This window comes from Amia ocellicauda, chromosome 15, assembly GCF_036373705.1.
Source record: "Amia ocellicauda isolate fAmiCal2 chromosome 15, fAmiCal2.hap1, whole genome shotgun sequence".
In the NCBI taxonomy this organism is placed as follows: Eukaryota; Metazoa; Chordata; class Actinopteri; order Amiiformes; family Amiidae; genus Amia; species Amia ocellicauda.
This window is the reverse complement of record NC_089864.1, coordinates 30,193,920-30,482,277: the sequence shown is the minus strand read 5'-3', so window position 1 is coordinate 30,482,277 and position 288,358 is coordinate 30,193,920. Positions and strand designations below refer to the sequence as shown.

The 288,358-nt window shown below is 39.1% G+C and overlaps 1 protein-coding gene across 1 annotated transcript; it reads right to left on the bottom strand.

Annotated features, from left to right (window-relative positions):
- Positions 1–83,332: 83,332 nt before the first annotated feature.
- Positions 83,333–286,671, bottom strand: LOC136772014 (anoctamin-2-like). Its single transcript, XM_066724657.1, has 26 exons — positions 286,389–286,671; positions 285,177–285,331; positions 258,167–258,508; positions 236,392–236,490; positions 235,074–235,228; positions 233,947–234,001; positions 233,349–233,400; positions 232,559–232,614; positions 230,018–230,062; positions 222,662–222,726; positions 221,904–222,038; positions 221,405–221,565; positions 212,385–212,467; positions 209,258–209,341; positions 197,597–197,680; positions 167,593–167,667; positions 166,889–167,090; positions 162,955–163,066; positions 159,780–159,837; positions 159,575–159,675; positions 149,361–149,509; positions 125,870–126,022; positions 111,708–111,760; positions 104,286–104,467; positions 93,258–93,363; positions 83,333–85,247 (listed from the first exon to the last, which is right to left on the bottom strand). The coding sequence occupies exons 1-26, from the start codon at positions 286,543–286,545 to the stop codon at positions 84,963–84,965; spliced, it is 3,204 nt and encodes a 1,067-aa protein (XP_066580754.1). The 5' UTR covers positions 286,546–286,671; the 3' UTR covers positions 83,333–84,962.
- Between the last annotated feature and the right edge of the window lie 1,687 nt (positions 286,672–288,358).

The window sequence follows — 288,358 nt, the reverse complement described above, 5'->3', positions numbered from 1 at the left end:
ACTCACCTAAAGGATTATTAGGAACACCATACTAATACTGTGTTTGACCCCCTTTCGCCTTCAGAACTGCCTTAATTCTACGTGGCATTGATTCAACAAGGTGCTGAAAGCATTCTTTAGAAATGTTGGCCCATATTGATAGGATAGCATCTTGCAGTTGATGGAGATTTGTGGGATGCACATCCAGGGCACGAAGCTCCCGTTCCACCACATCCCAAAGATGCTCTATTGGGTTGAGATCTGGTGACTGTGGGGGCCAGTTTAGTACAGTGAACTCATTGTCATGTTCAAGAAACCAATTTGAAATGATTCGACCTTTGTGACATGGTGCATTATCCTGCTGGAAGTAGCCATCAGAGGATGGGTACATGGTGGTCATAAAGGGATGGACATGGTCAGAAACAATGCTCAGGTAGGCCGTGGCATTTAAACGATGCCCAATTGGCACTAAGGGGCCTAAAGTGTGCCAAGAAAACATCCCCCACACCATTACACCACCACCACCAGCCTGCACAGTGGTAACAAGGCATGATGGATCCATGTTCTCATTCTGTTTACGCCAAATTCTGACTCTACCATCTGAATGTCTCAACAGAAATCGAGACTCATCAGACCAGGCAACATTTTTCCAGTCTTCAACTGTCCAATTTTGGTGAGCTTGTGCAAATTGTAGCCTCTTTTTCCTATTTGTAGTGGAGATGAGTGGTACCCGGTGGGGTCTTCTGCTGTTGTAGCCCATCCGCCTCAAGGTTGTACGTGTTGTGGCTTCACAAATGCTTTGCTGCATACCTCGGTTGTAACGAGTGGTTATTTCAGTCAAAGTTGCTCTTCTATCCTCTGACCTCTAGCATCAACAAGGCATTTTCGCCCACAGGACTGCCGCATACTGGATGTTTTTCCCTTTTCACACCATTCTTTGTAAACCCTAGAAATGGTTGTGCGTGAAAATCCCAGTAACTGAGCAGATTGTGAAATACTCAGACCGGCCCGTCTGGCACCAACAACCATGCCACACTCAAAATTGCTTAAATCACCTTTCTTTCCCATTCAGACATTCAGTTTGGAGTTCAGGAGATTGTCTTGACCAGGACCACACCCCTAAATGCATTGAAGCCACTGCCATGTGATTGGTTGGTTAGATAATTGCATTAATGAGAAATTGAACAGGTGTTCCTAATAATCCTTTAGGTGAGTGTATATATATATATATATATATATATATATAACTTTTCACTTTTCAAACCGGATTGCCTTGATTTTGAATTTTGAATAATTTAATGATGAATACCTTTAAACAATTAAAATAGTATTATACATATTAATTTATATGTACATATAGTGATGATTATGGCATACAATAATGCAACAATAATATAATAATAATAATACAATAATACAACAACACATGCATGTAAATGTCTTCATTACAAAGGAAGCTATTGAATGAATACCAAGAGGCCTAGGCCAAGAGGCCACACAATAACAAGGCCTAGAACCACATAAAAGATGTGAAGATGAACTTTGCAGGTGTGGCATGGTTATATATCTGTTTATATATTCATATTCAGTGGTTACTTCGAAAAAGTATTCCATTACAAAATACTAATTACCTTGTTTATATAAATGGTAACACTTTACAAAAATGGGCATTAATTCCTCATGAATTCCGATAGTACAACACAGGAAAAACACATGATTATATGTAATTCTTGTGAAATCAGATGAAATTCAAGTGTGAATTCGTAATGATTTAAAGGATCTTATTCATATGGAATTCATTTTTAAAAAATGAAGTAGATCATATATATATATATATATATATATATATATATATATATATATATATATATATATAATTTCTTCACACACTATCGGAATTCATGAGGAATTAATTCCCATTATTGTAAAGTGTTACCATATAAATAATCTATAATGTATTCCAATACAATATTCCAAGTTAGATGTCTTAAAGATAAAAAAAGTTAAATAAGTAAATCAATGTGTAGTTGTTGTCTATATTTTCTAGTTTAATTGATTAAAATCAACATAGTATATTTGGCACACATTCTCATAGCTTTTCACAACGAATCCAGGAAGACAAATCAATTGTCCCACCCATTAAACAGACTATTTAGGAAATAGTATGCACACACACCACTTGTCTTTAATTCAATAATATGTGTGCATATCTTCCATTTTGCTTATTATTAATCTTTTTAATACTGTACATATTGCTGTATTCTTTTCAAAGTAATTATTGCTGTATTCTTTTTTTTTACCTCAAGATGATGTACAGATGGTGTGTTGTCGGTGGGGAGCTAAACTTAATAAGTTACAATAAAAATCATAAAAGTGAAAATTTTCTAATGTAAAAAGGCCACCAGGTTTATCTCCTATAGAATGCAGCCTGAGGGCTCTGTCGGCCAAGTCCACACCAGTAAAGAAAAAATATGAATCCTCCAGAATTTCACTCACTGTTCAGTTGTTCCACATTAACCCCCCAGGCTCCTAACAGCTTGCCCCCATTTTTCTGGTACTAGAAAAGATAACTCAGATTCTGGTAAATGACAGCACAACTTTCTCACACCCTAAAATATCTATTTTCCCCCACTGTCCCTGCATGCATTTTTATTTAAATACATAACATTGAAATATGTACAAAGGAGGCTGAATCTATAGTAGCACCCCAACACCCCCTGCTCTGAAGTCCAAATTTAACTCTGTATTAGGAGTGGTCCAGAGAACAAACAGTGTCTCAGATCAAATGCGTCATTCTACAGCTGCTGTATGTATATCTAGTGGTGTATTTAGACATTCATTTCTGCTGACCCATAACCTTCCTACATGCAGAACACAGTATATAATCCTACAAAATGAATCAGTAACATTAACAAAAAAAGGGATTGATTAACTTGACAATTTAACCTCGATAACACAATATCATTGAAGAGGTCTTTTGGAACCACTGTTCAAAGGACATTCAGACCTACCATACATTACAGATGAGAATGGAAACCTATATCTACTGACATGGGAGGCTTTGAATTTCACTTCACAGTGTCCAATAAAATTAGGCTTAATGATGGGTCATTCATGAATGAGACTGTTCTTTGAATTGGCTCTTTTAGGTAAACTGTTGGAACCGATTTGCATATCTAAATAGACAGTTTATTAAAAAAAAAAAACCACACAAGACAAATAGCCTAGCTTAAGAATGGTGAAGATGTCTGGCTCCCTCTGCTGTGTGAGTGGCATGTGACACCAATTAGTCCTGAAACATGCCAAAGACAAAGACTGCTGTTGAGTGGCAATTTGCAATTTTGTTTTCCTATTATATCATGAAATTTCAATTGCAATATATTTTTCTCTGTATAATTATGTATTTTCATAGCCAAATTATTCAATGGATAGGCCTTTTGTTACACAAGATAGGTCTATTAATTTTCACCTTGAAACTTTACATTTTTGATTTGAAAACAAATCTGACAACTCATATATTTGTATGTATTGCTGATAGGCTAAATAGATACATTTTTTTTTAAACTGTCAAATCTGATTACAGTATCCATCATCACAGTGTACCAACCCCTTTATAACCTGTTACTGACCATGATGTAACTTGAAACTAGGCCCTTTTTTATTTATATATATTATAAAAGAGGCATGAAAGTAAAGCCTGATTTGCTGATAGCCCCTCGATGACCTCACAGATTCTGGTTTGAAGACCTGATCTCCCTCCTCAACAGAGAGCCTTGGCAGCTCCTGGTGCGAGTGGACTTGTTGTCCCAGGTGCAGGTCACGCTCTGTCATCCCAACCTGGGCCTCCTCCAGCTCTGGGCCTGGACCCTGAGTGGGAGCGTTAGACTGCCTGGAGTCTGTTGGATGCATTAGTAGCCATTATTCAGTTGGTGAGAGCTCACTCTATAAGGTCCCAGTATTCCTACCGCTGGTAGATGTTTCGCACCTGGTGCCAAGACGGAGGTCATGGCCCAATTAATTGCTCCATTGGGGTCATATTACGATTTTTACAGGAGCTGTTGGACCATGGCAAGTCACACTAAGGACATCCGGCCCTCGGTCCTATGGAGCATAGACACAGGGCCAGGTCATTTCAAAGCAACGCCTTTCACATTGGATTGTGGACACTATTACCATGGCCTACGAGTCCATCAGGACCCCGTTGCCTGAACACCTTATGGCCCACTCGACTCGAGGCATTGCCACATGATGGGGCCTTTTTCAAGGCACTCCCTTGGCAGACATTGCTGCGGCTGCAGTTTGGGCTTCGCCGCTCACATTCTTCCAGTTCTACAGGTTCTACATGACGAGCCCAGCCCCTTCCATTGGGAACCCAATGTTGGCCTTAGTCGAGCCCCAGTAGCCTATGGGCTCTGGCTCCTGATTTATCTTCCCAGTCTGCCCCTGTTAGCACATCCTGGATAGAGCTATACTGAATGGTGTTTTCCCTTCCTTCCAGTCGTCTGGCCTGTACCACGCTATGTGTATATACTATGTGTAAACAGCAGGACTGTGGCTCCTTCCTAGTTTGCTAGCTGTTCCCAGCTAATGGCACTCAAGCTGTTCTTGCTGCTTCGCTGTGTATATAATTCCTTGGTCAGCAGTCTGGAACAAGAGACTGCTGCTGCTGTCCTCAGGGAGGGCATTCTAGTGTCCTGTTGTGTACATAGTTCATTTGTTAACACAGTAGAGCTGTTGTTGCCCTACATTACCTGTGCTCATCAGCAAGTGTCAACTGCTCCTGTGTTCCACGTGTGGCACATGAACTGTGTCCTGCGGTTTATATAGTTCATTGGAATGACAGTGTAGAGCTTGTTGTGGCCTCGCTCCTGAGCAGCTCAGCTGATTCTCTTGCAAGCTGAATGAACACCTATTTTTAGAGATACAAAAGGACATATATTCAGTTGTTTAAAGTATAAGTAATATTTTTAATTCTTAAAGGCCTCTTTTCCATGATCATTTTCTGATTTTCCATGACTAAATTATTTATCTGTTTACAACAAATGCTGGAAAGTTGGAAATGTACACAGAAAATAATGAGGATTATTGATAAACACAATAGGCAAAAAAACACATTATCAGCTTTTGTCATGATGGCCTCCTCCTCCCCTTACAGCCATCCAATTCACCCCTTTAATAAAACATGCCACCATCAACTAATAAAGAGTACACAAAGATGTACATTCAAAATTAAACCTAGTAGTATCTGATCAATGTATATGTAGTATACATGTTAATTACAGTAGAAACTATGCAAAACAACATTAACAGTCTGTATTGTAATGATTTTAGCAGTAATTCTGAACATGTATTTTTATTATTTACTTGATTTTAAATAAATATGAATATCATATATTTGGCTACTTAATTTAAATGCAACAGACACTTCATAAAGTTTGAGAATTTAATGCAGGCAGGGGTTCTCAACACTGGTCCTGGCGAACCTCTGTGTCTGCTGTTTTTGGTTCTAACAGAGCGCTCACTTGTTTAATTTGTAGAATCTCTGGATGAGTGTGAAATAACCAGTCTGGTTTAGCAAGTTCCTTTTATTTACACACTATGCACTCAACCACCCCCAGCACCTGTACCCCGGAATTCCTCTACCGCTCCCTCTCTAGCACTACCGGTTGCCATGCAACCATAACCAATTCCATATCGTAATGAAGATCTTGTGTAGACCTGTGAAGCATGGGTTACATAAATACATTGTTCCCTTTTTTATTGTGATTTTTTTCTTAAAGTTAAACCAGCAGAAAGTTTAATGGGGAATCAAACCCTAAATAAATAAAAGCATTTCAGTGTTGAACAATATTACATTATAATACCACAATATGGTGTAACTTGTTAAATGCACACACGTGTGCCTTATTGTCATTAAAAATGTGCTGCAACGCCATTAAAGAGCAGGTTGTCAACCCATCCACCACTCCATGGCAAGCTCTGTTGCTACTTTCTGATTATGTTTCTGGCTACATTTAAAATCAAAACATATTGATCATTTAATAATTGCTGACAAAGTGCTAAAATGTTTGTTTTCAACCTCCAAATAGGTGTCCAATGATAAATAAATAATTGAATGCTAAATGATTGTACCCTAATTGAAGTAGCTGTTTAGTAGGATCATGATTTTGCATACCATTGCATGAATGATTGCCTGACACATCATTTATTATATTTATGATTAACAATCAAATGATTCATTACTTAGAAACTAGTTGCTATGAATAAAGGTGCCATCAGTTGTCTTCTCATGAATTACTTGTTTGTCATTGAGTCAGTGTTGCTGACCCTTGGCCCTTCATTACCAAACACCAAGTAACTAAATTAGGATACAATTATGAGTCATTAGCAAACTGTTAGTTAAACATTAAACTGTTGGTTACTTTAAAACTAACCTTCATCTGGGTGATCACAGGGATATGTGAATATTTGATCTGTTAACTGGTTGCATATGTCAGATGTATCGCACGACTCGTTAGGCAGAGGAAAGCTGTTGCTATCAAACATTGTCTACTTAATCAGCTGAGTCAGTTTACTGGCGAAGGGATAGATCAAATAAGCGATAGAAGGAAGGTTTGCAAAGTGATTTCATGCTCCCTTGTAAAAGTATTTTTAGTATTTTTAAAATACAAAAATACAGTAGTTTATTTTGATACATGGTATGGCTGCTGTATTTTGTAGTTTATTTTGATACACTTAAAATTAAGGTATTTGGTATATTATTTTATACATTTTGATGTATCTTTGCCCATCCCTGGGTTTGACTGTGTATATGTGTAGCTATTTCCCATGACTTAAATTCTTTTGGTCATTTTCCATGACTTTTCCATGACTTTCCATGACCATTTTTTTTCCATGACTTTTCCAGGATTTTCCATGACCTGGGAACCCTGTTGTGAGTGAAATTATCACAAAAATTACAAATCTTGTGGGGGACAGAGCTGCAACTGAGAAAAAAAAATCTGTGACATTTTGTCTCAGTACAGATCAGATATTCTTCCAGAGATTGTGGAAGACTTTGAACAGCATAGTGAGGCTTATCAGGCTAAACTTGTAAATTAGCTTTTCTGTGGATTGCATTTAGTTGATGGTTTGGCCCACCAGGCTCATATAATAATTTCTATCTGGGAGAGATTAATTTTTGGTGGAGACAAAGTAGGTACTTTATGCTTACATTGGGTACAACAAAACAGTAGGAGAAAGTGGGACAGTTGGATTGATCAGAACTGTATGCAAGGCAGTGCAGGAAAGATGCTGTGAAAAAGTGGAAACCATTGCAATTCAAGACATTTATGTTAGCCAAGGATAAATCTGAATTTGTGCTACTGGTACCATTCAAAGCGAACAGAATCAACATTATGTTTTTCAATGCAGCTGTTTTTTTTACCTGTACTCTGATTTGCTGGAATTCAGTATTGAACTTTAGCATGAAAACAAATTGGTGGAAGCTGTTTTTGCTGATCTAAATGTTAGACAGTATTTGGCAGGATGTAGGGCACTTGGACTAATTTGTAAAACTGTGACAGAGCCTCTTTTTAGAGTTTTGTCAAGGAAGGAGCATGTTCTTGAGATGAATGACGGGTATCAGGAACTTGTCAGGAACTTGCAAAAACAAAATATCAAGAGGAAGAACACGTTGTATAGCGCATACAAAAGGGACGGAGATGAAACAAAATACATAGAATATGTTGAGCTGCAAAGAGATCTTAAGAAAGGGATCAGGAAAGCAAAGAGGGAAATAGAAAGAAACATAGCTCTTGGAGCTAAAACTAATGCAAAGAGCTTTTTTCAATACTACAATACCTCAAACAGCAAGAGGACAATAAGGGAGGAAGTGAAACAGATAAAGGGCAAAAATTGAAGTATCTTGGAAAATGAACAAGATGTGTCAAATGTTCTAAATGAGTATTTCACAGAGGTTTTTACAAAAGAAAAGACAGATAACATACCACAGGTTAACAATCAGTCCAGGCAAATCCTAAGAGAGATCAGGATAAATGAGGAGGAGGTACTAAAGGGACTAGCAGAATTAAAAACAAACAAATCACCTGGGCCAGATGCAGATGGTATATTTCCAACAGTACTTAAAGAAATGAGGGAAATTATTTATAGGCCGTTAACTCAAATATTCTAAATGACACTTAGAACAGGGGATGTGCCAACTGACTGGAAGACAGCAAATGTCATACCAATCCACAAGAAAGGGGACAAAACTGAGCCAGGAAATTACAGACCAATCAGTCTCACCTGCATCACCTGTAAAATGTTGGAAAAAATGATTAGACAGAAAATAGAGGAGCATGTTAATGAAAACCATATTCTTGGAGATAGTCAACATGGGTTTAGACGAGGCAGATCATGTCTGACTAATTTATTAGAATTTTTTGAACACGCAACTGCAGCTGTAGATCATGTGAAAGCATATGATATGATATACTTAGATTTTCAGAAAGCTTTTGATAAGGTTCCACATCAAATTGGAAGCTGTAGGCATTCAGGGTAATGTAAGTAGATGGATTATGAACTGGTTGATTTATAGGAAACAGAGGGTGTCGATTAGAGGAGTCGCTTCTAACTGGAGTGAGGTTGTTAGTGGAGTTCCACAGGGATCAGTACTAGGGCCTTTGCTTTTTCTAATCTATATTAATGATCTGGACTCTGGGATAGTTAGCAAACTTGTCAAATTTGACGATGATACTAAAATAGGTGGCTCAGCAGATACAATCTCGGCAGCAAAAGGGACTTAGATAACATTCAGTTGTGGGCTGACACCTGGTAGATTAAATTCAATGTGGAAATGTGCAAGGTAATACACGCAAGTAACAAAAATGTCCACTATAATTGCACTATGGGAGGAATAGAACTAGATGAAGTATCGCGTGAGAAAGACCTAGAAGTCTATGTGGACTCCTCACTTTCTCCATCCAAACAGTGTGGGGAAGCAATAAAAAAGGCAAACAGAATGCTAGGGTATATTGTCAAAAGTGTAGAATTTAAAACAAAGGAAGTAATGTTAAGATGGTACAATGCACTAGTTAGACCTAATCTGGAATACTGTGTACAGTTCTGGGCTCCACACTTCAAGAAGGATATTGCTGCTCTACAGGCAGAGGAGAGCAACCAGACTTATTCCAGGTCTGAAGGGAATGTCCTACTCGGAGAGACTGAGGGAACTGAACCTTTTCATCCTGGTACAGAGGAGACTACATGGGGACTTGATCCAAGTCTTCAAAATCATGAAGGGCATCGACCACATCAAACCAGAGGAGCTATTCCAGATCAGCAGGGACACACGCAACCGGGGACACAAATGGAAATTGGGCTGCAAGGCATTCAAAATGGAAAACAGGAGACACTTCTTTTACACAGAGAGTAGTCACAATCTGGAATAAACTCCCCAGCAATGTGGTAGATGCTGAAAATTTGGGAACATTTAAAAATAGACTGGATAGAATCCTTGGATCACTTAGTTATTCATGGACACCAAATGAGCACGATGGGTCGAATGGCCTCCTCTCGTTTGTAAACTTTCTTATGTTCTTATGTTCTTGTCCGCAAACTGAAGGCATGGCAGTCAGACGGACAGAGTTTTGTTAAAGGAGATTTTCAATTGTTCGATGATGTAGAAGTGAGTGTGGAGCCTGTCCTTCAGAAACTTACAGAGGAGACAACTGCAGATTTTGACAGCATGACTGTGCAGGTAGTGGAGTTAATTTTAGATAGTCTTGTTAAAGTGTACTGCTGGATGTTAGCTGATCACCTAGAGCATGGGCAGTATGCTGAGGTATCAGCAGAGCTGCACAGTAAGCTGCAGTCCGCTCCAAAATCCAATGCCAGCTGTGAGAGGGATTTTAGATTTTTGACCGGTTGTTGAGAGAGAAGATGAGAGCGACAGGAAATGCTATTCCTTATTTTGCAATTATATGAAGGTAGAGCGACATTAACTTTAACAAATATGATGTTTGTTATTCTCCTTTCAGAAAACTTGAAATAAAGTTTTGATTAAATGAAAAGTTTCCATTGTTGATTTTTATTTTCTGGGAAGAATTTCCTGCTGTTTTTAATACATGTATTTGTGTTACATATTATTTTCTTAACTGTTTGCAATTACATTGTAAGCTATTTACAATCAATGTGGTATTAATAAAACACTGATATAATTGTTTTGTTAGTGGTATATGATAACAGCCTTTCATTGTGCCTGCAGTTATTTTTCTTGGTACTTGATCACATTACAGTAATGTGCTGCAAACATATTGCAAATCTCCTGGCAATAGATACATAGTTTTAACAGGACACGATGATGACCAATAGCAAACCGATTTACTGATCAGCTTAAAAAATGAATTGACGTTTGCAGTTCACACAACTTAACTGAAAATAAATATGCACTGAATATAATATTACATATTATATTTTACTTTCTCGTCTAATTAAATTACTATACAGTAGGAACGTTTTATTGTATTGTATAAATCAGTATTTTTGTTGCTATACTAACAACACTGCAAATCAATGTTAAAGTCCATGCTTACAGCTGTATTGTGCCGATGCAGTAGGGCTGGGCAATATCAACAAAAACCAGTATCGCAATTAGTGGACCCAATTACCTCAATAACAATACATATCACAATAACTTTGTGTTAAAAAAGGCTGAGTACAATTGTGCCATATTCCAATGCAGTTAAGACATTCTGCAAACTAAATTAGTGTAATTAACATTAAGAAGTACAGAGGACAATGCATAATCAATTGTATAAATAAATAAATAAATAAATGAAACGCATATTAAGCTTGAAATAACTAGGCCCACTTTACGGCTAACCTGCCCTTATACTATTGAAAAAGGCAATCAGCTTACTAACTCAAAAGTGGCAAGGAAAACCAAAATGTAACCCTTTTCTAGTTTTACAATGTTGCCTCCAGTACTTAAGTATCTTATTGCAGAAATAGAGGGAGACAAAAGATCGGGCTAGGGCTGTGTGAAATCACCAGAAATAAATATTGTGATAAGTGACCACATTAACCTTGATCACAATAAATTCACAATAAGGTTATGTATGAAAAAAGTCTGTGTATAATTGTGCTTTTTTTCATTGCAGTTATAACCTTTGCAAACTTAATCAGTGTAACAAAAACAAACAAAAAATCAGAGAAGAATGCAAAGTCTATGGTGGCCCTGAACTGCAAAACACAAGACAAATATTTTGAGAACACAAAAAATACTTTGAGAGAACAAAAAATAATTTGAGATACAAAAAATAAATTCCACAACACACACAACAATTCTCACAACGGAAATTACATCACTCATAAGAAGGCAGTCTGGAGCAGAAGAGAAATGGCTAGAAATCGGTAAGGAGTTTGTTTTTAATCTGAAATGCGCTTATTATTGTAAAATGTTACTCAACACATGCTGTCCAGCAGGACCGGCAGCCTTTTACACAGGGAGGGACAGCGACTCTCATCACGGTGTTTCTCCGGTGTGAGGGGGGGTGACCGTGTTTTCTCCGGTGTGTGTGTGTGTGGGGGGGGTGACGGTGCGTATTTTATATGAAGAAAGTCGTCTCCTCTCTCGCCAGTGCTGCGGGCCCGTGATCACCCCACGGGTGTACAGGTTGCCGAGCCCCGCTGTACAGCAGCCCAGTAAGAGAAATGCGCTTATACAGCTCTAGCTTGAGGGGTCGCTTTCTAACAGCAGTGTAACGATACTGGAGTAGTAGGACACGTGTATTAAGTTACATTACATTATGTGCATAACTGTATCAAAAGATAAAAAACAATATGAATGTAAATGGTCAACCGAAAATAAACATATTTGAAATATAGGATTTGAAATATACAGTTCAGGTATGCTTTTACTTTAAAACTCTGTCCTAAACGAAGTAATCGATGGCATTTCTGTTTGGAAGTCAATATATATATATATATATATATATATATATACACTCACCTAAAGGATTATTAGGAACACCGGTTCAATTTCTCATTAATGCAATTATCTAACCAACCAATCACATGGCAGTTGCTTCAATGCATTTAGGGGTGTGGTCCTGGTCAAGACAACCTCCTGAACTCCAAACTGAATGTCTGAATGGGAAAGAAAGGTGATTTAAGCAATTTTGAGCGTGGCATGGTTGTTGGTGCCAGACGGGCCGGTCTGAGTATTTCACAATCTGCTCAGTTACTGGGATTTTCACGCACAACCATTTCTAGGGTTTACAAAGAATGGTGTGAAAAGGGAAAAACATCCAGTATGCGGCAGTCCTGTGGGCGAAAGTGCCTTGTTGATGCTAGAGGTCAGAGGAGAATGGGCCGACTGATTCAAGCTGATAGAAGAGCAACTTTGACTGAAATAACCACTCGTTACAACCGAGGTATGCAGCAAAGCATTTGTGAAGCCACAACACGTACAACCTTGAGGCGGATGGGCTACAACAGCAGAAGACCCCACCGGGTACCACTCATCTCCACTACAAATAGGAAAAAGAGGCTACAATTTGCACAAGCTCACCAAAATTGGACAGTTGAAGACTGGAAAAATGTTGCCTGGTCTGATGAGTCTCGATTTCTGTTGAGACATTCAGATGGTAGAGTCAGAATTTGGCATAAACAGAATGAGAACATGGATCCATCATGCCTTGTTACCACTGTGCAGGCTGGTGGTGGTGGTGTAATGGTGTGGAGGATGTTTTCTTGGCACACTTTAGGCCCCTTAGTGCCAATTGGGCATCGTTTAAATGCCACGGCCTACCTGAGCATTGTTTCTGACCATGTCCATCCCTTTATGACCACCATGTACCCATCCTCTGATGGCTACTTCCAGCAGGATAATGCACCATGTCACAAAGGTCGAATCATTTCAAATTGGTTTCTTGAACATGACAATGAGTTCACTGTACTAAACTGGCCCCCACAGTCACCAAATCTCAACCCAATAGAGTATCTTTGGGATGTGGTGGAACGGGAGCTTCGTGCCCTGGATGTGCATCCCACAAATCTCTATCAACTGCAAGATGCTATCCTATCAATATGGGCCAACATTTCTAAAGAATGCTTTCAGCAGGTGTGGATAGAAACGGACTCTCGATGTGGGTGGCTCTGCAAGGTGAAGAAAGACAATTAGAAAGGCAATGTTCTCCCCAATAAATAATAGTCCCCTTGATCCAAGAAATGATGGGATTATGATGTACGAGCCAGGGATGTCCAAGTATTATGTCAGCTCCAGGGGAATCAATCACTAAAAAAGGCAGTTTTTCAGAATCTCGTTTTCCAATGGACATGGTGATTGGCTTGGTTTTCAGTGAAACTGGACTGGAACCGATGGGTTGGTTGTTGATAGCTCTGACATTAAGTGGTGGCAAGAACGGTGAGAGAGGAAGGTTCAAACGCTCCGCGGTTCTTCTGTCTATGAAGTTCCCCGCGGACAACGAATCTATTAAAGCAGACAAAAAGACATGTTGGGTGTGGAGCTGGATGTGTACTGAGATCATACACTGAGCAGGTGTTATCAGGGGACAAGTACTCACTGATTTCTGTGGAGTGGTCGAAGAAGATCCAGGAAGATTGGGACAGGCGTCTCGGAAATGACCAGATTGAATACAATACAGACAGAGTCGCTGTTGTATCCTCCTCTGTCTTTCCTCAGCAGGTAGTCGAGTCCTTCCTATCTGCATGGCTTCTGGTTCTGTAACGGGGCTAGGCTTGAAAGAAGATCTGGTGGATAACCGGGATGTAGCAGACAATGACCGTTTGATCTCATAAGGTTGTCGAGTCTAATGGCAAGTTGAATTAACTGTTCCAGATCAAGTGTGTCTCCCTTGCAAGCTAATTCTGCTTGTAAATCATCACATAAGCAAGATGAAAAAGAGCGATTAAAGAAGGCTCACCCCATCCACTTATCTCGGCCAAGGTCCGGAACTCCAGAGCATATTCAGCGGCAGAAGAGGTACCCTGACGGAGAGAGAACAGTTGTTCACCAGCGTCCTTTCCAGCTGTCGGATGATGGAAAACCTGCTTGAAATGTTCAAGGAAAGCTGAGAGAGATCTTGTTACTTCACCCTTACGAGCCCATACAGCTGATGCCCAGCGAAGTGCCTTTCCGGTAAGTAGAGTAATAATAAAGGCGATTTTAGCATCATCAGAAGGGAAGGAAGTTGGTAAATGGGTGAAATAAAGGGAGCACTGTAATATAAAACCCTCGCAGTGGTCTGGTGAGCCGTCATATTTGTCTGGGATGGCCAAATGTACAGGTCTATCTGGAACTGGAGAAGCTGACGAGCCTGGGGTTACTTCATGCGTTGTCTGTCTTGTGGGCTCGAGAGATAAAGCAGGTAATCTCCTCATTAGCTATTCCAAAGTGGAGTTGATCTGACGTAGCATCGCGTCGTGTTCTCCCAATAATGCCCCCTGAGCCGTCAAAGCTGCAGCAACGTCAGGTAAAGCCGCTGGATCCATGTTAATGGCGAAGTCTTCTGTGACGTCCTCTAGGACCAAAGGAAAGGATCCAAGTGCAGGCTTTTAAAGTTGAAGCAGATAATCCAATAAGGGCAAAACGAGACAGCATAAACGGGGACAGTCCAGGTCAAACGATCAAGCGAACAGGCTAGTAGGGAGATCCGAAAGGGGAAAACGAGAGAAGGAAGCAAGAGGTCAAAAATACACAGGAAGGCAATCAAGAAACAAGGCTTAGAAATGATCCAGGAGAGAATGCAAGACTTTGCGATGAATCTAGGAAACAGAGGGGTTTAAGTACTGTGAAGGAGAGAGGGATTGAACGAGGTGAATGAAGGATTGACCAATGATAGGAGAGGAGGACAGAACAGGTGCACCTGGTAGGGAAGAATGTGGAAAGACTGGTTTGACTGGATAAAGGAAAGGAGAAGCACTAAACTAGTATTCGGGAGAGGGAGACCTCTGGTGGTGAACTAAGGTAGAAACAGTGGAGACCGTGACACATGGATTATTCACATAAGAAATCATTGAAGGCAATACATTTGTTCCACTTGCATTACAAATATTCAGGCCATCAGGTCATACCTAAAATCGTACAAATGAATAATTAACACATACGGTAATGATCACAATTGGTAAAATGCTATTATCTAAGTTATATCCAAAAAGTATTGGTCACATCCTAAATTTGAGCTAGACAGTAAAGCCTGGCCTGCGCTGCCCACTCACTGCACTGCGGGACTCAGAGCCCAGAGATCTGCCCCAGTGGGCACCATGTCTCAGGTCATGCTAGTGGAGGTCCAGCCGACCTGGACAAAACATGACCTGTATTGAGAAACGTAACTTAATTTATTCTATGTCCTTGTTTCCAAATAAAAAATAATAATGGCGCATTAATAAAACACTATTATACACATAGTGTAAATTAATACACGTGTCCTACTACTCCAGTATCGTTACACTGCTGTTAGAAAGCGACCCCTCAAGCTAGAGCTGTATAAGCGCATTTCTCTCACTGGGCTGCTGTACAGCGGGGCTCGACAACCTGTACACCCGTGGCGTGATCACGGCCCGCAGCACCGGCGAGAGAGGAGACGACTTTCTTCATATAAAATACGCACCGTCACCCCCCCCTCACACCGGAGAAAACATGTGATGAGACTCGCTGTCCCTCCGTGTGTAAAAGGCTGCCGGTCCTACTGGACAGCATGTGTCAAGTAACATGTTACAATAATAAGCGCATTTCAGATTAAAAACAAACTCCTTACAGATTTCTAGCCGTTTCTCTTCCGCTCCAGACTGCCTTCTTATGAGTGATGTCATTTCCGTTGTGAGAATTGTGTGTGTTGTGGAATTTATTTTTTGTGCTCTCAAATAATTTTTTGTGTTCTCAAAATATTTTTCTTGTGTTTTGCAGTTCAGGGCCACCATAGACTTTGCATTGTTCTCTGATTTTTTGTTTGTTTTTGTTACACTGATTAAGTTTGCAAAGGTTATAACTGCAATGAAAAATAGCACAATTATACACAGACTTTTTTTCATACATAACCTTATTGCGAATTTATTTGTGATCAAGGTTAATGTGGTCACTTATCACAATATTTATTTCTGGTGATTTCACACAGACTTTGTAACTCGCTGAACTCTCCCTAAAACAACTATAACTGCAACTCCCATGCGCGAACCGGGCACCCCTATTTATTAGTTTGCACCCCGTGACTGGCTCCCCCAATCACTGCGCGCCCCTTGTTCCCGTGCTGGGGCAACCCCTGACCCCCAGAACTAACTAAGCCCAGTTACATAAACATACAGGAAGTAACATAAACACACCCCAATGACCCCCCCAGTCCCAGATTGCTACACTATATATAAATAGAATGTGTATATATAAACATTACTGAAAATAAAATACAATGGTTTCCCATCTATTGTTTCTAAAAATAAATAAAACTACAAATAATATAAAAATAAAAAATGTATTCTAATCAAATTAGGTCAATTTGTATAAAAAATAACTGGGCCTACTCTTCAGCCTGTTCTTATGCTGTTGTTGATGTTGTTACTCTACGTTTTTGGCAAGGAAAACAAACATGTTAACCTTTTCTGGTTTTAATGAGGATCGTGGGCATGTAACGATGTTACCTCCCGTACTGAAGACTTTCTCAGAGGGTGAGCTTGTGGCTGGAATACACAAGTACATTTTAATCATAACAACATTAAAAATTATAGAAACACATAGCTAACATTGTATTTTTATATTTTATTATATTATAAAATTATTATCTTAATATAAGACAAACTGAAAACAAAAATTGTATAGGCTACTGAGAAATTATTAATTAAAAATAATTGTATATACAAACATTAGGGTTTTCCTATGTAGCAAATCATCTGCGGTTGGTTGCTGATTTCCTTTATTAGTGAATAATCGGGGATTGTCGATTTAGTTTAAAATATACACGTTATGTACTTTCTAAATTGCCTTGTAAGATTGAATTCCTGCTGTGTAGTAGCCTACTCCGTTCTGACACGGCAGTGTTTTAAGTCATACCTGATAATTGTCAGGGCTGGGACCAAGGAAGACATAAGAAAGTTTACAAATGGGAGGAGGCCATTCGACTCATCGTGCTCGTTTGGTGTCCATTAATAACTAAGTGATCCAAGGATCCTATCCAGTCTATTTTTAAATGTTCCAAAATTTTCAGCATCTACCACATTGCTGGGAAGTTTGTTCCAGATTGTAACTACTCTCTGTGTAAAGAAGCGTCTCCTGTTTTCCATTTTTAATGCCTTGTAGACCAATTTCCATTTGTGTCCCTGGGTGCGTGTGTCCCTGCTGATCTGGAAAAGCTCCTCTGGTTTGATGTGGTCGATGCCCTTCGTGATTTTGAAGACTTGGATCAAGTCCCCACATAGTCTCCTCTGTTCCAGGGTAAAAAGGTTCAGTTCCCTCAGTCTAACTTTCCCTTCAGACCTGGAATAAGTCTGGTTGCTCTCCTCTGAACTGCCTCTAGAGCAGCAATATCCTTCTTGAAGTGTGGAGCCCAGAACTGTACACAGTATTCCAGATGAGGTCTAACTAGTGCATTGTACAGTCTTAACATTACTTCCCTTGTTTTAAATTTTACACTTTTGACAATATACCCTAGCATTCTGTTTGCCTTTTTTATTGCTTCCCCACACTGTTTGGATGGAGAAAGTGAGGAGTCCACATAGACTCCTAGGTCTTTCTCATGCGATACTTAATCTAGTTCTATTCCTCCCATAGTGCAATTATAGCGGACATTTTTGTTACCTGCATGTATCACCTTGCACTTGTCCACACTGAATTTCATGCCAGGTGTCGGCCCATAACTGAATGTTATCGAAGTCCCTTTGAATAGCCTGTGCTGCCGAGATTGTATCTGCTGAGCCACCTATTTTAGAATCATTGTCAAATTTGACAAGTTTGCTAACTATCCCAGAGTCTAGATCATTAATATAATTTAGAAAAAGCAAAGGCCCTAGTACTGATCCCTATGGAACTCCACTAACAGCCTCACTCCAGTTTGAAGTGACTCCTCTAATCGACACCCTCTGTTTCCTATACATCAACCAGTTAATAATCCATCTACTTACATTACCCTGAATTTACCCTCATTTATCCTGATCTCCCTTAGGATTTGACTGGACTGATTGTTAACCTGTGGCATGTTATCTGTTTTTGTTTTGTAAAAACCTCTGTGAAATACTCATTTAGAATATTTGCTACAACTTGTTCATTTTCCAAGATAATTTCATTTTTGCCCTTTATCTGTTTCACTTCCTCACTTAGTCCTCTTGCTGTTGTAATATTGAAAAAAGCTCTTTGCATTAGTTTTAGCTCCAAGAGCTATGTTTCTTTCTATGTCCCTCTTTGCTTTCCTGATCCCTTTCTTAAGATCTCTTTGCAGCTCAACATATTCTATGTATTTTGTTTAATCTCCGTCCCTTTTGTATGCGCTATACAACATTTTCTTCCTCTTGATATTTTTTTGCATACCTCTATTAAACCATTTTGGCCAGTGTTTTTTGGTCCTCAATTTGCTAAGTTTTGGTATAAATTTCTCCTGAGCCTCAAGTAGTATATTCGTAAAATATAACCATCCATTTTCAACTGAATCTGTATCCAGTGTGCTCCAGTCTACCTCTTCTAAGTGCCGCCTCATACCTTCAAGGTATGCTTTTCTGAAATTGTTTTAGACTTGGACCTTGTTTTTTGAAAGAATGCCTCAAAGCTAACCATGTTGTGATCACAATTTGCCATTGGTTCTCTAACTAGTGTCCCTCTGACTCTATCTTGGTCATTTGAAAATATCAAGTCAATGCATGCACTCTCCCTGGTTGGTTCCCTAATAAAATTGAGTTAGAAAGCAGTCATTTACCATCTCAACCATTTCTATTTCTGCTTCTGTAGTCCCAACCGGGCTTTCCCAGTCTATGTTTGGGAAATTGAAATCCCCCATTGTAACAGCCACATCCTTGCTACATGCAGTCCTGATTACACTGTACAATGCAACATCTTGCTGAATATTTGAGTTGGAAGGTCTGTAACACACTCCTACCACTAATCCTCCAGATCTCTTGTTCAAAAGTTTGACCCACAAAGATTCTGTTCCGTTACTGGAATCTAATTTTAGTTCTTCTGCCTCAATGTCATTTTTCACATATAGTGCTACCCCACCTCCTCTTCGGTTTTGCCTGTCTCTCCTAAACTGTGTGTATCCTTCTAACTTGTATTTATCCCCATCGTTTTCTGTAAGCCATGTTTCCGTCACTCCTACAACATCATAGTCACATGCCAGCACTGTAGCTTCTAAGTCCAACATCTTGTTCCTTATACTCCTGGCATTGAGGTACAAACATTTCAGGACTTTCCTACTAGCGGGTTCCCTTTGTTTTCTTTCCTTAGACGAACATCTCTCATTGTCAGAGCTCCCTGCCCCCCTGGTCCCTAGTTTAAATGATTCTCAATTTCTCTGCCCATACGCTCTCCCAATGCATTAGCCTCCCTTCTGTTTAGATGTAGACCGTCCAGTTTGTACAGGTCCTATCCCAGAAGAAAGACCAATGCTCCATAAACCTAAAAGCCTCTTCCCTACACCAAGATTTCAACCATGTGTTAAACTTTCTAATCTCTGCCTGTCTCCCTGGCCTGGCATGTGGTACTGGAAGTATTTCGGAGAAAACTACCGTGGAGGTTCTGCTCTTTAGTTTTGTTCCTAACTCTTTAAATTTGTCTTGCAGAACCTCTGTTGTACCTTTTCCTATGTCATTGGTTCCAATGTGGAGATTTGCATGGAGATCTGCAACCTGAGCACCAGGTTTTTTGTCCCTTGGTTTCTGTTGCCTAGTCAACTGCTTAACTTTTTGTGACCGAGAAACAGCGCAACTTCAATTTAGGCAAACTACAGACAACGCTAACTTAAATTTAGGCAAACTTAAAACAAAAGGAGCAATGCTAAGACTTTTGAAGAGGACCTCTGCTAATCGGGAGCGGACTGGATCATGGACTGGCACTCTCTGCTCTGGCGTCTGTTCTTCCCTGAACTGCCGCTACCATTCCCTGCGCCTCTCTGCTATTATTATTATTATTATTATTATTATTATTATTATTATTATTATTATTATTATTATTATCATTATTATTCTTTGTTATGACTTTGCCATGTTCTTCTTTCTACTTTTCTGTCCTTCTTGTATTTTCTCAGTGTGTATTTTCTAGGCCTAACACTGCCGAACTTTTCCTTTGTCTGTACTCCACGGATCAAAACCCAATTTCTCATATCTCTATTTAGAAGTTTAATTCTGTATTTTCTTCTCTTTTATTAGGCTTATTTACCTATAATACTTTACATTAATAATATATCTGTAGTTTGTATATTCTCTGGTACGTTTTTGTGTGTGTGTGGATAAAGGCAAGGCAAGACTTTGCGAGTAGTGAGGGGAACAAAGGAGTATATGTATGTGGTTTAATGAGTGGGTGGAAAGGAAACAGGTGAAGATGATTAACGAGGACAGCTGGGATAATAATTGAATAATGGATTCTATCAAGGTCCTGGAACAGAGTCTGGGGAAAGTGTGGCGCGGGTGACCTCTAGTGGTGAAACTGGGAACAGCCAGGGTGTAGGACATACAGTATCCCCCTCTCCTCTGGCGGCTCTGAATGAACAAATCCGGTGACGAGGGCATCCAACGGGGCCGAGGAGCATGTGCAGTCGGGTAATCCCGATGGACCTCAGCGATGAGAGAGGGATCCAGGATGTCTGAGGCTGAAACCCAGGACCGCTCTTCCGGACCATAGCCCTCCCAGTCCACAAGATACTGAGTACATCCTCGGTGTCTGTGGGACCTGAGGAGAGACCGAACTACATATGCGGAACCATCATCAAGATCGAGAAGCGGAGGAGGAGGAGGTGATCCAGGGGAATCAGGTACTGGAGGAAAGGGGTCGTCGGCAACCGGTTTGAGGTGGGAGACATGGAAAGAGAGTTTAATGCGGTAATGAGAGGGAAGTTGTAATCTGTAAGTGACTGGGTTGATCTGAGAGAGAATCAGAAAAGGACCAATGAATCAGGGACTTAACTTCTTAAAGGGGAGCCGAAGACGTATGTCCCCCGTCAACAGCCACACTTTTTGACCTGGACGAATCTGGGGTGCTGGTCTTCTTCGCTGATCCACCTGTCTCTTCTGTTGACGGATCGCTCGTTGCAGACGGACATGGGCCTGTTGGACTGGGGATGATATCCTGAGGAGAGACTGACATTAACGTTAAGTGACCGAAAAAAGGCTTTCCAAACCCGGGATGTGAACTGTTGCCCGCGATCCGTAACTATGTCTTCAGGCAGCCCACAAAACTAGAAGACCTGGGAGAAGAGAAACTCTGCCGTGTCAAGGGCTGTAGGAAGACCTTTTAATGGGACTAATCTGCAGGCTTTTGAAAAGCGATCCATGGTTACTAGAATGGTCGTGAAACCAGAGGAGTTGGGGAGATCTGTAATGAAATCGAGTGTGATGTTTGAACAGGGTCTGTGAGGAATGGGGAGAGGCTCTAGATGTCCGGCAGGAAGCTGGCGTGGTGAGTTGGTCTGGGCACACACTGGACAAGCTACAACGAACTGAGTAACGTCCTGTATCAAGGTTAGCCACCAGAACTTACATTGAATTACGGACAACATGCGGCAAACTCAGGGATGTCCAGAAGCTGGTGAAGAGTGGAGCCAATGCAGAACCTGTGGACAGATGGAAGAGGGAACATACAAACGTGAAAGAGGACAATTACTGGGTGATGGATCGGTCACAAGCGCTTTTTGTATTTGGTCCATGATATCCCATCGAATGGGAGCCGCTATACAAGAGGCAGGCACAATAGGTTCAGTACTGACTGGGACTGGATGAACGTCAAACTGTCGGGAGAGGGCGTCAGCTTTGGTATTTCGGGAACCTGGCTGATAGGTGAGAGTGACATTGAACCGAGTAAAGAAAAGTGCCCATCGACCTGACGAGGGTTCAGTCGCTTAACGGCATGGATGTACTCAAGATTTCGGTGATATGTAAGTACGAGAAATGGATGTTGGGAACCCTCTAGCCAATGACGCCATTCTTCTTCAAGCAGTTCCCAGTTACCTATATCATAATTACATTCTGTTGGTGTGAGTTTCTTAGAAAAGAAGGTGCAGGGATGAAGTTTTGCTTGGGGTTCCGTGTAGTTGTGACAGCACGGCTCCTTCTCCACTCCGAGGCACTTACCTCCACAACAAAGGGAAGAGATGGATCAGGATGTTTAAGTAGTGGTGCAGTTGTAAAAAGTGCCTTGAGCCGTGTAAAGGCATCAGTAGCAGCTGCAGACTAGGACAGTCCGTGCAGAACCTCGGAGCATAGAAGTTAAAGGGGCAGCCACAATACTGAAATTTCGGATGAAGCGCCGGTAAAAATTGGCAAAACCGAGAATTCACTGTAGTTCTTTTACTGTACAGGGTTGAGGCCATGCCGTCACTGCCTTGACTTTGTCCTGATCCATATGAACCCCGTCAGCATCAAGGATGTAACCCAGGAAACTAATGCGGCTTTTGTGAAATTCACATTTCTCGCCTTTCATTAACAATTCGTTTTCCCACAGTCATTGAAGGACATGTCGAACATGATCAATGTGATCTGAGAGGGTAGAAGAGTATATCAAAATATTGCCGATGTACACCAGGATGAAACGATTCAGGAGTTTTCTCAGAACCTCATTGACAAAAGCCTGGAAAACTGCTGGGGCGTTAGTGAGTCCGAAGGGCATGACCAAATATTCATAGTGACCCAAGTGCGTAATGAAGGCAGTTTTCCATTCGTCACCTTTCCGGATTCTGATCAGATTATAGGCACTTCACAGGTCCAGTTTAGTGAAGATGCGAGCTTCTTTTATCTGTTCCAGGGCTGCTGGCACTAGGGGCAACGGGTAGCGATTTTTATACAGTGACTGCATTAAGACCAACGGTAGTCAATACAGGGTCGGAGTCTGCCATCCTTCTTCTCCTCAAAAAAGAAGCTCGCCGCTGCTGGAGAAGTGGCTGGACAGATGATGCCCAATTCGAGCGCTTCCTGTATGTATTCCTCCATGGCCTTTGACTCGGGTAGGGAAAGTGGGTAATTCCGACACCTGGGAGGAGAAGCACCAGGAAGAAGGTCAATTCAAGAAGGCAATCCCATGAACAATGAGGAGGTAACTTAGAGGCTTGGGATTTATGAAAGACTGCAGCCAGGTCTTGGTACTCAGAGGGGATGTCCAGTAGAGTTGACTGTAGAGGGCTCTCGATGTGAGTGGCGTGACAAGGCAGAGACAGGCAGTGTGTGAAACAGTGATGGCTCCAGGAGAGGATATCACATGGAGTCCAGGAAATGACTGGGTTATGGAGTTTAAGCCACGGAAGCCCTAGGATGAGGTCAGCTTCAGGTGAGTTTAAGACAAAGAAGGGAATTTGCTCAGTGTGTAGAGAGCAGATGTGCAGCATCACTGGTTCAGTCATCTGGGTGATGTGACCAGAGCCGATGGGCTGATTATTAATGGCACGGACACGGAGAGGAGGTTCACACAGTGAGAGGGATAGGTTAAGTTTGTTCACAGTTTTTTGTTGATGAAGTCACCCCCTGATCCTGAATCTATTACAGCAGAGAGAACATGAGTGTTAGATCCCAGTTGAATACATGCTTGAATTCTACACTGTGCAGAAGTGACAGGCGGACACTGTTTGTTACTTACGGGGTCGTCTGAGACAGTTCTGGGGACACCGGGACGTGAAACAGTAAAGACACAGACGCATCTGTATCCATCTTTGACGCTCCTTGGATGACAGGCGTGTGTGTCCGATTTGCATAAGCTCGGGTTCAGATGCGATGGGGGGTGCAGGAAGATGGGAGGCATCCATAGAAGGGCGTTTTCGTCTTGTTTTCTGCAGATTGTCAAGTTTCACTGCAAATTGAATTAGTTATTCCAAGGTAAGGTTTTCATCCCGACAAGTCAGTTCTGTCTGCAGATCAGAATGTAAACCTCGCCGAAACACTGTAATAAAGGCATTGTTGCTCCACCCGCTGCCTGCAGCCAGAGTTTGGAATCGAAGGGCATAATCTGCCGCAGACAATGTGCCTTGGTGCAGTGAAAGGAGTTGTTCCCCCTCGCTTCTTCCTTCAGCAGGGTGATGGAATACATCCTTAAAGTGAGCGGTGAAGGATGTCAAAGACTTAGTCACCTCCCCTTGTTGAGTCCAGATGGCTGATGCCCACTGTAATGCTTTCCCAGTGAGCAGGGTTATGATGAAGGCTATCTTGCCTTCATCGGAGGGGAAAGATGAGGGAAGATGGGCAAAGTATAATTGACACTGTAGTAGGAAACCCTCACAGCGATTGGGGGAGCTGTCGTACTTCTCGGGGACTGCAAGGTCAGCAGGTCTTGAGCTCGTGGCTGGGGTGACTACAGCGGGTGCAGCAGTTACCGGGGAAGGATCTGACGGCGGTGTTGAGAGACTCTTGAGTAGCCCATCCAAAGTTGCCTCAAATTGTCGAACCATTCTCTCATGTTCTCTGAGGGTAGTTCCCTGGGAAGACACAGCAGCCTGGACATCGGGTTGACCCGCTGGATCCATTTGTTAGGCAAAGTCTTCTGTCAGGGCTGGGACCAACGAAGACAGGAGATAGTAGGATCCAGTTGCGGTGTCAGGAGTATCAAGAGGGATTAGCCAGAGAATAGTCGGGGTCATGGAAGCTAGGTCGATCGATCATGCAAACAATGATAATCAGGACAATCCAGAGATGTTAAACAAGTAGAAGGTAAAGGTCAATACACGGGTAGATGGAAAAGTTATTCTAAGGCTTAGAAATGCTGTGGTAAAGGCAAGGCAAAACTTCGCGAGTAGTGATGGGAACAAAGGAGTATATATATGTGGTTTAAAGGAAACAGGTGGAGATGATTAATGAGGACAGCTGGGATGATCATTTCATAACCATTTTCATAACGGCTACGCAGCCCCATATGCAACAAACAAACTGACACCCTTCTATCAGAACCAAAATTAACTTTTTCAGCAATTTGAGCTACAGTAACTTGTCTGTTGGACCGGACCACACGGGCCAGCCTTCGCTCCCCACGTGCATCAATGAGCCTTGGCCGCCCATGACCCTGTTGCCGGTTCACCGCTTTTCCTTCCTTGGACCACTTTTGATAGGTACCGACCACTGCAGACCGGGAACACCCCCACAAGAGCTGCAGTTTTGGAGGTGCTCTGACCCAGTAGTCTAGCCATCACAATTTGGCCCTAGTCAAAGTCACTCAGATCCTTACGCTTGCCCATTTTTCCTACTTCTAACACATCAACTTTGAGGACAAAATGTTTACTTGCTGCCTAATATATCCCAGCCACTGACAGGTGCCATGATAACGAGATTATCAGTGTTATTCACTTCACCTGTCAGTGATCATAATGTTATAGCTTATCGGTGTAAATATATTATATATATATAGATATAGATATAGATATAGATAGATATAGATATATAAAATAATGGACCAACTAAAAAGTTCTGAACACAACTTTATTGAGCTGACAATAAGGCGACGTAGAAGATTATGCAACATGTAAAGTGTAAGGTTACACAAAAACACAAAATACAAATCCCAACATTTCAGGAGTGCAAATAATCTAATGGAAAAAAAAATGTAATGGTTGCATGAGCTCATCAGTATAGGAGATCAGTTTTGCAGGATTTATTGGGACACTGTGATGGAAACAGAGACACGGCATTATAAAAACTGCTCTGAAGTACATTGTATGAGGGGCCGTTGAGAAATGAATTAATACCTTTGGTTCACACACACATGAAAAGCTCAAACACACACGTATGAAACGCTCACACACAAACACAAATATGAAACCTGAGAAATTATCATAGGATTTTCATATGCGTGTGCAAGAGCTTTCATATTATAAAAGCGTGAGGCAATTTCAGTACATCCAGGAGTCATTAGACTATATAAATAATTCCAGGACGGCCCCTCATAATATGGACTTCATGGATGAGTAGACAAAAAGGTGATTTATTAAATAATACGAATATGTATTTATTTTTGTGACCAAATGTTTTTATTGAGGGAAATCAGCACAAATATTAAACAGTATTAAAAGCAACAATACAAATGTTTCCCCCTTATAAACTGTCCCAACACCAAGACGAACATGAACCCCCCTCCCCACACCCCTAGAAGGACCACAAAGAAGTAAAAGTACAAACAGCATTACAAAATAAAAAATATAAAAATCAAATCAAAGACAAATCAGAATCAACATTAAGTTATCATGAATACAACTTTAAAAAAAATGAAGACGTATGCATCATGTTTCCCTGCCATTTTCCCACTGGGAACCGCGTTGGGCCAGGCTAAATATACTTGACCTGTTAGAGAAAATGTGCCTCATCAGGAAAATGTAAAGAAATAAGTGGCCTGAGGTGATTTAACCTGTTTCTCTCAATGCTTAATTGTTTAACTTGAATAAATAGGATGGCAAATGTGGCATGTTTACCTGTATTAAATTAATCGAGTCACTAAAAAATAATCTAACTGCTCATGCTCGCTCAGTGCTGTTGTTAAGGGTAGTTTTTTCCACTTGATCTATTGCAAAAACTAAACATTTTCTTTCCTATAAAGACTTGGAAATTGTGATCCACTCACTTATTTCATCAAGGTTAGACTACTGCAATTCATTGTACACTGGTCTGCCCCAAACTGTGTTATCCCGCCTACAGCTAGTTAAAAATGTGGCAGCTAGGCTTTTAATAGGGTCAAGAAAGAGGGATCACATTTCCCCTGTTTTAACATCTTTACACTGGCTTCCAGTTAAATTTAGAGTTGATTTTAAAATGTTGATGTATGTCTACAAGGCACTATCTGGTCTTGCGCCCCAATACATCAATTATCTTCTACACCAGGGCTTCCCAACCTTTTCCATTCCAAGGCCCACTTGATCAACATCATAAATCTTTGAGGCCCACTACCCACAAAATCCATTCAAAAACTCATTTTTAAATACTTTTAAATACATTAAATACATTTGCATAATTTGTCGATGACATCACATTAACTAGTAAGTGTATAGAATTTAATGAAATCCTTTTTTTTTTTTTTTACAATTAATCCATATAAACAAAATAAAACATCCCCTTGTAGTTTAAAATGTGTTATGTCGAACAGTAATCATGTTTTAATTTATTTTTACAATCACACGGTTTATATATATAGGTAGGCTATTGATTTAACTTGCATGAAACATGTTAACCTTCCAGTAAAAGCACGTTACTCTTAATAAACTGTATGTGTGGTGACATATGCATGCTATCTTTAATTTGTAAGAAAATAGTGTCGGAAATAACGAATCGGTATTAAAACGGTGTAAAACACTTGATGAATAAATCCTGGTGTTCAATAACATTAAAATAAGACAACTATACTGAAAGTAGTAAATACGAAAGACACTGGAACACAGAAACCTTAATAGTTGGGATAACTAAAGAAAAAGACTGCCTTCTACAGTTTGTGTCAACATTATATATTTTTTCAGAATATAATAATAATAATAATAATAATAATAATAATGGGTAAATTGCAATGAACTTATTAGGGAGCTGCTTACTAACCACGGGATCTGTAACATCCTCAAGGACCAAAGGAAAGGATCCAAGTGCAGGCTTAGAGTTTAATAATCCGATAAGGGCAAACGAGAGAGTAAACGGGGACAGTCCAGGTCAATCGATCAAGCGAACAGGCTAGTGGGGAGATCCAAAAAGGGGTAAACGAGAGAGGGAAGCAAGAGGTCAATATACATGGTAAGGCAATCAAGAAACAATGCTCAGAATTGATCCAGGAGAGAATGCTTTGACTTTGTGATTATGCTGGGAAACAGAGGGGTTTAAATACTATGTAGAGGAGAGGGTTTGAACTAGGTGAAGGAGTGATTAGCCAATGGTAAAAGAGGAAGACAGAACAGGTGCACCTGGAAGGAAAGAATGTGGAGAAACTGGTTGTGCTGGATAGAGGAAAGGAGAAGCACTAGATTAGTATTCGGGAGAGGGAGACCTCTGGTGGTGAACTAAGGTAGGTGCAGGGGAGACCGTGACAGTAACCCCCTCCCCAGAATCGGCCTCGGCCGGACCAGAGTAGTGAGAACGGTGGCGAGGACGGCCACGAGGCCGAGGAGCAGGAGCAGTAGGATGAGCCCTGTGAAAGTCCGCAATGAGAGACGGATCCAGGATATCCGAGGCTAGAACCCAAGAGCGTTCCTCTGGACCATACCCCTATCAGTTGACCAAGTACTGCAGGTGTCCTCTGTGGCGACGAGACCGTAATAGGGTTCTGACAGCATATGCCGGACCGTCATCTAGATCGAAGGGAGGAGTAGGCGGAGGTGAAGAAGAAGAAGGAGAAGAATCCTGTGGAGAATCAGAAGGAGAGGAGGGATGGGGGCGTACAGGTTTTAACAAAGAAACATGAAATGATGGAGCTATCTTGTAGTGAGAAGGTAACTGGAGACGAGAGGTAACTGGATTGATTTGGCGGAGAACAGGAAAGGGACCGATAAAGCAAGGGCTCAATTTCGTGGATGGGAGTTTAAGTTTAATATCCTTAGTAGATAGCCAAACCAACTGTCCAGGGTGGTATTGCGGGGCGGGTTGTCGATGTCGATCTGCCAAGGTCTTTTGACGGTGGATAGCTCTTTGGAGATGGACGTGTGTAGCATTCCAGACATCTGCACTGCGACAGAACCAATCATCGACTGCTGGGATGTCGGTAGACTCCTCATTCCAAGGAAACAGAGGCGGTTGGTATCCTAAGACACACTGAAAGGGGGTGAGGCCTGTGGAAGAACTGGTCAGGGAATTCTTGACGTACTCCAAATGACTCCAATCATCTTGGGAGGTGCTACAGTATGAACGAAGAAAACGTATGACCTCTTGATTAAGACGTTCAGTTTGACCATTAGATTGTGGATGGTAACCGGAGGTGAGACTGACCTTAATATTCAGAGCCTTGAAGAAAGCAGACCAGACGTGGGAGGTGAATTGAGGGCCTCGGTCTGAAACAATGTCTTCAGGAATCCCATAAATGCAGAACACGTGATGGAAAAGAAGTTCTGCAGTTTCAAGCGCGGTGGGAAGCAATAGAAATATGAGACCAGGGACATTGTGGAATTGGAAGAGGCTCCAGGAGACCAGAGAGGGGATGTCGTGAAGATTTAGACTGGGCACAAATGGAGCATGCATTAACAAACTGGGTAGTATCTTGTGCCAGAGTGGGCCACCAGAATTTCTGTTTAATCAGGGCAATAGTGCGATGGATTCCTAGATGTCCAGAAGTGGGATTAGAATGTATCCATTGCAGAAGAGTACAACATTTGGATGTAGGTACATAGATCTTATTGGAAGGACATGTAGAAGGGGCAGGATTAGAGGAAAGTTCCCTATGAAGTTCATCCAAGAAATTCCATTTGATTGGGGCGACAATTGAGGGTAGAATTGGATCATCAGATAGGGGTTCATGAACCGAGTCAAACTGATGAGATAGAGCATCCGCCTTGGTGTTTTTAGATCCTGGGCGATAAGTCATGGTGAATTGAAAATGGGTAAAAAATAATGCCCAGCGCGCTTGACAGGGGTTGAGACATTTTGTTTCTCGAATGTATTCCAAATTTCTATGATCCGTGAGTACCAGAAATGGATGTTTGGATCCTTCCAGCCAATGCCTCCACTCCTCAAAGGCCAACTTTACTGCCAAGAGTTCCCCGTTACCGATGTCATAATTCCTCTCCGCAGGTGATAATTTCCTTGAGAAGAACGCACAGGGATGGAGCTTTGGTGGTTGATTGTGTCTTTGAGAGAGCACTGCCCCAACGCCGTTATCAGAAGCATCTACTTCTACCACGAAAGGGAGATTAGGGTCTGGGTGCTTGAGGACTGGAGCAGTGGTAAACAGGGATTTGAGTTTCTCGAAGGCGACTTCAGCAGAATCCATCCATAATAAACGATGAGCAGAGCCCTTTAATAAAGAAGTTAAAGGAGATGCAACTGAACTGAAGTTTCGGATGAAGCGACGATAAAAGTTAGCAAAACCCAAGAAACGTTGCAACTCCTTAATTGTTTGAGGCTGAGGCCACTCTGTTACTGCTCTCACTTTCTCAGGATCCATGTGAACTCCACTGGTATCGATGATGTATCCCAAAAAGGTCACTCGCTGTCGATGAAATTCACATTTCTCGGCTTTGATATAGAGTCCATTTTGCAACAGACATTGCAGCACCTGTCGAACCTGGGAGATACGTTCCGAGAGAGTAGAGGAGTAAACCACAATATCATCAATGTAGGCAATCACAAAGCGATGAAGATAAGGACGTAACACCTCATTCACGAAAGCTTGAAAGACTGAAGGTGCGTTGACCAGACCAAAGGGCATGACTAAATATTCATAGTGTCCAGTGTTAGTAATAAATGCCGTCTTCCACTCATCACCTTTTCGTATTCGTATTAGATTGTAAGCACTACGCAGATCAAGTTTAGTGAAGTATCGAGCTCCTCTTACCTGTTCCAAGGCAGCAGGAACTAAAGGTAAAGGATATCTATACTTGACTGTAATTGCATTAAGTCCCCTATAAATCAATACAGGGTCTTAAACCACCGTCCTTCTTTGCCACGAAGAAGAAGCTTGCCGCAGCAAGTGAAGTGGATGGCCGTATTATGCCTTGTGCTAAAGGCTCCTTGATGTACTCCTCCATGGCCTGCGACTCTGGAAGAGAGAGAGGAAAGATTCTGCCCCGAGGTGGAGTAGAGCCAGGGAGAAGATCAATAGTGCAATCCCAAGGACGATGTGGAGGCAGAGAGGAGGCTCGGGATTTGCTAAACACAGCAGCAAGATTCTTGTATTCTGATGGAAACTCGGGTGGGGTTGATAGAAATGGACTCTCGATGTGGGTGGCTCTGGAAGGTGAAGAAAGACAATTAGAAAGGCAATGTTCTCCCCAAGAAATAATAGTCCCATTGATCCAAGAAATGACAGGATTATGATGAACGAGCCAGGGATGTCCAAGTATTATGTCAGCTCCAGGAGAATCAATCACTAAAAAAGGCAGTTTTTCAGGTGGAGGTTTCCGATGGACATGGTGATTGGCTTGGTTTTCTGTGAAACTGGATCAGAACCGATGGGTTGGTTGTTGATTGCTCTGACATTAAGTGGTGGCAAGAACGGTGAGAGAGGAAGGTTCAAACGCTCTGCAGTTCTTCCGTCTATGAAGTTTCCTGCGGACCCCGAATCTATTAAAGCAGACAAAAAGACATGTTGAGTGTGGCTGGATGTGTACTGAAAGCATACACTGAGCAGGTGTTATCAGGGGACAAATACTCACTGATTTCTGCGGAGTGGCCGAAGAAGATCCAGGTAGATTAGGACAGGCGTCTCGGAAATGACCAGATTGACCACAATAAAGGCAGAGGCGCTGTTGTATCCTCCTCTGTCTTTCCTCAGCAGGTAGTCGAGTCCTTCCTATCTGCATGGCTTCTGGTTCTGTAACAGTGCTAGGCTTGAAAGATCTGGTGGATAACCGGGATGTAGCAGATAAAGACCGTTTGCCTCAGGATCTTATAAGGTGGTCGAGTCTGATGGCAAGTTGTATTAATTGTTCCAGAACGAGTGTGTCTCCCTTACAAGCTAATTCTGCTTGTAAATCATCACGTAAGCCACGACAAAAAGAGTAATTAATGAAGGCTCACCCCATCCACTGATCTCAGCCAAGGTCCGGAACTCCAGAGCATATTCAGCGGCAGAAGAGGTACCCTGACGGAGAGAGAACAGTTGTTCACCAGCGTCCTTCCCGGCTGTCGGATGATGGAACACCTGCTTGAAATGTTCAAGAAAATCTGGGAGAGACCGTGTTACTTCACCCTTACGAGCCCATACAGCTGATGCCCACCGAAGTGCCTTTCTGGTAAGTAATGTAATAATAAAGGCGATCTTAGCGTCAGGAACGGAAATGGGCGAAATAAAGGGAGCACTGAAATATAAAACCCTCGCAGCGCTCTGGTGAGCTGTCATATTTGTCTGGGATGGCCAAATGTACAGGTCTGTCTGGAACTGGAGAAGCTGATGAGCCTGGGGGGGTTGCTTCTGGCGTTGTCTGTCTTGTGGACTCGAGAGATAAAGCAGGTAATTTCCTCATTAGCTGTTCCAGTGTGGAGTTGATCTGACGTAGCATTTCGTCGTGTTCTCCCAACAATGCCCCCTGAGCCATCAAAGCTGCAGCAACATAAGGTAAAGCCGCTGGATCCATGTTAAGGGCGAAGTCTTCTGTAACGTCCTCAAGGACCAAAGGAAAGGATCCAAGTGCAGGCTTAGAGTTGAAGCAGATAATCCGATAAGGGCAAACGATAGAGAGTAAACGGGGACAGTCCAGGTCAATCGATCAAGTGAACAGGCTAGTGGGGAGATCCAAAAAGGGGTAAACGAGAGAGGGAAACAAGAGGTCAATATACACGGTAAGGCAATCAAGAAACAATGCTCAGAATTGATCCAGGAGAGAATGCAAGACTTCACGATTATGCTGGGAAACAGAGGGGTTTAAATACTATGTAGGGGAGAGGGTTTGAACTAGGTGAAGGAGTGATTAGCCAATGGTAAAAGAGGAAGACAGAACAGGTGCACCTGGAAGGAAAGAATGTGGAGAAACTGGTTGTGCTGGATAGAGGAAAGGAGAAGCACTAGATTAGTATTTGGGAGAGGGAGACCTCTGGTGGTGAACTAAGTTAGGAGCAGGGGAGACCGTGACAGGATCATCTCCAGTTAGTGCACTGTTAGTGCGCTAGTTCGTTGCAATTGACCCATTAATCCTAATAAAATATGCATATTAATTTAAATTTACATTAATTAAATGATCCTGGAGATTGGTAGTTCCTCCATGCTATACCACTTTTCAGTTGTACAGCTTACATTAAACTTTTTGGGTGTCTTCTGTGCATTTAGCAAAAAATCCCAATCAGCAGATGTTTTTCGAGACATTTGTTTAGTTTGTTTACGTTTGCATTATATTGCACAACACTTTGCACGATGGCAGATAAACACAGAATAACACAGAGTGGTCCACATGCATGCTAATAGATGGGAGATAGTACTCTTTCAGAACAAAAAAATAGTTAAATTATCAGTGTAATCGTACATTTACAAAATACATTGTTTACATTTAATCTGGTCCAATACCTGCTGATACAACGGTTTTTAACTTTGTAATATTCCACAACTTTTATTTAAGTAATGAGCATTATATAAATCAAATGTTTTAATGTAGATAGACTACGAGTGACATCTGAAGTCAATGGCTGTATTTGAAACCGCATACTATACGTACTACATACCAACATTTCAGTAATGTTGAAATGTTGGTATGTAGTACGTGTAGTATGGGTAGGATGCGGTTTTGAATACAGCCAATTTCTATCAACAGTAGAAAAAAAAAATGATGTGATTGTCATGTGACAAACCTTCAAAACCTCCAAAGGTCTGGAGACCGAACGAACCTTTGAACCTTCCAAGACAGGCCTAATTATTATAAAAAAAAAATTAACAAAAAATGTATTCCTATTTTAAAAGCATTTAAAAATATGTTTGCGGCCCACCTGCAGTACCTCTACGGCCCACAGGTTGGGAATCACTGTTCTACACCCTTATTCCCCTATCAGAGTGCTTAGGTCTTCTGATCAACTTTTATTAAGGGTCTTTTGTTGTCGCTATAGATCTAAGGGCGATCATGCCTTCTCTGCGATAGCTCCTAATCTCTGGAACAGTCTCCCTTTCCATGTGAGGTCAGCTTCATCATTAATTATTTTTAAATCTTCTTTAAAAACATATTTTTACTCTGTAGCTTTTTAATAGATTATTGAATATTTCAAAATGGATACATTTATGATGCTGTATTTCAAATGTTTTATATTTAATTTTAAATTAATCTGTTTTTATATTACTCTGTCATTTTGTTTGTTTGAGCTGTAAAGCACTTTGGGTCAACTTCTGTTGTTTTTAAATGTGCTCTATAAATAAAGGCTGACTTGACTTGACATCACTACAAATGTGAATGGGAACAAACAATCTAGAAAAATAAACTTTAAAGTACATACTCCCAAACACCCGCTTGACAATTCAGTACCAGGCCGCATTGCCTATGCACATTTCTACAGGAAACCCTGCATTTTCTTCAAGATACTTTCCATACTATGCTTTGAAGTCTTCTTTCTATTTAGTGTGTGTGTTCCTGCCTTGCGCCCTATGCCTGCTGGGATCAGCTCTGGCTTCCCTGTGACCCTTGCTAGGATAAGTGGTTTTAAAGATGGATGGATGTATTGCTGCATTCCTAGAAGAGTCTGTCAAACTTAAATTGCAAACATCAAGTTCCAGACATCTTTGGAGTAAGTGTTTTACTCAAGCTGACCCAATTTCAACATCGCCAATTTTAAACCCACACTAGTATAATCAGCCACAGTAAGCCTGTGAATGAAGCCTGATATCAACACAACACCATCCAAGCTATAGAATTTTGAGCATAGACTTTTACCCACACAGCCATTACCTAAGAAAAATGCAATTGGGATTGTTATATGGTAGGGTTTGGACTATTTTGTCAACCACAGCTCATTATCCAGGATAATTTATTTTTTTCTAAGAACCTTAGTAATCTATTTGTTTAGTTTGTTGTTCTTTATGCTGTTCCTCTTAATATTTATTTTAGTTTTTTGTTCAAGGTTTGTGATGAAACCAATTTGGTTATATTGGTATATATTGGTATATATATTTGGTTATATGGTCATAGGTTGTTTGATAAAACAAAGGAAATTATATATTAATGTCTTTCAAACTTAAAATTGTGTGTGTGTGTGTGTGTGTGTGTGTAATATATAATACAATCTTGCTGTGTTCAGGAATGCAATGCAAATGTGATGAGAAAAATAAACTACAAAATAGTTTTGTAAGAGACTACAAAGTCTCACAAAGTCTTACAAAGTTGCAACTTTTTATACAAACAAGCAAACAAAGTATTTTCAATATCAAAATGTATAATTTTCTGCTCAAATGTTATTAAATAAATAAATAAAAAATTCTAATATATATATTTTGTAGCAAAAGGTTTAGTTTTTCTGAATGGTGTAAAATCTTACAAGAAATAGATTTCTAAAATTATGTATTTATCTATCAAAATGACTGCATTTTAATGTCTCAGTACTGTCAAATGAATCTCCATTTCATAATGAAAGTGTATAAGTCTGTTTACATTGCTCTCATACATTTTGTACAGGCAGACACTAAAAGTGTTTTGGAAACATAGGAAGAAAATATAAAGATCACACACAGGTACGTAGCTTGAGCATTATTTAAATTTCTCAATACAACCAAAAGCAGTTTTTAAACAAATGTTATGAAAAGGCTGCATGTGTGCTTTTAAAACACTTTTACAGCTGTTACCTGTTTCTAAGAGATGTGAGGCCCTAACCAGCCATCAAAATAAAACTTTAATTGAAGACAGGCAGTACCAGGCTTGTGGTCATGATCTTGGGGCATGTAGAACTGTAAAAGGAATGGAAAGGAAGAAAAGTAGTCAAGACATATTTTTGCTATATTATTACACAGTTTGACCTGTTTGATTTGAAAATAATTTCCATATGTTGGAGTTTACAGATAAATGGAAATAATTATTTATCCAAACATTCAGAACATAAGGACATCAGAAAGTTTACAGATGAGAGGAGACCATTCAACCCATCTTGCTTGTTTAATAACTAAGTGATCCAAGGATCATGTCCAGTTCATTTTTGAATGTTCCCAAATTGTCAGCTTCAACCACATTGCTGGGGAGTTTTTTTCAGATTGTAAGAACAATTTCCATTTGTGTCCCCGGGTCTGTGTGATGCTCAGTCTCTCTGAGTATGACATTCCCTTCAAAGCTGGAATAAGTCTGGTTGCTCACCTCTGAACTGCCTCTAGAGCAGTGATATCTTTCTTGAAGTGTGGTGCCCAGAACTGTACACAGTATTCCAGATGAGGTCTGGACTGGAGTCTGAAGGTCTGGTCTAGATGAGGTCCCTTTTATGCACCAACTGGAACTAGACCAACAGACAGCTGGGAGGATGCCTAAAAGGATGTGTAATGAATTGTACAGTCTGAACATTACTTTTCTTGTTTTAAATTCTATTGACAATATACCCTATCATTTTGTATGACATTGAATTTCATCTGCCAACTATATATTATCTAAGTCCCTTTGAATAACCTGATTGTATCTGCTGAGCCACTTATTTTAGTATCATCTGCAAATTTGATAAGTTTGCTAACTATCCCAGAGTCCAGATCATTAATATAGAATAGAAAAAGCAAAGGCCCTAATACTGATCCCTGTGGAACTCCACTAACAACCTCACTCCAGTTAGAAGCAACTCCTCTAATCGACACCCTCTGTTTCCTATACATCAACCGGTTCATAATCCATCTACTTACATTACCCTGAATACCTACAGCTTCCAATTTTAGGATCAGTCTCTGGTGTTGAACCTTATCAAAAGCTTTCTGAAAATGTAAGTATCATATGCTTTCACGTGATCTACAGCTACAGTTGCAACTCTTATAAATTAGTAAGACATGATCTATCTCCAAGGATATGGTTTTCATTAAGATGATCCTCTATTTTCTATCTAATAATTTTTTCCAATACAGTAATACAGTTGAGACTGATTGCTGGCTCGGTTTTTCCCCTTCCTTGTGGATAGGTATGACATTTGCAATATTAAAATGTTAATGAAAAAGCCATTTGACATTTCATTTTCCAAGACTTGCTCCACTTTATGGTGAACAATATTCAAATGTTAATTCAAATTTGAAAATTCAAATGCAATAAAACAATTGTAACCTATTTTATAATTTATGTATGCATAACTTAAGTCATAATTAAAATTAAAATTCAATAATCTAATTGCATTAGAATTTTCATGCTCTATCTGCGCATTCTATGAAATCCATTTCACATTTCATTTTCAAATGTTTCCCCCGCTTCATGGTTAACATTGTTCAAATGTTAATTCAAATGTGAAAAGGAAGGAATAGTAATTCCTTGCTCTTACGCTGTCGATTGCTATTATATTAACATTTCCATGGTCTACCAACCACTGACCTTAGAGGTTTTACCTTTTACGCACCAACTGGAACTAGACCAACAGACAGCTGGGAGGGAGCCTAAAAGGATGTGTAATGAAGCATGGCGAAGTCTGCTGTACAGGGGTTGATGACAATTCGTCCCTGTCAAATTGCCCTGTGACAAATGCTCCCCACTAATTGGTTCAAAAGGCAATTCACCCCTATGATAATTTGCCCCCATAATAATTCACCCACATCATACAACCCCATAATAATTCACCCACATCATACAACCACCACATGAGCATTTTTAAACATGAGTGCATTCACTTATTGTAGGTCAAAAGGTCAGTAGACCATTAAAATGTTAACACATTTAACATTTGGGGCTTATTTTATTTTTACAGCTTTAAAGGCAGGGAGTAATAGCGAAGTCAAATAAAATTAAATAAAGGTAGGCAGCCCTCATTATTATTAACATTCACCACTTGCTCAAAATAATGCTGTGCTGCAGTCCTTGTTATTAAGTATTTTTATTAAGAGTGTAAATCATACAACCTTATTTTGGCAAATATGTAGGATTGTGGTAAAGGACTTAAGGAGACAGCTCTGAAGTTCTGTGTTTTATGACCTGGCCTGTGCTCACCAAGGTATGACAGATAATATATCCATGCTGGAAGTCCCCACCCAAACTGACAAATGGGCTGCCATGTCCCATCTCCACAGAGACTAGCACCACATTCCAATTGAATATTTATTTCGTGAAACACAGACATTCAAGTTACTTTATATAAACTACACGATGGTAACAGAAGTTTTACCCAGCTTCTTCCTCAGTTTGATAATAAACAATAAAAGGTGACTTAAAACTAACTTAATGACACTTAAGTAATTCTACCTCAGAACCAAAACATGAATAAGCCATGTTTAGTCTTAAAAGAAAGAGCATTAGCTAAAACAACTATTGGATAATTTATATTTCACATACAATGCAACATTAACATTTGATAAGAGAATTATTCACACATGCTAATTGATCCTCCACTGACATGGGCATCAGACCTGCCCCCCCTGGAATTCCAAGAAAACTCAAATTTAACAATACCGAGAAAGAACACCTGGCTTGTTTGGTTACCATGAAACGTCATGCTTTGAGGGAATTGAAAATGTAATTGATAGAACTAAAACTTGACAATATAGAGAGTTAGAAACTCTAGGTAACATTTGAGAACAAAATGGTACAATTTGGAGTGGAGTGGAACAACCTGGGAGAAGAAACCAAGGAGACGAAATCCAGGAAGACTGAATAGAACCAGAACCAGAACTTCTCCACCAAAAACCTGAAAGCTTTGCAACCGTCATCAAGTCGAAGCAGTCTGCCAGCCCTCCCCGCTATCGAAGGTCTGCATAACTGAATCTCAGTAAACCACACAGGTAGTATATTTCGTGTACTAGTCAAAAATTAGGTAAACCACAATTACATAAAACCTAGTTGTGTATGGGATCTAAATTGTAGGAACAGGTAGCGTAATCATAATACTTGTTTGTTATTTTACGTTTTGTGCCTTGAGTCAAAACTCCAGTATTGGATAGATCTCCTGTCACTCTTACTTTTAATATTATCCACCCTGTTTGTCTCTATCCATTGCAAATACATGTTTATACAATGTCTATTTACATTTTTAATAAACCTATATGTTTTATAAAACTAAACAGCCTCAAGGTTAATTCACGCAGATCAACCTTACTGCTAATCTGAATTTGTATTAGTAAAGTATTGTGGTAACTTGCGTATCAACCCGGTCTTGTTTTCAGAGGATTTGACCGCTGTGGATTATATGTGTGGGGGTCACTAGATAATAGGACTTTATTCAGCAATTATTATTTCTTCTGATATTTGATACCAGATAAAAACAAAAACTCCATGTTAAAGTCCTAGGCCAATGGAAAGTACTTACTAACAAAACAATAACTATAATAATACATTAAAACAGTTTGTCCATTGCAACATTTTAGCTGTATCTTAACAGCTCAGCATCCTTTCATTTCATTAAACTAGTTATAAGAGCTGTAATAAATGTGTTAAAATAAATCCAATGCATACACTAAATATATAAATAAATAAGTGCAGTATGTTTGCTGTTAAACAGAATTGGGAAATAATCAGCCATACTGCTTAAATATGAACTACTATTCATGATTTAAAAGCACTAGGATAAAAGAGTACTTATACCTTGCTTTGCACAAAAGTGAGGTGAAGAACCTGTATTGGAAAGTTGAAGAAACTGTTTTGTGATAACTGTATAATGTTTTATATTAATACTAGCATTAGAAATAGCTTGTATACAGACTGAGCACATTAGATTTATCAGGATAAGCAAAGGTCAACAAGGTACATTTGTTAGAAATTCCTGTTCCACAGGAAACAGTGCCGAAATACCCCACAGCTGTTTGTTAAAAGTCTGTTTGTGGACTTAAATTGCTTCCCCAGATTGGCAGGAACTGTCTTTTATAATGATTGAGGGACAGTTGTAAAAGTCGACGGTGAGACCGGACTCCTCTGCAAAACATCTAAGAAAGCCACCTCTCCCCGGATCCCACATCTCCCCCCCGGGAAGATCATGAACGGACTTGGGCTCGCACCTTTTGATTGGATCTCAACAACTTCAACAATCATTTCCGAGATGGGTTAAACACTTGGCATCATGAACAAGGACCTGAACTTGCCTCCACTCCCGGGACCAAAACAAGGGTGAGTATTTTTTATTCTACCACCCGGAACCGGAGGTACAATGAAATCCAACGATTAGCCCCATCACTGGCAAAGATAGGATTGGCATAATGGCATTACAAGACGTGTCTATGTGTGAATACCTACAAGAGAAGTTTATAAAACTTCAACTTAAAATGTAAAAGAACTGAATTCCCAAACAGCATAGAGAATGGTGGAATAAGGAAAAGCGAGATAAAACCAATAAAGCTCCCATAATTCTTTGTCAGTATAGTGGGAAATTAGAGAAGCAACTAAACTTTACCCATATTTGAGTTCACTTAAGTCAGAAAAACTAAAATTAGCACACAGAGATATGTACTACACAACATCACGATGCCGACAGACAATTAAATGCATTAACAACGTAGGTTCACCGCCCCTTTATGCCCGGAGAGAAACACACAATCTTAAGTGACCTTCCAAAACTTAAACCAAATTATGGGAATTTAGACTTCTGGGAAAAATTAAATGAGATGTTAGATGTACACCAAATGCATGCTAAAGAGATACACATAATGGCCTAATTAAAACTAAATGTCCAAGGCCAATCTGGGATGGGTTAACCACTGCCCAGCAGGATGGTACCTGGACAACAGCTGGAAACGATAATAATAATCAAAGGATCACTCGCTTTATTGAGGCTGTAAAGACAGCTCTCGGGGCAGGACAGGGAAATTGGGGTATAGTCTGTGGCCTCCTACAGAAGCCAGAAGAGACTTGTTACGATTATGGGGATCAAAAATACACTACTTTCAAAGAACACTCCGGAATGCTGGACACTGAACATGATAATGCGATCTTTTTAAAATTACTAAAAGAAGGCTTTAGCAAACCACACCAAGATATCCTCAATATGGATGTGCCTGTAGGAAATACATATCAGCAGATTGTGCAATGGGCTTCAGAGGTAGAAAACAAGCAGTCAAAGGCTAAACTAAATGCTGTGGCAGCTATATCTGCCACAACACAAATGTTCCACAGAAAAAATTTACAATTGTGGAAAAATAGGACATGTCGCTTAAGACTGCTGGTCTAAATCAACTCGCCCTAAGTGTACTTTCTGTGGGAGAACAAGGCACACAGGAGATAGCAGGCACTCCAGGTGAACATGAAGTAACCTGGAATCAGGCCAAAACAAACCCTGATCAGACAATAGGAAATACTGTTTTTATTGGAAAGTATTTTACATTACAAATAAAAAAAACATTCAAAATTTTAATACTTATGATAAAAAATTTTTTTTAAACAATTCTAAAATCACTTAAAACTTTTTAAAATCTTAAAGTGATTTAAATACAACCAAAACTACAAGAACTCAAATAAACATGTGCAATAAATCATTCAAATGAGATTGTGCTTTAAAAGGCAAACTTCCAAACCAACAAAAAAGGTCAAATGCATTGAAATTAACTGAAAATACACCAGATAAAACAATAAAATAAAACCAAAACCAAAACAATCTGATGCATTTAAAATTAAAATCCAAACGGTCAATGCATTTGACAAAAGAACAAAACAAAAACAACCAAACAATCAAAACAACCAAGTGCATTTAAAATCAAATCATTCTTTAAAAGCAGTTAAAAATCATTTTTAAAATCAAAGCAATCAGACGATAGGAAATGCAGAGCTTCTGCAGATAATCTGAGATCTGACAGAGAAACTAAATATGAAATAGGTCGGTACAGGGGAAGATCCCTGTCTCCACATAACCACACTGTTAGGGGGTCGGCAGTGTTCAATGTTGGTGGATACAGGCGCCTCTGTCTTGATAACCTCCCTCTTCTGCTGACTAAACACAGACTACACATTTCAAGTGTAGGCGGCACACGTATCACAGTCACACTCAGCACACCTCAACTTTTAGAAATAGGTGATTTCCTAATACCAGTGTCTTTTTGGGTTTGTAAAAACCCAGAGGGGACAATATGAGGCATATCCTTAGAGAAGCAGGCGCCCTAGTGGATGCTAATAATAATCACATAATAAGGAGCAATACACACAGGAATAAAAGGGATACACAAAGATACGCAACAAATTGCACTGGTATCTCACTCACACTATCAACAACTCATATATGGCCAGACACACCACTTGGACATGTATGCCAGGCATTTCCTGATGTTTGGGCAACACATAATTAAGATTGTGGTCTGGCACAAATCAAACCTATAGTTATCCCGGGTCCAACACACAAAGCACATAAACAGTATCCTATTAAACCAGAAGCTTTTACGGCAGTTCAGACAATTATTCAAACATTGCAAAATGAAGGAATAATACACAAAACACATTCAACCACTAATTCTCCAATTTGGCCAGTGGTCATACCAGACGGCTCATGGCGCCTTACAATTGATTACACACAATTGAATAAAGTTACACACCGGTTACACCTGATTGTAGCCAATCCCTATACTATATTAAATGATTTGAAACCCAAACACTCTATTTTTACGGTCCTAGATATTAATAATGGATTTTGGAGCCTGCCACTCCACTCTGACTCTCATTTGCATTTACAGTATGCCACAAACAGTACACATGGACTAGAGTGCCACAGGGATTTCACAATAGCCTGACACTCTTCCACCAGGCAATGGCCAAGACTTTAGAAGGAACAGATCTGACACCCTGGAATAGTTTAATCATCCAGTACGTGGATGATCACCTGATTGTGTCTCCTGATGAGACCGCACACTTAGGCGCATTAATTACAGTCCTCGGTGTCTTACAAAAGGTAGGATTTAAAGGAAACCCTAAGAAAGCACAAATAGGCCTAACTAAGGTTCAATATCTCCATATTTCACAAGGACAAAAATCTATGACGCATAAAGCCACTTTAAATATGCCAAAACCACATAATGTTAGGGCTGTGCGGAAAGTAATGGGGCTCCTTAATTATTGCCACACTTTCATCCCTAATTTCACACAAGCCACTGGTCCCATACAGGCGCTAATCAAAGGGAGCTAGACTGGGGACATGAACAGGAAATGGCCTATCTTGTAATAAAACAGGCTCTCAGCAATGCCCCCACCCTAGGGTTATCAGATCATTCTAAACCATTCCACCTCTACTGTTCCCAAGACGGGATCTATTATACAGCAGTTCTGACACAGGAACATGGGGATAGGCAACGTCCCATTGCCTATGACTCCACAAAGCAACCTGCAGTAGCAGCAGGCATGCATCGCTGTATGGCAGCAGTAGACTGCGCCTCCTGAGCAGTACAGGAATGCGAGCCGATTGTAATGAACACAGTTGATTCTGCACACAGGACACACATTAGTGGAGTTATTACACACAGGCAAATTGCGCTCAGTCTCGGATAGTAGACGAGCTAGATGGGAAGCTGTTTTGCTCCCCAGAGATAAATCCATACAAATAATAAAAGACACATGAGTAAACCCAGCAGATGGGATGTTAGGGGAGGGAGAAGAGCATACATGCTCTGAGCTGGTGCTCCAGGAGGACCACAGTCGGTTCCTAGAAAACCCCCTCAGAAACCCTGACTTAGAACTATATGTTGACAGATCCAGGAAAATAATAGATGGGCGGTGGTATTGGATGATAGCACGGTCGTAAAATCTGGATCCCTGCCAGGACACTGTTCATCCCAGGTGGCAGAACTCGTGGCACTGACAGAGTCAGTAAAAATAGTGAAAGGCATTAAAGTTAACATTTTCAATGTAGCGTTATGTTGGGTGTATTTGGATAAGAGCATTTGGGCTCTGAGCTGAAGCACTGATCTAAAGAAGACCTCTCCCCCCCCAAAGTTATCAGATTTCCTTAGCTCATCAGCTTGGAACTGGTTTGCATCAAAGTGACAGTTTTGGGGAGGATGGCACCGAGAAGAGGCCAAATAGTTTGGAATTCTGCTATGAGATGTCTGGAGAAAGGGGCCTGTAGGTGATAAAAACTCTTTGAAGTGGATGAGAGCCGAAATTCCGACATAGAGCTACGAACCCAGGCCAACCGGCATTTCCAAAAGATGGCATGGATTGACATCAGTCATAAATCAAGCCCCCCTCCAATAGGACACTGGGGGCTGAAACCGAAATCCAATCTCAAGAACTCAGGGACCAATCACCTATTGATCTGACAGACTATAAGGAACAGCGGACAGTCTCTCTCTCTCTCTCTCTTTCTCTCACCTGAACCAGTAACTCGCTGCCACAGCTCAACCTGTAGCTCTGTTGCCAGAACCGGAACCAGAAACCAACCAAGTCTTTGCTGGCAACAGAAGAGTTAAACTGGGAGAAGGAGATTGAGCCGTACGAAGAATTCTTTTAAAGGACTTTATTAAATAAAGAACTTTACAGACTGCGCTGCCCGCCTGTGCCCACCTGATCAGTGGAGTTTTACAGCTGGACCATTGACTAAGTCGACTGTATACGAAAGTGTCAGTCATTTAAATAGCTATTTGAGTCTTAAGAAACTTGACCCTTGGAACAAACAGGGCCCTGCTTTCCTCAAAGACTTTGTCTTCAAGTAACTACGGTGGAACCCCTGCTTACAAAGAAGATTTTGTGCACAAACTTGGAGCCTTCAAACCAGTGGAAAATCTGTTTGGAAAAGACTCTACATTCGCGAAACCCCAACTTCCAGGTGCATCAACTGAGTGGAAGTTCTTGGACAAAGCCGAACCGGACTGCCTTTGTTCCAAACCACACGGACCTCGTGCTGTTATCTGAGCCCGAAGACAGAGAGGCCTCTCTGCGACGAAGTTCAGATAAGTTTAACAGTTTGGAGTTCATGATTCATGACATTTGAGAAATCAATTAGAAATGTTAATCTGTGATTCATAACTCTAGAATGTGTAATATCATTTAGTTTTCTTAAATATAAATGTGTGTTGCATTAAACTGTTTTGTTGATAATTTTAGAAATAAAATCTGTCAACGCCGAGAAATATCTTCTCATTCCTGTTTAACTGTTTAGTCTGAAATTGACACAAGTTAATAGACATTAGATTATTGGTGGCCCTGCCTATCCTTAATCATTGAATAATAATCAGTTAAGGGAAATTGTGGTAACAAGTAATGATAGGATCTTTCTCGGCACCTAAACGTAAATGAGACTGATACATATATAACGAGAAGTTACCTGACATAAATACTAACCTGCGTAGTTATTTAATGTCTGACTAATAATACTAACGAGAGACTCACCTTTGTCTTACTAACCGGTATTGTAGTCAATGTGTTTATAACCTTTTTTGTTTAACGATTTGTGTTATCATATGCGATCCCATGGTCTTTGATTTGGTCACGGAAGTGATTTGTCTTTGATTTGTTGATCTAGAGTTGAATTTTAATTCGTTTTTCCCTTTTGTATAATTAGTTGTAGTGCTACATTTAGTCTTTGTTTTGAATAAATTTGACAATGTATATCTTTGGAATTGGTGTCTGCGTCCAATTATTACAGAAATTGAGTTCTACAAGATTCCAGGATTCGTGATAAGGTGATACTATAAATTCACTTCTTTAATTGAAATTTATAAGTGTACCTTACGCTACATCAATGACAGTTGCAGGGGCGTTTCTGGCCAATCTGTCACCCTAGGTGAGATTTCTAAAAATCCCCCCCCCCCCACCAAGACAAATACCAGCTTAAGGGGAAATAACACTTTTTACTAATATAAATGCATAAGAAATACAGTGCAACATTAAAAAAAAAGGTCAAAATATTGTGTGCAGCTATAAAATAAAATAAATTAAATAAATAAAGACAATAAAAACAATATTTACTAATGTGCAATCAAATATTTAACAACAGGTGCATACGGTGGGTAAACAAAAAATACACAAAAAAAGACAACGAAATTGCATTATGTGTGCTATTACAGCAGATGAAGGGCAGCCCACCATCCACACCTGGCTCCGCCCTCCCTCACCACACCATCTCACCACTGCTGCACGAGTCCTAGCGACTGAGGTTATTCCCCACTGGGGTGTGCCCCGTCCAATGGACTTGGTTCAAGGGACTCATTTCACAAGTAAAGTAATGAAGGAAGCATGTTTACTGCTAGGGGTAAAACAATGATTTCATATACCTTATCACCCTCAGAGATCGTGCTTAGTGGAGCGCACTAACCGGACACTGAAGGAAAGTTTGGCAAAAGCCCTGTTAACTACAGGCAAGGGATGAACAGCAGCACTCCCCGCTGTGCTGTATAAAGTCACAGCGTCACCTAATCGGAGCACTTAACTTTCTCCGTATGAGTTAATGACAGGGAGAGCTATGCAACTCCCTGCTGGCATCTGGGTCCCATTGATCCCAATGCTCCATTCAAAGACTATCTTAAACAGTATGTGGCACAGCTATGTACACACCTAAAAAAACTTAGAACACAAGCACGTTATCTCCAGTCCCTCAGGGACTTGGAACTCAAAGAGGAAATGCCAACAACGCTCCCTAAGGTTGGTTCACAAGTTATGTGTAAAATAATCCCAAGCAGACCAGGGCTCAGGCCCAAATGGACAGGACCGCATAATGTCCTTCTTTCTACAGTCACTTTGGCCTGTATTGATGGACAGGAGGGGGGTACTAGATGGAAACATTGGTCACAAGTTAAAAATTATAATCCAGGAGAACTGTGTACTAAACCTTTATCTTTTCTCATTCTTAGGAAAGCAACAGTTGCAGATTTCCTGACTTTTGAGCTACATTCCCCTAACTGGTAAAGGTTTTGTCCCCCTGCAGGTACTAAGAGATAATCCAGCATGAAGATGACTGTGTACACCACAGTATTTGGACTGATCTGCCTGTCCTTAGTTGAGTCATGGACAGATAACAAATTCATCCAAATGACACACACCTATGCAAATGCCCTTAACAAGACGAAATGGGTTTGTTCCCACATTCCACACACCACTAAGAAAGGGGTTCCAGTGATCCCCATTCCAATTCCAGTATTTTCTAATTATTCACAACTCAGGGTAGCCTCTAATGCACAGTATGCATATGATCAGGCCTTAGACATCACAGAAGGATGGTTCTTTAGACCAAAGATGGATCAGAATAGAAAATAATTTAAAATGACATATACTGACTTGGCTCACAGTAACATAGGATCTGTCCATTAATAACTGAGTGATCCAAGGATCCTATCCAGTCTGACTTTAAATGTTCCCAAATTTTCAGCTTCTACCACATTGCTGGGGAGTTTGTTCCAGATTGTGACTACTCTCTGTGTGAAAAAGTGTTTCCTGTTTTCCGTTTCAGTCTTTGGTGTGGAACCTTAACAAAAGCTTTTTGAAAATCTAAGTATATCATATCATATGCTTTCACATGACCTACAGCTGCAGTTGTGTGTTCAAATAATTCAAATAAATTAGTTAGACTTGATCTGCCTCGTCTAAACCCATGTTGACTATCTCCAAGAATATGGTTTTCATTAAGATGCCATTTTACAGGTGATGCAGGTGAAACTGATTGGTCTGTAATTTCCTGGCTCAGTTTTGTCCCCTTTCTTGTAGATTGGTATGACATTTGCTGTATTCCAGTCAGTTGACACAGCCCCTGTTCTTTTGGTGTCTTTTGGAATATTTTAGTTAGTGGCGTATAAATAATGTCCCTCATTTCTTTCAGTACTGTTGGAAATATACCATCTGGCCCAGGTGATTCGTTTGTTTTTAATTCTGCTAGTCCCTTTAGTACCTCCTCCTCATTTATCCTGATCTCTCCTAGGATTTGCCTGGAGTGATTGTTAACCTGTGGCATGTTATCTGTCTTTTCTTTTGTAAAAACCTCTGTGAAATATTCATTTAGAACATTTGCCACATCTTGTTCATTTTCCAAGATACTTCCATTTTTGCCCTTTATCTGTTTCGCTTCCTCCTTTATTGACCTCTTGCTGTTATAGTAAAAAAAGCTCTTTGCATTAGTTTTAGCTCCAATAGCTATGTTTCTTTCTATTTCCCTTTGCTTTCCTGATCCCTTTCTTAAGATCTCTTTGCAGCTCAACATATTCTATGCATTTTGTTTAATCTCCATCTCTTTTGTATGCACTATACAACATTTTCTTCCTCTTGATATTTTTTGCATACCTCTATTAAACCATTTTGGCCACTGTTTTTTGGTCCTCAATTTGCTTTGTTTTGGGACAAATTGCTCCTGAGCCTCAATTAGTATATTCTTAAAATGTAACCATCCATTTTCAACTGAATCTGTATCTAGTGTGCTCCAGTCTACCTCTTCTAAATGCCACCTCATACCTTCAAGGTTTGCTTTTCTGAAATTGTAGACCATTGTTTTAGACTTGGACCTTGTTTTTTGAAAGAATACCTCAAAGCTAACCATATTGTGATCACAATTTGCCATTGGTTCTCTAACTAGTGCCCTCTGACTCTATCCTGGTATTTGAAAAGATCAAGTCAATGCATGCACTCTTCCTGGTTGGTTCCCTGACAAATTGAGTTAGAAAGCAGTCATTTACCATCTCAACCATTTCTATTTCTGCTTCTGTAGTCCCAACCGGGCTTTCCCAGTCTATGTTTGGGAAATTTAAATCCCCCATTATAACAGCCACATCCTTGCTACATGCAGTCCTAATTACACTGTTAAATGCAACATCTTGCTGAATATCTGAGTTAGGTGGTCTGTAACCTACCACTAATCCTCCAGATCTCTTGTCCAAAAGTTTAACCCACAAAATTCTGTTCCGTTACTGGGATCTAATATGAGTTCTTCTGCCTCAATGTCATTTTTCACATATAATGCTACCCCACCCCCTCTTTGATTTTGCCTGTCTCTCCTAAACTGTGTGTATCCTTCCAACTTGTATTCATCCCCATTGTTTTCTGTAAGCCATGTTTCTGTCACTCCTACAACATCATAATCACATGCCAGCACTGTGGCTTCCAAGTCCAACATCTTGTTCCTTATACTGTGAGGTACAAACATTTCAGGACTTTCCTACTAGCGGGTTCCCTTTGTTTTCTTTCCTTAGAGGAACATCTCCCATTGTCAGAGCTCCCTGCCTCCCTGGTCCCTAGTTTAAATGATTCTCAATTTCTCTGCCCATACGCTCTCCCAATGCATTAGCCCCCCTTCTGTTTAGATGTAGACCGTCCAGTTTGTACAGGTCCCTTCTATCCCAGAAGAAAGACCAATGCTCCATAAACCTAAAAGCCTCTTCCCTACACCAAGATTTCAACCACGTGTTAAACTTTCTAATCTCTGCCTGTCTCCCTGGCCATGCACGTGGTACCGGAAGTATTTCGGAGAAAACTACCGTGGAGGTTCTGCTCTTTAATTTTGTTCCTAACTCTTTAAATTTGTCTTGCAGAACCTCTGTTGTACCTTTTCCTATGTCATTGGTTCCAATGTGGACCATGACCAGTGGATTTCCCCCTGGCTTTGGCCAGTAGCCTGTCTACTAGTTTAGGGAAATCTGCAACCTGAGCACCAGACAGGCAAGATACCATGCGGGTCTCCTTATCACTAGAACACACTGTGTGATCTACGCCTCTAAGAATTGAGTCTCCTACTATAACTACCTCCCTCTTCTGGGGGGGAGTGGGCACCAAGTTGCTCTGGTGCTCAACTGCCCCCCCATCATCCTCTGAGCTGTCACTGTCCAACTCGGTGTCCGGCAGTTGGAACCTGTTGGGCATTTCTAGCTCTTGGGATGTCTCTAGGGGTTGTGAGGTTACGACCTACTGTAACCCAGCAGTTCTCTATGCTGTCCTGCTCTGAGGTCTTAACTCTCCTAGGTTTTGGCGTGCACACCATCTCTCTCATGGGCTTGACCAATTCTTCTATATCCCTAATACAGCGCAGATCGACAAGCTGAGCCTCAAGATCACGAACCTTGATCTCTAGGATTTCAACCTGCCGACAACGTTCACAAATGAAACCTCCTTGGATGAGTTCAGTGGCCACATGCTTCTAAATGTTACTTTTTTTTTTGTTTATGTTTTTTAAGTTATTATTACGTTTCTTGGTTCCTATTGCCTACTCAACTGCTTAACTTTTGTGAACAAGAAACAGCAGAGCTAGTCAAACAACAAGATGGCTGCCTCTCACCTGTACTTTCCTGTGTCTCTAGCTTTTGTCTACCTACCCCCAATTCATACCTAAGTGGCCACACCTGGCTCCTCCTGCAACAGAATTCCTGCTAGTCCTAGACAAAATCTCCCTTCTACAATTTGTTTACTTTCACCAACTCAGCAGCTGAACTGAATTGACTTTGAAACTACAGGCAATGCTAACTTCAATTAAGGCAAATTTAAAACAAAATGAGCAATGCTAAGACTGTAACCGGAGAAAACACCGTCAGCCCCCCAGCTCTTGCTAATTATTTTATTTCCCCCCCACTCTTACTGGAGAAAACTGACTACCTATGTTAATAAACTGTTATTTGGGAGACCTACCAAAATATACTGCTACTTGACATCTGTACATTTGTACTCATATCTTCTTGCAGGTCCTCTTTTCGAAGCAGTTAATCCTTTTTCACTGTACATTCACTCCAAAATACTATGTATGCAAGGAGGGAAAAAAGAGAAGAAATTGCGAACTTGTAGTAATCAGGTTATTTGAAATTTTGTATGCATGTGTGGAAATGTTTATCACTTGCTTGTTGTGTTCTTTATTGCAGTTGCACTGGTGATTTAATTACATTTACATGTGGGGTTGTGGTGATTCGCCCCGAATCTGCACCGCCGGTGACTGAAAACCTGCCCAGCTGGTTGCCTCGCATATCAGCCCTAAATTGTTTAATGACTCGTCTCTCTCCAGAGGACATTATAAACCGGTAGCAACTGGTGGAAGCTTCCCGGGAGATGTTTCTGCAGGGGAGCAACGCCACACATTAAGATATATGTGATTGACTTGTATGACTTGTAAGATATATGTGATGTGGTTGTAATAGATAAACAAGACGTTTTTTTTGCTTTCTACTATATTATACGTCCCTACGGGAGTATGCTCACCGTGGGTGGTGTTATAGCTGTTCCACTTCTATTATTGGAAGTGGAGATCTTCCTACAGAGTTGGAGAATTTGCGAATATTGCACAGCCTCATACAGGACTTTTTTAAATCTAATTAATTTGTTACTTACCTGTGGTGTGGGACTGTGGGAACACCTGGATGCTGCTGCTTAGAAACCTTATCCAACTTACCCGTTTTTCTCTTCCAGCCCATGGCAGCAGGAGCACCTGTGGAAAAGAATCCAGTGATTGGAGTTAGACACTTTACCGAAATCCTTTGTTTGTGTTACTTATCTATCTTTGTTTCATTTCCCCAGTGCGGCCAGCCTCCATTTCAGTGGAAAGTGCTGGTGTAGGAGCCAAATTGGCAAATTAATTATTCACATAGAAAATATGGATAGTTTGTTATTAGTTTAAATTTCATTTGAAATGTGTTTGTTGATTATATGTTGTTTGCTCCACCATAGTTCACTGTGCACTGTGTAATTCTATCTTAGCAGCAGCCTTTTCTTCCTTATTGAAACACACTGGGGTGTTTCTTGGAACAAACTTGGCAGGTGAGTAATTTTTTATAGTTTTTATATATTTTGTTCATGGATCTTTGCCTCTCAAGCATTTACACAACTGCATTGTATGATCTCCATCACAGAATAGACAAGGGGTTTGAAAGGCATTTACTGATGTACATTGAGTGTTCTCACCAAAGGGTTCTTCACTTCATTAATAACTAATAAAACTAATATCAAATTATCCATATTTTCTATGTGAATAATGGATTTGCCAATTCAGCTCCTACATTCCAACCACTAATTGTTTAAGCAACAGGCTTAACAATTATCTAAAACATTGAATGGAGCCGAAGTAAAGTGAACTTTAAAGTCTATTGAGTCCCTTTAGATGAAGAATGTCCTTGGATACTTAACAAATGTACTGTCCAGAATTCTCAAGTAGCAAACAGAACTTGTTTATAGGTCTCTCCAGAACACTAGTTTTAGTTTGTATGAGAACACAACAAACTAATACCTTCTGGTCTGGCATTAGTGATGGGTCGTTCGCGAACGAGTCGGATCTAAGAGCCGGCTCTTGTACGTGAACGTTGGGAGCCGGCTCGCATATCAGAAGAGCCGAATATATTTATAAAAATATTTAAAAATTAACATATGAATAATCAAAATATTTCAATGAATATAATTAACTAATTCAAAGAACGAAAAAATAAATACAATAATATAGGCCTAAATGCTCAAGCGCACACATGCGTTCTGACTGTCTGCTCAGACACGCAGCGTCAACCAATGAAAAGACGCGAGAGGCGGCCGAACCGACTCACTCAGTCACTGCAGCCCAGGAGAGAGGAAGCACAGCTGTGAGAACAACAGCTGGACAATGATGATATGCTGCAATATTCTATTGTTATGTTGTTCTGATTGTATTCGTTTTGAATTGTTACATTTATATGCACTTGGTTTATATACATTAAAAAGTTTATACTTTATACTTTAAATGGAGTCGTCTTAAAACCTGCCCGCAGGCGTCCGGAGATCAAAGACAATGACTTTCTTTTTATTTAAGTCCAGTTGGCGACAGCAAAACAACGATTAATCCAGGAGATCAGCAGACATGATCAAGGACATATCAATGCGATTTCCAATAAAAAGCAGTCACATCCCAGCTAACACACAACGTTGCAAATCACGCTGCCACAACGTTATGGCAACATTGTGTTAGCAGGGATTTACACTGTATTTAAATGTAGTCTGTGATTTCCTTTATATTATAATTGTGTGTTGTTTTTTTTCTAAATACTTTGCACTGCTTTTTTGATTGTTTAATCACTTTTTTCTTACACAAGCCAGGATACTGATTTAATAACCGTATTCTGTCTTTGCACATTAACTTGCTGCTATTATCTTGACTGGAAAAAATAAAGCATTATTTTAGCAGATATGTTGTGTGTTAAGTAATCACGCAGACAGGTCGGCATGTGTGTGCAATCAATAAACCTGTTATTACCGCAATTCCTTGTGTCCGAGCCTGCGTGGGGGTGTTTGAGAGAGACCGTCACAAGACCACCCGTGACATAAATACAAAGACTAATCCTAATTCACCGCTAATTAACTTTTAAATACGTCAAGATGGGGCAGGGACAACCAGGGGAAAGCTCTGTGGTTTCTAGCTATTGCCTGCATTTTAACAAATTAATTATTATGATGATTAATAATAATGAAATACTTTGCCCATGATTAAGCTAGATTGCAGATTCGCTCAGCCGGCAGTTCATCATCCTTCCTTCCTCTCCCCCCCCACAACGCTGTGCCACAACAATAATTAATTGGTTAAATTTAGCAAAGGTGTAGGGATAATTAAAACATTTATTTATTTAAATTTAGCAGCTAATTTTAAATCCCGTTCTGCCTCACAATGTCCCGTGATAGTGGGTCAGGTGGCAGCCCTACAGAGCAGCGCATCACAGGTCCTTGATCATGTCTGCTGATCTCCTGGATTAATCATGTTTTGCTGTCGCCAACTGGACTTAAATAAAAAGAAAGTTATTGTCTTTGATCTCCGGGCATCGCCTCGTGCCACCTAGAGCCACCGGGCACCTCCCGGCAGGTTTTAGGAGGACCGTTTAAGGGTCAATATTTAATAACATTATTTTTCATAACAAACCAATGCATTATAAAATACATTGTGGTTAAGGTAGAGTATGATTTCATTCAATAATCTAATTAGAATTGTTTTAACACCAATCATAGTCAAACAATCGCAAACTGTTTGACTTGAAAAAATACAAAACATTTTTAATTTAAAGAGCCGTTTTGGAGCCAAAAGAGCCGGCTCTTTTTGGTGAGCTGAGCCGAACGAGCCGGCTCGTTGAAAAGAGCCGGAATGCCCATCACTGTCTGGCATAGTCTTTATGTCATTATATCCTCGTGCACTTGAGTGAGGACTGAGAGTAAGTTAGTAGTGGGAGCAAATACAAATTTTCGACCGTTTTTACTTGTCACCTTGTTTCTGTTATTTATTATTGTTATTTTCTCTTTTAGTGTTAATAAACACATCTTTATAAATACATAGATAACTTAGAGGCTGTATTGATTAAATATCCTTACAGTACATTTGCTCATGTGTATGAATAAAACTTTTTCCTTGGCACTTATTTGATGGACCAGTCTACTTTTGAATATTCTTTGATGTTGCATGATAGAAACAAAACAACGTGTCAGAAATGTATCAGTAAACCCACTACCACGAGGACGTGGTAAGTTCACAAGTCAAGAAGTTACAACAGCTGGAGTCTTCCTTTGGACGGGGTGATAGTTAAGCTGGAAAGAAAATCCGGAAAAGTATTTTTATTCATTTTAGGCCAAGAATATTAAAGGCATAATTGTATTAATATTTTTAGTAATAATATTAACCTTAACCTTTTGTATTTATATTCTATTTATACTCTTTTGTAACCCCTTCTGTACAGAGAAATAACAAAAGACTTCTTGCCCTGAGCTATACATATATTGTGGTTTGTTTATTCAGTGTTAAAAATAAACAGTTGTTATTTCTTACTTTTTGCCTGCTGTGTTGGTATGCTGAGATAAAGTGATCCTGGTGTGGGGAAATTGTGGGGAGTCCCCCAGCTAAATAACTTGGGGTGGCGTAACTGCAAGTTGTCGCCTCCTACTGGTTGTAACACTTGCACTTTATTTAATAATGCAACAGTTAAATTCTTCTGGAGAAAAATTATAAGGCAAAATATCTGGGATACTTAAGTTATATTGTCAATGGTAATTGGATCATGATACAGCAGGGGTTGGGGATCCTTTTTACTTAGAAGAGCAAAACAAACAACAATTGATGAGAAAAAATAAATAATCTAAAGAGCCATAATGTTTGATGGCCTTTTTTGGTATTTTGTGCTGGCACATCTGGTATTTTTGTATCTCAAAGGTAGCAACCCTATGTGTATAAGAAATGTTACATAGAAATTCATAAAACACAACAGCAGTATTGCACTGACCGTAGTTATACAACACTAGAAGGTGACCACCCAAGCTAGTTGTAGCCTACTACACACAATAGTAGGCGGCTACATAAAACATGTTATATTTTGTTCACCGACACAGTGCTGGTTTCGAGCACTAAGACACCACAAATGTTGTGAAGGGGCATCATAAAAAAGTGATTAGCAATAAGTGTATTGCACCCCAACTTACATTAATGAGATTTCTGTTGCTGCTGATTGCACGCTCACACGCATTTGCCAAAATCTTTTCTATGCACAACCCCCCCCCCCCCCCAACAAGTATGAGCCCACCCCCACCAACACCACATGAGATATATGCCACCACATTTTTTAATCTAAAACCTATGTTCATGCAGGTTGGTTTTGATGTTGTTTAGATGTGAGAAGGACTGCTCACACTTGTAAGTTGAACATTGTCAGCACTGCAACATGGACATTCCCATTCCCAGTTTTCAGGATGAAATTGTCTTTGTATTGGATTTCTTATATGGTGCATCTCAAAGTATCTAACATTTCACTTTTTAAGCGACGTGATACGATCATAACAAATGAGACACACTGCAGACCCTGATCATTTACCTCCGCAAAGGTAAATTGATCAGTCTATTCGGGCTGAAATTAACAGTAATCATCTTTTTTTCTTTTGCCATCTTGCTCTGGTTGGTTATTTATTTATTTTTCTTTTCAAATTTAGCTAGCTATAGTCATTCAATTTGATGTGGACATGAAGCAGGCAGCTACATCTTCCAAATACAATTCTGCTCTCTGAAATGTATACTGACTTACTGCTGTCAATCATATTAAAATGCTAGTCTCTTACCTAAATATTTTGAACATATTGTATTTTACACATTCATAATTATACATCAATCAAGTATGCTAATAATTTAAAAATAATGTAATTATCTTCAAGGATTTGCGAGCCATAAAAAAATCCAGAAGGGATAAATCACACATTTTTTTGATACAGATGTGCACAAATTTGTTGGTACCCCTCCACAAAAAAGGAAGAATGCACAATTTCCTCTGAAATAACTTGAAACTGACAAAGGTAATTGGCATCCACCATTGTTTATTCCATATTTAATAGAAATCAGACTTCGCTTTTGATTTTGTTTTTCAACATAATATTGTAAATAATAAAACAAATGAAAATGGCATGGACAAAAATGATGGGACCCTCAACCTAATATTTTGTTGCACAACCTTTAGAGGTAATCACTGCAATCAAATGTTTTCTGTAGCTCTCGGAGAGACTTCTGCACCTGTTAACATGTAGTTTGGCCCACTCTTCCTGAGCAAACTGCTCCAGCTGTCTCAGGTTTGATGGCTGCCTTCTCCAGACTGCAAGTTCCAGTTCTTTCCATAGATGTTCGATAGGATTCAGATCAGGACTCACAGAAGGCCACTTCAGAACAGTCCAATGTTTTGTTCTTATCCATTCTTGTGTGGTTTTAGCTGTGTGTTTTGGGTCATTATCCTGTTGGAAGACCCATGACCTGCAACTGAGACAGAGTTTTCTGACACTGGGCAGTATGTTTCGCTCCAGAATGCCTTGATAGTCTTGAGATTTAATTGTGCTCTGCACAGATGTGCACCCTGTGCCAGGCGGAGCAAAGCAGCCCCAAAACATAAATGAGCCTTCCATGTTTCACTGTAGATATGGTATTCTTTTCTGTGAAAGCTTAATTTGTTTGTCTGTGAACATAGAGCTGATGTGACTTCCCAAAAAGCTCATCTGTCCAAAGGATATTCTCCCAGAATGATTGTGACCTGTCAATATGCATTTTAGCAAATTCCAGTGTGGCTTTTTTATGTTTTTCTTTCAAAAGTGGAGTCTTCCTGGGCCGCGCCCAGGGCAGTTTGCTACAGTTCCATGGCCTTTGAACTTCTTAATAATATTTGCTTTTAAGAACTGTTGTCACAGGAACATCAAGCTGCTTGGAGATGTACTTGTAGCCTTTACCTTTACCATGCTTGTCTATTATTTTCTTTCTGATCTCCTCAGACAACTCTATCCTTTGCTTTCTCTGGTCCATGTTCATTGTGGTGCACACAATGATACCAAATTGCACAGTGACTATTTTCCTCCATTTAAATAGGCTGAATGACTGATTACAAGATTGGAGACATGTGTGATACTAATTAAATAAACTAATTAGTTTGGAATCACTATAATCCAATTATTTATTATATTTTCTAAGGGGTACCAACAAATGTGTCCAGGCCATTTTAGAATATCTTTGTAGAATGAACAATAATTAATCTCTTTTCACAGCTTCTTTGCTTTATTCTATGACATACCAAAGGCATGCAAGTATACATGATGCAATAGCTTTTAATTTCATCACTTTTCAGGAGGAATTAACCATTATTTCAATGAGCTGTAAGGGTACCAACAAATTTGAGCACGTCTGTATGTGGAAATTAACACTTTTATTTTTCTAAAGGTCCAAAGTTTATGTTATGTTTAAGGTATTTCAGCCTCCAGTTTTTGAACACTAAATCACAGAATGCAGAGTGTCCCAAAATTTGTTTTGACCTTTGGTGTTTCACATTCACTTGTTACAGATCAAATCAGCAATACTACTACAACGTTGACAGTATCTTCTCACTTACGCGCAACTGTAGCGAGGGCTAAAGGCTGTACGATTGTGTAGCCAATTATGCCACTCAAGGCACCACCTTCAGTTTAGGTTAATTCAGTTCTTTATCTGGTACTGGAATTACAGTGAAACAATGGAAGTTGAAGTTTGTTAAAACACCAGTGAGTAAAAGGACAAGGAGTTGCAAATTACAAGTATAAAAGATTCAAATATAAAGACCCTTAAAATAAACTAAAAATCCAATATAGGGGATGCACATTTAGGCTCCGTAGCACCATATTAATCAGGCTAGCCACTGTAAGAGCAGACCCACTTACTATTTTCTAGGCGCCTCTTGTGCTCTATGCATTTAGCCTATTTTCAGTTCTAATTGTATAGCCAATTCTGCCTACAGATTTTGGCTGCAGTACCACCACTATAGTGCTATAGGTATACCTGCTACAGGCAGGGGTGCTAAAGAGCATTGGAATTGGCTTTAATGATTGTAGGATAGCGAATCCCCTAATAAACAAAAAATACACTATTAAAATAGTTAAAATAAAATAAAAACTGCTGTAGCGTTAAGGGTGGGGAGGGGGGGGGTATTTTGATAGAGCATTGTACCCCTGAGCTGGAGCTTTGAATCTAAAGAAGACTTCTCCCCAGAAGGTGTTACCAGAATTCCTGAGCTCATCGGCCCATGAACTGTTCTATGTCAAAATGACAGTTTAGGGAGTTGGCTCACCTAGAATGGGCAAAATGGCTTGGAATCCCTACTGTGAAAATGTCTGGGGAATAGGGCCTGGAGGTAATAAAACTCTTTGAAGAGGGCAAGAGCCGAAATTCCGAAACAGAGCTACGAACCCAGGCCAACCAGCATTTCCAACAGATGGTATGGATTGGCATCAGGCATGAATCGAGCCTCCTCCAATAGGAGACTGGGGGGGCTGGCACAAATCCAACCTTGCAAACTCAAGGACCAATCGCCTATGATCTGAGGGCATAAAAAGTAGCACCCATCACTTTTCTCTCTCTCTCACCTGAACCGGTAACTGACTGCCTCAACTCAACTTAGCTCTGTTGCCAGAACCAGAACCGGAAACCAACCAAGTCTTTGCCAGCAACAGAAGAGTATAACTGGGAGAAGGAGATTGAGCCGTACGAAGAATTCTTTAAAGAACTTTACTAAGTAAAGAACTTTAGAAACTGCACATGCCCGCCTGTACCCATCTGATCAGTGGAGTTCATACAGCTGGACAATTGACAAAGTTTTCAGTCATTTAAATACAGTGAGGGAAAAAACTATTTGATCCCTTGCTGATTTTGTACGTTTGCCCACTGACAAAGAAATGATCAGTCTATAATTTTAATGGTAGGTGTATTTTAACAGTGAGAGACAGAATAACAACAACAAAATCCAGAAAAAAGCATTTCAAAAAAGTTATACATTGATTTGCATGTTAATGAGGGAAATAAGTATTTGACCCCTTCGACTTAGTACTTGGTGGCAAAACCCTTGTTGGCAATCACAGAGGTCAGACGTTTCTTGTAGTTGGCCACCAGGTTTGCACACATCTCAGGAGGGATTTTGTCCCACTCCTCTTTGTAGATCCTCTCCAAGTCATTAAGGTTTCGAGTCTGACGTTTGGCAACTCGAACCTTCAGCTCCCTCCACAGATTTTCTATGGGATTAAGGTCTGGAGACTGGCTAGGCCACTCCAGGACCTTAATGTGCTTCTTCTTGAGCCACTCCTTTGTTGCCTTGGCTGTGTGTTTTGGGTCACTGTCATGCTGGAATACCCATCCACGACCCATTTTCAATGCCCTGGCTGAGGGAAGGAGGTTCTCACCCAAGATTTGACGGTATATGGCCCCGTCAATCGTCCCTTTGATGTGGTGCAGTTGTCCTGTCCCTTTAGCAGAAAAACACCCCCAAACCATAATGTTTCCACCTCCATGTTTGACGGTGGGGATGGTGTTCTTGGGGTCATTCCTCCTCCTCCAAACACGGCGAGTTGAGTTGATGCCAAAGAGCTCGATTTTGGTCTCATCTGACCACAACACTTTCACCCAGTTCTCCTCTGAATCATTCAGATGTTCATTGGCAAACTTTAGACAGGCCTGTACATGTGCTTTCTTGAGCAGGGGGACCTTGCGGGCGCTGCAGGATTTCAGTCCTTCACGGCGTAGTGTGTTACCAATTGTTTTATTGGTGACTATGGTCCCAGCTGCCTTGAGATCATTAACAAGATCCTCCCGTGTAGTTCTGGGCTGATTCCTCACCGTTCTCATGATAATTGAAACTCCACGAGGTGAGATCTTGCATGGAGCCCCAGACCAAGGGAGACTGACAGTTATTTTGTGTTTCTTCCATTTGCGAATAATCGCACCAACTGTTGTCACCTTCTCACCAAGCTGCTTGGCGATGGTCTTGTAGCCCATTCCAGCATTAGGTCTACCAGTGTAGGTCTACAATCTTGTCCCTGACATCCTTGGACAGCTCTTTGGTCTTGGCCATGGTGGAGAGTTTGGAATCTGATTGACTGATTGCTTCTGTGGACAGGTGTGTTTTATACAGGTAATGAGCTGAGATTAGGAGCACTCCCTTTAAGAGAGTGCTCCTAATCTCAGTTTGTTACCTGTATAAAAGACACCTGGGAGCCAGAAGTCTTGCTGATTGATAGGGGATCAAATACTTATTTCCCTCATTAACATGCAAATCAATGTATAACTTTTTTGAAATGCGTTTTTCTGGATTATTTTGTTGTTATTCTGTCTCTCACTGTTAAAATACACCTACCATTAAAATTATAGACTGATCATTTCTTTGTCAGTGGGCAAACGTACAAAATCAGCAGGGGATCAAATACTTTTTTCCCTCACTGTAAACAGTATAGTGACATATTATAGTCTTATTTTTAGAAAATATTTGGTAATTGGTGCATAGCATAAAATACCTGAAATAAAAGTTAAAATTAGACCTTGGATTTAAGATGAGTGAATTAGTCAAAGGGTAAGAATTTTAAGGATACTATAGAAATATAAAATTACAAGCATTGAATAAGTGAGCTAAAATTAATATTGAATAATTTGAAGGAGAAAATAAAACCTAGAAATACTATTAGAATGAGTTTTACAAACCAGAAATAAAAAAATAAATGTTGAAAATTGAATTAGAGCTAATTTTTGAAATGGGAATCTGAGGAAACAGTGAAATTTGGTGAAGATATGAATACATAGATAACCAGATATTCCAGGAAATTAAAGGTGTGGTCATTTGGTAGCTGTGAGTTCCACAATGAAGAGTTTTTGAAATCCCCAGATATAAGATCCCTAAATACAAGGTGTAGGTAAGAAATGAAATATTGATCAGTTCAATCTGGCTTTGGGAACAGTTCTTTTGAACCTGTACCGGTGTAGATTGGACTTCAATAGGAGAAAGTGACACAATAAAGACATATATGAGCCGCGCAGTTGGACAATCTTAGTGCCCACGCAGGCTCTTCATTGGGAAAATCATTGACTGACATTTTTTGAAAATTTGTTTTCCTGAGGTATCTGGGAATCATTATTGAAATCAATTAAAAGGCATATTTTCTAAAATATATTTTATTAGGTAAATATCTTAATTTATTAACTCAAATAATCGAGCGAAATATGTGTATAAATAGTAATAATACATGTCAATAAATATAACTTGAATTTTCTAGTAAGGAATTAGGAAAAGGAGAAAGAACAGCTGTTAGGATACAGAGTGATGTTTTAAGAGGGTCTGAGCGATGTTGATGAAGGTTTGAGGAAGTTGACAAGGGGTTTAAGAGTTGATAAGGCTTGGGAAGCTGGAAAAAGGGAGTTTGGTATGTGTGAAAGAAATGTGCTGCCACTTTCAGCACAAGAGTTTTGATGGCGATTGAATGAAATATGAGGGAAAATAAGGAAGTTACTGAAGGTATAACTTAATTTAAAATAAATAAATAATTGATTGAGATATAGTTTAAAGGCTAAAGTCATGAAACTGTATGGAAATAGTCCTTTCACAAACAGAAATACCTTATCAATCCGGAAGGGATTCACCACCCCCCCCCCCAAAAAAAAGGGGGGGGGCAGTGAAAGTGTCTGTGAGGTCAGCTCCCCCCCAGAGAGAGATAAGAGAGCTGCCTTGTAACTAAATACAAATGTAGTACTACAAACCAAGCCACTTTGTCAACAAACAGTAATGTCCTGGGAAATCGAGTATAGTTACATTACTAATGCTACTAATACTGATGTTGATACAGATGAATAGGAAAATAACTACTATTATCTGTCTTCACACGAACCAGCAACAATGAATTTCCCTCACATTTAATCCACAGGTTCTCTACTCACATGCCATGACACAGCAAATTGCAAATTCTCCCCTCTCACATTGGCCTCCGCTCTTAGTGCTGCGGACCATAATCCATCCTCATGGCCACTGATGCCAGTGTGTGTGGACGGACAGGAGGGAGGGGGATGGTGGAAACATACGATGCTTACCATACTCTGGTAAAAGTAATAAACTAACTAACTCTGCTGATTGCAATTGACAACAGGAGGGTGGCGATGTCCAGGAATAGATGAACAGATTATTAACAAATCATTTCTGATTGATTTCAGGTGCTGAAAATAACAAAATGTTATCTTTCAGGAAAAGTTGGAGAAACAATATGGAAATAGATTGAAAAGAAACATGAATAGTCATACAACTCCAACCGCTTTTAAATCTTTTAAATCTAAGCGCAATTGAAGGATACAGAGTCTGGTGGGACTATGGGCATTTCATTAACTATCTTTTCCATAGTTTAATAGAGTGACTACTGGATTGAAAGAATTGTGCTGTTCGGTTGTATGACTTAAGTGTGGAATGATATGTGATGTTTCAATGTGATGTAATGGATACACACTGAATAATGCTACTATGGTGTATTGTATTATTGTATATGGGAATTGAGTGAAAAACTAAAAAATGTATGTGATAACAAAGCCAATGCTTTGTAATGAATGAATAATACAAGTTTGCTCTAGTTAAAAAGGTTTTATAGCATAATAAGTCTATTGGGCGATAGAATTGGTTCTATTCGCCAATTCGGTTCTAACTTTTGGGAAATATTATGATAATGTTTATGTAAGGATGTGTACAGCAGTCATTACAAGGTTTAGTAGAATAAGGATGGAATTATATAATCTATTATTAAAGATGAAGGTTTATTCAAAGTAAATTTATATATTGAGACAATGAATATCAATTAATGGGTAAAATACTAATCAAGACACTGGCAATGTTGGAAGGAAATATTAGAGAAATAAATAATAACAATGAAAATATAAATAATAGGAGTTGTTCCTAATGAAACTATGGAAATAATTTCAAATGATGGTTTATTTGTAAAGAATGAATTGAGAAACAAAGATTAATAACTGCCATCATTTACCTAACAACTATTAACTATGTTGTTGAAAGAGCTGCTGTAATAATTCTTAAAATAGTCTCAGATATTTAAGTCAGATAAAAGGAAAGACATAAGCACATTGTTTTGAAAGTTTGACAGCTCCACACAAAAGAGTATTTACACTAGGAAGTAAAGTTGATTCAGGAACACAGGAGATATGATGCTGCTGACGACAGCTGAGTGCTGTACTGAAATAATCTATGATAAATTGGGATCAAGATTATTATTTTGAATTGTCCCTTTACTGGAAACTTTATAGATTGTGTGAATGTCAACTACTGTCCATGTGATAGAGATGCCTTTTATAAGGAGGATCTCTGATGTTGTGCGAACCACACATTGTGTCTTCAGATGACTGATATATTCCACATGGCAGATATGCACATTATGAATCGTGCCGTGAAAGGAACCGATGTCTGACCCGTGGTGGCAGAGGTGCATATGGAGAAGACGCTGGTGTTCTCGTTGACACACAGTAGGCCGAGGGCACGGCTTTAAAGACAGCCTCATGGCATCTTGAACAGACCGAACAGTCCACAATGCTGAAGTGACGGTTGACTTAATGGAGAAATAAGTTAAAATACTGAAATTAAAGGTTTTCCAGATTATAGGAATCTGCAATACATTGTGAAACAGCTGACATCCACAGTAGCATGTATTCTTGTATTGATAGTTAATTTATAATGTACTTTTGGTGGAGATGTCAAATTATTCAAATGAATAGAATAAGAGTCATGAAGTAAGAATAAGTCCATTGCCCTTCTCTTGAGATTTATGGAATACACAATGTTTATAAATTAAAATGCAACAAGTATTTAAAATACAAAAGTCAGCAAAATAACATTTTGCTGACTTTTGTATTCCCTTAGAAGCAACTGGGGACTGACCTTTATGACCTGGGGCAGGATGAAACCTAATTTGAGATACCCCTCATCCCCCACCATGGAAGTCTGATGAGGCACAACCCATCCCAGAAGCACCTCACCACGAAGGGTCAACGGGGCTTTCACACACAAGGTTTGACGAGCCATCGCAACCCAAAGCCTGTTGATGGTCCAAACCCTCCACCCTCAATGGCCAGCGAGAGGCCTCCTCCAGAGGGAAGAGCACAGTCAGCAGCACCGATAAAGAACTTTCTGATCACCTTGCTGCTGTAATAACTATACTGCCTGGAGGGAAGGCAACCATTAGGCCTAGGCCCTAAGCCGTGGACCCCCAGAGATTCATTTTCTCCTACATGCCATCCATAGGAGTTTTTTGTTTTTCTCTCCTCCGTGCCTAAATGGTTTATTTACTTAAATGTTCACTCACTTTATTCTAGATCATGTAAAATGTTTACAGGTCTATATTTGATTTTATTGTATTTATGTTTTTTATTTTGCTATACGTTTGTTGTATGTTTACCAGTCTGTAAAGCGCTCTGTGGCTACCCTGCGAAGGGCGCTATACAAATAAAAATTGATTGATTTGATTGATTGATACACGGTAAAGCTCCAGGAAATTGTAGGTGGCCACTGCAATTTCCATAAGAGAGCTCAATATTCGGTAAGGTGTAGTTATGACATAATTGTTTGCCTGACCAGGCAAAGAAAAAGACATTTCTATCCCCTGATTATTTGAAAACCTTGCCGTACATACATACACACCTCATAGGTGGCAGACTGGGATGGATGGGAGCTGAAAACGCAGCACTATTCCACCTACCCCTCAGGAGGAAGAAATTATTGTAACTGACAAACACGATTCTTTTGGCTTTTTTTCGCTTCGCTCTATTGCCAAATAGGAGGGAATGAAGACTCTGTATAGGAAAGTTGAAGAATAGGCAGGAATTGTTTCTGTTAATGAGCGATTGACACTAGGTAAATGACGACCGTGGGATCGCATCTTCCTAGTGCACATCAAAGACAGACATCTGCTTTTTTAATCCATCACCTCTTCACGGGAACACGTAAACAGACCCGGACTTGTACCTTCTGATTGGATGAACGACCATAAGATTTCACATCACTTTCCTATAAAGCTGCACTCATGTTTGTAAACATTAAGTTCTCACTGAAGGAATTTCCTGACGTGGGGCTTCCGAGCTGGCTTGATTAAAGTTCTATTTGCTTTATCTCGACGACTTCTCCACTTATTCCCGAGACGGGTTCTACAGTGTTGGTGACAAATATTGTCATTTATGGTACCTTGTTAGTTGTTTGAATCTGAGGTTTACACACTTCAAGCAAATTGTAAAGAAACAGAATATTTTCCTTCTAATACAAAACTCAATCGAATCATAAACAAGACTCTGTGTTGATGATTCAGCCACCTGCTGTGCTACCTTCCTCTCTTCAGTAGTCGCACCTTCGTTCTGATCCATTGGCCCATATTGAACATTATACAAGTGTGACACGTCAGACCCGTTACACGCTACATCTGGTCTTGGTCATTAATGTTGTTCGTAACCCTGAGGGCGGTGCTCGTAGGAGATTGTCAAGTTGTCTAAAGACTTAAATAATTAATAAGAAACTCGGACAAATAGTGTCTGAAAGTAATACAGATAACAAAATATGCTTTGCGTATAGTATAATACACCTGCATAAACCTAATATAGCTGCAGAGCAGACTCTGCATGAAGCTTTGCAAATGCATCAGGCCACAGGCAAATCCGAACATGAAATGGTGGCTTTTTCAGATATCCACAAATGTGAGGAGGTGACGGATCTTAAGATATCAGTCTGGTACCGTTGTGAGACAAATGATGTGTTTGTACCATTTCAGACTTACTCAGAGTTTCACTCCCAGATGTTATCTATTTTCCTTCACAAAAATAATTACTACGGAGTTAGAAATTTGAAGTTGTTCGGTGTTCGTATGTCTGTGATTTTTGCTACAAGGGGTTTAACGATTGGAAGAACCATCAATGCGCCGGTTACTGTAATGTGTGTTACCATCTGCAATGTTGAAAGGTTGAAGCTCCCACAGTGCAGTGTAAGGATTGTTAAAGGATCTTTTGATCCACTTTCTGTTTTTCTGAACACAAAATACCTAGAGGGGGTACGGGTCAATGCATAAGTCCTTGCGATAAAACAGAATTCTGTCTCCAGTGTTACAGACAGTATACCTTTAAAGAGTATAAAACCCACAAGTCTGTCGATCTGAGGTGTCATCTCTGTAATGCTGACTTAACACCCAAGACCGAGCACCAGTGTTTCATCCAGTCTGTTAAATCGGTGCCCCTACATAACAAATATGTCTTTTATGACTTTGAGTGTAGGCAGGAAGGAGCTGTTCATATAGTGAGTTATATTCACTGTATAGACGTGGGATCGCGAGTAGGCTGCAGTCATCTGTTGAGGGCTTCTTTAAAAAGTATCACTGCCCAAAGTATCGAGATTACACATATTCATAGCTCATAATGCTAGGGGGTATGACTCTTACATCATGATGAAATATTTAGTGGAAAACGATGTAACCCCACACATTATAGCTCAGGGGTGTAAAATAATGTGTTTCACAGACAACGATTTCAACCAGCATTACATAGACTCACTCAACTTCTTGCCTATGAAATTGAGCACTTTACCTAAAAGCGCCGGGTTTTGAAACGTGAGAAAAGGGGTGGTTCTGTCACTTTTTTAACACATTCAACACACAGAATTATAGAGGACCCTACCCAGCACCCAGTGATTACGGTGTTGAAACCATGATGACTTGGGAGAGGCTAGACTTCTTCAACTGGTTTGACACATAAAACACGGCTGCCTATTGTAAAAACGAGGTGGTAATCCTTAAAGAGGCCTGTGTCAGGTTCAGGCATGAAGTCATTAAGACGGCGGGTCTTGACCCTTTGCAGTGTACGACAATAGCCTCTCTCTGTATGAAAATGTTTTGAGCCAATTTCTTGCAGAAAAACACCATAGCAATTACAACTCCACACAATTACAGGAGCATACAAAAGAGTTTTCCACCTTCCATCCAGTGGTTGGAATAGATGGCCGACAATCATAACATCTTGATCAGACATGCTTTGAATTATGGCGAGGTTAGAATGGGGCCCTACTTTTTGGATGGGTTTTTGGAGGTGGACAGTGTGCGTACGGCTTATGAGTTTGTTGGCTGTATTTACCACAGGTGTCCTTGGTACTTTTATGCAAACACTTTTAATCCTTTTACTCATCAAATCTGCAGAGATATGCACTTTGATTTCTTACAAAGAATCAAGACTCTAAAAAGCACCTATAGTTTAACTGTGAAAGTGATGTGGGAACATGAGTGGACGGCTATGAAAAAGCAGGACAGTAGTGTTTGGACGTTCATGAAAACCTTTGATCTTCCCGAATGTCTCGAACCAAGGGACGCTTTATTTGGAGGGTGTACTAACGTGATCTATTTACATTACGAGATGGAGGCTGAGGAGAGAATAGATTACTATGATTTCACTAGCCTGTACCCTTGTCATTTTGAAGGTGATTTCTTACACATGAGCAAATGTAGGATTGCTATTACAAGGTGGGTAGACACTTATCCAACCAAGCTATTTCAGATTTAATTTTTAATACATTTTCTACAGATATTTTGAATATTTCTAACACAGTTGTGGGTTAAGATGTGTAGAATGTGTAAATCCAGGGTTCAAGGCAACCTAAGGTGAACATTGTGATAGGGGATATATACATTCTATACTGTAGATATAGTGTCGGAAGTGTAACATTAAAAAACACTGTATAAATAATTATTGATAGCGAGAAATGTACTCCCTCAATAGGTAGGAAGACGAGGAATACTTGGGGCCATATTAATTTGAACAATACGAAAGTAGTTTATTCAATAATATCAAAGTGCACAGAAATTGTACTGAACCTGGGCTGCCTGGAGCAATACATAGTCTTGCAGCAACAATGTTGCAAATAGAATATATTTGGCATCTACAACAATTACAACAACAGTTACTAAATATTAATTTGGTTTGAAAATAGCATATAGTAATCTATATGATCTATAGTGTAGTTACTAAATTACAAAAAATATTACTTTTAGAATACCTCAATATTAGTTCAAGATGAATAACATAATCTTTTTTTTTGGTGCAATGATTTTTAATGTGGAAGTTTTTTGTTGTACATGTTTATCTGATTAAAATCTTATGGGAACTTTTGCAGCAAGTTTCTGATAAAAAAAGGGCAGTCATACATTCATCAGAGTACTATATTTGGCATACATTCTCATGCAAGCTTTTCACTATGACTCCAGGAAGAAGACATAATACCGTGAGAGACTCCCAACCAGTAAACAGCCTGAGAACCAGTATGTTCATACACATTTGAACTTAATGTATTCTTCATTTCACATAAATGCATATTGTTAGAAATGTTCTTTTTAAGACAGTATTTAAATAATGCATGTGTCCAAATTGTATTGCTACAATGTTCCAAATAACCACTAAGTGTATTCGAAAGATTATAGATACATATGTTTATACTAAATTAACATCATGCAATAAGGATTTATTCACATTACCCTTTATCAACCCCATATTTGTCCACAAAAAAGTTTAGGAATTTGCTGCTGATCATCAGTAGTCATTATTCAATTTCACTCGGGTAAATCTGCTAAATAATTGTGACAAAATGCTGGCAGTGATAATTAACATCATGCAATAAGGATTTATTCACATTACCCTATCAGCCCCATATTTTTTAGATGCGGAATATTTCAAACATTTCTTAATGTCCATCACATGATTCTGTATCTATCATATGATTTCCTTTCATTCTAGAAATGAACCCATCTAGTTGTTATTGCTGGCTTCTAGTGTAACCCTTGTCCAGTTGTAAAAATAATTCTCACTGTGCCTTAAATTTACAGAGCCCTTTAAACAACAGATCTGGTCTTTGCATTTGGGCATTGTTGTATGCCCTTGGGGCCACGTGAGTGGAAGTGTCAAAATACTTTCCCAAGTCTCAGAGCAGGGCTCCTGAAAAATGTTCGATATCCTTCTCCCACACTCAAATGGATGCTCTTATTTAAATATCTTAGACCCTGTTCACACTTATTAGGCCAGCCCTGGGCCGACTCAAATTTAGTCCGGCTTTTCTTCTGACCCCATTCACATTTGAGGTTCTAGGAAGCCTAAGTGCGTTCACATATGCAGCTGAAAAGGTGGCCTAAACTAAATTCATGCTGGGAATTAAACATATCTGCTAAAACAAACCAGTTACACATGACATTAAGTATGCTTACAGGTGTACAGTCAGGGGAAGAAAAATATTTGATCCCTTGCTGATTTTGTACATTAGCCCACTGACAAAGAAATAATCAGTCTATAATTTTAACAGTAGGTGTATTTTAACAGTGAGAGACAGAATAACAACAAAAAAATCCAGAAAAACGCATTTCAAAAAAGTTATAAATTGATTCCTCTCCAAGACTCTCGAGCGGGTGGTCCACCGTCAGCTCTCGGACTTTCTGTCCCAACACTCACTCCTTGATCCTCTGCAATCCGCTTCCGCACAGCTCACTCCACTGAGACGGCTCTCTTGGCTGTCACTGACTCCCTCAGCCGTGCTCAGGCGGCCTCCCTCTCCTCAGTCCTCATCCACTCCATCCTCCTCTCCTGCCTCGCTGACCTTGGGATCTCTGGGACTGCTCTCACCTGGTTCTCCTCCTACCTCAGCGACCGGTCCTACCAAGTGACATGGTGAGGTTCCTCATCCACCCCCCAACCTCTCCTCACAGGCTTTCCCTAAGGCTCCGTCCTGGGCCCGCTCCTGTTCTCTCTCTACACTCGCTCCCTGGGCCCCCTCATCGCTTCCCATGGTTTCTCCTACCACTTCTACGCTGATGATGCCGAGAGATTCACGTATTTTCCCTCTTCTGACCCTCTCATCCCCTCACGCATCTCTTCCTGCTTGTCTGCCATTTCCGCCTGGATGCACTCACACCACCTCAAGCTCAACCTCTCCAAATCAGATCTCCTCTTTTTCCCCACTCTTCCTCACCTTCTGCTGACCTCCCCATCTCGATCCCCTTGGAATCCACCACACTCTCTCCTTCTTCTTCTGCTAAAAATCTAGGAGTCACCCTCGATCCTGCGCTCTCCTACTCCCAGCACATCACCACACTGACGCGCACCTGCAGATTCTTCCTGAGCAACATACGCCAGATCCGTCCCTTTCTCACCGACTACTCAACTCAGCTACTTGTGCGGTCACTGGTCCTCTCCTGCCTGGACTACTGCAACTCCCTCCTGGCCGGCCTGCCTGCATGCACTACCCGCCCACTCCAGCTCATCCAGAACTCTGCGGCTTGTCTGGTATTCTCTCTGCCACGATTCGCACACGCTACTCCACTGCTCCGCTCCCTCCACTGGCTCCCGATAGCGGCACGCATTCAGTTCAAGACTTTGACCCTCACCTACCGCTGTCTTGACCACACTGCACCAAGCTACCTTCAGTCACTCATCTCTCCATACATCCCCTCCAGACCACTGCGCTCCTCCAGTGCCAGAAAGCTAACTCCTCTCCACTCTCCTTCCTCCAGAGCCCGCTCCTTCTCATCCCTGGCCCCTAAGTGGTGGAACGACCTGCCCACCGAAGTCAGAACAGCAGAGTCCTTGACCTCATTCCGGCGCTTACTCAAGATGCATCTCTTACGACAGCACTTGTAATATTAGTCCTCTATCCCTGCTAGATAGCACTTCAGCTTATTATGCTCCTCGCATTCTTGATTGTTTTCCTCCTTGCTCCCTTTCCCGTAGCCCTCGTCTGTAACCCTTCATCTTGACAGCACTTAGCTTTCACCGTCCAGGATGTAGGAAGTCTCTTACTGTACTTGTGTAAATTGTAAATTGGAATTTGTAAAATGTATTATTTTGAATTGCTAGGTATTAGCCAAGTTGAATTTGTAATGATTGATGCTTTGTACTTCTCTGTATTTTTGCACTTTGTTTGCACTTATGTTGTAAGTCGCCTCTGGATAAGGGCGTCTGCCAAGAAAAAAAAAAAAAAAAAAAAATAATAATAATAATAATAAAACAAAAAAAATAATAATAATAATGTACATCAGCATCTATAGCAATGTGTGCCCTCATACAGTGGTTGGCAGTCTGGATTATTTAATTATCTTTCTTTGTCAGAGCCAAGATTATTGTCCATGTTATTATCTGAAATTATGAAAGAATAAGGCAGATATTGTAATGTATTGGCAAACTAACTACAGACAATACACATTCATATTTTACACAGTACCAATGACAACAGTAAGCAATAGTCAGGGTTGCCAGATTAAAGCCTTGAGGGAAAGGTTTCATGGATGACTGTATGGGGAAGAAATATTTTCAAATGGGATTCTGTTATCTTCTCTGTAATAAGATTCAAACAGGGGAGTTGTTGTCCCTCAGGCAACATCCCCCCACCCCCCTCCCCATTTGACAATTCAGCAGCAACCCAAACAACACAAACAAGAAACAAAATAAATACAATCCTCCATACTGTTTGGCGTTTTAATTCTTCATCCTTCCTTTTCCAACTCTCTCATAAGAACTGCAATCCCTTTAATGCTATGGCAATGTGATATTTTAACTTGTCACACACAGTTGTCACAGACAGTATTTGCTTCACATTCCTGGCCACCACAATGATAAATTATGTATCATGGCATTACTTCCCTTATGACTGGTCATTTTCACTCAGTTTCACTCATTATAAGGCTTCTTCCAAGCCAATAACTTAGCTACCTGTGCTGAGAAATGGCGAGGTAACCATCCCCCTCAAACTACCTGACCATTAGCTGTGACTGCAGCCCATCCTGCTCTTGGTGTACAACTTCCACAGACCATCTACAAACAACTCAATACCTGGATCCTTCAATATTCCATTCCTGTCTTAATCATCTCAGTCTATTTCAGCACCAAACGCTGATACAGATACTGGCTGTCCCATTCCTTTTGCACATTGCTATCCTAACACTCCCTGTGTTATCTATCTAGCTCTATTTATATCCCTTACAATTCCTTTCTACATTGCTTTTAACTCCTAGCCTGTACTTCATTTCTTAGGTTTAGTTTCCCTAACATATTGGGGAAGGAAACCTTTCTATTTAATACAATAATCATTCGTACATACTTCAAGAAAATAAGTTTTCTTTCATTTATATCAGTCCAGCCACTTGTTTCGATAATGAAAAGTTTGCTTATTCATTAAGACTCGTATATATCTTTATTGTTTCAGCTTTGCTCCTATTGAAATCTGATGTGTGCTGGTACGTTTTCAGAAGAACCATTCCCAAAGCCTGATTGAACTGATCAATAGTTTAACTCTTACTGCTTATCTTGTACTAGAGGTTGTCTTATTACTGGGACTTTATTTTTTTATAATGGAAATGATTGACTATAAAGTAAATTACAATTCCTAATGACAAATTGACAACTTTTCTGAAGCACTGGGTCATCTATGCATCCCATATCTAAAAAACAAATGTTCACGTGTTTAGCCTCAAAAATTAGTATCCTATGCAGCCTCAACTTTGTCAGTTTGCGGGCTTACATCATGCTCTAAAGCATACTTCTGATATTAGATACAGTCATCCCCTGAAGTTACATTGTAATTGATTGGTTCCGAGCCCAGTGATTAGTTAGCCAAGACAGGTTTTCCCATAAAAGCAATGTTAAAATGGGTAGTGTGGTTCCAGGCAAGAAATTTTGACCAAGAAATATATATACTTCTGAAAAAATTACAAAAATATAAAATCTGACAAAAAAGTTACAGTTTAAGGAGGAGGAGGCACTTATTCTTAAAATCTAAACTTAAATAGAAGCATCCCTATTCAAAGCGATCGTGAAAACGGTAACTGGTTAAATTAACCATAAAACTAAATTAGAGAGCAGGGAGATGATTTAAATACTGCCTGCACAATGAAGCTCTGGGCAGTTTTGCCAGCAATAAAAATGCACTAGTTGCATACAATCAGAAGTACTTAGAAGTTGCCAAAGACAGACACAGGACAAGGGTTGTGTTTCTACTTTCTACTTTCAGATAGTTTTAGCATTCCTAATCTTGGTCTGGATTAAATCAAAACTTTGACCCACCTGATAATAGGAAACTACAAACCTGTACATCATAGTGGTTAAATTTCTGATTAGAAGAAAGTGTCATCTTACTGAAAATGAAGCCGCAACTGAGTACAGTTCTGTAGTTTTCTATTAGCGGGTGGGTCAAAGTTTTGATTTAATCTGGCCCTAAGTGATCCAAGGATACTATGCAGTTTATTTTTGAATCTTCCCAAATTGCCGGCTTCAGCAGTTCCTGTAGGTTCTGTAGCCCATATGGTTATACAAATATGTACAAAACTATATAAAGCAATGTGTTATAATAATATATAATATTAATCTCTCATGATGTCATGATACTCTTATTGAATATTCATGTTTTAGAAACATAAGAAAGTTTACAAATGAGAGGAGGTCATTAGACCAATTGTGATCGTTTGGTGTCCGTTAGTATCTAAGTGATCCAAAGATCCTATCCAGTCTATTTTTGATTGTTCCCAAATTGTCAGCTTCAACCACATCGCTGGGAAGAAGTGTCTCCTGTTTTCTGTCTTGAATGCCTTAAAGCTCAGTTTCCATTTGTGTCCTAGGGTCCGTGTGTCCCTGCTGATCTGCAAGTTTGACAAGTTTGCTAACTATCCCAGAGTCCTGATCATTAATGTAGATTAGAAAAAGCAAAGGCCCTAATACTGGTCCCTGTGGAACTCCAGTAACAGCCTCAATCCAGTTAGAAGCAACTCCTCTAATCAACACCCTCTGTTTCCTATACATCAACCAGTTCATAATCCATCTACTTACATTATTATTATTATTATTATTATTATTTATTTCTTAGCAGACACCCTTCTCCAGGGCGATTTACAAAATATAAGAGCAATACAAAGTGCAATTACATTACCCTGAATACCTATGGCTTCCAATTGTAGGATCAGTCTTTGGTGTTGAACCTTATCAAAAGCTTTCTGATAATCTAAGTATATCATATCATATGCTTTCACATGATCTACAGCTGCAGTTGCTCCTCTTTGCTTTCCTGGTTCCTTTCTTAACATCTCTTTGCAGTTCTATATATTCTTTGTATTTTGTTTTGTCTCCATCCTTTTTGTATGCGTTATACAACATTTTCTTTCTCTTGATATTTTTTTGCCTATTTCATAATGATTTTTGTACACATTTCTCCTGAGCCTCAAGTAGTATATTCTTAAAATATAACCATCCATTTTCAACTGAATCTTTATCCAGTCTTACTCTTCTAACTTGCTGCCTCATACCAAGGTTTGCTTTTCTAAAATTGTAGACCATTGTTTTGGACTTTGTACTAGTGTCCCTCTGACTTTTATCTTAGTCATTTGAAAATATCAAATCAATGCATGTGCTTTTTCTGGTTGGTTCCCTGACAAATTGAGTTAGAAAGCAGTTGTTTGCCATCTCAACCATTTATATTTCTGCTTCTGTAGTCCCAACTGGGCTTTCCCAGTCTATGTTTTGGGAAATTGAAATCCCCCATTATAACAGCCACATCCTTGTTACACACAGTCCTGATTACATTGTACAATGCAACATCTTTCTTAATATCTGAATTGGGTGGTCTGTAACACTCTCCTACCACTAATCCTCCAGATCTTTTATTCAAAGGTCTAACCCACAAAGATTCTGTTTCGTTAGCAGCATCTAATTTGAATTCTTCTGCCTCAATGTCATTATGCTACCCCACCACTTCTTCAATTTTGCATGTCTCTCCTAAACTGTGTGTATCCTTTCAACCTGTATTCATCACCATCATTTTCTGTAAGCCATGCTTCCATCACTCCTATAACGTCATAGTCACACACCAGAACTGTGGCTTTAAGGTCTAAACATCTTTAATTTACACAGATTATTTCTAGTACAGATGCATTAATTGAACTTTAGTGAAGATGGGGGATGACAAAACTTGTGTAGGAACTTCTATAGCTATCTCTGAAGTGACAATTGGAAGTACTAATACTGCAAATTTTCTCATTAGGGTCAGTGTTCAATGTTCCAAAAAATAAAAAATAAAATGTAATTTATCATAAAAGTAAATGGAACGGAGTAACATTGTTTCATATTAGTTTGCGATTGTAAGTTAATGCAACTTGATAGCTAATTGTACCCTTAATTTGAGTAGTTTGTTTAATTAATTGGTTTAGCTTGTAAATACTTGCCTGAATTATGTGCAAGAAGCAGAATCTATTTAATTGTCCCCAATAAAATTACAATTTGCTTGCAATATGTGAATGTAATATCCCAGAGTACAACAGAGGTGTGCTCAGCAGTGGCGCTGCCAAGGGGTGGCCAGGGGAGGCCACGGCCACCCTGATACAATCGCGATTCACATCTAACTATCACTGTGGACACAACACCATCAGCGCCTCCCCCCCAGCACCATGGACAAAATACTGTCAATATTCTGTAAGGCTTAAATTTAGTATAAGGGTCTGGATACCATACCTATACCCCCCAGGCTTCTACTACATGTAATCCGTCTAAACGTCTTTCGTGCATGAAGTGGTATCCATACAATTGTTCTGGATTGTCCTTTTGTTTTATAAAGGAGCAGCACATTTTGAAACCACTGCTCTACTATTGTCAATTATGCCTTTAAACCCATGTAGCACCGATATAATAATTACTTCTTTCCACTTCTACTGAACTACCCCTCAACCTAATATTACACTGTATTTTGTTTTTAATCTAAGTTACTTCATTACAATTAGGAGTTATAATTTGCATTATATTTACTTATTTATGTTTTGTACTTACTATAATTTGTAAGAAATACATAGAAATAACCATAGCATGTCTGTAAAGGGCTTGTCAGGAAATTGGTCTGGTAAGGGTTCTGTGATGGCTGTTCTGGATAGTTTTTCACTTTTTTCCATTTTTATTCACTGGATTTGTCAGCTATTTTTGTAAATAGTATGTGTAGCACACATTACCAAACACTCCATTTCCACATTAGGATCACATTTTATAGTGTTTTATGTAGGGTAGCAAATGTGTTTTGTTTTTTCTACAGTTGTAGAGGCTTACTTATTCCTCAGAAGGTTACTAACATTGACAGTTAACTCATATTATTGCTTGTATGCAAGTGTTCATTTTAAGATGCAGAAAGATTAAATTCTCAAGTTATATTACACACACAATTCTCTAGGTATTTCATAATGCATTGTATTTTAGTTTTTAAAGCCTCCTTTCACAGAAGTATGAAAAATGTATAATCATAATAAAAAGTAAAACTTTATTCAGAATACAGAGCAGAAGCTGACTCACTCAGTAACTGATTTCCATTTTGCAAGAGAGCATTCCAGGTATTCAGAAAATGTATTCATAACAATCAAAATCCATTTTTAATTGCAGTGCAATAATTGGCAGCCGTTTCAGGACCAAATGGTGAATGACTTTCAACTTCACTAAATGACAAGTCTCCTTTTCCCTGAAAGAGAAAGTTGCTGCAGGGTCAGGTGTAACAGAATACGCTTGTAAAGTTTAATGACTAGTTGTCAATTTCAGCCTCAGGAAATGTGAGTCCAGGGAATTCTCAACCGTTTATCTGTGAGAAACTGTTTGGGGCTTTTTTTTTCTCACACTGGAATTCTAAGAATGTTGTGATAACAGTCCTTGGCAGAGGGGAAATTGTGTCTATTTATAAATGTGTTCTTAGTGTTTTTCTTTCCAAAAAGTAATGAAGGAAATGATATTAGAGTGTTATGATTATGTATTATTAAATGAAAAACAAACAAAAACATAATACTTTAAAATTGTGTTTTATCCTCTATCATAAATGAAAGTCTTACTTTATTTCTATTCTTACAGCTTTGCTATAACACAATAACTGTTAACTTTAACAGTGTCAAATTTACACCCCATGCAATCCCCTTTGTGTGACTCATGATTCACTGGCACACCTGAGCTCTTGGTCAACACATTTGACAGTAAATGTGTATATTAATTTTCTGTGACCTGGACACTAAATCCCCATTCCTAAAATAAACACAGACATAAACCCATAAGTTTTCCACTGAGATATGCCCTTATATGGGTGCTCTGTATACATGGCAAAGAAAATGCTCAATGGTGAAAGCCTACCAAATTTGCTTCAGAAAGTAAATACTTGATACCCCTGATACAAGATAACGTCATATGTTTTTTATATAAGAATAAGGAAAACTACAGTTTGTTTGTACTCAGCATACTGTAAAGGTTGTGTTCATGCAAGCTCTATCAAGAGCAGTCAGGACATTTTCAAATACAATAACTCTTCTTTTATTCAGTATATTTTGCTTTTAAAACTAACAGTATAAAAACTGACTAACTAACTAACAACTAACTGATACATAGATCAAGGGGAATAGGAGAAGGGTCACTACATGCCATAACACAGCAAGGGTGGAAAAACAAAGAAACATACAGGCTAGGGAACACAGGAACATAAGAACATAAGAAAGTTTACAAAGGAGAGGAGGCCATTAGACCCATCGTGCTCGTTTGGTGTCCATTAAGTGATCTAAGGATCCTATCCAGTCTATTTTTAAATGTTCCCAAATTGTCAGCTTCAACCACATCGCTGGGGAGTTTGTTCCAGATTGTGACAACTCTCTGTGTGAATAAGTGTCTCCTGTATTCCGTTTTGAATGAGGAGAGCTGTGATATATAAGGGTGATAGGATACTTCTTACATAAAGGCAATTATTCTAGTTCAAGTTGAAGTACTATTCAGTTTGAGATATAAGTCTTAAAAATAATGTAAACCACATTTCTAAAATTTACTTTTTTAATCAAAACCTCTAATGAGCAAACTTATCATTTTGGCTCTGTATGCCACCACAATGGATTTGAAAGGAAACAATCAAGGTGGGCTTTAAGTGTAGACTGTCATCTTTAATTTGAGGGTAGTTACATCCAAATTGGGTGAATGGTGTAGGAATTACACCAATTTGTATATGTGGTCCCTGCAATTTTAGGGGCTCAAAAGTATTTGGACAAACTAACATAATCATGAATTAAATTTTGAACATTTTTGGTTTCAAATCCTTTGCAATCAATGACTGCCTGAAGTCTGGAACCCATAGACATCACCAGATGCTGTGTTTCTTCCCTGGTAATGCTCTGTCAGTCCTGTACTACTGCTGTCTTTAGTTCCTGCTTGTTCTTGGAGCATTTTGCCTACAGCAAGTGAAATTCATGCTCAATTGGATTCAGGTCAGATGATTGATTTGGCCATTGCAGAACATTCCACTTCTTTGCCTTAAAAAGCATTGGGTTGCTTTCGCAGAATGCTTTGGGTCATTGTCCATCTGCACTGTGAAGTGCTGTCCAATGAGTTTTGAAGCATTTGGCTGAATCTGAGCAGATAATGTAGCCCTAAACACTTCAGAATTCATCCTACTGCTTTTGTCATCATCACCAGTTCCCTTGGCAGCATTACATGCCCATGCCATAACATGCTTCACAGATGAGGTGGTATGCTTCGGATCATGAGCAGTTCCTTCCCTTCTCCATACTCTTCTCTTCCCATCATTCTGGTTCAAGTTGATCTTTGTCTCATATGTCCATAGGATGTTGTTTCAGAATTACACAGGGTTCTTTAGATGTTTTTTGGGAAACTCTAATTTGGTCTTCCTGTTTCCTGTTTCCATCTTGTGGTAAACCCTCTGTATTTACTCTGGTGAAGTCTTCTCTTGATTGAGGGTAGAGGGTGGAGGGTGTTCTTGATCTGGCCAACTGTTGTGAAGGGGTTTTTCTTCACCAGGGAAATAATTATTCTGTCATCCACCACAGTTGTTTTCCATGGTCTTCCTTTGGTCCTTCCTTTTGGTGTTCCTGAGCTCACCAGTGCGTTCTTTCATTTAAAGAATGTTCCAAATAGTTGATTTGGCCACACCTAATGTATTTGCTATCTCTCTGATTGGTTTGTTTTGATTTCTAAGGCAAAACTGAAAGCAAAACGCCCCAAGAACAAGCAGGAACTAAAGACAGCTAGAGTACAGGCCTGGCAGAGCATCACCAGGGACGAAACACAGCATCAGGTGATGTCTATGGGTTCCAGACTTCAGGCAGTCATTGACTGCAAAGGATTTGAAACCAAGTTTTGAAACTCACAATTTAATTCATGATTATGTTAGTTTGTCCAATTACTTTTGAGACCCTAAAATTGGGGGGACCACATATAAAAATGGGTGTAATTCCTACACCATTCTCCCAATTTGGATGTAACTACCTTCAAATTAAATATGAAAGTCTACACTTAAAGCACATATCAATTGTTTCCTTTCAAATCCATTGTGGTGGCGTACAGAGCCAAATAGATTACAATTGTGCCACTGTCCAAATAGTTATGGACCTAACTGTATATTACTCCACTCACTCCACTGAGACTGCTCTCCTGGCAGTCACTGACTCCCTCAGCTGTGCTCGTGTGGCCTCCCTCTCCTCAGTCCTCATCCTCCTCGATCTCTCTGCAGCATTTGACACTGTCGATCACTCCATCCTCCTCTCCCGCCTCGCTGACCTTGGAGGCTCTGGGACTGCTCTCACCTGGTTCTCCTCCTACCTCAATGACCAAACCTACCAAGTGACATGGCAAGGTTCCTCATCCACCCCCCAACTTCTCTTCACAGGCATACCCCAAGTCTCCATCCTGGGCCCCCTCCTGTTCTCTCTCTAATCTCACTCCTTGGGCCCCCTCATCACATCCCATGGTTTCTCTTACCATTTTTACACAGATGATGCCCAGATCTTCCTATCTTTTCCCTCATCGCATCTCTTCCTGCTTGTCTGCTATCTCTGCCTGGATGTACTCACACCACCTGAAGCTCAGCCTCTCCAAATCTGATCTCCTCTTTCACCCCCTCTTCCTCATCTTCTGCTGACCTCTCCAACTCAATCCCCTTGGAATCTATGACACTCTGCCCCTCTTCTTCCGCTAAGAACCTAGGAGTCACCCTCAATCCTGCGCTATCCTACACTCAGCACATCACCATGCTAACATGTACCTGCAGATTCTTCCTGAGCAACATACACTGAATCCGACCCTTCCTCACCAACTACTCGACTCAGCTGCTCGTCCAGTCACTGGTCCTCTCCCATCTGGCCTACTGCAACTCCCTCCTGGCCGGCCTGCCTTCAACTACTACCTGCCCGCTCCAGCTCATCCAGAACTCTGCAGCTCGCCTGGTATTCCCTCTGCCCCGATTCGTACACGCTACTCCACTGCTCTGCTCCCTCCACTGGATCCCAATCCCGGCACGCATTCAATTCAAGACACTGACGATCACCTACCGCTGTCTTGACCAGACTGCACCAAATTACCTGCAGACCCTCGTCTCTCCATACATCCCCTCCAGACCGCTGTTAATGTGCTGTTAATAATAATAATTAAAAAATGGCTGGATAAATTAACAATAACACAAATAATAATAGTAAACTTACCATATTTATTGGATTTTGATGATATTCTGATGAAATTCCCAGCTCCTGATTTTTGTCCACAGGATTTTTCCTTCCACAGCGAGAATGCACACAGCAGCAATTATAGCTGAGGCTGGCTGCCGGCCTAAGCCTTGTTCTAAGCCTTGTTCTTAGCCTTGGTCTGTCATAAGAGATCTCGTCCGCAAGGCGCGGCTGCGGCTGTAGGAGTTCTCGCACTTCCAGTTTTCTGGATTGAGCTCTGCTGTGGTCACTCTTCCGTGTAGTGGTTCTGGTGTGCTAAGCCCTGCTTCGGCTGGTGGTTTTTCTACCATGGGCCTTCTGATGGCTTGGGGTCTGTCGGACGCGGTACTGGCTACTATTCAGTTGGCAAGAGCTTTCTCTGCGAGGTCACAGTACTCCTACCGCTGGCGGACTTTTCAAACTTGGTGTCAGGAGAAGACTCATGACCCAGTTAATTGCCATATAGGTGTCATTCTGCAATTCCTGCAGGAGCTGTTGGACCAGGGCAAGTCCCCATCCATAATCAAGGTTTATTTGGCCACCATCTCCTCATGTCATATCAGGATTAATGGTGAGCCTCTGGGCTCTCATTTTTTGGCGGTGCAGTTTCTGAAAAGTGCGTGCCGGCTGAGGCCTACCCGTGCCCCTTCCCTGCCTGTGTGGCGCCTTGATGTAGTGCTAGACGCACTTTCCAAGGCCCTGTTTGAGCCCTTGTAATCAGTTGACCTCAGATTATCGTTACTGAAGACAACGTTTTTGTTTGCAATCACGTCTGCAAAACGCGTGAGAGTTACACGCTCCGTCCGATCATCCTGCATGTGTCAGTTTTGTGTGAGATGGTTCCATGGTTACGCTTTGGCCTAATCCTGCATTCCTCCCGAAAGTGCAGTCTCCTTTCCATATCAACAGATCTATTGAGTTGATGGCTTTCCATCCTCCCCCCTTTTCTTCTTCAGAGGAGAGTAGGCTACACCTGTTGTGCCCGGTGCAGGCTCTCAGGTGCTATTTGGAGTGCACTAAGGACATTCGCTTTGACCAATTGTTTGTGTCTTACGGAGCACGGACACGGGGCCAGGCGGTTTCAAAGCAGCTCCTCTCGCACTGGATTTTGGACACCATTACCAAGGCCTACGAGTCAGCTGGAGCCCTGGTGCCTAAACACCTGGTGGCCCACTCAACTCGAGGTGTAGCCATGTCGTGGGCCCTTTTTCAAGGCACTCCACTGGCAGACATCTGTGCAGCTGCGAGTTGGGTCTCGCAGTGCTTCTTTTCTTAGATACCCACGGTTGCGTTCGCAACCTATGATTTTCTCATATCCAAAATACATCCAGTAGATTTAATACATTTTGCAAGTTGGAAAAGGTCTTCATCAGGCATTTTGACTTGAATTACCATTGCTTCATCAACAGTGGGCTTCCAAAATAAGAACATAAGAAAGTTTACAAACGAGAGGAGGCCATTCAACCCATCATGCTCGTTTGGTGTCTATTAATATCTGAGTGATCCAAGGATCCTATCCAGTCTGACTTTAAATGCTCCCAAATATTCAGCATCTACCACATTGCTGGGGAGTTTGTTCTCCTGTTTTCTGTTTTGAATGCCTTGAAGCCCAATTTCCATTTGTGTACCCGGGTGTGTGTCCTCCTGCTGATCTGGAAAAGCTCCTCTGGTTTGATGTGGTCAATGCCTTTTATGATTTTGAAGACTTGGATCAAGTCCCCACATAGTCTCCTCTGTTCCAGGGTGAAAGGTTCAGTTCCCTCAGTCTCTCCGAGTAGGACTTTCCCTTCAGACCTGGAATAAGTCTGGTTGCTCTCCTCTGAACTGCCTCTAGAGCAGCGCTATCCTTCTTGAAGTGTGGTGCCCAGAACTGTACACAGTATTCCAGATGAGGTCTAACTAGTGCATTGTGCAGTCTTAACATTACTTCCCTTGTTTTAAATTCTACACTTTTGACAATATACCTTAACATCCTGTTTGCCTTTTTCATTGCTTCCCCACATTGTTTGGATGGAGAAAGTGAGGAGTCCACGTAGACTCCTAGGTCTTTCTCATGCATTTCTACTTCTAGTTCTATTCCTCCCATAGTGTAATTATAGTGGACATTTTTGTACCTGCATGTAATACCTTGCACTTGTCCACATTGAATTTCATCTGACAGGTGTCGGCCTACATCTGAATATTATCTAAGTCCCTTTGAATAACCTGTGCTGCAGAGAATGTATCTGATGAGCCACCTATTTGCAAATTTGACAAGTTTGCTAACTATCCCAGAGTCCAGATCATTAATATAGATTAGAAAAAGCAAAGGCCCTAGTACTGATCCCTGTGGAACTCCACTAACAACCTCACTCCAGTTAGAAGCAACTCCTCTAATCAACACCCTCTGTTTCCTATACAACAACCAGTTCATAATCCATTTACTTACATCACCCTGAATGCCTACAGCTTCCAATTTGAGGATCAGTCTTTGGTGTGGAACCTTATCAAAAGCTTTTTGGAAATCTAAGTATATCATATCATATGCTCTCACGTGATCTACAGCTGCAGTTGCGTGTTCGAAAAATTCCAATAAATTAGTAAGACATGATCTGCTTCATCTAAACCCATGTTGACTATCTTAAAGAATATGGTTTTCATTAAGATGCTCCTCTATTTTCTGTCTAATCATTTTTTCCAACATTTTACTACATTTTTACATTTAAATTGTCTACTTCAACCATATTGCTCCAATTTGCTCCAGATTTTGTGTGGATTTTGCTCTACACCTCTCAGTGTGAAGTAGTGTCTCCTGTTTTCTGTCTTGAACTACTCTGAGACTACTCTGTGAGTATTACAGTGAGGGAAAAAAGTATTTGATCCCCTGCTGATTTTGTACGTTTGCCCACTGACAAAGAAATGATCAGTCTATAATTTTAATGGTAGGTGTATTTCAACAGTGAGAGACAGAATAACAACAAAAAAATCCAGAAAAACGCATTTCAAAAAAGTTATACATTGATTTGCATGTTAATGAGGGAAATAAGTATTTGATCCCCTATCAATCAGCAAGATTTATGGCTCCCAGGTGTCTTTTATACAGGTAACGAGCTGAGATTAGGAGCACTCCCTTTAAGAGATTAGATGCTGGGTTAGTGAATGAGCTGGTGAAGGGTTACACATTGTATGAAAAATCTGTTTTAGGTCCATGCAAATTAAGTTCAGAATAATTGGGCTTGTAATTTTGTTTGTTAAAAATTTGAAATAATCAATAAACAACACAAGTCAAATCAGGTTAGTAAAGATATAATTATTTAATTATGGTATTGCTTATACTCCATAAAAGAAGAAGTTATATTTCCACAAGCCAAAACCCATTGTCAAGATGATACAACCAGTATTGCAGTGTTTACAATAGATTAATGCATAACTAGTACTTTTCCTCACATCTCAACATCTCCTGAAACTGTGACTGACATTACCATCAAGAGACAAATACAATTCTCATTCTCTCAGAACTGTCATTGATATAAAACCGAAACTGCAAATCAAGATTACATGGTTGAAACAAAACAAAACATCTTATGCATGACTAAGAGAAGACATTTCCAAAAACTGTGAATAATGTATTTCTAAAAATGTCAATGGAAATTAGCAGGGAACAACATTTAATGGTACCTTTTCATACAATTTGATTCACAGCACTGTCATAACTAAGAATGCTTTTGTTTGAAAGGAATTAAAATTTAAAGTATGTTTATGTTTTATAAGCCCCTCTTTTATTTAATGTTTTTTGCAAAAATCATGTAGGATGGGACTGGATTTTCATTACAAACTGAAATTCTTTTAATTCAAAATAATGTAGCAATTTATTTATTGAATTGTTTATATTACTCCATTTCTCTCTTAGTTATTTTATATTAATATATTTCTTTTGGAACAGTGAATAACAATGTGTTTAGTAATTTATGTTTATTTTTTATTTATTAAAATATATGTCTGACATTATGATACTTTCAAATTTGGAATCAGGTTTTGTATTCTTCCAAGAGCCACAAAAGTAGACCTTTCATCCTGTTACATAAAGAAGGTTGCAGTCATGCCAAATCACTTTGCAAAATGTGACTTGTTTGCTTTGCATTCTAGTAAATTGCTTAAAACAGCATTGAGACTTGTTTTACCTTTCCACCTAGGTCACATTTGCCATTTTGCTCTTTAAAGGCATTTAAAAACAAAATTAAGAACAAACTCCAGGAAGGAATTCTTGCATTTAACTTGAGACACAAACCACGCTTATTTTGTATTAAGTATTATTTATGTGAGCAACATAGCAAAACAATTTCTCAGTAAAAAAAAAAGAAAGTTTAAAAAAATAACTTGTCAAAATCAGTATAGCTCTACTGACTTTTTAATAAATAATGATGCAACCATTTCTGTCTCATTAGAAGAAAGTAATCTCATATGAAGACAAGCCTCAGGAATACTCCCATCATCCCAAAAGGTTCTTTGACATCCACAAGGAGCAATGGCTTTCTCTACTGTTCACACATCTGTGTGCTGAGAGCTGCAGGACACATTGCTACAGCGGTGCTCCCGGCTGAACTGGCTAAAGCTGGCTGCTCGGCAGCGACGTGGTCCATTCCCTGGCTTTTCCTTAACCTTCTGTTCTTTAAGGAAAAGATTTTGGATGAGCTGCAGCTTCTCCTTCTCCTCTTTGAGAAAGACATCCACCAGCAAGACTTTTTCCTTCTTGATCTGCTCACTGATGTCTTTAGGGATATCTGGGATCACCCAGTCTACTACCTCACTCAGGAACATCACTAGGTTCTGTGAAGATATGAGCAAAACCCAGAAATGCTTTTTCACATGTTATGTATCTTATTTTATCAAACAAACTCCTAGGACAGAATATTAGAATCAACTGAACTTTCAACTGTGTTTTCAGACCTTGAGCACTTTGTACTTAGCAAATCATGAATAGATAAAGACACAAATTACACATAATAATATTAATAAGGAAATATAATAGTTTTGGTTAATACTGATTTCGGTCCACGGAATACTGTTCATACAACTGCCTACATACAACAAAATGTGTGGCTCCTTTATAAAAGAGCTGTGAGATTAAATTGAAAAACAAACAGTTAGATACAAGTTAATATTTGTACTTATGAACATCAAATATAACATTTTCATAGCAGAAACACTGCATTAACATTGAAAATTAAAAGTATTTTTTTTTACTTTTTCAAAACAAGCAGATAAACATAAACCTTAAAAAAACTGTAATTAAATTAACTTTACGCAATAAACTGTGTAAACAGGTGTAGAAATCGATATGTACATATCTTAGCAGACTTCTACATTGTAAAAATAGCATCAAACTAAAATATAACATCTTATGCAACATGAAAGTGCTTTGAAATGGCTCCGTCTGTCTATTACAACTGCATATATCACTGTAGAAAACAAGCTTTTCAACACTACAGTGCATTTGCCACAGACTGTCTTTCTACATCATGCACGGACATCAATAGGGCTGTTTGTGTTGCATTTAGCAGCCTGGCATTGTCTTTAATCCGTGTGACAGTGCACAGCACTGGCTGAAGGGTGAGGGGCATCATCTTCTCAGTCCTGTATAGATACTAAACTGTAGTGTCAACAGCAGTCTAATAAACGTGAACACCAACCAGCCTGTCACCAGTCGTACACCTAATACAAAATAATTAGGATACATGATCAAACAGATGACTGATGCAATGTGATCAAGATTGACTTCCAAAGGAAAGTTAGAAACTTGCTGAGCTGACTCAGAGGACAGGCAGACGAGAGCTATATCACCTGCAATTCTTCAGTTGTGTATATTTTGTGACATTTGCAAATAAAATAAATATTGAATATATGATGTGTAGAAATTCACGTTTCAGCACATTATAATTAGTAATAATTACTGATTTTGTTACAAATGCAAGATTGTCAACTACATTATGTACACTCACCTAAAGGATTATTAGGAACACCTGTTCAATTTCTCATTAATGCAATTATCTAACCAACCAATCACATGGCAGTTGCTTCAATGCATTTAGGGGTGTGGTCCTGGTCAAGACAATCTCCTGAACTCCAAACTGAATGTCTGAATGGGAAAGAAAGGTGATTTAAGCAATTTTGAGCGTGGCATGGTTGTTGGTGCCAGACGGGCCGGTCTGAGTATTTCACAATCTGCTCAGTTACTGGGATTTTCACGCACAACCATTTCTAGGGTTTACAAAGAATGGTGTGAAAAGGGAAAAACATCCAGTATGCGGCAGTCCTGTGGGCAAAAATGCCTTGTTGATGCTAGAGGTCAGAGGAGAATGGGCCGACTGATTCAAGCTGATAGAAGAGCAACTTTGACTGAAATAACCACTCGTTACAACCGAGGTACGCAGCAAAGCATTTGTGAAGCCACAACACGTACAACCTTGAGGCAGATGGGCTACAACAGCAGAAGACCCCACCGGGTACCACTCATCTCCACTACGAATAGGAAAAAGAGGCTACAATTTGCACAAGCTCACCAAAACTGGACAGTTGAAGACTGGAAAAATGTTGCCTGGTCTGATGAGTCTCGATTTCTGTTGAGACATTCAGATGGTAGAGTCAGAATTTGGCGTAAACAGAATGAGAACATGGATCCATCATGCCTTGTTACCACTGTGCAGGCTGGTGGTGGTGGTGTAATGGTGTGGGGGATGTTTTCTTGGCACACTTTAGGCCCCTTAGTGCCAATTGGGCAACGTTTAAATGCCAAGGCCTACCTGAGCATTGTTTCTGACCATGTCCATCCCTTTATGACCACCATGTACCCATCCTCTGATGGCTACTTCCAGCAGGATAATGCACCATGTCACAAAGGTCGAATCATTTCAAACTGGTTTCTTGAACATGACAATGAGTTCACTGTACTAAACTGGCCCCCACAGTCACCATATCTCAACCCAATAGAGCATCTTTGGGATGTGGTGGAACGGGAGCTTCGTGCCCTGGATGTGCATCCCACAAATCTCCATCAACTGCAAGATGCTATCCTATCAATATGGGCCAACATCAATGCCATGTAGAATTAAGGCAGTTCTGAAGGCGAAAGGGGGTCAAACACAGTATTAGTATGGTGTTCCTAATAATCCTTTAGGTGAGTGTATATACAAATACTAATACACTTAATCTTTTTCAGGGACCAGGGTTATACCCAATTACACAGTGTGGGTATAATGCATTGCTTGAATCTTGTGTAGCAAAGTCACGATAGGCAGCCACTCTAACCCGCTAACACAGTGTGTAGCGAAGCACAATCTGCAATCTTCAGCAACCCAAGATGCTAATGGAACATTTCTATTTCAGGGAACATGAATTATGTTGTTCATAGCCAAACATTCCCTTTCAACTGTGAAATGTTCCATGATGTAGTATTGGCAGGTATACCAGAACTGTCACAAGAGATACTTATAGAACATAGCATTAGCAAGAAACTCCATGCTATAATGCAGTCTCTGCTGCCTGCAACCTTTCCGGATGGAAATGGGGCCTCCAACACCTTGACTTCATGGAGGGACTGCAACACTGCCTGAAGGACCCTGGAAATGAATCCAGGACACTTTGGGTTCACTGTCTTCAGGTTATAAAACCTAGAAAAGATGTGGGAGGACACCAACACAGTGCCCATTGCTGGTGTTTACTGTAACCAACAAACAACTGTTAGACTGCTCCACATAATAAGGTCCTGTAGTGAATCAACAATGGGGCAGGAATCCAAATGCCAATCCTGAAAAACTTTCTACCTCATCTCATATTGAGAGTATATTGGCCGCTCTGATATTAACCAAGGTGTTAATCACCCCTTCCAAAAAACCCAGCTGCTCTAACTGCAGCCTTTCAGGGGCCACACATGGAGTTGGGAGCATGCAGGGACCAGGTGCCACACCAGGTGTCAACAGATTGTGATCCGCCAGGACTGGCCCTCCAATAGAAGAACCAAGTCTGAAAACCATGGCCTCCTGGACCAGTTCAGACCCACCAGCAGGAGGTGTGTTTTCTCCCACCTGACCTTCATCAAGAGCTCTGGAAGGAAAGTAAGAGTATGGGAAGACATATAGGAAATTGCGAGGCGTGGAGTGGAGTGTGTGGAGTCCTAAGTAGCCATGAGGTCCACCTCTGCTCTTGTCAACCTATCCCACATTTCTGGGACTATGCTCTGGTGTAGATACCACTCTGAACTGAAAGGCCCCCGCCTGGAGAGGAGGTCTCTCCCCAAGTTCAATATCCTCTACAGAATTTCAGAATTACAGAATAGGGAAGAAAGGAGCACATGCCATCAGACCCAAGAGTCTCTGGAGGATTTGGCCTTTCAGCCATGCACTAAGGTGGAATTGGCGAAGGGAAACCTAAATTGACTGGACCCTGTCTTTTCACAGGGAGATCCCAAGATAAACAAATACGGTGCAAGGAAAGCAGGCAGGTTTTGTTATGTTCAGCATGAGCCCCAGTTGCTACAGCTGGTCCATGACTAGGCTGGCGTGGCCTGCTGTGGGTGGCTGAACACGCTGTTGGAAGAAAAAAAATTACATTTTAAAAACTTTAGCAAGGACTTCCTGAAGCATTGTAAAATAACCCAATCACAACTGGAATCCCTGGCACTCAACAGAGCTAATTGGGAAACCATCTGTATCAAAGGGAATCAGTATCTTCAGAGGAGAAAGGAGAGATGCACCCAATGACACCAACATGCCGCAGGTATAATATCTTCTGGCCCTGAGCATGTATGTATAGAAGTACACAGAAATATACATTTTTAGAAGTTGCCAAAGTCAGACACAGGACAGGTGAGAGAGAGGGCTACTTTTTTTGTGTTTCTACTTTCAGACTACTTTTTTCTTAGCATTCCTAATCTTGTTTTGAGTTTTGCCTTAATTTAAGGTAATCTTGTTCCTAGTTTGCCTTAATTGTAGTTAATTCAGTACAGCTGCTCTGTTGGTTGTAGTAACTAGACTGAAGGAAAGGTGACTCAGTCAAGGAATTTGGAGGTGGAGTCAGTGAGGTGTCAATTGGTGGCAGGCAGCTAAAACAAAGGCAGCTGAACAAAAAACAAGAGAAAGTGTTTAGGACACCAACAACTTACTAAATTTAGAAACATGTGTGCACTACAGTGTCAGGTTTGCAGAATGATTGGCTTCCTGGATGAACTCATAACTAACACACCTTAGCAGAGACATCCCAAGAGCTAGAAATGCCCAACAGGTTCCAACTGCTGGATACTGCGTTGGACAGTGACAGCTCAGAGGGTAATGGGAGGGCAGTAGGAGAGTCCTGAAATGTTTGCACCTCAATGCCAGCAGTATAAGGAACAAGATGTTAGACCTAGAAGCCAAAGTGCTTGCGTGAGACTATGAAGTTGTAGGACATGGCTTACAGAAAATGATGGAGATTGAAATTGAAGAACTGCATGTGTCTGTATAAACAAGGTCACTGTCTCACTGTGCTATGGTATTGTGCTATAGTTCATCCCTGATACCTAGAAGAACAGGGTGTGATAAGAACCATTTTTCACCAGCAATCTGGGCTTGATACATCGTACAAACCCCCCTTATATTAAACATTACGTATGCCTTAATTCTCCCCGGTTTGACTATATATGGGTCTTCCTGAGCAGTTGTCAGGCAGAAACAGAACTTAACTCATCACAGGACAGACATGTGTGCCTGATATCTTTCTCTCCTGTCCGGTCTGCATAAAAGTGCCTGTAGTTTGTAACTTCTCTAAGACTGTTCTCTAGATTGCCTCTTGAACCTCTTCCTTGCAGCTGCTTGTAATAAAAACCTTTTGATTGGAGGTACATCTCTCTCAGGATTTCTGCGACTCTTCAGTTTGAGTAGTCCTGGGCTTTGGTGCCAGTACAAAGCAAGACAATGGGTGAATTTAGGATTTTTAATACCACCCTGTTAATTAGTGTTCTGTACAGGTATCAAGACGTCACCAGGGAACCATCCCACTATCAAGAAAAAAGAGTGGAATAAGTCTAGAGAGATTTTCTGTGTTTTCAAGTTAAAGGTCCTGGGTTTTGGGGCTTTGCCCTGCACCAGCTCCCCAGAGAGGAGTGGTGAGGTAGTGTGTAACCAGGTTATTATGACAATGTGCGTTCGGACACTGTGGATGAGACAGAGACTGCAGTGTGATTGCGGGTGCCCAAGTTTGGAATCCTGAGAGTCCGGTTGGCGCTTCTGGAAAGTGAGGTTTTCCGTAGTGTGACTGCAGTGTTGCAGCGCATTGGTGTGACATACGTGTTACGATCAACAAAGGTTACTTGGGTAACCTGGGTATGCGGATTGATTGCAGGAGGCAATCTGGGTGTTAGGATAGTACCAGCTGACATTGTTAAAATCATCAAGGTGTTACTCTTAGCACGAGTCTGAGGTGGATTGCATATTTTACAGTCGGGTAATTGAATAGTGCCAGCTGACATTGTAATTTTGGCCAGAGAATTACGTGAAAGACCAGGAATACGGGAAAGACTGGGACGGGATGTCAAAACTGAGGAGTTGATTGGGAAAAAAAAGGGTTGTAACTAGGTGTTACACATAAATAGGTAGATTATAACAGGTGTTGGGAAAATGTATTAGAGCAAAAGAAAATAATTATTATAATAATACATACATTTTGATTTATATATAGAGAGACATATCTATGTCCTACACACCCTCATATACAAAAAATATTTGCTTGTTTTACTGATTTCAGAAAAGCATTTGACTCAATTTGGCATGACGGACTTTTCCTAAAACTTCTGGAAATTGGTGTAGGGGGTAAAGTCTATGACATCATTAAATCAATGTACACACAGAACAAGTGCGGTGTTAAAATTGGCAATAAAACAACAGAGTTCTTCACTCAGGGGCGTGGAGTGAGGCAGGGGTGCGGTCTGAACCCAGCATCTACAGTGAGGGAAAAAAGTATTTGATCCCCTGCTGATTTTGTATGTTTGCCCACTGAAAAATAAATGATTAGTCTATAATTTTAATGGTAGGTATTTTTTAACAGTGAGAGACAGAATAACAACACAAAGATCCAGAAAAATGCATTTCAAAAAAGTTATAAATTGATTTGCATGTTAATGAGGGAAATTAGTATTTGATCCACTATCAATCAGCAAGATTTCTGGCTCCAAGGTGTCTTTTATACAAGTAACGAACTGAGTTTAGGAGCACTCTCTTAAAGGGAGTGCTCCTAATCTCAGTTCGTTACCTGTAGAAAAGACACCTGTCCACAGAAGCAATCAATCAATCAGATTCCAAACTCTCCACCATGGCCAAGACCAAAGAGCTGTCCAAGGATGTCAGGGACAAGATTGTAGACCTACACTAGGCTGGAATGGGCTACAAGACCATCGCCAAGCAGCTTGTTGAGAAGGTGACAACAGTTGGTGCGATTATTCGCAAATGGAAGAAACACAAAATAACTGTCAGTCTCCCTCGGTCTGGGGCTCCATGCAAGATCTCACCTCGTGGAGTTTCATTGATCATGAGAATGGTGAGGAATCAGTCCAGATCTGTTAATGATCTCAAGGCAGCTGGGACCATAGTCACCAATAAAACAATTGGTAACACACTACGCCGTGAAGGACTGAAATCCTGCAGCGCCCGCAAGGTCCCCCTGCTCAAGAAAGCACATGTACAGGCCCGTCTGAAGTTTGCCAATGAACATCTGAATGATTCAGAGGAGAACTGGGTGAAAGTGTTGTGGTCAGATGAGACCAAAATTGAGCTCTTTGGCATAAACTCAACTCGTTGTGTTTGGAGGAGGAGGAATGCTGCCTATGACACCAAGAACACCATCCCCACCGTCAAACATGGAGGTGGAAACATTATGCTTTGGGGGTGTTTTTCTGCTAAGGGGACAGGACAACTGCACCGCATCAAAGGGACGATGGACGGGGCCATGTACCGTCAAATCAAATAAAAAAAGATGTAAATAAGTAATACAAAACTTAAAATAAAGCAGTTGACACAAGTAAAAATTGCACAGGCTACTTGCAGCAAGGGGCATATAACAGTAATAATAATAATAATATTAAAAAAGAGTCTTTTCGCCTGATCCATAAATGTATATATATCTGCAAATCAACCACGTGAACAAAAACAAAACTGCATTCATACATAATCGAAATAAATAAACTGGAATCCTATGTAATTGGGTTTATGATCACAACCACTCAACAGGTTGTCAAAGAAGCCAGAGTGTTCACATACCTGCATGTGGTTATAATTTGGTGACAGCTAACTAATTTGCACATACTTTTACGTTTTTCTTCTGTACAAAACATCTCTGGTGGATTTCTGACTAAATACATCTTTTATATACCTGTACAGATCACAAAACCGCATACAGTATATCTAGCTTGCACTTTTCTTCTGTACAGAATGTTTCTATATAAATTCTTTAGCTTTTGCAATAGGTTGCATAGTAACATAGAGTTGCATAGAGTATTTTAGCTTTCCCTTCAAGTTTCTGCATCTCCCATATCTTTGTGCATTAAGAATCTGCCAGCCTCAGCTCCTTATGACAAAGAACCTCCAACTATGTTTCAATACAAAGCATGCCTTTTCCAGAATGCAAGTTAAAAATTGGCATGCACTGTGAGGTCAGTATGCATACTTCCTAGGTATTATCAAAGTATTTGATTTGATATTGCTTGAACTGGTTACAATCTGAAACTGTGATCAGATTATCCTAAGACATCCTATGTTTTACAATAATACACAATATAGTCTGAAAAATAAATATTTTCCTATAGCCAAGGTTTACCTGAAACAGAATTACAAATGCTAGACGTGCAGCAAGAACCGACCAGTATTGCTTGGAGAATTCATAAGCCGTTGGCGACCAAGGAGGTTCTCTGTAATCTTTGTACCTGTAATGAAAGAACAAAGGCAGTCACATTATAGTAAACAGAACACCAGTATGTTACTAGACACTTTCATTGATACACATGTTTTTATTTTATTTTATTCACAGTTCCCAAGCACTTTGTGCACTGCAGATCTGGTACAAGCCCTCAGTCCAGCCTCTCTCAGCCTATTGCGGACAGTCTGAGCACTGATGGAAGGATTGTGTGTTCCTGGTGTAACTCGAGCAGTTGTTGTTGTCATCCTGTACCTGTCCCGCAGGTGTGATTTTCGGATGTACCGATCCTGTGCAGGTGTTGTTACACGTCCTTCCTTTCTTTCCAGTAAGTTACTAGTTAAAACTTGTTTTTATTATGATTTCTCTGCTCTTATTATGATTTCTCTGCTCAGACTTATCTGTGTGGCAGATAGAAACAATTTCTTTGGGTAACAAACCAAAATTATCTATTAATACGTTCTTATTAGTACAGTGTGTCCTTGGTACCAGCGCTTCCATGTCTGAACTAATTACAAAGAAAACCTTATGAAATTTTGTTTACTGTGTCTTTGATATCAACGCCTCCATGCTTAAACTAATTATAAAGAATACCTTATGAATTATCGCTTCCCGTGTCTCGGAACTGCCCCGGACATATGCCAAGAAGATATCATCCAGTTTCAGGAGTGTTCCTTTGAAATACTGCTTGTAAATGTATAAAAGGCTGTGTGAAACTTTCAATAAACGAAGATAAACGAACAGACTTCGGTGTCTGTGAATTTGTTCTTCCCGAGCGCTCATCTCCTGATGAAAAGTCTCATCTGTTACTGGAAGCACTCACTGGGGTGCCTGATTCACTGGGATCCGAAGGGTTGCTTCAACTGAAGCATTGTACCTTAACACTGTTAGTGTCTTAACGACCGTTCCACAGGTACATGTTCATTAATTTTTTATGGAAAACATTGTTTAAACCCTTTACAATAAAGATCTGCAAAGATCTTAAAATACAGTGTCCTGAAAAAGGGACGTTTCTTTCTTTGCTGAGCATATATTCAGAAATATCTGTAAATAATGTGTATGGTTTTGTATTGTATTATTAAATAGATTATAACGAGTAAAGTGTCTTAAATTTTTAGGCTTATACCAATAATTATAAACACAACACCTGCTTTTTATTTAAATATAATATGTTGTATGTTGCACAATATTCAGAGGAACTGTGAAGTAGTGTGAAAATGTATAGCACAACAGAAAATCTGGTGTCTGCTTTCCTATTTCTCATTAATTATTACGTTGTGACGGTCCACTAACTAAGTACGATAATGCAGAATAATTCCAAAGTATTATTACTTTTGTTGTCATTACTATTACTAAGGATAGTAGTACATTATATTAATTAAAAAGTAGTAACAGAAACACCTATACTGTTCAGTTACAGATTTCAGCATCATATCACTTCACTATTCTCAGGTGACTATGATGTTGTAGGAGTGACAGAAACATGGCTTACAGAAAAATATGGGGATGAATACAAGTTGAAAGGACACATACAGTTTAGGAGATACAGGTGTAATCAAGGAGGTGGTGGGGTAGCATTATAGATCAGAAATGAGGCAGAAGAACTCACGATACTGCTAACGAAACAGAATCTTTGTGGGTTAAACTTTTGAATAAAAGACCTGGAGGATTAGTGGTGGGAGTGTGTTACAGACCACCCAATTCAGATGCATTGTACAATGTATGTATGCATGTAGCAAATACGTCGCTGTTATAATGAGGGATTTCAATTTCTCAAACAGAATAAGAAGGAGAACCAATTGTAAAATATGATCACAATAGGTTAAAGTCCAAAGTCCAAAACAATGGTGTACAATTTTAGAAAAGCAAACCTTGAAGGAATGAGGCGCTACTTAATAAGCGTTAGAGTCGAAAATGGATGATTATATTTCAAAAAAACACTACTAGAGGCTCAGTAGAAATTTGTACCAAAACATTGGCCAAAATGTTTTAATAAAAATATGCAAATGGTGTATAACACATACGAGATGAAACAAAATACAAAGAATATATATAATTGCAAAGAGATGTTATGAGAGGGATCAGGAAAGTGTGGAGGAAAACGGAAATCCTTTTGTGCCTCTGTGCAACGTATGCTGTGACCCTGGAGTTTTCTAACAGTAATATTAATTTGCCTGCATTCTTTCAAAATGAACTAAGGGAACTTGTTCTTTTTAACTTCTGAGTTACTCCCTTCTAGTTTATCAGTATGTTCAATTCCTTACTTGCTTCTTATTAGAGTTGAATTGTTTCAAATTTATCTTTACTATCGGCAAATGGCCTTCCAATGTAGCTGGCAATTTAGAGGATAATACATATTATTTATTAGTAAGAATGGTAATAATATTGATGAGATGGGTAGGCTTAGTTTAGAATGCCAATGAAATAACTGCTATAGCTATTAGAAATTACGTTATCTTTTGAGTCAGAAGCACTGCCCAAGGGGGAGGGGTTACAGTATTGCCAAACCATTGCAAAAGAGGAGGCAGTGAGCTGGTAAGAGAGCCTACCCTGGGGTGTTCCAACTAGGAGCCGTACCAACTCTAGATAGATGCCACAGGGGCTCCTTGGGGCCACATCCGGGCTGCCCAGACATGAAGACAGCAGACACGCTGAACTGGGAAGAAATAACGAATGGTGTATCCACGGGGCAACAACAATCCTTGTGCCTACCACGAAGCATAGTAATAGTGGCCTCCTGCTCTACTAGCAGGGCTAGGAGCGGGGTCAATATCAAGACCACACCATATAACCACAGGGTGCAGTCTTACACCCTGAGCTCTACATACAGCAGGCTAACCAACTGGATAGCCACTGCTGGATAATTCAATTAATAATAATGGAACTATATACACAACGGGGCAACAAGAGCCAATTCAAATGCCTTACGCTGGACACAGCAGCGACCTCCTGCTTTACCAGCAGAACTAGGAGCGGGGCCCCCAATACCAAGAGCACACCATATAAGCACAGGTGTGCAGTCTTGCAGAAGGGTCACTCTTCCATTTCGCTTAAACAAAAGCAAGGATGAGGAAGATTGGCCAGCAGCACTAGAGCTGGTAGATTGGGAGAAGAAAGTAACCCTCCTTGAAACCAATGAAGTTGAGGATGAGGAGTGGCCCGCAGTGTCAGAGCTGGAGTGGGAGGATGAAGAGTTTATCTCCCTGCCTGAAGGGGAGGACCCAGAAGACTGGCTGACCGGTCTGACTGGACAATGACATGGTGTTGTTGTGGCATATCTCCTTTGCTCCCCTGCCATGCTGGGATGTCACTGCGGTCATCCTCTGTCCTCCCCATCCCCTGCCGCGGTGCCCTGCCTGCATGCCTGCGGTCCCTGGGCTCCTGCTACTTCCCAGTTGCCCTCCATCATTGGACTTCGGTTGCCTGACTGTTGCGCCTCCCTGCTGGTATTGGAGGGGGGAGGTGGTCGTGACGTGGTCATACTCTGTCGTCTATGGCTTCCATCGTGTGGGGGGGGCAACATTTCTGTTTGGCACACTTCGGTAGTGCTCGGCGTTGCTCCTCTGGACCTCCTGTGTTGTTGCTGTGGCACGACCCAGTTGCAGTGTTCCCATGTTGTTCTCTTGTGGTTCTAATCAGTGCCCCGGTGCAGTAACATTGTGGTGTGGTTGGTGTGGAGTCACCCCCTTTGCTGGTTCAGAGTAGCATTGCTGGGTGGAGACATGCTTACAGTGGCCAGACCCACTAGGCGCTCCACTTGCCGTGAAAGTGTCCCAGTTGCTGGTGTGCCTTGTGTGTGTGTGTGGCACTAAGCGAGGATGGAGAAGTATTGTGCTTCCTCCTCTGCCTCCACGGCTGTGCCACAGTACATACTGGGGATGGACACGCTTCTTGCTCTGTGTGCTTTCCACCGCATCTCCAGGCTATCCATTTTCCCTACTGATGGCAGGGCTTCAGTGGAACAGGACTTCCACCTCTCCCTGAGCCCCTCTGCCTCCTCCACCAGGCCTGCTGCTTCCGAAGCCACCGGGCCTGCTGCCCCCTCTCTAACCTTGGAGCTCAGCGGCCAACAGTCTGGCAGCCATAGTGGAGACACACCACCAGCTGTGGCTTTCACAGGTGAAGGGAGTGCCTGATGCAGATAGAACCAGCCTGATGGGCGTGCCCATATGCCCTGCCTTTAAATTCGGCCAATCGGTGGAGGAAATGCTGACGCGCTCCCTCCAGGAGAGAGAAATCATGGAAGCTTGCCCGAGTTTACCCCTGCGTCACAACCCCAGCTCAACCCCGTAGGCAGGCCACAGGAGTGAAAAGGCAAACTCTCAAAGTAGACCCGCTCCCCTGCCCCTGCCAACCTGCCAACCTCTGCCACTGCATCACCGGCAGGTAGGAGCCCACCCAGGCCCGCCACAGTAGACCCCAGCCGAACAGTAAGGGCCAGCGGATCTCCACCCCCTCCTCCTCCTGCCCCATGACCCCGAGACACTCTGGCAGCAGACCCAAATTGGGGCTTGCTTACAGGACTTTGCAGGGCTTGCCTTGCTTGTGAGTAGTTCAGTGCCATCTCAGCATAGGCCATTCAGGCTGGCCCTGTGTAGCCCACTTAATGTATATATGTTGTCTCGGGAGTGATTGTGTATTGCCCTGCTACCCTGTTGTATACAGTTCACTGAGCTCCTGTATTAAGCAGAGGGCATGGAGCTGGTCTCCCCTTGCCTTGCTTTGTGTATACTTCTTGGCTACAACACAGTAGAGCTTGCTGTTGCCCACTCCTTGCTGTGCTGGTCAAGCCAGAAGGGGTTGCTCGTGTTGTGGATGAGGATATAGTTCCTTGGTTCACAAAGTAGAGCTTACCGTCACTCCTCTCCTAGCTGTGCTACATGAGCAGGAAGTGACTGCTCCTGTGGTGGGTGAGGGCACAAGAGCTGACCTCCTGTTACCCCACCTTGTATATAGTTCCTTGATTCACACAGTAGAGCTTGCTGTTGACTGCTCCAAGCTGTGCGAGTCGAGCAGCAGGTGACTGCTCTTGTGGTAAGTGACGGCACTGGCGCTGGTATCCCATTGCCCCACTCTGTATGTATTTCCTTGTTGTGCAGAGCTGTGGCCCTCTCCCAACTCCATTAGTTTAGCAGGAGGCCACTGTGAGCGGAGGGCACAATATTGATTTGTTGCCCCACTCTGTGTTCTCATTCTGGTTTGATCAGTAGGCCTGTGGCCCCACTTCTGGCTGTGCCTATGTTAAGCTGAGGGTGGACAGTATTGCTGCCCCATTCTGTGTCTTATGTTATTTATATACAGTAGATCTGTGGCCTGTCCCTGGCTGTGCCAGTGGAGCAAGAGACTGCTGCTACTGTGTTAAGTGGAGGGCACAGGATGCTGCTTTCCCCACTCTGTTATCCAATTTAATTCTGTCAAGAGGATCTGTGGCACCGCTCCTAGCTGTCATAGTGGAGCAGGAGGCCGCTGCTGCTGTGTTGTATGGAGGGCACAGGACTTGTTCTGTTGCTCCGTGCTGTATGATTCTGTATGAGCAGATCTGGGGCCCCGCTCCTAGTTGCACTAGTGGAGCAGGAGGCCACTACTACTGTGTTAAGGGGAGGCACAACAATTGTTGTTGTCTTGCACTGTTTCATTCTGTTAAATTCTGTACAGTTTGTCTGTGGCACCACTCCTAGTGCTCTAGTGGAGCAGGAGGCCGTTGCTACTGTAGTAAAGTGAGGGCACAGGACCTGCTTCATTACTATTCCCAGTATAGCATGACCTCCCTTGCAACGGTTTTGTTATACAGTAACCCTTCTTCCTTGGGCAGTGCTTCCAATTTGAAAGATAATGATTGGTTACGGATGCAACCCTGGTTATCTGAGAAAGGAAGCACCGTCCAAGGTTTGCAAGGTTGCGAGGGAGTTCAAGTCTCCTACAAGTCTTCTACAAACAGGAAACAGGAAGGGGACTTGAGTGACTCAAACAGGGGCCTCAGGCAGCTTTGATTTAAAAATATTTTGATGATGTTCCTATGGTAACGTACTAAAACCGTCCTCTTTGGGCAGTGCTTCCTTTCTCCGATAAGCGGGGTTCCGCAACCTATCATTTTAATTAACTGCCAATTTTCCAGTATACAAGGAGCTCCCAGATGACTTGTGCAGTAAAAACCTACATTCATAGCACAGGTTGAGACCAGTATAGTACTGGTTTGAATCTGGACATTGTCATAGCTACCTCTATGTGATTCCCCAAAGGGCAGCATCCAATTGACTGAGTACTACTGGGGTTCTATGAGCTTGTCATTGTTTTCCTTGCTCTGTTACATAACATCAGGTGGCTTCGCAGCATGTTTTATAGGATTTGCTATCTTCCTCTTTACACTCGTTAAGCACAGTTATCAATTTCCAATTTTATACAAAAAGTAAGACTGTTCAGAGTTTGGGAAACATATTTTGTATTTGTCAAACTAGAAGTGGTATTACCATTGCTTGAATATATTGGGCCTCACACAGCTGTGTGTGGAAAAAGCCCTTCACTGTGAACATTGGGAGATTATGGCCAGGACATGCTGTTGAAACGTCTATCCCAAAGGGGAACTTGAGAATGCTGTAAACAAACAAGGTCTATCTATTCCCAATATAATGTCCTGGAAAAACAGCCCCTTCCAATAAAACAAATTAGTTTTGCAGCCCCCTGGATCCGACATTGTGAAAATGCAGTTGCGGTCCTGAGATCTCATTAAACGTGTCTTCTGCATAGAAAATACTGATTCTCTTACGGAAAAAGCCTTTGAAACATTGCAAAAACACTTGAAACATATGGGCTAAGCCCCCACTGTGACAAGTGATAAAGAGAGAGATGCAGGCTTTCACTGCAGGCTAAGCATGGCCGCATCAGCATCACAGAGTCAGAAAAAAGCACACACATCTGCACAACTGTTACAGATGTTAGAATAAGCAGACAGTGAAGTAAATAATTATTTAGATGGAGGCAGAAATGGGACTATATACTTATGCAAAACCTGCAGCAGAAAGCCTGGCTTATACCCAGATGAATGCTTCAAGAAGTATCTTACACGGCAAAAACACAGATAGACCATTGAGCTTTGCAACACAATTGTACATTGCATATAGTTTTTAGGTGATTGTTTTTTATTGCATATTTGTGTGTAAATGTTAAATGTTAAATGTTACCTTTGTTAGAGGTATGTAAAGTACTGTATACTGTTTTGCAGCTTTTCTAAAGTTCTAAAGTTAATTTATTGGAAGATAACCTTTTTTTTTCCATTTTGCACTTTTTAATTAATTTGCACCTGGAATAATAGTAAAAAAATTACTAATGCATACATGCATACAGTACCATGATTGGGTTTTATTTTTCCAAATGCATTTTCCCCTAATTTTATTGTTTGAGGCAAGTGAAAAGAGAAAGACAAACGTGATTAGATGTGCAGTGAGTTACAGTTGGTGAGGAAAAGTGGTACGTTTTGCCATACTGTATACTAAATGTTGCATTTAATCAATTTAAAATCCAATATTCGGTTTACTTAATTGAAATTCAAATAATAGGTCTGTACTCTATTATGATAGTTGTACTGTAGAATAATTATAAATGAAATATATTTCATACCCATTAGGGTTTGTACACTGTGCAGAGGGGTTTGCGAGGAGCAAATGACTATCGTGCAAAAATGCACATTATTTGCCATATTCAAAACTTCATGTTGAAAAGCATGGTGCTAACTCCACGCACAGCACTATTTCATGGGACAGCTCCTGGACAGCAACATCCCAACGCACAGTCAACAACGGGGCTCTCTGTTTTTATATATGGTTGTATGTGTGCTGCACCAAAACAAGTTCCTAACAGTCTTTTTTTGACAAAATGGCGAAACATTCATACATACACACTGCATACCAGGCAACAGCAACCCCAACATAGGTGAAGATATGCAGCAAGGAGTACCAACTTCACACAGACATAATTCGCCCCCCTCATAAGTTCTCCACATGAGCATATCCATGAGTACCTTCACTTATCATAGAGCCATAGAACACACACACACACACACACACACACACACACACACACACACACACACACACACACACACACACACACACACACACACACACACACACACACACACACATTTGTTCTTATTTTTTACTATTTCCTAATTTATAAATGTATATGTGACTAATTCCAGTATTGGAATTGCTGCTAACCAGGTGTTGTGGATTCGAATCCCAAAGGGGTCTGTAGTTTTATATATATATATATATATATTCCTTTAGTTAAACGAGAACGAACAATTAAAAAGCGATGAATAAGGCGTTTACACAGCTTCTCTTAATTAGAATTGTGTTTGAATAACACAGTTCGGGGAAAAAATATTCGGTTAGTGTGGATCATTAATCGAATTCACCCAAACTAAATGTAAGAAATCAAAAACAATAACTTAATAATAATAATAATAGGACATCCAAATATGCACTGAATTTAATAACACTCATATAAAATAAATAAACAAATCACACCCTTTGTGCACTATAATCACAATATTTTCAAAAGATAAAAACAAGCTTACTTATGGAAATCAAAAAGTATATGGTGGCTACACAGGACTGCAGTAGGTGCTACACACCTGTTTTGGACACTCAGCAGCAGTAATGTACATAATAAGATTATGTTTGAGTCTGTGACGACCTACATACAGACAATTATGGGTATTGGGTCATATTTATTACTACTACATCCCCAATATTCTGTTTGTACTGCAATACTACGCGTATGAGCCTCTTTGCTTTCCCTGTCAGGACAATGGCATAGAGGTGTGCACTACTATATTACTAGGAGGTATGCATTTGGGATGTGTCCAGACTCGAGTGCACTGCACAGTGTGGAGTGATGTCAGATGTGATTTCTAATGAGATGAATATGTGTGTGTGTGTGTGTGTGTGTGTGCGTGTGTGTTTGTGTACAAATAACAGAACGTGAAACATGGAACTCGCCTCTGTCCAGCACACTGCCATCATGCATCCACCTGCAGAGTCCTGTTCCTTTAATGCCATGGCTTATTAACATATGGTAATGACTCTATAATGATTGACATTAACCATGCATAGCGCAATTTAATTTGAATTGCGTGAAAGCCTTAATTAGACTGATTATACCAGTTATTGCGTGATATTTGCGCGGAAATCACAGTGCACTGTGGAGTGGTGCAGGCGGGTTTGCAAGGCACAGGAAAGCAATGCTATATTGCAATGGCTATATTGCAATATCGCGCAAAGATTATCTCTCCTTTTTTGGTCAAGTCGCATATTTTTCGCATGGCACACATTTTGCGTGGAAATTACGTTAAGTTTGAATATCAGGCCCATACTAAACTTCCATTTAACTTGCGATTTGATCCCACACAGACTGAAACTTCGTCTTTTGCCATTTGTCTTGGACCTCTACAGTTCCTCTACTGTTTTCAACATTCTAATACTGCACAAAGTATTATTATTGTGATTGTACTGTGTGTTCCTAGGGTGACCACCTTTTCAATACTATATAGCAGGACACATTGAAAACTGTGAATACCACAAGATAAACACATGAATATGTCATGCACTTAATCTGAGTTTGTATGTTCATCACATGTATAACAGGGTTAGGGTTAGGGTAAGTGTGGGTTAATGTGCTCAACATCAGAACTTAGATTATGTTCATGATGTATTGATGTATTCATATATTAATTCATGACAAATCATGGTACCTTATTGTAAAGTGTTACCAAAATCTTTATATTTAATACAGGTAATTACAAAATACAGTGCCTTGCAAAAGTTTTCAGACCCCTGACAAATGGTATAACGACATTTTGTTCTGTTTGATATTTTATTTTTAATACACAAACTCAAAATCAATTACTGTAAGGTGACAATGGTTTTGTGTTGGGAAATATTTGTAAGAAAAAAGAAAAAAAAAGTTGCTTACATAAGTATTCAACCCCTGTGTTGTGGAAGCTCACAGAAATTACCCTAACAAGGACATAATTACCTTACCATTGGCCTCCACCTGTGAACCATTAAAGTGGCTGTTACATTTTCTGGATAAAAACTCACTATAGAACAATCATTCTACAGAAGTTCAAGAGAAAGAATACAAATGCATAGATTTAGGGAAAGGGTACAAAATAATATCCAAGTGTTTGGATATCCCAGTGAGCACAGCTGGATCAATGGTCAAGCAGCCACACAGGCACTGCCAAGAAAAGGTTGTCCCTCAAACCTCAGTGTTCAAACAAGAAGGAATGTTGTGATAGAAGCCACAGAGAGGCCAACAATCATTTTGGAGGAGCTACAGAGATAATTGGCTGAGAGTGGAATACACCAGTCAACCATATCATGAGCTCTGCATAACACGAAAGAAGTACCATCTGAAAGTACCTGGAGTTTGCCAGAAAGGAAACTAGGCCTTATTTGAGTATTCTTCTTTACAAAACATTTCAAGCTCTGTCGAGTTCCTTAGGATGCAATCTTCTAGTCATGCCACAAATTTCCAATTGGATTGGTTAGGGCTCTGATTGGGCCACTGAAGGATATTTACCTTTTTGTTCCTTAATCAATACAGTGTAATTTTGGCTGTGTGCTTTGGCATGTTGTCATGCTGAAAGGTGAACTTCCATCCCAGTTTCAGCTTTCTTGCACAGGGCAGCAGATTTTCCTTAAGGACTTTTCTATACTTTGCTCTATTCACTTTAACTTATCTTACCCTTAGAATTATTCAGTTTCAAAAAAAAATATTAGGTTAAAAAAATGTATTATTTTGTACATTCACAAGAAGGACAGCATAGGAAGGGTCTGAATACATTTTCTGGGCATTGTATATAAATATATAGATATAAATTCTTCATTACAGTTCCACAATTTAATGTGAAAGAAAACAGCAACTTACCTGCACATTGTCACTTCTTTATCAAATTGTGAGAATGTAGGTGCTGTTCCTTCTCTGAAATGGCTGACATTAAAGTATGATAGGGTGTGGTCAATGAAGCCATGCATGGTCCCTGTCTCACTGTACATGTACTGGTAGACCAATCGTGGAATGAAATCAGAAGTGAAGGAGATGACAAAGGCCTATGTAAAAAAAAATATATATATTTTACATATAAGGACTACAACAGTGATGTATACTCCTAGTTAATGGATGGCAGATTTTATAGGTATCATATATAATTGTGTATTATCATATTCTCCCAAAATGAGCCCTAAAAAAAGACAGTTATAGAGAAATGTTACTTTCATTCACTATATACTGTGCTATATTGGTGTATGCTGATGTCACAGAAACCAACTTTCACAAGAAATTCGGCAAGATTTTTGGATTTGGATTTATGGATTTAAAAGTTTTTTTTAGATTTTTTTTATTATTATTATTTACAATTATTGTTATGTAGGCCAGCTTATTAAATAGATAATTATTTTTAAAACAGATTTAAAAAACATACAAAACAAAAGAACATTGTAAACATGACATATATTAATATTTATAGGTGTGTGCTTTAGAATTTGATATTATATATGCAGTCACACTGATACAATCACTTTGTGTTTCAGCCATCTTGATAATTATTAGTAGTATTTTAATGTCTATGGTGTCAAAGATTAATTATATAATAATATAGTATCCATTTTAATTACAAACTAAACAAAGCAATACAAATAATTTCAAACAGTACATAGGCAATAAAACACAATTACTCTGCATTAAAGAAATACAAAACATATATATAAATTTCAGACTTGCAATTTGCTGTAAAACAAAATTAGCAGGCAAGTGTCGAAATTTTGGTTTAAGGTTATGTCTGCGGGAAAAGGATTTGGACAGTAAATGTTGGGGTGTTGGTTTATGCGTGCACCAATTTTCAAATGAAAGAGAAAACCTTTATTGTTTCTTCAGTATTTCCTTCCGAATCCACTTTGAATCCAAAGTTAGACTGTAATTTTCCCATTAGTGGTTATGCTTCAGTTTGTGCGCAGATACTGTACTCGTGATGCGATATCTTGCATGATTTGCCTTTATAATTTCACACTAGATGCTGGCCGGTTTGATCAATTTAATTTGAATTACTCTGTGTTCAGAAAAAAAACAAAAAAAACTTTTATGTTATTTATACCAATCATTTGAATGTTTTATAATCTTATTAACATTTAAATACTACTCCATTTGTGCTAGTTTTATTCGATCGTTTGCCTTTCATTATACCAACTTTTAAAGAGCTATCAGCTCTTGTAGGTATTTTGAAATGTTCGTTTCTAGTGTTAACCATATAATCACCAGTCATTATAATTAAAATAAATAAATAAATAATAATATATATATATATATATATATATATATATATATATATATATATATACAAATCTGCTCGATTAAATAGAGAAAATACTGGTCGTTGATCAATGAATAGACTGATAATAGATTAATTAACTGATTAATCAAAGCAGCCCTATTTTTTAATATATGGTAATATAAAACCTAGAACACCCAAAACAACAGAAACAGTTTGATCTGTGGAGTCTATTTGTTATTATGTCACAGGAGTGATGATTCCAAAATCAATGTGTCAGTGCTCAAAGATACAATTTAAAATTCTGCAGCTAAGTAGAAGTGGGATTAGAAACTTAAATATTTGAAGGGAATGTTTTTCATTAAAAAAAAAAAAAACAAGAACTGTCTTAATTAATAATTTTTTAGACTGCTTCAGACCCCCCTATACAACCTGATACATTGGGCTAGGTTCATAGCCTTGAGGAATTCAATTGATACACATTATGAACATTAGTATATCTCAATTCAACCAGGGATGGACTGGAACTAAAAAAACCCAGCCCTGGACTTTAACCCAGACCAGCCCTCTACAACCATCCCGTAGATATTTCAAAGCCTTGCCCCACCGACGCACGCACGTTCACACACCAGTCCCTAATGCCAGCACCGTGCTGCATCGCAACTACACTAAAGCTGAGGGGACCCCAGTCTACATTTTGATAGAATATGGAATATGGGACACCAATCTATACTGTATATAGGATGTAGATAGAATGTTTATATGTAGCCAATTATATGAAAATGTAATGTCTCATCAGTATTTTTCATAATTTTATTCTTAGGCTATATTATAATAATGCATATTATTGAGCACATAAATGTGTTAATAAACCTAACTGTAAATATGAAGAAGTTTAAATGTGTCTATTCCATGTTTTCTACAGTACCATCATTAAACAAGGCAATGAATAAGTTATTGACTGGATAGGATCCTTGGATTGTATAAATAACTTATTAAAGAACCAACTATTTTATTATACATTTTAAAAAGTCAAATCTAAGCAGATTGTTACTTCAATTAAGGTTCAATTAAGTCAGGGTAGAGAGTCCTCCTGTCCTAACTCCTGTCCTAAGATATACAAAATCAACAAAATCAACAGTTCAACGTAGGAACTTAAAATACATTTTATAGTATGAGTAAACTAGTTTAATCTGTTCATACAGTAATCCATAAAGATACGCGACAGTTGCATTCCTGGAAATGTTTTGCAAACAATGGAAATGTGATGATATGTATTACTCAGACACCATATGTTATACGTCTCTCTCACAGATAAGGTAACAACAAAATGAATATATTTTTCAATAAATTATTTGTTTATACAGTTATAACTTCATATTCAGAGAATATGTATTCAATTAATGTAGACAGAAAGTACTATACATTTTTAAAGACACTTAAAATTCTCATTTGAGATCAAAGGAAAATCTTAATCATTAAGAACTATTGCTACTACCAAGGCATCTGGAACAAATTTTCATGGCACTTTAATGTGAATTCAAGCTGAAGCGAAAGGCGACAATGTTGTTCTCACAAAGGCAAATCTCAGTGGTCTGGCTGGGCAGGCGCCCCAGCTTCCTCCCCAGAAACCCAAGCTGCACATGATTGCATTTTGCGGTCTGTGTAGCTTGGGTAAAAATTGTCTGATTTTGGTGATGCTTCAGAACTTTATTATTCATCGCTATGGGATGGTCTCAAACTATCTTAATTTTTCATAGTTATTCATTTCTGACAAAACAATATGAAAACATCTGTCAGTTTTATTGAATTTACAATCTTGGTCTTGCATTTGTGACTCCTGGCTGATCCAAAACAAATATGTTTCTATGTTTTATTATATTAGTCATAACTTTTAGTAGTCAAAATGTTATCCTTAATCATATTTGCAAGGTTCCCACGGAAATCCGATTTTTTTTTCCATTACATTTTCCATTATCATTTTCTGATTTTCCTGACTAAATTATTTATTTGTTTTCAACCAAAATGCTGGGAAGTTGGAAATGTACACAGCAAATAATGAGGATATTGATAAACACACCAGGAAAAAAACACATAATCAGCTTTTGTCATGATGGCCTCCTCCTCCCCTTACAGCCATCCAATTCACCCACTTTAATAAAACATGCCACCATCAACTAATAAAGAGTACACAAAGATGTAAATGCAAAATTAAACCTAGTTACTATCTGATCGATGTATATGTAGTACAAATGTCAATTACAGTAGAAACTATACAAAACATTAACAGTTTGTATTTTAATGATTTTAGCAGTAATTCTGAATTGCCTTGAATATAAACCACTATAAATAAGTTAAATTAATTAATAAAAACATACATTCAAACATCGGCTCCGGCATCCACCGCGATCCCACATGGATAAGCGGTTTCAAAAATGGATGGATGGATGGATACATTCAAACATTACGATCAGTAATCCTTTCCCATATGCTGGTTTTAGATGACTGCAGTTTTAAACTTTAAAGCTTTTAATTATTATTTTTTCTTTCTTTGAAATAAATACATAAATAATAATTTTCACCAATAAATTACCAGATTTTTGTATTTGAGGAGTTTGGATTTTACTCATTTATACCAATTTTAAAACACACTCAATATTATTTTCAGTTTCTTATTGGTAATTTTTTTTAATGAAATACTACTTCATAAGCTTGTTTGATATTATGACATGATCTTGTCAGCACTCACATGAAGCTGTTCTGCAGTGTACAACTCACACAGACAGGTCATGTGTTTAATATTGCGCTATATGATTGGCTCACACACGGAGGTTGGTAAGTATTGTGGCATTGAGGACAGTGCAGCACGTAGAAAGCAAACGGCACAAGAAACTCAGCAAAATTGAGCATTGGGATAAACAGTGTATATTGGTAACTTTTGTAGAACTTGTTTGTGGTTTTGAAATAAAATTTAATTTGTTGAATAGAACAATATGTATTATTATTTACTTCCTTTAAAATAAATATGCATATCATACATTTGGCTACTTAATTTAAATGCAACGGACACTTCATAAGGTTTGAGCATTTAATGTAGGCAGGGGTTCTCAACACTGGTCCTGGCAAATGTCTAATTAATCACTTAATTTTTTTAAATAACTGAGAGCTGAACGCGCAGGTGAGCGAACATTAGAAGAGACTGGTTTGTCAGGACCTGGGTTGAGAAACACTGCCTACATTAAATGCTCAAAGTTTATGAAGTGTCTGTTGCATTTAAATTAAGTAGCCAAATGTATGATATGCATATTTATTTAAAATAAAGTATATAATAACAATACATATTGTTTTAGTGTTTGTTTCGTTTTTTCCTAAATAAAAACCATGAGATAAATGGGAAAACAACAATTAAAACAGCATTTCAACTATTTCACAAAAACAACATTTCGATCTACAAGAGATCTTCATCAGGATCCATATCCTCATCAAGATCTTGTGTAGATCGAAAACCTATGAAGCGTGGGTTACATAAATACATTTTATTTGTGCATTGGAGCTGTGGTAAGTGTGCAGGTATTTCTTTCTTTCTACTTTATATGATTTTTTTTTTGTACCCTGCACCTACTAAGTAAGTTGGATGTGCATGTGATTCACTTTTACTATTAATTTTATTTCACATAAAAGGGCAATCATCATTCTGGAAGATCCTGACCAATTTAGTCACAATCGTGTACACGGATGTACATTATTCTGCTCAACATCTACACAAATACTGTGAATTTACTGGCTGAATGGTTAGATTCTGTTCAGAATTACGTACATTTGTAGTACAAGAATGCAACCAATTATCTTGAGAATCTGTGCAGAATGCCGAAAGTCTGCATGTTGTGAACGCACCAAGATTCTTTGTGTTGTTATATGGGTATAGGAGTTGTGCTTAGCATATGTGTGCGTCACACAGATTCTCCCAAAACTTGGAAATCCCTGTGTACATAATATCTGGCACAGACCACTGTGTGCCATGATGTTTGTAATAACCACATGTATTACAGAGTATGTACTAAAAGGAAAAAAAATATTTTTAAAACTGTTACTTTGTATCAGAGTGTACATTATATATCCCATGTATGTTATAAATGTCTTTGACTGTGTATATGTGTAGCTATTTCCCATTACTTAAAATGTTTTGGTCATTTTCCATGACTTTACCAGGATTTTCCATGACCGTGGGAACCCTGTATTTAATCAATGTATCTCTTTGCATTATTTGATCAAATTTTTGTTTGCACTGAGTTAGAAGAAGGTGGTCCAAGTAAGCATATTTCTGGTTTAATTTTTAATTAATTACAAGGCTTTACTGAATTAAATCTCTTCCCAGCTCCCCGCACTCTCTAATGGAATTCTGTAAACATTGAGAACAAACACATATCTACCTAGAAATTTCTCTCTATGATAAAAGGATCACACAGTGGATAGGTAGCCCGCAGCTGCTCGTTTGTTTAGAGTCTGTTTGTGGACTTCTCTGAGTACATCAAAGGAGGCTGGAGATGTCACATCACCATTAATAATGTCCTAAGACCATGAGATTGGACACTTAAGGCCAGCAGGATACATTTGTTCTAACAACACAGGAACCCAAAGGCACCACTTCATGCAAACATGTGACTGGACCCTGCTCACAGCACCACACATCATTCTTTCTATAAAGGCTGTTACATTGTGTTGTTAGGAGAGACTGAAGTGAGGTTGGGGAGCTCCCATGTCGGGGGCATGTTAAATAAATATATTATTCTCTGTACTCAGTCTGCTTCATTAAAAAAGGGTTCAACAGATATGATATCAGCTCTGACATCTGTCCTAGATGTCAGCTGACCCAATAACATACTCAAGGTAATCAAAATCAGAAGTATGTTGTCTGTTAAAATTTGCTAACAAGGGCATAACATGTAGACAACATTTATACAAAATAAATATCACTTATTGTATTAAATATTAAAGTGACATGTTTATGTTTTCATACATATTTAAGTTAATAGGTCGCCCCAAGAGGCTCCGGCACTCCCCGGACCCAGGTGGGACCCAGGTGAACACAACAAACAGCTACCATTCAAAGTCCATGACCCAGAGTCGACCCCACGCTGCTGCTCCATTACTGTTTCCCCACTTGATAAAACAGGATCGCTTCCTGATGAGGAGAGGCAGGAAGAGAGCCAGGGAGTTGGAGTGGAGCATATTGTTTGATTAAGTATTGAATGAAGTACTGACTACATAATACATTACTTTGTTTATGGAACTTGACCAGGACTCTGGGTCATGGACTTTGAATGGTAGCTGTTTGTTGTGTTCATGTTAGTTATATATGTAGATAGGGACCTGTTCACTGTGTTTAGTAAAGGCTCGAAAAGAGATAGGGTTTTGTTTTTGAGTTTTTGTATGTCTCTTTATTTTGAGCACAGCACACTGTACAATAAACCCTCACTTTGCACTGTAACCCAGATGTTTGAGAGAAAAATTAAAACATGCATTCTATATTAATTACATGTACATGTATATTACAACCTTATTTTATTTTTCTCTTGGCCTCAGTATTTTGTCAGTTTAAACCCACCAAAGTTCCTTTCATGTTGTGTCTGAAACAATTATAGGGTAGTGTCACTTAAGAAACATTTGAAATTATTTGTATAATTTTGGTATTATTCATTACTGTACATCCACCACAATTGAGCACAGATATTTGCATAGATAGATGATTTTCTCAAAAAGGAGTTAGGCTTTTGTTTGGTTTTGTGTATGTCTATTTTGTTTAAGTGTACGACCACTGTACATAATACATCTTTGCACAGTTCCCCACCTTGTCTTTCCTAGACCTTGCCTTACAATATAGTATGTATTTATTAGTTCATTGATGTACAAATTTGGTGTAATGCACTAGATAATCCTGGGTTGTGATTCAATATGTTGTTTATAATGTTATAATTGCTAATAATTATGGAGAAATATTTAAATAAATAACAAAAAAACATACTTACATTTATAATGACAGAGAACTTCCCCATGCCACTGAGTATGTTGTACCAGATTCCTAAACAGGAAACATGAGGTATACATATGAGAAGAACTGGAATTCTGTAGAGCCTCAATTAGTCTTCATGCTAAAAAGTTTCTCATTTCTAGTAATTCTAGTAGTGAGGCAGAGAGGACTACACATTTCAACTTCATGTATATGTGGATATATTATGTAATATAACAAATCATTGTGTTTTTCAAAAATCACATTTATTCACATCCCTGCACACTGTAGTTTGCACATCCTCCTTTGACTGTGATGACATTGAAAAGATGATTCCTAGTCTATTATTACTGGCACTTATCAGGAAGGATGTTTGACCACTTCTGGCAGCTTTTCTCCAGCTCCCTCAGATTTCTTGTTTTGCTTGTGAACTACTTTTGGAGTTCAAAAGAATTAATTATTTAATTGATTGTGAAGAGAATAATTTTCATATATTAATTTATTTAGTAAAATGCACACTGGCATTTCTTCTGTTAAATCACCTATTTGACGCAATGTATGAAATATATAAACACATCTGAAGGCCACTTGAGTGCACACACACACACATACACATATATGCTTTATAAAGCCCCTGGACTGTATAAAGCAGGGAGCAGAATGCTTGTAGGGGAGTTGGCGTGAGAGAAACAGAGAGAAAACAGAAGTCTGCTGCTTGAAGTAGGGAGGAGACCCCAAATGGAACACTGCACCTGGGAGAAGAACACAGTAATTAATTATTGGTTTGAGCTGGGACTTGGCCAAGAGTGTGCAATTTTGATTGTTTGAGGATTGCTTGTCTGTGTATTTAGTTTTAGTGTTTAGTGTTTTATTAATAGAGAGGAACCTATCGAGAAGTTCAGGTAAGCTCAAATAGAAACTAGGATTTATTTTGCTTTTCATACATATATACACACACGTAACCCCCAATTACGACTGCCCGACTTATGACCCCCAAATTTATGTCCCAGTTTGCATTTACAACAGCATATGACACACATTCCACATGTCATCCCAAAACAGGAAATGTACATCAGCCAGACTCACAAAACAGCATACATTCTTCTAGATACACTTGCACACAGTTTTTGAAGGAACTTGGCAGGTACGTTGGCCCAAACATCTTGGAGAACTAACCACAGTTCTTCTGTGGATTTAGGCAGCCTCAGTTGCTTCTCTCTCTTCATGTAATCCCAGACAGACTTGATGATGTTGAGGTCAGGGCTCTGTGGGGGCCGTACCATCACTTCCAGGACTCCTTGTTCTTCTTTATGATGAAGATAGTTCTTAATGACTTTCGCTGTATGTTTGGGGTCATTGTCATGCTGCAGAATAAATTTGGGGCCAATCAGATGCCTCCCTGATGGTATTGCATGATGGCTAAGTATCTGCCTGTACTTCTCATCATTGAGGAGACCATTAATTCTAACCAAATCCCCAAACTTGCAAGGAACCTCCAACATGCTTCACTGTTGCATGCAGACACTCATTCGTGTACCACTTTCCAGCCCTTCAGCGAACAAACTGCCTTCTGCTATAGCCAAATATTTCAAATTTTGATTCACCAGTCCAGAGCACCTGCTGCCATTTTAATGCACCCCAGTTCCTGTGTTTTCATGCATAGTTGAGTCGCTTGGCCTTGTTCCCATGTCAGAGGTATGGCTTTTTGGCCGCAAGTCTTCCATGAAGGCCACTTCTGACCAAACTTCTCTGAACAGTAGATGGGTGTACCAGGGTCCCACTGTTTTCTGCCAATTCTGAGCTGATAGCACTGCTGGACTGCTGATTGCGAAGGGAAGTAAGCATGATGTGTCTTTCATCTGCTGCAGTAAGTTTCCTTGGCCAACCACTGCGTCTACGGTCCTCAATGTTGCCCGTTTCTTTGTGCTTCTTCAAAAGAGCTTTTGAGAGCACATCTGGAAACCCCTGTCTTCCTTGAAATTTCTGCCTGGGAGAGACCTTGCTGATGCAGTATAACTACCTTATGTCTTGTTGCTGTGCTCAGTCTTGCCGTGGTGTATGACTTTTGATAGTAAACTGTCCTCACCCAGTTTTATTCCTCCTACACAGCTGTTTCTGTTTCAGTTAATGATTGTGTTTCAACCTACATATTGAATTGGTGATCATTATCATTATCATGTCGCCAGTCAGCTTCTCACAGCAGTGGGCGGTGCATGATCCCTTACATGGTGGTGGCTGAAGTGTAGTGACAGCGAGTGCAATGTATAATGTGTCTGTTATTAAGAGAAGAGATCCTGTCCGCACATTGCACTGAAAGGAAACAAAGTCAGACATTTATTTATTTGTGGAATCAGGTCTTAAAGGCTCAAGAGAAAAAGCAGCAAACGTTTCAGCGTTCGTCAGTGCTTAGGAAGCACAGCTCACAAAGCTCAGTTTTTCTGTTATGAAATTTACTTTGGGGAAATTGAAAGCATTGAAACTTCATAAATGCATATCTTACGAGGCATTCTAAATTAAACTGGTCTGAATCTCACGATCTTTCCTATATTGAGTGTTTTATACACGCGTATCCCACAATGCATATCGTTACAGGCATGACCCGGCCACTATCATAGTGCACTGGTTCAGGGAGTGGACCACTGATGACCAGGAATGTGTATTATTTATTATAAATCCAATATGCTGGTGTGATTGTGGGTCAGTGTCTCAAAGGGGGAAACAATAATATTTATTTTAAAAAAATGGAGATTTAGCATTTATTTAGGTATTTATTGAAATAAACAAAATATGTATAAATGTGGAAAAAAATGGCTTAAGTATTTACTAAATGTGGAAAAATACAAAAGGTTTAAGTTAAATGTTGAAAAAAGACACTTGAAAAAAAAGTGTGCGCTGTTTTACACGTGGTGCCCTAAACGGAACCGTATCAGGATTTTTTAACATCTTGGAGTCACTGTTTTTATTTTTTTCCCATACCCAGAAACCATACACGTTTCTGCGATGTACAGCACACATCTGTAAATCAGTTGCATTGACCAGTCTGAGTGAAACATGCTGGGCGTGCAGGTGGAAAAATATCAAAGCATGCAAGTCTGATCTGATTGTTTGATCCAGTGCCTTAAAGAGTTTTCTCAGCATGGAAGTAACTGTAATTTTGTTAAGGCAAATGGTTTGCTGTACCAACTACAGAAAACAGATTTCATTATCTGTCTAGTTGTCTTTGATAATCTGCTGTCGGTGATTCACGTCACTCACAAGGCGCTGCAGTCTGAAAAGGCCTCACCCTCCACAGCAGCAAGAGTGGTAACAAGCACTGCTACAACTTTATAAAAAATTAAAAATGAAAAAACATGGAATGGTGTCTGGGAAGAGATGGTATTTTAGCCTGTAACCCTCAAGCCGTTGATCAGATGCTGGAAATATATGGGAAGATAGTAAAAATGAATTCAAGTTTAGCCAAATCAGAAATGTAAATTGCTCACACTGACATTGAGTCATGTGGACTGGTTGTGGGACTAGGCAGTTTAAGATCCACAGTTTCTTCAAGCTTCTCCAGTTAGCTCTATTCCTACCCATGGGCTCTGTAAAATAAGAAACCTCTTTCTCTGTAATGTTTTTCTGCATTGTCTATTCTGAACATTGAGTTGGACATTACAAGAAAAATCAACCCTGCAGAAAAGCAAAGGAAAGAAAATAGGAAAGTTCCTGCTAGAGTAGGAAGGTAAGATCATGGTTTTATTATTCTTTTGTGTTTTGTTTAGTTTTCTTATTATTGGGAACTTCAGATGTAGGACTACAGATAGTACTGGTGGTATAAAGCATTGTTTGAGGGTCCATATGTATAGCTGCAGCTAGTGTGCATTGTATGTTAGTTCTTTGTTTTATTTTTTTCTAAAGTGTAACGGCGGTGACGTCACGTTGCTACAATTTATGTTGCCAGTGCATTGACTTGTTAAGTTAGTTTTAATCAGCCCCCACAAATAACATTTTCTCTTGCCGCCTATGTGTAAATATATATATATATATATATATATATATATATATATATATATACACTACCGGTCAAAAGATTTAGAACACCTCAATTTTTCCAGTTTGTATTGAAATGTACGCAGTTTAATGTCTCAATGTACTCTGAAATTAAAGCATAGAACAAATAAACAACTGGAGATAAAAAAGAAATCATGGAATCGTTTTGTTTAACAAAATTGTACCCCTTAAGCTGACAAACAAGACATCAACTGAAGGATTTACAAGTTGCCATAGACAGACACAGGACAGTACAGGTGAGAGGCAGCCATCTTGTTGTGTTCCTAGTTTCAGACAGTCTTAGCATTCCTGATTTTGTTTTAACTGCCTTAATTGAAGTTAATCTTGTCTGTAGTTTGCCTTTATTTAAGTCAATTCAGTACAGCTGCTCAGCTGGTGAAAGTAAATAGGTTGAAGGAAAGGTGATTTAGTCTAGGACTAGCAGGATTTCAGTTAAGTAAGTTGTGCCAGGTGGATCCAGTTGGAGCCAGTTAGGTGTGAATTGGGGGCAGGTAGACAAAAGGGTACTTACTTAAAGCTGCTGTTGAGAAAGAGCTGCACTATTTATCAGTGTCAAGTCAAGCAGTTGACCAGGGGACAGAAACCAAGAGCCCCCCCCCAAAAAAACGTGCAAAATTTAGAAGCATGTGTCAGTGAAACATTACAGTATCATGTTTACAAAATGATTGCCGTCCTGGATGAACTCATCCAAGAAGATTTAATTTGTGAACGTTGTTAGCATGTTGAAATCCTAGAGATCAAGGTCCATGATCTTGAGGCTCAGCTTGTTGATCTGCGCTGTATTAGTGATATGGAAGATTTAGCCCATGAGACAGATGGCGTGCACGCCAAAACCTTAGATTCTTAGAGGTGTAGATCACACAGTGCGTTCTTGTGATAAGGAGACCGGCATGGTATCTTGCTTGCCTGATGATCAGGTTGCAGATCTCCCTAAACTAGTAGATGGGCTACTGGCCAAAGCAGGGGGGAATACACTGGTCATGGTCCACAATGCAACCAAAGACATAGGAAAAGGAAGAGCAGAGGTTCTGCAAGACAAATTTAAAGAGTAAGGAAAGAAACTAAAGAGCAGATCCTCCATAGTAGTTTTCTCCGAAATACTTCCGGTACCACATGCATGGCCAGGGAGTCAGGCAGAGATTAAAAAGTTTAACATGTGGTTGAAATCTTGGTGTAGGGAAGAGGGTTTTAGATGTATGGAGCATTGGTCTTTCTTCTGGGATAGATGAGACCTGTACAAACAGTCAGTCTACAGTCTACATCTAAACAGAAGGGGGGCTAATGCATTGGTAGAGTGTCTGTGCATGGTAATTGAGAATCTTTTAAACTAGGAACCAGGGGGTCAGGGAGCTCTGACAATGGGTGATGTTCCACTTAGGAAAGAAAACAAAGGGAAACTGCTAGTAGGAAAGTACTGAAATGTTTGTACCTCAATGCCATGAGTATAAGGAACAAGATGTTAGACCTAGAAACCACAAGTGCTGCCGTGTGACTATGATGTTGTAGGAGTGACAGAAACATGGCTTACAGAAAATGATGGAGATGAATAGAAGTTGAAAGGATACACACAGTTTAGGAGAGAAATCAAAGAGGTGGGAGGGTAGCATTATATGTCAGAAATGACATTGATTCAGAATAACTCAAATTAGATGCTAGTAATGAAACAGAATATTTGTGGGTTAAACTTTTGAATAAAAGATCCGGAGGATTAGTGGTAGGAGTGTGTTACAGACCACCCAATTCAGATATTCAGAAAGATGTTGCATTGTACAATGTAATCAGGACTGCATGTAGCCAGGGCTCGACATTAACGGCGTCCTACAGATGGATAGGCCTAGGCTACTGTGGCTAACGGTAAAAACATTTGAAAAAGGAAAGATCTGAAGATACAACTATAGGATTGTACCTTACTGCTTTTGGACAGTCCAATAAACGTGTTGTAAGCTGAATACAGAAGAAATGCAGGTTTCAATGGTAAATCGGGAAGTCTTAAAAATAATCTGCATTTTTTCTATGGTCAGATTTTGGCTATGGGCTACTAAAAGCAAGCTAAGGTAGGCTATGTAAAACATCCAGGTTTCAAACAATGATGTCTGGCTAGACATCGTTATGTAATTATTTAGGTTATGTAAATGTATAATCATTCTAAAAAATAAAGTCATTATAATGTTGGAAATTTCACTCTCTCCCTGCCTGTCTGCAGGCTGAGGCTGCGTTTTCCGGGAGTTGCTGTGGCATTTGAATTGTCTGTATAGTATCAAGAGAATATGGTTGTGTGATCTACCTGGCCTGAAAGGAATGCACTCTGTAATAAAAATATGCAACATTAGTTTTATTAGTGGCATACAACATAGACAATTTTGACTTCTTCCTCACTGTCCAAATATGTGGATTGCGTCATTCAGGCTAGTGGAATCTGGGGCCGGTTTTACTAACAGGATCAGAAAATAGGATCGGATCCGGGCTCACCGAATCCGGATCATGAAAAGCCAATGTACGAAGCAGATCAAGATCAGGCTCCACTGATCCGAGTGTTTGATCCGATTATTAAGCAGCGCGGGCAGTGACTAAGCAGTTTCCTATGGACGTGAACCGGCTCATCCGTCTCTGGTGCGGCTGTTTGAACTTCTACCGCTCTAATGACTCAATACAATCGTAAACCTTTCAGAAAACTATAGTGTGCTGTATTGCTGACAAGTTTATTAATTAAACATTCAATTAATTAGTCCGTAATCTGAAAAGCTTTCCATCAAGGACATTGCCCATTTGATCCGTTAAAAAGTACACAGCCTTTCCAGTTTATTGCACTGGTGTGTGTCTCACAAGCTACGCCACTGTTTCTTTAACTCCTCAACTACAAAAATAATATAATAATAATAATAATTTTTCAATAATTATTTGTATTTATAACACACTTTTCTTATACCCAATATTGCTACAATTCAAACAGTCAAAACAGATAAGATCAAACAAGCAACACTGCAAGAGTATTTAAAAAAAACTTGCAACAAAGAGAGATCCTTAACAGCTTTTTAAAAAGTTTTAAGAGTTTTAAGAAATGTCTGAAAGTGAAAGGGAACACACTGAAACACATTATTTTTAGTATATTGTATGTGTTGTTTAACGGGGCAGAATATCTCCATGGAATATTGTTGTTTAAGTTAGAGTTCAATTAATAAGTTAAATGATTAATAAGGTAATGGATGTTTGTTTTTATTAAGATGCATTGTCTTTTTCTAAACATATTTCATGTTGGCATGTCAAAATGCAAAAAAAACTAGTATTTTAATTTTGGGACAGGTCAAGTTCAGTTTGGGACGGTTGAAATTGCACGGTACCGGGACAGTGAGGAAAAAAGTTAGTTGCATGTAGCAAAGATGTGGCTGTTATAATGTGGGTTTCAATTTCTCAAACATAGACTGGGAAAGACCAGTTGGGGCTACAGAAGCAGACATAGAAATGGTTGAGATGGTAAATGACTGCTTTCTAACTCAATTTGTCAGGGAACCAACCAGAGAAAGCTTATGCATTGATTTTATATTTTCAAATTACTAAGATAGAGTCAGAGGGACACTAGTTAGAGAACCAATGGCAAACTGTGATCACAATATGGTTAGCTTTGAGGCATTCTTTCAAAAAACAAGGACCAAGTCTAAAACAGTGATCTACAATTTTAGAAAAGCGGTACTTAGAAGAGTTAGACTGGAGCACACTGGATACAGATTCAGTTGAAAATGGATGGTTATATTTTAAGAATATACTACTTGAGGTTCAGGAGAAATTTGTACCAAAACTTAGCAAATTGAGGACCAAAAAACATTGGCCAAAATGGTTTAATATAAGTATGCAAAAAATTTTGTATAGCGCATACAAAAGGGATAGAGGTGAAACAAAATACAAAGAATATGTTGAACTGCAAAGAGATCTTCAGAAAGGGATCAGGAAAGCAAAGAGGGAAATAAAAAGAAATATAGCTCTTGAAGCTAAAACTAATGTTAAGAGTTTTTTTCAATACTACAACAGCAAGAGGTCAATAAAGGAGGAAGTGAAACAGATAAAGGGCAAAAATGGAAAATGAACAATATGTGGCACACAACAGAGGTTTTTACAAAGGAAAAAATTGATATCATGCCACAGGTAAATAATCAGTCCAGTCAAACCCTAAGAGAGATCAGGATAAATGAGGAGGAGGTACTAAAGGCACTAGCAGAATTAAAAACAAACAAATCACCTGGGCCAGATGGTATATTTCCAACAGTACTTAAAGAAATTAGGGAAATTATTTATAGGCCGCTAACTAAAATATTCCAAATATCAGTTAGAACAGGGGATGTGCCAACTGACTGGAAGATGGCAAATGTCATACCTATCCACAAGAAAGGGGACAAAACTGAGTCTTACTAATTTATTCAAATTTTTTGAACATGCAACTGCAGCTGTAGATCACAGCATATGAAAGCATATATTATGATATACTTAGATTTTCAAAAAGCTTTTGATAAGGTTCCACACCAAAGACTGATCCTCAAATTGGAAGCTTTAGGTATTCAGGATAATGTAAGTAGATAGTTTATGAACTGGTTGATGTATAGGAAACAGAGGCTGTCGATTAGAGGAGTTGCTTCTAACTGGAGTGAGGTTGTTAGTGGAGTTCCACAGGGATCAGTATTAGGGCCTTTGCTTTTTCTAATCTATATTAATGATCTGGACTCTGGGATAGGGTGGCACGGTGGTGCAATGGTTAGCACTGCTGCCTCACAGCTCCAGGGTCCTAGATGAAGTAATGCATGAGAAAGATCTAGGAGTCTATGTGGACTCCTCACTTTCTCCATCCAAACAATGTGGGGGAGCAATAAAAGGATGTTAGGGTATATTGTCAAAAGTGTAGAATTGAGAACAAGGGAAGTAATGTTAAGACTGTACAATTCACTAGTTAGACCTCATCTGGAATACTGTGTACAGTTCTGGGCTCCACACTTCAAGAAAGATATTGCTGCTCTTATTATATCGCAACCAGACTTATTCCAGGTCTGAAGGGAATGTCCTACTCGGAGAGACCGAGGGAACTGAACCTTTTCACCCTGGACCAGAGGTGACTACGTGGGGACTTGATCCAAGTCTTCAAAATCATGAAAGGCATCGACCACATCAAACCAGAGGAGCTTTTCCAGATAAGCAGGGACACACAGAGCCGGGGACACAAATGGAAATTGGGCTTCAAGGCATTCAAGAAGGAAAACAGGAGACACTCCTTCACACAGAGAGATGTCACAATCTGGAATGCAGCGGTGTGGTTGACACTGAAAATTTGGGAACATTTAAAAATAGACTGGATAAGATCCTTGGATCACTTAGTTATTAATGGACACCAAACGAGCACAATGGGTTGAATGACCTCCTCTTGTTTGTAAACTTTCTCATGTTCTTTCGTATGTTCTTAAAACATTATCCAAATAACCTTCATACTTAAAATAAAACCCTTGCATTGTGTAGACGTTGTTAAGGGGTTTAAGATCTGCATGCAGCAAGCAGTGGCAGTCTGCCTTTGAACATGCCAGGAGGGAGTGCTAAGAGTTGGTGCAGCTTCAATGTATAACCGTTTTTACTGTCACTTAATTTTCTAGTAATAGATAGTGTAACTTTTTCTTGGTTGATTGTTTTGTTTTCTTTTTTTGTATTTACATTGAACAACATTGCTTCTAAACTGTTGAATTCCTTTTGCAAGAATGTTTTCCTGCACTGATATTTTTGTGGAATCTACAGTAAAAATAAATTAGTTTTCACAGGAATTCTGCTGTCTGTCAACATTTTACACATTTATTGTCCGCCAACTACAATACCTACAATAGCGAACAGGCCTGGAGTGTTACTACTAGTAGTGGCAAGTCCAGTTTCCATCTCACAGGTTTCTTAGTCAAGTTAAAATTTAACTTTCTTACATCTCTTAAACCCCATTCACAGTGAAACATTTGCCAGCAATTTGGTGGCATTGTGTTGCCGGCAATGTCTGTGTAAATGGGTTATTGCCGGCAAATCATTTTTCCGGCAAGGTTCCTAGTCTAATTTTCTGGAAACGGGTCTGTGTGATTGGAGCAAGAAAATGATTGCCGGCAAATGACACGTCATGTCCTTGTGTGGTCGAAGCAATCAGAATAGAGGCGCATTTTTGTTACTACAACACAAAGACCTTTGACATTGGCTGCGTCCCAAATCGCACACTTGCTTCCTACACCCTTTGACAAGTGTACACTTTGCATGACGTTGTGCTGACGTCACAGAGTGTGCACTTGAGTGAGCGAGGGTGTAGGGTGAAGCTAAAAGCGTTCAATGGGACACACTTCAGCATCAGCATTCAGCGCCTTTACCTTTGACCGAAAAAGTACCTATGCAGTCTTTTCTTGTCATCTGTCTCTGTATTTAATTAACATAATAATAATAATAATAATAATAATAATAATAATAATTTTGAAATCCATTGTTCGTTAATATCACCTCCTACTTTTATAGGATACTACTTCAGTAATTAATTAATTAATTGACATGTGCCAAAACGTTTTTTGGCTGAACTTTCTAATCATATATTTAAATCATGATTATATAATAATTTTATATTATCTATGTATTATAATTTCCTTGATACAGTGAGGGAAAAAAATATTTGATCCCCTGCTGATTTTGTACGTTTGCCCACTGACAAATAAATGATCAGTCTATAATTTTAATGGTAGGTGTATTTTAACAGTGAGAGACAGAAAAACAACAAAAAAATCCAGAAAAACGCATTTCAAAAAAGTTATAAATTGATTTGCATGTTAATGAGGGAAATAAGTATTTGACCCCTTCGACTTAGTACTTGGTGGCAAAACCCTTGTTGGCAATCACAGAGGTCAGACGTTTCTTGTAGTTGGCCACCAGGTTTGCACACATCTCAGGAGGGATTTTGTCCCACTCCTCTTTGCAGATCCTCTCCAAGTCATTAAGGTTTCGAGGCTGACGTTTGGCAACTCGAACCTTCAGCTCCCTCCACAGATTTTCTATGGGATTAAGGTCTAGAGACTGGCTAGGCCACTCCAGGACCTTAATGTGCTTCTTCTTGAGCCACTCCTTTGTTGCCTTGGCTGTGTGTTTTGGGTCATTGTCATACTGGAATACCAATCCACGACCCATTTTCAATGCCCTGCCTGAGGGAAGGAGGTTCTCACCCAAGATTTGACGGTACATGGCCCCGTCCATCGTCCCTTTGATGCGGTGCAGTTTTCCTGTCCCTCTAGCAGAAAAACACCCCCAAAGCATAATGTTTCCACCTCCATGTGGGGATGGTGTTCTTGGGGTCATTCCTCCTCCTCCAAACACGGCGAGTTGAGTTGATGCCAAAGAGCTTGATTTTGGTCTCATCTGACCACAACACTTTCACCCAGTTCTCCTCTGAATCATTCAGATGTTCATTGGCAAACTTCAGACGGGCCTCTACATGTGCTTTCTTGAGCAGGGGGACCTTGCGGGTGCTGCAGGATTTCAGTCCTTCACGGCGTAGTGTGTTACCAATTGTTTTATTGGTGACTATGGTCCCAGCTGCCTTTAGATCATTAACAAAATCCTCCCGTGTAGTTCTGGGCTGATTCCTCACCGTTCTCATGATCATTGAAACTCCACGAGGTGAGATCTTGCATGGAGCCCCAGACCGAGGGAGACTGACAGTTATTTTGTGTTTCTTCCATTTGCAAATAATCACACCAACTGTTAACACCTTCTCAACAAGCTGCTTGGCGATGGTCTTGTAGCCCATTCCAGCCTTGTGTAGATCTACAATCTTGTCCCTGACATGCTTGGTCTTTGGTCTTGGCCATGGTAGAGAGTTTGGAATCTGATTGATTGATTGCTTCTGTGGACAGGTGTCTTTTATACAGGTAACAAGATGAGATTAGGAGCACTCCCTTTAAGAGAGTGCTCTTAATCTCAGCTCGTTACCTGTATAAAAGACACCTATGAGCCAGAAATCTTGCTGAATGATAGGGGATCAAATACTTATTTCCCTCATTAACATGCAAATCAATTTATAACTTTTTTTTAATAAAGTTTTTCTGGATTTTTGTGTTGTTATTCTGTATCTCACTGTTAAAATACACCATTAAAATTATAGACTAATCATTTATTTTTCAGTGGGCAAACGTACAAAATCAGCAGGGGATCAAATACTTTTTTCCCTCACTGTACATAATTTAACAATTTCTACAACTGTCTAGCTAGCATTACATGACATTTATACACACCCGCCGATGCCATATTTTCCCAACTGACTTGTCTCTGCCTTTAACGCACAGAGTTCTGGGACTTCAGCGCTAGAACACTTCCACATAGTGTGCTCTTTTGTACACTCTGTCGAAGGGAACACTGAAGGGCACAAACAGCTCAATTAGGCTCCCTTCACTCATTCCCTAAGGGATTGGGACACCCCTTAATATGGCCACCGTAGTACTTCGGCCCTGCAAGGGAAGGGAACGAGGGAGCAAGTGTGTGCGATTTGGGACGCAGCCCAAGAACTTGTGATGGTAACGAGAAACAGACTGGTCATTTGGATTGGAGGAGGTTGAAAATAATATAGTCGCAGCAATTAAAGTGTTATTGATGAACCAACAGGTTGGCGTATGTAATACTAACTATTGTCACATATGTCAGATTTTATATACAAATAAATCATGCAAAACATAATATCTATATACAGGCAAACGTGTTACCTCGTCACACTAGGTTAGTTTCAAACTAAATAATTTGGTTCGGTTTGTTTGTTTATATCATACATATCAGTCAGTGTGCTCGCTGTTCACACTTGACTTGTGTACAAATGAACTCGGGTTCATTTTCGAGGTTCACTTCCGTGTTTTCTCAGGACTCAGATCATATTGCAATAATCAAGTGAGCTTGGTTCATTTTGTATTAATAAAACATCGGATTTTTACATTTTACATGATTAGTGCGTATAAGAAAAGGCAGCATAACGAGTAAAATAAATACATATGACGGCAATAAAGTAACTACATGCAGTAGTCTAACACATTTGACAGTCTACTTCTGATACAACCAAATAATACACGAGTGCATTCACGTTGTGCAGAATGTGCGCAGATCTGACCAGCAAAGCAATTCATTTTCAGAATCTGACGATTGTCTGTATCATGAACGGATCCAATATTTATACATACTATATGCAGTTATTGAATACGATAGGCTGCTGTACTTAATATTATAATCAGTGTTGTGCTGCCGAATGGTGATTGTTTTGCCAAAAAAAAAAATACAATAACACATTGTGAATATCCATCTAGGAGTTTTACTGCTACTGCCAAACCTTTAAACATATAGCGCTACTTTACATAATACATTAAATTAAGGGTTTTTATAGCAATTAGTTATTTCTGACCCTTATTTTCTCACACAAACAAAAGTACAAATAACCCGCAAAATGATTGTAAAGTGACTGGCTCACATGCAGCATCTTCAGATAAAAGTGAACGCTCTGATGTATTAACTTTAATTTGCATTCTATTCCATTTAGGAAAAAAAGGGAAATACCTTGTAACACCCTTGATGAATATAGTCCAATATCCAATTGTTGTCAGATTACTGATGTTACCATTAACAATAAGTAAATGAACAAATACAAATGTGCTTGTTGTCTTAATTGGTACTGTACACGTTTTTGGTTGAGTTAGTTTTCTTTTTGAAAAAGAACCGAGACCCTCCAGTGTCACATTAAATTTTTACAATAGAACCAAACTCAGTTATTTTGATAAACGGACCGAGACCAACTCTTTTGGTGTCTCAGTTCATTTTGTTTCATTTGCCAATCGAAATTTGTTGTTCACACTATTCCCCAAACGAAACAAACCCCACTGAATGCGAAACAAACCTCTAATGTGAACAAGCCTTTAGACTGCATTACAGTGACATTGATGGTAGTTTGTTTATAATTATTTTATTTTATTTTAATGCAGTAATGTCGAACTTTATAAAATGAAAAATAAAATAAGTTGTTTTGAGCAAGCAAACTAAAGATGGGGGTCATCTGTGTCAGTGATATAGGTAAAATGGAAATACAAACAGATTACATAAAAATGTAATAATATACAATACCAATATCCTTTGCTCGCACTGCATCTGGCCTTCTTAACTCTGTGACAAACTTTTTTGCATCAAGGCGGATCTCTATGATGTTGTTGAGAAGGGCAAAAAGAGGAGCCAAAGGAAAGGAGGCAACAAACAGAGACACGAATCCGAACTGGATTACTGAAAAAAAAACATACAGAAACAAATGGTTAATGTTAATTGCATGTGGAAGTTCAAAAGACATTAAAAAGCACATACAACAAAGGGCATACAGTTCTGTGTGAATTTGAAAAGCTATCATCAGTATGGGAAATGCACCACACTAGTGGGAGGTTCTGAGAATTTATGTCACAGTTATTGTGAAGTTATTATTAAAAGCTTGAATTAAGTACAGTCTCTACAGTTCTGTGTGTAACCTTTCTACACTGAAGCTGCAGTGCTGCAGTGACTTCAGCCCCTTTCTAGGTGTTTGGTATTTATTTATATTGCTTGGCATTAAACTTGCTATTGGGGTCTGGTAGCAACACCACCATACTTGTTACAACTTCTGGTTGCAATATTTAATTATTACTTCTCAGCTAAAAGCCTAGTGTTGAATGTGTTTGTCAATTCTTATATTATTGGTCTCTCTCACTAGGTTAATCATATTCACACATTTATTTACACAATGCTGTCAGTATATTTCTATACCCCCTCCCAGAAAAAAAAAAAACATACAAATAGTCACATATTGTTATGTAGGACCTAATGGCAAGATACCAATAATACAGGTATAATAATTAGGCTACATTAGTACAAATAAGCTTGTTTAACTACAAACAATTCCACATACTGTTAATCTCCACTTACCATAGTCACTGCCCAGGTACAATACAGTGTTATGGTTATTTACATGACAACTTTATTCAAGGTGAATGCTCTTTCATCAAGTAAATGAGCTTCACATGTAAAAGCCAAATAATATTCATTAAAATTCCATTGTTATTACCATCTGTCCAACCCATTAGTGGTCCAAACATGAGCTCCATAGAGAAATGGCCATTACATTTTATTGCTGACTATAGCAATGTTTAAATTTGCATCAATATTTTATATTAAACAAATGCAAATCATTAACTAATTGTTAGAAAATGTGGGGGCACAATATTTTTCTATCAAAACTGCCTACAAGCCTGTCCATATGTCACACAAACAGCCCCTTATGTTTGTATATTTCTCATCACATTGTCAGGTATTCTGAAGCATTGCTGAATTCTCCTGTTTTGTAGCCATCTAATACATTTTAAGGTAATTTTGGTGGTTACATTATTATTATTTTTTTTAGAGGCTTCTCTAGTGTCAATTTCCACCAAGAAATGTAAATTGCATGAAAAAACAGAAAATACGTGCTGATCAGAGTGCTCTATGCGGATGTGTGGTGAAACTACATACTTCTGACTGGACAAGTCCATTTTAATTTCATTCTGGTGTTCTGACTGAAAAATCAACTCAATTACTTCAATTTGAAACACACACATACACACGCACACAGTGTAGAAAGCACAAAGATGTAATAGAAACTGATAAAAAAGAATGGAGAGATGGAGAGTGAACTTGCTGCAGGAAGGGCTGAATGCTGTGTTGTTGATGAGAATACAAGTGAATTGAGGGCGCAGATCGTTGTGTTACAACAATATCTGGTGGGAGCTTCAGAAAAGGAGTGCAGGGAGCACAGAGAAGCAATATAATTTATTTTTTTTAAAGAATGAAGAAATGGAGAGTGAAATGGCAGCTGGAAGAGCCGAACAGCGTGTTATTGCACAAAATGCAAGTGAACTACGAGCACAAAATGTTATATTAAGACGGGATCTGGAAGCTAGTATTTTTAGGGGTCTAGGAAAGCAACTGGAAAAATACCAGGGTGCATATGAGATGCTTTGGGCCAAAAGCACAAAGAATCCACAGGTTTTCAGGAAAGGTGCTGTAAGTGAGAGCCCCTTGAGGACCAAACTGGAACACGTCTAAAGCCATGTGGCAACTCTGGGCATCCAATTGCCAATGGATAGTGATGAGGAAAGCGATGAGGATAGTTCAGGGAAGGTTGTTTGTGGAAAAGAAAAATATAAAAACCAACTGGAGGATGGTAGCAGTCCGGTAAAGGCTGCTCTGTTCAGAATAACAGGGTGTCTAACGCGCCAGAAGGCTGGGTCACATAAAAAGTGATTGTTGGTCAAAGAGGGAGGTTCAGAAGGACAGGGACCACAACAACAAAAGGGTATGAAGTCTTCCTCTTCCTTATGAGGAGTTTAACAAGATGCTGCAAAACATGCAACAGGCAATTTTACAATATATACCTGATAGTAAGGACAGTGGTTCAAGTGATCGGATGAATAGGTATAATATACAATAGGTATAGGGATGTCTGACCTCTGTAACTATGGTAGCTAATCTAAAAAGTGACAAGTTTGGCAGACCTAGTATTGAAGTTTCGGTAGGAGGCCATCGAGACAATTGGTTATTAGATACTGGGGCTGCAATCACCTTAACCCACTTAGATTTTCCAAGCACAGGTAAAACTACAGAACTAATTGGAGTAGGAAGTGGAGTGATTACTGCCACACAGTCAATACCTGTAAAAGCACAAATTGGTACTGATAAGATTAATCTTAAGGTTTGGATGTCTAGAACACATGAAGATTCAATATTGGGTGCAGATGTAATGGAAAAGCATGGGTACATTGTGGATTTGGCCAATCAAGTATTGTGGAAAGGTAGTGAGCAGGAGAGTAAATGTGTGATAATTTCTGACAGATATGCAGTATATACAGTAAAGGGAGTACTTGCACTGGGAACTCGGAATGAAGAGTTTGCTGATCTCTTGCAAAAACATGATGGTGTCTGGGCTACACACAAACATGATTGTGGTAAGGTTAGGACTATGGAAGTGCATGTACAGGGGGATGACCACTGTACTTGCCTGTGTAAATTGTAAATTGTCAATTGTAAATTGTAAAATGTATTATATTTTGAATTGCTATGTTTCAGTTAGATTGAATTTGTAATGATTGATGCCTTTTACTTGTATATTTTTTTACTTTTACTGTATTTTTGCACTTTGTGTTGCACTTATGTTGTAAGTCGCCCTGGATAAGGGCGTCTGCCAAGAAATTAAAATTATAATATTAAAAAATAATGGAGAGCCACGAGACTATGAAGAGGTAAGACACACGCAATTGAGGAGAATTGTTCGGGTTGCTAGTAAGGACGGAGACATACCACTGTACGTAGATGGTTCTAGGTATTGGGAAGATGGACAGTACTGGATGATTAAAATACATTTAGACAGTGCCTTTTGTAGTGCATGCTTTAATAGAGCACGTAGCCCTATGGCAAACCCATAACTCATCGGAGTAGCTTGCAAAAGATGGCAAGCCAGGAACCAAACAGGATTTGCATCACAAATGTTAAGGCTCATCAAACACCTGGTAAAAGCAAAGAGGGAGACAATAATAATAAGGTGTGATGAGTTAGCAAAAGTTGCAGCAAGAAAAGGAGAATTGTGCCCAGAAGAATTGCCAACAGAAGTAGCAGAAAAACCCACTGACTTAGTCTCTATGCAAAACCAACAGAAGTGTGTGTGGCTAGAAAGGCCATCAAGGAAGGGAACAGTGTACCTGCAGGGTACCAAAAGGAAAGGCGGTATTTAACCCACATAGATGAACTGGTGGTGGTGGTTCACACTAAACCAGTTCAGAGATGGGTAACACCGAGTTCCCTTAGGAAAGAAATAGTGGAATATATGCACGGGATTAGTGGGCATGCAGCAACAGAAAGAGTAATGAGCATGATAAGGGAATCTCACTGGTGACCAGGAATGAGACAATTGAAGAAGTATGTGACCATTGTGTGATAAATGAACCCCATTCCACAAAAGCGTAAAGCATTGTTGGGAGAATCCTTAGCAGCTGAAGGACCCTGGATAAGCCTACAAATCAATTATGTGGGACCATTGCCACCAGCTAGAGGGGGGGTTGATATGTTCAGTAAGGAAATGCATGGCTGCTGCCACAGCCCGAGTGTTGTGGGAACAGGGATGGGGATTCCCTAGAAGGTTAGAAAGTGATCGAGGGACTCATTTCACAGGGAAATTATAAAAGAATGATGTGCTATTTTGGGAATCACACAAAAGTGGCACATACCCTATCATCCACAATCATCAGGAGTGGTGGAAAGGATTAATAGGACCATCAAAACTGCACTAAAAAAGGCCACACTGGAGGCTGGAAAAGACTGGAGTAGACATGTGCCAGGCATCCTGATGACTGTTAGGGGAACTGTATGAATTAATGACTGGCCAAACTATGCCACTGATGCACCCCAAAAGCTATCCAGGATCGTGTAAGACAGCATCAGTTTCTGAGAGAGGTACAGAAACAGCTGGAGGACAAGCTGCTGTCGGGGATAACCCACCAAGGGAACAAAAAGAGATGAGATAGAGATGTGAGACCAAATGCTCACCAATTCAGAATAGGGGAATGGGTAATGGTTAAAAACTACCTCCAAAAAAGGCCCTGGGATGCAAACTGGACAGGACCACATAAGATTGTGGACACCTGTGGGGTGGGTAATCTGAGAATTCAAGTAAAGGGCAGTAAGGAACCATTATATAAATGGTATCATGCCGACCAGTGTAAACTGTATCAAACATACAGGCAGCAACTGGATACTGACAAAAAATAAATACTGCACTTGATTGTCTTACAGATACGGTTCGTGCACATTGGACCATGGGCTGGAGAAGAGTGCATCAAGGGGGGTGCTTCTCGGTTCTCCTTATCTACTGCCTAACCATGGCATTAGGTAATATCATCAAGAACAATACATGCGGAACACACAGCAATGGGACTGAATTTCTCAGCCTCAATGATAACTACCTGAACTGCCACAGGATAGCTATCTGCTAAGAAGGAGTGGAATGTCGGTGCCATGACAGCTATGATGGTAAAGGGATTAGTAATTGTGAAGACAGGGACGAATGCAAAGAAAATGGGAACATTTTTGCTAGGAACTAAGTTTGTGAAAATATTCAAGGGAATTATAAATGCAAATGTGCAAATGGTTGGGTAACTGATGACAAACTAAAATGTATGAGGATGTGCCCTAAAATGTGGCCTATGCCATCTAATGGAATTGTAATGGCATCTGATCCTTGGACCTATATCAACAATGTGAAGTGGGAATATGTAGTTACATGCAGGTAACAAAAATGTCCACTATAATTACACTATGGGAGGAATAGAACTAGATGAAGTAACGCATGAGAAAGACCTAGGAGTCTATGTGGACTCCTCACTTTCTCCATCCAAACAATGTGGGGGAGCAATAAAAGAATGTTAGGATATATTGTCAAAAGTGTAGAATTGAGAACAAGGGAAGTAATGTTAAGACTGTACAATGCGCTAGTTAGACCTCATCTGGAATACTGTGTACAGTTCTGGGCTCCACACTTCAAGAAAGATATCGCTGCTCTAGAGGCAGTTCAGAGGAGAGCAACCAGACTTATTCCAGGTCTGAAGGGAATGTCCTACTCGGAGAGACTGAGGGAACTGAGCCTTTTCACCCTGGAACAGAGGAGACTACGTGGGGAATTGATTCAAGTCTTCAAAATCATGAAAGGCATCGACCACATCAAACCAGAGGAGCTTTTCCTGATCAGCAGGGACACACGCACCCGGGGACACAAATGGAAATTGGGCTTCAAAGCATTCAAAACGGAAAACAGGAGACACTTCTTTACACAGAGAGTAGTCACAATCTGGAACAAACTCCCCAGGAATGTGGTAGAAGCTGAAAGTTTGGGAACATTTAAAAATAGACTGGATAGGATCCTCTCATTTGTAAACTTTCTTATGTTCTTATGTTCTTATGTGACAGTAGTACTAAGTGTAGGACAGCTCAACACCCAGCAGATAGCTGCTTGTAAAAAACATCTTACCATAGCTAGACCTTATGATGACATAATAACAAGAGAATGGGAAGAGGTAGCCCTGAGAGGCACGCCTAGTGATCAAAAAAAGAGAAGTATTCTTGGAGATTTGTGAGGTCTGTTTGGTTCAGGGAATTCTTTATACAATCATCATCAAATAGGTCTGCTAAAATGATACATTAATAGTGTAAAAACTAAATTGGGAAACTTGTTACAGGAACAAGCACAGTTATCTAGTCAAACAGATATTATGATAAATGATATAGAAGCACAGATGTAATTAACATAAACGTTATGAGAGAGCTATTTAAATTATCACAACAATAGTTCTGTATAGCTGCTGCAAGTCATATGCAGGCAATGGTGCAGGACTCTGTGACTGATGTAATTGCTCATCGGTTCCCTAGACATTTTATCAAAGAGGAAGATATGCAAGATGTGGAAGAATTGTTCCAAGGGAACCAGGCAAGCATGGGGAGCTATCCTTAGCTCCTGTATAGAAGGAGATCTTAACTGGTTTAATTCAGAATTAGCACAAAGCATTTTGAGTAAGTTGCCAGACTCCCAGTGTCAAGCACACACTACCCAGAAAGAAATGTTTTTTTTTATCAGTAATTGGAAAAACCTATGCATGTACAATTATAAGAACAGAACACACTACACTACCACAGTGAACTGTGTACTTGATAGACGAGAATGGGTGTCAATTAGCGATACAACAGTTTGTGGGAATTGCACAAACAACATTTTAAATTAACGTATTTGTACTTGTAAAAGATACCAGCAAGAGTGTGTTCTACCTGTGGAGTTTGTGCACATAGTCATAAATGCTGTTACAATCCCATTAAAATATAATCATACCAGCAAAAAAATAGTATTGGTTATGGATATACCTGTGTAATGTGTATCAGAATACTTATAACATGATCAACATGGGGAAACTTTACAATGATTCAATAATTAGGATACATAAAGAACATGGTATGACAGTACACAATGGAACACAGTTACTTGAGATTGAAAGTCTAAAGGGATGTATTGTTGGAAAAGATGTGATAATGTGTTCCATTCATAGACTAAATTCATACCTAGGTTGTGGATGGAAAAATGCAACCAATCAGAGTAATTTTATCAATCAATAAATCAATAAATCAATCAATCAGTCAATTATTCGAGGAACATTGGGGAAAGAATGTTGTATTACACAGAAGATAGGCTTGATTTAAATTTGTATGACCAATATGCTAAAAATATGCAACCTGACCCCTTACCTGAACTCAGATATGCAAAAGTTACTAAACAAGGAAAAACAAATGGAATTGCAATTAATTATGGTGATGGATCAAGAGAAGGTGCTAATACAGCAAATCCACAACTATGCAAATGATCATTCAATAGTAACCACTAACAACGAGGAAACCTACTGGGATTGGCTGTTCAACTTAGCTGCAGCAGCATCAGTAGGAGTACTGGTGCTAGTGCTGATATGCTACCGCCGGGCCTTATCAAAGGTAAACAAGAAAAACAATGAATATCTGGAAAGAAGGATGTCACTGTTACCCAGCTGAATGTAGGGTATATGATGTATGTGTAAGAACTTGGTATGTAAACTGGGTCAACCTAAGTTAGTCATATAACGCTACTGGTAAACCTGTCTCTGCTTGTTTCCCCCAGTGGGTCAAGGTTTCAGGGGGGTTTATGTAAGGAATAATGTAATTGCTGAAGCTGGGGAAATTCCACCCTGATAATATTCCACAGTTTAAAGTCATCTCCCCAAATGTTCTTGGGTATTGTCCTCTTTCACAGGAGGTAAACGCAGATGGCTGAGGAAGAGGGGGTCCCTGGTACAGGGTTCCCGCGGCTCCTTAAAAAGTGTTAAAAGGTCTTAAAATAAAATCTGGGAAATTAAGGTCATAAATTGTCTTAAATTTACCGTAAATTTGCTGTAGGTATTAAATTTGCAGATGATGCGTTTAAGGCTGATGGGAAAATTGACACGCACGGCGGCACAGTAGGTAAAAAAATCTAATTAGCATGTATTTGTTTGATTAAAGGATGACTTAGGTGGATCCGCCCAAAATATGAAAAAGTATGAACTATCTGAGAAACGATTTAAGATAAAGACAGGTGGTGTTTTTATCTGCGTAGCTGAGATTCTGCTGAAAAGAGCCATGTGCAGTTTGTTTACGCACACTTCCTGGTTTTTGAAATTCAGTGTGCAAAGCAGCACATGGGGCTGTAATTTCCCAATGGAGAGGATGATACTGTTTGTGTCATGTGCCATGGAGATCTGCCTTTACTAGCCAAACCAAAAAAACATGTTTCAGGCAGCTGATAAGTGTTGGGTTACAGACCGAGGAGCGCAAGAGAGGGGGGAGGAGTGGGAAAGCCAGCAGTGAGAGCGAGAGAGAGGCTTATACAATTCAGTTGCCTCTTCACTGTTGACGTTGAGACTGGTGTTTTGCGGGTACTATTTAATGAAGCTGCCAGTTGAGGACCTGTGAGGTGTCTGTTTCTCAAACTAGACACTCTAATGTATTTGTCCTCTTGCTCAGTTGTGCACCGGGGCCTCCCACTCCTCTTTCTATTCTGGTTAGAGCCAGTTTGTGCTGTTCTGTGAAGGGAGTTGTACACAGCATTGTATGAGATCTTCAGTTTCTTGGCAATTTCTCGCATGGAATAGCCTTCATTTCTCAGAACAAGAATAGACGGACAAGTTTCAGAAGAAAGTTCTTTGTTTCTAGCCATTTTGAGCCTATAATCGAACCCACAATTGCTGATGCTCGAGATACTCAACTAGTCTAAAGAAGGCCAGTTTTATTGCTTCTTTAATCAGCACAACAGTTTTCAGCTGTGCTAACATAAATGCAAAAGAGTTTTCTAATGATCAATTAGCCTTTTAAAATGATAAACTTGGATTAGCAAACACAATGTGCCATGGGAACACAGGACTGATGGTTGCTGATAATGGGCTTCTGTACGCCTATGTAGATATTCCATTACAAATCAGCCGTCTCCAGCATTAACATTAACAATGTGTTTCTGATCAATTTGATGTTATTTGAATGGGCAAAAAATTGCTTTTCTTTCGAAAACAATGACATTTCTAAGTGACCCCAATCTTTTGAATGGTAGTGTATATATATATATATATATATATATACACTCACCTAAAGGATTATTAGGAACACCATACTAATACTGTGTTTGACCCCCTTTTGCCTTCAGAACTGCCTCAATTCTACGTGGCATTGATTCAACAAGGTGCTGAAAGCATTCTTTAGAAATGTTGGCCCATATTGATAGGATAGCATCTTGCAGTTGATGGAGATTTGTGGGATGCACATCCAGGGCACGAAGCTCCAGTTCCACCACATCCCAAAGATGCTCTATTGGGTTGAGATCTGGTGACTGTGGGGGCCAGTTTAGTACAGTGAACTCATTGTCATGTTCAAGAAACCAATTTCAAATGATTCGACCTTTGTGACATGGTGCATTATCCTGCTGGAAGTAGCCATCAGAGGATGGGTACATGGTGGTCATAAAGGGATGGACATGGTCAGAAACAATGCTCAGGTAGGCCGTGGCATTTAAACGATGCCCAATTGGCACTAAGGGGCCTAAAGTGTGCCGAGAAAACATCCCCCACACCATTACACCACCCACAGCAGCCTGCACAGTGGTAACAAGGCATGATGGATCCATGTTCTCATTCTGTTTACGCCAAATTCTGACTCTACCACCTGATTGTCTCAACAGAAATCGAGACTCATCAGACCAGGCAACATTTTTCCAGTCTTCAACTGTCCAATTTTGGTGAGCTTGTCCAAATTGTAGCCTCTTTTTCCTATTTGTAGTGGAGATGAGTGGTACCCGGTGGGGTCTTCTGCTGTTGTAGCCCATCCGCCTCAAGGTTGTACGTGTTGTGGCTTCACAAATGCTTTGCTGCATACCTCGGTTGTAACGAGTGGTTATTTCAGTCAAAGTTGCTCTTCTATCAGCTTGAATCAGTCGGCCCATTCTCCTCTGACCTCTAGCATCAACAAGGCATTTTCGCCCACAGGACTGCCGCATACTAGATGTTTTTCCCTTTTCACACCATTCTTTGTAAACCCTAGAAATGGTTGTGCGTGAAAATCCCAGTAACTGATCAGATTGTGAAATACTCAGACCGGCCCGTCTGGCACCAACAACCATGCCACGCTCAAAATTGCTTAAATCACCTTTCTTTCCCATTCAGACATTCAGTTTGGAGTTCAGGAGATTGTCTTGACCAGGACCACACCCCTAAATGCATTGAAGCAACTGCCATGTGATTGGTTGGTTAGATAATTGCATTAATGAGAAATTGAACCGGTGTTCCTAATAATCCTTTAGGTGAGTGTATATATATATAGATGTCTTCCCTCTAAACCTGTATAATATTTAGCAAGCAATTGTCTTTTAAGCAAGGTTTTCACACCACATACACCCCCATTAGAAATAAAATAGCTGGACCTGGGAGACTACCAAGAAATGCAAAGGCACATGGAGGACTATAGTCGATGTGATTTCAAGTTGATAAAATTAAGTGCAGCTTAACATTTGTACTGACTATGTTCAAGAGAATTGTAATTTTAATATGCACATTGATGCATGCAAACACGTTCCAAAAAAGTTGTGACAGGGGCAATTTAGGACTAATAGTGATGTGACAAGTTGAAATAAGAAGGTGATGTGTAATCGTGTAATCACAGTATATAAGGGGCCTCCAAAAAAGGCCTAGTCCTTCAGAGCAAGGATGGGTCGAGGCTCGCCAATCTGCCAACAGATGCGTCAGCGAATAATCCAACACTTTGAGAACAACATTCCCCAAATACAAATCGGTAGGATTTGGGGCATTTCACCTTCTACAGTGCACAATATTATTAAAAGATTCAAGGAATCCGGTCAAATCTCAGTGCGTAAAGGGCAAGGTCGAGTCATGAGTCTATAATGGATATCCTGACATGGGCTCGGGAATACTTTGGTAAGCCTTTGTCAGTCAACACCATTCACCGCTGCATCCACAGATGTAAGTTAAGGCTTTACTATGCAAAGCAGAAGCCATACATCAACACTGTCCAGAAGCACCACCAACTTCTCTGTCTCATCTGAGATGGACAGTAGCACAGTGGAATCATGTTGTGTGGTCTGACGAGTCAACATTTCAAATAGTTTTTGGACAAAACAGCCGATGTGTTCTCCAGGCCAAAAAGGAAAGGACCATCCAAGCTGTTATCACCGTCAGGTCCAAAAGCCAGTGTCTGTCATGGTATGGGGGAGTGTCAGTGCCCATGGCATGGGTAAGTTGCACATCTGTGAGGGCACCTTTAATGCAGAAAGATATGTACACATTTTGGAGCAACATATGCTGCCATCCAGATGTCGTCTTTTCTAGGGACATCCTTGCATTGTCAAGGACGACATCACCAAACCATATTCTGCCCAGATTACAAGCGCATGGTTGTGTAAGCAGAGAGTGCGGGTGCTAGCATGGCCTGCTTGCAGTCCTGACCTGTCTCCAATTGAGAATGTGTGGCGCATTATGAAGCACAAAATAAGGCAACAAAGGCCCCGTACATAATGGATAATGGATGAATCGGGGAAAATTCCGCTTGCTAAACTTAACCAACTGGTGTCTTCAGTGCCCAAATGCTTAATAAGTTTTATTAAAAGAAAAGGTGATGTTACACAGTGGTAAACAGTCAACTGTCCCAACTTTTTTGGAGTGTGTTGCAGTCATCAGTTTTGAAATGAGTGTATATTTCAAAAAATAAATTAAATTCACAAAGTAAAACATCAAATAATGTGTTAATAATGTGTTTTCAATATAGTACAGGGTGAATTGAATTTTCAAATGACTCTTTTTGTTAGTTTTTTGCATTTTCCATACTGTCCCAAATTTTTCGGAATTGGGGTTGTACAAGTTTGTGGGTAAATTACTGCCATTATTTCCTTATTGATTAGGATATTGTGTTAGTTTTGTTGTTACCTTGCATAGATTAAAACAGGTGAAGGATTTGTGTACATTTTGCTAGTTTTTATTTAATAGTTATAATAAAATGTGCAGAGGAAAGTGATTTTGCTATGATTTCCCAGAATAAGCAAACACAAATATTAATTGTATATATATATACATATATAACTTTAAACGACTTCATTTTTTGGGACATTTCAATAGAGATGTAATTATGTGTACATATTTGGAGCTATGTTAGTGGTGGCACTGTCGCTAAAGACGAGAGTTCAGTGGGGAATTACCCTAAATTAAGTTTCACTTGAAACATATGCTAGGGTCACACTATATGATTTCTACAATCTGACACAGTTTTGAGAACGGTGGGTAGCTCACACTTAAGCTAAGGTCACACTACACGATTTTAAGCCTGATTTGGCCCTCCCGACCAATCTGCACTGATCGCAGGTCGCCTGCAACCGATAATCGTGTAGTGCGAGACTGTCCACGATGCAATCGGTTGCCCTCCGATACAATCATAAGCTAGTCAGATCCCCTACGATTTTATTAAACATGTTTAATATTTAGTGTGATCAGTGTCACACGGAGACCGGCAGCAGCCAATGAGAATTCAGCTGATTTAAGGAAAAAGCTAAGAAACAGGAAGAATAATCATGACAGCAGTATTTGATTTTGAAGTTTGCGGCAGGTTAAAATACTATATTACAGGGACAATAATATTTTCAAATACAAATACCAATTAGATTCTGCAATATGGTCCTGTATGGTCTGTGCAAAATATTGATACACACAATGGGATGATCTGTGTGATATAGCTGTTGCTCAACAGAGTATACAGGCTATTCACCTCACCTCCCCAGCCATGTCTGCACCTACAACCGCACATACAAACGCAAACAGTAACAGCGTCAATCTTGTGGTCACGTTCTTGTTGCGCAGATTTCCCAAGTTCTGCACAGATTTGCAGAAATCCACCGATCCATTGGTGGAGCAGCGCAGATCTGTACAGAACTGCGGACATCTGCGCTACACAAACGTGACCTGTAAAAGTCCAGGTCCATGTTTGTTTACTTTTTCTCTGGATGGATAACGCATGTTTTGGAGCTCCCCACAAGGATTTCAGATCAGTCGTTAAGTGTGTCCCACCCTGTACTAAGTGATCTTGTAGTGTGCACAATAAATACATTCGGTGAAAAACGGTCATTAAATGTGAGCTGCCCACTGTTCCCAAAATCGGGTCAGATTGTAGAAATCATGTAGTGTGACCTTAGCATTGCTACTTTCTTCTATTTTTTAATGTACATGCCATGATGTACAGTTTTGTAGTTTGCTATTAGCAGCTGGTTAAAGTTGTATTTAATCCCGCCCAACAATACAGTGGGAGTGGTCACATTTTTGCTGTATTAAATAAGAACATAAGAACTGAACTGCCTCTAGAGCAGCGATATCTTTCTTGAAGTGTGAAGCCCAGAAATGTACACAGTATTCCAGATGAGGTCTAACTAGTCCATTGTACAGTATTAACATTAATAAAGAAAATATCTGTGAGAAAACAACCTGAAAATGCTCTCGCAGCTCCTCTAGTTTAAGACAATTACAAAGTTTTCTAAAGCCTCTCGCGGTTTTGGCAAAGTATAAAGAAATCCAGTTCAGCACAGTTTTGCATAGGTGCTGCTCCATGGGTTTATTCACACACCTCCATGGCTCTTTGTGTACAGTAGAAATAACTGCTTATATTGCTCACAGTAACTGCAATAAAAGTGTACAGTGTGTGTAACAAATTAGATAATTTGCCCAACATACATACAAACAAAATGTTGCATATCGTTTGTGCACAGAGAGAAAATATGTTGATATTGAATGTAATTTTATATAGTGTTTTGTTCAGCAAAGTGTCAGTGTTTGTTTCGGTTATGTTTTTTATGTATTTGTTCTTTACTTATTTGTTTAATTCACTTGTTCATTTATTCTGCTGTTGCTTTTGTTTGCTATTAAATCTCCATTTATGTCTTAAATTTTTTTTCCTTCTTAATAGATATTTTGTGTGAGTAGTGCCTACTATCGAGGTAAATATTAAACCTCACAATGTACACTACTGGTCAAAAGTTTTAGAACACCCCCATTTTTCCAGTAAACTGACAGAGGTTAAAAAAAAAGTTTAGGTTACCAAAAACTGAAAAATAATGTACATTTCAGAGTACATTTTTATACTGTTACTACACCCACTTAAGCATTATTTGGCAGTGTTTATGTGAAGCTCCTGTGCATAGAAGTTACAGTATTTCTACAATGCACATATCATTTGAAAGCTTATTCTCTTGGCTACCAGCGCATTTCATTCTCAAACACATCTGATTTACAGTTTCCATGTCACCCGCCGTCATTCAGAGCCCGGGGGGTAAAAGCGCAGTCTGCTCCGGTGGGGGTGTGTCTCATTCAGACGGTCACAGATCACTCCGTTTCGATCGTATTTCTTTGCAAATAGGCTTGTTTTGTTCAGAAACCCTAATTTATCCAGTTTGTATTGAAATTTAAGCAGTTCAAGTCCAGTGAATAACCTGAAATGGTACAAAGGTAAGCAGAAAACTGCAAGAGGTTTAAAAAAAAAGTTTAGGTTATTTGATGTTCTATCAAACACAGAGAAGTTCAGATCCAATTACATAAAATCGTTGTGTATTAGTACACTGTAAACAGAGTTTTCCATCTTAAAATTTTGAGCTCTCTACGGGTGTGTGTTGCTTCTACCAAAACATGGATGGTCTTGTTTTGATCAGTAGACTGTCTGGTTCCAGAATATGTCATAATTGTCAATATTTTCTGAGATTATTCCTACTCAGACCAAGAATCCCTCCACCCCGCCATTTCAGAATGCAGAGGGGGGGAGGGGGTGGGTCGGCGGGGGGGGGTATCAGAGCCGGCCCTGGGCAAGACAAAAATATCCCCCCTGATGGGTGCTTATGGTTTTTCCCGGGGGGTGTTGACGGTGTTTCATTCACACTAGTGGGGGGTGCTGACAGTGGTAGTGTGTCATTACTTTGATTACAAATGCATACATTACAATACACATGAAATCTGTGGTGAGTGTGTTACTTTACATGGTTCTACAATACATACACTATGTGGCCAAAAGTATGTAGACACCCCTTCTAAGGGCACAGACTGCATGTTCACTGAGATACAGTAAAACTGCACAAACATTTTAAATTACGACTGTTTGCAAGTTACAAGATCTAGAGAAGTAAGTATTTTTAAATGTGTAATATCATCAGACCTTTTTTTCAATTATCAATAAATTAATGCTGCATTGTATCACAGAGACACCATCTAGATCAGGTCATCCCTCCAAACTGAGCAGCTGAGCAAGGAGGAAGCTGATGCCACTGTGAGGCTAACAACAACTTTGAACGAGTTCAATGGCAGAAGAAGGAAGAAAATGTGCATCAGTCAACAATATCCAGAACACTTCACAAAAACAGCACATATTGTGGGTAGCAAGACCAAAGCCATTACTAAAATGAATCCACCTCAAAGCACCTGAGTGATTTTGCAAAAACTGAACTTTGGTCTAAATGCCAAGCACTACGTTTGGTGTAGACCCAACACTGCACAACATTGATTATTTCCTCCTTGCTGAAGGAAGAAAGTGTGTTGTACCAAGTGTCCAGTGCTGGGCAGTATACAGTACCATAAAGAAAACGATATTCATTTACAGACCGGTTTGGACTTTTACCATACTTTCATATCGGTATTTTAAAGTTCTCAATGCTAAATTGAATATTTTACTAATTACTGTGTCATTCAGCCATAGCATTCAGCTACCAATAAATTTGGTCACACATCCCACAGCTGTGCCTGTCTGACGTCACATGCATCTGATCAAAGAACGGCTTTCTTCAGAAATCCTGCCAAAATCAATGTAATTGGATGAATTGATTTTTTATAATTTGTATATTATTTAAAAAATTTGATTAAGTTACAGCTTTATTGTGCATCATAGATTTACATTATATTAGTTAAAATAATTGATGTAATTATTTCATAAAGCATTGACAATGCTAGTGTCGATCTAGAATTCAATATCTATGGTGTTGACAATGCTGTTCACTGCTTCATTGATTATGATAAGTTGACGTTCACCTCCGCTAACAAGGGTGCAGCAGTAGTTTTCATTCAGCTTAACATGTCCCTATTAATCTCTGCATCGTCTCTTTTGTCTCACTCACAGAGCTACTCTGGGCTGCGCCGATACAGCACTGATATCTGCGTGTGGGACTTAGTGACGTCACACAGAAGCACTCCAAGAACGTGCATCTCTGATTTTCGGTGCAGAACTGCGATTGATGAATGCAACCCTTGTTTTGTAATGAATGGTGCCTCAGCTAATTAACGAAAATAAATGCCATGTGTATTGTGTGTAGACGTCAACAAACAATGTGAGAAATGCAGAATGAATGAAGACAAGACTATAGATTATTATAGTTTTCAAATTAATTAATTTTTTATTTGTAATTTGGCATAGTGTTGAATAAAAGTTAAACAAATAGTACTACATCAGTCAATGTAAGTTGTATCCTATTATTATGTTTATGAACAATATAAAATGGGCACTTAATTTTGTTCTCATTCTATGGTCATGAAATAGTCTAAATATATTTAGACATTTTTGTTGTAAAAATCAAACAAACAAAAAATACCATCAAAAATGGGTAAAATACCGTGATACAATATGTTGGCCATATCGCCCAGGCCTATCTGGAAGGCTCTGATTTTTTTATTCACATCAATTATCACTGAATGTTTTATTCAGGGAAAGATTGAGGTATATCATCAATGTAGGCACAGAAACCATTCCTTGTCACTGAATGTTTTGTTCAGTTCTTGTTTTCCTTTTTGCATTAAATATTTTGCCATCTCCTGATGAAGTATAAAAACTTTATTACTCACCCTCTATAAAGACATCAAACTTGTGTATGGAAAAGGAGAACTTGGTATTCACCACCCAATTAATTGCAGATCTCTTGAAAGACAATTTACAAAAGTAGTTATATGCGGTTGTAGACACTGTTGTTTCACTGTTCCTATAACAGCATCAATCATGGCCTGAAGGGACACTGTTAGTGTTTTTGAAGCAAGGACTTGATGTATTGCTCAATATCCTAGTAAGCTTGTTTTTATCTTTTGAAAATATTTGTTTATTTGTTTATTTATTTTACTAAGCGTTGTTATTAAATTCAGTGCATATTTGGATGTCCTTAATATATTAATAATATTATTATTATTATTATTATTATTATTATTATTATTAAGTTATTGTTTTTGATTTCTTACATTTAGTTTGGCTGAATTTGATTAATGATCCACTCTAACTGGATAGCAATGAGTTTATTTTCCTTTGTCTTATATTTGCTAGTTAATGTCCCTGAACCGTGTTATTGAAACGCAATTCTAATTCAGAGAAGCTGTTTAAACGGCTTATTCATCACCATTTAATTGTTCATTCTCATTTAACTTCAGGGAAAAATAAATAAATATTACATATATCATTTAAAAAAGGAAAAAACATTATCAAATAAATTACAGCCCCACTTTGGCATTCAAAGTCACAACACCAGGCTTGCAGCGCTGTTCCTTAACCACTGTGCCAATGGAGGTAGCCTAAAGCAGCCACATTTTGATTAGTTGTATATGACTCCACTACTGTAACTAGTCACAATTACATTTATAAATTAGGAAATAATAACAAATAAGAAGTACAATAAGAGGTATTACATGCAGGTAGTAAACACCAAACAAGTACAATGGGTCAAATGGCCTCCTCTCGTTTGTAACCTTTCTTATGTTGTTATGTTCTAAGAACAAATATGTGTGTGTGTGTATGTATATATATACACCGATCAGCCATAACATGATGACCACTGACAGGTGAAGTGAATAACACTGATAATCTCGTTATCATGGCACCTGTCAGTGGGTGGTTTTCCAAAACTGCAGCTCTTGTGGGGTGTTCCCGGTCTGCAGTGGTCAGTACCTATCAAAAGTGGTCCAAGGAAGGAAAAGCGGTGAACCGGCGACAGGGTCATTGGCGGCCAAGGCTCATTGATGCACGTGGGGAGCGAAGGCTGGCCCGTGGGGTCCGATCCAACAGACGAGCTACTGTAGCTCAAATTGCTGATAAAGTTAATGCTGATTCTGATAGAAAGGTGTCAGAACACACAGTGCATCACAGTTTGTTGCGTATGCTGACCCCTGCTGACCCCCCTCCACTGCCGAAAGTGCCTACAATGGGCACGTGAGCATCAGGACTGGACCACGCAGCAATGGAAGAAGATGGCCTGGTCTGATGAATCACGAGTTCAAGGTGTTGACTTGGCCTCCAAATTCCCCAGATCTCAATCCAATCGAGCAACTGTGGGATATGCTGGCCAAACAAGTCCGATCCATGGAGGCCCCACCTTGCAACTTACAGGACTTAAAGGATCTGCTGCTAACGTCTTGGTGCCAGATACCACAGCACACCTTCAGAGGTCTAGTGGAGTCCATGCCTCGACGGGTCAGGGCTGTTTTGGCGGCAAAAGGGGGACCTACACAATATTAGGCAGGTGGTCATAATGTTATGGCTGATTGGTGTATATGTGTATATGTGTATATATATATATATATATACTCAGCAATAAAAGAAACGTCCCATTTTCAGGACAGTATTTTAAAGATAATTTTTTAAAAATCCAAATAACTTTACAGATCTTTATTGTAAAGGGTTTAAACAATGTTTTCCATGCTTGTTCAATGAACCTTAAACAATTAATGAATATGCACTGGTGGAACGGTCGTTAAGACACTAACGGTAGGCAATTAAGGTCACAGTTAAAAAAACCTAGGACACTAAAGAGACCTTTCTACTGATTCTGAAAAACACCAAAAGAAAGATGTCCAGGGTCCCTGCTCATCTGCATGAACGTGCCTTTGGCATGATGCAAGGAGGCATGAGGACTGCAGATGTGGCCAGGGCAATAAATTGCAATGTCCGTACTGTGAGACGCCTAAGACAGCGCTACAGGCAGACAGGAAGGACAGCTGATCGTCCTTGCAGTGGCAGACCACATGTAACAACACCTGCACAGGATCGGTATATCTGAATATCACACCTGCGGGACAGGTACAGGATGGCAACAACAACTGCTCGAATTACACCAGGAACGCACAATCCCTCCATCAGTGCTCAGACTGTCCGCAATAGGCTGAGAGAGGCTGGACTGAGGGCTTGTAGGCCTGTTGTAAGGCAGGTCCTTACCAGACATCACCGGCAACAATGTCGCCTATGGGCACAAACCCACCTTCGCACATGATTTCCTGCAAGACAGGAATGTCAGTGTTCTGCCATGGCCAGCGAAGAGCCCGGATCTCAATCCCATTGAGCACGTCTGGGACCTGTTGGATCGGAGGGTGAGGGCTAGGGCCATCCCCCCAGAAATGTCCGGGAACTTGCAAGTGCCTTGGTAGAAATGTGGGGTAACATCTCACAGCAAGAACTGGCAAATCTGGTGCAGTCCATGAGGAGGAGATGCACTGCAGTACTTAATGCAGCTGGTGGCCACAGCAGATACTGACTGTTACTTTAGATTTTGACCCCCCCTTTGTTCAGGGACACATTATTCCATTTCTGTAAGTCACATGTTTGTGAAACTTGTTCAGTTTATGTCTTAGTTGTTGAATCTTTTTATATTCATACAAACATTTACACATGTTAAGTTTGCTGAAAATAAAAGCAGTTGAAAGTGGGAGGACATTTCTTTTTTGCTGAGTTTATATATATATATATATATATATATATATATATATACACACACACACTCACCTAAAGGATTATTAGGAACACCTGTTCAATTTCTCATTAATGCAATTATCTAACCAACCAATCACATGGCAGTTGCTTCAATGCATTTAGGGGTGTGGTCCTGGTCAAGACAATCTCCTGAGCTCCAAACTGAATGTCTGAATGGGAAAGAAAGGTGATTTAAGCAATTTTGAGCATGGCATGGTTGTTGGTGCCAGACGGGCCGGTCTGAGTATTTCACAATCTGCTCAGTTACTGGGATTTTCACGCACAACCATTTCTAGGGTTTACAAAGAATGGTGTGAAAAGGGAAAAACATCCAGTATGCGGCAGTCCTGTGGGCGAAAATGCCTTGTTGATGCTAGAGGTCAGAGGAGAATGGGCCGACTGATTCAAGCTGATAGAAGAGCAACTTTGACTGAAATAACCACTCGTTACAACCGAGGTATGCAGCAAAGCATTTGTGAAGCCACAACACGTACAACCTTGAGGCGGATGGGCTACAACAGCAGAAAACCCCACTGGGTACCACTCATCTCCAGTACAAATAGGAAAAAGAGGCTACAATTTGCACAAGCTCACCAAAATTGGACAATTGAAGACTGGAAAAATGTTGCCTGGTCTGATGAGTCTCGATTTCTGTTGAGACATTCAGATGGTAGAGTCAGAATTTGACATAAACAGAATGAGAACATGGATCCATCATGCCTTGTTACCACTGTGCAGGCTGGTGGTGGTGGTGTAATGGTGTGGGGGATGTTTTCTTGGCATACTTTAGGCCCCTTAGTGCCAATTGGGCATCGTTTAAATGCCACGGCCTACCTGAGCATTGTTTCTGACCATGTCCATCCCTTTATGACCACCATGTACCCATCCTCTGATGGCTACTTCCAGCAGGATAATGCACCATGTCACAAAGGTTGAATCATTTCAAATTGGTTTCTTGAACATGACAATGAGTTCACTGTACTAAACTGGCCCCCACAGTCACCAGATCTCAACCCAATAGAGCATCTTTGGGATGTGGTGGAACGGGAGCTTCGTGCCCTGGATGTGCATCCCACAAATCTCCATCAACTGCAAGATGCTATCCTATCAATATGGGCCAACATTTCTAAAGAATGCTTTCAGCACCTTGTTGAATCAATGCCACGTAGAATTAAGGCAGTTCTGAAGGCGAAAGGGGGTCAAACACAGTATTAGTATGGTGTTCCTAATAATCCTTTAGGTGAGTGTATATATATATATATATATATATATATATTAGGGCTGTCAGTTAAAATATTAAATCGGTTAATTAAATCGGTTGGGCATTAGTTGATTAATCAGGCACTTATTAAAATAAGTGTAATTGTCTTTAAGTGGTTGTGATATGTCACAAAAGAAAATCAAAATCAGGAGCTGAGAGTGTGCCATTGGGTCTCAATGAGAGCTATGCTCAATAATTATAATAGTTATTATAATTTTATGCAAACAATTACTGGCTTTTATTTTTAATGAAGCACTCCCGCGTTGCCTGTTTAGCCACAACATGGACAGAGGATTCTCCATCTCCTTCTCGTTAAGTTTTGTTCACAAATGATACTGTAAACTACTCATATTGCCCTTGTAAGAAAAGCATCGCTTTCCTTTGTCTTCAATGTTTCCTTCTGAATCCAGTTTGAATCCAAAACTGTAGGTATCCCTTTAGTGGCTTTTAACCCTCCATTTTGTGTGAGGACACTGTACTGTAGCTCTCGTGATGTGATGTAATTTCTCATGTGATTAGTCTACTTTATGATAACCATATGATCGCCAGTCATTACAATGAAAACAAAAAATGCTGTTAGATTAAATAGAGAAAATATTGATCATCGATCATTAGGTCCAATATAACCTATATATGTATATGTGTATGTTCTATTGCTCTATGATAAGTGAATGCACTCATGGTTACGAATGCTCATGTGGAGAATGTATGAGGGGGGTAAATTGTGTCTATGTGAGGCCAGTCACCCCGCAGCATATCTTCGCCTGTGTCAGGGTTGCTGTTGCCGGGGGGGAAAGTGTCCAAATGTCCATGGACACGCTGCATGCTACTAACTATGTTTCCTATGTATGTATGCATGTATGTATGTATTGCCATTCTGTAAATAAAAAAGACTGTCAGGAACGTGTTCTGGTGCAGCACACATACAACCATATATAAAAATAGACCCATTGTTGACTGTGTGTTGGGATGTCGCTGTCCATGAGCTGTCCCCTGAAATAGTGCTGTACGTGGAATTAACACCAACCTTTTCAGCTCGTTATTTTGCACATCACAAACCTGTTTTTTGTGCGGCGCACAGCTACAAATATAGTAGGACTCATGCATAATTTCAGACACTCCACCCATTTTGCATACAATTAAAGGGTGAACGGCGCAGAATGGATTGCGCCGTGCAAAATGGGGTTTTGAATATGGCAAATAATGAAAATGTTTGTGCAATAGCCATTTCACTGCGCAAACCCTACGAATATCTAGCCCAATGTCTTTGCAAGATGGCAGAATAAGCTTCTCACCTATTGTATGTGGCTTTTTTGCATGTGCGATCTGTAGCAACATGACATAAGAGGCCTCCACAACTCAGAGCATTTGCTGTAAAATGCTTCCACATGCATCCAGCCTGGCTTTGTTTGTCCCTTCTCTACATTTGTAAAAATGTATGTAAATCGCATGTCCTTTTCAATCACAATTTTACATTATTGGTTAACCCTATAGTTTTCCTATAATATTGGGATAGGATATCTATGGTTAATGCTCCCTGTGAAGCCACATCTCAAGGAAACAGCACTACAACGCCTGTGTGTTTTAAACCAACTTGCATTAAAAAACACCCTGGTGTACAGCCCTGAAGTTGTGATTGTTTAGGAACTATGATTGCTACATTTGAATCTACTTTGTACGAAGCAGTTTAGAATAATGGATAAAAGGAAGGTGTGAAAATGTTGTGACCAAGGGGTTGCGACCCCCATTTAGAGAACCCCTGATCTAGAGCCAATGAAGCCAGGCACACAAAGTGTGAAGGTAAAGTTGACAATCTTAGAAAGGTGGAAAAAAACAGGAACAATGCATTTTAAATAACTGATCCGCTGTTTAAATCTGTCAATATATATAGACATATATAGATATATAGATATAGATATATATAGCTCTCTGCTCTGGGACATGTAATTGTGCACAACAGCAGAAACAATTCAGTCTCACAAGTAAGTAAAAAAAAAAAAAGTGTCATAAGACTTTTTCATATTATGTTTTTACTATATGCAGTTGTGTTTGCAGAAAGGCCTTCTACAAAAACACTACTATACTTGATAACAATGGACAAAAGTTGCTCAGACATTTGTGAAACTTATATATGTTGAACTGCCAGCACTTGCACTTGTTAAATGTGCAGTGAACAAAAGCATTCCATGGTATGTAAATCTTAGCTTTGCATTTGCAGTGTCAGTTTAAATGTTAAATTAAATCTTAACTTGTTAAAGCTTACAATGAGATATTGCAGCTCCGGCGTCCCCCGCAACCCACATGGATAAGCGGTTTTGAAAATGGATGGATGGATGGATGAGATATTGCAAAAGTGCCGATCATTTTTCAGATGTCCAATTTGCACACTTTTAATTGTATTCATTCAATTCAACATTCAATTATGTTATATGTTGTTGTTTGAAAGAAATATACAGATAAAAAATGGCTTACTCATTTCCATGTATTCTGGTGTAAGCCCGGTAAAAGGTTCTAAGTTATAATCCTGGTCCCATTGCTGAGGTAGTCTGCTCTGGTTGTCATTGCTTTCTTCAGGTGCAGTGCCTTTATCCTTCAGTTTCCTGTATAGTTTCTTTAACTTCCTAGAAAGCAATGAAAAGAAAAAGTAGTCAATCCCCTCTAACATTGCAAAAGAATCCATAAAGTCATTTAAAACTGAACTGTCACCTGAACCCAGTCTGGTTGCTTGCCTCTGAAATGCCTCTAGAGCAGCGATATCTTTCTTGAAGTTCGGAGCCCAGAACTGTACACACTATTCCAGATGAGGTCTAACTAGTGCATTATATAGTCTTAACATTACTGCCCTTGTTTTAAATTCTACACATTTGACAATATACCCTAGCATTCTGTTTGCCATTTTTTATTGCTTCACCACATTGTTTGGATGGAGAAAGTGAGGAGTCCACATAGACTCCTGGATCTTTCTCATGCGTTACTTCATCTAGTTGTATTACTCTCATGGTGTAATTATAGTGGACATTTTTGTTACCTGCATGTAATACCTTGCACTTGTCCACATTGAATTTCATCTGCCAGGTGTCAGCCCACAACTGAATATTATCTAAGTCCCTTTGAATAGCCTGTGGTGTGGAACCTTATCAAAAGCTTTTTGAAAATCTAAGTATATCATATCATATGCTTTCACGTGATCTACAGCTGCAGTTACATGTTCAAAGAACTGTAATACATTAGTAAGACATCATCTGCCTCATCTAAACCCATATTGACTATCTCCAAGAATATGATTTTCATCAAGATGCTCCTCTATTTTCTGTCTAATCATTTTTCCAACATTTTACAAGTAATGCAGGTGAGACTGATTGGTCTATAATTTCCTGGCTCAGTTTTGTCCCCTTTCTTGTGGATAGGTATGACATTTGACATCTTCCAGTCAGTTGGCACATCCCCTGTTCTAAGTGTCATTTGGAATATTTGAGTTAGTGGCCTATAAATAATTTCCCTCAATTCTTTAAGTACTGTTGGAAATATAACATCTGGCCCAGGTGATTTGTGTATTTTTAATTCTGCTAGTCCCTTTAGTACCTCCTCCTCATTTATCTTGATCTCTCTTAGGGTTTGACTGGACTGATTGTTAACCTGTGACATGTTATCCATTTTTTCTTTTGTAAAAACCTCTGTGAAATACTCATTTAGAACATTTGACACATCTTGTTCATTTTCCAGGATACTTCCAATTTTGCCCTTTATCTGTTTCACTTTCTCCTTTATTGACCTCGTGCTGTTGTAGTATTGAAAAAAGCTCTTTGCATTAGTTTTAGCTCCAAGAGCTATATTTCTTTTTATTTCCCTCTTTGCTTTCCTGATCCCTTTCTTAAGATCTCTTTGCAGCTCAACATATTCTTTGTATTTTGTTTAATCTCCATCCCTTTTGTATGCGCTATACAACATTTTCTTTCCCTTGATATTTTTTTGCATACTTATATTAAACCATTTTGGCCAATGTTTTTTGGTACAAATTTTTCCTGAGCCTCATGTAGTATTCTTCAAATATAACCATCCATTTTCGACTGAATCTGTATCCATTGTGCTGCAGTCTAACTCTTCTAAGTGCTGCCTCATACCTTTAAGGTTTGCTTTTCTAAAATTGTAGATCATTGTTTTAGACTTGGTCCTTGTTTTTTGAAAGAATGCCTCAAAGCTAACCATATTGTGATCACAGTTTGCCATTGTTTCTCTAACTAGTGTCCCTCTGACTCTGTCTTGGTAATTTGAAAAGATCAAATCACGAATGCACGCTTTCTGGTTGGTTCCCTGAAAAATTGAGTTAGAAAGCGGTCATTTACCATCTCAACCATTTCTATTTCTGCTTCTGTAGTCCCAACTGGGCTTTCCCAGTCTATGTGTGGGAAATTGAAATCCCCCATTATAACAGCCACATCCTTGCTACATGCAGTCCTGATTACATTGTACAATGCAACATCTTTCTGAATATCTGAATTGGGTGGTCTGTAACACACTCCTACCACTAATCCTCCGGATCTTTTATTCAAAAGTGTAACCCACAAAGATTATTTTTCATTACTAGTATCTAATTTGAGTTATTCTGCCTCAATGTCATTTCTGACATAATGCCACCATACTACCTCTTCGATCTTGTTCCTTATACTCCTGGCATTGAGGTACAAACATTTTGGGACTTTCCTACTAGCAATTTCCCTTTGTTTTCTTTCCTTAGTGGAACATCTCCCATTGTCAGAGCTACAGAACTACAGTGGAGGTTCTGCTCTTTAGTTTCTTTCCTAACTTTTTAAATTTGTCTTGAAGAACCTCTCCCCTTCCTTTTCCTATGTCATTGGTTCCAATGTGGAACATGACCAGTGGATTCCCCCCTGGCCAGTAGCCCGTCTACTAGTTTAGGGAAATCTGCAACCTGAGCACCAGGCAGGCAAGATACCATGCGGGTCTCCTTATTGCTAGAAAACACTGTGTGATCTACACCTCTAAGAATCGAATCTCCTACTATAACTACCTCCCTCTTCTGGGGGGAGTGGGCACCATGGTTCTCTGGTGCTCAAACGGCCTCCCATCACCTTCTGAGCTGTCACTGTCCAACTCGGTGTCCAGCACTTGGAACCTAGCTCTTGGGATCTCTCTAAGGGATGTTCGTGCCCATATCTGTGGTTATGACCTACTGTAACCCACGAGTTCTCTACACTTTCCTGCTCTAAGGTCTCAACACTTGAATATACTGGTGTGCACACCATCTTTCTAATGGACGTTCACAAATTAAATATTTTTGGATGAGTTCATCCATGAAGGCAATCATTCTGCAAACATGACACTGTAGTGGCCACATGCTTCTAAAGTTTGGAAGTTTCTTGTTTTGGTCTATTGGTTTCTGTCCCCTGGTCAACTGCTTAACTTTTTTGTTACAGAGAAACTGTGCAGCTCTTTCTCAACAGCAGCTTTGTCTACCTTCCCCCAATTCACACCTAACTGGCTCCAACTGGATCCACCTGGCACAACTCACTTAACTGAAATCCTGCTAGTCCTAGACTAAATCACTTTTCCTTCAACTTATTTACTTTCACCAACTCAGCAGCTGTACTGAATTTACTTAAATTAAAGCAAACTACAGACAAGATTAATTTCAATTAATGCAATTAAAACAAAATCAGGAATTCTAAGACTGTCTGAAACTAGGAAAACAAGATGGCTGCCTCTCACCTGTACTGTCCTGTGTCTGTCTATGGCAACTTGTAAATCTGTCTGTTGTTAATAATTCTGTTAATAATTGTATTACTTGGTCATTCAAATAGCACTCTCTCTCTCTCTCTCTCTCTCTCTCTCTCTCTCTCTCTATATATATATATATATATATATATACACTCACCTAAAGGATTTTTAGGAACACCTGTTCAATTTCTCATTAATGCAATTATCTAACCAACCAATCACATGGCAGTTGCTTCAATGCATTTAGGGGTGTGGTCCTGGTCAAGACAATCTCCTGAGCTCCAAACTGAATGTCTGAATGGGAAAGAAAGGTGATTTAAGCAATTTTGAGCATGGCATGGTTGTTGGTGCCAGACGGGCCGGTCTGAGTATTTCACAATCTGCTCAGTTACTGGGATTTTCACGCACAACCATTTCTAGGGTTTACAAAGAATGGTGTGAAAAGGGAAAAACATCCAGTATGCGGCAGTCCTGTGGGCGAAAATGCCTTGTTGATGCTAGAGGTCAGAGGAGAATGGGCCGACTGATTCAAGCTGATAGAAGAGCAACTTTGACTGAAATAACCACTCGTTACAACCGAGGTATGCAGCAAAGCATTTGTGAAGCCACAACACGTACAACCTTGAGGCGGATGGGCTACAACAGCAGAAGACCCCACCGGGTACCACTCATCTCCACTACAAATAGGAAAAAGAGGCTACAATTTGGACAAGCTCACCAAAATTGGACAGTTGAAGACTGGAAAAATGTTGCCTGGTCTGATGAGTCTCGATTTCTGTTGAGACATTCTGATGGTAGAGTCAGAATTTGGCGTAAACAGAATGAGGACATGGATCCATCATGCCTTGTTACCACTGTGCAGGCTGCTGGTGGTGGTGTAATGGTGTGGGGGATGTTTTCTTGGCACACTTTAGGCCCCTTAGTGCCAATTGGGCATCGTTTAAATGCCACGGCCTACCTGAGCATTGTTTCTGACCATGTCCATCCCTTTATGACCACCATGTACCCATCCTCTGATGGCTACTTCCAGCAGGATAATGCACCATGTCACAAAGGTCGAATCATTTCAAATTGGTTTCTTGAACATGACAATGAGTTCACTGTACTAAACTGGCCCCCACAGTCACCAGATCTCAACCCAATAGAGCATCTTTGGGATGTGGTGGAACGGGAGCTTCGTGCCCTGAAGGTGTGCTGTGGTATCTGGCACCAAGACGTTAGCAGCAGATCCTTTAAGTCCTGTAAGTTGCAAGGTGGGGCCTCCATGGATCAGACTTGTTTGGCCAGCACATCCCACAGATGCTCGATTAAATTGAGATCTGGGGAATTTGGAGGCCAAGTCAACACCTTGAACTCGTGATTCATCAGACCAGGCCACCTTCCTCCATTGCTCCGTGGTCCAGTTCTGATGCTCACCTGCCAATTGTAGGTGCTTTCGGGAGTGGACAGGGGTCAGCATGGGCACCCTGACTGGTCTGCGGTTACGCAGCCCCATACGCAAAACAAACTGCGATGCACTGTGTGTTCTGATACCTTCCTATCAGAACCAGCATTCACTTTTTCAGCAATTTGAGCTACAGTAGCTGTTGCATCGGACCACACGGGCCAGCCTTCGCTCCCCATGTGCATCAATGAGCCTTGGCCATCCATGACCCTATCGTCGGTTCACCGCTTTTCCTTCCTTGGACCACTTTTGATAGGTACTGACCACTGCAGACTGGGAACACCACACAAGAGCTGCAGTTTTGGAGATGCTCTGACTCAGTCGTCTAGCCATCACAATTTGGCCCTTGTCAAAGTTGCTCAGATCCTTACGCTTGCCCATTTTTCCTGCTTCTAACACATCAACTTTGAGGACAAAATATTCACTTGTTGCCTAATATATCCCACCCACTGACAGGTGCCATGATAACAAGATTATCAGTGTTATTCACTTCACCGGTCAGCGGTCCTAATGTTATGGCTGATCGGTGTATATATATATTTAAGATTCAAGTTAAGTTATTTCATAATCACAAGTTACTTCAAAAAGCTTTTGATAAGGTGCCACACCAAAGACTGATCTTCAAATTGGAAGCTGTAAGCATTCAGGGTAATGTAAGTAAATGGATTATGAACTGGTTGATGTATAGGAAACAGAGGGTGTTGATAAGAGGAATTGCTTCTAACTGGAGTGAGGTTGTTATTGGAGATCAGTATTAGTACAACAGGGATCAGTATTAGGGCCTGTGCTTTTTCTAATCTATATTATTGATCTGGACTTTGAATTTCCACATGATACTAAAATAGGTGGTTCAGCAGATACAATCTTGGCAGCTCAGGTTATTCAAAGGGACTTGGATAATATTCAGTTGTGGGCCGACACCTGGCAGATGAAATTCAATGTGGACAAGTGCAAAGGTATTACATGCAGGTAATACAAATGTCCACTATAATTACACTATGGGAGGAATAGAACTAAAAGTAGTAATGCATGAGAAAGACCTAGGAGTTTATGTGGACTCAACACTTTCCTCATCCAAACAATGTGAGAAAGCATTAAAAAAGGCAAACAAAATGCTAAAGTATATTGTCAAAAGTGTAGAATTTAAAACAAGGGCAGTAATGTTCAGACTGTAAAATGCACTAGTTAGACCTCATACTGTGTTCACTTGTCATTAAGTTGTGCATTTAATATTTTTCTACACTTTATTTTTTGTTCTACATTTGTTTATATGTGGTCTTATTATATACGTTGTTGAACATTCACTTTAAGATCAATCCACTGTAAGATCAAGTGGGCCATGCAACTGTGAAGTGTATGTAAAATATACCTTTATCTTTCAAGTCGAAAGTATTGCTCAATGGGGGAGGGGTTTAGCTAGTTTCTATAGAAACCTCATCGAAACATTTCTATCCAAGCTGCCGATGTGTGTGTCACTCAATCAGCCCCTTCCAGCTTCCTGTTTCTATATACAGTGAGGGAAAAAAGTATTTGATCCCCTGCTGATTTTGTATGTTTGCCCACTGACAAAGAAATGATCAGTCTATAATTTTAATAGTAGGTGTATTTTAACAGTGAGAGACAGAATAACAACAAAAAAATCCAGAAAAACACATTTCAAAAAAGTTATAAATTGATTTGCATGTTAATGAGGGAAATAAGTATTTGATCCCCTATCAATCATCAAGATTTCTGGCTCCCAGGTGTCTTTTATACAGGTAACGAGCTGAGATTAGGAGCTCTCTCTTAAAGGGAGTGCTCCTAATCTCAGCTCGTTACCTGTATAAAATCAATCAGATTCTAAACTCTCCAGCATGGCCAAGACCAAAGAGCTGTCCAAGGATGTCAGAGACAAGATTGTAGACCTGCACAAGGCTGTAATGGGCTACAAGACCATCGCCAAGCAGCTTGGTGAGAAGGTGACAACAGCTGGTGCGATTATTCGCAAATGGAAGAAACACACAATTACTGTCAGTCTCCCTCGGTCTGGGGCTTCATGCAAGATCTCACCTCGTGGAGTTTCAATGATCATGAGAACGGTGAGGAATCAGCCCAGAACTACACGGGAGGATCTTGTTAATGATCTCAAGGCAACTGGGACCATGGTCACCAAGAAAACAATTGGTAACACACTACGCCGTGAAGGACTGAAATCCTGCAGCGCCCACAAGGTCCCCCTGCTCAAGAAAGCACATGTACAGGCCTGTCTGAAGTTTGCCAATGAACATCTGAATGATTCAGAGGAGAACTGGGTGAAAGTGTTGTGGTCAGATGAGACCAAAATCGAGCTCTTTGGCATCAACTCAACTCGCCGTGTTTGGAGGAGGAGGAATGCTGCCTATGATCCCAAGAACACCATCCCCACCATCAAACATGGAGGTGGAAACATTATGCTTTGGGGGTGTTTTTCTGCTAAGGGGACAGGACAACTGCACCACTTCAAAGGGACGATGGACGGGGCCATGTACCGTCAAATCTTGGGTGAGAACCTCCTTCCCTCAGCCAGGGCATTGAAAATGGGTCGTGGATGGGTATTCCAGCATGACAATGACCCAAAACACACAGCCAAGGCAACAAAGGAGTGGCTCAAGAAGAAGCACATTAAGGTCCTGGAGTGGCCTAGCCAGTCTCCAGACCTTAATCCCATAGAAAATCTGTGGAGGGAGCTGAAGGTTCGAGTTGCCAAACGTCAGCCTCGAAACCTTAATGACTTGGAGAGGATCTGCAAAGAGGAGTGAGACAAAATCCCTCCTGAGATGTGTGCAAACCTGGTGGCCAACTACAAGAAATGTCTGACCTCTGTGATTGCCAACAAGGGTTTTGCCACCAAGTACTAACTTGAAGGGGTCAAATACTTATTTCACTCATTAACATGCCAATCAATTTATAACTTTTTTGAAATGCGTTTTTCTGGATTTTGTTGTTGTTATTCTGTCTCTCACTGTTAAAATACACCTACCATTAAAATTATAGACTGATCATTTCTTTGTCAGTGGGCAAACGTACAAAATCAGCAGGGGATCAAATACTTTTTCCCTCACTGTAATGACATGTGCATACAGGCATTTGCCGTTTCGCCTTGGAAACCTCCAGTTGTAAGTAAAGATTATTTTGCTTTCTGTCTTTTTCCCTTATAATGAAATAATAATGAAAAAGCACATATATTGTTTGGGTAGCATATATTGCCATATATTGCTCCCAGGTGGCTGACCAGAGAGCCCTGGCAGCTTACCCTATGGGTAGATCTGCTGTCTCAGGCTCAAGGCACAACCTAGGCCTGCTCCAGCTCTGGGTCTGGCACTTGAGCAGGACTGCTTAGCGCCCTGTGGTCTGTTGGAGGCAGTAGTAGCCACTATTCACTATTCAGTGAGCGCTCTCTCCACAAGGTTGCAGTATTCCTACAGACATTCCAGATGTGGTGCCAGGACAAAGGCCAGGTCACCTGCCCCATTGGCGTCATTTTGTAGTTCCTGCAAGAGCTACTGGACGAGGGCAAGTCTCTGTCCACCCTCCAGGTATCCCTGTTGGCCGTCTCCGTGGTGGGGGAGTGTGCAGGCTTCGGCCTCCTTGCGCCCTTTCCCTGCCTGCATGGTGCCTTGATCTAGTGCTTGAAGCATGTTGCAAGGCCCCATTTAAGCCACTGCAATCAGCTGACCACATTTCTCATGGAAATTACATCTCTTATGTATGTTTTGCAAGGGATGGGTGCAGGGTTAACCCTGCGCTCCTTCCATGTAATCAGGCCGGTAGAGTTGATGACTTTCCATCCTCCCTTCTCTTCACAGGAGAAGAGTTGACTGTACCTGTTATGCCATGTGAGGGCATGAACCACATGAAGGCCTGTCAGCGCTCGGACAAACTATTTGTGTCCTATGGCGTGCTTTCCCTTCCACCGGACTGTGCTCTCCAGTTGAGCCCCCAAGGGAACTACTCCTGCTCTTGTATATACTGTCCTGTAGAGCAGAGACTCCAGGGCTGTTCATGTAGCCACACAGGTGCTGTTGCTGTGCTAGGCCACCCTGTATATAGTTAATTCATTGTAATTTGTATGTCTTGATTTTTACATAACGTAATTTTAATGCTTTAGAGATTAGTTAAGCAAAAAGTGTTTAGAAAACACTAAAAAAGGTTAGGTTCAATCACGGAGGTCATACAGTAATGGTTAAAAAAATATTGTTGTAATAAATTATTAGTCGTTTAAAATGAAAGACATTTGGATCGGTATTGTTTTTATTTTGGTGTGTTGGAACGCATCTAGGGTTATACCCATTCTTTCTTATGGACATGAATCCTCCTTAATTTGTCTACAATCTTCGATCTTCAAGAACATATCCCTTAATAATCCATTAATATGTTTTTATAGAGAACCCATAAAGAAAATGTAATTATTGCCTTTTATGACATATGTAAAAGACACAGATTCACATATACTATATTTCAGGCACTCTGTCTCCTTAATGCATTCACTGTAAAAACACTTCAGTTTTACCAAATACAGTTGCATTTAAAACAAACCAAAAAATCTAAGTTTTGTGGACCTGCTAATGCTAAAACCTTTTTAGTTCAACTTTTTACTTTTTGTCCAACCACATGTGCAGATCCTACAGAGTCCTTTTGTTAAGCTAAAGTGAGAGAGATCTTTTTTTTTTTTTTTTTGGAAGTTCACACTTCCATAGCATGCAGGTTGAGTGGCTTGTAGTAAAACATCCTAATTAAGACATGATTATTTACTGATTATGTGACTTTTATTTCTTAAATACCACCCTGCAAATAATTTGCATTTTATGTTAGTTATTAATTAATGTCTGAGGAATGTTTTTACAGTGTAATAGTACACAGAAACACCTGGAATTCATAGGTGTGGTACAGCTGTCAGAGTTGTGCCTGGGGGACAATTACTGGTGGTTTATATAATTCATTGTGAGAGGTGTAGTTTTGCAAGAGAATTAATGCAATTATTTTTTAGGTGGCATTCGATCAACAAAAGGGAACCACACATTGTATGTAGAGCAATACAATTAATTTCTTACTCAAAAGCCACAGAGAAAAAACCCAATTGACTCCTAAAATAACAACAAAATAGTATCTAAAAAAGCATTAAAAAAATCTTTACAAAAAGTAATTTTCCCTTCATTAAATAACAAATAAAACAATCCCCAGAGGTAGCAACTATGCAAAGTACTACCCTGCAATTACAGATCCCCATTTGAGCAGGAAGATTAACTTCTGTCAACAAAATAAATGTACTGAATCTGTAACATAAACTCATGGTCTATGCTGAAATCGCATTTAATCAATATCAGTGCAATTATTATTATTTTTAAAGGGACAAAGGTTTCAATGCTGTGATTCTTACATTAATCCATGTAAAAATATTAAAACACCGTATTACTTTGTCACAGTATGTGGGGATAAAAATACAAATCCTCATCACCACTTTTCTAGCAAAAGGATAAGAAATACTTACGGAATGCCAATTTCGAACAAATTGTTTTGAATTAGCTGCTTGCCCAACATTATGATGCTAAGCTGAATACAGAGCTCCATTAGACAGCCTCCCGGGGCACACTGGCAAGTAAAAAAAAGGGGGGTTGGAACAGAGGTTTTATTGTAAATTAGTTTGGCTTAATGGGCAGAAACAACAGCATGCTTCCTTTTCAGTCACAGCTTACCTCCTCCATTCGGTAGTTATCAAAAATGTAAACATAGTCTCCTGGTCGACCTACAAATCTGGAAAACAAGACAGAAGCCAATGCTTTCTTAATCGGAACAACAACATCTTATTGGTTTGGTTATTTCACATGCACTTTGATGCTACACACTGTTTTTACTCTTGTGAAACACAGCTGTTTACATTACAGTAAATTGCCTCATCACTGCTGTTTAATTTTTGAATGTTTCCCTGCTTGAGTTTAATCTTCATTAACACAAAAATACACATTGGGGCTCTCAAAAGCTTTCATTGATTTCATGTCCAAAATTAGGAAATATTATACCTTGTGTGTGTATGTGTATGCAGGGATGGGCAAAGATACATCAAAATGTATTTTAAAATAAGATACCAAATACCTTAATTTTAAGTGTATCAAAATAAACTACAAAATACAGCAGCCACACCATACGATAAATCTGACATATGCAACCAGTTAACAGATCAAATATTCACATATCCCTGTGATCACCCAGATGAAGGTTAGTTTTAAAGTAACCAACGGTTTAATGTTTAACTAACAGTTTGCTAATGACTCAGAATTGTATCCTAATTTAGTTACTTGGTGTTTGGTAATGAAGGGCCTACTTTGCCTCAGCAACACTGACTCAATGACAAACAAGTCATTCATAAGAAGACAACTGATGGCACCTTTATTCATAGCAATTAGTTTCTAAGTCATTAATAATTTGATTGTTAATCATAAATATAATAATAAATTATGTGTCAGGCAGTCATTCATGCAATGTTATGCAAAATCATTATCCTACTAAACAGCTACTTCAATTAGGGTACAATCATTTAGCAATCAATTATTTATTTATCAATCATTGGACACCTATTTGGAAGTTGAAAACAAACATTTTAGCACTTTGTCAACAATTATTAAATTATCAATATGTTTTGATTTTAAATGTAGCCAGAAACGTAATCAGAAAGTAGCAACAGAACTTGTCAAGGAGTATTAACCCAACTCCAACCACTGAATCTATTGAGAGCCTCAGAATATAGGTATAGAGGACACATACACATTAATAGTTTAGTAAGAACATTTACTTAAACTCCAATAGAGAAATTTAATCTAAGTCCCTAGTGATTTGATTGAAGCTGACAATTTGCGAACATTCAAAAACAGACTGGATAGGATCCTTGTTTATTAATGGACACCAAACGAGCACGATGGGTCGAATGGCCTTTTCTTATATGTAAACTTTTTTAAGTTCTTCTTATGTTCTTATGTATATATGCGTATATATTTGTGAGTTTTGAGAATGCAATTTGTGAAAAAGTCAGTCAGTTTTTTTTTTACTTTTTCTAAACGTTCACACATTTGTTTGGCCAGGCAGCAAATATACCAGTGGGAAACCGTTAAAAAAAAAAAAAAAAAAATAGTGTCTGACTTGCACTCACAAACTCGCAAATCACACTAGGCTAGGCCTATTTCATTATTCCATAATTTTAGTTCCCTTCTGCTCTGGCAACATTACAATTTGATCGTATATAAATGATGATGTGTATGGTGAAGGTGTATGCCTAGTTTTGAAAAAACTATTGGTCATTAACAAATGACTGACATCTCTAAAGACTTGTTGGGGCGTTGCAAAAAAAGGTATATTGTGTGATGTGAAAGGAGAGTTTGGGAGGGAAGGCAGGTTTAATCCTCACCGGGGATAAAATATAACAACCAAAGGCGGGTAGAAATCCTCCATTGGCAAATTGCACCCAATATATATATATACACCGATCAGCCATAACATTATGTCCACCTGCCTAATATTGTGTAGGTCCCCCTTTTGCCGCCAAAACAGCCCTGACCCGTCGAGGCATGGACTCCACTAGACCTCTGAAGGTGTGCTGTGGTATCTGGCACCAAGACGTTAGCAGCAGATCCTTTAAGTCCTGTAAGTTGTGAGGTGGGGCCTCCATGGATCGGACTTGTTTGGCCAGCACATCCCACAGATGCTCGATTGGATTGAGATCTGGGGAATTTGGAGGCCAAGTCAACACCTTGAACTCATGATTCATCAGACCAGGCCACCTTCTTCCATTGATCCGTGGTCCAGTTCTGATGCCCACGTGCCCATTGTAGGCGCTTTCAGCAGTGGACAAGGGTCAGCATGGGCACCATGACTGGTCTGTGACTACGCAGCCCCATACGCAACAAACTGCGATGCACTGTGTGTTCTGACACCTTTCTATCAGAACCAGCATTAACTTTATCAGCAATTTGAGCTACAGTAGCTCGTCTGTTGGATCGGACTACACGGGCCAGCCTTCACTCCCCACGTGCATCAATGAGCCTTGGCCGCCCATGACCCTGTCGCTGGTTCACCGCTTTTCCTTCCTTGGACCACTTTTGATAGGTACTGACCACTGCAGACTGGGAACACCCCACAAGAGCTGCAGTTTTGGAGATGCTCTGACCCAGTCGTCTAGCCATCACAATTCAGCCTTTGTCAAAGTCGCTCATATCCTTATGCTCACCCATTTTTCAGGCACCTTTGAGGACAAAATGTTCACTTGCTACCTAATATATCCCACCCACTTACAGGTGCCATGATAACGAGATTATCAGTGTTATTCACTTTACCTGTCAGTGGTCATGTTATGGCTGTTCGGTGTGCCAAGAAATAAAAAATAATATATATATATATATATATATATATAGAGAGAGAGAGAGAGAGAGAGAAAGAGAGCAGAAATGTATAAAATAATTTTTAAGGACTATGTTAATTTTTAGTAGGCTATATCATGATATAATAGTAATATCATGCCCTCTATTGCTTTCCTTCCAGGGAAGGCTGTTCCACGGTACACATGCCACTAAAATTAAATTAAAATGTGAAGTACTATCCAGCAGTTTTTCTTAATAATAGTACAGTACTTTTCTTTGGTGTTTTAGACATAAACAATAAGACATTGTGCCCTGCTTTCCTTGCGCATGCTTAAACTGAAGTGGAATGCATATAATATGAATGCATTCTAACATTGATTCATATTTTCTCATGTAAGACAGGAAACTATATGTAATCTGTCTGATCTGTCTGCTAACAAATTAGGTAACTGTACACAGCATATCCAGAGTGCTCTATTTACATATGTATTCTTGTCACAGTTAAAAAAATATTTTAGCCTACCTTCCTTTGAAAAAAGCAACATAGAAAATAGGGGCGTAGGAGTTCATAAACTTCAGGAGGAATGCCTTTATTATAAGACGCTCTTCAAAATCTTTCTCTGTTTTAGGAATCTCTGTAGAAGATAAAAACAAGTTATAAATCCCTTCTAAACAAACTAACTAACAACAACTAATATACATATGTCTATGAAGAGGCAATATGCATTAGTTTACTAGCTTTCAAAGCCTTAGAACATTGAAAACTAGTGACCTGGTCACTAAACGTCAGTAACTAATGCCTCGGTTCCACTGGCTTAAGCGTCAGTACTGTGCTGTCCTAGAGCTTTTTGTTTAACCAGGCTGTTTTTGGAAGTCCATCCCCTGTTGTGGGAAGAGCAGAGCAATTGTGAGTTTGATTTGTGTTTCGTTTTAAAAACAAAGAGGAAAGGACTTTTGTGGCTATTTTATTCTTTACACGATTGGAGACAGCATAATAAGACACTTTTCTCTTCGGAGATATTAAGAAGACCTAAATGTGTATAGACAACATTATATTCAGACAAGCATTACGTTACCATAAGAAAACGTTTCCATGTGCAAAAATAATAATATTTATTATTATTATTATTATTATTATTATTATTATTATTATTATGATTATTGTTATTATATCTGTGCTAGTAGATATGCCTTTTAAATGGCATAACTTGACTCCCTTAACTTATTACTCTTATTACAGATATGTAACTGCAAACAACACTTTTTGCCGTATTATTTTTTATTTACTTAGCAGACTTAGCATCCAAGGCACGGCTGCCAGGCCTAAGCCTCGGTGTGTCATAATAGATCTCACCCGCTTGAGGGGCTCCTCCGCTGGCTTACACCCACACTACAGCCCACAACTGCGGCTGTAGTAGATCTTGGTCTCTCAGCTTGCTGGGATTGAGCTCTGCTTCTCCTTGTCCCGCTTTGGCTGGTGGCCTACTACCCTCGGCCTCCTTGGGCTTTGGACCCTGAGTCACACATTGTCCCCGGAAACCCCAGCAGACATGGTGTGGTTAAGCCTTTGGGCCTACGGGGCGCTTGTATTCCACACTCCGGTGTCTGGATACACAGCGTTTTGTCCGGCAACAACAGCAAGGTTGCGTGTTGTTTGGTGTTGCAGTGCCCTCATGTCCACTAGCACTGCTGGGTGGAGACTTACAGTGGCCAGTTCCACTAGGTGCTCTGCTTGTCACGGTGGCGTCCCAGTTGTTGTGTGCCCCCTGGTGCAAACACTGACCGGTGCCCCTGCTGCACGCTTCTTGGTTCACGAAGCCCGATCCATTGCAGGACACCACCGCAACTGCTGCCACGTCCAGCAATCCCCCACTCCGGCGAGTGACAACAGGGGCTCCGGAGCCTTGGATCTCCGCCTCTCTCTGAGCCCCTTTGTCTCCTCCTCCAGACATGCAGCCTCGGAGATGGCCGTGCTCCCCTCACCGGCTTCTCCTGCTGCGCCCGCTGCTGCACCCACTGCCGTGACTGAACCGCCACCTCAAGGTGTTGCTTAAAGATGCTCAACCTGCGCACCATGTCCCAGGCTATCAAGGGAGTTTCTCCGATTCACCTTCAAAGGCTGAGCATTCGAGTTTGCTGTTCTCCCCTTCGGCCTGTCACTAGCTCCTTGCACTTTCTCCAAGTACATCGATGTCGTGTTAGCCCCCTTGCATTGCCAGGGGGTCCGCATCCTCAATTATCTAGATGACTGGCTGGTCTGTTCTCACTCCAGGGAGCAGGTTCAGAGCCATACAAACCTGATTATCGGCTGTCTCTTCGAATTGGGCCTTCGGGTCAATTGAGAGAAGAGACGCCTGATGCCAACTCAACAGGCACAGTTCCTTGGACTGTGCCTTGATTCTGTTGCCAGTGCCCGGCTGTGTACATAGTTAATTTATTCACACCGTAAGAGCTGTAGTTGCCCTGCGTTAGCTGTGCTATTTGCCAGGCGTCTACTGTTCCTATATTCCGCATATGGCGCAAGAGCCGGCGAGTGCCCGGCTGCCGCCGCCCAGCCTGAGGTTCCAGTTCCGGTCCCGGCCGCCACCGTCTAGCCCGAGGTTCCAGTTCCGGTCCCGGCCAACGCCGTCCAGCCCGAGGTTCCAGTTCCGGTCCCGGCCACCGCCGTCCAGCCTGAGGTCCTAGTTCTGGTCCCGGTCGCCACCGTCAAGCCAGTGCTTATGCCTCCCACGGTCTGCGAACCAGCACCCACGCCAGCCTCGCTTATCCTGTAGCCTACCACAGATCCGCCCTCTGAACCTTCCACAGTTCCTGCTGCTCCGCCTTCCACGCCTCCGCCCTCTGAGGTCTCCGCTGCTCCGCCTTTCATGGCTTCCATGGCTCCGCCTTCTGAGGCTTCCAGGACTCCACCTCTTGAGGTTTTGCCTTCCACTTCTCCGCCTCTTGAGGCTTCCAGGACTCCACCTCCTGAGGCTCCGCCTACCATGGCTCCGCCTCTTGTGGCTTCCAGGACTCTGCCTCTTGAGGCCCCAGCCTTCCACAGCTCCGCCTCTTGAGGCTTCCAGGACTCCACCTCTTGAGGCTCTGCTTTCCACAGCTCCGCCTCTTGAGGCTTCCTCGGCTCTGTCTCATGTGGCTCCGCCTTCCTTGGCTCCGCCTGATGTGGCTCCGCCTCCTGAGGCCTCCTCGGCTCAGCCCTCCGAGCCTCCAGCACCTCCGCCTGATCTGGACCCTGCCTCTGTCCTGTGGTCACCTCCCAGACCTCCCGACCCGATCCTTGTCCTGTGGCCACCTCCCAGACCTCCCGACTTCCGTTCTGCCACTCCCTCGGCGCCTGCTCCTCGGCACCGTGACTGTCCCCGTCGTCTCCGGCCCAGTTCGGCTACGCCGAGTACTGTCAGGGTTCCCTAGCCCTGACCCTCTATCCCCACTGTTCCCCTGCCTTTTATTTCTCCCCTCACTGCTTTCATCTATCAATCATTCCATTAACATTCTTCTCACCCATGTGCACACTTGTTCCTTACCTCTGCTCCCATTGGCCCTGCACCTGCCTTCCCAGTTTCTGCTCCCCTTCTTAAACCCCTCACTGCCCTCACTCGGGGCGAAGTGTCGTCAGTACTACATGCTTCACTAAGCCTTGTGCTCCTTGTGCTCCTTGTGCTCCTTGTGCTCCTTGTGCTCCTTGTGCTCCTTGTGCTCCTTTATTCTTCCAAGCTCCTTGTCTCTCTGTCTCTCTCACTCCCAGTCCTGTCTCTCTCTCTCTCTCCCAGTCCTGTCTCTCGCTCAGCCTTCTTGTTCCCGACCATTGCCTGTGATCTCAACTACGTCCTTGACTAGCCCTTTTGTCCTGTCAGCCACCTCTACTAGCACTGTACCTGGGTCGCCTAGTTCCCATGCCCTGTGGTCCTTGTGAGACCGTGACAATAGGTATGACATTTGCCGTCTTCCAGTCAGTTGGCACATCCTTGTTCTAAGGAATATTTTAGATAGCGGCCTATAAATAATTTCCCTAATTTCTTTAAGTACTGTTGGAAATACATAACTCAAATTAATCATATTATGTTATTCTCAGTATCTATGGATTTAAAAAAAAATCTTAGATTACACTACTTTATTACATTATATAACAATTATATTATTTTATATTAAGTAAAATAATCCACAATAATAAATATTAAACATTCAATATAACTGTGCAAAGAAGACTTAAAAAAATATAATGAATGGCACTGTTTAAAATGTGATGTTTTAATGATTTTTTTTTCTGTCATTGTTAAATATGAAATCAAAGGTCAACTGAATAGTATTTATTAAACATATTTCTAACTAATTAACCAATGTTCATTTATATTCCTTTATTAGTACTAACATTATTTTGCTTGTATTTATTTTTTTGCATTCTCAACCAGACCTCAGGTTTTGGAAGGTAATCAAGGTTCTCATAAAGCAGAATTTACCAATTTCTGTCAGCCAGGTGGCTACAGCACCATAGATCTCATCCAGAATGAGGATGACAACAAGGTTGATGATAACTGCAGTAGAAGTCACAGTGACACGAACATTAGATTTTGTGTGCGGATCTGGGCTCATTGCCATAACAGCTGAGGTGGTTATTCTGTAGATTATCACACCAAACACTGCCGAGAAAGTCACACCAAACTGCAGGAGAGAAGAAAAAAAAACATACAATCAGAAACACAACATTTTAAATGTAACATCATCACTATCACTATAAGTAAACTAGAAAGGTGGGAAGTTGGGAGAAATAAACTGATACAAAGCTTTATGATATACCAATAATTCAAACACTGTTTTTCATACTTATATGAGTTAAATGTTATATGAGTTATCACCCTTACCATTAATAATATTTATTTTGGTATTATTTTCAAATCAGGGAATCAAATCTGTAATGCAAATATTTCTATATTTTATATCTACTGACAAAAAACAAATGTGTTTCTTCAAATCCGCTCTGTAAATAAACAAAGACTGCACTTAACATACTGCACTTAAGTGCTAAGTGAAAAATTATGGCTGAGCTTTAGTAGGGGATCAAACCTCCCACTTGGGGTAATACACATGTACAGATGTATTATATTTCAGGGAATTAACTGAAAATGTATTGATGTAATACCAAGTAAAAATAACTTTGACCCACCATGAGTAATATTGAGGTGAAGTTGATGATGTATCCAGGCATCCTGTCTTTCCAATTAAGTTTCTCTTTTCCTGTCTGCATCCGAAGAAGACATAGATTAATTATATATATATATATATATATATATATATATATATATATATATATATATATATATATATATATATATATACACACACAGTAAAAATTGAAACTGCACAAATATGTAGACAAAGCTGAATAAATGTGATGGCACTTCAGTCAATGTTCTATTTAATCCCAATGTTTACTTTCATACTAAAGAATTATCAAGCTCTTTTACAGGTAGGATGAGACTACTGTATATGACATAAAGTGGAGCAGTGAGAAATTACTAATTAGAGTGGGGAAAGTCCTGAATCAGTGAGGAATCCTCAATGCTAATTAAACCAGGGTTTTGGTGTGACCACCCTTTGCCTTCTAGGTACACTTGCACAAAGTCAGGGATTTTGTAGGCATATAGTCAGGTGTATGATTAAACAATTATACCAAACAGGTGATAATGATCACCAATTCAATATGTAGGTTGAAACACAATCATTAACTGAAACAGAATCAGCTTTGTAGGAGGAATAAAACTGGGTGAGGAAAATCCAAACTCAGCTAACAAGGTGAGGTTGCTGAAGACAGTTTACTGTCAAAAGTCGTACACCATGGCAAGACTGAACACAGCAACAAGACACAAGGTCGTTATACTGCATCAGCAAGGTCTCTTCCAGGCAGAAATTTCAAGACAGACAGGGGTTTCCAGGTGTGCTGTCCAACCTCTTTTCAAGAAGCACAAAGAAATGGGCAACGTTGAGGACCGTAGACGCAGTGGTCGGCCAAGGAAACTTACTGCAGCAGATGAAAGACACATCATGCTTACTTCCCTTTGCAATCGGAACATGTCCAGCAGTGCCATCAGCTCAGAATTGGCAGAAAACAGTGGGACCCTGGTACATCCATCTACTGCCCAGAGAAGTCTGGTCAGAAGTGGCCTTCATGGAAGACTTGCGGCCAAAAAGCCATACCTCTGACGTGGCAACAAGGCCAAGCGACTCAACTATGCATGAAAACACAGGAACTGGGGTGCAGAAAAATGGCTCTGGACTGATGAGTCAAAATTTGAAATATTTGGCTGTAGCAGAAGGCAGTTTGTTCGCCGAAGGGCTGGAGAGTGATACACGAATGAGTGTCTGCAGGCAACAGTGAAACATGGTGGAGGTTTCTTGCAAGTTTGGTGCTGCATTTCTGCAAATGGAGATGGGGATTTGGTCAGAATGAATGGTCTCCTCAATGCTGAGAAGTACAGGCAGATACTTATCCATCATGCAATACCATCAGGAAGGAATCTGATTGGCCCCGAATTTATTCTGCAGCATGACAATGACCCCAAACATACAGCGAAAGTCATTAAGAACTATTTTCAGCATAAAGAAGAACAAAGAGTCCTGGAAGTGATGGTATGGCCCCCACAGAGCCCTGATCTCAACATCATCGAGTCTGTCTGGGATTACATGAAGAGAGAGAAGCAACTGAGGCTGCCTAAATCCACAAAAGAACTGTGGTTAGTTCTCCAAGATGTTTGGGCCAAGCTACCAGCCGAGTTTGTTCAAAAACTGTGTGCAAGTGTATCAAGAAGAATTGGTGCTGTTTTGAAGGCAAAGGTTGGTCACACCAAATATTGATTTGATGTAGATTTTTCTTCTGTTCACTCACTTTGCATTTAGTTAATTGATAAATATAATCTATTAACATATCTATTTTTGAAAGCATTCTTACTTTACAGCATTTCTTCACACCTGCCTAAAACTTTTGCACAGTACTATACATTTGCTGGTCATGTTCAGACTTCGAAGGATAAAAAGAGAGTTCTGGAAATATTGTTGCTTGCTAATACCAAAATATAAGCAGCCCAAAGTTTGTCAAAGGGAAAGAAAGAAGCAACTACATTCTACACCTAGATAAATAAATTAATTATAATAATAACTAGCTAGTCCTGGAAAATAACCCATGGTCCTGCAGTAATGGTGTATTCAATTCATTTGATGTTTTGGGGAAATGCAATGAATAATGAAAAAACAATCAACAAAAACATGGATTATATACACTCACCTAAAGGATTATTAGGAACACCATACTAATACTGTGTTTGACCCCCTTTCGCCTTCAGAACTGCCTTAATTCTACGTGGCATTGATTCAACAAGGTGCTGAAAGCATTCTTTAGAAATGTTGGCCCATATTGATAGGATAGCATCTTGCAGTTGATGGAGATTTGTGGGATGCACATCCAGGGCACGAAGCTCCCGTTCCACCACATCCCAAAGATGCTCTATTGGGTTGAGATCTGGTGACTGTGGGGGCCAGTTTAGTACAGTGAACTCATTGTCATGTTCAAGAAACCAATTTCAAATGATTCGACCTTTGTGACATGGTGCATTATCCTGCTGGAAGTAGCCATCAAAGGATGGGTACATGGTGGTCATAAAGGGATGGACATGGTCAGAAACAATGCTCAGGTAGGCCGTGGCATTTAAACGATGCCCAATTGGCACTAAGGGGCCTAAAGTGTGCCAAGAAAACATCCCCCACACCATTACACCACCACCACCAGCCTGCACAGTGGTAACAAGGCATGATGGATCCATGTTCTCATTCTGTTTACGCCAAATTCTGACTCTACCATCTGAATGTCTCAACAGAAATCGAGACTCATCAGACCAGGCAACATTTTTCCAGTCTTCAACTGTCCAATTTTGGTGAGCTTGTGCAAATTGTAGCCTCTTTTTCCTATTTGTAGTGGAGATGAGTGGTACCCGGTGGGGTCTTCTGCTGTTGTAGCCCATCCGCCTCAAGGTTGTACGTGTTGGTGGCTTCACAAATGCTTTGCTGTATACCTCGGTTGTAACGAGTGGTTATTTCAGTCAAAGTTGCTCCTCTATCAGCTTGAATCAGTCGGCCCATTCTCCTCTGACCTCTAGCATCAACAAGGCATTTTCGCCCACAGGACTGCCGCATACTGGATGTTTTTCCCTTTGCACACCATTCTTTGTAAACCCTAGAAATGGTTGTGCGTGAAAATCCCAGTAACTGAGCAGATTGTGAAATACTCAGACCGGCCCGTCTGGCACCAACAACCATGCCACGCTCAAAATTGCTTAAATCACCTTTCTTTCCCATTCAGACATTCAGTTTGGAGTTCAGGAGATTGTCTTGACCAGGACCACACCCCTAAATGCATTGAAGCAACAGCCATGTGATTGGTTGGTTAGATAATTGCATTAATGAGAAATTGAACAGGTGTTCCTAATAATCCTTTAGGTGAGTGTGTATATATATATATATATATATATTGATCTTATATATATTTTGAGAAAAAAAAAATGTTTGGAACAATATGGAAATCAAATTTGAAAACTTTACAAAATATATATTTTCTTGCACAACTTCATTAAGCGTTTGACAAAATCAACATCTGTTTCATTGTTTTAACTTGAAAATGTAGAATTAGATTATAAAGAATAAACATAAAAAAACTATTAAATATTTATCCTGCCTTAGTCAGGGGCAATCAATTTTAAATGATGAAATACTAGAGAATATAGAATATAAACATTTATATTAGATTATCACTTGGAAATATTAACATCACATATTCTATTGCATCCATCATCAAGAAGTTCAAGGCTACCGTAACAGTCTACCTTTCCAGGAAGATGGTACAAGATACTATTACCACTATGGGCTGTGAGAAAAGTTGTTTGGGAGCCAAACTCAAACCCAGTGGCTACAGAATCTTTTAATACCATATTGTGGAGATATATATACCACACTGGAGATAACCTCAGGGTGTATTTTACAGTCAGGGACTAAATGACATTGTATCAGGTAATGCGGTTAATCTGAAGTGTGGATGGTGTAATACCGACCTAATTTTGATGCGAGTCCTCCAAAATGCTTGGTTGGTAATGTACCAAAAATAAATAAATACAAGCTCAGTTTATATCTATCAATATTAATTGATATCTAGTGGCTGTATGCTTATTTAAAGAGAAGCTGAGACACATTTCTGCTGAGGTAGCCTTTATTGATACCAATCAGCTTTGCTGTTTCTCATCAACAATTTCAAGTGAGAAACTGACTTCAATAAACTCTACCTTGGTGTGGCGAAAGTAACTGGTTGGATGAAATACAACTACATTAAAGAGATGTAAAACACCTGATTAACACATCTATCTAAAGAGATACTCACCAACCAGTGGCCAAAGTGGTGAGTTATGGCTAACAAACCCCCATGATGATGTAACAAAATAAAAGGCCCTCAGAACCAGTCAGTGTGATTGCCACTGACCAAGGCAGCGGTCACGAGAGCAGTGGGTGCTAACAAGCACCAGGTACAGACAGGCTGCCATAGTTTTTTTGACACTGGCTATGCACAACTTGGAAAAATTAAATGGGACTTCATAGGACTTATGAAATTAGAAGAAATGGAAAATTACTTATTGAACTGAGAGTGAACATTTAATTTTATCATGACAAAAAATGGTCACACAAGTGGTGTTGGATTCATTATTCACAGGAGACTGAAGAATAACATAATTGAATTTGACAGCACAAAGAATAGTTGTCCAGCTAACAAAGAGACTTCAATGCAAGAACAGAAAGTTTTTTTTTTTTTATTTGGTTTTGATTTTGTATGCCCTGTCAATAATCAAAAAACACAGTGCATGGTTTGTACAGATACATTAGCAAATAAGTCAATGAAGCCCTTCAAATTGCAGCATTTGAATACCAGGCATCCACATTTAGCTGATAAACTAGTAAGCTTATTTTTATCTAAATAGCAAGAAAAAAACAAACTGTAGAATTGCTTAATTAAAGTTGCAACTGTGTCAGAATCGGCACTAAAGACATACTCATACTAAAACATACTAAAACGTTTGGGAAAAGGATGGTATTCTGTATAAGACCCCGTTTACACTTATTAGGCCGGCCCTGGGCCGCCTCAAATTTTTTCAGACACCCCGTTCACACTTGCGGTTTTAGGAGGCCTAAGTGCGTTCACATATGCGGGCGAAAAGGCGGCCTAAACGAAATGCATGCCAGGAAATTTGCTCAAACAAACCAGTGACGCATGACATTAGGTCTGCTTACAGGTGTATGCGACGTATGTATAATCACAACTTATTAATATCGATTGGCTATTGTTCGGTTCTATATTTTATTTGAAAGTAATCTTAACCCTTTGCAGCCGAAGCTTTCTAAAATAATTAAAAATGTGCTGGTTCAATGGGGAATCGAATTCATATATTTCCCTTTTCAAATGTCTATCTTCGGTTCTGCAAGTTAAAAAGTGCTGTTATACAATTCACCCGAAAGCAAAGCACCTTTATTAGGACATCTGCATTAAATCACAAGAAATCGTATGCATTAGTATGCAATCGTATGCATGGAAAGCAGCCTCTGTGATGCATCTATAGTGATATCCTCAGACAGCAGTGCTGGACACTTCCTGTGGTTTCTGTTTTAAGTTTATCTTCCATCCACATTGTAAACAGCTTTAATTTCTGCATCGTCCCAGTTATTACCTTTAACGCTGGCATTTGTGATTGTACTGCTCAGCTCAATATAATCGCATTTTGGATTGCATAGTAAATAGCTGGTCTCGTATTAAAATTCACTGTTTTGAATGGAAACCTGCTTCGGTTAAATTTATATCGTTTTAATGCAAAATGTGGATACTTAATAAAGTTACCTGGTCCTGTTCACAATTTCACAATGCAATTTCCACATGTAAAATGCATGCTGTTAAATTCCAGACTTCAATCATACTTAGTACAAGAACAAACAATTGCAAGTTTACCAGCTATACACTTTTATTTAATCGACCGAGTAGTTTGAACTGTTTACATCATTATAACTCATTACTTAGCCTAGACTTTTATAATATATATAAAGATATGAGCTAGCGAAATGTATCTGTACATTTAAGGCTATAGATCGATATGACATTCAAACAATATAGAGACAATACTGTGTCCCGCAGCAGTGCAGCTGTTTCGGTGCCTGTGTTTATTCTGTGTTTATTCCGTGTCTCTCTGACTCAGACACGCAGTCTCTGGGGGCGGGGCTTGAGTTGCATCACACGCTGATGCTTTCCACCTGGCCCAGGGCCCGGCGCGTTCACATTCACATTTAGGCCGGCATTAGGCCGGGTTGAAAGATTTAGGCCGGGTCAAAAAGCGGGACTAGTTTTGACCCGGCCCAGGGACGGCCTAAATCTATGACCCCGTTCACATATGAGTTAGGCCGGCCCAAATCTCAAGTGTGAACGGGTCTGAGACAGATGCAAAATTAAACATTGGCAAGAATAGCAAACTGCTTCTACTGGCCAAAACTTTATACTTTTTTTGTGAACAAATGTTTTTATTGGAGGAACAGACAACAGAGCAGCACCAAAGTGAAACAGTAAAGCCTCCCCCATTTTAAATTCCCCCTCCTACCCCTAGTGGCAATCCCCTCCGCCCCACCCCCAAGAAGGATCCATCAAGTAACACAAAATAAAATAATAATAATAATAATAAATAAAAATATGATATATATATATATAAATAAATAAAGACAATTCCATACAGTAGTTCAATGCAAAGCAGATAAATCAGATAAGTGCTTTGACAACATCCGCTGCAGTCCTCCAAGCCTTCAAAGTACCTACCATGGCCCCATGGATATGCACAGTAGAAAGCTCAAGATTAATAATATCAAGAAAATTACGAATCCAATGCGGCCAGGGAAGAGAGTACGGAGGCTGCCACCGGAGTGCCAGCATTCGTTTAGCTGCTGTAAGTCCAGTCAGCCAGATCTGTTTTTGATGCAATGACAAACCTATAGAGAAGTATTGTCATTGAGTAATAAAGCTCTAGGTGTACAAGGAATCTTCTTATTAAGAATATCAGACAAGGTTGAGGAGACCTGATTCCAGAACACACCCACAGCAGGGCACTCCCACAGCATGTGCAAAAAGGTACAGACGGCACCCTGGGGGCAAAGTTCACACATAGGGGTGCGATCCCAAGATATTCAATCATCAACAATAGACAGGTCTCTATTCCACATAGTATAAATTGCTAATGGTTTGTAGGAAGCTTCCAAAAAAAGTGAATATGGAAACCATACCCTTTGTGTTCCCCTTCTTATCAAAAACTGTATATAATGAATGCATAGGCACCCCATAGGCACGTACTGCAGAGCGCAAACGAAGATAAAAGAAGTAAGAAGTACCTGGCAAATTATACTGCAGTTTCAAATCTTGGAATGTGCAAAGGTAACCATCTTTAAAAACATCAGCTAAAATAAAGACACCCTTGTTACACCACTGAGGAAATGAAAAAGGGCGGCCACCAGAAAGAAGTGCATAGTTATGAAAGATGGGAGAATGAGCATGCCATTTGGGTTTAAGTTTAGTATGTCTCTTTCGACAGCATACCATATTGTAATTTGGTAAGAAATAATAGGTCCAAAGTGCAATTTACAATGTTTAAGAGGGACTGCAGAGTGAATCAGATCTTGAAGTCGATGTGGGAATACTAGGTTCTCTTTGATGGGTAGCTAAGATACCAGAGCATTGGGATCCAACCAAGTAGATTAGGTTGCAACACAAAAGACCAAAAGTAATACTTAAAGTTAGGCAAAGACAAACCTCCTACAGATTTCTCACGCTGAAGAGTTAGAAGCTTAATTCGGGGATGTTTACCTTTCCATAAAAAAGCAGAGATTAAACTTTTGAAAGGTGAAAGGGGAATGATTGAACTTAAAAAGTTAATGCGAGGAAGCACATTCATTTTTACAATGGAAATACAGGCATGGAGTGAGTTATGAAGATGTGACCACCTTTTCAAATCAGCCTCAATATGCTTAAAAATGTTATTGAAGTTGTATGATGTGATAGAATAAAGGGAGGGGAAAATGTTTACACCAAGATACTTCAGATGTTTAACCACAGGTATGATAGAAGGCAAGGTGGAGTTCCTCATCAGATTGTTTAAAGCCAGATATTGAACTAGAATGGATTGAGGAGCATTTTCAACAAACAACAACACATCATCAGCATACAGAGAAATTATGTTGAGTATTATTGACAGTAATATGCATAAAAGCTGTAGATTGATGAACAGCCTGAGCAAGTGGCTCAAGAGACAAAGCAAACAGAAGTGGGGAGAGTGGACAACCCTGACGGATACCTCTGAAAACAGTGAATTGGGGAGAGTAATTACCATTGCCAAGGGGTTGGCATACAACACTTTAGTCATACCAATAAAATCTGAGCCCAGACCCATAAAATCCAAAACTAAAGATACTCCCATTCCAAACAATCAAAAGCCTTCTTAGCATCCAATGAAAGAACCGAAACATGGGGAATTAATATCTGTAGCTGCATGAATAATATGAAGGAGACGGCGGACATTGTCAGATGCTAGTCAAGTCTTGATAAAGCCTGTTTGGTCATGATGAACAAGATTACCCATAAAAACCTCAATACGATGTGCCAACACTTTGGCAAATAATTTGACATCAGAATTTAATAAAGATAAGGGATGGTAGCTTGCACAATTAGTGGGGTCTTTGTCCTTTTTTAACAGTAAGGATATAATAGCCGAATTGACATCTCTACTGAAAAAACCTTTATCAATAGCCGTCTGAATCATTTCCAATAGGAGAGTGTCACGTCTACCTCTGGGAGCACGGAAACAGGGGACCCAAATGCAGTGCGTGGTCGAACAGGCGTGGGTCGGGTGCTGGTTGATCAGGACAATACAGGGCTAGGTGAAGACGTGGTCGTAGTAACAGGCGATGGTCAGGCAATCGGGTGAACATAGCAGGCAAAGGCGAGACGGAGTCGTGGTCGGGAAGTACAGACAGGAAGTCAAGGGAACGAGCCCTGTATCTGCCTTGAGGAAACAAGGCTAGAATAGGCACTGGGACAAGGCTAGGGATTGCAGTTGGAACTGGCAAAACTTCGCCACGACTGAGGGATGTGAGGGGATTATAAGGGAAGCAGGAAACCAGGCTTGGGAGGTGCAGGGCGAATGGGAGCCGAGGGATAGAACGAGAGTGCACAAGGGTGTCCGGAATTTTAATAGACTGAGTGACAGATGAGAGCAGGGAGAAGTGAAGGAAAAGGCAGGGAAACAGTGGCCTCTAGCGGAGATGGAGGGTGATTGCTAGAGGACCATGACAGAGAGGTCCCAATTTATTCCAGAAATATAAAAACAATTTAGGGGAATACCATCAAATCCAGGAGACTTGCCTTTTTTCATACTTTGTAATACCTCCTTTAGTTCATCAAGGGAGATGGGGACCCCAAGTACAGCAGTTGCTTTAGGGGATAGACGTGGAAGTCTAAGGTCCTGAAGGAACTGTATGTACTTCGCTTTACCGAAAACCACATCAGAGCTATATAACTTATTAATTAATATGTAGAGGATCAGACAATAAAGAACCCTGCATAGATTTAATAGATAATATGTCCGAAAAGCGCTCATTGCTGTGAAGTCTGAGCGCTAACAGATGGCTGGGTTTAGAACCATTGAAATAATAGTTCTGCCTAGCTCTATGAATCAAGAACTCTGTCTTCTCTCTGAGCAAGACATGTAGTTCACCTCTAACAGCATCAAGTTGTCGAGCAGTGGAAACAGAGAATTAAGTCTGTTGATTATGCTCCAGCAATGCTAATTTGGTCTCAAGTTGTTTGATTTGACTAAGTTTAGATATGTTCAAATTAGAAGCAAATAATGTTGAGGTATCTTTGATAAATCCTTTGATCACATCCCACAGAATGAGAGGGTCATCCACAGAACCATTATTGAAAGTAAGAAACTCATCCAATTTAGATTCAAATGAAGTCCTCGTTCTGCAATAATGTAGTGTTGAAGCGCCACCTAGTGGTGCCAGCTGGGGTGTCAGCTAGAATAAATTTACTCACCACGTACAAGTGATCAGAAATCATATGTGGAAAGATCCCGATGCTGTGGACCTCTGAAAACAAAGCTTTACAAACAAAAATGTAATCTATCCTAGAATAAGATTTGTGTCTGGCTGAATAAAAAGTAAACTCTTTGGCAGCAGGATTAAACGCACAAAACAGGTCAATCAGATACAAAACGATTTAGAGCCAGAGAGGCTTGAGGTTGTGAGAGTCGAGCGGTCAATGGCAGAGTTCATAACTGCATTCATGTCCGCCCCTATAATTATGCTAAAGTCAGACATATCCAACAAAAGTTTGGTTAAAGTGACAAAAAATTCTGAATCAAATATAGCAGGGGCATAGACTGACACAAAAACAATTCTTTTACCAGCGATAACTGTCTTCAGATAAGATACTCTGCCATCTTTTAGAACCAAATGCTACATGCTTCCTACGAAAGAAATCCAGACAACTAGCATGTTTGGTAGGAGAGTTTAACCCATGCACATTCCAATTTAAAATCGTAATATCAGTCATTAGGATCAAAACAAAAAATACTGGCAAATACCAGGCAAACAGGATATCCAGGAGGCAGTACCACTATATGAGACACAACTATAATGCACACAGAGTTGAAAATTGAATGGAATATGCAGAAAGAGGCCTGTCAAAACAATATGATAAAGCTTTGACTGATTAATTGAGCTCCGTCTTCCCCTCGCACCCCATTTGCCACCACCCCCCCACCCACACGAAACCACAACAAAACAAGAACTCCCAAACAAAATAACCCAACATGGCAGTTAGCCGAGGTTAAGACCTCGTAAAACCTGCCCCAAATTCAATGACGGTAACTTGGGTTGGAAAGTAACCAAGATGGAATAGCTAACACACTTGCCTGTACAAAAATTTAAAAAGTAAATTATAATCTCAGAAATTACCTGGGGAGTTTGACATAATATTACTGTGGATAGTAAGGATAGAATAATAGAACTGGAGAACTGGACCTTCAGGGAAACAGTACAGCATTCTGAGGAAAATAAATAAAAAAATAAAAATATTAATAAAATGACATCACAAAGTGCTGAATGCAACCAGCAAGTGAAATATCCACATATCCCATATCACAGGCTGGTTCTGGAAAAATGCCATTAGTAACCAAATGCAGTCCATATCAGGGTTGTTGATAAGCAGTATCAAGGAAACCATGTATACAGAGCTGCATGCACGCAAACAAATACACAAACCTCATGGCAATACTATGCCACACCAACACCGCCAGCTGGCTGCAGCCCAGAAAAGTAATGAAAATAATAGTAATAATAATAATAATAATAATAAAAGTAAGATTACTGCATGTCAGGGAATGAGTTGAGGATCCACGATGTGACGTAACAAGCAGTTGTGAATGAGAGTTTAATGACCATGGTCCAGGTAGCGGGTAACTCAGTTCACAGTTCAGCCACAGGATAGTGGATGTCCAAGCACTGATCATATAAAATTAAACAAATGCTCCGCTAACACAGGTCAATGTGATAACCATAGTACAAAAAAGAAAAAAAAATACAATAGAAATGTAAGGCAATGTTGTGAACCTAAGCGTCATTGTATAAACATTGGTTATAAAACGCAGCAACAGCCTGAATTGAAGAAAACAGCGAACACGGATCAGACATGGTCATTCCATAGGTATGCTGCGTTGTTTCTGAAAGGTGGATCGAAAGGCACTGCCTCATGTATGATTTTCAGACGAGCTGGGTAGAGTAGGAACTTGAGAGAAAGATTTCCTTTGAAGAGCAGTGGCTTTGGAAAAGTCAGGGAACAGCAGCAGTTTATCCTGGCCATGTGAGATTCGGGAATTTGCTTGGCAAAAAGCTTTCATGAAGGCCTGTCTTTCTGTGAAGCGAAGCAGTTTAAAAATTAGAGGCCGCGGTCTAAAGGTGCATGCTGTGTGTGTTCGTGTGGTGCGCATGCTTGAATTATTGCAGGATTAAGGATTATGTTTGAATCCTGTGTCCCCTCCTTTATTCGCTGCGTTGAAGAAGAAAGCCAAGTCGTCACACTGCACTGGTGTAAGAAGAGGGAGATGGGACCTACACCAAGGCCATCAATCTGAAAAAACGACCGAGAGGGTTTCGCCACGCGCAGCGAGGAGAGGGGAATCCCCAAGGACAAATTGGGGCATTGCAGGCTGAGGTTCAGCGGGCTCTACCAGAAGACCAGACAATCCAACACTGAGTTCTTCGGGGAGCTCTGGAGAGCCACCTTATTGGCCTTCCCCTCGGCGAGCGCAGATCAGATTGCAAGGCTGGTCCGGGCACAGTTTGGAAAGGGCGTCAGCGATGAACCCCAGTTAGAGGAAGATGATGACCCGGAGAGTGAGCTCCAGGGACCGCAGAGCGATGGTGACGAGCTGATGAGAGAGTTCCAGGGACCACGGACCAGCGGTGACGAGCCAGAGACTGAGCTCCAGGGACCGTGGACCGGTGTTGACTAACCTGTAAGAGAGGCCTAGAAGCCACGGTGTGGTGGTGACGAGCACCCGAGAAAGGCAGCTACCGCGCCTGCGAGGGAGGCCCAGAACCCCCGGGATAGCAGTAAGGAGCTTCCACGACAAACCGTGGCTGAGCCAGCAAGCGACGCCCAGAGAGGTGGCATGGAGCGGATGAGCAAAACTGGAGGAGGTTCAAGAGAGACTTTGAACTGAGAGTAGCCGTGTAGCGCCAGAGTGCGCAGCCCAGCTAGAGCTGCCCACTGAAGAAAAGGAAACTCAGCCAGGAGAGCAGCACCTAGGGCACCTGCAACAGCCAGGCTGTGATAGTGAAGTTCCGCCTGGAGAGGCTTCCGCTGAGCCGATGGGTCCTGGGGAGACGGAAAGCATCAGCGATGAAGAGCGGCACGACGTCATTGAAGCGACGCCGGAGGATGATGAGCAGAAGCGCGGCCATCTTGTTGAGAGTGTGGATGGGACGGACTCCGGAGCTCTGCGGGAGATGGCACTGCCATACACGGCCCAGCTGCAGCTCCCTGTCGATGATGAGGACACCCAAGCAGGGGAGCAGCCTCAGGGGCACTCGCAGCAACCGGGCTGCGATGACGAGACTCTGTCGGAAGACGCCAAGACGGTGCCGCAGTGCCAGGAGCAGCTGGTGACATCGCAGCGGATGGGTGGTAGCCGATCAAAAGCATCAACCTACCGGCAGATTGTGGTCGACTTGCGGCGGGCGAAGGTATTCTACACGGAAGGTCTGCCCCGGCACAATGCAAGAGGTGCCCGAGGATGCGATCCACTGTGGTGACGGCGGCGGAAGCAGCAGGGTGCCGATGTGCAGACCACAAGGATACGGAGAACAGTGGGGCCCCGACGCTGCGGATTGGAAGGGGGTTATTGCTCCTGGCAGCCTGGATCCTGGAGGGGGCCAATCCAGATGAACACTGATCAGGCCCGGAGGAGGGTGGTGAGTACAGCCCTTATGCGCCGTCCGCTTTCCCAGGCCCCCAGTACAGCCCTCCCGGACAGAGACAGTAAGCAGTGTGGGTCTTTGATTCGCTGCCAGACCCCGGCGTCCAAGTGCCGGGTCGCTTCGAGGGCTTAGTCGGTCCCCTTGGAGCGAGGGACTATTAAAGGGGGCGGGTGGGGGGCAATGTAGCGACCATGGCAAATTGACTGTTAATGGTAGACACGGGGGGCTGTGTGTGTGAACTGTCTGTATTGGGGGGTGGGGCGGTTTGTATTGTGCGTGCTGTGTGTGTTCGTGTGGTGCGCATGCTTGTGTTATAGCAGTGTTAAGGATCAGCCCTGCGCAGGAGCACAGGAGGCGCCATGATTGGAGGAGTCAGTCACGGGAGGACTCCAGTTCCCGCGCGGGCGGTTCAGGGTAGTAGAGTTAGAGTTGTGTACAGTTGTGTAGTAGTGCAGTTGGGAGAAAGACGGTCGCCCCAGCTGGAAAGTAACTGTGCTCAATAAAAGTTCTTGGTGTTTGAATCCTGTGTCCCCTCCATTATTCACTGCATTGAAGAAGAAAGCCAAGTCATCACAGTATCAATGTCCGAGCGCTGAGCTTTAATGTCCGCAGCAAGACCAACTCCCGAAAGCAGCTCCCCTACTACCTCTTTCAGCACAAGTGCTTGTGATTGAGAGAACTGTGTTGGTTTATCCGTTTGTGTAGGGGACGCTGGATCGGCCACGTGTACGTCTTCCATGTTGAGTTTCCGCCTCGCTTTGTTTTCTTTCTTCTTGCTTGATGAAGACGGCATATTTGCATCCATCTCAACAGCCACTCTTTTCTCTGTGTTCTCCATCGTACATCGTGTAGGGCCATTGGATTGGATCGAAGAGCATCCAATTGGCACACATTTCTACCTACTAATGTCTACATTACTGAAACATTTATATCAGTTGCCAGAGGTAAATGGTATAAAGACTACACATCTCCAAACAAATGGTCTGGTTGAACGTTTTAATCAAACTCTATAAAGTATGCTTCACAATTTTGTCTGCAACAATGGAACAAGTAGGACAGATGGATGCCATACCTTCTGTTTAACCTCATCCCGATGCAGGCTTCTTTCATTGAACTGCTTTATGGTCGACAGGTAAGGAGTCCTGGGAAGAATCAAAACTTGAGAGTATAATTGTGGTGGCTTATGTTTTGAGAGAACAGCTGGAGAAGATGACAGCACCGACTCAAGAGCCAAAGAATACTCAAATAAACCAAAAAGTCTGGTATTGAATATAAGGCAAGATCAAGGACTTTCCAAGCAGGGCATAAGGTGCTCTTGATGTTCAGAATACAAGAGAGCAAATTGTTGGCAAAATTACAGGGCCCGTATGAGGTCATAACAACACCCCTTACGTATTAAGTAACTATGCCAGAGTTAGGGAAGGTTACTCAGATATATAATTTAAATTTGCTGAAAGAATATTGGCCTTGTCCAGAGACAGTGAAGCTCAAGCTGTTTGTACATTACATGAGACAGTGGAATTGACACATCCCACCCAGGTGCAGCAGCAAATGAGAGATTGCCTTAATCCTGTGCTCTTCCAAGAGAAACCTGGTAATACAAAGTTGGTGCAGCATCACCTGAGAGATGCCTGAGAGAAGATTTACCAGCAAGCCTGGAATATATATATATATATATATATATATATATATATATATATTCAGCAAAATAAGAAACGTCCCAAATAACTTAACAGATCTTTATTGTAAAGGGTTTAAACAATGTTTTCCATGCTTGTTCAATGAACCATAAGCAATTAATGAACATGCACCTGTGGAACAGTCATTAAGACACTAACGGTAGGCAATTAAGGTCACAGTTATAAAAACCTAGGACACTAAAGAGACCTTTCTAATGACTCTGAAAAACACCAAAAGAAAGATGCCCAGGGTCCCTGCTCATCTGCATGAACATGCCTTAGACATGCTGAAAGGAGGACTGCAGGACTGAGGACTGCAGATCTGGCCAGGGCAAAAATTTGCAATTTGTGAGACGCCTAAGACAGCGCTACAGGGAGACAGGAAGGACAGCTGATTGTCCTCGCAGTGGCAGACCACGTGTAACAACACCTGCACAGGATCGGTACATCCAAATATCACACCTGCGAGACAGGTACAGGATGGCAACAACAACTGCCCGAGTTACACCAGGAACGCACAATCCCTCCATCAGTGCTCAGACTGTCCGCAATAGGCTGAGAGAGGCTGGACTGAGGGCTTGTAGGCCTGTTGTAAGGCAGGTCCTTACCAGATATCACCGGCAACAACGTCGCCTATGGGCACAAACTCACCTTCGCTGGACGTGATTTCCTGCAAGACAGGAATGTCAGTGTTCTGCCATGGCCAGCGAAGAGCCCGGATCTCAATCCCATTGAGCACGTCTGGGACCTGTTGGATTGGAGGGTGAGGGCTAGGGCCATTCCCCCCAGAAATGTCTGGGAAGTTGCAAGTGCCTTGGTATAAGAGTGGGGTAACATCTCACAGCAAGAATTGGCAAATCTGGTGCAGTCCGTGAGGAGGAGATGCAGCTGGTGGCCACACCAGATACTGACTGTTACTTTTGATTTTGACCCCCCCCCTTTGTTGAGGGACACATTATTCCATTTCTGTTCAGTTTATGTCTTAGTTGTTGAATCTTTTCATGCAAATATTTACAAATGTAAAAGCAGTTGAAAGTGGGTATATATATATATATATATATATATATATATATATATATATATATATATATATATATAATTTGTGTTAAAATAGTTACAAAATAGAATGGTCAGCTACTGTAGTACACTTTTCAATTAACCTGTACTGGCAATGGGACTAGAGGCACTGCTGTGTACTAAGATATCTGGTGTCTCTGAGAATGACACAAGGCCAGAGGGGAAAGCATGCCTTTGTAACACCTTTCAATGCATGTTAATTTGCAGCATTTTGGAAGAATAGCACTTAAAGTAATGAAAATAGCCTAAGGTTTTTCTTTCACTAAGGCTGATAATAAATCAACACCAACAATCAACATGAAGTAAAACTTAAATAACAAGAATAACAATAAACATGACAGAAGTTACTTAAATGTTCCAAATTTAAAAAAAATGCTTTGTGAGAAAGATATCCATCCATTTGAAAATTGAGGTACATCAAGTACTTAAAATACTGTTGACATAATGCAAAAGGAATTTTCTAGGAAATACATTTCTGATAATTCATGGGCATTTTATTAAACAGGAATAATAATGGCAAGTGCCATTCTTATACTCAATATACTCACCTCAGGTAATTATTTCCATTATAGAAAAAGGGACTTTGTTTTATTTTATTGTTAAGCTTTGACAACAGTGCCACCTAAAGTTCAACAATAAATACATTGTTTAAACTACACAATATTGCAGATTTAAAAACCCCTTGCATATAATAAGCAGTTGTCAGGCTATAACAGGCTATATCAGGCTATATTTTTCCAAAACTGAGCCAGCTCTTTGTTCTATAAACAAAATGGTATGGATTTACTTTTAAATCTATCAGAAGTGTGATCAGTAAAATTCACCCACAACTGTCACCCTCAGACATTGCAAAGTAAAAAAGAAAAAATATATCTACTGTCTACTATTATAGAAGCAAATTTGCCAAAAGACTTCACTGTCAAACAAAAACAGACAAAGTTATTTCAGATTAAAAAATAGATAAATATTTGCTGTGCTTATTCTGACTACTTTTTTAAATGTTACAAAACACTATCGAACTACAATTTGTTTAACAATGACATTTATGTGTCTTCACCACCCAGTTTGTTTCCTGTTCCTACTTTTGTACCTAAAAATTATCAGATTTGTTTTGTTTTGGTTCTAATGCATAATTCACTGAATGTTTTAAAAACTAACTGTAAATGCTTTAAAAATGTATGTGTGTGTATATATTTTACATTTTACCATGTGATGGGGCATGACACTGATACATATAATTTGAGTATTACAAGTATATTTTTTTGGACAATAGTGCAGCATGAATTCTTATTTTGTGGACAACAGTTTACTTATCTAATTTTACAGTGTAGTACAGTAGCACAAATAACTTAGTGTTCAAAACATTCTATTGCCAACTCAAAGTCCTGACCTGAATACCTTACAACCTCTGAGATTATCTGAAATAGCAAACTGAGATTAGAGCACAAACACCAATTGTCTCAGTACATTGTATTTGGGGGAGTACAGTAATGCTTCTTTTTTTTCCCATATATATATATATATATATATATATATCCATTGTTACCAGTTACCAATTGTCTAAATTTGTTAATTGTTCTCTAAAATGTCACCATCCCTTAAGTTTCCTTTGCGCTTAAGTTTATTTAATTAATTTAAGAACTAAATACAGGATGGTATAGCATAATTCCTTTATAAGCAGGTGACTAAATAGAAGAGATGGGAAAGCAGAGGTCCTTCTTTGAAATTAATTTAAAATCACAATACATCTGTATAATAGGAATATATAAACCAAGAGAAAGTCATATGATTTAAATTCATAGGATTGCCTTTGTAATTAATGTATCATCCAAACTAATTGTCATCATACTGCTACAAGCAAGAATGAAAAATAAAAATAAATAAACAAAATCAACACATTTTCATTAAAAAAATGCAAAAATGTTATACATATATATTCTAATTCCACAACAGTAAATCAACTAATGTATTGTTCTTGCATGACATAATTCCATGATTCTATCTCTCTATATATATATATATAATTGCAACTTTAGAACTATTTATTGTAATTTATCTATTATCATTGTATTGTTTTTTTTACAAAAATGCACCTGTTTTTATGAATGAACATGATTGACGATGAGAAAATAAATAGCACAAAACTACAGATGGTTCCACCATAAAACACAGATCTGTGTATAAAGCAGATAAACTGACGCAAATCCAATCTGACATGTAGTTTAATCCCTCCTATACATCACTGATCCTAATCCCTAAACACATTAGTCAACTCAATCTCAGGATGCAACTAGTTTAATGACCTCACCCAGGACACCCACACAACTAAAGGATGCAAAAACACAAAGGACAGAAAAAAGATAAAAAAAGAAAAACTGAATCAATTTCACTCTACAAGAAATTCATCAGAATAAACAATGCATTTAAAACATATTGTCTTTTTGCTGTCCCACACACGCATTCCTGGATAATTACTGCAAATTACCCTGCACAGTAGACACTCAAATAGTGCACTCAGAAACTGATTAAAATAGTGGATTCAATAAAAGCTAGAAGACCCTAGAAGTAGTATCACTGCCCCTGAGCAAAACAAAAAGTGGATTTTAGAGATGTTCAATAGAACGTGCAATCAACTATTCAAAAAGCTTAAATAGACCGACAAATTATTTTGTGTGCCTTTCAAAAATAAGATGTAGCAAAATCAGATAAATCATACTGCAAAAAAGAATAAACGGCATAGCTTATTTTATGGTATTGATTGGAACAAAACAGAATTCTAGAATTAGATGTTTAATTTCTCTGTTCAGTTTTGACTTAAATTCAAAAAGTGAAAAATAAATGCATAGACTTAGATATTTAAAATTATTTTCTGTTCTATAAAACTCAGTTATTTAAATTAAAATCCTTGATGCAGTCCAGATCCTTTGTAAAAGTTTTTTGTTGATTTCACTAGGCTGCTATCCAACCTTTAGAAAATTACCAATTACAATATTGTACTTGAATTTGTCATTCCCTGCACTGTACTATACACACATTCAAAAATATATTTAATCACCTTTTGATAGACTTAAATTGTATTCTTAAGGTGAAAAAAATATTAAATTCTTAAATAATAAATAAATAAATCTGTTTAAATCATTGGAGCTTTGAAAGTGAACTGGTAAACTGTAAAGAGTACTACTAAAGTACTTTCTCTGTCTCAGAAACACAGGGTTTTCTAATCTTTCATTGTACCTTTCTCTCAGCGACAGGCAATAAATGTTGACAGCACTTCAAATGCCTTGACTTACAATAATAAAACAATTCCCAAGAAAACAAATCCATAAAACAACTGTTCTGTTAAAAAATTACAGTAAGGGAAGCTAAAACTGGATAAGATACCTGTGTTCAAAATAGCAATATGTCTCCTATTTTCAATTACATTAATTTCTCTAATTCTGTCTTTAGGCAGGACGAGATTGCATTTGTAGCTTTCTTGTCATTTCACCTCTATTTATTTCCCATATCTATAGTTTTATTGGTAGTATTAATACAAAAAAAAGTAAAGTAAATGTAATTTAGTTTTTTATGTAGTTTTTTTTCCTATTGATCTGTTTAGTTATTTATATGAGTTATCTAAATGTCCACACGCAAATAAATTACAATTCTGTTTAAATAAAAAGAAATATAATTATACATTAACAATGTCATTAGCCAAATGGAATGAAGCACTGATATTTAGCCATCATAACATATATATACATTATATATTCAGGGGTTCAATATTGATTAACCACCAGACACTTCATAATGTCTGAATAACTCTGTTTATTGTTACATTGATTCTTTATTAAACAAACATGAACTGCTGTCACACAACAGTTCTACTAGTTCATAAGGTTCCTTCCAACAACTATATTACACGACAACATATAACACATACATCCTGTATTTATCCTACTTGTTGGAGTCAGAAGTAAACACATTGTGGACTTTAGTCATTATGAGAACTATCTGATGGTATGGAGAGACCTCTCCTTATTTTGAATATCCTTAAGCATGAATTATTGTATGTTTAAACTTTCATAACTTTACATTGTATTGTGATTTTACTGACCATGTTGTCACACTGTCACGGTTTCCTCCTGTACTTCTCCACCTCGCCACCAGAGGTCATCCTCACCGGAGTTCTAATCCAGTCATTCCATATTCCTCAATAATCAGTGCACACATTCTCACCTCCCTCTGCTCTCATTCTCCCAGCACTCCATGGCACCAATTACAATTGGTGACAAAACTGACAAAACCTCCTGCCCCTCTTATAAACCCCTCACCAACTCCCAGCCATCGCAAAGTTTTGTCAGTGTAAGCTACATCTCCGAGCAGTCTCCCCGTGCCTTGTTTATTACCTTGTTCCCTGGATTCCTTGCCTGACTTCCCAACCACGACTTTGGACTTTCCTCTGGACTCTGTTTGCCTGATCACCCAACCCTTGCGCGTGACCACGACCACGTCTTTGCCTTGCCCTTGATTGCCCTGTCCTGCCGGTATCCGACCCACGCCTGTCTGACCTCCTCTACCACGCACCACAACTGGGTCCCCTGTTCCCGTGCCCCGTGGTACGTTACACACACAAGTGGGTGTAATTGATTTCTGTGGCATAACAGCATTCTATAAATGTGCTTCTGATAGGTTTTCAGTTTATTTTAATTAATTATTTTAATTAAGTTTTTAATATTCACATATTCAAATGTGCAGTTATATAAGAAAATAACAAAGTTTAGAAATGAGAGAACCATTCCACCCATCGTGGATAGATCCTATTTAGGACTGGATTAAATCTAAACTTTGACCCACCCTCTAATACCAAACTACAAACCTGTACATCATAGTGGTTACATTTCTGATTATAAGAGAGTGGCATCTAACTAAAAAATAATCCGCAACTGAGTACAGTTCTTTAGTTTTCTAATAGCAGGTGGGTCAAAATTTTGATTTAATCTGGCCCCTAGTCTATTTTTGAAATGTTTCTGAATTTTTAGGTTCAAACACAGCGCTGGGGAGCTGGGGAACCAACTCTCTGTGTGAAGAAGTGTCTCCTGTTTTCTGTCTTGAATGCCTTGAAGCCCAATTTCCATTTGTGTCCCTGGGTCCGTGTGTCCCTGCAGATCTGGTTTGATGTGGTCAATGCCTTTCATGATTTTGAAGATTTTAATCAAGTCCCCACGTAGTCTCCTCTGTTCCAGGGTGAAAAGGTTCAGTTCCCTCAGCCTCTCCCAGCAGGACATTCACTTCAAATCCGGAATAAGTCTGGTCGCTCGCCTCTGAACTGCGATATCTTTCTTGAGTGTGGTTACCAGAACTGTACACAGTATTCCAGATGAGGTCTAACTAGTGAATTGTACAGTCTTAACGTGGCTTCCCTTATTTTAAATTCTACACTTTTGACAATATACCCTAAAATTTTGTTTGCCTTTTTTATTGCATCCCCACATTGTTTGGATGGAGAAAGTGATGAGTCCACATAGACTCCTATGTCTTTCTCATGCGTTACTTCATCTAGTTCTATTCCTCCCATAGTGTAATTATAGTGGACATTTTTTTTACCTGCATGTAATACCGTCCACGTTGAATTTCATCTGCCAGATGTCAGCCCACAATTGAATATTATCCTAGTCCCTTTGAATCCTTCCTGCTGAGAATATATCTGTTGAGACACCTATTTTAGTATCATCTGCAAATTTGACAAGTTTGCTAACTATCCCAGAGTCCAGACCATTAATATAGATTAGAAAAAGCACAGGCCCTAATATTGATCCTTGTGGAACACCACTAACAATCTCAATCCAGTTAGAAACAACTCCTCTTATCGACACCCTCTGTTTCCTATACATCAATCAGTTAATTAATCAATTAATAATTTACTTATATTACCCTGTATACCTACAGCTTCCAAATTTAGGATCAGTCTTTGGCATGGAACCTTATCAAAAGCTTTCTAAAAATGTAAGAATATCATATCATATGTTTTCACGTGATATACAGCTGCAGTTGCATGTTCAGAAAATGAATACATTAGTAAGACATGATCTGACTCATCTAAACCCATGTTGACCACCACCAAGAATATGGTTTTCATTAAAATGCTCCTCTATTTTCTGTATAGTAATTGTTGCCAAAATTGTACAAGTAATGGAGGTGAAACTGATTGGTCTGTAATTTCCTGACATTAGCAGTTTTCCAATCAGTTGGCACATCCCCTGTTCTAAGTGACATTTGGAGTATTTCAGTTAGCGGTCTATACATTTCCCTAATTTCTTTAAGTACTGTTGGAAATATACCATCTAACCCAGGTGATTTGTTCATTTTTAATTCTGCTAGTCCCTTTAGTACCTTAATTTAGTAATTTAATTTATCCTGATATCTCTTAAAGTTTGACTGGAGTGATTGTTAACCTGTGGTTATCTGTTATCTGTTTTTTCTTTTGTAAAAACCTCTGTGAAATACTAATTTAGAGCATTTGCCACATCTTGTTCATTTTCTAAGATACTTTTATTTTAGCCTTTAGCTGTTTCACTTCCTCCTTTATTGACCTCTTGTTGTTATAGTATTGAAAAAGCTATATTTCCCTCTTTGCTTTACTGATCCCTCTCTTAACATTTCTTTGCAGTTCTATATATTCTTTGTATTTTCATCTCTATCCCTTTTGTATGCGCTATACAACATTTTCTATCTCTTGATATTTTTTTGCATAATTCTATTAAACCATTTTGGCTAATATTTTTCATCCTCATAGTGCTGAGCCTCTAGTACAGTGGTACTCAATAATAGGCCATTCTGTTTTCACCAATTTGCACCAAATTGGTGGGATAACTTTGATTTGGGGCCTTATCAAATCAGAACATTTACCCATTCACTAGAAAGAAGCAAAAGATAAAGCTGCCACTAATGTAGTTGGAATGTAGTTTTCTATTAGTGGATGGGTAAAGTTTTAATTTAATCTCAGCCTTGGTCTAGCCTTAAGTGTCATTTGTAGAAAGTTACTATTTGACTTAATGTTGATCAACGTAATGTGTGTTTAAATGTATTTGATGTGTATCCTATTGTAATGATGTTTAGTGTACTGTAATATTGTGTACAGTCCACCTCTGCATTGTCACTTATAAACTCATCTATACAACACCACTGTATTATTCACTAAAGAAGGTTAGATCACAATCTATACTAGATTATACAATAGTAAACTATACAAATTTACAGTAGTCCTGTACATTACCAAGTATAATGACTAATGAACACATATTTTCACAGGACTGATATTATTGGGAAAACCTATTTTCTCTCTTCCTGTTTCCAAGCAGAATATTTACGAGTAGAAGTCAGTAGACAGTAGACAGTAGTCAGTAGTTCATTGCTAAAATGTGCTTATGTGAGAAACAACATTTTTTATGTCATGTTCAAGTATAACCTTACAAACTGCAAATGTCTGTTAAGTAAGCAGACAGGAAATAATTAATTGGTTTATTTGACTAGTTGAACAACTAGGTTGAAGGATCAATAAGGCATATATTATGCTGTTTCAGAGAACATTTGAATCCCTAGCAACCTACAGACCTGCCCAATGGTGGTGACTGCTGTTGACTGAAGTTATCCCACCTACATACCAGTTAAGCAGTGTGTGCTGGAAAGCCTGGTCATAACATGGGTGAAGTAAGAGTGCAGTGGCACATTTGGAAAACTGTTTGACAGATATGATTTAAAACTATTTTGTAGGTTTAATTGTATTTATAAATGCAGCAGGAAGTGGCACTGCAACTTTCCCGTAAATCTCTCTTGTTAGTTGCATACAATTTTTTTAAATGTATTTAATCAGACCCAATATATAAATATAAATATAAATATAAATAAATATTCCCTGTTTATTTTTTTGTATCTAATAATCCTCACAATTTCATTATTTTGTTTCTTGACTACTAGCTGAAAAGCAGCCTAAACCTGTTTAAATTATATTGATTTCAAGATAAATTCAGTAGTTCCTGGGTAGTGCATTTCAAAGCAACGACTCAAACATGAGCTCCAAGGAGCTTACAAAAGAACTTTGGGAAAGGCACAGATTAGGGGATGGGTATAAAAAAAGATCTCTTAGAGCATGGTCAAGACAATTAGTAAGAAGTTGAAGGTGTAAGGCACCACCAAGACCCTGCCTTGATCAGGCAGCCCTTCTAAACATGACAGAGCAAGAAGGAGACTGATCAGTAGAGGCTACCAAGATGCTAATGGAAACTTTGCAAAAGCTACAGATTTTTATGGCCAAGACTGCTCAAAGTTGGCATGTGACAATAAAAGCCAAATCTAGATGTATCCCAAAAGAGAAAGGTTCTTCCACAACATTTCACCTCGGGGATGTGGAGACCAATTATATTATGATCTTTCATTTTCGTACTTATATATATTCACAATAACAACTTTTCCCCCTTAACAGTGTGGAGTATAATGTGTAGATAATTGAAAAAAAAATCATAATTTAAATGCATAAAACTCTGAGGCACCTACACAGCGACATGTTAAAAAAGTTCAAGGGGGTATAGATTTTAATATACATAAAACATTTATATTTAATTAAAAAAAAAATATATATATATATATATATATATATATATAAAGACAATTAAATTTTGTAGCCGCACTCTCACTTTTTAGTTATTTAGACCAGACTTTTATATTGTTACAGTTTTATTGTATTGAATAACTCACACTCAAAAATCAGCCATAACATTATGACCACTGACAGATGAAGTGAATAACACTGATAATCTCATTATCATGGCACCTGTCAGTGGGTGGGATATATTAGGCAGCAAGTGAACATTTTGTCCTTAAAGTTAATGTGTTAGAAGCAGGAAAAATGGGCAAGCGTAAGAATCTGAGCTACTTTGACATGGGCCAAATTGTGATGGCTAGGTGACTGGGTCAAAGCATCTCCAAAACTGCAACTCTTGTGGGGTGTTCCCAGTCTGCAGTGGTCAGTACCTATCAAAAGTGGTCCAAGGAAGGAAAAGCGGTGAACCAGCGACAGGGTCATGGGCGGCCAAGGCTCATTGATGCACGTGGGGAGTGAAGGCTGGCCCGTGTGGTCCGATCCAACAGACGAGATACTGTTGAAAAAGTTAATGCTGGTTCTGATAGAAAGGTGTCAGAACACACAGTGCATCACAGTTTGTTGCGTATGGGGCTATATAGCCGCAGACCAGTCAGGGTGCCCATGTTGACCCCTGTCCACTGCCAAAAGCACCTACAATGGGCACGTGAGAATCAGAACTGGACCACAGAGCAATGGAAGAAGGTGGCCTGGTCTGATGGATCATGAGTTCAAGGTGTTGACTTGGCCTCCAAATTCCCCAGATCTTAATCCAATCAAGCATCTGTGGGATGTGCTGGCCAAACAAGTCTGATCCATGGAGGCCCCACCTCGCAACTTACAGGACTTAAAGGATCTGCTGCTAACATCTTGGTGCCAGATACCACAGCACACCTTCAGAGGTCTAGTGTAGTCCATGCCTCGACGGGTCAGGGCTGTTTTGGCGGCAAAAGGGGGACCTACACAATATTAGGCTGGTGGTCATAATGTTATGGCTGATCGGTGTATATATATGTGATGATTTGGGATCATTTTGAGATAAAAATGATAAAAATCCAGTGATTAAAAACTCAAACAAAGCATCCACAAGAAAGGGGACAAAACCGAGCCAGCAAATTACAGACCAATCAGTCTCACCTGCATTACAATTTTGGAAAATACTATTAGATAGAAAATAGAGGAGCATCTTAATGAAAACCATATTCTTGGAGATAGTCAACATGGGTTTAGACAAGGCAGATCATGTCTTACTAATTGATTAATTTTTTTTTTTTAATGCAACTGCAGCTGTAGATCACATGAAAGCATATGATATGATATACTTAGATTTTCAGAAAGCTTTTGATAAGGCTCCACACCAATGACTGATCCTCAAATTGGAAGCTGTAGGTATTCAGGGTAATATAAGTAGATGGATTATGAACTGGTTGATATATAGGAAACAGAGGGTGTTGATAAGAGGAGTTGCTTCTAACTGGAGTGAGGTTGTTAGTGGAGTTCCACAGGGATCAGTATTAGGGCCTTTGCTTTTTCTAATCTATATTAATGATTTGTACTCTGGGACAGTTAGCAAACTTGTCAAATTTGCAGATGATACTAAAATAGGTGGCTCAGCAATACAATCTCAGAAGCTCAGGTTATTCAAAGGGACTTTGATCATATTCAGTTGTGGGCCGACACCTGGCCAAGTGCAAGGTATTACATGCAGGTAACACGAATGTCCACTATAATTACATTATGGGAGGAATAAAACTGGATGACGTAATGCATGAGAAAGTTAGACCTAGGAGTTTATGTATCACTTTCCCCATCCAAACAATGTGGGGAAGCAATAAAAAAGGCAAACAAAATGCTAGGGTGTATAGTCACAAGTATAGAATTTAAACAAGGGAAATAATGTTAAAACTGAATGCACTAGTTAGACCTCTTTTGGAATACTGTGTACAGTTCTGGGCACCACACTTCAAGAAAGATATCGCTGCTCTAGAGGCAGTTCAGAGGAGAGCAACCAGACTTATTCCAGGTTTGAAGGGAATGTCCTACTCAGAGAGATTGAGGGAACAGAACCTTTTCACCCTGGAACAGAAAAGACAATGTGGGGACTTGATTCAAGTTGTCAAAATAATGAAAGGCATTGACCATATCAAACCAGAGGAGCTTTTCCAGATCTGCAGGGACACACGGATCCAGGGACACAAATGGAAATTGGGCTTCAAGGCATTCAAAACGGAAAACAGGAGACACTTCTTCACACAGAGAGTTGTCACAAGCTGACAATTTGGGAACATTCATAAAAGACTGGACGTGATCCATGGATCACTTAGTTATTAACGGACACCAAATGAGCATGATGGGTCGAATGGCCTCCTCTCATTTGTAAACTTTCTTATGTCCTTACGTTCTTATTAAATGATGTGTTTCAGTCCTCTGACTGTTTTTATTTTACTACAGTTAGGTGTGGCTTTAGACACAATTGACCACCAAATGTTGATATACCGCTTAGAAAACCTCTAATCTCACAATGTTCTATCCTGGTTTAAATCACATCTGTCAAACAGACTCCAATATGTACAGATTAATTAAAACTACTAAAATGTAACTGAGGTCAAGTACGGAGTCCACAGGGTTCAGTCCTCGGAACTATACTTTTTTCACTGTACTTGCTCCCTTTAGGTGATAAAATTCAACGCCATATTAGCTTTCAGAGTTACACACAGGACACAGAATCATATTTGTTAGTAAATCCTAACAATACCATAGACATACAAACACTAATCTGCTGTCTGTCCGAGATAAAAATTTGGATGACGAGTCATTTTCTTATGCTTAATTCTGATATGACAGAAGTCCTAATTTTAAGGGAAAAAAATCTAACTGTTCATCATACACTGACAAAACTGAGTAATGATAATTTAAATTTCACCCCTAACGAGATGTCATCTGTGACCATAATCTATCCTTTGAATCATACATTCAGAATGTGTCAAGATCTTCCTTCTCCCAGTTTAGAAATACTGCTAAACTAAGAAAATTCCTTGCATTACATGACACTGAGAAAGTGATACACACATTTGTTACATCTAGATTGGATTACTGTAATTTCTGCACTTCAGTTAGTTCAAAATGCTGCTGCAAGAACCTTAACTAAAACAAAAAAAACATGAACACATCACTCCAGTATTAGATTCTCTTCACTGGCTCCCTGTGCGCTACAGGACAGATTTCAAAGTTCTCTTAATAGCATTTAAAGCACTAAAGGGACTGGCACCTCCCTACTTAAACGATTTCCTTATCGAATACACTCCAGGTCAGCTGTTGAGATCCCTTATGTTGTAAGTCCAGGCAATGTAAGAGTTCTCTGTCTTTGCCTTTAAATCAAGGTTGAAGACTCATCTTTTTAGTCTCTGTTTTTCTAGCCAGTAGTGCCGCCGGTATGCCACGGACATGCAATGCACAATTTAATTTGGAGATGTCCATTACCTGAGCACAATTTTTGTTGTCTAATAGCCCCCTCTGAGGGGCCAACGAGGCACCTCGTCCCCCAACGTGGAAGTCAGATGAGGCACAACCCACCTCAGAGGCACCCCACCACGGAGGGCTAACAGTACACCCACACCCCAAGGTCTGACAAGCAATTGCCACCCAAGGGTGATGTCCCAACCCACCACTCCCTAGGGCTGGCAACAGGCCCCCACCAGAGGGAAGACCACAGCCACAGCCAGCAGCACAATTTAAGAACTTTCTGATCTCCTTGCTGCTGTAACTACTGTATTGCCTGGAAGCCTAGGCCTTAGCCATAGATGCATTTATTTTCTCCTATATGCCATCCATAAGAGTTCTTGTATTTCTCTCCTCCATTCCTAATGGTTTATTTAATGTTGGTTCAGTTTAGTTTAATTGCAACTGTTTTATTTATGTATTTATTTATTTTATTTTGCTATATGTTTGTTGTAGTATGTCTACCACTATGTAAAGCACTATGTGTCTACCCTGTGAAGGCGGTATACAAATAAATATTGATTGATTGATGTTGTAGTTTTCCTATTCTTGCATTGAAGTCTCCTATGATGATTTTAACCTGTGGACTTCATTTTTCATGTAATTATCCTATTTCTTCATAAAAATCTCCTATTTCCTCATCAGAGTGGCTAGACATAGATGCACAGGCTTGGACAATCTTGAGTTAATGTCTCTTTGTTAGCTAGATAACTGTTCGTGCTGCTCTGTCAGAAGTGCTGTCAGATTTGATGATGTTATTCTTCAGTCTTCTGTGTATAATGAATCCAGCGTCACTTGTGTGACCATTTTCTGTACCATGATAAAATACAATATGTCCACTCTTCAGTTCAATAATTTATTTTAAATTTCTTCAAATTTCACTAAGTCCAATAATATCCCATTTAAATTGACAAATTATTTAAGTTTTGCATGTGTTCTGCATTTGTGAGGATTTGTTAGCCATAACTCACCACATTGGCTGGTTATATACATACATTATGTACATATATATATATATATATATATATATATATATATATATATATATATATATATATATATACACACATACTGTACATACATACATACATACACAGACACAGACACAGACACATAACTACAGTGGAATTTAGAGTAGCCAATGAACGTAAGCAATATGTCTTTGAGATGTGGGTGGCATCTGGTGAACAGTATGTGGCCACAGGAAGAAGATGCAAACTCCACAGACAGACACCCAAAGCCAGAATCAGCAGCAGCCCACTGCATCAACATGTCACCCAAACATATATGTGTGTGTGTGTGTGTGTGTTTGTATGTGCCTGCTAAATTAATGTATTTTTATATTATATGTACATTCTCTGAAATAATATTGAATACAATTATTACAAAAAATAAAATAAAAAAATAAATAAATGTTAGCAATATACATTGTTTTGTTAACCAGTGTGTTGATGTATATAGTTTTACCAAAGGGTGCACCAATTATGAGGCTGTGCTAGCTTCTTGGAGCTAGAGAACTGAAATATAGTTTTAAAAAATCAAGTCATGCAAAACAACTAAACAGTGAAAGTGCATGGTAACATAACTATTTTGTCCAGTCCTATTGAATAGTGTTGACTGATTCTGCATAGTAGTCAGTTTTCCTAGTCCATTTTAACACAGTAAAAAGGAACCAAGCCAAAGCATGCACACATCTTAGTTACCAAGCTTTCTCCTCCCATTGCAGACAGGACTTTTTGCCTCCATTTTTCCTTGCCTGAACCCCCATTCTCATCCTCCTTTCCAGGCTGCAACATAAAAAATAATAACACATTTAACTTGACTGGCACTACATGCTGATGGACTTGTAAAATACCATTATGTCCAGACAATTGTGACATTGTTTAACATCCCTTTCTGCTTTCTTAAGTGCCACTTTGAATAGGTCCTTTCTGGATCATCTGTGGATATGACACATGTTTTAAAGTGACTAGATACAAAGTGTTCCTTTAAGGAGGAGTTTTTGGGGAACTTTCTAATTAACAGTGTCAAAAACAGAATCATACAATAGTCAGTTATACTATGCCTGATTAAATCAGGATTTTGTAGCATTGGTCAATGTATGATACAGATACAAATTGAGACACAGTAAATAAATCATAAAATAATTGTAATCAAATTAAAGTTTTTGCAACAATATATAATTAGGGCATTGCATTTTTCTGACCTTGTAACATAGAACCTGTGATTGATTTTGTTTTTTTGTTGCTTTTTTGTTGATTTTGTTGCCCCCTTGGCAGACATCTGTGCAGCTGCATCTTGGGCTTTGCCGCTTACGTTTGTCCGGTTCTACAGGTTGGATGTGACAGGACTGGTCCCTTCCATTGGGAACCCGGTGTTGGCTGCAGTTGAGCCCCAGTAGCCCACGGGCTCTGGCTCCTGATTTCCCTTCCCAGCTTTCCCCTGATAGCGCATCCTGAATGGAACTATTTGAACCGTGTTTTTCCCTTCCACCAGACTATGCCTTCCAGTCAAATAGCCATACGAGCTGCTCCTGGACTTGCTGACAGCCTGTCGATGTGTTGCCAGGGTCTGTAAGGCAGCCTCCAGGTACGTTGTTTTGCGAGGCCACCCTGTATATAGTTTGTTCATTATTGCATTGTGTTGCGGTGTGCATGTGTCTGGCCTGTACTCCGCTATGTGTATATAACGTGTAAACAGCAGGACTGTTGCTCCGTTCTAGCTTGTTAAGTAGATTGGAACTCACTGCCCCTGTTCCCAGCTGATGGCACTCAAGCTGTTCTCGCTGCCTCACTGTTTATATAGTTCCTTGGTCAGCAGGTCTGTGGCCCACTCTGGCTGTGTACCAAAGAGCAAGAGACCACTGCTGCTCTCCTCAGCGGTAAGCACTTGAGCGGGCTCTTGTGTTCCATGGTGTGCATAGTTAATTTGTCAGCACAGTAGAACTAATGTTGCCCTGCGTTAGCTGGTCTAATCAGAAGGGGTCAACTGCTCCTGTGTTCTGCATGAGTGGTCTCCTGCACCCTGTGGTGTATATAGTTCATTTGTACGACATTGTAGGTGTGGTGTGAGCTAGTGGAGAAAGCGGCCAATGCTCCCATGTTATGTGGAGAATGCATGAACTGTTTCCTGCACCCTGCAATGTTTATGGTTTGATTGTCATGGTAGAGCCTGTTGTTGTCCTGCATTAGCTGCGCTAATAGGTGACAACTGCTCCCGTGTTACAAGGTGGGTGCATGATCTGCTTCCTGCACCCCACGATGTGAATAGCTGTTATGACAGCACAGTGGAGCTGGTCGCACTGTACTGTTCATTGAACGTGATTTCTCCTGTGCTGTGCGGAGGCAGGGTGAATGTTCCTGCTGCCACACTGTATATACTGTTATGTCCAGCTGTGGCTACTCAGTTGACTAGCCAGCTGTGTGTTATTCAGTAGATCTGTGGCCCTGCTCCTGCAAGATCTGGGGTCCACTGCCTCACTAATGTGCAGAGATCTCGCAAGTTACTTGATTGCCCCGCGCAATGTATTGTGCAAGTAGATAACAGTGAGAGAAAAAAGTATTTGATCCCCTGCTGATTTTGTACGTTTGCCCACTGACAAAGAAATGATCACTCTATAATTTTAATGGTAGGTGTATTTTAACAGTGAGATACAGAATAACAACAAAAAAATCCAGAAAAATGCATTTCAAAAAAGTTGTAAATTGATTTGCATGTTAATGAGGGAAATAAGTATTTGACCCCTTCGACTTAGTACTTGGTGGCAAAACCCTTGTTGGCAATCACAGAGGTCAGACGTTTCTTGTAGTTGGCCACCAGGTTTGCACACATCTCAGGAGGGATTTTGTCCCACTCCTCTTTGCAGATCCTCTCCAAGTCATTAAGGTTTCGAGGCTGACGTTTGGCAACTCGAACCTTCAGCTCCCTCCACAGATTTTCTATGGCATTAAGGTCTGGAGACTGGCTAGGCCACTCCAGGACCTTAATGTGCTTCTTCTTGAGCCACTCCTTTGTTGCCTTAGCTGTGTGTTTTGGGTCATTGTCATGCTGGAATACCCATCCACGACCCATTTTCAATGCCCTGGCTGAGGGAAGGAGGTTCTCACCCAAGATTTGACGGTACATGGCCCCGTCCATCGTCCCTTTGATGTGGTGCAGTTGTCCTATCCCCTTAGCAGAAAAACACCCCCAAAGCATAATGTTTCCACCTCCATGTTTGACGGTGGGGATGGTGTTCTTGGGGTCATAGGCAGCATTCCTCCTCCTCCAAACACGACGAGTTGAGTTGATGCCAAAGAGCTCGATTTTGGTCTCATCTGACCACAACACTTTCACCCAGTTCTCCTCTGAATCATTCAGATGTTCATTGGCAACCTTCAGACGGGCCTGTACATGTGCTTTCTTGAGCAGGGTGACCCTGCGGGTGCTGCAGGATTTCAGTCCTTCACGGCGTAGTGTGTTACCAATTGTTTTCTTGGTGACTATGGTCCCAGCTGCCTTGAGATCATTAACAAGATCCTCCCGTGTAGTTCTGGTCTGATTCCTCACCGTTCTCATGATCATTGAAACTCCACGAGGTGAGATCTTGCATGGAGCCCCAGACCGAGGGAGACTGACAGTTATTTTGTGTTTCTTCCATTTGCGAATAATCGCACCAACTGTTGTCACCTTCTCACCAAGCTGCTTGGCGATGGTCTTGTAGCCCATTCCAGCCTTGTGTAGGTCTACAATCTTGTCCCTGACATCCTTGGACAGCTCTTTGGTCTTGGCCATGGTGGAGAGTTTAGAATCTGATTGATTGATTGCTTCTGTGGACAGGTGTCTTTAATACAGGTAATGAGCTGAGATTAGGAGCACTCTCTTAAAGGGAGTGCTCCTAATCTCAGCTCGTTACCTGTATAAAAGACACCTGGGTGCCAGAAATCTTGCTGATTGATAGGGGATCATTTCCCCCATTCCCCTATTTCCCTCATTAACATGCAAATCAATTTATAACTTTTTTGAAATGCGTTTTTCTTGATTTTTTTGTTGTTATTCTGTCTCTCACTGTTAAAATACACCTACCATTAAAATTATAGACTAATCATTTCTTTGTCAGTGGGCAAACGTACAAAATCAGCAGGGGATCAAATACTTTTTTCCCTCACTGTACTAATCAGCAGGTAAAGACTTCAGAGGATAACCCCCACAATATCACCTGCGATGACTTCATGGATCATTTCAATATCAAAATCAACGGCATTAGAAAACAGATAGAACTGGAAACATACACAAATACTATAGTCGATGCATGCAGTCCTTCTCAGTCCCTGCCTACCTTGGACCTGTTTAACACAGTAAATCACCAGGAATTGGTCTCCTTAATTACTAAAATGTAAACTACAACCTGCACTCCAGACCCTATACCCACTAAACTACTAAAACAATCTTTTCCATTAATTATTCACCTAATACACAATATTATTAACACCTCTTTATCCTCAGGATCTGTACCTGAATTGTTTAAATAGCTGTAATTAAACCACTTCTTAAGAAATCCAGTGCCGACCCTAACCTACTAAAACACTATTGACCTATCTCAAACCTTCCCTTCATTTCTAAGGTTGTAGAGAAAGTAGTTGCAAACCAATTGCAAGCTTTTTCAACTGATAATCATCTTCATGAGAAATTTCAATGAGGCATACGATACGGCCATAGTACAGAAATGGCCCTGCTAAAAGTATTAAATGATGTATTTCAGCCATGCAACAGCACGCCACTGTTATTATTTTATTAGACTTTAGTGTGGCTTTTGACACAATTGACCACCAAATCACTTAGAAAACCTTGTTGGCCTGTCTCATGATGTTCTCTCATGGTTTAAATCATATCTGTCAAACAGACTCCAATATGTACAGATTAATGAGAACCACTCAAACGTAACTGAGGTTAAGTACAGAGTACCACAGGGCTCAGTCCTTGGACCTATACTTTTTCATTGTACACGCTCCCTTTCGGTGATATCATTCTACAACATAATATTAACTTTCTCAGTTACACAGACGATACACAATTATATTTGTCAGTAAATCCTAACAATACAATAGACATAGAAAAACGAATTTGCTGTCTATCCAAGATTAAAACATGGATAACAAGTCATTTTCTTATGCTTAATTCTGACAAAACAGAAGTCCTAATTTTAGGGGGAAAAAATCTAACTGTTCATCATACACTGACACAATTGAGTAAAGATAACTTTAATTTCTCCCCTAACCTGGGTGTCATCTGTGATCTAAATCTATCCTTTGTATCACACATTCGGAATGTGTTGAGATCTTCCCTCCTCCAGCTTAGAAACATTGCTAGACTAAGACAATTCCTCTCATTACATGTCACTGAGAAATTGATAAACACATTTGTTACATCTAGATTGGATTCGTGTAATGCCATTCTGTCAGGCAGCACAAACAGCTATTTCTGCACTTCAGTTAGTCCAAAATGCTAATTCTAAATTCTAATAAAAAAAAAACATAAACACATCACTCCAGTATTAGCTTCTCTTCACTGGCTCCCAGTACGCAACAGGACAGATTTTAAAGTTCTCTTACTAGTATTTAAAGCACTAAAGGGACTGGCACCTCCCTACTTAAAATATATCCTTATAAAATACACTCCAGGTCAGCCAGTTACTTAAATACACAAGAAAACCGCAGGCGGTACAGCATTTAGTTATTGGACCCCTAAACTGTGGAATGATCTTCCAGCTTCTGTAAGAGATGCCCCCACTGTCTTAGCCTTTAACTCACAGCTGAAGACTGATCTGTTTAGTCTCTGTTTTTCGAGCCCATAGTGCCGCCTGTGTGCATTGGACATGCAATGCACAATTGTTTTTGGAAATGTCCTGCATTGCATGACCAGTATCTGAGCACAACTGTCTTCTTGTCTTCCAGCAACAGTCCCCTCTGAGGGTCTGACAAGGCACCTCGTCCCCCACCGTTGAAGTTTGACGAGACACAACCCTCCTCCAAGGCACCCCACTACGGAGGGCCAACGGGGCATCCACACCCAAGGTCTGATGAGCCATCGCCACCCAAAGATGGTCCAACCCCCCCCACCTCCGATTGCCGGCGAGAGGCCTCCTCCAGAGGGAAGACAACAGCCAGCAGCACCATTCAAGAACTTTCTGATCTCCTTGCTGCTGTAACAACTATACTGCTTGGAGGGGAGGCAACCATTAGGCCTAGGCCTTAAGCCGTGGACCTCCAGAGATTTATTTTCTCCTACATGCCATCCATATGAGTTTTTTGTTTTTCTCTCCTCTGTCCCTAAACGGTTTATTTATTTAAATGTTCATTTACTTTATTTTAGATTATGTAAGCTGTTTAAAGGTCTATTTTACTTTATTGTATTATTGATGTATACTTTTATTTTGCTGTACATTTGTTGTATGTTTACCAGTCTATAAAGCGCTATGTGGCTACCCCGCGAAGGGCGCTATACAAATATAAAATTATTGATTGATAGTTGTATTCCTCCCATGGTGCAATTATAGTGGACATTTTTGTTACCTGCATGTAATATCTTGCACTTGTCCACCTTGAATTTCATCTGCCAGGTGTCAACCCACAACTGAATATTATCTAAATCCCTTTGAATTGCATGTACTGCCGAGACTGTATCTGCTGAGCCACCTATTTTAGTATCATCTGCAAATTTGACAAGTTTGCTAACTATCCCAGAGTCCAGATCATTAATACAGATTAGAAACAGCAAAGGCCCTAATACTGATCCCTGTGGGACTCCATTAAAAACCTCACTCCAGCAACTCCACTTATTGACACCCTCTGTTTCCTATACATCAACCAGTTCATAATCCATCTACTTACATTACCCTGAATGCCTACAGCTTCCAATTTGAGGATCAGTCTTTGGTGTGGAACCTTATCAAAAGCTTTTTAAAAATCTAAGTATATCATATCATATGCTTTCACATGATCTACAGCTGCAGTTGCATGTTCAAAGAACACTAATAGATTAGTAAGACATGATCTGCCTCATCTAAACCCATGTTGACTTTCTCCAAGAATATGGTTTTCATTAAGATGCTACTGTATTTTCTGTCTAATAATTTTTTCCAACATTTTAGTAATGCAGGTGAGACTGATTGGTCTGTAAGTTCCTGGCTCAGTTTTGTCTCCTTTCTTGTGGATTAGTATGACATTTGCCATCTTCCAGGCAGCTGGCACATCCCCTGTTCTAAGTATCATTTGGAACATCTTGTTCGTTTTCCAGGATACTTCCATGTTTGCCCTTTATCTGTTTCACTTCCTCCTTTATTGATCTCTTGCTGTTTTCAGGGCTTAATTCGTGCCGGAACAAGCCGGATCTGGATCCTTTCCCCCCTGAATTTAGATCCGGCACCTGTTTTGGGGGATCCCCCATCTCATGCGGCACTGAAAGACATTCATACTGACCTGTAGCCTACATATGTTTCATGGAAAATCAAGTATAATAATGATAATGTCGTCAATAACTTGCTATATACCTTTTAAATATAAAATAATAATCATAAAAGTAAGAAATGAGCTATATGCATTGTGAAGTCCATGGCATGTTTTGGAGGTGATCGATTCAGTTGTACCACTTTACCTATTCCTGTTTCCATGTTAATAAACGATTTCTCCTCTGTAATTGGTGGATTTGTGTGTGTGTGTTTGAGAGGGGAGAGGAGGAGAAGTTTCATATTTTTTAATTGGAGATGCGGAACGATGGCGAAAAGACATCTTAATTTACTGGATTATTTTAGACAGGGCCCAACGTCTGAAACCAAATAGGTCAGAGTAATTATAGATACTACTGATAGCAAAGGTGCAAGTTCTTCAGCTAATGATGTTAACTCAGACCAAGAAACAACCTGCGAGGAACAGAGCAAGTCGACAACTGCGGAGAGCTCTGGCGGGTTGGGGGGAGAAGCATGTGGAGGTGAGCAGACAAACACTGGAGAAGGTCAAAGAACAGGGGCAATATGGACCGAAGCAGAGTTTAAAACAAAAAAGACATCATATCCTTGGCTTGTCATGGAGGGGTCATATCTGGGCTGCGCTGTTTGCAAAAAGGTTGGAAGCCTGGGTTCCAAAAAATCGGTGGGGATGAAACTGGCCAAAGAGTGGGTGACATGCTCTGTAACGTCTTCTGCCACAGATCTTAAAAAACAACAGAGGGCACTCAGGAAAAAAGTTTTTGAAAAGAAGACTCATTACAAAAAACAATAATGAATAACCTATCTGATGAAGTGAACTGCAAGAATTTTTCATAATTTCTACATGGAAGCAAAGCGCCACAGACCAGTGTATGGCTTCAATAGTTGATATTGATTGCCAGGAGTTAAATGGTCTCGACATGCGAAGAATTCTGCACTCTAATGTGGCATGTGCAAACATACAAAGCCGTATTTCACTTGAAATGAAAAATAAATTATTTGAAAAGATTGTTGACTGTGCTCCTAAGACTGGTCTCATGCTTGATGAAGCAACTAGCTTAAGCAGAAAGAGTGCTTTAATCATTTACATCAGATTTCAGCTGTCCGGCATGGAGTCGCCTGAACACATTTTTGTTGGCCCATGGAATTGTCGATCATCTATTATGTGCCTTAGATGGTGTTCATTTTATCCAGGATTTTCTGTTTAAAACACTAATAGGGCTCTCATGTGATGGCACATCAGTTATACTCGGCCGAAAGCAATGTCTGTTTTATGTTCTATTTTAAACAACTAAAAGGGAAGGTAAGAGCCACATTATCTTAATGTACTGTGGCATTGCTTGTGTTGATTACATTGTTTATTATGTTTTTGGTTTGTTTGTCATGTGCACGCTGTAATACAAGCAACTGATGCAAGCTGTTAATTACTTTAGTTGGTCCGCTAATGTGATTGCACAAATGTTCCGTTACTTCTCCCTCCCCTAATCACTTGCCGGATTGGTCACCCCGCTATGTTCCGGGACCTTGCAATTTACAATTTACAAATTAGGCACTGGCTGTTGTAGTATTGAAATGTTTATTTCTATTTCCCTCTTTGCTTTCCTGATCCCTTTCTCTTTGCAGTTAAAAATATTCTTTGTATTTTGTTTAATTTCTATCCCTTTTGTATGCGCTATGCAACACTTTCTTTCTCTTGATATTTTCTTGCATACTTCTATTAAACCATTTTGGCAAATGTTTTATGGTCCTCAATTTGCTAAGTTTTGGTACAAATTTCTCCTGAGCCTCAAGTAGTATATTCTTAAAATATAACCATCTATTTTCAACTGAATCTGTATCCAGTGTGCTCCAGTCTAACTCTTCTAAGTGCCGCCTCATACCTTCAAGGTTTGCATTTCTAAAATTCTAGCTCATTATTTTAAACTTGGTCCTTGTTTTTTGGAAGTATGCCTCAAAGCTAACCATAATGTGATCACATTCTGCCAATGGTTCTCTAACTACTGTCCCTCTGACTCTATCTTGGTCATTTGAAAAGATCAAATCAATACATGCACACTCTCTGGTTGGTTCCCTGACATTTACCATCTCAGCCATTTCAATTTCTGCCTCTGTAGTCCCAACTGGGCTTTCCCAGTCTATGTTTGGGAAATTGAAATCCCCCATTATATCAGCCACATCCTTGCTACATGCAGTCCTGATTACATTGTACAATGCAACATCTTAAAAAAGTAGAATGTTAATTAAAAATGTTTTGCTTTTATTTATAAGACTCTTTAGGGGTGCCAATCATCCAATCTTTTTGAGAAAATAAAAAATGTGTTAAAAATAAATTAGGTGGCTCTGCACAATCACAGCAGCTCAGGTTATTCAAAGGGACTTTATTCAAAGGGATATTATTCAATTGTGGGCTGACACCTGGCAGATAATGAGGAATAGCACTAGAAGAAGTAACATATGAGAAAGACCTAGGAGTCTATATGGACACAACACTTTCCCCATCCAAACAATGTGGGGAAGCAATAAAAAAGGCAAACAAAATGTTAGAATATATTGTCAAAAGTGTAGAATTTAGAACAAGGGAAGTAATGTTAAGACTGTATAATGCACTAGTTAGACCTCATCTAAAATACTGTGTACAGTTCTGGGCACCACACTTCAAGAAAGAAGTTGCTGTTCAGGAGGCAGTTCAGAGGAGAGCAACCAGACTTATTCCAGGTTTAAAGGAAATGTCCTACTTGGAGAGATTGATGGAACTGAATCTTCTCACCCTGGAACAGAGAAGACAATGATCACATCAAAGCTGAGGAGCTTTTCCAGATCTGCAGGTACACACAGACCCAGAGATACAAATGGAAAATGGGCTTAAAGACATTCAAGATAGATAACAGGAGACACTTCTTCACACAGAGATTTGATACAATCTGGATCAAACTCCCCAGTGATGTGGTTGAAGCTGACAATTTGGGGACATTCAAAAATACACTGGACGTGATCCTTGGATCACTTAGGTATTAAAGGCCTCCTCTTGTTTGTAAACTTTCTTATGTTCTTAAATGTTTTATCTGAGCAATTTAATTACTATAAAATAATAGTTCTGCCACTTTTGTTTTAGCATTAAATAGATCTCATGAACTGTGTTGTTTATTGGACACATATTGGCGGTGACTGTATATATAGTCAAGTAAAAAAAAACATTTTAATTGAAGGTAAGAGCAGACAAAGTAAAAAAAGACAGGAAACGACTGCACTCTTACTTCAACCATGTTCTGAACAAGCTTTCCAGTAGACATGACTTAACTGGAATGTAGGTGGGTTCACTGCAGAGAACATACAGTGGCTCTCTCAAAAGTATTCAACCTCCTTGGACTTTTCACAATGAAATGTAGAAAAGTCCACACCACTTGGCAGGTCCATGGGTTGCTGAGGATTCAAAAGCTATCTGAACGAGCCTAATATATGCTTTAGAACAATGGTTCTCAATCTTGGCCTGGGGACCCCTGTCACAGTCTCTTAAGGGAGGACCGCAGGGCACAGGAGTTAAAGACCCAGATGCAGTGCTCATACAGGCAGCTGACAGGACAAAGGGGCTAGACGAGGACGTGGTCGAGGTCACGGGCGATGGTCAAGAATAAGAAGGCTGAGAGAGACACAGGACTGCGAGCGAGAGAGAGAGAGAGAGAGAGAGAGAGAGAGAGAGAGAGAGAGAGAGAGAGAGAGACATGGCTGGGAGTGAGAGGCGCAAGGCGCAAGGCGCAAGGCGCAAGGCGCAAGGCGCAAGGCGCAAGGCGCAAGGCGCAAGGCGCAAGGCGCAAGGCGCAAGGCTAGGTGAAGCAGGGTTAGCTGACGACACTTCACCCAGAGTGAGGGCAGTGAGGGGTTTATGAAGGGAAGCAGAAACTGGGAAGGCAGGTGCAGGGCCAATGGGAACAGAGGAAAGGAACAGGAATGCACATGGGTGTCGAGGAATGTTAATTGGAAAAGTGACAAAGGAAAGCAGTGAAGGGAGAAAGAGAAGGCAGGGTAACATTAGCGGCCTCTAGTGGGGATAGAGGGTAATGGCTAGGGAACCATGACAACCCCCTTGTGTCTGCAAATTATTGTCGACCGAGGGGAGGGTTGAGATTGTGGTAGCGCTTATGTTTTAAATATAAATGTAGTGATTCTGAAGTCACACTTTTAGTGATGCATTAAGGTTGCTGCACTTCTGGAACCCACAATAGTTCACAATAGTTATTTTTATTTATTTATTTGTTCTCAATGTTCATGCATTTGTTTGGCCAGACCACAAATATACCAGCCGAACATAATTCTTGGCATAATGGAGAGAAAAATAACAACCTAGTACTTACTACAACCCGGTTCAATGCAAAAAGAAACCATGATATAGTCAACCAGCCTTTCATAAAATGTTGTACTCCTGTATCTGTAAACCCTCTAGCTTGATTTGATTCCAGGATGCTTTACATTGTATCTATATACAGGATACCTGAAATATTTTATTGCATTGATTTTCAGATTTCAGTACTTTCCATCTTTAAAAAACATATTATTATTATTTTATGTTTCTGTTGAAAAGGTATATAGGATGAAATGGGATACATATTTATGATTGCTCAATAGCTGGCTTTAAGAAGACTCTATATTGGCCTCTTGTTGCTGGAGGACAAACATAGAGGTTACAAAACCAAGTTGGGAAAGATGCAATGCCCTGGTCAAAATATTAGTAATATACAGGAAAACAGCAGATGTAACAAAGAGTTCAGTGAAACACTGAAACATTTCTTAAATGTTGAGCAGCTTTCTAAATATCTTCAGACATAGGATTTGTGTGCCAGCTGACATGATTCTAGATAATAGTGTATATATTCAACTTAATCCAACAAAGTTAATTTAGATGTCCTACCTCATTTTTATTCTTCCTTTTATTCATCTGCTTCTTCTGTCTTTTCTGTAGCAGCTTGGTTTCATACTTCGGCCGTGGGTGTTCCTAAATTTTGGCAAAACAGAACATTTCATTTTCGGAATAAAAGTACAGTAATAAACAGGTACATATATTTGTATGATTAGTGCAAAACCAATTCAATATTTTAAAGGAAAAGGGAGAAAAAGCTCAAACCTTCAATCGGTCCTTGTTCAAAAGATGGCATATTAAAAGAGAAAAGAATTAGCATACTGTACAGTTTAATCTTTATTTCCAACTTCTTGAGAAGGTCTCAGTTTGTTTTGTTATAAACCCTGAAAGTGGGGATTGAGGATTTACATTGTGTTTCCAAGTGCCCTCAGAAAAAAAGAGAGGCTATGCAATGTTTGGGGAGAGATTTACACCCATCACTTAAGTAATTTATAATAGTAAGAACAAAACAATACATGTCCAGCACCTTCGTTGCTAGGCCACCTAATAAAAAGCATTAGGTTGATTTGTAATACTACATTCAAACCTGCTTTACTCAGATTGGCTTTATTCAGATTTTGACATATCTCAGATTTGTCATGTGCCAGTCAAATATTATTTAGATCCATGGGAAAGTTTTTCTTTAACCCGTATTATAGCATTCAGATATTCATTTATCCACTACAATGTGTTCAGTTAATTCGGATCACTTTAAACTTTTCATTCACTATGGCCGTAGTAACACACTACAGTTTTGTAGAGTGCCTTAACATCGAGGAGTATCGATTACTGCCCTCAATAATAATACTGCACATGTCTGTCGCACTTATGATGAAAAGTAAAAGATCATCAAGTTCTGTATATCCATCAATGAAAAGAAAGATGTTACTTATAAGTTTGGACTGAAACCACAAACATTGAGGGAGTACATGAAATGTAAAGAAAAGATTAAAGAAATAATGCACTGGACATACTGAACAGATTTGTATTGGAGAAATCCAATAATTGCCAGTTTATGAAGGATGTGCTGTCTTTTTCATGGGAAATACTAAAAATGTATAAATCAAGAAATTCCTAAATGTAAATGTCAGACTTTCCTTTGAAAAGCAAATAGCCTTAATACATTATAACATTTGACCTTATTTCCTGAGAAAAGCCAAGACAGGATACGATGTATTTGTAGAATAATACAAAAATCTAATTAAACTGAGTTTAGAGTTAAATAGATTATTCTTATTTGGATTACTTTTCAAACATGTATCACAGTTGTAATGGAAAATTAAGGAGTTTTCTTAATATTAGGAATTACTTAATTCTATGTTCTACTACCGTTTTACATCGTGGTTCACTGTTGCCTGTGATTTCCCATGATAGAAATTGATTTTTGGACTACTGTCAGCTTTTCATAGAATTATACTATTAACTGGGATTTTGACTCAGATACATTTCCCTGGTCCCAACTGATCCGAATAAAGCAGGTTTGAATGTAATACTATTTAAAGATACTGTATGTTTTTTTATTGTAAGATGAAGCTCTGCATGTCTTGCAGGAATAAAGAGTAATATTAAAGTGTTTATGAAACAGACCATAAACAGAGTTGCTCTAAGAATTTGTGTATGAGATTAAAGCATAAGTAGTGTGATTAATTAAATCACGGTTTCATGCATATTTATGTATTATTATAGTGTATAAGTAAGATACATACCACTTTTCCAGATCTATTCTATCATATAATCACTTTTTAGAACTTAACATTTTTAAACATTCCAAAATAAAGGACGGTCAAAACAAAGTATGCTCCATCAGTCTGTTAAGGATGTGTTGTCTCATAGCCTCCTGGATGGCAAGAAAAACTGCAAAAGGACCACATTTGTCAACCTGAGTGAATATCAAGTCAACCAAGTGTTTGCATTTAATACCTTCATAATCATAGTTTCCATACACAGCATGCGGGGTGGTTACTGTGCTGTGCAGGAAAAACAGTTAAGACAGCAACACAATAATCATTCATGATGTCTGTGGAAACTATAATTATTATCAAGGAAGAAGACTATGCAATGCAGACACTAGGTTGACTTGGTTATCACTCGGGTTGCTGTGAGAAAAACAAATCCGGCCCTTTTGTAGTTTTTCCTGCCATCCAGGAAGTTGTAACACAATACATCCTGAAAACCGAAGGAGCATACATGCTGGGTTTTGACTGGACAAAATTAGGTAAGTTGGTAAAATGTTTAAGTAGCTTATAACATATCATTGATCTGGTAGAGTGATCATACACTATAACAACACATAAAGACATAAAAATGTCATTTTAGGAATTGCACTACTTTATGTTACTATTCTGTTTGAAAAATTAAAGAGGATGATTTGTGACAGGCCTCCATTAATTAAAAGGCCATTGTTTTTACTCTCCCCAAGAATACCTTTCTGGAGACTGTAATTTGTGATTTGGTACACTGAAATGTGGGCAGCTTCATGCATTTAATTACTCGGTACTTGAGATTTTTATTTATTAAATCTCACTTATTCTTACACTCTGGTCACCTTATTTGAAACTGTATGCCAGAATGCCAATATATAATGGTTGTAATTAATATTTCTGTATTTGGGATGTATGATTGGACTTCAGTAAAAGTTATCAAGTGCAAATCTGTCGCCTGCATTCAGTCATAGTATTTTTAGTACTTAGTGCAGTAAGTAGTTATGAGACCTTTGTGAATATCTCTTGAATATATGTGAGGTCAGTAATGGTGTTTATATGCTTTATATATGTACAATAAATTAATTAAATGCAAATTAGGCTGCTGTGGTAATTATGCCTTTCTTGATTTCCTGAGAAATACTTATTCACTGGAATGGGAGTAATGAAAACGATGACACATAATAAAGTATGCTAATCTTCCTTGCCATGTGGTAGTCTTCTGCCCTATTAAGTAAATCAAGCCCTAAGTATTTAGCAGATTCATATTAGAAACAATATGGCATACCAACATTGTTTATTAATGTTTGTCAAAATAAAGCATATATTATTGCTGCTTAATCCAGTCATTCAGGTGAAATAATTGGGGTTGTAAAGCCACCCTTTCCCAAAATTAAGGTTAGTGTATGTATGTCTGTGTCCCAGGACAATTGACTTACTTCTTCTTCCTCCAGTCCCATTAGATCCCAGTGGTGGCACAATCTTATTTGTCTGCGCTTCCAGTGCTCAAGAAACATGGCAGCTGTGAAAAGCAACATAACTAATTTCAATGTAGTTCACACAATATGGTGTATACCATCTACACTTGCATGTGAATCCATTTGTTTTTGCTTTTCCAGAATGTAGTTGATCGGTATAAAATTCATATGACATCCATTTGAGTAATTTATCAATCATATTCAGTAGGCATTTCTATTTTATCACTTACAAGAGTCATTTTCAGGTATTAATAAATTGTTCAATTGATTCTAAATAAGTTGTAATGCTTGCCTTTATATAAATTATTATAGAAATTCCATTTCCATTTCTGATCTTAATTCAAATAATGACAGTAAAAGCTCTGTTATCCGGCACCTGTTATTCCCAGAAGCAAATACAAATCTGACTAATCTGAATCCATATGTAAAAACTTAATGATTATGTGTAATCAGATGCTTGGTGTGCATCTGGGTCTTCCTTTCATTGTAAATTGTGACAGCGGTAATACCTATTGCTTTGTGATGCATTTTGTGGAATATCAATAACCCTGCATTATGGGTTATAATAATTCATCAATGAGTACAGGAGCTTAGTGCACAAAGTTTTTGCTCACTTTAAATCAGAAGATTTGATAGATTTGAAAGAGACTTTAGGGAGGAGAAAGTCCTACTGTTTTAATGAAGCAGTTTTGACATCAGACCCTCTACCATCTACCATCTAATCTTGTAATTATATTTTATATTTATATTTTATATATTTATATTACAATATTACACTATTGCCTGTGCTCATAGTATCTCATCATCCCGTGGTGTAATCTTTGCATGAGCATTTATATGGGCATGCTGTTAACTGTCTACAGTTTCAGAAAAGCTACATTTTTATTATACAGCTATTCTTTACTTTTTAAAGTTGTCAGCAAATAAAGAAACGGTGTCTTTGTTTCCTTGATATCATGAAGAAATGCTGCAGATCAGCAGTAATAGCTCTAAATTAAGGTGAACTAGCTTGAACAAGGAAACAAGTGGTAACATAAGTAGATTTCCATGTGAGGTATATCCATCACATACAATACATCTACAATAAGCATAAGGTCTCAAAACTGAAATCTAGATTGCTACAGAGAGGCCCCACAAGCATGGAAAGAGAGAGACTAACCATAAATATCTTATAGTTCTACCCCTGTGACATCAAATATAAGTAATAATGCATGGACATTTCCACACGGCTCCGCTTTGAAAAAGCTGATCTATGCAGTTCTTACAGAAGATACTGTAAGACAAGCTGCTTTCATCAGACAATAGACAATACACCTGCCATTTGCATGATTCAAGAAGCCGATGTTACCCTTGACAAGTCACTGTAACATAATTCCACACAATGCCACAGGCAACTGCAAGCCTGTAGCTTCATTTTTTCTATGCCACAACCCTTCAGCAATGAAGAGAGTTAATTTTCTGTTGTACATGTTCACTAAATGAAATGTCATACAGAAAACAACTATTCAAATTTAAGGTCTTTACATTGCAAAAACAGCAAGCCTTTATTTTCAAAACTTCAAAAAGTAATTGCAAGTAAATATCATTAACATTTTACCATTAATAATATGTTTGATACAGGACAGGATTTGAAAGTTGTGATTAAGATTAATTTTGGTGCTTATCTCTGGAGCCAATTTGTAACACTATTCTGTTCATTATTCCTGCCACTGAAGGAACAGTAGAACAATGCTACTGATTTGATCAAAAGAGAATTCACCATTTCACTTTTATAATTGCAAGTTATTATCAATTAACAAGAGATAAATAGTGAGTTTATTTAATAATGGCAAACACAAGAAGACAAATACTTCTATATACAAATGTGTCATGAGTCTTTATACATTGTACTTATTGCAATGCTTCCAGACTTAATTTAGTAACAGTGTAAATAATGTTATTTTAAGATTAAGATGTTAATATTTTCTGTTCAAAGGCAATTAAAATAATCTCCCCCTGTGTCTTGGTGAACACAGAACATATTGTCACTTAAGTAATAACATTTAAATAATAACATGAATAATAATGCAATAATATTTACATTATGTTATAACATATATTGTCAATGCAATTAGAAATCTATATGCATAATACAATCTTTTGTGTGCTTTAATAAGAGCAAACCAGATTAATTTAGAGAAAAGCCTTAGAGAACATTTTAAATTAACATACTAAATTAAGTACCTAGCATTATGTTTATAATTGATTGGATTATATTTATGGGCGAACATGTGGGGATAGTTGAACTACCGGCGGTGGCAGGGGGGAAGGGGGGTATATACTAGGTGTGTAATGATTACCAGTATGAATGATATATCGATACAGATTCTCTAGGTTTGGTTCAAACAGTAAGTCATACCGATATGAATCGACAACAACTTATTAATTCTTTACAAAATATGAAAAAATGAAAAATAAACATTTTATCATTGTTAGCTATACTATACGGCTCAAAAAACTTAAGGGAACACTCCGAGTTCAGAAATCAATGTTAAGTGTCTCCTTAATTTTTTGGAGCAGTATACTAATAATAATAATAAAAAAGTGGTGCATGTGTGTGACCATTTATGTAATTTACTTAAATTGGTCAAATATTGTTTGTGTTCCTCATAACAGACAAGCAGACAAAAGATAACCAATACAAAACACTCCAGTTAAATTAAAGGCACCTGCTATTCGAACGTATCCGTATAAAATGTCTTGGTTCTAAACATACATATTCTTACAAATAGCCACTAAACGGATCCACGTGAAAATGATGTCTGTTAAACGTATAGACCCTAATCCTAACCCTAACCATATACAGATCTGTACCTGATTTCCGTTTTGTTTTTTTAAATAGATCCGTATGGTTAGAAGCAACGAATTTCATATGAATCCATACTAAAAGTTTAAACACTTCCTAATTTAAAACCCAAACTGTGGAATAATTTTGTTTTTGTTATCTAAACGAAAATGGAAAGGATCTTGATAAATCAAACACGATTTGCAAATTATGTTGGGACTCAATCAATACATTTTAATACAACAAATCTTTCTTGAGAAGATGCCATAATATTGATATGGAGTGTACTTCTGCAAAACAAAGACACCTCCAGCTGCTGCATCAAATTAATTCACTACCGTTTTCCAACTTTGGTATGAGTAATATGTTAGATCTGTCCTTGCTCTGAGTTGTTAAGATGCTCTTGCCGCTAATAGAAAACTACAACACTGTACTCAGTTGCAGCTTCATTTTTAATAAGATGCCACTTTCTTCTAATCATAAACATAACCACTACTATATATAGATTTGTAGTTTTCTATTAGCGGGTGGGTCAAAGTTTTTATTTAATCCGGCCCCTAGTTAAGGAATCTATAGGTTGAGTCAGTGAGGTGTCAATTGGTGGCAGGAAGCTAAAACAAAGGTACTTAAGCAGCTGTTGAGCAACAGCTGCGCTGTTTCTCTGTAACAAAAAAAGACAAGCAGTTGAATTAGGGGACAAAATGCAAGAGACAGTGTTTAGGGTACCAACAACTTACTAAATTTAGAAACATGTGGACACTACAGTGTCAGATTTGCAGAATGATTACTTATATTGAGGCTCAGCTTGCTGATCTGTGCTGTATTAGTAATATGGAAGAATTGGTCAATAAGCCTATTAGAAAGATGGTGTGCATGCCAAAACCTAGGAAGGTTGAGCCCTTAGAGCAGGAAAGTGCAGACAACTTCTGGGTTACAGTAGGTCATAACCACAGAAAAGGGCATGCACACACCTTAGAAGAGATGACCCAAGAGCTAGAAGTTCCATAAGTTCCAACTGCTGGACAACGAGTTGGACAGTGACAGTTCAGGGGGTAATGGGAGGGCAGTTGAGCACCAGAGCACCATGGTGTCCATTCTCCCTCAGAACAGGGAGGTAGTTACAGTGCATCCGGAAAGTATTCACAGCGCTTCACTTTTTCCACATTTTGTTATGTTACAGCCTTATTCCAAAATGGATTAAATTAATAAATTTTCCTCAAAATTCTACAAATAATACCCCAACAACGTGAAAGAAGTTTGTTTGAAATCTTTGCAATTTTGTTAAAAATAAAAAAATAAAAAAGCACATGTACATAAGTATTCACAGCCTTTGCTCAATACTTTGTTGAAGCACCTTTGGCACCAATTACAGCCTCAAGTCTTTTTGAGTATGATGCTACAAGCTTGGCACACCTATTTTTGGTCAGTTTCTCCCATTCTTCTTTGCAGGACCTCTCAAGCTCCATCAGGTTGGATGGGGAGCGTCGGTGCACAGCCATTTTTAGATCTCTCCAGAGATGTTCAATCGGGTTCAAGTCTGGGCTCTGGCTGGGCCACTTAAGGACATTCACAGAGTTGTCCTGTAGCCACGCCTTTGTTATCTTGGCTGTGTGCTTAGGGTCGTTGTCCTGTTGGAAGATGAACCTTCGCCCCAGTCTGACGTCCAGAGCGTTCCAGCGTGCTCCAGAGCGCTCTTCATCAAGGATGTCTCTGTACATAGCTACATTCATCTTTCCCTCGATCCTGACTAGTCTCCCAGTTCCTGCTGCTGAAAACCATCCCCACAGCATGATGCTGCCACCACCATGCTTCACTGTAGGGATGGTATTGGCCAGGTGATGAGCGGTCCCTGGTTTCCTCCAGACATGACGCTTCCCATTCAGGCCAAAGAGTTCAATCTTTGTTTCCTCAGACCAGATAATTTTGTTTCTCATGGTCTGAGAGTCCTTCAGGTGCCTTTTGGCAAACTCCAGGCGGGCTGTCATGTGCCTTTTACTGAGGAGTGGCTTCCGTCTGGCCACTCTACCATACAGGCCTGATTGGTGGAGTCTGCAGAGATAGTTGTTCTTCTGGAAGGTTCTCCTCTCCCCACAGAGACACGCTGGAGCTCTGTCAGAGTGACCATCGGGTTCTTGGTCACCTCCCTGACTAAGTCCCTTCTCCCCAGGGCTCAGTTTGGCCGGGCGGCCAGCTCTAGGAAGAGTCCTGGTGGTTCCAAACTTCTTCCATTTACGGATGATGGACGCAACTGTGCTCATTGGGACCTTCAATGCTGCTGAAATTTTTCTGTACCCTTCCCCAGATCTGTGCCTCGATACAATCCTGTCTCAGAGGTCTACAGACAATTCCTTGGACTTCATGGCTTGGTTTGTGCTCTGACATGCACTGTTAACTGTGGGACCTTATATAGACAGGTGTGTGCCTTTCCAAATCATGTCCAATCAACTGAATTTACCACAGGTAAATCAAGTTGTAGAAACATCTCAAGGATGATCAGTGGAAACAGGATGCACCTGAGCTCAATTTTGAGTGTCATGGCAAAGGCTGTGAATACTTATGTACATGTGCTTTTTTTTTTGTTTTTTTTAAATAAATTTGCAAATATTTCAAACAAACTTCTTTCATGTTGTCATTATGGGGTATTGTTTGTAGAATTTTGAGGAAAATAATGAATTTAATCCATTTTGAAATAAGGCTGTAACATAACAAAATGTGGAAAAAGTGAAGTGCTGTGAATACTTTCCAGATGCACTGTATAGTAGGATATTCGATTCTTAGAGATGTAGATCACACAGTGTGTTCTAGTGATAAGGTGACCCACATGATGTCTTGCCTGCCTGGTGCTCAGGTTGCAAATCTCCCTAAACTAGTAGACGGGTTACTGGCCGAAGCTGGGGGACATCCACTGGTCATGGTCCACATTGGAACCAATGACATAGGAAATGATAGACCAGAGGTTCTGCAAGACAAATTTAAATAGTTAGGAAAGAAACTAAAGAGCAGAACCTCCACAGAATTTTATCCAAAATACTTTCTTCTGGGATAAATGGGACCTGTACAAACAGGACAGTCTAGATCTAAACAGAAGGGGGCTAACACATTGGGAGAGTATATGTGCAGAGTAATTGAGAATCTTTTAAACAAGGGACCAGGGGAGCAGGGAGCTCTGACAATGGGAGATGTTCTACTAAGGAAGCAAAAGAAAACACAGGGAATAAGTCCTGAAACGTTTGTACCACAATGCCAGGAGTATAAGGAACAAGATGTTAGACCTAAATGCCACAGTGCTGGCATGTGACCATGATGTTGTAGGAGTGACAGAAACATGGCTTACAGAAAATGATAGGGATGAATACAAGTTCAGAGCATACACACAGTTTGGGAGAGACAGGCATAATCAAAGAGGTGGTGGAGTAGCATTATATGTCAGAAATGAAACTGAGGCAGAAGAACTCAAATTAGATCCTGCTAACGAAACTGAATCATTGTGGGCTAATATTTTGAATAAAAGATCTGAAGGATTAGTGGTAGGAGTGTGTTACAGACCACCCAATTCAGATATTCAGAAAGATGTTGCTTTGTACAATGTAATCAGGACTGCATGTAGCAAGGATGAGGCTGTTAAGGGGGAATTCAATTTCCCTAACATAGACTGGGAAAGCTCATTTGGGACTACAGAAGCAGAAATAGAAATGGTTGAAATGGTAAACGACTGCTTTCTAACTCAATATGTCAGGGAACCAACCAGAGAAAGTGCATGCATTTGTTCTTTTTCAAATGACCAAGATAGATTGAGAGGGACACTAGTTAGAAAACCAATGGCAAAATGTGATCACAATATGGTTAGTTTTGAGGCATACTTTAAAAAAACAAAGACCAAGTCTAAATCAACGATCTACAATTTTAGAAAAGCAAATCTTGAAGGTATGAGGCAGCACTTAGAAGAGTTAGACTGTAGCACACTGCATACAGATTCAGTTGAAAATGGATGGTTATATTTTAAGAATATACTACTTGAGCCTCAGGAGAAATTTGTACCAAAACTTAGCAAATTAAGGACCAAAAAACATTGGCCAAAATGGTTTAATAGAAGTATGCAAAAAAATATCAAGAGGAAGAAAATGTTGTATAGCGCATACAAAAGAGATTAAGACTAAACAAAATACATAGAATATGTTGAGCTGCAAAGAGATCTTAAGAAAGGGATCAGGAAAGCAAAGAGGGAAACAGAAAGAAACATAGCTCTTGGAGCTAAAATTAATGCAAAGAGCTTTTTTCAATATTACAACATCAAGAGGTCAATAAAGGAGGAAGTGAAATAGATAAAGGGCAAAAATTGAAGTATCTTGGAAAATGAACAAGATGTGGCAAATGTTCTAAATGAGTATTTCACAGAGGTTACAAAAAGAAAAACAGATAACATGCCACATGTTAACAATCAGTCCAGTCAAACCCTAAGAGAGATCAAGATAAATGAGGAGGAGATACTAAAGGGACTAGCAGAACTAAAAACAAACAAATCACCTGGGCCAGATAGTATATTTCCAACAGCACTTAAAGAAATGAGGGAAATTATTTATAGGCCACTAACTCAAATATTCCAAATGACACTTAGAACAGGGGATGTGCCAACTGACTGGAAGACAGCAAATGTCATACCAGTCCACAAGAAAGGGGACAAAACTGAGCCAGGAAATTACAGACCAATCAGTCTCACCTGCATCACTTGTAAAATGTTGGAAAAAATGATTAGACAGAAAATAGAGGAGCATCTTAATGAAAACCATATTCTTGGAGATAGACGAAGCAGATCATGTCTTACTAATTTATTAGAATTTTTTGAACATGCAACTGCAGCTGTAGATCATGTGAAAGCATATGATATGATATACTTAGATTTTCAGAAAGCTTTTGATAAGGTTCCACACAAAAGAATGATCCTCAAATTGGAAGCTGTAGGCATTCAGGGTAATGTAAGTAGATGGATTATGAACTGGTTGATGTATAGGAAACAGAGGGTGTCGATTAGAGGAGTTGCTTCTAACTGGAGTGAGGTTGTTAGTGGAGTTCCACAGGGATCAGTACTAGAGCCTTTGCTTTTTCTAATCTATATTAATGATCTGGACTCTGGGATAGTTAGCAAACTTGTCAAATTTGCCGATGATACCAAAATAGGTGGCTCAGCAGATACAATCTCGGCAGCACAGGCTATTCAAAGGGACTTAGATAATATTCAGTTGTGGGCCGACACCTGGCAGATGAAATTCAATGTGGACAAGTGCAGGGTAATACATGCAGGTAACAAAAATGTCCACTATAATTATAATATGGGAGGAATAGAACTAGATGAAGTAATGCATGAGAAAGACCTAGGAGTCTATGTGAACTCATCACTCTCCCCATCCAAACAATGTGGGGAAGCAATAAAAAAGGCAAACAGAATGTTAGGGTATATTGTCAAAAGTGTAAAATTTAAAACAAGGGAAGTAATGTTCAGACTGTACAATGCACTAGTTAGACCTCATCTAGAATACTGTGTACAGTTCTGGGCTCCACACTTAAAGAAGGATATCGCTGCTCTAGAGGCAGTTCAGTTCAGGCAGAACAGAGGAAACTACGTGGGGACTTGATTCAAGTCTTCAAAATCATGAAAGGCATCGACCACATCAAACCAGAGGAGCTTTTCCAGATCAGCAGGGATACACGCACCCGGGGACACAAATGGAAATTGGGCTGCAAGGCATTCAAAATGGAAAACAGGAGACACTTCTTTACAGAGAGAGTAGTCACAATCTGGAACAAACTCCCCAGCAATGTGGTAGAAGCTGAAAGTTTGGGAACATTTAAAAATAGACTGGATAGGATCCTTGGATCACTCAGTTATTAATGGACACCAAACAAGCACGATGGGTCGAATGGCCTCCTCTCATTTGTAAACTTTCTTATGTTCTAATTAAAGCAAGGAGAAACCTGTTAATAACTTAATAACTGCAGGATTTAACAAAGAAACAAACAAAAAAATATAGCATTGTTCATTCTACAACTTGTTTTAAGAAATAGTAAAAGCTTCTCATATGTATTATGTGCAGTTTATGTATTGTTTGTATATGAAACAAAAAATGCTGATAAAAATGTAAATGCTGGTAGATGTTCCTACCCCAGAGGGACATGAATATAGAGAAGAATACTGTGGCAGGGTTGTCAAATAGGTGGCTGGCACGAGCAGTTGAACAAGCTGTGCTGAGGTTCCAGTAGTCACATGCCCCATCACACAGTGGACACATGGTGAAATTATTCAGGTGGCTACACATCTCAAGGCTAGGAGAGTAAAAATATTAGTATTAGTGATCTTGTACTTTTACTGTACATATAAGCACATGTGAAATAACTAGTTAACATGCAAAGAGTCTAATTTCAGATTGAATATTCAGTTTATTTAAGCATTATATGAATTCAGAATGTGTTTTGATGATTATGTAACAGCTGATGGAGGAGCAAGCAGAAGCAAGCTAAATGAGTATTGAAACTGTTTTTATGAAACACAATACACAATTGTTGTTTTACCACTTACTCCATTAATTAATACATCTAACCACTGTGTTTAATAATAACAAAAATGCTAGAATATTTTAATACACACAGGTAGAAACAAGTACCTTGGTATGTTGGTATCCATTGTTGCACAGCCATAAAAGAACACTATGATTCCCACTACAGATGCTGGAATAAGGAGCTCTGTATAGATACCGAGCCATGCAAAATATAGCCCAATCTTCTCCCCAAAGTATTTCCTAGAAGACAGAAGCACAAATGAAAACACAAGAATATTAGAAAGTTTGCAAATGAAAGGGAGCTATTCTGCTCATCATATTTGTTTTGTTTACTATTTAATCAATCACTCTGACCATTAAAAAAAAACATTAGCTTCACCATGTATTTTGGTAATGTCATATGTTCACCCTAAGGCAGGGGTTTCAAACATGCAGACAATCATCCAGATCCAAAACCCGAAGCCATAATTTCCTCTCATTTCCTATAAGTGTGTCCTTTATATTTATTAAATGTTATTAAATTCTACATTACACTGCTGGTGGAAGAATGTCATTTTTAAACACTTCAAAACAATTATGTGTTTAGCTTTTGTTAAAAAATATATATACTCATTAGTTTTATTATATATATTTTTTCATGTTTGTAAATAGTAAGAAGTAGGAACAAATATGTTTTCCTGTAATGGACCGGTCTCTAGCCTATGTGGTTGATTGTCGCTAATTTGGGTTTCTGGACCATGGAGGAAAGAGTATATTGGGAAAGTATTAATCCTTTGCTGAACAACGTTGGGACACCTGTCTTAAGGAGAACCCACAACAACCCACAATGGAGGTGGCGACAATGCAAGCTTCTGATACCATACCTTATAAGATCAACTGGCTGGTATTTGTAAAAAGCTCCATATCGTGCCCATTCCTGATGTAAAATCTAGAAATAATAATAATAAAAAAACAGTTTAAATATACCTATTCATTAGCACAATTAGTTTATAGCACTTCAACATTGATTTTCAATACATTCAGACTTTATAAAAATTGCAAAACGTTTTCAGCCTTGTTTGCATGTGCCTTAATCCAAGACCATAATACATACATTTCAAGTCATTCCACCTTACCTAAAAACACTCAGGCTGCATATTTCATAAGTAGATTCCCTGGAGTTACTTGTATTTTTAATGTGTAATTAATTTGTTATTCTACATGTGTTCTACTTAAGATCCAATTAAATACAATTACATACATACATATGCATATTATGTTACATGTACCTGACAATGCACCAACACATGTGTTAAGAATCGTTTCACTGCACACTGCTTATAGGAAGTATTCACCTTCTTGACTTGCTGTATTAAAGCCTGAAATCGTGATGCATTGAAATGGGATTTTTACGTGTTAATCTACACACCTACTGTGAACTGTCAATGTGGGGAAAAAATGGGAAGGGTGAAAAAACAAATCAATTAAAAATAAAGACCTGAAAAGTTGTCAATAGATGTGGGGCCAGATTAAATCAACATTTTGACCCACCCGCTAATAGAAAACTACAAAACTGTACTCAGTTGCAGCTTCATTTTTAGTAAGATGCCACTTTCTTCTAATCATAAATGTAACCGCTACTATGTACAGATTTGTAGTTTTCTATTAGAGGGTGGGTCAAAGTTTTGATTTAATCCGGCCCGTGATTTAACTGCCTCTGGTAATATGCATTTTCAAAGGTCAGCTTCCATGAATTCTATGAATGCACACAATTTCTTACCAGTCTCCTGGGTTTGTCTACATATATGTATTGAGATTTTTCTCCCCAATCACAATATCATTAGTTATCATAATTATCATACAAATCACATAGCAGCATAGTCCCCTCTGTTGTCTATGGATGTAGTAACATCAGAAGGAAAGACTGTGGATTCAGTTTCCCCAAGTTTCTGGCAGAAATATAGCTTTTGTAGATGGGAGCAAACCCACCATGGTTATTGGGATTGGCAGGCAACTAGCCTGTATTAAGTATTAAGTACTTTGTGCAGTTATTATTCTTAGTTTCAGATTTGTAAATTCTTGTGGCTTGCATGAATGTAATTAACTTTCTCGGTCAAAAATCTAAAATGCAATTGTCTCTAAAACATTTAAACATCTTGGTAAAGTTAGCACTGTTAACACCACGGACTGCATGATCTTGGGAGTCATGATTACAGAGCACACATCTGGATATTTTAAGTTTTCTTTCAAGAAGACCTATGTTAAACCTATTTACCTAATATAATGTTGTGATTTACTTATCTATATTAATGAGAAAAACTAGGCTACACACAATTTTTTTTAAATAAAAACATGAGCCTATCTATATAGATCTGTCTGTGCATTTTTACTGATAGTGAAATGTTATCAAGTTGCTGGTGTTCATTCAAGTAAGTGCTCATATTTGTATTTTTCTTTTTATGTTACTCATCTCTTCAATACTACAGAAGACAGACTAGATATTTGTAGTGTTTGCGCACTGCCCAGAGGTTTTACACAGCACACATGACAAAATGTGTACTACATCCATAGACAACAGAGGGGACTATGCTGCTATGTGATTTGTATGATAATTATGATAATATTTGGCAGGTAGCACTGTGGAGTAGTGGTTAGGGCTCTGGACACACACATATATATATATATATATATATATATATATATATATATATATATATATATATATATATATATATATATATATATTATTATTATTTTTTTTTTATTTTTTTTCCTGAAGTTAAAAGAGAACATTATAAGGCGATTAATACGGCTTTTACACAGCTTCTCTTAGAATTGTGTTTCAATAAAGTTCCCTGAACCTCGTTAACTCCTAGCAAATCTATGACAATGCAAGGAAAATGGATCATTAATCGAATTCAGCCAAACTAAATGTAAGAAATCAAAAACAATAACTTAATAATAATAATAATAATAATAATAATAATAATAATAATAATAATAATAATAATAACAACAATAATAATAATAGGCCTTTCAAATATACACTGAATTTAATGTGCACTGTATGCACTGTATTTTCAAAATATAAAAACAAGCTCACTTATGGAAATCAAAGAGGATATGGCAGCTACACAGCTGTTTTGGACACACAGCTGCAGCTATGTACATAATAAGATTATGTTTGAGTCTGTGACGACCTCCATACATACAAACTATTCTGGGAATTGTTTAATATGTATTACTACTACATCCACGATATTGTGTTTGTACTGCTGAGTAAAACCTGTTTCAAGCCTTGTTGCTTGTCAATGGCATAGAGGTATGCACTACTTTTTTACCGAGGAGGTGTGCATATTATTATTATGTATTTAGTAATGTAAATGTATTGTCAATTTAATATATTTAAAAAATATATGATCTGATGTATTTCTCCTTGATATACAGTTAAACAGGCTAATGGACTGCCATACAGACTTATACCCCTCTTCCACTGGCCACATTTAGGTGCACCTCCCCGTGGCCAGACTGTAACCATACACCTAAACTTTGCTGCCAGCGTTTTCATTTATTTTAATTAAGTAAAGCTGCCCTAGGAAGTGAATGTGAGACATGAAAGGTCAACATGCATTCTAGGACACTTGGCATTATGGGATTTAGTGTTCAAAAACTGGAGGCTGAAATATATGTTTTTGAGATATCTAACAGATAGGTCTTATTGGGTGACCAGATATTCAAAAGTAGAAACCAGGACATATTGAAAAATATATATAAAACAAATTACATCACTTACATCACAAAATTAAGCACTAATTGCAACGTATCCACTCCCGTTTCATCTAGTTTAATTTTTAAGCAGCATGTTTAAAAGTTATAAATGTGTATTAAGCTACATCTCCTTGTATCATGATCCAATTAACACTGACAATATAGCCTAACTGAAGCATCCTAGATATTTTCCCTTATTATTTCTCTGCGGGAGAATTCAACTGTGTTGCATTATTAAATAAAGTGCATGTTTATGTGTAAATCAGTCCTGTGTAGCCGCTAAGCATATCATGAAATATACAGTTACAGCCTATATATAGCTTCTTAAGAACTAATACATTTATATCTAAATATGGCTACAACACTCTGGGATCCATAACTTTCAGTTCAGTGTTAATAACATACATGAATAATCAATGTCGCTAAATAAATGTGTGGCACTTTTTGACCATATATTAAAAACTGCTCAAATTTAATCATCTTCCCAAGGTAAGTACACATATTCTTTCTTGGGAAAAGTTTCTACAGCATCTCTCTCATCGATAGCGGTTGCCATTATTGTAGTTACAATTTCAAAATGCAGTGGCACTGTGTCTGGCTACTTAAGGGGATATAACAGTATGTGCCCCAGACCAGTTTGGGACTCATATGATGTACAAAACTGTGCCTCCTGAAACTAGTTTGGGCACAGGTGGAGGTGTACCTGGGCCATAGTGGAAATGCCCTAGACTCGAACGGGCATGCTGAGGTGCACGTCAACGTGGCCAGTGGAAACAGGGCATTATTTACATAGCCAAACTGTTTTCAGGGAAAGCAGGTGCCCACTTGCTAGGCTTTGCCATAGTAACAATCATGTGACTGCTTATTACATAAGTACAACAACACCTTTGACCAATCAAAAGTGACACCATTCAGTAGTTCCAACGGTGAGTTGCAAGTCTTACTTTTACTGATGGTCTTTGGTTTGAGTTGTTGATGTTGGCATGCAAAAGTAAATTTTGGTAGCAAGAAACTAGGTAAATTTTTCTTCAGAAAGGAAGGTGAATGTGTAAAACAGCAGCTATAATTTAAATAGTTATGATTATTGTGTGTTCCATGTACAGGTTGCAGTCCATAAAGGCTTTATGCCACTATCAATCAATCAAATAATCAATTTATATTTAGTATAGCGCCCCTTACCTAGGCTAATTTAAATCTGCCCTATAAGGGGGGGGGGGGGGGTTGATTTCCAAATCTGGAAAAAGTATTGTAGTATTTCGAGGGTAGAGGCCACGACGGGGACTTGAGCCCTGGGCTCCTGCTCCACAGTGCAGCAATCTTACCCAGGCCTCTTAACGAGGCTCAAGATCACTACAGTACCCTCTGGCACGCTACAGTATGTATACCACATCCATGAATGCTGTTGAAAATGAATTACATTCAAATGGCATAAAACCCAAAAGATTTATGTAAATACAAAGAATTATTTCTAAATTATGCGATTGCAAAGAATATATAAACTGAGCATTTGTAAAAATAGATTAATAAAAAGTGATCTGTGTGTTATCACCATTGCCATGTTTCTTTTTAGTTCAAAATAAATGTAATTTCTTGTTGGTTATTCTAAAAATAGTTGGTGTGCTGTGAAATGTTTGAAACATTTAAAGTGTGCTGAAAAGGTTTGGGAAGCATTTAGTGCAATTATACTACCATCGAGACCAGCAAGCTTTTGAAACAATTTCCGTTATAAAATTGTGGATCAGGGGAGAGGTATACAAATATTTAAAAGACACTGAATATCCCTTGGAACACAGTAAAGTTGACTGTGGAAGGTATTACAGCACCACCCACAATCTGCCTAGAGCAAACTGTCTTCCCAAACTGAGCAGCCAGGGTAAGAAGGGCATTGGTCAATGAAGCCAACAAGAGACCAATGAAAACTCTGAAAGACCTACGCTGTTTATGGCGGAGATGGGAGAAACTATCCATGTGTCAACAATAGTTAATGTACTCCACTGGTCTGTATGGAACATTATCAAGAAGGAAGCCACTTCTGAAAAAAGACCATGCAAAATCCAAAAACACATGTGGGAGACTCTGAAAAGATGTAAAAAAAGATTCTGTGGTCCGGTGAAACACAAATTTAACTATTTGACCTAAATGCAATGTGTTTTGTCTGTTGCAAATCCAACACAGCACATCACCTAGGTAACACCATCCCTACCATGAAGCATGGTGGTGGAGGCATCATGAGATGTAGATGCTTTGTATCAGCAAGGACTGGGAAGCTTGTAAGTGTAGAGGGCAAAATGGATGGAGCTAAATACAGCCAAATCCTTGAGTAAAACCTGTTTCAATCTGCAAAGGAATTAAAACTGGAAGAGTTTCAACTTTCAGGAGGACAATGACCCCAAGCACACAGCCAAAGTGACACTGGAGTGGCTTAAAAGTGAATGTCCTAGAGTGACCCAGTCAAAGCCTAGACTTGAATCTGATTGAGAATCTGTGGCAAGACTTGAAGATTGTTTTCTATCAACAATCCGCCATCCAACTTGACAGAGCTTGAATAATTTTGCTTTGAAAAATGGGTGAATATTGCAAACCTGGTGGAGACTTACTGCAAAAGACTCACAGCTTAATTGTAGTCAAAGGTGACTCTACAAAGTATTGATCTGGGGGGTTCAAACCAAGACTTTTCTTTTTTTATTGTGTAAAATACTGTGTATTCAAATACAATTGCTCTTGCCTCTTCAAAATGTTGTGTAAATCAAAGGAAAAAAATCTAATTTTAAATGCATCAAAATTTCAGGTTGAAACACAATAAAATGTTCAAAAGCTCAAGAGGGGTGTGTATTTCCTACAGTATGTCTTACTTATATGTGTAAATACTTCTACAATGTAAAAAAAATCCATAGAAATATGTGTAATTAACCATATTTTTTCAATGTTAAAAAACATATTTTAATATATGGTTAGAATACATTGAATAACCTGGACATATACTATAAAAAAACGAAATATATGTAATTTTACGGATATTATCCATAATTGTTTGTAATGTACAGAACCATTTTGCAGGACACTGCCATTCAACCCTGAAATGAATGTGAAACCTTTAAAACATTTAATCTGACTACAAAAATACTGTAATTTACTTTTTTTTTAAAGGGTTTAAGTATGTGTTTACTGTAATTACAGTACTGTACTTTACTGTTATTTTTTATTTTCCTTTGAAGGGTAACTACTGCCCAGCTGACCAGGGCCTGAGCAGCATATGTATTATTTTAGATGTCTTTAATAAAATAATCCCCGACTGAACCAATTAAGTGTTTTGCATATTTTAAAATGTATCCTATAAATCTGAAATGTTAAATCATAAACTGTATAAGAACTATTCACTGTACAAATAGTGGGTTTCAAAAATGTGTTTAATATTATATTAATATCTGTTTAGTGGTCAGCTCGCAAACGCTACTCCTTTGTTACAAATAGGTCTGGATCACACTTTGAGCTACGAGCGGGAGAAATAGTAGATGGGTGATATGGTATTCTCAGCACAGTATAACAATACAATACTGTGACGCTGTCCTGCTGGAAGACGGCGCTGTGTCGAAGAAGGTGGGGGGGCGCTTCTCCAACGTTTACATAAGGGACAGAGGCATTCTGGGAGCAGCCCCCCTCATGGGAGATGGACAGGACTTGGGGGAGACTGGGAGCATGTACAAAGTTTAACCACTATGTTTGTAATTTTTACATTGTACTGTGAGCCCCAGACCCTCCTGTGTTCACCCTTGTCTGTCCACCCTGGCTTTTTAGGTAGGAGTCTAATACCACACCTCTGGTTTTCCTCCCAGTCTGTGTCTCTCTTTCAGTGTCAGTTCGCGGTTGTTGTTTTATAGAACGCATGAGATAACGCCCTAAATAAAGAGCTGTTTATACCTTTGAGCCACAGACAAATTATTTGACGTGGATTTAACTTTAAATTAAAAGTACTACTTTGTAGAATCACAGTAGAAAACCCTGGAAAGTATTGAATAAAACCCGTTATTTTACAGTAAGGTACCGTAAAGTTTGAATGTGTATTGCTGTAAATTTACCTGATGAGACTGTAGAGAAGTTTAAGTTACTGCACCTAATTTTACGGTGAAATGTCTGACAGCTCGCCTGACAGTCTTTTTACTGTAAATTAACAGTACATTTTTTTAGTGTAGGAATATGAACATTAACAAAACTAAAAGGCACATCAAACAGCTAAAGCAACATGTGATGATATATAAAATATTTAAAAATCCTCAATAGCTAAAGACTTGTAAACTGGTAATTTAAAACAATGTCAACGAACTTAGAACAAGTGAACCCCATAACCTTACAGGATAAGGAGTGCACATCACTGCTTTAGTCGAGGTGTAAATAAATATATTAATTAGCATCAAAACATCACTTCCTTTCAAATTGCAGATTTTAAAAGCAGAAAGAAATAGAGACTCTTGTACCTGTCGCTCATTCTTTTCCTCTTCTTCTGTGTTCTCAAAATTGCCCTTAGACACAAATAGAAAATGTAGATTATATATTTTTGTTAACAAATATACAAGTCAAATTGATGTTGGTTATGTTATATTAATAATGTACTTCTTACTGATGATTATACACAGGGTGTTGTAGCGTTAACAATTTGATGTCTTAATAATGCCATCATGTGATCATTCCTTAATTTATATTAGATCCACAAATGTATTTAAAGGTCGGGTATCATCATTTTGGACTTTTTTCAGAATTCCCTTTTAAAGTACTTCTGGTAGGTCAAACCAACTATATGTGTAGGTTTTAACGCTAAGTGTATAAAAAATACGTCTGAAGATGACCCTCTGAAAAGTCCAGCTCGCTTGAACAGCTGCCGATAATTTATGCGTGATGTCACACCAGGTATTGTTCATTGTCTCTCGGGCTGTTTTGCTGCATTAGCGCTAACAAAAACCCGTTAACAAACATCATAACACACCCAGGGGAGAAATACCATGGTAAATATGTGTATACTATATGGTTGCATCCAGGTATGTAACAGCAGTGTCTCTGCATTAATAATGCCAAAGCTTACAGTAAAGAAACAAGAGACGCAGCTCTCCTGTGCTGTGCTGCTCTGTAGGGCTGCCACCTGGACCCGCAATCACGGGACATTTTGAGACAGGACGGGGTTCAAAATTAGCTGCTAAATTTAAATAAATAAATGTGTTAATTATCCTTACACTTTCGCTAAAATGAATCAGGTTGCTGAATGACTGCATAAACAAGTCAAGTCAAGTTTAACATCCCGCTTCCGAACAGCCGATCAATGTTACTGATTGGGAGAGTAATTGCAAGATATGATAATTTTTTTTTTTTTTTAAATACAGTAAACTACTTTAACGTAGTGTCTGCATATGAACAAAGGACATATTATAACGGATAATAATGATATACATACAATGTGAATTGTAAATATATTATTATTATTATTATTATTATTATTATTATTATTATTATTATTATACAATGTTTTGTCATACTCTTGCCTTTGCATTACTAGCACTTGTATTGTTTATTTTGATTTCCCCTATGCTTCCTCTCCCTAAGCTCTTAACTTTGACTTAACATCTTGTCTGCACTTATCAGCTTTTTCATTCTAGGATGTAAGACCTTATATATTGTTTACTGTATATCTCATATATACCTGTGTAAATTGTGAATTTGTAAAATGTATTATGCCTTGAATTGCACTGTATTATTGCACTTTGTATTGTGCTTATATTTTGTAAGTCGCCATGGACAAGGGTGTCTGCTAATAAATAAATAATAATAATTATATCATTATTTGCCACGCATGATAATTAAGCACTATTATTAATTTGAGCGAAGGTGTAGGAGCTAATTATCAGGTTAATTTCTCTCAGTTAAGGAGTCTGTCTCAACAGGATTACAACAGCGCCCCACCGCATATCAAACAAATAAAATAAAACGAAAAGTGTATATGCCATCGTGCTCTCCTGTATCTGATGTCGGGGACTGTGGGGGTGAATTGTCCTCCACATCAAATTTTTCACAGGAAACACCCGACCCATTAACATCGCTTTACCTGTCTTCTTTGCAGGGGTTTAAATCAATGAAATACCTGCTGTGAAGTCATGCACTCTTGCTCTTCCGGTTACAGGAGTCAGAGGTTTTTTTTAAACGGTCTATCAAAAACAGCTTTTTTCCATCTTATTCCATCTTAATGAATGAAACTTTCGGGACATATTTAGGTATAACTTTTAGTGTAAAAAAATGATGATACCCCACATTTAATAATATATATTAAAAAAAAAAACTGAACTCATTGAAATATCCTCTCCAAACAAAGTAAAACAAAGTGCATTTGAATGCAATGTATTATTAAAACAGGGGGAGTGAAATCCTGAAATGATTTACCAGCACTTGAATGGATTAAAAGGTTTATTACTGGACTTCCTCTAATTAATAGGACATACATGTAATAATTATTGTTAAAGTAATTTACCAATGAAGAAAAAAACTCACATTATAATGTTACTGTTTATCTTCCTAACAGTGCGAACTGATTAAACAAATAGTACTTTCTACCAGAAACAATAGTCCCTTGATGAAATTGAACTAACTTGATTTTGAATGAAAACGTACATGTGCACTCAGTAGTTTTTGATCCAAATCAATCAAGAAGTAAAATTGTATGCATCAATAGCATTTTTGTCAAAATCACTTAAATATATTTCTAAATATACAATTTTCAAATGTATTCACACACTGGCAGTCAGTATGTTGTGATTCTTCAGATTTGTGCTTCCTGTAGATTTTTAACAGGTTTATCAAATTCTTAGGAGGGTTATACTCCTTCCTTTTCCATGCAGAACCTCTATAACTTTTCCAGATTGCACTTCTTGTGCTTTTGGACTGATTTTTTTTTTTTTTTGATACCATGGATTTACTATGTGTCTCTACTTTATATATTCAACAGTCATATTAGTATAATGTCACTGTCAACTTACATCATGCAGGGGGAAAGCTGAATCATAGACACCACTTGCTATTAGTGTGGTAATACCTGAAAAAATAAACAGAGAACTAAAGATAGGCAAGAAGATGTGGTATCATATCCTATACATACACTACATAGTGCCTTGCAATCGTATTCAGACCATTCCTAACTTGTCCCATTTTGTGTACCAAATGCTGCATTCAACACTTTTTAAAAATTCAATATAATGCTGATGAGCATGTCTGTAAAGCTTCATTATTGTTTCATCTGATTGTTCATGCTCATAATTGTCATCGAGATGCAGTTTTGCAAATTCTTTCATTTTGTTTTGTGTTGTCAGAAAACTTCTTCCTTGCAACTCTACCATTAACACCAGATCCATGCAGCCAACATTGAATTGTACTTTTTGAGACATTGTATCCTGATGATGCAAGAATGTCTTAGAGATTTCTAACTGTTGTCCCTTGGGTTTGCGTTTGCCTCCTGAATCTTCCAGACAACAGAAAGTTGATGCAGGATTCTTTTTGGAGGATTTTATTTTTAAATTTGACACTTTTGTATTTGAAAAACATACCATTATTTGTAAAACATGAAATTGCATTGCCCAGTTTTAATTTATTAAATACAGTTTATCAACGGTATGAATACATGTGGTGGTCACTGTATATATAAAAGGCGTATAATATGGTGACTAGATGCACCAAAATGATAATCCTGACTAATGAAAAGCAGTCTGTTTTCAACTGAGACAATTAGTTGGCTTTTTCCTGGAAATTCAACTGCTTTCCAAGGACCCTTACCTGAACTATGGCAAGTCTTAGTGCAAGCCGTGCGCTTCAGTATTTCATAGACCTAAAGAGATGGAAAAGGACAGAACAACCTAAATATAAAACAGGTTCATAGAAGGGAATCTGGTATAATTGAAGAATTTACAAAAAGCTCCTGGTTGTTTTAGTATTTTTAGTTTTAATGTTATTGCTAAAGCCAATATTTATACTTTGGAAGTTCATATTGTCATATCAGAACTTTCTGACAAAATAATATGAGCAAATGGTAGTTTTAGGGTTGTCAAAATTAAAAAAAAAAATGTCAGATACATACAGTTAACAGCTTATTATTAACAAAACATGTTTTTGTAACAGTAGGTCAGAATTTCCCTAGGCGATATCTTAATTATCTTAACTAATCTTACTCACTATGCTATACTTGACATTCTTTATAACTAGCAAATGCTACATATAAGTGTATCCCCACAACTCTAAAATTATATCCAGGAAGGATGTTTCAAACGGTCAGTTGCAAAGTTCCTTAAAAAGGTGGTATCTCATTTAAAGTAACCTATTAACTAGGAGCACAATGTCTTCACAGAGAGAGGGCTTTGCCATGGTTCTTACTTACTATTCGACTGCGTGTTGCATTGTCAAAGAACGTATCCTTTTCCTTAATGTTGTACCTGTAGAAGGAATATAGAAATTATGAGTGTACAAAACACCTTCCTAATATTAACCCCCTGTCACCCTCAGAACAGCTTTAATCAGATCAGGACATGGACTCTACAATGCGTTGACTCCAAACTCTATTCCAAATACCTTGTCTCAATGTAAAGAAGTAAATACTTTATCATTCAGCTACATAGAAATGAATGAACGAGTGAACAGGAAGTGATAATCTCAGGCTACATACAGGAAGTTATTTGCAGATATCTTTAAATGAATTTTAAAATATCTGCAATTAATTTGGAGATATTTAAATCATTTCAATATTTAAAGATATCTGTAAATATTTAAAGCTATCTTAAAATACAATTGAAGATTTCTCATTTGCAGATCTCTCTATATATTCCAGATATCTTCAAATTATTTGAAGGTGTCTCTAAATTAATTGCAAATATATTATTTTAAGATTAATTTAAATATATCTTTAAATATTGAAAGATATCTTAAAATACAATTGAAGATTTATCTAAATGATAACTTGGCTTGCCATAGAATTCAAATGGTCCATCTGTTGGAAATACCCCATCTGAAATAAGATGTGTTTGTTCAATGGTGAGTGACTTTTTTGCTTTTTAAACCAAAAGGAGCACAGCCCACCTTTTCTGTTACATGTAATACTTTTGTTTCAATACATGGTTCCTGGTTCTATGAAAAAATAATAATATTTAGTCCAGAAGTAGCATCCGTAGCAGTGCGTATTCAATATTCAGTAATTTCACTAATGCTTTTGAGAATTTCTCAGCACAAACATGTTTGATGTATTTTATATATATATATATATATATATATATATATATATATATATATATATATATATATATATATTTAAAATACTAATAATAAATTGCAATTGTATTGTCAGTATTTATTTAAAATAGATTAATTAGACGCTATTATTACAATATTATTATTGTTGTTGTTGATGATGTTGCATGTGTATCCTTAGTGAAAGACAGGTTAAAAGAGGGAATAATATTTTATATAAAAAGTAATATTTACAAAATAACAATTGCTGTGTTCCATACTCACAGATGTAACCTCTCCCTTGAGAATGTGTGAGAGAGGTACTTGGTCTTTGTGTTGCTCCAAATGTCTGGCACTTTGGGATGTATTGGCTTGGTGAGTTTATCCCACATCATGTACATTGTTGCCATAATTCCTCTTTCTTCTTTAATTTCATACGCCTAAGAAGCAGATATAGGTGACTCACCTCATAAGTATCAGAGCAATATTTATTCATTTGTTTTCTCATCAAAGCCGTAAGCAGCTTTTTTAGTGATGTTGCATAGAAAGGTTTTTAATTGTTCATTATTATCATTATCACACTGTTATCATTGTTATCATTATCACACCCTCAGAATTTTACATTGGGTTATTTAAATTTCAATGGTGTAACACAAGGGCAACATCACATAAATGTAATGTGTCATTAATTGTGTACATTGCAAAGACAGAAAACATCTATTAAGATATGCTGCTATATATTTATAATTTTATCCACCAGGGGCAGATTCTGCAAATGGGATACCAGGAAAATATCCAGTAGGCCAGTTCTGGGCTGCTTGTAAAGTTTGTAATTATTATATTTTTGCATTTTTCTTTACAACACCAACTTTATTTATTACAGCAGCCTCAGCAAACAGACAGCAACACTGTGATATCACATCATGCCCCAAAGACCCGCCTCCTCTGAGAGAATGAGAGATCAGTAAGAGCATATTTACATCATACACAATCATTCAGCCACATGGGAACAGCACCACTTGCATGGCAAGACACTGTATAACTAATATAAAAAGCACTGATTACTCATAGAGGGAACACCTCCCCTCCAAATAACTAGTCAGTCAACATAGTGCATAATTCTTTATTAATTATGTATATGAACAGTTCTGAGAATGTACTATTCTAAAATGTTTTTTTTACATTTTTGTTCTGCTCAGTAACATATCAATACATGTGGAGTTTCCTCAAAATCCTTGGGGTTCTAGAAGTGTTTGATATTATATGTATATATAAAAAATATGCATACAGTAAAATACATAACATTATGAAAATGTTACTAAATACTGTGTACTATATATGAATAGTTAATAGTTAATGAATAGTTAGTTAAACAACTTCATTAATGATGGAAATACATGCAGAATTAGAACAAGGTCATAGGTCGTTTAACAATAAATAAAAACCTAATACATAATGCATTGTTATAAGCAATGTTATTGATACTTAATTAGTTTCCAATGTCAATAATACAAAATACTATTTAGGGCAAATTAAAGTGGCCCCTATCAGAAATACAATCTGAGTTTCCAAACAAGAATAAATTAAAGCAGAAATTGCCTACCTTCTTAGTGGGCACCTTTATCTTCAGAAATTCTGCTTCTCGGCTTAAAACTGGCCAGGGTACGTGGAGCCGAATGAAACCCACACCTTGAATTTTAGTCTGTCCAAAAAAACAACAACAAAAAAAATAGTAACCTTTATTATTTTCCCAAACAATCAAACACCTTTTGTCATGTTACTTAATCGATTATATTTAAATATTAATTTAACCATTCACATATGTAGGACCTGAAAGGTGGTTAATACAAAATAAGCTGACTTTTAAAAAAAGGAGTTTCTAGAACACTGCTTCATATTCCAACATTGTCCCAGCCTTTAGGGCTATAGATTTAATTGCACCTGCAAAATGTGTTTTTTCTGGAAGGCAGAAGAGGTTTTCTCAAGAGATAAGTTCCAGGAACTCTAATTAAACAATACTCAGAATGCAGGGTTGGGGTAGGGGTTGTTTATGCCATGTACAACTGCAGCTGCTAATCTGCAAATCTCAAGCAATGTAATAACAATCTGCAGTAAACAACATAGCATATTTTCTTATTTTATGAAAATGTATAAGAAATAAAGTTATACAATTTTAGCATTGTTTGTTTAAAAAAAATAACTGATACATTTTCCATTCCAGCATGAAACATCCTTCTTTACTTTAATACAGCATTCTTTTGGCCATATTTTGCCAAATTATATGTTACATAAAAACGTATTCCAAGTAATTAAAAATCTTTAATATATTTAAGTAAACCTACATTAAACTTTTCTGGGTTCCAGTTTTCAATAAAATACTAGGCATATCATAAAAGGCCGTCATTTACTTATATACAGAAACTGCACACATTGTAGTAAATGTTTCTGAGCAACTCAAATTAATACTTATTACTTAACACTGCTTTTTATTGGGTGAAAGCGGTAATAAATTAATTAAACACGTAAAGACAAACACGTAAACTGTGTAAAGGGGAAACCTTTGACCTTTTGATTATGGATATAAGAAACATAAGAAACATAGGAAAGTTTACAAACAAATTTGTTCCCAAATTGTCAACTTCAACCATCGCAGTTGAGTTTGTTCCAGATTGTGACGCCTCTCTGTTTGAAAAAGTGCCCTTCAGACCTGGAATAAATCTGGTTGCTTTCCTCTGAACTGCCTCTAGAGCAGCGATATCTTTCTTGAAGTGTGGTGCTCAGAACTGTACACAGTATTCCAGATGAGTGCATTGTACAGTCTTAACATTACTTCCCTTATTTTAAATTCTACACTTTTGACAATATACCCTAGCATTCTGTTTGCCTTTTTTATTGCTTCCCCACACTGTTTGGATGGAGAAAGTGAGGAGTCCACATAGACTCCTAGGTCTTTCTCATTTCTCTAGTTCTATTCCTCCCATAGTGTAATTATAGTGGACATTTTTGTTACCTGCATGTAATACCTTGCACTTGTCCACATTGAATTTCATCTGCCAGGTGTCGGCCCACAACTGTATATGATCTAAGTCCCTTTGGATAACCTGTGCTGCCGAGATTGTATCTGCTGAGCCACCTATTTTAGTATTATCTCCAAATTTGACAAGTTTGCTAACTATCCCAGAGTCCAGATTATTAATATAGATTAGAAAAAGCAAAGGCCCTAGTACTGATCCCTGTGGAACTCCACTAACAACCTCACTCCAGTTAGAAGCAACATCTCTTATCGACCCCCTCTGTTTCCTAGACATCAACCAGTTCATAATCTTACTTACATTACCCTGAATGCCTACAGCTTCCAATATAAGGATCAGTCTTTGGTGTGGAACCTTATCAAAAGCTTTCTGAAAATCTAAGTATATCATATCATATGCTTTCACATGATCTACAGCTGCAGTTGCATGTTCAAGAAATTCTAATAAATTAGTAAGACATGATCTGCCTTGTCCAAACCCATGTTGACTGTCTCCAAGAATATGGTTTTTATTAAGATGCTCCTCAGTTTTCTGTCTAATAATTTTTTCCAACATTTTACAAGTAATGCAGGTGAGACTAATTGGTCTGTAATTTCCTGGCTCAGTTTTGTCCCCTTTCTTGTGGATTGGTATGACATTTGCTGTCTTCCAGTCAGTTGTCACATCCCCTGTTCTAGGTGTCATTTGGAATATTTTAGTTAGCGGCCTATAAATAATTTCCCTCATTTCTTTAAGTACTGTTGGAAATATACCATCTGGCCCAGGTGATTTGTTTGTTTTTAATTCTGCTAGTCCCTTTAGTACCTCCTCATTTATCCAGATCTCTCTTAGGGTTTGAATGGACTGATTGTTAACCTGTGGAATGTTATCAGTTTTTTCTTTTGTAAAAACCTCTGTGAAATACTTATTGAGAACATTTGCCGCATCTTGTTCGTTTTCCAAGATACTTCAATTTTTGCCCTTTTTCTGTTTCACTTCCTCCTGTATTGACCTATTGCTGTTGTAGTATTGAAAAAAGCTCTTTGCATTAGTTTTAGCTAATTTCTTGAAAGATAACCATAATTTTCGACTGAAAATGTATCCAGTGTGCACCAGTCTAACTCTGGATTTAATCTGAGTTCTTCTGTCTCAGTGTCATTTCTGACATATAATGTTACCCCAACCCCTCTTTGATTTTGCCTGTCTCTCCTACACTGTGTGTATCCTTTGAACTTGTATTCATTCCCATAATTTTAAGCCATTTAAGACATGTTTCTGTCACTCCTACAACATCATAGTCTCATGCCAGCACTGTGGCTTCTAGGTATAACATCTTGTTCCTTATAATCCGGGCATTGAGCAACAAACATTTGAGGACTTTCCTAATAGCAGTTTGCCTTTGTTTTCTTTCCTTAGTGGAACATCTCCCATTGTCAGAGTTCTCTGCCCCTCTGGTCCCTACTTTAAAAGATTCTCAATTACTCTCATTACAAACATATGATCTCCCAATGCATTAGTCCCCCTTCTGTTTAGATGTAGACCGTCTGGTTTGTACAGGTCCCATCTATCCCAGAAGAAAGACCTCTGCCCTACTTTTCCCTATATCATTGGTTGCAATGTGGACCATGACCAGTGAATTCCCTATGCTAGAACATGCATATTTGTATATTTTTCCTTCATTCTCCCTTATTCTAACATATTTAATTTATTTTTACAATGTTTGATTTGTGGTTGTTATTTATGATGAAAATTAATGTGAAGTGTATTATATAAAATGTAAAAACATAAAAATCCTGCCTTTTTTACACAATTTTTTTTTTTTTTGGCAGCATGCAAAACAGACAAAGCAAATATCGGCAGATATATCGGTAATGGGGAAATTTTGCTCCCCAATTATTGGTATCGGACTCAAAAAGCCTGTATCGGTCAGGCTCTAGTTCCCAATACCAAATATTGACTGAAGGGGGTGATTACTTTCAATTATGTTGTGTTTTGTATTTGTAATTAATTTAGAACAATTTGCAGATTATATTTCTTCACTTTGACATTATGGACATTTTCTGTGTTGATCAGTGGCAAAAACTCCTGATTAAATCCATTCTGATTTCATGTTGTAACAATGAAATGTGGAAAAGTCCAGGGGAGTGAATCCTTTTGAGAGCCACTGCACCTTATAAAAGTTTACTGTGTATTGTGTAGAAAAGCTAAGTGAAATCATGGTAAAACATGGAGAAGTATACCAAATCACAATTCAAATAATGTGAAACCATGCTTAAGGAAAGTATTTGGTGGGGTAAACCATGGGAAAATTGCAAAAATGCCACACAAATTTACTGTGGTGAACATTAAAAGGTGTTCCTGAACATTTAAACTATAAAAACAATAATATACAGTATATATTATTACTATTATTATTATTATTATTATTATTATTAATATTATGATGATGATAAATACAGCTTTGCTTTATTTCAGATGTATGAGGTGCTACACAGCCAGATTTGCATTATCTCCATTGTGCTCTCCTTGAAAAGCAATGATTGAGGATATATGCTGCTCCATGAGTTAGTCAATACTACCAAACACAAGCTTCTAAGTAACAAGAAACTGTGTGGATATGGACACCATTCAACTTAAATCAGCTAATGAGGACTGTGGGGACTGAATTAAGCAACATTATACTTTTGGGATTGTAACAGATGTCTAATGCTGATCTTGATTTTCACTAACTGTGAATGGAAGAGGCTGATGCCAATAGATAAGCCACTCACACCAACTATGTCACAGTTCCTCAAACAAGGTAAAGCACAATGGTTAATAGGGATATGTATTCTCAATTAGCATTTACAGCACGGGGAGGGTACAATGAGGGTAATTATGTTCATTTTCAAGTTTCAAGAACATTATCAATCTACTGCTTGTGACATTTCAGGATTTCCTGAATTTATTTAAAATCTGTTCCTTATAAGTAGTAGATTCATAGAAATAATATTTGTATATTTTATTGTTCTTTGTGGGTTTTTTGTGTTATTTAACACACTGGAGTTCAAATATATGTTTGAGTTTTTCAACGTAAAAAGTTTCCATCTTTTTTGGGGAAAATAGAGGCATACCCCCACCACTTTCTTGCAACTCCTTGAATTGTGTTTATTGAAGGTTGATTAAATTTACTTCTTCTTAAAACTGTAACCTGTAGTATCTAAGTTCAAGTCCTTATTTTGGTGAATGTATTTTTTGCATGGTATATGCTTATTTTGGTTTATCATTTATGTATTCTAATATTTAATATCCATCCCGCGTTTCTGTTGCCCTTTAATTTAGTAATTCTTTAGTTTCAGTATTCTTTCCTTACATTTGTACAGTTGTGCACAATTCAATGTGAATTACTTTTGATTTGAGGTCTTGACTGTGCTAATTTATCTTCTTCATAAGGTCCCTTGCATCTTCAGAGATCTTTTTATCCGGTTTTGATTTATTGATTCCTCCATGTTCTCTTGCAGCTTCCATGGTATTTTTGGTGATTTCTCTGCTTTTTTGTGATGCATCTAAGGCTCCATCCCAAACCGCTCCCTTGCTCCCTAATTCTTTTACTTCATGAGACATTTTACTGACATCACATAGTGTGCACTTGAGTGAGTGAGGGAGTAGAGTACAGGAAAGAAAGTCCTGAATGGGACACCCTTCATAACTCAGTCCCAACCCAGCTTTGCAGCATTTGTTCCCCCCCCATGAGCATGACAGAGTGTGTCGCATGCAACTGGATAAGCTTCAGAGTTTATACCTCTGCCCCTATTTTTAATAAAAAAATATAACTGAAATATATTGGTCACTCATATCATATAATGATATAGGTTCTTTGTTAATTCATTAATTGAAAGCAGTGTTTTTCTATTGTGTTTTGTACTTGTTTTAGTTCCTAGCTACTAGGATAAATACTTATGCTTTGAAATGTTTCATGTGACATCTCCCATAACTTGGGAAAGGGTGAATGTTATGAAATAAATAAATACACTAAAACAAAAATATTCATAATAATAACATAATAATAATAATAATACATGGGGACTTGATTCAAGTCTTCAAAATCATGAAAGGCATTGACCACATCAAACCGAGGAGCTTTTCCAGATCTGCAGGGACAAATGGAACTGGGGACACAAATGGAAATTGGTCTTCAAGGCATTCAAGATAGAAAACAGGAGACACTTATTCACACAGAGAGTTGTTACAATCTGGAACAAACTCCCCAGCAATGTGGTTGAAGCCGACAATATGAGAACATTAAAGAATAGACTGGATAGCATCCTTGGATCACCTAGTTATTAATGGACACCAAACGAGCACGATGGGTCGAATGGCCTTCTCTTGTTTGTAAACTTTCTTAATAATAGTAATCCCTGACAGCTATCAATATGCAGTGAAATGCTTTTGTAATTTACTTTCATCATATATTGAAATAGATTAATTGTATTTGCTATGCATTTCCATACAACATACATTTCACAAATAGTTTACTTATTAAATAACCTAATAATAATTGTCAGATTTGCATGTCTACCTATTTGCTCATTTGTCTCTGCTTTTAATGTGAGGAATTCTGTGACTTCACCACAAAACTCTTCCGCAAAAGTATAGTCAGAGTATGCACTCACTCGAAGGGCGCCTTGAAGGGCACACAAAGATCCCTCCATTCTCTCTAAAGAACTGGGAAGGGAAGGTAATGAGGGAGCAAGGTAGTGGTTTGTGAAGCAGCATAGAGCTTCTTGTTGATCATTAAACATATTAAAGCAATTCTTAATTTCACCGCTATATGATTTCTGATGTGAATTTGCTGGGCTTATTTGTGCTCTTCATTAATTTTCTTCATTACACTTTTGTATTGAGATTATTTACTATTATATACTTATATTATATGCTTTCTGTTTGTAATGATAGACATCTCCAGGTCCATTTTCTTATTGTCTTTTTCATTAACAGAATGTTTGTTTAAAAATAATTTTGTTCTCTGTGAATTCCACATTCTCCTCTTTACTTTTTTTCTCCATATGCATATGTATCTAAAGATGTCTTATAATGTTGTTTTCACATTCTTGCATTGAATTCTCTGATACTGACATACAACTGTTCCCCTGCCTTTCTCATGTAGGTGATGCATTTCTTTCATAGCAGTCTTATTTCTTCTTCTGAGTGACTTGATGTTGTTACAATTTGGAAAATTTGATCGCTGAGAGAACATTCGTATTGGATAATCTTAACAACTTTCATTTTTGTACACAATACTGTTTTACACTTATTTCCAATTTTTTTGTATACATAGAATGGCAGCAGTGTGGTGTAGTTGTTAGGCTCTGGACTCCTGAGTGGAGGGGCGTGACTTCAATCCCAGGTGGGGGACACTGCTGTTATACTCTTGAACAAGGTATTCCAGTAAAAACCAAGCTCTAGAAAAGGGTAATTGTATCTAAAAAAATAATAATGGGTTGTATTGTAACAGTTGTAAATCACCCTGGATTAGAGTGTCAGCTATGAAATATTATAATAACAACAACAATAATAGGCATAAGTAAAAGCAGTTTCTTATACTATAGATGCACTATACTTATTTATTTTTAACCTTAAATTGTACATAATATATAAGTTTCAGAGGCTGATTCCCCTTAACACTTATTTCCCATAATCCAATATAATTCAAGAAAGTAACCCTAAAAGGGGGCTACTATATAAAGGAAATATATAATATGAGGATAATAATAATTATAAAGGCAATTGTTCTGTATTAATTGCATTATTTAAAATAACCAGAAATGGCAGAATAATGGCAAGTGGTAAAGTGTCTGACATTTGGAAATACAAATAAAATTGATATACAAAATGTGGTCAAAACAACAGAAGCTGGGATGAAACATACCCCCTTATTTCCAGCCAGGATGTGAAATGGACTCTGTCATGTTCAGGTCACCTAAAGCCTGATTTATACTTCTGCATCTGCATCTCTGCGTGCATGCGCAGGTGTTCTACGCAGGCATTCGCATAGGTGTCTGCCAACAGACTTGCACGTAACGTTGATGCGTGGATAGGGGGCAGTTTCACATTTACCACATCAAAATCTACAGAAAATGAAACCTGTTTTCTATGGTGCACCTAGAGTTGTATGGATGTAAATCAATACATAGCGTTAATGACAACTACACACACACATACATACTGCCATATTGCATCCTGTATGTGCAGGTCTATAGTGTCTTGCTATAGCTGGCTAGAGACTTAATACTAGAACCACCATAGCCGCTTTTTCAATTCAAAAGTAAATCTGCGTATGTGAATTTCTCACGCATATCCATTCTTATGTTACTAAATATTTGAACTTTACAGTGTTTCAGCTGTTAACTCCTCAAACTTAAGCTATAAATATTTACTTCTTCAACCGCCAACCCACAGTTTATGCAAGCTAAACTGAATATTATATAGCCCGCAATCTGTTTTTTGCAATACAATTAGTAATTGTGAAAGATTTATAATCATGTTGATTGGTGAAACACACGCTTTTCCACACATCATACACTACTGGTAAAAAGTTTTAGAACACCTCAATTTTTCCAGTTTTTATTGAAATGTATGCAGTTTTATGTCTCAATGTATTCAGAAATTAAAGCATAGAATAAATAAACAGTTGGAGATAAAAAATAAATCATAGAATTGTTTTGTTTAACAAAATTTAACCCCTTAAGCTGACAAAACCCCCTCTGGTATCCTTTAAAGGGCACTGAATCCATGTGCTTCTCTTTAATCCCATTTGTACTCTTCACTGTTTTGTTTTTTGCCAAGTGTTTGGTATCCCATGAAAGCTGAGACTCTCAGCATTCTAATGATGTGAAGCATTCTCTGATGTGAAAAATGTGTACCACCCCCCCTCATTTATGCCCCATCCCTCCGCAATTCTGAAATGGGGGGGTGGGGGGATACTTGGTCTGAGTAAGAATACAAAATCTCAGAAAATATTGACAATTATGACATATTCTACAACCAGACTGTCTACTGATCTAAACATCCATGTTAGCTACCTGGCAAAATTCTAAACTGATATTTAGATTACACTTTTTGGCCAATCTAAATAACTAAGTAAAATATTGAACAATGGAGACTTCTACCTCTTTCTCTGATTGGCTGTGTAAACACTAATAAATTGGTCTCCTTGCCAAGACTGCTTTACCACTTTCCAAATGTACCAATTCGTTGAACTAAATAATTTTTGGTTATTCAATAGTGATGCCATTTGTTTGGGGATTTAAGCCACAGAATTAAAAAAAAAAAAAAAACATTTGTGTAAACCAAAAGCATTGGGGGGTTTGGGACACCATTATTTCAGCATTATTACTGGGAAGCCAACCTAAGAGCACTGGTATATTGGCAAAATGGCTTTCCCAATCTCTGAGATTCCCTCTTGGCTGGCTGTTGATGCTAAAGCTAACATTATCTCCTCACTTCCAGCACTGTTATTTTCATTGTTAACACCACATACCAAATTTGTATTCAATTTTTGTTACATAATTGTCTGAGGATATGGAAACAGATAAAGACCACCCTTAATTTACTAGGTACCTCCACCCACAGCCCAATATGCTTCAACCACTCCTTCCCTCCATCCCAGTGTGTTCAAGGGCTAGAAAATACTGGGGATAATTGATGGCCATTTCATCAGTTGAGGAAAAAATATAACCTGCCTGCAACTCATTTTTTCAGATACCTACATCCCCCACTTTGAAACTAAACCTGTAGAACCTGAGGTATATAGATTTTGACTAGGCCCACCTAACGCTAAAAAGCATATCGCCAGTTTCTATTACTTGTCTTTCAAACAAATAGATGATCTACACATTTTGTAAGGAATTGTAAGGAAGGAGGAAATTGAACATCAGATATTGGATGAGGTGTGGGAGGAGGTCCTGAAACAAACACACACCTATTCTATTAATGCCGGACACTAGCTGGTTCAATTTAAAGTGCTACAAAGACTCCACTACTCCAAATTAAGATTACACAAAATCTACCCTTCAGTCTCCCACTTGTGTGATTAATGTTAAAGTGCTGAGGGTATTCTGCTACACCAGTATTGGACATGCTCTAAGCTTTTTGACTTTTGGTCTGATATATTTACATGCTACTCTGAGATATTCCTATGCGATTTCCCACCTAATCCAGTGCTAGCTATACTGGGATGCTCTGAACTCATTATGAATAAAAGCAAAGTGAAACAGTATGCTGATTATAGCTAAAATCAGGTGATGCTATCACAAACTTAAATACATGAATAAAATAATTGACTAGCACCCTTTATATGGAGGAAATTCGATATAAACTGGCTGACGAGTGTGGGAGAATTATTCACAATTTGGCAACCTTTAATTGAGTATCTGAAAGGGAGTAATACACAAAGGGGGGATGAGTCACCATCTCGACCTGACACTTGATTAGTAACACGAGGTAGCTGTTGTTAATAATGATTAAGTGACTCAGCAGGTTTTCAGAATTGTTTGTTATTTAGCAGTGACACTGTATTCCCTTGTTGTATTTTTTATGAAACATTGTAATTAAAACATTTTTTGAAGATGTGAAAAAAATATATAGTCACTGCATATAATATATACACTTTCACTACAACATGCCAGAGAAAAGTGAAATCATTTTATGAACAGAGAAATTGCTGACGATAAACAGAAAAGCTTTTTTCAGCTTCACCTTATAGCCATACAGCCAATTGACATTAATAAATACTAGCTTAGAAAACACCAGAAATCAATAACATTTAAACACTGGTTACCTTAACTTCTATACTTGAAGTTTAATTGATAGCAATGTAGGTTAGTATCAAAATTGTGTATATGTATGTATGTGTGTACATACACCGATCAGCCATAACATTATGACCACCTGCCTAATATTGTGTAGGTCCCCTTTTTGAGATCTGAGGAATTTCGAGGCCAACACCTTGAACTCGTGATTCATCAGACCAGGCCACCTTCTTCAATTGCTCCGTGGTCCAGTTCTGATGCTCACGTGCCCATTGTAGGCGCTTTCGGCAGTGGACAGGTGTCAGCATGGGCACCCTGACTGGTCTGCAGCTACGCAGCCCCATATGAAACAAACTGCGATGCACTGTGTGTTCTGACACCTTTCTATAAGAACCAGCATTAACTTTTTCAGCAATTTGAGCTACAGTAGCTCATCTGTTGGATTGGACCACACAGGCCAGCCTTCGCTCCCCATGTGCATCAATGAGCCTTGGCCGCCCATGACCCTGTCGCCGGTTCACTGATTTTCATTCCTTGGACCACTTTTGATAGGTACTGACCACTGCAGACCAGGAACACCCCACAAGAGCTGCAGTTTTGGATATGTTCTGACCCAGTCGTCTAGCCATGACAATTTGGCCCTTGTCAAAGTCGCTCAGATCCTTACGCTTGCCCATTTTTCCTGCTTCTAACACATCAACTTTGAGGAGAAAATTGCTGCCACTTGCTGCCTAATATATCCCACCCACTGACAGGTGCCATGATAACGAGATTATCACTTCACCTGTCAGTGGTCATAATGTCATGGCTGATCGGTGTAGATATAGATGTATTATATAGGCCAATCAGTCTCACCTGTATTACTTAAAAAATAATTAGAAAATAGAAGAGAATCTTAATGAAAACCATATTCTTGGAGATAGTCAACATGGGTTTAGACGAGGCAGATCATGTCTTACTAATTTATTAGAGTTTTTTGAACATGCAACTGCAGCTGTAGATCATGTGAAAGCATATGATATGATATACTTAGATTTTCAGAAAGCATTTGATAAGGTTCCACACCAAAGACTGATCCTCAAATTGGAAGCTGTAGGCATTCAGGGTAATGTAAGTAGATGGATTATGAACTGGTTGATGTATAGGAAACAGAGGATGTCGATAGGAGGAGTTGCTTCTAACTGGAGTGAGGTTGTTAGTGGAGTTCCACAGGGATCAGTAATAATGCCTTTGCTTTTTCTAATCTATATTAATGATCTGGGCTCTGGGATAGTTGGCAAACTTGTCAAATTTGCAGATAATACTAAAATAGGTGGCTCAGCAGATACAATCTCGGTAGCACAGGTTATTCAAAGGGACTTAGATAATATTCAGTTGTGGGCCAACACCTGGCAGATGAAATTCAATGTGGACAAGTGCAAGGTATTACATGCAGGTAGCAAAAATGTCCACTATAATTACACTGGCAGGAATAGAACTAGAGAAATGAGAAAGACCTAGGAGTCTATGTGGACTCCTCACTTTCTCCATCCAAACAGTGTGGGGAAGCAATAAAAAAGGCAAACAGAATGCTAGGGTATATTGTCAAAAGTGTAGAATTTAAAATAAGGGAAGTAATGTTAAGACTGTACAATGCACTCATCTGGAATACTGTGTACAGTTCTGAGCACCACACTTCAAGAAAGATATCGCTGCTCTAGAGGCAGTTCAGAGGAAAGCAACCAGATTTTTTCCAAGTCTGAAGGGAATGTCCTACTGAGAGACTGAGGGAACTGAATCTTTTCACCCTGGAACAGAGGAGACTATGTGGGGACTTGATTCAAGTCTTCAAAATCATGAAAGGCATTGACCACATCAAACCAGAGGAGCTTTTCCAGATCTGCAGGGACACACAGACCCGAGGACAGAAATGGAAATTGGGCTTAAGACATTCAAGACAGAAAACAGGAGACACGTCTTCACACAGAGAGTTGTTACAATCTGGAACAAACTCTCCAGCGATGTGGTTGAAGCCGACAATTAGGGAAAAATATTAAAAAACATTAAACATTAAAAAATAGACTGGATAGGATCCTTGGATCAAATGAGCACAATGGGTCGAATGGCCTCCTCTCGTTTGTAAACTTTCTTATGTTCTCATGTTCTATAGAAAGTTGAAAATATATTATATTACAGACTTATTTTTTACAAATGAGCAATATGGTTTAAATTGCAAGTAATTTGTAACCTCTCGTTTTTAAACTTTCTTATGTTCTTATATACACATACCTACATATATCTATTCTGTCCATGTATGTATTTGTGTATTTATTTAACACACACACACACACACACACACACACACACACACACACATAACAGTGGTAAAAAGAACAATTTCAATTTAGATAATGTTATTATTATTGGCTCTCCCTGAAATCTCCAGGTAATCTCCCTAAAATCAGTCTTACAAACTTTGGCTGTCTGAGACTCCAGTCCCACTGGTATTTCTCCTAACTTATTTAAGAGCAACTTTGAGTCCTTCAAAAGTGCTAGGCCTATATAAGATCCATTAATTATTATTATTAAATACTTTTTATTAGACTTTTTAGAATATAGTAAGGTATGAATGCTTCATTTGTCATTGCTAAGTATTATAAATTAATTAACTATTAAAATATAGTGTGTATATATATATATGCACACTATTTATCAACTAAAAAATATGTATAATTTTTCAAACTTTCAAAATGTAATGCTAAGAACCCCCCCCCCCCCCCCATTTTGTTAATGTATTTATTTTTCTCCTTCAGGATTACCAACGGAAAGATCAACAGTATGCATTGACACCATAAAATCTCTTGAGACAGGTGAAAAGGACGCAAGCAAGGCATTTGTTGCTACCTAAGGTGAACTATCTCTGCATTCAAACTTCACAAGTGAATTAATAATTTAAAAAGCACTTTTACTGACACAGTAACCTTACCCCACTGCATTTTGTTAGTGTTACAAAAGGCTGAAGTATTGAAGCTATTTTAAATACTTGAGCAAGCGCAGTCAATGTTAATGCAAACATATGACTTGGTCACCAATATACATTACAGGCTGATTAAGGAAGGAGGTGTTCACCTGCAAAGGTTAGATCTTTTGTGTAACTGTAAGAGGAGGATGAAGAAAGCAAAACTGGTTAGTGAAATGGAGCCCAAGCCTTTGCCATTTCATTGACAATATGAAACTTCAGCTGTGGGGCATTACACCACTAAAGTTCAGTTAAAATGTGTTTACACTCCTGTAATATGATAGATCTTCCAATATTGCACTCACAATATGGGTGCACAACTACATATTATTGTTTGTCTATAACGAAGGTGGACAACAGTGTTTTTGTCTGTTTTAAATCAAACAATACAACAGTACACTGAATATAGGGTTATTTTCATATGCAGGATTATGTACAGAATCATTGTGATGTTTGATATATTTGACTATTCATCCACTGACCCACAGAATTTGTTTTAGGCTGAAACCATTTCTGTGATGTCACACGTTGAGGAAATGATGCAATACCTTGTAAGTTATTGCAGGGAGAAAAGAAAAGATAGACCATAAATCTGTTTTCATTCCATTGAATGTTGACAAGAAGCTCAAATAGAAAACCATTTACAAATTCAGATTTTATATAAAGGCCAGTTAAGTCATGCATCTGCACTATTCAGTTCAATCCAATTGCATGTGAGAAATAAGTGAGGTCTTGAAATGAGGCTATGCATCTTATTTTTGTTTATCATATTAATAATAATTATAAAATAATAAAAATAAAAAAGAAGTAAATACTATGGTGAAGACCTTTGGTTTTTTAAAGCACTTAAAATTTTACAGAAAGCCCAGGACATCCAAGAAGGCCCAGGATACCCAAGTATCGCTTTTTTCTCTCGTGTTTGCTAGTTTAGTTAAGCGATACATTGATTGTTTACATGGTTACTTGTTTAGCTAAGAATTACATATCTTGCACCTGTATTGTAGTAAGGTCAACAACTGTTTGTTAGTTAATTAGCAACTTACGTAGCATACTCGACACACACATTCTCTAAATCAGAAGCGGTTACATTGTAGGCTGTTATTATTTTGCATTTATTTAGCATTGCTGTGAGTTATTGTTCAGTGTAAACTCTACTCTACCACCCGCAAACTCTACTCCACCTTCTCTTCCCTCTTTGCCCCACCTCCCCCTCCTCCTTCTCCCTCATCTGTTACTGCTAATGATTTTGCCTCCTTCTTCTCCTTCAAGATTGCAGACATCTGCAAGCTCTTCAACAGTCCCCTGTCCTCTCCCATCACACCCAAACCTCCCACCGACCAAGCTTCCTTTTCTTCATTCTCACGTCTCTCGGACTCTGAAGTTTCCTCTCTCCTCCTGCATTACAAACCTACAAAGTGCGCCCTGGACCCTCTGCCCACTCGTCTCCTCCAAACGACCACTCCTGATCTTCTCCCCTTTCCTCCTCAACTCCTCACTCCTCTCTGGCTGTTTCCCCTCTGCATTTAAACAAGCTGCTGTCATCCCACTCCTCAAGAAACCAACTCTTGACACCATCTCTCCTCAGAACTACCGCCCTGTCTCCTTACTCCCCTTCCTCTCAAAGACTCTCGAGCAGGCGGTCCACCGTCAGCTCTCTGCCCATCTGTCCCAACACTCACTCCTTGATCCTCTGCAATCCGGCTTCCGCACAGCTCACTCCACTGAGACTGCTCTCCTGGCAGTCACTGACTCCCTCAGCTGTGCTCGGGCAGCCGCCCTCTCCTCAGTCCTCATCCTCCTTGACCTTTCCACAGCATTTGACACCGATCACTCCATCCTCCTCTCCTGCCTCGCTCACCTTGGAATCTCTGGGACTGCTCTCACCTGGTTCTCCTCCTACCTCAGTGACTGGACCTACCAAGTGACATGGCGAGGTTCCTCATCCACCCCCCAACCTCTCCTCACAGGTGTACCCCAAGGCTCTGTCCTGGACCCCCTCCTGTTCTCTCTCTACACTCGCTCCCTGCGCCCCCTCATCACATCCCATGGTTTCTCCTACCACTTCTACGCAGATGATGCCCAGATCTTCCTGTCTTTTCCCTCTTCTGACCCTTCCTGAGCAACATACGCTGAATCCGTCCCTTCCTCACCGACTACTCGACTGAGCTGCTCGTCCAGTCACTGGTCCTCTACCGCCTGGACTACTGCAACTACTACCCGCCCGTTCCAGCTCATCCAGAACTCTGCGGCTTGTCTGGTATTCTCTCTGCCCCGATTCACACACGCTACTCCACTGCTCTGCTCCCTCCACTGGCTCCCGATACTGGCACGCATTCAGTTCAAGACATTGACCCTCAGCTACCGCTGTCTCGACCACACTGCACCAAGTTACCTTCAGTCCCTTGTCTCTCCATACATCCCCTCCAGACCACTGCGGTCTTCTGGTGCCAGAAGACTAACTCTGCCTCCTCTCCACTCTCCTTCCTCCAGACCCCGCTCCTTCTCATCCCTGGCCCCTAAATGGTGGAACAACCTTCCCACTGAAGTCAAAACAGCAGAGTCCTTGACCTCCTTCCGGCACTTACTCAAGACACTTCTTTTCAGACAGTACTTGTAATATTAGACCTTTTAATGCCCATAAGATAGCACTTTACCATGCTTCTTGCGTTACTAATACTTTTATTATTTATTGACTTCCCCCTTGCTCCCTTTCCCATAGCCCTTGACTGTGAACTAACATCTTGACAGGACTTAGCTTTTACTTTCCAGGATTTATGACCTCACTTACGGTACTTACCTGTGTAAATTGGAAGTTGTAAAATGTATTATACTTTGAATTGCTTTGTATAATTTAAATCTGAATTTGTAATGTTTGATACTTGTACTTTACTGTATTCTTGCACTTTGTATTGCACTTATGTTGTAAGTTGCCCTGGATAAGGGTGTCTCCCAAGAAATAAAAATAATAATAATAATAAAAAAATTTAAAAAAATAATAATCTTAAAGTGAAAATGTCAGTTTCACATTTTAAATGTGATTGTTTATAATCAGAACCCCAGTGTCACAGGACACACCCTTGTGGATTTATAAAATAAACATTTGTCAGGAATTAGAACATTACTATATGAATAATAGTGTTTCAGTTATTTAAATGGCTGTCTTTACATCCCCTACATTTTTAAAGCAGAATGACTACATTTTTACATTTTTGAGGAACAGAATTGCAGAGATACAAAGACAAAAAGGATAGGGGATATAAAAATGCTTCACATTATTATGATCTTTAAACTGTTAAGATAAAACTGTGCCTTTTGATTATGTAAAATCCTCTACAACATAGTCATATTTATGTTATTAATGTAGTACTCTGAACCACCAGTTGAGATGTCAAATGACTTTCAAAATCCTGTGTTCCCCAAGTTATAATGTCCCTACTGAAAAAAGTGATTGTTCACATTGTAGACCAGATACAAAAACAGTGTATTTATATGTATATTATATATAATATAAAATACAAAGTGACAGAACCAGGTTTTCCAGAGAAAATCATGGTAATTAATTTTTAGGTTTGCGATCAAAAGCAGTTAAAAACCTGGAAACAATTGGAGACCCCTGATAATAATGTAAATTTCAAAATGATCATTACTATTGCTTACCCTATTTATAACAGGCCATTTTATATCATGGGTTTTAAGAGGGATATGTGTTGTTCATGTTTAATGGTCATTAAAAACATTAATTTGGTTTGGTGAAAGGGGGAGTAATGTGGTATCTGTGGCAACCACACTCGGTTTTGAGTACACAGTAATTATGATAAACCCCTAGTAGACATTTATCCCCTAGCAACAAAAATTTTTACAAACCAAAATAAAATCTTACTGGTCCACAGAATACAAGTGAATCATAGTACAATGTGAATTGCATCGTAATTGTTATATATACTAGTATACAAGCACATTTTTATTTTATTTTACTTCTTGGCTAAAATAAAGTTGCTATCTTTCCTGATGTGCAAGGGACTGGTTGTACTAAACTAGGGGTGTCAAACTCAATCGGACAGTGAGTCGGTTTGGATACAAATGCACTTTCCATTGGCCCACACTTGCCTATTAAAAGCTTAATAATACAGTATTAAATATACAAACATCAACTGTATAAAAACTGGTTACATTTACATCAACAACACATGTAATGTCAAAACATTTTAATGCTGTGGCTGCTTGCTTCCTGATGCCTGACACCTCCACCTTTGTTTTTGACCACTACATCGAAGTTTGCAACAAGTGACTGTACAAGTTCAGATGTGCGTCAGTAAGTTGCAAATGTAGTTTTTATTTGTTCACATTCATGATGGAGAACAGCTGTTCGTACACATACATACACACATGTAGCATCACTGTCCTTATTTATGTTTTTATTTTATTTAAAACTGCAATTTATATTTATACATTTAAAAACTGGTAACACTAGTACCACCATCACTGTTTTTTTAGAGGCTTTTGCAATTCAAAAGTAAATATCTCTGCATATGTGAATTTCTCCTGTATTTCCATTCTTATACTAAATATTTGAATTAAATTCCTATACGGCATTTCAGCTGTAAACTCATCAAAATTAATATATTATAAATACTTTCTTCTTCAACCGCCAGACCCACAGTTTATTAAGTAGGCTATATTGAATATAATATAGCCAAGAATCTGGGCTTTGTAATCAAATCTAATATTGTGCTGAAACACAATATATTCATATGTTATTATCATTATTTATATTATTAGCAGATGTCACAAGATATACACAATTCAAGAATCACACCTGCTATAGGCCTAGCTCTCGTCTGCCTCTCCTCTGATTGGCTCAGCAAGTCTTGATCACATTGCAAACTCTGGTCTTTGTATCAATGTCTTGATCAGTTACCAGTTTGATTGTATATGCAAATTGTTTTGTATTAGGTGTAGGACTGGCAACAGGCTGGCTGGTGTTAGTGTTTATCAGACGGCACTACAATGCAGCACCTATACAGGACTGAAGATGCCCCTCACCCTTCAGCCAGCGCTACCCACTGACACATGGAATAAAGGCACTGCCAGGTTAGTAATGCAAATAATGCGAGAGGAGCCCATTCGACACCAACACGCTCGTTTGGCGTCCATTAACAACTGAGTTATCCAAGGATCCTATCCAGTCTGACTTTAAATGTTCCCAAATTTTCAGCTTCTACCACATCGCTTGGAGTTTGTTCCAGATTGTGACTACTCTCTATGTGAAGAAGTGTCTCCTGTTTTCTGTTTTGAATGCCTTGAAGCCCAATTTCCATTTGTGTCCCTGGGTGCGTGTATCCCTGCTGATCTGGAAAAGCTCCTCTGGTTTGATGTGGTCGATGCCTTTCATGATTTTGAAGACTTGGAGCAAGTCCCCATGTAGTCTCCTCTGTTCCAGGATGAAAAGGTTCAGTTCCCTCAGTCTCTCTGAGTAGGACATTCCCTTCAGACCTGGAATAAGTCTGGTTGCTCTCCTCTGAACTGCCTCTAGAGCAGCGCTATCCTTCTTGAAGTGTGGAGCCCAGAACTGTCCACAGTATCCAGATGACCTCTAACTAGTGCATTGTAAAGTCTTAACATTACTTCCCTTGTTCTTAATTCTACACTTTTGACAATATACCCTAACATCCTGATTTCCTTTTTTATCCACATAGACTCCTAGGTCTCTCTCATGCATTACTTCATCTAGCTCTATTCCTCCCATAGTGTAATTATAGTGGACATTTTTGTTACCTGCATGTAATACCTTGCACTTGTCCACATTGAATTTCATCTGCCAGGTGTCGGCCCAAAACGGAATATTATCTAATTCCCTTTGAATAGCCTGTGCTGCCGAGATTGTATCTGCTGAGCCACCTATTTTAGTATCAGTCACCTATTTTAGTATCAATAAAAATATGGAATGCTTCACGAATTTGCTTGTATACGCAGCTGTAATAGACAGACGGAGCCATTTCATAGTGCTTTCAGGTTGCATAAGATGTTATATGCTATTTCTATTACTGGTTATTTATGTTTTATAGTTGTATTAAGATAACAGAAGTCTGTTAAGATACCGTATCTACACCAGTTCATTGTGTAAAGTTAATTGTATTATTTGTTTATTCATGTCTATGTATATGCACTCATTTTGAAAAATTAAGAAAAACACTTGTGTTTTTACCATGAAAATTTTATGTTTGATGATGTAAAAATATTAAGTTTAATCCAACTCATTTTTCTTCATTTTTGTCACAGTTTTATAAAGGGTGCGGCAGTTCTCAGCGGTTCTAGTGTTAACATGCAATTAAATATGCAATCTATTGCACTTAGCCTAATTAGTGAAAAATTTTAATTAATTTTGATTAATTGCAAAAGTTGTCATTTGACAGTCTTAATATGTCTCACTGTAATGTACCGTGGGGCACGGGAACAGGGGGACCCAGTTGCGGTGCGTGGTAGAGGTGGTCAGACATGCATGGGTTAGATACGGCAGGCAAAGGCGAAGACGTGGTCATGGTCACAGGCAAGAGTTGGGCGATCAGGCAAACAGAGCAATGAGGAAAATCCAAAGTCGTAGTCGGTAGGTCAGGCAAGGAATCCAGTGAACAAGGCAATAACAAGGCACAGGGAGTAACACTCAGAGATGTAGTGGTAAAACTGACAAAACTTTGTCAGAAGTGCACAAGGGTTCCAGGAACATTAATTGAATGATTGAAGGGAGCTGGGAGAAGTGACTGATAAGGAAGGGTGATGGTGACATCTAGTGGGGGAAAGTGGAAGTGCTAGATGGTAGCCGTGACACTCACTGAGATTTCTTAAATGTCTTTTTGTTAAGCGTCATTTTTCAGCAAGTTATGGGTGACATTATTGACAGTGATAGATTCACATTAGTCATGTAATTTCTATAGTGTCAAAGGTAGGCCTATTTGTTTCTTTAAATAATCATTTTATCTGTTTTCTGCCGTCAGACTTCAACCACATAAAATAATATTTTCTACAAAAAAAATGGTGGTACGAGAAATTGCATATATATGAAGAAAAAAACTAAGACATTATCAGGACCCTGTAACATCTTGTATGGATGGATATATACTAGGTAACCATATCTGGCCTACTGTACCAGGTTCATTGTAACTATATAAAATAAAAATGTACATTCTAAGCTTACCAAACACGTGTTGCAAAGATCCAACTTATAAGTAATAAAGGACAGTATATGTTTGTAAAATGTAAATTACTCACTCTTCGCAGGTCTTTGTATTATTCGGTTAAATAATAAATCTGTATCAGTATTTAAGAAAAAGTATTATTGACAGCTCTCATCATTTCTTTCCATTCTTTTTGTTGCACCCTTCCTATTCTGAATACATAACACGTAAACATGTATAGCTCTTCCTTTTCAACATATTATCTACATTCTGACCTTTACTCCCTTAGTTATCATGTGTGATGCTTAATAATCGGATACACAAATTAGATCACTTGTGTCTGTGCCTGAACTGCTTTGCACAACGCCACTTCTTATGTTCGTAAACAATAATAATATAACTAATCAGGCTGGTATGTTTTTATTTAATCTGAATTACCCATTGTAGCTGATCTTTACATTTTAGCAAAATGAGTTTATTTTCTATTTATTAAGATATGGTGATTAAAATAGGTAATTATAAAAGTTTTCCAATTTTAATGCCTGACTTGGATTTGTGAACCTGTGAATGTTAGCTACAGTGCTTTCTACAAGTCGTGCCAACACAGCATTACAGTAATTCTGTTTTAAGATGACAAAAGCATGGATTAAAGGTTCTGCTAGCTCTAGGACCAAGTTACTTAAGGACAGAGGCATGTAAGGTTGGATTGAAAAGGAAACAATCTTTCAGATTAAGAATAACAGGACAGAAAATGCAAAGTGTTACAATATTGTAATAAGATTTAGGATAAGTTTTAGTTTTTATACATACAGCTTGACTTAATAATAATAATAATAATAATAATAATAATAATAATAATTATTATTATTATTATTAGTAGTAGTAGTAGGTGTAGTAGTAGTTGTAGTAGTATTCATAATATTTGTATTGTCTTGCAGATCTTGTTTTTTTAAAACATGACTATTTGTAAAGCTTATGATATTGCTCTGTGCAGTGTTTTTAGAATTAACATTTTCAATATTTTAATTTATTTGAGTAAAAAAAATCACACATTTATTCTGTTAATAATCTTGCTACAATTCATCAAGGGTATGAATAAAAATGGAGGTCACTGTAGAAAGATAGAGAGACAGATACACACCATATAGGGACACTTTCAAGTTATTTAATTAAATGTTGATTGTTTTTTTCTGTGGTTCTTGCTACATTGCTGATATGAATGTAAAATGTTTATGTTGTTCAGTCCCATACTATGTCCATAAATGCAATTCCTTCCTTGTGGCCCTAACTATCTCCGAGATAATATGTATTCTGGTTATCATTACTGTAGAATTTAAATTGTTCTAGGGAAACACATCCATGACTGCTAGAACTGCTTACTGGAAAGTAAACTAGGATTTGTACTTACCTCCTTATCCCTTTCAATTTCCAGTCCAGCTTCCACAAGATTCTTCTCAAACTCTTCCCTCCTACTCTTCCTTACTTCTTCAGCAGCATCCTGTGGACTTAAATCCACCACTACCCCTTCGGAAGAGCTCTGTACCATCTGTATGTCTTTTTTATCTTGAGGGTTCACCATTTGACTGCCATTTGAGATCACAGCAAGCCTGTGTGAACCTGGGGAACCATGTGGAGATGAATGCTTTCTGTAGTGATAGGCTAAGACATAGTCCACTTTTCTCTTTCCGTCACTAAAGTACAAGCCAGTTTTTGTGTCAGGTTTCTGTTCTTCAAGAAAGTTGTTGACAACCTAAAAAAAAGAAAATTAAGAAAGTGTTTACTTTTGTATTTATACTTTAAAAAATACAACAAATATGCACTCAAATAGCTACAGCACAACATATTTTTCTCTGGTTGATCGATTCCTGAAAGGATTTATGCCATTGCTGCAAAAAAAAAGTCATTTGAAAGATTACAATTTGTGATATCTTTTTTCACCCCAGCCAATTGTAATTTAATGAAGAGAAGAAAAAAAGTTTGCTGTTATTTCACATACATCAGAAAGAAAAGTATTTAAAGCACATTTAGATAAATAGGGCAAACAAAACACAATGTCTTTAGTATTTTTTAACATGTACTTACGGGTATTTTATGAATACTTAAGGGCTCCAGCATGTTTACTTTCAAAAGAAAAAAAACATGACCTTCTGTGGCAACTACAATTTGAAGTCTGCTTACAGAAGCAGCAGAACAATACACATAACTGTCAACAGAAGCTTTCACTCCCACAATACTTGAAATCCATCTGCTCAGATTTGTGCACTGCACTCTCTTAACAGTTGATCGGGAATATACTTGGCACAATCCTGGATCACCATAGAAACACCATCCACTTGTATAATCCAATGGGGAAAAGCCCAATATACCATTCTGGTTTGAACAGGTTGTGCAGTGTGCCCTAAGATAACCTACTACTTGCTGCTGTCTTGTTTTTAAACCTGTTGGCTTGTGAGAAAACTATCTGTGCATTACAATTTGCATGAAAAAGACGCCTACCTAATAATCCTATGGCCATAATAATGGTCAGAAACACAAACCTGACTAACATCAAAATCTGAAGCTAAAACCCTATCATTAACTAGTCTGAATCAAATTCCATACCAATGCGATGGTCTGAAAGAAGTCATTCTACATTAATACCTTGAAACTAAGATCAATGTACACTAATAATAGGATTTCAATAATTACAAATTCAATAGCTGGATTCCCTATACACTTACTTTAAGACAGGCTTGCAAGCTAAATTAATCTGATTTAGATATACAATAACCCACTAACAACCTAGCAATAATGTAATATAAGGCAAAATATCACAGTTTAGTATATAGCCCTACATCCGTTATACATCACAATCAATTAAAAATATTAATGAACAATTTTAGTATGGCAAAAACAGGAATCATACACATCAGGAAACAATCACATCTTAATCAGTTTTAATGAAAGAATAGCCACCAAAACCATCCTCAAACATGAAACAGATGCAAAGTTGAGTGGAAATAAACTGCAGTATATTCTATAATTTCTTACAACCAGAAAACATACATTAGCATAAAGTATTGCATAATACAAAGTTATTAAAGATTATTGAATATCAATTTGTAAAATGTAAAATAATACAGTTCTATAAAAATAAAAATAAATCTGTGTTGATACCACTAATTGGTAAGTACTGATACCTGATACCAATGTTTAATAATAATGCTAGGCATTTTTAGTCAAAAGTCAATGTTCAATTTCCTAAACAAAATTCAGTTCCACAAATGCAGAAATAAATCTTAAAAGTTTTGCATACAAATTGAATGGGAAATGCACATTTGACAAACAAATATGTAAAATTATGTTTTTTTGTTTTAATACAACACTATACAGGTCTGACAGCACAGATATAACATTTCTACTGGTTAGAATGAAGCTCAAGGCTAAATAGGACGGCAGAATCCTGTATCTACTACAATGAAAGTTCTGGTCATCCAGAGCTTTCTTTAACCCTGTTTCTGACTTTCTGTAATCATTTAAGAGTTTTGTAAAGTGACAGTTGGTTCAACTGAACTATTTCTCCTTAGCCTTTGCATTCAGCAGCATGGTGCATCTTGAGGTGATTTAATGTTAGTAATTTTTGTCTTTACTTCTGTTGCATCCCAGGAAAAGTTTTGAGGCACATAGCTTGCTATCAGCTGTTCTGTGATATTCTTTTCAAACATTGTAAAAAAGAAATACAGAACACAGATTTTCATGTCAAAGATGATATGTCACAACATTATATATAGCTGGCTTCAGTTTCGGTAAGAATAACAATCAAAAAAGAAGATAGGTGATAAATTTACCCTTATACCAGTGCTTATCTGATAACCAATGTATTGGTGCATCCCTAACATTTATGACAAATATAATTCAAACACCAAATACATCCAATTAAGAAAAGATACAGTGTATCTAAATGAAATTTAACTCAATAGTCCACGTTTCAATGACTCATTGTTCAATGTCCTTATTTAACAAAGATAATCTTACCTGGCATATGATCAGTGACAGTTTCACCTTTTTTTTTTGTACCATTTTCATTTTGCAAACTCAAATTATGATAAGATATTCCTATTAAAAATGCATATTAAATAAAACTGGGTAACCTATAAAATATGTTTCAATTGTACTAGGCCTAATTTTCATTCAAAGCCAAGGCGAAAAAAAATTAAAATTCTGCAAACCTTTTTGTCATTGCAGTTTATTAGTCATTACAATATTGTTTGTTTCAACAGGCTTTGACTGTTGAATAAACTAATAAAACATATGAAGTTACTTTAAGATCCCATTCATATACCAATATCTGCTAAACTATCAAAATGCTATCCTGTAATTTGTTCTAATATAGAGAAGTACTTTTAAGAAATTCAACTTTTAATAAAGACATACATACATACATACGTACATACATATATATTAACAAACATCCAAATAAATACAGAAACCTGTATGCTTAATTTCAATGCAAGTTAGTCAAGTGGGACAATTTACACAAGGATGATCTATGCAAGTGAATCATGGGGGACTACTTTTCTCGAAGGTACCATTCTGTACATGATAACTTTCCTGCTTCTAATCCTTGCACTAACTGGAATGAATGAAGCTTAAAGTAACAAATAAATAAAGCTTATTCCCGCATTAGTTGTTAAATTTGCTAGAAGCACAAGCCATTTGTAATATTTTGATTTGAAGTCAAAATCATATAATTCCAGATGGTGTAATTCATTATTATTATTATTATTATTATTATTATTATTATTATTATTATTATTATTATTATTAACAGGGCCTCAATTTCAGTGTGAGATTACAATAATCACACATTCAGACTTGCTAGCTGAGTTTGGCTGTTCCTCATCATATTCCTCATACACAGCCGTTTCTGTTTCAGTTAATTATTGTGTTTCAACCTACATACTGAATTGATGATCATTAGCACCTGTCTGGTATAATTGTTTAATCATACACCTGACTATATGCCTACAAAATCCCTGACTTTGTGCAAGTGTACCTAGAAGAATTGATGCTGTTTTGAAGGCAAAGAAAGGGTGGTCACACCAAATATGGATTTTATGTAGATTTGTCTTCTGTTCACTCACTTTGCATTTAGTTAATTGATAAATATAATCTATTAATATGTCTATTTTTGAAAGCATTCTTACTTTACAGCATTTTTCCACACCTGCCTAAAACATTTGCACAGTACTGTATATTTAAAAAATAAATAATTAAAATCAGCAAACTAAATTATAATCAGCTAATACAGCTAACGGATGTTTTGCTCACAAATGATACTGTAAACTATTCACAATGCCCTCACTTCAGCTTTGGAGGAGGTTAGGTGGATGCAGATTACAAACATTCTAAGGGGTAAATCCCAACTCCCCCAAGGAATAACAAGTTTGAGGGTGGGAAGAGCAGCTAATGGTGCCATGAGCATGTCTGGGTGAAGATGAGTAAAAGAAGAAGAAAAGTAAAAAAAAGAAAGATTTAAGTAATTGGAAGTGCACCGCTTGTCTAAGCTGTGAAGGAGATGAATCCTATTGCTAGCCTTATGGATTACTTATCTGACAGTGTTCATCAAATTGCCTGTTATTATTTTTTTATTATTTATTTATACAGGGGATCAAAACTGAGACCAAAGTCTCATTTACAGTTGAGCCCTGTGTTCAATAAAAAAAACACCATACTATATATATATATATATATATATATATATATATATACAAATATACAGACATAGAATACATACACATTACAAAAAAAAAAACATTCACATTTAACAACAAAGAATCACCCCATAGAAACCAAAGCATCCAATATCAGGGATCCTTGCAATCTGTTCCATATACACTCACCTAAAGGATTATTAGGAACACCTGTTCAATTTCTCATTAATGCAATTATCTAACCAACCAATCACATGGCAGTTGCTTCAATGCATTTAGGGGTGTGGTCCTGGTCAAGACAATCTCCTGAACTCCAAACTGAATGTCTGAATGGGAAAGAAAGGTGATTTAAGCAATTTTGATCGTGGCATGGTTGTTGGTGCCAGACGGGCCGGTCTGAGTATTTCACAATCTGCTCAGTTACTGGGATTTTCACGCACAACCATTTCTAGGGTTTACAAAGAATGGTGTGAAAAGGGAAAAACATCCAGTATGCGGCAGTCCTGTGGGCGAAAATGCCTTGTTGATGCTAGAGGTCAGAGGAGAATGGGCCGACTGATTCAAGCTGATAGAAGAGCAACTTTGACTGAAATAACCACTCGTTACAACCGAGGTATGCAGCAAAGCATTTGTGAAGCCACAACATGTACAACCTTGAGGCGGATGGGCTACAACAGCAGAAGACCCCACTGGGTACCACTCATCTCCACTACAAATAGGAAAAAGAGGCTACAATTTGCACAAGCTCACCAAAATTGGACAGTTGAAGACTGGAAAAATGTTGCCTGGTCTGATGAGTCTCGATTTCTGTTGAGACATTCAGATGGTAGAGTCAGAATTTGGCATAAACAGAATGAGAACATGGATCCATCATGCCTTGTTACCACTGTGCAGGCTGGTGGTGGTGGTGTAATGGTGTGGGGGATGTTTTCTTGGCACACTTTAGGCCCCTTAGTGCCAATTGGGCATCGTTTAAATGCCACGGCCTACCTGAGCATTGTTTCTGACCATGTCCATCCCTTTATGACCACCATGTACCCATCCTCTGATGGCTACTTCCAGCAGGATAATGCACCATGTCACAAAGGTCGAATCATTTCAAATTGGTTTCTTGAACATGACAATGAGTTCACTGTACTAAACTGGCCCCCACAGTCACCAGATCTCAACCCAATAGAGCATCTTTGGGATGTGGTGGAACGGGAGCTTCGTGCCCTGGATGTGCATCCCACAAATCTCCATCAACTGCAAGATGCTATCCTATCAATATGGGCCAACATTTCTAAAGAATGCTTTCAGCACCTTGTTGAATCAATGCCACGTAGAATTAAGGCAGTTCTGAAGGCGAAAGGGGGTCAAACACAGTATTAGTATGGTGTTCCTAATAATCCTTTAGGTGAGTGTATTCCTCTCTAATTTACCTATTTGTGTAGAAACTGCAGGTGACCAAAGTGTAATATAATGAGTTGACCTTGTTTTATATCTAATACTTCTATGGGAAATTAATTATATCAAATAAATTGGAGGTTTTTGTATTAGCCTTTATACACTCACCTAAAGGATTATTAGGAACACCATACTAATACTGTGTTTGACCCCCTTTTGCCTTCAGAACTGCCTTAATTCTACGTGGCATTGATTCAACAAGGTGCTGAAAGCATTCTTTAGAAATGTTGGCCCATATTGATAGGATAGCATCTTGCAGTTGATAGAGATTTGTGGGATGCACATCCAGGGCACGAAGCTCCTGTTCCACCACATCCCAAAGACGCTCTATTGGGTTGAGATCTGGTGACTGTGGGGGCCAGTTTAGTACAGTGAACTCATTGTCATGTTCAAGAAACCAATTGGAAATGATTCGACCTTTGTGACATGGTGCATTATCCTGCTGGAAGTAGCCATCAGAGGATGGGTACATGGTGGTCATAAAGGGATGGACATGGTCAGAAACAATGCTCAGGTAGGCCGTGGCATTTAAACGATGCCCAATTGGCACTAAGGGGCCTAAAGTGTGCCAAGAAAACATCCCCCACACCATTACACCACCACCACCAGCCTGCACAGTGGTAACAAGGCATGATGGATCCATGTTCTCATTCTGTTTATGCCAAATTCTGACTCTACCATCTGAATGTCTCAACAGAAATCGAGACTCATCAGACCAGGCAACATTTTTCCAGTCTTCAACTGTCCAATTTTGGTGAGCTTGTGCAAATTATAGCCTCTTTTTCCTATTTGTAATGGAGATGAGTTGTACCCGGTGGGGTCTTCTGCTGTTGTAGCCCATCCGCCTCAAGGTTGTACGTGTTGTGGCTTCACAAATGCTTTGCTGCATACCTCGGTTGTAACGAGTGGTTATTTCAGTCAAAGTTGCTCTTCTATCAGCTTGAATCAGTCGGCCCATTCTCCTCTGACCTCTAGCATCAACAAGGCATTTTCACCCACAGGACTGACGCATACTGGATGTTTTTCCCTTTTCACACCATTCTTTGTAAACCCTAGAAATGGTTGTGCGTGAAAATCCCAGTAACTGAGCAGATTGTGAAATACTCAGACCGGCCCGTCTGGCACCAACAACCATGCCACGCTCAAAATTGCTTAAATCACCTTTCTTTCCCATTCAGACATTCAGTTTGGAGTTCAGGAGATTGTCTTGACCAGGACCACACCCCTAAATGCATTGAAGCAACTGCCATGTGATTGGTTGGTTAGATAATTGCATTAATGAGAAATTGAACAGGTGTTCCTAATAATCCTTTAGGTGAGTGTATATAAATATGACAATATGGTACTCTCTTCTAGCATATAAGAGATCCAACCTGCCTCTGTGTACAGAGAACAAAGGTGAGATTTAAAATCAGAACCAGTAATAAACCTTAGTGCACTATGATATACAACATCAAAAAATTTAAGTGTAGATGCTGCTGCATCTGGGCCGGTACGCATCAGGAAGGTACTGACTGAACAGGATCTGTGGGCAGGGAGGACAGCGGCCCGTCGGGCACCCATGAACCACTATTTCTTTCATATAAAGAACCTGCAGATATGAAGTGCTGATTAAAAACCTTACAGATCTTAGCTTTCTCAGTAATAACATTTCATTCAGAGGTTACATGCTTGGGCAGTAAAGATGTGGAATTACCATTTTCCAATGATTTAGCTATTTTCCAAAATGTTGTAGGATTAGGATTACAATCAGAAAGGGTGTTTACATAGTAAGATGACTTAGCTCTCCATATCATAGCAATACATGCATTTCTTAAAGATTGCCAATCAGAGTGTAGTCCTGTGGTCTGTACTTTTCTCCATGCTATATCTCTCCTCCATATTATTTCTGAAATTTCAGGGGAGAACCAGGGGTTACTACTATTTTTTACCCTCAGGGAGCATGTTTATCTGCTATGGAGTTAAAAATCTCAATAAAATGGTTTAGTGCTATTTCAGGATTTTGACGAGAGATGTTGCTATGGGACAAATCATATAACAAGTTTTTTCTACAAAATGTTTAAAATTCCTTTTAATAATGATGTGTGGCTGAGACTTTTGAAGTGTGGTATCCCTAATACAAGCAATTGGACAATGATAACTAAAACCCTGTGCAAGGACACCACTGGAATTTTGTGGTATGTTAGTAAAAATTATATTTATAAAGGTAGATTTCCCATGATTTCTTGTAATGGTGTGTGTGGGTTGCGAGATAAGATGTGTCAAATTTAATTAAATTAGAATTAGGTTTAGATCCCCCATTAGAATAGTATCAGGGGACTAATTAGTTGCTAGTAGTTCTGCTATCCACTCCAGTGCTTTTTGTTTTGTTGATGGCAGACGATATACTCCTATAACCATCAACTGTCCACTATTTCTTTATTTCCCAAAGACACATAATATTAAATCTTTTATATAGAATTTATATAGATTTGACTACTGAAACAGCAACACAGTTTCCGACTAATAGCAACACCACTTCCCCTTGTGCTCCTGTCAGTTCTAGATAAGAAATATAAGAAACATAAGAAAGTTTACAAACGAGAGGGGGCCATTCGACCCATCGTGCTCGTTTGGTGTTCATTAATATCTAAGTGATCCAAGGATCCTATCCAGTCTATTTTTAAATGTTCCCAAACTTTCAGCTTCAACCACATCGCTGGGTAGTTTATTCCAGATTGTGACTACTCTCTCTGTAAAGAACTGTCTCCTGTTTTCCGTTTTGAATGCCTTGAAGCCCAATTTCCATTTGTGTCCCCGGGTGCGTGTGTCCCTGCTGATCTGGAAAAGCTCCTCTGTTTTGATGTGGTCGATGCCTTTCATGATTTTGAAGACTTGGATCAAGTCCTCACGTAGTCTCCTCTGTTCCAGGGTGAAAAGGTTCAGTTCCCTCAGTCTCTCCGAGTAGGACATTCCCTTCAGACCTGGAATAAGTCTGGTTGCACTCCTCTGAACTGCCTCTAAAGCAGCAATATCCTTCTTGAAGTGTGGTGCCCAGAACTGTACACAGTATTCCAGATGAGGTCTAACTAGCGCATTGTACAGTCTTAACATTACTTCCCTTGTTCTTAATTCTACACTTTTGACAATATACCCTAGCATTCTTTTTGCCTTTTTTATTGCTTCCCCACATTGCTTGGATGGAGAAAGTGAGGAGTCCACATAGACTTCTAGGTCTTTCTCATGCGTTACTTCATCTAGATCTGTACCTCCCATAGTGTAATTATAGTGGACATTTTTGTTACCTGCATGTATTACCTTGAACTTGTCCACATTGAATTTCATTTGCCAGGTGTCAGCCCACAACTGAATATTATCTAAGTCCATCTGAATAGCCTGTGCTGCCAAGATTGTATCTGCTGAGGCACCTATTTTAGTATCATCTGCAAATTTGACAAGTTTACTAACTATCCCAGAGTCCAGATCATTAATATATATTAGAAAAAGCAAAGGCCCTAGTACTGATCCCTGTGGAACTCCACTAACAACCTCACTCCAGTTAGAAGTGACTCCTCTAATCGACACCCTCTGTTTCCTATACATCAACCAGTTCATAATCCATCAACTTACATTACCCTGAATGCCTACAGCTTCCAATTTGAGGATCAGTCTTTGGTGTGGAACCTTATCAAAAGCTTTTTGGAAATCTAAGTATATCATATCATATGCTTTCACGTGATCTACAGCTGCAGTTGCATGTTCAAATGTTTTTAATAAATTAGTCAGACATGATCTGCCTTGTCTAAACCCATGTTGACTATCTCCAAGAATATGGTTTTCATTGAGATGCTCCTCTATTTTCTGTCTAATCATTTTTTCCAACATTTTACAGGTGATGCAGGTGAGACTGATTGGTCTGTAATTTCCTGGCTCAGTTTTGTCCCCTTTCTTGTGGATTGGTATGACATTTGCTGTCTTCCAGTTGGCACATCCCCTGTTCTAAGTGTCATTTGGAATAATCGAGTTAGCGGCCTATAAATAATTTCCCTCATTTCTTTAAGTACTGTTGGAAATATACCATCTGCATCTGGCCCAGGTGATTTGTTTGTTTTTAATTCTGCTAGTCCCTTTAGTACCTCCTCCTCATTTATCCTGATCTCTCTTAGGATTTGACTGGACTGATTGTCAACCTGTGGCATGTCATCTGTTTTTTCTTTTGTAAAAACCTCTGTGAAATACTCATTTAGTATATTTGCCACATCTTGTTTGTTTTCCAAGATACCTCAATATTTGCCCCTTATCTGTTTCCTTTATTGACCGCTTGCTGTTGTAATATTGAAAAAAGCTCTTTGCATTGGTTTTAGCTCCAAGAGCTATGTTTCTTTCTTTGCTTTCTTTGCTTTCCTGATCCCTTTCTTAAGATCTCTTTGCAGCTCAACATATTCTATGTATTTTGTTTCGTCATCATCCCTTTTGTATGCACTATATAACATTTTCTTCAACATAGATGGTGTAACCATCTAGATATGTTGTAACCATCCAGCGCTATGCAATTGTCTTTAATTTTATTTGATAACCAGGTTTCGGTAAAAAACAAAAATGTCTGGATTTGTTTGGATTGCCCACAAAGGCCCGTCTCTGTTGGCGCAATCGGATAGCATGTTCAGCGTTAAACAAAAGGTTGGTGGTTCGGGGACGTCTGTCTACTTCTTACCACATTGCTTCCATTCAGGGTGTGAAACCCTGGACCTCTGCTTTATTCACCACACTGACATGCACCTGTAGATTCTTCCTGATAAAATAATAATAATAAAAAGGGCCGGATTAAAAAAAAAAATTGACCTACCCGCTAATAGCAAACTACAAACCTGTACATCATAGCGGTTACATTTCTGATTAGAAGAAAGTGACATCTCACTAAAAATAATGACGCAACTGAGTACAGTTCTATAGTTTTATGTTAGCGGGTGGGTCAAAGTTTTGATTTAATCCGGCCCAAAGTACATTTTTGACACCAGACTCTGCACGTTCATATGACCAAGACCAAGTTCTGAGAATCCAATTTCACCTTTCACTTAAAACCACAGGGCTAACAGTAGACTTTATATAAATGGCCACAAGATTATCAAATACAATCCCTCCATACTTGTGAAAATGTTTCACGCGATAGCTAGATACAAGCCTGGTAATAGCATAAGAGTGAGCAATAGCAGCGGGCTCCCTACTTGAGCCCATAATTTCAGAAGGTCCTATAAAAGAACTGACTAACTACTTAAGGCTAAAATGACATTGTTCAATGTTACTTGTTGCAGAGGTTACTAACTCTGCATGCCACAAACCTATAGCAGTGGTGGACAAATCACATCTATGTGTGGTAGTCCAGTGGGCTACCCAAAGGTAAACTATGGTAGACCACCACAGGATTTGGTAGCCCACATTTTTCATTTCCAATTAACGCTCCAATAATTAACCCCTCTCGAGGTTTACATGGTTTTAGTTTATTGCACTCGGGACGAGCTGATGTTTACCTAACATCATGAAAATTCATAGCGAAGGAGTGAATTAATATGTAAATTAGCTCTACATACAGCTCTTGTGCTGTTTTAGCAGCAACATCACAGAAAGGGTGGTTTACATGCACGAGAACAATACTCAAGACACTGGCTGTATTCAAAACCGCTGAAGTGTTTTTATGTAGTACGTGCAGTTTCGAATACAGCTGACATAATCGAATCCATAGCTGTCATGTGACAACTTGTTCAAATTAAATAGTTTTTCACGTCACTAATGGAGCAGCAAGCCATGAATATAAATGTTTCATTACAACATGATGCACACTACTGAACAGTGCACAACATTAAAATGATTAAGGGGAGGAAAAAAGAAGAAACAGCTTTCCGCATTGCCATTAACCTGAAATATGCCATTGTTAACCATGAAACATCCTTCAGCAACTTAATGCGGCCATTTAAGTAGATACATATATACACGATTATGTCCGTAGCATTCGCACATGTTTTCCCCCCATTGTAATTTTTACATAATGTACTGGAGTATTTGGGATTGACCGTTTTTTTGGCCACAAAACTGATTCTCCCAATTTGCGGGCCAAACACGAGTTACAAACATTGCATGTAAATTGCATGGCATTTGAGTAAACTTATGTGTGTATATATATTAATTTGTGTTTGTATGTGTGTGTGTCTGTGTGTGTGTATATATCAATTGCAAAATGAACCAGCAACTACAGAAGTCTACTACTGTACAACTAACTCACTTCACCAACACAAATATTATTATTAGGCTTAAAGATTCTCAGTTGCACAACTCGAAGTTAGTTCCTAATAAATTTGCCTTACATTTACTTGATGTTCTTTATTTTATACAGTTTTAATGTTTCAGTCGGCTTCTTCTGCCATTTATACTACACAAACTCCCACCTGCAAGCCAAACAACCAATCACAACTCTGTGTTCAGCATAAAGCCCTCCCCCATCACAACTCACATTCAAAACAGAACTTGTCCCCATGTGTTGTGTCTATCAACACCAGAAGTCTATAAACAATATTGTTTTAGAGTAATGGTAGTCCCACGTGCTTTGGGACATTAAAGGTTGGTTGAGTGGCCCCAATTTTTAGTAGTCCGGGGCTTCTGGACTATCGATTTGACCACTCCTGCTATAGTAACATCATCCACCCTTGGGCAATAACTAAAGGCATGTCATTGTATGCTCCTAGCTATATTGTCTGAGAGAAGCCTAACAAAAAGACTGCTGTGGTGTATCCCATCCACTATATAGAGGCTTGTTTTTTCCCAATAAGAGTCAAAATTATCCACAAAAGGAATGTCAGTTGCATGACACAACCCTTTCAGCCATAGCTGAAGCTGCCAAAGTTGGCTAAATGTCATGCTGTCTCTCATTTGGTTCCCTTTTAAACAAGAGGCAGGTGGAATGGGCCCAGATACCACAATTTTCTTGTTAGTCTCTGAAATAGTACTGAGGAGATGTTTATAGTGCAACCGGAGCGCTTGTTGACCCACATTCAAAACCTCATTAGAGCCAATATGTACCAACACACAATCTGTGCTTTGAAGCTGCTTCATAATAGTCGGCATCAGATTATTTATATCCATTACAAGGTCCTAGAGCAGGGGTCTCCAACCCAGGTCCTGGAGAGCCCCTGTCCAGCAGGTTTTGTGATCACCCTTCTAATACCAGTTTATAAATACCTGAATGTATTTAACAATAACAATCAAGCAGGTGTTTGGTCATTTAGAGACCAATGGAGCAATCCTCTGAATACCTTCAGCCTCTCGAGTCAAGAAATCTGTTGGTTTAGCTGTTTAATTATAAATGTTTATATAGTGCTATATATATTCCGACTGCTTGCTGTGTTGGTATTTTTGTCCACAGGGCTTTTTCCTGCACAGCAGGAGCGCTAGCAACGGCAGTAAAATCCGTAGCCCAGCTGCCCGGCCGGAGCCTCAGTGTGTCGTAAGAGATCTCACCCGTGTGAGGTGCTCCTCTGCCCACTTGCGCCCACACTACAGCCCGCGCTTGTATCCAGCACCTGGTGCATGGTATACACAGTATTCAGTCTGGCAACAGCCCTGTTGATGTGTTCCCAGGGCTTGTCATGCGGCCTACAGGCATGTTGGCTTACAAGGCCGCCCTGTATATAGTTAGTTCATTATAACTGTGTTGCGGTGGTGCATGCGTCTGGCCTGTACCCCACTCTGTATATGTATAAATGTGTTAAACAGCAGAACTGTGGCTCCATCTGACCTGTGCAGCATGGAGCTCACTGCCGCTGTTCCCAGCTGATGGCACTCGAGTTTCGCTGCCTTGCTGTGTATATAGTTCCTTGGTCAGCAGGTCTGTGGCCCGCTCTGCTGTGTATGCCATGGAGCAAGGGGACCGCTGCTGTTGTCCTCCAGCGGAGGGCGTTGAGTTTCTCCAGTGCCCTGCTGTAGTACATAGTTCATTTATTCACACGGTGACAACTTAGTTGCCCTGCGCTAGCTGCGCTATTTGGCAGGTATCAACTGCTCCTGTGTTTCCACATGTGGCACATGAGCCGGCTCCTGCGCCCCGTGATGTATATAGTTTGTTTGTCACGACACAGTCAGACTGGTGTGAACTTACTTCTAGCTGTGCTAGTGGAGCAAGCGGCCATAGCTATGATGTCCCACATGTGGCGCATGAGCAGGCTCCTGCGGCCCGTGGTGTATATAGTTCGCTAGTATGAAATCTAATTGTCAGCACAGTGGAGCTCTTCCACTCTGTACTATTTAGTTGATTTGGATGCTCCTGTGCTGAGCGCAGGCAGCATGAATGTTCCTGCTGCCACACGATATATATTGTTGTTCATTTGTACAACATTGTAGAGCTGGTGTGGACTCGCTGAGACTAATGAAGCAAGTGGCCAATGCTCCCATGTTATGCAAAGAGTGCATGAACGGTTTCCTGCACACCATGGTTTGATGGTCATGGTAGAGCCTGCTGTTGTCCTGCATTAGCTGTGCTAATAGGTGACAACTGCTCCCGTGTCACGTGGTGGTGCATGATTTGCTTCCTGCACCCCGCGATGCGTTTAGTTGTTATGACAGCACAGTGGAGCTGGATGCTCTGTACCGTTCAGTGAACATGATTTTCCTGTGCTGCGCGGAGGCAGCATGAATATTCCTGCTGCCACCCTGTATGTACTGTTTTGTTCAGCTGTGTTTACTCAGTTGACTAGCCAGCTGTGTGTTATTCAGTGGGTCTCTGGCCCCGCTACTGCAGGATGAGGGGTTCACTGCCACGTTAATGCGCGGAAGGCGCACAAGTTGCTTGATTGCCCGCGCCACTTTTGTGCAAGTAGATATACAGCCTCGCTCCTAGGTGCTCTAGTAGAGCAGCCGGCCTTCCTATTGTAAGCGGAGGGCGTAAGAGTTAACCTCTGTATCCCCGCTTTGTATATGCTGATTGCAGACAGTTCCTGGTAGAGCGTGACTACGATCCTCGCTCCTGGGCGGCTCAGGTGCAGCCCTACAGGGCCCCTGAGGTTACTCTCTGGAGTTGTGTTGCCGAGGTCCCCTTATCAGCTCGCTGCCTCCTGCCTTGCGACAGTTTTGTTATACAGTAACCCCTCCCCCTTGGGCAGTCCTTCCAACTTGAAAGATAATGATAGGTTGCGTATGCTAGGTTATCTGAAAAAGGAAGCACTGCCCAAGGGTCCTTGCTCCCGGCAAAAGAGGACGAACCTGCGCTGACGTCACGTTTTACAGAACAGGAAGTGGAAGGGACCTGTTCTGAGTGACGTGCGCAGGGGCCAATGGCAGCTTTGATAGAGTGACGTTTCAATTGGGTTCCTACAGAAGTGTGCAGAAACCCCTCCCCCTTGGGCAGTGCTTCCTTTTTCAGATAACTGGGGTTGCATACGCAACCTATCGTTTTAACTTTTCCTTAATTGAAGTAACTCCTGTCTGTAGTTTGTTTTAATTTAAGTCAATTCAGTTCAGCTGCTGAGTTAGTGAAAGTACATAGGTTGAAGGAAGGCAGGGGTGTAAAGTAACGAAGTACAAATACTTTGTTCCTGTATTTAAGTACGTTTTTTGAGTATTGTACTTTACTTAAGTATTTTTTATTTGTGGCTATTTTTACTTTTACTCCACTACATTTATGAACAAAATAATGTACTTTTTACTCCACTACATTTCCCACAGATGACTCATTACTGTTATTATAATTGGAGAGAGGAATTACATACATATACATGGAATTAACATGTTTCAGGTTTGCTAGATACTTGTGACCAATCACACTGTAGCATAATGAGCAGCGCTGTAGTGAGCCAATCAGTGAGCCGGATCCGCAGCACAGATCCGCCCCTCTCTCGTCCATTAGCACATTAGATCTTTCTTTTCCTGATCAAAGATGGACTCGAACCCGCGGCCGGACCTGATACTCTGCACTGAGCGACACACGGTATAACCTTTCAGAGGCATGGTCTCTATTTTCTGAAGGACACAGCAGAGTGAATTATTGATTGTTCTGATGCATGCATTCGGCAACAAAGGCTGTTTGGGGGTTTGAAAGAGATCAGCCTACGCTCTCCCTAATTTGGTTCATGTCTCTGACCTTAACAGTTTCATAAAATTTAGTAAGTTACACATCCTTCTAAAGGCTTGTCCTGTGTCAGACATGAATATAAAGTCTGTTGGTGGTTCACACTGGACGAGCGGAAATCTTAGACCTGCATCTATTTCAATAGGAGCTCCACACTGCTTTAAGGAGAACTAGCATCGCTCAGATGTAAACGGTCTACTGTCTTGATTATTGCACCACGACTGGAAATAATCTGACCAATCAGAAGTGAATTAATGACTCAGCAATATGCATGACTGCATCACTGCACATTAAAGACAAACACATCCATTCAAAAGACATTTTGTGGGTGAACATCACAGCAGCTCTACTTTAATGACAGCTGTGCATAAAATATACAGTATTAATAAATAATTACATTTGATTTTTATTTTACATATTAACATATTATTCACTTTATGATTTAAATACAGTTGTATATGAGAAAAGGTACGCGTTACTGTTCACAGATATATCATTTTGAGTTTTGAGATTCAAACCCAGTCTTCTGCAACATAGTGCAATAGATTACATTATAACAAATGTGATCACTACAGGGGTACATATTTTATATTGTTTATTTTGTTTTGTGTATTATTATACAACTGTTTGGGATATATGTATATGTGTGTGTGAACAGTGAGTTTGCTAAGAAAACTAAAATGTTTTATATAAATCCCCCAATGTTACCCTTTGTTAATACTATATACACATGAAAGTAATATCCAGATATGAGCCTAATAACATTTCTTTTTGTCAGACTTTTTCTTCAAGATAAAATTGAGGAACCGTAAAAATACCTTGATAATTTATGGAGAATAAAATGTTGGATTAAAACATCAAATTAATCTCTTGTGTGCCCCCTCCATAAGGTTCAGACACAAGCACTTTCACTTGATTACTAAAATCACAATTTACTTTTACTTTTGGTACTTGAGTACTCTAAAAAGTAGCTACTTTTTTACTTTTACTCAAGTACTGTTTGACTGGGAGACTTTACTTTTACTGGAGTAAGTTTTTGATAGAATATTTTTACTTTTACTCAAGTATGATTTCCGAATACTTTTCACACCTCTGAAGAAAGGTGATTTAGTCAAGGACTACCAGGAATTCTGTTCCAGGTGGAGCCAGTTAGGTGTGAATTGGTGGCAGGTAGACAAAAGCTACTTAAAGCTGCTGTTGAGAATGAGCTGCGCTGTTTCTCTGACAAAAAGCTACAGAGTTGACTAGGGAATAGAAACCGTAGAATAGAAACTGTAACATTTAGAAGCATGTGTCCACTACAGTGTCAGGTTTGCAGAATGAACTCATCCAAGAAGATTTCATTTATGAACGTTGATGGCATGTTGAAGTCCTAGAGATCAATCTCTGTGATCTTGAGGCTCAGCTTGCTGAACTGCGCCATATTAGTGATATTGAAGAATTGGTCCTCAGCCCATGAGAGAGATGGTGTGCACGCCAAAACCCAGGAGAGCTGAGACCTTAGAGCAGGAAAGTGTAGAGAACTGCAGGGTTACAGTAGGTCGTAACCACAGAAAAGGGCATGCACATCCCTTAGAGACATCACAAGAGCTAGAAATGCTGCTGGACACCGAGTTGGACAGTGACAGCTCAGAGGGTGATGGGAGGGCAGCTGAGCACCAGAACACCATGGTGCCCACTCCCCCCAGAAGAGGGAGGTAGTTATAGTAGGAGACTCAATTCTTAGAGGTGTAGATCACACAGTGTGATCTAGCAATAAGGAGACCTGCATGGTATCTTGCCTACCTGGTGCTCAGGTTGCAGATCTCCCTAAACTAGTAGACAGTCCACATTGTGGTCCACTAGTGGTCCACATTGGAACCAATGACATAAGAAAAGGTAGGGCAGAGGTTCTGCAAGACATATTTAAAGAGTTAGGAAAGAAACTAAAGAGCAGAACCTCCATGGTAGTTTTCTCCGAAATACTTCCAATACCACGTGCATGGCCAGGGAGACAGGCAGAGATTAGAAAGTTTAACACGTGGTTGAAATCTTGGTGTATGGAAGAGGGTTTTAGATTTATGGAGTCTCTTGGTCTCTCTTCTGGGATAGATGGGACCTGTACAAACGGGATGGTCTACATCTAAACAGAAGGGGGGCTAATGCATTGGGAGAGCGTATGGGCAGAGTAATTGAGAATCTTTTAAACTAGGGACTAGGGGGGCAGGGAGCTCTGACAATGGAAGATGTTCCACTAAGGAAAGAACACAAAGGGAAACTGCTAGTTGGAATGTCCTGAAATGTTTATACATCAATGTCAGGAGTATAAGGAACAAGATGTTAGACCTAGAAGCCACAGTTCTGGAGGGTGCCTATGACGTTGTAGGAGTGACAGAAACATGGCTTACAGAAAATGATGGGAATAAATACAAGTTGAAAGGATACACACAGGCAAAATCAAAGAGGTGGGAGGGTAACATTATATGTCAGAAATCACATTGAGGCAGAATAACTCAAATTACATCCTAAATTTTTGAATAAAAGATCTGGAGGATTAGTGGTAGGAGTGTGTTGCAGACCACCCAATTCAGATATTCAGAAAGATGTTGCATTGTACAATGTAATCAGGACTTCTTGTAGCAAGGATGTGGCTGTTATAATGGGGGCTTTCAATTTCCCAAACATAGACTGGGAAAGTTCAGTTGTGACTATAGAAACAGAAATATAAATGGTTTGACAGGGAACCAACCAGAGAGAGTGCATGCAATATGGTTAGCTTTGAGGCATACTTTCAGAAAACAAGGACCAAGTCTAAAACAATTATCTACAATTTTAGAAAAGCAAAACTTGAAGGTATGAGGAAAAAACAGATAACATGCCACAGGTCAACAATCAGTCCAGTCAAACCCTAATGCCGGGGTCACACTACACGATTTCTACAATCCGACCCGATTTTGTGAACAGTGGGCAGTTCACACTTAACGACTATTTTGCACCGAATTTGTGTCTTTTGCATCGTGAAGGAGCGCACACTACCCGATCGCTTTAGTACAGGTGAACACACACTACACGACTGATCTGAAATCCTTGTCGTGGCGATCTGCTTCACAGCCTCCAAATCTCGCAGAAACACACGTGATCCACACAGAGAAAAGGTCAACAAACACAGACGTCCACATGTACAGGTCACGTTTGTGTAGTGCAGATCTACGCTGCTCCACCAATGGAATCAGTGGATTTCTGCAGGTCTGTGCAAAACTGCGGAAAGAATGCGACCACAAGCCGCTGTTGTTGTTTATGTTCATCTGTGCGGACAAACACAAAAAGCGTATAGTATTTAAAAATAACGTGCCCCGAAACAACCATTGGTATTTGAAGTATTTTAATAAATACGTATGACAATCTTATTCTCCTCTCATGTTTATTCTTCCTGTTTCTTCTCTCTTCTTCAGTCAGCTCGGCTCTCATTGGCTGCTGATCACGTCACTCTCCACGATCGGAGGCGATCGAGTCATAAATATTAAACATGTTTAATAAAACCGTAGGGGCTCCGACAAGCTTATGATCAGATCAGAGGGCAAGCGATCGCATCGCAGCCCATCTCTCACTACATGACCATCGCCAGTTGGGACGGCACCCCGACCAAGCTGCTTGTCATGACGATCAGTGCCGATCTGTCGTGAGGGCAAAATCGGGCTCAAATCGGGCTTAAAATCATGTAGTGTGACCCCGACATAAGAGAGATGAGGATAAATGAGGAGGAGGTATTAAAGGGACTAGCAGAATAAAAACAAACAAATCACCTGGGCCAGATGGTATATTTCCAACAGTACTTAAAGAAATGAGGGAAATTATTTATAGGCCGCTAACTCAAACATTCCAAATGACACTTAGAACAGGGGATGTGCTAACTGACTGGAAGATGACAAATGTCATACCAATCCACAAGAAAGGGGACAAAACTGAGCCAGGAAATTACAGACCAATCAGTCTCACCTGCATTACTTGTAAAATGTTGGAAAAAATTATTAGACAGAAAATAGAGGAGCGTCTTAATGAAAACCATATTCTTGGAGATAGTCAACATGGGTTTAGACGAGGCAGATCATACTAATTTATTCGAATTTTTTGAACATGCAACTGCAGCTGTAGATCACATGAAAGCAGTTCAGAGGCAAGCAAACAGACTTTTTCCAGGTTTTAAGGGTTTGTCCTACTTGGAGAGACTGAGGAACTGAACATTTCACCCTGGAACAGAGGCGACTACATGGGGACTTGATTCAAGTCTTCAAAATCATGAAAGAAATCCACCACATCAAACCAGAGGAGCTTTTACAGATCAGCAGGGACACACGGACCCGGGGACATAAATGGAAATTGGGCTTTAAGGCATTCAAGACAGAATAGACAGAGACCCTTCTTCACACAGAGAGTTGTCACAATCTGGAACAAACTACCCAGCGATGTGGTTGAAGCTGAACATTGGGGAACATTTAAAAATAGACTAGATAGTATCTGAAGACTCTGTATAGGATGTTGAAGAAAGTGTTTTGTGATAATTATATAATGTTTTATATTAATACTAGCATTAGAAGTAGTTTGTATACAGACTGAGCAGATTAGATTTAGCAGGACAAGTAAAGGGTCAACAAGGTTGGTTTGTTAGAATCTCTTGTCAGTAATGAAAGATTACACAGTGCTGAAATAGCCTACAGATGTCTGCTGTGAATTTGTTTATGACTTAATCGTTTCTCAAGATAGGCAGGAATGTTTCTGTTACTGAGCGATTGACACTAGGTAAATGACCACCGTGGGATCGCATCTTCCTAGTGCACATCAAAGACGGACATCTGCTTTTTGTATCCATCACCTCTTCACGGGAGGACAGATCGTAAACGGACCCGGACCTGTATCTTCCGATTGGATGAACGGCCATAAGATGTTACGTCATTTTTTCTTATAAAGTTGTACTCATGTTTGTAAACATTAAGTCTCACTGAAGGAATTATTTCTGACGTGGGGCTTCCGAGCCGGCTCGATTAAAGTTCTGTTTGCTTTATCTCGACGACTTCTCCACTTATTTCCGAGACACTTCTACAGTATCCTTGGATCACTTAGTTATTAATGAACACTAAACGAGCATGATGGGTCGAATGGAGTCCTCTCGTTTGTAAACCTTCTTTTGTTTTCTTATGTTTTCTTCAGACAGGTCCCAGCCAAAAAAAGGCTAACCACATTGCGAGTATAATAAAGTATCCAGATAATAAATGTAAAAAACAAAAATGGAAGCCGAATACTAAAAGTTCTAAAATTCAGTAATTCAGTCAGAGCGATTTACAAATCCGCACTACAGTGTCCAAACAGGAGAAATACATAATTCCCTCTTGACTTGGCTGGGTGTTCAACCCCTGTCTCAGGTTAAGCAACTTGGTTTGCTTCCATATACAGTGAGATCTCGCTTCCAGGTACAGTGAGATTTCGCTTCCGTATATGGTGAGAAATCGGTCATCAGTCATAAATGCCTGGTCAGGTCCACACTCATTTAGCTCACACAAATGCCATATTTAAGATATAGCTTGAGGTGTCGGCAAGGCCGAAAAAATCTAGTCCCACTAGAATTAGCTCTTTTGGAAAAGAACAGCTGTCTCCCACAATGGGTTAATGGTTAATTACAATAATGCTGCACTATAACCAATAACAGTTGGGTGGGGGGGTCTAGTCCAATACAATAGAAAATGTAATCATGTTCCACCTGAACCCCTGAGACTAAATACAACTGCCACACCCACAACATGTGTGACTTCTTCATAACACACCTTTGAAACAAAAATGAAAAACAGTTGGATAAAAATATGTTTAGTGTATACATCTCAGTATATAGTGTTTGTGTCTCAGAATAAAGTGTATGTACCACAGGGTGAATTATGTCCCTAACATGCTTATGGGAGACAATGGGACACAAAATCACAAAATGACCTTTGCTTGACTTCTTCAGTTGACAGCACCTGAAGCATTGAATGCAGCCACTGGAATTGAAAGCAGTTTGATTTGTGACATCCATAGCCAAGTCTTAAGTAGCTTTATCAGGAGGACTGCTGATGCAGAGGGATATTTTGCCTACACAGTTCATTCTACTCAACTGCATAATATTAAGAGTGCAAATGTAATTACCTCAGCAGATTTCAATACCTTCATGGGACTGTAATAGCAACTAAAAGAGTTATACACATCAGAGTTTCTCAACCCTGTTCCTGGAGGACCCCCAACACTACACATTTTGCATGTCTCCCTTATTTGACACACCCAGCTCAGGTCATTAAGTGCTCTACTAATGAGTTAATCAGTAGATTCAGGTTGTCATGTTAAAGTTAAGGAAAGGGATTTAAGAATGCAGAGCTGCCTCCTCAGTAACTGTGGCCCTCTTCCAACATTGTGTGTCATGTGTAGGTTATTGATTGGAGTGGAAGGAAAAATTGGTTAATGTAATAAGAGCTGAAATACATGTTATTTTGCTTGAAACATCCTGAAAAAAGTTACTTTTGGACATAAATGCATATATGTGTGTCAGACAGTAGACAAAAAAAGGAAACACCTGGATAAATGAGAATGTGGCTTATGTGTTAATTAATCAAATAACATCCCAGCATGCCTAAGCATGTCATGTTTAAGGTCTAAGGTCATGTATAAAAATGCTGGACAATGCTGGTTGCCTATAATTATGTCTAGAATGGTTGAAAGAGGAGGCCTAGGGCCAGATAAAATCAAAACTGTGGCCCACCCGCTAATAGCAAACTACAAACCTGTACATCATAGCGGTTACATTTCTGATTAGAAGAAAGTGTCATTTTACTGAAAATGAAGCCGCAACTGAGTACAGTTCTGTAGTTTTCTATTAGCGGGTGAGTCAAACTTTTGATTTAATCCCAGCCTTAATACCACGATAGTTCAGCAGTATGATTTCCATTCCCATACATGCCGCTAATGCTTCTGCGAGCGACTCGCAGCGTGAACATTTTTGATTTAAGGTCAAATTAAATCACAACTTTGACCCACCCGCTATTAGAAAACTACACAACTATCCATATTAGCGGTTACATTTATGATTAGAAGAAAGTGGCGTCTTACTAAAAATGAAGCCACAACTGAGTACAGTTGTGTAGTTTTCTATTAGCGGGTGGGTCAAATTTTTTATTTAATCTGGCCCTTAATCCTACCCCAAGACAGAGTCATAGCCTTTTCAGTCTCCAGATCTGAATACAATCAAGCATTTATGGGATATTCTAGATCAACGCTCAAGACAGCGTTTTACATCTCCATCAACCGGGCATCAGTTGATTGGCTAGCTCATGGAAGAATGATGCTGCATCCCTACTGGTGCTGGTAGACTCTATACCACAGTGCACACCGGTCATACTGGCCTCACATGGTGGTCCAACACCCTAATGTAGTGTTATGTTGGGTGTATTTGGATAAGAGAATTTGGGCTCTGAGCTGAAGCACTGATCTAAAGAAAACCTCTCCCCCCCAAAGTTATCAGATTCCCTTAGCTCATCAGCTTGGAACTGGTTTGCATCAAAGTGACAGTTTTGGGGAGGATGGCACCAAGAAGAGAGACTGCGCTGCCCGCCTGTGCCCACCAGATCAGTGGAGTTTTACAGCTGGACAAAGTCGACTGTATACAAAAGTGTTCAGTCATTTAAATAGCTATTTGAGTCTTAAGAAACTTGACCCTTGGAACAAACAGGGCCCTGCTTTTCTTCAAAGACTTCGTCTTCAAGTAACTACGGTGGAACCCCTGCTTACAAAGAAGATTTTGTGCACAACCTTGGAGCCTTCAAACCAGTGGAAAATCTGTTTGGAAAAGACTCTACATTCGCGAAACCCCAACTTCCAGGTGCATCGACTGAGTGGAAGTTCTTGGACAAAGCCCAACCGGACTGCCTTTGTTCCAAACCACACAGACCTCGTGCCGTGTGCTGTTATCTGAGCCCGAAGACAGAGAGGCCTCTCTGCGACGAAGTTCAGATAAGTTTAACAGTTTGGAGTTCATGATTCATGACATTTGAGAAATCAATTAGAAACGTTAATCTGTGATTCATAACTCTAGAATGTGACATTAGATTATTGGTGGCCCTGCCTATCCTTAATCATTGAATAATAATCAGTTAAGGGAAATTGTGGTAACAAGTAATGATAGGATCTTTCTCGGCACCTAAACGTAAATGAGACTGATATATATATAACGAGAAGATACCTGACATTAAATACTAACCTGCGTAGTTATTTAATGTCTGACTAATAATACTAACGAGAGACTCCCCTTCGTCTTACTAACCGGTATTGTAGTCAATGTGTTTATAACGTTTTTTTGTTTAACGATTTGTGTTATCATATGTGATCCCATGGTCTTTGATTTGGTCACGGAAGTGATTTGTCTTTGATTTGTTGATCTAGAGTTGAATTTTAATTAGTTTTTCCCTTTTGTATAATTAGTGTAGTGCTACATTTAGTCTTTGTTTTGAATAAATTTGACAATTTATATCTTTGGAATTGGTGTCTGCGTCCAATTATTACAGAAATTGAGTTCTACAAGATTCCAGGATTCGTGATAAGGTGATACTATAAATTCACTTCTTTAATTGAAATTTATAAGTGTACCTTACGCTACACTAATAAGTGACTTTACATGGTGTTTCAATTTTGTTTTCCACTACCTGTATGTATGTATTGGTGTTTATACAGTTAGGTCCATACATATTTGGACAATGACACAATTGTCATTATTTTGACTCTGTATGCCACCACAATGGATTTGAAAGGAAACAATCAAGATGCGATTTAAGTGTATACTTTCATCTTCAAATTGGTTGAATGGTGTAGGAATTACACTCATTTTTATATGTGGTCCCCCCAACTTTAGGGCCTCAATGACTGCCTGAAGTCTGGAACCCATAGACATCACCAGATGCTGGGTTTCTTCCCTGGTGATGCTCTGCCAGGCCTGCACTGCAGCTGTCTTTAGTTCCTAATAGTTTTTGCGGCGTTTTGCCTTCAGTTTTGCCTTCAGCAAGTGAAATGCATGCTCAGTTGGATTCAGGTCATGTGATTGACTTGGCCATTGCAGAATATTCCACGTCTTCACCTTAAAAAAGTCTTGGGTTGCTTGTCTTTGCCATCTGCACTATAAGGCGCCGTCCAATGAGTTATGAAGCATTTGGCTGGATCTGAGCAGATAATATAGTCCTAAACACTTATCCTGCTGCTTTTGTCAGCAGTCACATCATCAATAAATACAAGGGAACCAGTTCCCTTCACAGCCATACATGCCCATGCCATAACATGCTTCACAGATGAGGTGGTATGCTTTGGATCATGAGCAGTTCCTTTTCCTTTTCTTTTCTTCCCATTTCAGGTACAACCTGATCTTTGTCTCATATGTCCATAGGATGTTGTTCCAGAACTGTACTTTAGATGTTTTTGGGCAAACTCTAATCTGGTCTTCCTGCTTTTGGGGCTTAACAATGGTTTATATCTTGTGGTAAACCCTCTGTATTTACTCTAGTGAAGTCTTCTCTTGATTGTTGACTTTGACACAGATACACCTACCTCCTGGGGGGTGTTCTTGATCTGGCAAACTGTTGTGAAGGGGTTTTTCTTCACCAGGGAAAGAATTCTTCTGTCATCCACAACAGTTGTTTTCCATAGTCTTCTGGGCCTTTTGGTGTTCCTGAACAGTGTGTTCTTTCTTTTTAAGAATGTACCAAATAGTTGATCTGGCCACACCTAATGTTTTTCTATTTCTCTGATTGGTTTGTTTTGATTTCTAAAGTAAAAATGAAGGCAAAACACCCCAAGAACAAGCAGGATGTCCAAATACTTTTGAGACCCTAAAATTGGGGGGACCACATACTAAAATGTGTGTAATTCCTACACCGTTCACCCAATGTGGATGTAACTACCCTCAAATTAAAGATGAAAGTCTACACTTAAAGCACATGATTATTTCCTTTCAAATCCATTGTGGTGGCATACAGAGCCAAAATTATGACAATTGTGTCAGTATCTAAATATTTATGGACCTAATTATATATGCATTAATGAGTGAGCCTTGACACTCCCATATTTGTTTTGTTAAATAATAAAAATAAAGTTTAATTGTATTACCAATATTTTGATTCAGACATTTTATTAAAATTAGAAAAAAAAAATGTTCTGGAAATATTCCTTGCTAATGTTCCTACCTTATAACACTACCCAAGTAGGAACATTTTAGGAAAATAAAATTGTTACCCATGATATTAATTATTTCTAGCGGAAAGTGTCAACTTATTTCAAATGCTTGCATTTTTTTAATACATTTTTCAGAGTTTCTGAGTATAGTAATAGATTTATAGATTATATTAGTGTTATAAATAAGATGGTTTCCAATAAATTACATTAATTATTTTCAGAAGTATAGTGGCTGTTTGAATGAGCTGTGTGTAACATGATCTTCAGCCACTGACTGAAGATGCCTATAACACCTGACTGATAGGGCCTCTACAGGTCCATGGTGGCAGGCCAATTTGTAAACATGTGTGGACTGAAAGAGCTCCATAAAATTTAGTGCAAAAATATCTACGAGATAATACGGAAGTAATTGACAAGAATAAGCAGCAATAAACTACAAACCCAATACATTATTTACTTAATTCAGATTCAATTATTTGAATACCAATTGTTTCCTATTTAATGAAGGCAGTGTAACACTGCATTTGCAGTATATTCCATTTTACTCCTACATGTCTCCCTCTCTTATACTGTTTTGTGTTCCTTTGCTTATCAGATTATTTTTCCTCACTGCATCACTTATGCTAAGTAAATACATTCTACTTACACTTTTAAACACATCTAATGCATATAACATTAGTATACAGAAGCAGGGAATGCAGTTAGCATACAGATTTATGTTTTTTCCCTTCTTCTCTTCAAGTACAACTAAATAACCAATAGGGACAGGAGATTCAACTCTCAAGAAAACTAGTGACTTTTATGAGTCATTTTATTTAAGAAAAGAACCTACATATATAACACATGGAAGCAGTATGTATGCAAAGTGACAGGTGTGATATGTATTAAAAAATCACGTGACAGAATAAAACACTTAGAGAATGTGTAGAATACCTTGATACTTATGCTCACACTTAAGACATTGTGAGGAATATACACACCATTTCATGATGGTCTTCTAAGTATTCAGAAGGATCAAAAACACCATTTACTGTGTTCAGGTCCACCTCTGAAAATTCACGTTGTACAGAGAGGAACTTGTCGCTGTGTATTGAAGATGACTCACTCAATGCTGTTGTTGGTTTTACACATTCCACTGTAGAAAAAAAAAAAAGGTGTCAATGATCAACAAAATGGTCATTCTCAAAAGATCGAAAATTATAGCCAGTGTTCTTGGAAATGAATTTGCATTATATAGAATGAACAATCTTCTCTCAAACAAAAAGATGGCATAGTACTGTAACTGTAATTCACATCTGGTGATTTGATCCTGTTTTTTTTATTTAAATAGTATAGAGCAACCCTATTTCTGAAGAAACCCAACTCCTCAGGCTATACAGATGATAAAGTTAGTCTAGACTGATCAAAACAATATTTGGTTATGTAATGTAGTTTAAATCTTGCTTAAATAAAATAAAAACCAGAAGACTTTTAAACTCATTGTACCAGGTTAGATATAAAATGCAAGAAAGTATTGTTTCTTATATTGGATTACAAAACATAAGTATGGACATTAATACAGATCTTTGTTTAAACAGTTTGTATTGCATTTGTGTGTTTTTAATTTAGTGTTGCACTAGACAGGTGACATTTTCCTTTATTTATTTATATAGATATTAAAATGGTAATTGCACATTAAATAATGGTATCCCAACACCTAGTACAACACGTCATACTGTAACCTACAACCAGCAGACTGGCAGGATACACAGTCCTAGAACAGTCCAGATTAACAAACTATAACGTTCTGCATACATAGAAATAATATGCATCAAACATACAATACGCTATGATGTAATATTGTAATGTATATCGCGAGTTTAATAATCCTGCATAATTAAATATTGTAATTAAAATTTATGAAACAAGTAACTCAAATTTGAAAGTCTATGATACTGAAATTATTTTTAAATGTAATTAGTAAACACACACACGTCCACACTTTTACAGACTAACATCTAATAACAAATGTATTGCATATTAAAGACTTGTTATGAATTCGTGGCGTCCGTTTAGTATGTGCATCTTTCCAATTACGTTTTCCCGATCCATAGACATCATCAAATTGGAACTGCAAATCAATAGTTGTTTAAAGTCACAATAAAACTAAAAAAAATTACTGATAATCTGTTTATAAACAATGACCCACTTACCATTGCCTGGAGATACGCGGTCTTCCATATTGCGAAGGGGCACAGGTCTGGGAGTTGAAAAGCTTGTAATAGGATGTAGCTCTGTTGTAACTGTGTACAATCTGCTCCTAGGTCTGCAATGGCTTATTTTTCGCACGGCTCTGGTAGCTAATTCCATCCCTGCTTGATGAAGGCTTTAGGCAAACCAAAGTTCGGCTAATTGGTCAGTCCTTCTGTTTCTTTAATCAGGGAAGGGCAACACTCCAGTCCAATCCAACTTTTCATTATTGCAGTAGGACTTGATGAGACCCTATGAGACAGAAAAAGTCAAGGTTACATTTAAGAATTGTGATAGAAATGTACTTGATTTAACTTAATTAGTACAAATAGTTTTTTCGAAACTATTGGGAAGTCACCTACAATACATGTATTATGTTAAATAAAATACATTAAATAATAATTCTATGTTCATTCTTTTTTATTTCACAATACCTGTGCTATGATGCCATTCTTTGAACTGGAGTCACCCCGCCGCTTTATATTATTGCAATGCGCTGTCTCAAGTTACTTTCAGCATGCAAATATATCTCCCCAATTAAATATTAAAGCGGTTATCTTGTAATCGATGAAACAATTAGAAACTTTAAATTCACCATCTCATTTAGAAGGACTTTAATTATTGTCAGTATTCAAATTCTATAATAGTTACAGCGTATTTAAAAGGCGGTTAAAAGGTAAATGTCTTAGTCAAAAGGACATTTTAAGAATTAAAATGATACGATCCACAATATTAGAATACCTGAAATGTAGACCTTTCCTTTTATGCAAAAGGACCTGAAAATGACAGGTTTGTCATTATTATTTGCTCTGTATAGTTTTGGTATGTAGTCAAAATGTTAGTAGTAGTAAATTAATGTTTATGTATGGTATACAATTATTCTATGTTCAACTAATTCTGTAACACCTTAATGAAGAATTAAGACTCTTAATATTTAAGATAAACTGTTACACAATTACCTGTAGATGTATAATATAATGTTTAAGATTAGTCAAACGTATTGAATAACTTAATATTTCATCTTCTGGTACCAAAACAGTCAATCTCCTTTCTGATTCAATATGTCCAAGTATGATTCCAGGTGTTTTCAGAATTCCGCATGCCAGCCTACTGAATACCTTTTACATAGGCCCAGAGTCAGTACAATATATCCACACCCACACCCCCATAAAAATACATGTGATTGTTTTCTTCTTGGCACAGCCCACATTCATTATAAACATGAAGGGGAAAAAAACAAAAAACTTTGATCTGTGGCAATACTTACTAATATCATCTGAGCTTTTGTAATGAAGTCGCAGATTAATAAAACTTGAGTGGAAGTAAGATAATATCGCTCAGCCAGCTTAATTCACAGTTGTCTATGCTGCTGACTCAAAGGTAACCCACAGCCTTAAATTTAAATGTATTTGTTTGGCATGCATGTAAAACATGCATGACCAGACTATGGAGATTAGTCACATTGTTTTGCAGGGCAAAAGGAATGAGTGGAGCAGGTAATATAATGAGTAATACAACACTCTACATTTAAAATAAACTAGTATTATTACTTTTTTCTCAGTAATGACCCCAACACTAGCACTGGCACCTGGACCTGGTGGTAGCCACTATTCAGTTGTCAATAACTCCCTGTGTGAGGTCACAGGACTCCTACCACTGTGTGCTTTTGTTTCTTACGTATTTTGTGTGTAGTTGGCTGTATAAATCTGGTGTCAATGTCAGAGTTGCAAGGAAGAAGCCTCTTCTGACAGCATAATGAAAAAGCAGTATGATTTTGGCTAACTGTATTATGGTCAGATGAAACAAAAAGTATTATAAATATACTTATATGTTCATCAGCATTGTTTTGCAAATCACAATAGCAGTTCAAAAGTGAAAATCAAGAAATATGAGGGAGCTGGAGAAATTCTGTGAGGAGCAGTGGTCACAAAAA

Bases quoted from the DNA above. Each gene is read 5' to 3' on its own strand.
- LOC136772014 (XM_066724657.1), bottom strand. From the start codon at position 286,545: ATGGAATTAGCTACCAGAGCCGTGCGAAAAATAAGCCATTGCAGACCT. The intron at 258,509-285,176 runs GTGTGTATATTC...TCTTTTTTTTAG, and splicing joins TAGAAGACCATCATGAAATG to GTTGTCAACAACTTTCTTGA. The intron at 85,248-93,257 runs GTAAACCTTGGC...ATATCTTCACAG, and splicing joins CATTTGTAATTCTGTTTCAG to AACCTAGTGATGTTCCTGAG.